The 254,827-nt window shown below is 42.8% G+C and overlaps 15 protein-coding genes and 1 pseudogene across 19 annotated transcripts; 3 read left to right on the top strand and 13 right to left on the bottom strand.

Moving 5' to 3' along the window:
• Positions 1-14,150: 14,150 nt before the first annotated feature.
• Positions 14,151-24,207, bottom strand: ssb (small RNA binding exonuclease protection factor La). Its single transcript, XM_048235668.1, has 12 exons — positions 24,120-24,207; positions 23,360-23,418; positions 22,789-22,892; positions 22,154-22,328; positions 21,698-21,805; positions 21,372-21,475; positions 20,120-20,191; positions 19,984-20,026; positions 19,578-19,715; positions 19,120-19,306; positions 16,546-16,671; positions 14,151-15,493 (listed from the first exon to the last, which is right to left on the bottom strand). The coding sequence occupies exons 2-12, from the start codon at positions 23,414-23,416 to the stop codon at positions 15,399-15,401; spliced, it is 1,209 nt and encodes a 402-aa protein (XP_048091625.1). The 5' UTR covers positions 23,417-23,418; positions 24,120-24,207; the 3' UTR covers positions 14,151-15,398.
• A 1,281-nt stretch (positions 24,208-25,488) lies between these two features.
• On the bottom strand, positions 25,489-29,595 carry LOC125288657 (kelch-like protein 23). The gene is given in 5 exon segments (XM_048235196.1): positions 25,489-25,936; positions 26,025-26,177; positions 26,826-26,901; positions 26,903-28,065; positions 29,527-29,595. Coding segments are annotated over 4 exon segments (1,695 nt in total). The 5' UTR covers positions 28,058-28,065; positions 29,527-29,595; the 3' UTR covers positions 25,489-25,625.
• Positions 29,596-30,141: 546 nt separating this feature from the next.
• Positions 30,142-31,547, bottom strand: phospho2 (phosphatase, orphan 2). Its single transcript, XM_048235049.1, has 2 exons — positions 31,458-31,547; positions 30,142-31,204 (listed from the first exon to the last, which is right to left on the bottom strand). The coding sequence occupies exon 2, from the start codon at positions 31,178-31,180 to the stop codon at positions 30,452-30,454; it is 729 nt and encodes a 242-aa protein (XP_048091006.1). The 5' UTR covers positions 31,181-31,204; positions 31,458-31,547; the 3' UTR covers positions 30,142-30,451.
• Positions 31,548-31,730: 183 nt separating this feature from the next.
• On the bottom strand, positions 31,731-39,086 carry ppig (peptidylprolyl isomerase G (cyclophilin G)). The gene is made up of 14 exons (XM_048234533.1): positions 38,955-39,086; positions 38,161-38,225; positions 37,981-38,055; positions 37,400-37,507; positions 37,245-37,289; positions 37,048-37,135; positions 36,479-36,508; positions 36,226-36,365; positions 35,808-35,997; positions 35,397-35,621; positions 34,985-35,069; positions 34,572-34,720; positions 34,122-34,164; positions 31,731-32,633 (listed from the first exon to the last, which is right to left on the bottom strand). The coding sequence occupies exons 2-14, from the start codon at positions 38,219-38,221 to the stop codon at positions 32,427-32,429; spliced, it is 1,446 nt and encodes a 481-aa protein (XP_048090490.1). The 5' UTR covers positions 38,222-38,225; positions 38,955-39,086; the 3' UTR covers positions 31,731-32,426.
• Positions 39,087-39,209: 123 nt separating this feature from the next.
• Positions 39,210-43,777, bottom strand: klhl41b (kelch-like family member 41b). The gene is made up of 6 exons (XM_048234510.1): positions 42,491-43,777; positions 41,687-41,844; positions 41,279-41,386; positions 40,766-40,951; positions 40,038-40,184; positions 39,210-39,734 (listed from the first exon to the last, which is right to left on the bottom strand). The coding sequence occupies exons 1-6, from the start codon at positions 43,616-43,618 to the stop codon at positions 39,623-39,625; spliced, it is 1,839 nt and encodes a 612-aa protein (XP_048090467.1). The 5' UTR covers positions 43,619-43,777; the 3' UTR covers positions 39,210-39,622.
• A 2,266-nt stretch (positions 43,778-46,043) lies between these two features.
• Positions 46,044-47,518, bottom strand: LOC125288285 (annotated as a pseudogene).
• Positions 47,519-49,001: 1,483 nt separating this feature from the next.
• On the bottom strand, positions 49,002-51,267 carry LOC125288284 (carbonyl reductase [NADPH] 1-like). Its single transcript, XM_048234508.1, has 4 exons — positions 51,174-51,267; positions 50,626-50,911; positions 50,427-50,534; positions 49,002-50,213 (listed from the first exon to the last, which is right to left on the bottom strand). Exons 2-4 carry the CDS (start codon positions 50,909-50,911, stop codon positions 49,777-49,779), a joined length of 831 nt encoding a protein of 276 aa, XP_048090465.1. The 5' UTR covers positions 51,174-51,267; the 3' UTR covers positions 49,002-49,776.
• Positions 51,268-51,422: 155 nt separating this feature from the next.
• Positions 51,423-56,237, top strand: setd4 (SET domain containing 4). 2 transcript variants are annotated; one of them, XM_048234503.1, is made up of 10 exons: positions 51,423-51,554; positions 51,657-51,752; positions 51,859-51,896; positions 51,977-52,065; positions 52,439-52,868; positions 53,060-53,234; positions 53,697-53,778; positions 53,893-53,973; positions 54,995-55,118; positions 55,210-56,237. In XM_048234503.1, exons 1-10 carry the CDS (start codon positions 51,506-51,508, stop codon positions 55,363-55,365), a joined length of 1,320 nt encoding a protein of 439 aa, XP_048090460.1. In that variant the 5' UTR covers positions 51,423-51,505; the 3' UTR covers positions 55,366-56,237. The 2 variants fall into 2 exon arrangements, with proteins under 2 accessions (XP_048090460.1, XP_048090459.1); XM_048234502.1 differs by having other exon boundaries at positions 51,423-51,557.
• Positions 52,883-65,514, bottom strand: cryzl1 (crystallin, zeta (quinone reductase)-like 1). 4 transcript variants are annotated; one of them, XM_048234505.1, is made up of 15 exons: positions 65,165-65,514; positions 64,777-64,872; positions 64,614-64,691; positions 64,215-64,287; positions 64,061-64,105; positions 63,894-63,962; positions 62,023-62,156; positions 61,611-61,722; positions 61,359-61,379; positions 61,009-61,107; positions 60,039-60,157; positions 58,973-59,078; positions 56,547-56,592; positions 56,354-56,423; positions 52,883-53,145 (listed from the first exon to the last, which is right to left on the bottom strand). In XM_048234505.1, the coding sequence occupies exons 2-15, from the start codon at positions 64,837-64,839 to the stop codon at positions 53,131-53,133; spliced, it is 1,050 nt and encodes a 349-aa protein (XP_048090462.1). In that variant the 5' UTR covers positions 64,840-64,872; positions 65,165-65,514; the 3' UTR covers positions 52,883-53,130. The 4 variants fall into 4 exon arrangements, with proteins under 4 accessions (XP_048090462.1, XP_048090464.1, XP_048090461.1 ...); XM_048234507.1 differs by lacking the exon at positions 52,883-53,145 and adding an exon at positions 53,165-53,255; XM_048234504.1 differs by lacking the exon at positions 52,883-53,145 and having other exon boundaries at positions 56,109-56,423; positions 65,165-65,511.
• On the top strand, positions 65,428-115,469 carry itsn1 (intersectin 1 (SH3 domain protein)). Its single transcript, XM_048234532.1, is given in 43 exon segments — positions 65,428-65,573; positions 76,942-77,004; positions 77,916-78,011; positions 80,511-80,574; positions 81,845-82,002; positions 82,478-82,684; positions 82,981-83,062; positions 83,344-83,453; positions 83,563-83,626; positions 83,969-84,106; positions 84,311-84,411; positions 84,515-84,760; positions 85,100-85,114; positions 85,647-85,795; positions 86,126-86,261; positions 86,632-86,728; positions 87,636-87,771; positions 92,400-92,515; positions 92,946-93,145; positions 93,359-93,480; positions 93,634-93,648; positions 95,111-95,282; positions 95,369-95,450; positions 95,682-95,877; positions 96,214-96,238; positions 96,241-96,418; positions 96,870-96,952; positions 97,300-97,466; positions 97,651-97,696; positions 98,081-98,202; positions 99,689-99,812; positions 100,792-100,983; positions 105,272-105,393; positions 105,939-106,045; positions 106,336-106,519; positions 106,705-106,803; positions 107,210-107,377; positions 108,930-109,142; positions 109,350-109,471; positions 109,743-109,825; positions 110,021-110,104; positions 111,775-111,948; positions 112,276-115,469. Coding segments are annotated over 42 exon segments (5,172 nt in total). The 5' UTR covers positions 65,428-65,573; positions 76,942-76,976; the 3' UTR covers positions 112,425-115,469.
• Positions 115,470-116,253: 784 nt separating this feature from the next.
• Positions 116,254-122,069, bottom strand: LOC125288538 (carboxypeptidase O-like). The gene is made up of 9 exons (XM_048234988.1): positions 121,909-122,069; positions 121,331-121,391; positions 120,957-121,058; positions 119,797-119,901; positions 119,581-119,697; positions 119,203-119,290; positions 118,824-119,026; positions 118,651-118,735; positions 116,254-117,603 (listed from the first exon to the last, which is right to left on the bottom strand). The coding sequence occupies exons 1-9, from the start codon at positions 121,968-121,970 to the stop codon at positions 117,338-117,340; spliced, it is 1,089 nt and encodes a 362-aa protein (XP_048090945.1). The 5' UTR covers positions 121,971-122,069; the 3' UTR covers positions 116,254-117,337.
• A 12,168-nt stretch (positions 122,070-134,237) lies between these two features.
• Positions 134,238-142,454, bottom strand: LOC125288822 (carboxypeptidase O-like). Its single transcript, XM_048235484.1, has 9 exons — positions 142,302-142,454; positions 139,961-140,024; positions 139,739-139,840; positions 138,318-138,422; positions 138,102-138,218; positions 137,690-137,786; positions 137,167-137,369; positions 136,995-137,079; positions 134,238-134,833 (listed from the first exon to the last, which is right to left on the bottom strand). Exons 1-9 carry the CDS (start codon positions 142,364-142,366, stop codon positions 134,550-134,552), a joined length of 1,122 nt encoding a protein of 373 aa, XP_048091441.1. The 5' UTR covers positions 142,367-142,454; the 3' UTR covers positions 134,238-134,549.
• A 1,979-nt stretch (positions 142,455-144,433) lies between these two features.
• Positions 144,434-150,301, bottom strand: cpo (carboxypeptidase O). The gene is made up of 9 exons (XM_048235485.1): positions 150,224-150,301; positions 149,981-150,044; positions 149,445-149,546; positions 147,269-147,370; positions 147,026-147,142; positions 146,696-146,789; positions 146,173-146,375; positions 145,845-145,929; positions 144,434-145,714 (listed from the first exon to the last, which is right to left on the bottom strand). Exons 1-9 carry the CDS (start codon positions 150,286-150,288, stop codon positions 145,443-145,445), a joined length of 1,104 nt encoding a protein of 367 aa, XP_048091442.1. The 5' UTR covers positions 150,289-150,301; the 3' UTR covers positions 144,434-145,442.
• A 42,683-nt stretch (positions 150,302-192,984) lies between these two features.
• fn1b (fibronectin 1b) lies at positions 192,985-227,705 on the top strand. Its single transcript, XM_048235304.1, is given in 52 exon segments — positions 192,985-193,319; positions 193,633-193,758; positions 194,319-194,444; positions 194,798-194,935; positions 195,019-195,150; positions 195,556-195,693; positions 196,750-196,902; positions 197,129-197,317; positions 197,621-197,803; positions 198,083-198,099; positions 198,101-198,260; positions 200,694-200,849; positions 201,312-201,440; positions 202,349-202,486; positions 203,748-203,869; positions 205,172-205,340; positions 205,694-205,876; positions 206,181-206,309; positions 206,549-206,638; positions 206,922-207,122; positions 208,188-208,466; positions 208,968-209,231; positions 210,026-210,120; positions 210,744-210,912; positions 211,219-211,305; positions 211,879-212,070; positions 213,502-213,786; positions 214,235-214,414; positions 214,589-214,678; positions 214,983-215,249; positions 215,662-215,778; positions 216,130-216,312; positions 216,570-216,725; positions 216,991-217,104; positions 217,300-217,587; positions 217,960-218,247; positions 218,457-218,744; positions 220,455-220,742; positions 221,001-221,203; positions 221,470-221,557; positions 221,682-221,861; positions 222,084-222,173; positions 222,529-222,717; positions 222,856-222,945; positions 223,514-223,986; positions 224,144-224,282; positions 224,518-224,691; positions 224,996-225,121; positions 225,328-225,434; positions 225,526-225,636; positions 225,775-225,803; positions 226,674-227,705. Coding segments are annotated over 52 exon segments (8,649 nt in total). The 5' UTR covers positions 192,985-193,165; the 3' UTR covers positions 226,861-227,705.
• A 140-nt stretch (positions 227,706-227,845) lies between these two features.
• On the bottom strand, positions 227,846-235,936 carry atic (5-aminoimidazole-4-carboxamide ribonucleotide formyltransferase/IMP cyclohydrolase). The gene is given in 16 exon segments (XM_048235305.1): positions 227,846-228,262; positions 228,553-228,708; positions 228,999-229,181; positions 229,422-229,514; positions 229,625-229,750; positions 229,869-229,958; positions 230,082-230,167; positions 230,527-230,634; positions 230,915-231,040; positions 231,267-231,423; positions 233,924-234,075; positions 234,180-234,268; positions 234,705-234,753; positions 234,756-234,847; positions 235,005-235,131; positions 235,573-235,936. Coding segments are annotated over 16 exon segments (1,773 nt in total). The 5' UTR covers positions 235,592-235,936; the 3' UTR covers positions 227,846-228,142.
• A 10,894-nt stretch (positions 235,937-246,830) lies between these two features.
• mnx2b (motor neuron and pancreas homeobox 2b) lies at positions 246,831-251,693 on the bottom strand. Its single transcript, XM_048235306.1, has 3 exons — positions 250,460-251,693; positions 247,938-248,098; positions 246,831-247,724 (listed from the first exon to the last, which is right to left on the bottom strand). Exons 1-3 carry the CDS (start codon positions 250,902-250,904, stop codon positions 247,332-247,334), a joined length of 999 nt encoding a protein of 332 aa, XP_048091263.1. The 5' UTR covers positions 250,905-251,693; the 3' UTR covers positions 246,831-247,331.
• Positions 251,694-254,827: the final 3,134 nt, after the last annotated feature.

Genomic DNA, 254,827 nt, shown 5'->3' with positions numbered 1-254,827 from the left:
CCCTCGCCCTCTCTCCCTCTTTTTTTTGTCCTCTGTTCCTAAAAAAAGCTTAAATTGGGTCAGCAGTTATCATGGTGTTGGAGGCTAATTCCAAAAGGCGGATGAGGGGAGAGGGAGATAATCCCTCGCTTTTCCTCACAGAGAGAGAAAGAGGGAGGTACAGAGAGAGAGAGAGAGGGAAAGAGAGAGAGAGGCAATTTCGATAACGGGAGCGTGTGTGCGTAGCTCCATCTGTTTGCCGCTGATAAGAATGGCAGTCACTGCCGGAGCATGCCGCTGCTCACGGCTCCCAGCGCTCCAGCGTAGCCGCAGCTAACAGTCCCCTCTGAGCCACCCCAGGGACCCGCGCTGAAGAGCGGGAGGGCAGAAATGATAGATGCCCAGATGTGTGATGAGTGGACGGGGTGCTGGGTCCCAGTACACCCTGTCCCATTTCTGAGCTCTTCTCTGCCTGAGGAAGACAGATCTCCTCCAAAACCCTGTGCAGCTCAGAGTGATTTATAACCACTGAATGGGGGACTGACAGAATGAAATCAGCAGAATTCAATTTCAATCAATGAGGCCAGTGTCCAGACATTCACCAGGAGTCACTCATTCACCCGACCCATTCATGCCTTCATTGAACGGTCCATTTATTCATCTGTGCATTTGTTTGTGTCAACACAGAAATCACTGACTCTGGATCAGATGTATTTTGAAGATGAGGTCTGTGTTTGTGTGCACTCAGATTTGGAATCAGTGAAGTGAATCCATGAAAGGGAATCTTCAGCTGGCCTACACACATATTATACAATGATGATACATCATTGTTCTGTTTTGATGATTTATCATGTCGAGGGGACATAATTTATACTGTATAGACCCACGGTTGTCAAACTGGGGTACGCGTACCCCCAGGGATACGTGGACTGATTTCAGGGGGTACGCGAAAAAATATCTATGTCATATGCCTTTTTAAACGTTTTCTCTATCCCACGTTGGTAACTTAACTTCCGCATTTGCACTGCACATTAAAAACTTATTTTCTCCGCATTAACAAAATATTCGAGAGTGGAGACAAAGAGGGTAAAACAGCGTTTCTCAAAAACTGTGGGCCGCGGTGACATGCCAGGTGGGGCGCGAACTGACGTGAAAAACAAGAGTTTTATTTATTTATTTTTTATCTTTAGCCTAGGCCCAGATAGCACCCGATGCGCAATGGACGCAGTGTGTGATAGGGAAGCGCTCGTGTTAAGGCAGCTTAGTTAGTCCCGACCTGAATGAGATTTTGAACGAGGTTGTGAGAGTGGTGAATTGCATCAAGACCCGGCCCTTAAGTTAAAAGCGTGTCTATTCTCCGCACTTTGAGAGGAGATGGGAGCTGACCAAAAGGCTGTACTGTTTCACAGCAAGGCAAGGCTTTCCCGAGGTAAAGTGCTGTCGCGTGTTTGAGCTCCGAGTCGCCTCTTCTTGGAGGAAGAGCGCATGTTTGAATCTGCAAGCACGTTCACTAATGAACATTTCTTGACGAAGCTGGCCTATTTTAGCGATATATTTGGAAAGCTCAATGAGTTAAATCTCCAGTTACAAGGCAAAGACAAGCACCTAGCAGATAATCACTGCATTCAACAAGACGATTGTGTGTGAGATTAGGTGCAGATCTATTTAAAATAATTATATTCAGCACATTTGTAGGCCTATCATATGTTGACTATTGATGAGATTTGTATCATATGTTTATGATCCTATTTACTATTCTCGACAAAATTGATAAAAATAAATATTAATAAAACAATTAAAAACAACAATTGGTGGTGTTGGGGGTACTCCGGAAGATCATAATGTCTCAGGGGGTACATGCCTGTTAAAAGTTTGGGAACCACTGGTATAGACAATGCTTTGACTTGACTTACCCTAACGCAGCCGTGGCCCACTGGTTAGCACTCTGGACTTGTAACCGGAGGGTTGCCGGTTCGAGCCCTGACCAGTGGGCCACGGCTGAAGTGCCCTTGAGCAAGGCACCTAACCCCTCACTGCTCCCCGAGCGCCGCCGTTGAAGCAGGCAGCTCACTGCGCCGGGATTAGTGTGTGCTTCACCTCACTGTGTGTTCACTGTGTGCTGTTTGTGTTTCACTAATTCACCGATTGGGTTAAATGCAGAGACCAAACCCTCACGGGATCAAAAAAGTATATATACTTATACCCAACACACATCATTGTCAAAGCAACAAGCCTCAAGGGACCAAGAAGATTAGGAGTGTTTAATAAGAGACAAGTCACTGCGGAAAATTAAGTTGGAATGTGTGTGCGTGTGTGAGGAGTGGTGTGTGTGTGAGAGAGAGAGAGGGAGAGAGAGAGAGAGAGCAATAATGTCTTTGATTAACTCACAAAATATTGAATGGAATTAGAATTCAGCTAAAACCCTTAATTGTGCCAGTACAAAGATGCTGCCTTTAGTCGTCACATAACTCGCAGTCACACACACAAATACATGGACACAAATTCACTTCAATCGTTTGAATTTTTATGTGAGTGTCCTTTACACATATGACTATACACACGTCATCAAAGGTATATCTCTGTGGACATCATAGTAAACCCTGCAATTATGGAAAACTACTGAAAGGAGAGGGGAGAAAGGACAGCCTGTGAGCTTTTTTAGGATGGGGGGGTCTTATCCATGTGCGTCACACATCCTGCAGGATTCAATCAGCATGGAATGATGTGGGCGTGTCTAACAGTAAAAGCTCATGCCCAGTGCCCACTCACATCTAATAGGCAGTTATCCCTGGCTCTGATTGGCTGACACTGTTCTGTGACTGCATCCTGGGTTGTAAGGAGCACACGTGAGTGACAGCTGTATGCTAATGAGCTGATTTTGTTCGGTAGAGCCGGCATGACTTCTCTGTGTGGCCTGGGTGTATTTACATATCATTTACATGCCATAATGGCATGGGCTACAATTCAACAATTGAGGATACAGTCTGCATAGAACGCACGCACGCACGCACGCACGCACACACACACACACACACACACACACACACACACACACACACACACACACACACACACACACACACACACACACACACCATGCTGAGAGAAATAGAGAGAATGAGAGAGGTTCAGAATGCCAACAGGTTGTGAATAAACAATGATGAATGAGGCAATTAAATCAACACTTAACCTTCCATCTAAAGAGGCCTCAGGACAGAGCTCAAATTGGGCAGGTAGAAAGGCAGAGAGATAAAGAAGCAGGAAAATACAGACACATTAGGAGAGAGAACAGGACCACGAGAGAGACGGTTGTGGGGAGAGGAGAGATATTGTACGTTTAACAGAGACATACTGTACCACATTTGACACTTTAGTCCTGAGACATAGCTATAGAGTTAGTGCAAAAAGAGAACAGCACGACATGCTGGCAACATATGCACGCCCAGTTAACTGTGATGTATGGGAGAGTCACGTTCCTAAAGTCTGCCTGTCCCAAGTCTCCTTGAGAAAAATCTGCTGACAAATCCCTTCAGTAGTTGAAGAAACCTTGAAATACTCTCCCATTACATCTATTCTCTCCCTCTCTCTTTCTATCTTTCTCTCTCTTTCTCTCTCTCTCTCTCTCACACGTACACGGTCAACAACCTCGGATGAACATTCTTCTCCATCCATATGAATGTGCTGACTGGGGGACTGCTGGAGACCTTTTGACGGATGAAATGGGCTCCATCCATCTGACCTGCTGACTGGGGGACTGCTGGAGACCTTTTGACTTGAAATGGGCACACCTCTGACCTCCTTTCCTTTTACACAGACACACAGACACACACACACACACACACACAGCACAGACACACACACACAAACACACACAGCACAGACACAGACACACACACACACACACACACACACACACACACCCACAGACACACACACACACACACACACACACACACACACAGAGAGAGAGAAAGAGAAAGTGCCAGTTCACTTGCCAAAAGAGCCACCAGAACTAATAAAGAACAATAATTCGCTTAAAGATAAAACAACTGTTGACTGTGTGGATTAGTTAAAATATACATTTATCATAAATAAAACCATAATCAATCATAAGCTTCCAATCTCGTATCTGAGATACATATCTTCAGCCCCCTACACAGTAATCCTTTTCATCAAAGAGGAGGTTTGGTTCAATTCATCTATGTCTGATACACAAAACATTCATTACAGTTTTAAAATCAGTAAAGAAACATCCAAGGATATAACTCTCTCTCTCACACTCTCTCTTTGTGTGTGTGTATGTGTGTGTGTATGTTTGTGTGTGTATGTGTGTGTGCATGCACGTTGAATACACACATGCAATCATATCTAATCAAATAATAAAAAAACAGCCAAAGCAACACTTCTATAAGCAGCAACATGACGTGAATCCTTGCTTCGCCTCAGATGCGGTGTTTTTCTGGGCTTTCATTCAGTGTGGGAGTCACGTGTGAGTCGTGACAGGCATCACTAAGGGGGGGCGCCCACGTCTGCAGACGCATTCTGGCAACCAATGGCATCACAGCCAGACGTAGTCGGAAGTCGTGACATGGACTGTTGTAAAAGGTTGCATGTAGCCGTCCTCTGTGAACAGCACAGGAGGTGGACATCCGTGTGGCTACAGCCCAAAAGGGAAAAACATCAGAGCATGATACTTCAAAGACTGCCCAATGCTGAAGGATTAGACAGTTCAGAACATTTTTGAGTTGCCTAACTGTATGAAAAGAAAACACATATATTTACACACTGTTACATAGTAACATTTTTAGCACAAATATGGACGCGGGGACACAGATACAGGGTCTTAGTGAGTTCATACAACAAAAAATGCAAATACTGTACTTGATCTCCATTGTCTGTACAGTACATTTCTGGTGGGAGTGTACAAAGCATATACCATCAACCTGTGAACACAACTCTGCCTCTGATGAAGGGTATAATTAAGAGGTGGTCATGTACCAACTCTGCAATTAGCTGCTGCATCAGATGTTGATTTCATGGCAATTTTGACAGTAATGTGCACTTCAAGTCTTACAACGGGGTTTTAAACCATGTCCGTAGTCTCTGAAGAAATTGCACCTCATACCCCACAACAGTGCTCCATAGGTAGCTTCTTAGTCAGAGTAGTGGTTCCTCGTCACAGTCAGTTGAAAACCCTTGTTTTACACAAAGGGTAATAGCTGACCCTTAACTTCTACTATAGAGCTTTGCAGGAGATGGTTCAATAGCTAACCGAATAGACCTGGAAGTCCTAGTGAAAGGGTTTGGTCACTATTAGAAGCAGGAACATGACTAATATGTGCAAAGGTGTTGTAATTTATAGCCAACTGAACGGCTCAATGACTTCATAATCTATGTTTGAAATCTCTGAAATAACCTTGGGGATGGGCAAGAAGTCTCTAACAGCTGATTTATGCTTCCATCAGAACAGGCATTAGATGTGTTCATGGTGTCTGCGCAGGCTCTCCTAAACAAAAATACAACACACAAATTGGGGTGAATAACAGCATTTTGGTAGCCTGGGTGCCAGCCGACCTTTGTCCCGCCCACAACATTTGAGGTCGGGAAGTTCGGTCTGGCATTGCTCCATTGTGGAGCAACTATGCTCGCCCCAAATCTGGCGGACCAATCAAATTGGGCTTTACGATGATGGACAGGTGAGCAACAGCGCCTTGTCTATCACATCATCTGAGCATGCTTAGGTTGATTATGTTTGCAACAAAAACGCTGCATGTGGCTAGAAGGAGACAGATGGCTTCTAAGACCCCATATGGAAAATGCATATTATTTCAATGAGGTTTTATCACTGAAAACGATTATTTCAGAAAACTTTGAACAAAGTTGAGATGAGGGATTTGCGACAGCCTTTACCAGCTGTTTATAACATATTTGTAGCATATCAGGGTTAAACAGAATTATTTTTAAAAACGGAGGGGATATAGGCTATCAGTTTTTCCCTACAGTAATAGCCTACCCTACTACGTATCTCTTAGATTTCGCTAATGAGTGTTGTAGGCAGGGTTGGGCAAAATTCCAGAATTGAATTGAAACTGGCTCTTAAATTCCAATTCAATTCTTGAATTGCACTTGCATTTCAATGGAGGTAGCAAACAGGAAGCAGAATTGCAATTCGAATTTTGCACAACCCTGGTTGTAGGAGATATTGACGGCACAATAACTTTTACAAAAGACCAGAAAACAATGTTAAGGCATTTGTGGAAAAGAAGAATGGTTCGTGTGTCCTTCCTACATCTCGGTAAGTTATTTCGTTGCTCTGATTGGTTAGGTCTATCCAATTGAGGCATTCCCCCCCTTTATCGGTTGAAACACGCCCCCATAATTACGTCCCAATGGAGCAGTATCAGACTCATATTCTGACTAGAATTGAGTATGGCTACGTCAGGCTAGCATTTTGGATCATTGGGAAAAAAATGTTTTAATGGGCCTCCTAGATAATAGTTTTGAGTACACAGCTGACCACGCATTAACACACACACACACACACACACACACACACACACACACACAACACACACACACACCTTAATGAAATGGCCTGCCTTCTCTCCTCCCTCAGCCAATAGTCCATTTCTCCACAGCCTTCAACCTCTCTTTTTCCAAGGCCTGCTCTCCTGACTCCCATTAGATGGCCTTTCCTCTCCCTCCCTCCCCACGGCTCCCTGATTCCCCCTGGCCACTGGACCCCACATTCTGTCTCTATCACACTATTCTTCTCTCCTCCTCCCTGTTCTCCCTTTTCTCTCTCCTGTGCTCTGCGCCATCTCCCATCATCTCCTATAGTCTATCTATCTCTGCTCTTACTCTCTCTCTCTCTCTCTCTCTCTCTCTCTTACAGGTTCTCTGTCCATTTCTGCTGCTTTAACTCTCTAATATCTCCTCTGCTCTCTCTCATCTCTCACTTTCTACTTCTCTCTCCTGTGCACTCTCTCCCTCTCTCGTCACTTTCTTATGTTTTTCCTTTTTATTTCTCTCCCCTATGCTCACTATTTCTTTCATGTTCTTCTCTAGCTCTATCATTTTTTCTTTCCCTCACTCATATTCACTTCGCTACTCTCTCTCTCTCTCTCTCTCTCTCCATTTGGTCCCATCATAGAGTACATTAGTCATTCTCTAACTGTACTGTGTCAGAGTTGGTCCTGGGAGTCCCCGTCCTTATTAACACCATGATCCGGTTTGCCCGGCAGACCCGCTGGGAGCTCCCTCTGGACCACCTCGGGCTCAGGAAGACCGGGGAACCATGGCCACCTGGGTCACCTTTCCTCTGGTGCAGTCCGCTGCCACCCGTGTCCTCTGTCAAGGGCTGTTGACCGCAGTGAATAAGAGTGCAAGCTTTGTGTGTGTGAGAGAGAGACAGAGAGAGTGTAAGAAAGAGAGAGAAAGAAAGAAAGATATAAAGAGAGAGGGAGAAAGGGCACAGTTTGTGAGTATGTGTTTGTGTGCATGGAAGGATATATAACCTCTTGCAAGTCTCTGGGTGGGATTGTGTATCAGCTAAATACAGGGGCATTCACCCTATCATCTTGAGTCAGTATCATACACAAACACCTCAATAAAATGGCTTCCCTTTAAAGGTTATGGCTGTGTACTTCAACGTTACACTACACAAATCATGTCAATGAGAACATAACTCAGTATGATGACCAACACTAAAACATAAAGTGACCAAGACATACAAGGGCCCAGTAGATTAACAGCTACAACTCACTTACATCTGACATCGCCCAGGTCAAAAGCAATTCTTTAGGCCTGAAATAACTTTACACAAACACATATAACACAAGACAACTCCACATCTCTCAGTCACACTTACAGCATCACACACACACACACACACACACACACACACACACACACACACACACACACACACACACACACAGTCCCCTCCCCACACACACTTCATCACAGCAGCAGTCAGTCCCTCTATTTCTGAACATTACACAAGCCACTAAGCAGAGCTATAATAGCCAATGAGAGGAGCGGAGACCACTTCATTGCTCTAGTCCATCCATGAAGAAGCCCGGCTCTCGGCTCTTAGTCAAGTGCTTAATGGGCTGCCAAAAGAGCGGCTCTCTCTATAGGTAATCCATCCTTGCCCGTCCATCAATTGCAGCATTCGTGCATAGCTGACAAAGGATGAGTTCAGATTTTCAACGTTTATTTGTTTATTGTGGCCCACATAAATTGTGAATTGGAGTGAAGTGCAGAAGTCATAGGGTCCATTCTAGGGCCAAATCAGGAAAAAACAAACAAACAGCAATAATGTTCATGTATTCAAAATATACAAGACTAAAAATGTATTTGCCTAGTAAATTGTGCTGCATTATAAACATAAAATTGAACGTAATGTCATAGGGATTTCTTGAAAATCTCCAAATATGAAAATCTCTATGGGTGTGTTCATTCTGTGTTTGTGTTTAGTATATACTGGTGGGCATGTTATTCCGTGTTTGGTCCAGGTGTGATGTTGCAACAGAATGAAACCAGACAGCAGCTAAAAGACACTCAAATGGTCTTTGTCACGGCAACAGAAATTACCCCTCTCTGCTTTTTTCACGCTTACGGGAGGAGACCTACTTATTCATCTCCATAGCAACCAGACTTTTCGGGCATACAGAAAGTGTTGGAGAGAGACGAGAGAGAAAGAAAGAAATAGAGAGAGATTGAAAGAGATAGAGAGAGAGAAAGAAAGAGAGATAGAGAGAGAGGAAAGGATGCTTTTTTCAGGCATATGGAAGCGATGCATTTGATTCGCTTGACTTTGTCTCTCCCAGCTCTTTACACTCATTTCTAACTGCTATTTGTCTGGGACTGACTCATTTCTCCAATAATGACTGATATTTGGATCATAATGAAATTCAATTTCATATAGAAATCCAATCAAACAAATGACCCTTTCAAAATCATTACGCTATTACTACTGAGGGGAATGCCTGTCAAGATGCATGTGTGTGTGTGTGTGTGTGTGTAGAGATGACATTTAACAGCCATCCAGTAAATGACCTCTGCATTGGAGGACACATCATTTCACAATCAGTATTTCTTCTCTCTCTCATTATCATTCTCTCTCTCCCTTCCTCCTTCATTTCTTATGGCCTCTCTTCTCACATTCATGTCCTCCCTCTCCTCTCTCTCTCCCTCTCTCTCTTTCTCAGCCCTTCCGGTACCTCTCTCTGTGGCTGCTGGAAGTGGAGGTGTCAGTAAACAGCTCAACACTAATGATGAGGCATAAACACATTCTGACAGCATCTCTCCAGCGCTCTAATCCTGGGTGACAGCCTCTGGGGCAGAACAAACACCCTCTACCCCCCCCCCCACACACACACACACACACACATCTCTCCCTCTCTCTCACACACACACTCTTGCCTACATCACTCCTTTCTACAGAACTGGAGATGGTTGCCTTGGAAATGGTCTGTCTGCGGGACGAGCGGACATGTGTGTGTGTGTGTGTGTGTGTGTGTGAAAAAGAGAGAGGGAAAGAGAAACAGTGAATTTGTCAGCGTGAGCACTGCCTTTGTCTCCATCAGAGGGTCAGGATGTCCGAAAGCAAATGTGGGTCACTGTAGAGGACTCCTGTCCCTTTCCATCTCAGTAAACGTCCGAGAAAGACAGACAGAGAGGGAGCGACCTGGACAGAAGTGTTCGAAAGACAAGCACAGGGACACTGAGAGACAGGAGAGACGAAAGATAGAGACAGAAAGAAGAGAAATACATTAAAACACACACACGGATGCACACACACACACACACACACACACACACACACACACACACACAGTAAGGTAAGGGTGGCCATGATGTATCTTCATTTAAAGCTCCATCACACACATTCACAGGAATGTGTGCGCACACACACACACATTCACACACCCACACACACACTGAGTCTACAAATGACAAATGACTGTGTATATTATGGCTACAGATGCCATACCTCTTGTATGATTATTGGTCTGTAGATAAGAATGATATTTCTTCAAATCCATATGGCTCCCATTGTTTTATCTCCTCAGGGTCATTTATATTTCGTTGGTGGCCTGGGAGATATATGTGACCTCAACAGAAACACATTACTCAAGATGTGAAAGTCACTGATCGGGGGAGAGAGAGACTTAAAATGTGTAAACATTCACTGGGATCGTTGCCATGAATTGCCTCGGTGGGACATGCAGACCTCTTTAGCTCGACCTTGTGACAGGAAGCATTTCATTTATCACGAAGACCTCCACAATAGCAGATGAGTTGTGTTTGTATAATTCATAAAATAGGGTTTAAATCAAATATGAGATGTTAGAATACCAGACATGTGAGCAAAAACATAATCAGCTAGCGTAGGCTAGCTTGTGGTGGCAGTTCTGAATGTATGTGCACACAGTGATTGACACTTAAGAAGGCAAATGGAAATCATTACAGCTCATTCAACATCAATCCATGAATCCATCCATCAGTAGTGACATGTTGGTAAATATATTTTTGTAAGAAAGCTTTAAATGAAACATGCCATTAATCAACGGTGACACACAGAGGAACAACCAGTAGAGTAATTACCTGTCCACAGATGGCAGTCAGACACTCACAGCATCACACACACACACACACACACAGTTTAGTTATGCATCAGGTCAGGTAACAACAAACACCAAAGCCACTCACATCTTCAACAAACAATGCAGCTCAGTAATTGAGTGACATCAGGCATCCCCTTTCAGCTTTGACTTGGTTTACCTTGAGAAGTGACTACCTTCTTAGATGTGCTAAACAAAGTCATGGATGTCCATTGTCAAATTAAGACCCACAAGTAGGCTATACACATACATCAAATACATACACCATACACATACACATACACATATCTCTTTGAATAGATGGTTGCGCTATCTTAACAAAGGGCGGCTGACTGGAAAATTCCACTCGAATGCTGGGTGGGTGACTCAGTTTGATTCTTTCTTGGAAAAAAAGAGGGATTCCACTGCAAGTAAACACCGAAGGAGCAGGAACAACACATACGTAACTGATGATAGCTTGTCTACAGTATGTGGCCCACTGCATGGACTAGTAGCCTAAGGCCCAGTTACACAACCATCATGCATTCATCCCACAGGCAATTTAGCAGAGACTACAAAATAAAGTGCACGTGCCACCACTGCTTGTAATGCTGAAAGCAGGCAAGCATATGAAGACATACGGATTTTCTTTTCTTTTTAAAATGATCACATATTTAGCAGCATTGTATAGCAGGACATATGTTTAGTTTATTTGTGTCTAATTGAATAAATTAGAATGAACAATCATATTAAGAAGAAAGACTGTGCAGAGGACTGAACAGATTGTTACATTATGCTGCATTGGAAATGGATGGATTATGGCTGTGCAGGCTATCACTTAGAAGCATTTATTTCAAAATTGTGAGAAATGGTGTGAGATTTAAATAAAAAGAAGCATTTATTTCAAAATTGTGAGAAATGGTGTGAGATTTAAATAAAAATTGTATTTGTCAATAGACTGTCATTACCATTTCTGAAATTTCTGGTGTTTGTTTTCACACTTTCAATCAGTGTGTTTGGCAAGACTTTGCTGTTTCGTGTGACTACATATCATATCACTTTAATTTGAAACATTCACACCGTTTTTAGACCTCACTCTCTGTCTAGCTCTATCAAAGGCCCATGCACGCTCACAACCTCCCTGAGTACTTTTCTCATAACACCATTCATTCATCATCCTAGACCAATCTCATAGTCATGCTGTGTTCATATGGATTCATTCATCATAGACATTCCACCTCTCTAATGTTGATTCTGTGAGTGGCTTCTGGAGTCTGCTTAACATTCCGGCCTGCAAAGTCTAATGGAAATGCGTCACTGACCAAAAACCCACCATCGCTGAGGAGTGGATCCACAATCCCAATGCTCTCTGAAGGTGAAGTGACCACCAGTGGAGTTCCTGTAACCTCACTGGCAGTACATCACGTCCAGCCACAGGACCAATTTCCCATCATGCTTTGCAGAAAATTAACCCTGCGTTATCTCGCTCACCCTACGGTCCACATCCGTCTTCGGAAAGGGCCCAGAACACTCCTACCACCGGCGAACGGAAATGGAGCCCACAGTCCATTAATGGAATCTGTGAAATATTGATCATTCCTGACATAGTGTTAATTGGAAGAAGGTGAGTTTGCTATCTCTCCAGCAACATGTGTGGACCATCCAAGGGCATGTGTGCTGGAACCTCTTCTCTAAAGACCGACCCCTGAGGATGGTAGTGTGATGTGGCACCACATTCTCTGTCCAAGAAAAACATATTGTTTTGGTGTTAAATTGGTTCGATTGTTTGATACAGTATTACAAGGCAACAGCAGAGTTGTTACCTCAAATACATAAAATCAGAGATTGAAAGGCATCTATATTGCAATTCCTGCATCTTAATTTGTCTGTGATATGTGCCACAAAATGTCTCAGCTTGTAAAGTCCTTAGTCAGCCCATCAGACAGAGCAGTCAGTACAAATAACCTGAATAACAGTATCTATTATGGCAAAAACCTAAACAATATGTCAACATCTCCTGACGAAGATAGAAAATCTCCTAAAGTCAAGTGTTTGACTAAAGCTGTGGCAATTGAGGACCTGCATGGACGAATGTGAAAGGGAAAGCTCAGGCCGACTGGGAGAAAAAGAGGCATTTCAGCCATCATGCATGCGCTCAGTGTGTGTGTGGATATCTCATGTGTAAGAAGCTTGGCTGAGAATTCACATCTGTTTTGTCGATATTTCAGAATAAAACGACCGTATAGTCTGTGAGCATAATGTATTTTAGGGAGAGCCCAGAGAGAGAAATTGTGTCTGTGTGTACCGAGAGACTGAAAGAAAATCTGTGTGTGTCAGAGAGAGAAATTGAGAAAAAGACCGGAGAGTGGGAGTGGTTGTGCCTGACTGAGAGCCTGTGCAGCTGACTAGAGTCTTTCACATCAGATTGTCGTCAGAGCCGCCAGCATGGGGTAAAACTCCTCTGACTAGAAATCAGCTTGAGGGGAAAAAAAAGGAGGGATGGAAAAATACTACAGAGAAACAGAGTGAGTGAGAACGAGAGAGTGAGAGTTACGAAAAGCACAAGTATGAGGTCATTGTGTGCCACCATGTGGACTCTCAAGCAGAGAAATGACACAAAAGACTGTAGTGAACTCAAACGAATGGAAAAGGTACGCAAAGGCGCATTTGTTTGACAAACACATGCAATTTGAATTTGTGTTTAACCATTAAAGAGCTGGTATTAAACATGGTATTTGCATTTGTGGCGATACTTTTGTTATAACAGTCCTACATAAATGTAAGGTTGATTATGACCCATGCTACACTGTATTAAATAGCAGCTAATGAATGCAAATGATTATTTATATGACTAAGGACGGAGGACCCTGGATGCAGGACTAAGCCATTTTAAACTGCACGTCTCCTTACAGTTTGACCTTGACTGATGGCCATTTTACCTGTGTCTGTCTGAAGCATTCTAAAATACAGCATTCAGACTACGCTACACACTGTGTCCGAGGAAAACAATGGCAGCAGCACTGAGTGATGGAAGCCATGCATGCCAGTAAAAAAAAAAACAGGATTGGATTGACAGCCTGAAGCTGCGAATTTATGTAGTTTTCAGAATATGCAAGAGGCAATTATGGAGGCAAACAAGCCAGTAAGCGAGTGAGACTGTTGGAGGGTGGGGGGGGGCAGTGGTGGGACAATGTCCTCAGAGAAAATGCTACCAATTATGAGGTGAAGGCACTCAACCACGCCGTTTGAATTTTAAAGACGCTTCTGTTTTGTGGAGCCACAGAACCCCCTACTGGGCATCTGTGGTAACTGCAAGCCTGACTTACAGCCATGGTTAACAATACATACATGCCTCCTAAAATATTCCTAATCCCCCATGAAATTGTGTAATGATTAGGCACCAGCTTTGAAGGACGAGGAGCCCACCTATGACTGACGTGAGGACGAGGAGCCCACAAGATGTATGATACATTAACATTGTAACTAGGAGTGAACACAACCAAATAGCCTTTGGGGTTGTGTCAACTCAGGATACAAGAAAATAACCAGTTGTCCTCCTAATGATGGGTGTACGTCACTTTTATTGTTATTCAAAATAAGATACATAAGATGCACTCTGCTGAACACAATCACACAAGGGGAAAAAAGATTTAAAAAAGAACTGTTGTCAAAACTGGAAAGCAAGTATGAGTGCTTTGCATGGGAATTATTCCTCGAAAGTATATGAACACATTATTAGAGAGAAAAAAACATTTAAAAATGGCACTTGCTGTTTTCTTTTAGTATGGAATAGCTAACCTAACATTGCCGTGAGGTTGAAGTAGGAAACGACAAGACCAAGAGTGGAAGACAGAAGGGGAGTGGGGAGCCTGTGGACTCAGTGGTGCCACTCTAGTCTTCCACTCACCACTTGGCCAACCTGGCATCAGTTTACTCGTTGTCGCCTGGCAACCAAGACCATTCAAAAAGAACAAACACACGGTCATGAGGACATGAACCTGGACAGAGGGGAGTGGGCATCTAGGTAGGTACAACGAAAACGCAAAACAGTTAAATGGGAAAAACACAAGGAAACAGAATCATCAACCATCTTGAAATCCAATAGGGGACCTGGATTCATTGCCAGAGTGCTCAAAATAATGAGATGACAATATGCCACAGAAATGAGAGAAGCCCCAGTTATCCCACGACCTGAGGGGCCAAACAATCTTTTCTTAAAATGAATTCCCATCACACATGCCGGTAGGATGTAGGCTGAAGCTTTTGACTTGTTTTGTGAGTACAGAAACCAGTTCCAGCGCAATAACATGTGTCTAAAAAGTTTTGTACAGGGAAAGGATTCAAATCAATTTCAGGTCTGTCTTGCAACCACAGACAACATATCTACCTTCCTCACTGTGCCTGATCAAGTAAAACAAAAGTGGACCGACACAGAACTTCTTTACAGATTTAAATTCTTCTTTAAAGATGCAGTATGTTGGGTGTGATGCTTTTCATTAAAGATTTAAAAAAAAAAAAAAAAAAAACACCTCATGGCTCTGTCACAGATGTACTCTAGCCAATCAAAATTCTTTAGCCTGTAAGAATGTCTGCATTGGTGGAGTCACGTTTTTGACAGAGGTGGATATGGGGCAAAGGCCTTTTCTTATGGTCTTTCTACTGATGTGTTATGGTGAGGATGTTGACAGGGTTAGACAGTACTGAAAGCCCTCCTTGGAATAGCGAGAACACATCTCTCTCTGTATGCAGGAAGGCAAATGTCTACTGTACAGTACAAAAAAAGGAACTGAAAGAGCATCGCTCTTGTTTTTATGAGCCATTTTCACTTTTGACTTGCTTGGCTGCTGGTTCTTCAGCCTTTTTCCCATTGGACTCCAGTGCTCTCTTCTTTGGGCTGGTGTGCTCTGCAGAGGGAGAACACAAGGAACAATATTAGCCAACACCTTACTTGGATATGTCCACTGACAGAGACCTTAGTGATCCAGTCTAAAAATGCTACTGAACAATTACATCGCCTTCACCTAACCCAAACCTAATCTTAATCACATATTGTTGTTAACAGTGTGTCGACGGGTAGTTTGTAGAATCCTTTTAAAATCCAAGCTCTCCAAATCGATTTTAAAGTCACGATTCAATTTTCGATCTTTTTCTTAATTATTCTACTATCAACGCATTTCTTGTTTATTAACAGACATGAATGCATGAACCTCAAAATATTTCCACAAAGGTGATTTCAGAGAAGCGGGGGGTTTGAGTTTAGTTGATGCGTTTCTAAGTGGCTGCAACTTAGATAATGTTGCCGTGCCGCACTTCAACACTCGTGTATGTTTTTTGCCCTCTTGGCATGCATGCTGGATGTGACATTGGGGGTGGCTGCAGCATCAATTCTACCTTTGATTTCGAAGTTTGAGATCATGTCATTTCTATTGATATTCAACTTAAAACCGAAATCGTGACACCCTTATATACATGAATTAAACAAATACATGAATTTATCAAACAGGTCAGAAAACTCAGTTTTAAAGGGACACCAGGCAAGCCTGATGCTTTTTCTCCTTTTCTTTGCGTCTTCAGTCAAGCATTTTCGATGCTTCTTCGCCGGCTCTGCCATTATACACACGTTTGCAACAATCTCTAGCGTTTCGTTAGCTGTGCTGTAAACTGATCCTGCTTCGGTCGGCGGGTAGGATACACCGAACTTGCAAGTGGGATATTCTTCCTACAGGCAGTAGGGGCGGGCGAGAGAGCCTTCATTTGCCCCATAATGAGTCATTTAACCATATACCAACTTACAAAGATGATTAATAAACACGAAAACGTTGCCTGGTGTCCCTTTAAAATCCTTTCATGGACAAAAATAAACTTAATATTTGTCAACTAAAATGCTGTTAACTGGTAAAAACAAGAGAAACAATGATCCTTTTAATGGAACAGCTTGAATCATGGAGACACTTACTGCGGTCACCGCCATCCTCGTCATCGCTGTCGAATTTGGTCTTCTTGCCCTGGGGCTGATGGTTTCTTCCTCCTCGGTCCCAGCCGCGGCCGCCTCGTCCTCTGCCTCTACCGCCCCTGTGACCACCTGGAGGGAGGAGGGTGGGGAGATGAGCTTGGGCCCATCTGAGGGACTGGAACCACAAAACTAACAAAAACACAGCTACATGGCTGCCACTGATGCCTAATCAGTGGGTCAATGCTAAATTTCTGGTCTTACCATTGACAATCACTGTTTACACATGTATTCAAGATGTACAGCCAGAGATGCTGCTGACCACCTGTGTTTAGATTCAGGTACTGCCAACGTTACATTCAGTAGAACTCCCATTACACTACCGAAAACACAACGTGTATCTACACTACAGAAGATATGTAGTTAAAGGTCCAGTATGTAGGAAATAATGGAAAATAAACTGTAACCATTCCAAAAATGATCACCATATGTTGTCAGAGAGTAAGAAAACACGATGAATTGAAGTAATGGCTTATTTGACAACATTACTCGAACCCGTAAAACCCATGAAAAAAAAAAAAAAAAAAAAAAAAAAGTTACGGGGCGGAATCTCTTGGAATTTTCGTTTATGTTTTGAATGATTAATTCTAGAATAGCGTATTAATAATGGGCTAGCGATCTTCCTATTTGGGTTGCCAAATTAGCAAAGGCCAACTGTCAACAGCTGTCAGTTGTAGTCATGAACGCCTACGAGAGGGAGGCAAATTTCCAAAATTAAAACCAGAAACAAATTAAGTGGACATTGGAGGAGCTTCCTGAGATGGTGACGTCTTCATCAAACAAAGAATATCAAGTCTGACGCAGAGCTGGCCATATTTCTCCACAACAGGTAGCCTAGGCTAAACTTCATCTGCATCGCTGTTATGTTGGTTAGAGAGGTATTTTTTGTTTTCACTGTTTCCGTAATGTGTAGCTGGGTCATGGTTGGAGAAACGTTAAAGCAGCTGCAGGTCAACTAACGTTAGCTAAGTCTTCATTACCTCTGGCAACCCAGAAGAGGCTCGCGTCTGGTAGTCTTGAGAACGTTCACCAGTGTTTTGATTTTGGCCTACAGAACGTTAGGTAACAATCCTACAAATCGCACCTTTAAATGCATGCAGACCACCTCAGCAAGTGGTTTGAGTGATCGGATCACAATGTGTCTGGATGATTGTTTACAATTTAGTAGAGATGCACCGATAGTTCGGCTGGTGACCGGAATCGGCCGATTTTCACGTGATCGGCCATGACCGGCCATGACCGGCGACCGGCCGGTCAGTCTGAGACATGCCGATTTTATCCCGGTCAAATGCACTTGTGCGCCACAATTGTAACAACACCCAGCTGAATTTGCAAAGTTTGAAGAAGCTAGCAACCAGGCCAACACTCAGGGCTGGATGTAGGGCTACAAAGAAAGCGCTAATAGGCTACTGAGTTTTTCTATGCAGCAAACGCTGTGCTTTGCCATTGGCCTACTGCGTGGAATTTACTAAGCCGTCACTTCATTAGGCTACGTAAACATCGCTCATCACCGCTAATTGCGTGCCCACAGCTGAACCACAAGCGCTGCTGAACGGAGATAACCGATTGCGACATTAAAAATAATCAAAGTTTAGCGATCATAGGCTACATAATAAGATGTCAACAAGCAGCAACATACAGTAGCCCTAGTAGTTCTACTACACTTAAAAAAAAATACTCGGAACTATTTACTGCACGTAGACTAGGGCTATGCCTTAAAATACCCTAGTAGATTGAGAAGTGGATGTCGTGAAAGTGAACAAATGATAGCCTATTAGAAAGGCAAACAAACGTTAAAGTTGCTTTTAACATAGTAGCCTACAATGAAGAAAACTGATGCTCTGAATACTGAATCAGCCTTCTCTAGTTTCTAGGCCTATAGCCTAATTGATGCATTTAACCGGAATTTGGATTTAATTTTTTCACCGCAAAACAGACATGCACTGTTTTCATATATGGTGGAGCACCTAATCGCTATTAGCACTCCTCCCCTGTGTTTGGTGATAGCCTAGGCTACAACCATTTTTCCCCTCACCCTCCCATAAATTCATCAATGCATATGAAAATATGTTACATGGTAGCATGTTCAAATGGATCATGACAATTTTTCTTATATCTTTAGTTGGATATTGGATGTGAGAAGAATAAAATGGGTGTTCCATAACTTAACTTAATCCATAATTTGATACTGCAACTAAAGTTAGACTTGAAGAAGAATCTGTCTGCTCACCAGTTCCATTTTTTTTAACAGCCATTTCATTATTGATAAGTTGATTACATGTCTATATTAACATGTTCTATCAAAGAAAAGATAGAAAAAACTATGTGTGTGTGCTGTAAAATGGTTAGAAGAAATGAAATCGGAATCGGCAGATCAAACTCTATGAAAAATCGGAATCGGCCCAGAAAATTGCAATCGGTGCATCTCTACAATTTAGAACTTACCACTTGTGATCGGATCACCCAAGACGCATTTCAATAACAAATGTAGCAGGGGATATAGTGTCAGTGCTGAAGTACCTCGGCTTCTGCGTTTGTTTAGCGACTCTTGTTGGTCTTCGATGATCTTCTTCAGTGTGTCCATCTCCACGTCGCCCTCCAACACCTCCCACTCCACATCCTTCTCCTTCATCTGCAGCTTTCCCCCTTTCGCTGCCTCGGCCTTCTCCAGGGCTTCTTTGGCCTTGGACCTGAACAGAATGGTACCCTAAGGAAAGCACAAGAAACTATGAGAGCCCTCAATCGCCAGGGAAACCACCAGACACTCCTTCCTTACGTCAAAAAGTACAACTTCATACTAACCAACACACTAAACATAACTGACATAAAGCTAAGTGGGCTAAGTTGTGCAGTGAACAAGTTAAATAAACCCACAGCAGTTGTAGAGTATGTACATAACTAGGCTCTGCGGAGTGACATTTAAACCCAGTTTACGATATCACCCTGAGGAAACTGGCCAGTAGGCCCTCTGGCCTCACCTCTTTAGCCCCTCTGGCAAAGTCAATCCACTTGATCTCGGCGTGGCCAGCGAACAGCTCGTGGAAGTCCTCCCGAGACGTCTGACCCAGGTCGCCCTTAAAACGGAGCAAGCAGCCTTTCTGCTCCTCCAGGGATTTCTAAGACAGTCAGAACAGGCAAAGTAAGAAAGTGTCTCACTACATGCACACATTCACACACCACACATGCACGCTCACACACACACACACACACACACACACACACAGACACACAATGGGCCAGTAACCTGTGCATGGATTAATCCTAATCTAAACACTTTTTTTCCTCAATGGAAGTCTCCATTGAGGACTAGGCTTCACTGATGTACAGGAAACCAGCCCAATGTGTACTCTGCAGTCTGAAAAACAAACACAAAACCTCACTCACCAGCTCCTCCTCTTCTGCTTGTTTCTGCTGCTCTTCCTTGTCACTGGAGGGGAAAGGAGTACAGGTTAAAGCCATATAATTACTATTGAAGGATCTGACAAGCCCAAAGCATTCTCAAGGTGAAGGACAAACTCACGTCTTGGCTTTGGCCTTGGCCTCTACTCGGCCCTGCTTTCTCTCCTCTGATTTCTTGCTGAAGTAGTCCTCTCTGAAACACAGCACGACACAACTAAGTACCACAAAGGGTTTATGCATGTTCAAAAACTAACTTTTTCAGACCTTTTTAAGGATCATTGTGAATGAAACTTAAGCCCAATTTCACAGCCTTAACATTTAGAAAAAACATATAGGAAAACCAGAGCCCCAGATTTTCTAGCAAAGTAAATAAATACGGGTTGCAAAGTTTAGATCACTTGTAGTCGACATTGTGTTATATCGATACCATTGTGGAAAAGAACTACAACATTGAACTAAGATCTGTGCTGCCAAAAATGTTCTCATTGAGTGTTTTCCTTCCTATGCGTTGAGTGGCAAAAACGTAATATTACATTTTTAGCTTTTTTTTTTTAATTACGAAACTAGACACTCTAACACACCTTATATGTGATTTTGGGAACTCTGATGAATGGAAATGAAATATATGACGATCGAAAACTCATGAAAACGCACAATCTGGACATTTTATCATAACTTCGGTTGCCGCTTTGGGTCGAATCAGTGACGCATGCACGTCAGCTCAAAAACCAGGCCATTTTAGGTGGGTCTATCACTGGGTGGCAGTCTCGCCAGGTCACTTCCGGGAAACTTTACAGGCAGCTTCATATTTCATGAAAGGCGTTATATCTCCATTTCTAGAAAAAAAAAGCGATTTTGATGAAAACTAGCCACTGTTTAGCTTGGGATTTCTCAGGAACAGAGGTGTAGAAATACTACGGTTTGCACCCACTGAGAGCTTAAAGTCTCACCTTTCAAAGCGAGCCATTGTATGTGTTCATAGCTATAAAACAGAATATGCTGTGGCTGTACAAAAATCATCAACAATGGTCTAGATTGCTGGCACTCTAGGACAAAGCTTCCGAAAACAGCTTGGCATTCAATGAGTTAAATGGCTGCTGTTGAAGTACAGTAACCACAGTTACAGTAAACACATCTAAGACCTACTGCACAATATGTCAATGGATTTAACACTTTTAAGGCCTAAAATTCAAATAATAAAATGTTAGACTTTAACATCCAGTGAAAACCCTGTTTTGTGTATGACTGCAATCAATATCAGAAATCAGGTATGAATTTATAAGAACTAGATTGGCAAAAATGACACTTTGCTATTAAATATCCATCTAAAAGATAACAATGGTAGCTAAGAGGTGGACAAGGGGATAGCATACTTCATGAGGACGATCATGTCATTGTCTTTGAACTTCTTGACATCGTCGCGGGCAACAAACTTCTTGGCGGATTCTTCTGTTTCCATGACCATGAAGATGGAGCCCTAGGGACACAAACTGGTTAGCTTAGCATGACACTCCTCCACTCCACATCACCATGAATCAGCATCCTGTAGAAGAGGTCCACAGTGAAGATGATGCAGACAACTTTTAAACTTGCTCACAAATGACTCAAAGACCTTTATGCCGTCACTATTCCAGGTGGGAAATACAACAGGCCAAAAGAGGTTGACGACAAGAAAGTACGGTCTTAACAAAAATCTTACTTTGAAAGCCTTCAAGGGTCCTTTCCTCATGTGGATATTCTCAACTGTGCCTTTGTCACTTAACCATTCCTTGATTTCATCCAGGGTGGTATCCAAAGGAAACCCTTTCTGTAAGGACAGACACAACAAATGAATAAGAGAAAAAGTTCTAAAAAGCTCTCGGTATGAACTACGCAAACTGAGCATCCTTATATAGTGTATATTCCACAATAGTACCCATTAACAGTCCTATAAGAAAACAAAAGAAGTCAGGTGACTGCAGTGCCTGGCCACTGTCACACAATATTAACCGAAGTGAAACCACATTGCAGCATCTGCATTCTGAATCAGATCTGGAAGAACATGTAAGTGGTCCAAGATATGGTGACCCTCCACTTTGTATACAATTAACAAGTACACTGGATCAGTAGTTTGTGAGCGGACATACACAGACACAGACACGCACAGTTGACTCACAATGTAGACAGACTTGTGCTTGAGGGCATCTTTATACTCGTCGTTCATCTCTGGGAGGGGCTTGCTGAGGCAGCGGCGGATTTTGGTTTTGTCTTCGCTGACTTCCAACAGACCCGTTTTGGATTTCCTCAGAGCTTCCACAATGACGGACTCCTCTGTTGTTAAACTCTTCAACCTACATGTTCAAAAAAGTGAGGTGAAATCTGCTATCTAGATTTGACTGTAGAAACAGTACTGCTATGAAACCACTTTAGTTAGTATATAACTTAAACTAGCATTTCATGAACTGTGGTCATGAGAAGACCATATAGGTGTTCCATAATAATCCTACAATTTGCTGTTCAAAAATAAATAAATAAATAAAAAAAATTCACATACATGCTTTTATCGGTTGGAAATTGGACTAATTTTTTACATTTATTTTATTTATTAATTTGTTTGTTGTCTGTCTTGTATGTCTTGGTGTCACGGGTACGCTGGCAACTACGCCGCTCCTTCCGCTATTGTCTTTGTTAGTCTATATGTCAATGACAATGTCTTATATGTGGAGCGCTTTGGGTTGCACTCTGTGCATGTTAAATGCGCTATACAAATAAAACTGACTTGACTTGACTTTTAAGTAGTACTGAACTCACCTGTTAAATTTCAACATAGTCTCCAGTGTAACCCATCCATCATCTACCTGAAGTTGTTCCTTCAGGAACTTGTCTCGGACAAGATTGTGGTCTCCAAAATAATACTGAAGGAAAAAAAAAAAAAAATAGTACAATGACCCTCAAAAGGTGTGCAATAGAATACAGTGACATCCTTGAATTTCCCCTTGGGGATCAATAAAGTATCTATCTATCTATATCTGCTCTTCATATCATAACAGCATCATATTTGACAGTCTGGTTACAGCTAAGATGTGCTGAAAGCTTATTAGTAGTTTCGTCATTAAGAGATAGGTGCAGTTGACAGGGCAGCTGCAAAACACAGCCAATAGATTGGCGGTGCTGGCATTTCAATTAAGTTAGGCCCCATCATCCAAACACACACATCCGGTGTGCCGGGTAGAAGTGCATTCAGTTTCATAACATCTTTACCCTTAGAACAGAGGCTTTAGCCTAATAGACCCATACGTTTTGAAGTTTGGAGGATGCCGAAAAAGACACACTTTACCACATGTATCGATACATAAACAGCCACAAGTGTTACTTCGCTTACCTCAATCTGATCAGCAACCTTTTTCTCCAGCGGCGAAAGCTCTTGATTTTCTGCCATTTCTGCAGGTGTTTGGAAAATGGATGTATAAGGGACCTAATGTAATCTTTACTTCGTGGTTATTGTTATGTAGCCTACACGTAACAGGTCGGAGGTGAGTGCCGTCGCAGACGCACCTTCAACGTTTGGCGTTAGAAGGCAAAGCTAGCTATTAGCTCATGTAAGCAAGGCCCACGTGTTGATGTAGTACAAAGTAAACATGCATGACTAGCAGTATAGGCCTTTCTCCTAGCTTAGCAGATACTAACAATATCTTCAACAAAGTTATAGATGAAAACTCTTGAACTAATACAGTTAACAATCTGATAAAGACCGACTACTGTTAGTTCTGCTCCGTGCCGGTGCATATTAGCCCAACTCAGGCTTTCGCCAGTAGCGCATGTTCCTGGAGACGGCACGCACCACTTAACTACCATCACTCTATAAAGAATATATTTTACCGAGACGTACTGTCATACATATAACACATTTTGGCGAAAAATGCTTAGTTACTTTGTAGTTTGGACTAAATGCGTGTATGATGACATGCACGTTTTCAGCCTCCTAGCTTTAGGCACGTTTCTTCACCACTTAGTTAAACCAGACTATCAGCTACACACAGAGTACATTGTGAAATTACTATTCACGCTAAATATACGATCGAACAACCAATACAGTAGAATACTAATAACATGCTACAAATCGTTCAAAATGCTATGCTTACTTGAAATTGCAGTCCGTCTCGTGGAAGTTAGATGACTCACGTTTCACCGTCCCATAAACCAACGCGCTCTGCTTCACGTCATATGAGGCATGAGGTGTGTGAGAGCACACCTAGCGGTCATTCCCAGAAAGGATCCACCAAGTTATGCATCATAAAACAGTGGCAAAAATCTTTATTTTCACCCCCCAAAAAATGTGTACACACCTTTTACTCATGTTTCAATATATAAATAAGTGGGATGAAACAGACTGACACAAGAAAAAGAGCTACAGTAGGCATACATAAAATTCCATTCATCCAGATAAAACATGACCCGATTCAATAGTTGAATCCTGATTAAATTGATGGTCTATGTACTCTGCCACATCAAAGATGTCATCAATGCATGTTCACATACAATACATAAACATCAAGTTGCTACATAAAATGCCACACACACACACTAAAAGTCAATGTTACGGTTGTCATTTATGAACATTTATGAAAACACCTGACTTAAATGTTCATTATATAAATCCTTTGAACCATAAAAAATGTTTGGAGAGAAAAATAAATCATAATAACAGACATTCTATTCTATATTTTCTGAGGTTTGCTGTGAAAATGTTCCCTGAGTATACACAGACCGTTGGTTGACACACAAATCTTTCAGTGTCTGGTATGACATGGCATGACATTCTCCATATTCTAGAACAGGTTTCTTTTGATGAGAATTTGCATTTTCAAAATAACCTTTCAGTCTCTATGGGTATCATATTACGTTACATTATTAATCACACACCACTCTCTTTTTGGCCCACGTATTTGGCTATTAACAGTCAGACTAATTATCATGTAAAAAAAAACCTGAGTGACTATGAATGGAAACTGACAACAACCCTCCTGTCAGCCCGGGTCCAAGATTCGGCAAACCAACACCACCTACTCTTTTATACTGTTTGGGTCAGTGCTGTTGCTATGATGAACAGATGATGAAACAGGATGTGCTGACGTGGGGGTTGCTAGCTTCCGAGCGTACAGATGTCTGTACTTAACGCAATTAACTGGACACTCTCTTGATGTCTTCTTTTCCGTCTCCCTTCTTGTGTTGCAGGTGCCGTTTTATGTCCCTTATGTCATTTTGATTTTTTGCAATGTGATTTGTTTTTGTTTGTTATGCTCCGAGACACCCTAAACCAACCCTACTCTTCTCCTTCTTGTGGGGCAGCCGTGGCCTACTGGTTAGGGCTTCGGACTTGTAACCAGAGGGTTGCTGGTTTGACCCCCAACCAGTAGGAACAGCTGAAGAAGAGCAAGGCCCCTAACCCCTCACTGCTCCCCGAGTGCCGCTGTAGCAGGCAGCTCACTGCGTTAGGATTAGTGTGTGCTTCACCTCACTGTGTATTTACTGTGTGCTGAGTGTGTTTCACTAATTCACGGATTGGGATAAATGCAGAGACTAAATTTCCCTCACAGGATCAAAAGAGTATATATACTTATACTCCAGGATTATGCATCAACTCCATGCTACAGATTGTAAACAAAAACACATCCATGTGATCTTGCTGCACTGGGCAGTGTACCCACAATCTCCCAGGTGGCCTGTTCTGGGTCGAACCGCTCCATGCTGTGCAGGTATGTGCCTTTGGTGTATGAGTAACCACCAGTCACATAAATGCAGCCATTCATGGCTACGGCACCACACTCCATCCTCCTCTCTTTCATGTCTGAGAGTTTGATCCACTTGTCTGTTTTTGGGTCGTAGCAGTCTGTCACAGTGGTCTGGCCTCCTACCACATAAAGCCTGTTGTTCAGCGAGACTGAGCAGAGACCGTACTCTAGGGGAACACACAAATAACAAGCTTGATTAATAAGTATTAAAACTTATTAACAGACTTAATACATTCAAACTAAGGCTCCACATACCTGGGTGGGGACAGGTGGTGACGATGCTCCATTCATTCAGATCTGCCCTGTACATCTGAATCTTCTCATATGTGCAGCTTCCTTTGTAGCCATAATGGCCACCAGTTACATAAATGGTATCATGTAAAACACATGCTGTGGCATTCCCCACACCTATGAGAGCAAGGGTTGAACTGTTTGATTAGACACTACATAAATAATACAGAATTAGAATTGACCCTGTATAATCATCTAAGTATAAGTATACATATATATATTCTTTTGATCCCCTGAGGGAAATTTGGTCTCTGCATTTATCCCAATTCATGAATTAGTGAAACACACTCAGCACGCACACACTAATCCCGGCGCAGTGAGCTGCCTGCAACAACAGCGGCGCTCGGGGAGCAGTGAGGGGTTAGGTGCCTTGCTCAAGGGCACTTCAGCTGTGCCTACTGGTCGGGATTCGAACCGGCAAACCTCCGGTTACAAGTCCGAAGTGATAACCAGTGGGCCTCGGCTGCCCCAAATCTAAATCTAAATCTAAATCTAAATCTAGTCAGGGTGAAGCCAGAAGAACACATTTGCAAATTAGCAAATTTGATTTTGCCCTGCAGGTCCGTCTTTCCATTGAAGCCAATTTACAAATAACCAAAAACCCAGAAACCAATCATAAGCACAGACAAAGAGTCAGCTCAATGCTCCCACATGCAAGATGATTGTTATTCATGCAAAATAACTTTTCATGTTGACAGACTTTGCACATTGCCCACTTTTAAAATTAGGGCCTTAAAAAATAATTTCTTATTCAGTCTTCAGTACCTTGGATCATATTTGCCACTGGGAACCACTTCTTCTTGAGTGGGTCATAGAATTCCGTCTCAGCAGTAGGAGCTCCATCGTCTGTAGCCCCCGATGGCATACACACACCCATGCATGGCCACGGAGCAGTGGTAGTAGCGCTCCCCCAACATAGGGCATCCGGGAGCCCACTCATCATGGTCGCTATTGTACACCCACACGGTGTTCAGGGCCTCGACTTTGTCTGTCCGATAGCCCCCCGTGACATAGATGCTGGGCCCCAGCTGGGTGATGCTGTAGCTCTCTCGGGTGTGGTCGGGCATATCTGTGCCCTGGGCCCATGTGTTTGACAGTGGGTCCCAAATGTGGACCTCAGAGAGCGGATGCCAGTGGTAGCCTCCTATTATGTACATGCTGATGGTGGGCTTCTTGCAGCTGAGACGTGTGATGGTGAAACCAGGCAGAAGGGAGGACATGAGAGCAGAACTGATCCGCTCTGTCCCACTAAGGTCTGAGCAGTTCCTTTGGGACTTTAGGATGTTCCTGAAGAAGTTCTTTTCATCCAGGTCCATGTTTATGCAGTGCAGCAAGGCCCGGGTAAGGCCCAGACGAGTCAGGGCTCCATGGCTGACCCATTTGATCAGGGCATCCACCAGAACCTCCTGCTTCCTCACGTTGAGGTTCTTGGTGGAGAGAAGGGAGCGAAGGCGCTCAAGGCTGACCTCCAAGAACTCCTCCTGGCTGATGAGCTCCTCAAACTGGAAGAGCACCATCCTCTGTGCCTCTCGTTCTAAACTTGAGCATGCGTGGTGCTCAGCAAATGCTTGCATGCCCAGACAGTTGTCTACATCCAGAAGACGCACCAGGAACTCCTCACATGCAGTCTTAATCGGTCTGACCTGCAGCATGTCCGCAGCCTCTAGGAGCTTCTCCACATTCCCCTGGGTTATCATCACCGTGGAGGTGTACATAAACTCTATGAGCATGCTGAGGACTTCGCTATCTATGCCCGGCAGTCGCACCAAGCCATCAGTCTTCTCACGCATGTCTGTTGTAAACATCACTTTGAAAAAGGGGCTACGCGCAGCTAGCGCTGCTCTGTGGCAGTGGAACAGCTGACCAGTGTTGCACTGCAGTGTAACGTCTGTAAAGAGCCCTTCTGTGTAACACTCCCACATGGAGTCTAAGAATTGTGCTGGGTGCGAAACATCCTGGAATTCATAGGTGTAACCCACTTGCCCCTTTGCAGACATTATGCACACTGCAAAACAGAGAGAACCGTTCCTTGTTAAATCACAACTTTAACCTAATAAAAATAAATAATGCTTCTGAAAAATTAACAAGCAGGCTGGATTTCATGTATGGTCCAAGTGCACAGAGAGTGTCTTTTTCTATCACAAAGGGAGTCACGTGGCATGAGCATGTGTCTTTCTTATTCTAGAATAATAGCCACATTGCCATGATTTTGAAAGTGCCTTAGACTAACCTTCATAAATGTACATATTCTATAGCTTGATTGTGACCATAATTCATTTTTATTGTCGCCTTTATCTATATTAGATGGCTTGTCAATGATCAAGAGACAAAGTGCAATATAAAGCATGAATGTCTGGATGTGGCATTAAGCCTTATTGCAAGTGGTTAAATGGCAGTACTAAAAAGAAGTGGTCTGAAGTGACCTTGCCTTACACATCTCCATATTGGACAATGCTGTTCACACAACATTTTGGTCATATGCAATATCTTTAAACAAGACTAGAGAAGATAGACATTAAATAACACTAGAACCATCCCCATACAGCAAAATTAAACAGCAGACAAAAAATGAACTGCTGCAGCTTTGCAGTTATATAGAGAGCATAAGAGAAACTAAGTGTGCTTGAAGTGCCCATAGTTTTAGAAATAAGAGAACAGTGCCTCTGGCTTTATGGTGAAATGTCAACTGTCTCAGAGCGAGTGAAATAAGTGTCTCCATACAAAGACTAACATTAACACCACAGAATATGGTTTAGTCGGGCCAAAATAATCCATCAATTTAAGCTTCTACAGGGTTCTTGTGCCCTGACTGATAGACATCTCTCACCTCGCCTTTTCATTTATTTGATGTTTAGGCCTAATTGTGTAGGCCTATTAATTGTCTTGAATTTTCTCCCTTTTGGAGTAGGCTAATGACAGTAACCTGTAGTCCTGCAGTCAAGACAAAAGACACCACTATATCTGAACTGTGCCGTGCCTGCGACTTTGTCGACCTCTACACGGTCTGTTACAAAGACAAAACAAACCCAGTGGTTAGACTACACGTGTATTTGTTGACATTTGTTGGAAAAGCTCAACTTGCCTAATGGATTTAATCAACAGGCTATAGATAAATGCATGTCTTATTAAAACACTGATCGGCAATGTGTTATTATGATGAGCCAATCTATGCAGCCATGTATTGCAAAAAACGTTGCAGTCGGAATCCGCCTGGGAAATGTTTAGCAGTAGGCTAGCCTAAGCAGATGTTACTGTGAAAAGTAGGCTAGTCTACATTTAAATCACCATGGCTGCTTGCTTAGCCAAAATTTGGATATCACTCGGCGAAAAGCATTTTCTATAAGGGGTAGGCTATATGTGTTCAATTTGTCTATATGCTGTATGCTAAACCTTAATCGTTTAAGAGCAAATTGTACGATATATCTACTACGGCAATGGTCTGAACCAAAACAAAAACATTGCTCACAATAGGCGCTTCGGCGCTCCACCTGCGGTCTCCTGCGCGTCGCCTCTAGAATGGCTTCAGATCATCGCTCCGAAAATGTCAGTCACCGCCACCATAACTGCAAGCTTTTGGGAGGAATGCGTAATCAAAGGGAAATTAGCCAATGCATCTTCATCCATCATATAGGCTAGCCTAAATCTTTCTTTGGCTTGAGGCCACCGCTTGCATTGTTATCATCCTGGGATGCGCCTGATATCTCTTGCACAATAGCGCTCACTGAACACACACAGCTGATACGAGATGTTGGGGGTTGCGCCAGTTCAATAACCCAACAACGACCGCCGGTAACCTTAAATCACCTATAGCCTACTCTCACCGACCTATGTCGCACATAATCTCACAAGCCAAAGTTGCATTCTGATTCTTATCTCTGATGGGCTTACAATTATTGCAAGAAGCAACCTAGGCTTAGGCCTATTGTTAGATTGAAAAACGAAACGTTCGTGGTACGTTTTTGCAATGAATGCTTTTCTTAGGCTATGCTCAATCTCTCCGCATCTCTGTTGCGAGCTATTGTCTATTCTGTGTTGAATGTGCCTGATTGCGACGTCGAGACGGTATAATTTTGGCCACGTGTTTATTAAATAGTTTTTATTATTATAAAATAAAAAGTTAACACAGATCACATGTCAATTGTTCACTATGGACAAGACCACACCCAACATATAGCAATGTGTAAATTCAGCATGCCAAATTGACTTTACATCACATGTTGTTCGTTATATTGACATCGTATTAAATCAACACATACAAAAGGCCACTGATTAGACCATGTTCTGATATGTGCCCTTAGCAATCGAAGTGAATAATCAGATCATTACTGTTACTTTGAACTGGCAATTTATGTGTTTCCATCGCGTTACTGAGGGGGCAGCATCGCAGAGTTCTATTGCATGACAGCTTTCAGTTCATTGAGAATTTCAGTAGCACTTGTCCATACTAGAACGCGCGGCTTCAATGGGGTGCCGTCCTCGGTTACAACTCCGACCAATACCAACCGCTCCAGAGTATACCCTTTACGTGGCATCGCAATATCTTCTTCACGCATTGCCTTAAGCGGGCAGAGATCATTGCCTCCATCACCGACGTAAATTGTTCTGGCATACTGTACGCCCATTTTGTCTTGGGTCGCAATAAAATCTTCCAGAATTTTTCTTTTGCACATGTTGATGGGGCACTTGGCGCAGGTGTGAGAATGGTAGCACTGAACCGTCACGTAACCACGGCTATCGACACTGGCTGGGTTTGAAAACACTTTGTCAAATGCTTGTCGAAGCCCAGCTCCCTCTAGGATCCAGTCGATGAACACCATGTTGGCATCGGAGACAATGATGCAGTCGATGTCATTCATGTGTCCTGAAATGAATGTGAAAAGTTCTACCATGCCGTCTGTGAACGGTATGGCATGCATGACAGATCGAATCGACTCCGATGTGACGCCCTGATCACCTATGTACGACATAACCCTGCCCATATACTCGGTCCATCGCCCCTTCTGATAAGTCTTTGCCAGCCAATCTGGCAGGCGCTTGTCCGGGGTGCTTCTTATGACCCAAGTGTCACAATTTTCATCCACTATTGTGTGGTCGAAGTCGAACACCATGAGGGTCTTCATCTTTCTTCAGACTTCCGCACTGGCCTGTGAAAACATAACAGCATTATTGTCCTGAATCTTACGTCTAGATCAGCAGTAAAGTTATTGTGCAACTACATTCTCTAGAACCAGAAAACCTTCGTCGTTAGCTAACTTAGCTTGCTAGCCAACACGCTTATCCAAATTACATCTTCTAACAGCCCACTAAAAATGACCGTGGGAAGCGGTGTTCAGTTAATGCCTGATTAGGATTTAACGACTGACTTATAAGGCGATTTAAAAAAAAGTTACTACTTACACTTCGAAATCGTGCGCCACCCAGCAGCATTCAGGATAGAACTTTTGATTGCCGCTACCGGTTTGCTTTCGAGTGCAAATGCACACAGCACATTGATTGGCCAATACAAACCCCGCCTACTCAAAATCTACCAGTGACTAAATTATTTTACTGTCTATGATTTAAACACTGCCAGGCTTGACAGAGAATCAAAGAGGCAAAATGCCATATAACCAAATGTTCAAAGCTGTCAGCTAATTATCTACCACCAAAATGACCATATCAGAGAGTATGTAAAGGGTGGGACAATCCCAAAAGTCTTTAATGGAATAAACAAGATCTGACATCTGCACCACATTTATCATTACAAATGTTACTTGCTGGTTTAAAAAAAAAAAAAATAATAATGATATTTTTTTTAATGGACATACCCAGAGTAGGTAGAAAACTGAAAATCTTTTAAAAATATAAATCAATTAAAATGACCAATCCCATTCTGGATCATTTTGTCCCAAAAAAAATGTTGTGGAAATTAATATGACTTTTCTGCAACCCACCATATCACCAGCTCAACTACCCACATGTATGCCCCTCCAGTAAAAGTGTTAATAATTATCAACAATTACTATGTAATGTTGTCTATTGTCTCTATTTGCCAGACAGGCTGTGGCCGGTTACAGCAATAACAGGAGGATGAGGGACCAGCACATTTCCAGAAAGAAAAAAATGACTTCACTAGGGGCATTCAAAGTCCGGTGGAGTCAATTTAAATGAACCATTTCTGACTGTAAAACATGTTGTGGATTCTGTGTTTATTTACAGTTCTTAAAACACACAAGTGGGAGGGCACCTACAAGTGGGAGGGCACCTACAACTAGGATTTCACTCCCTCCTACACCCATTAAAACCTCTATCATCTGTACCCTGTAGACAGGTGCTATCACACAGGCCTTGGTAGAAACTGGAGTCACCGCTCCTACAACAGCGAGTCTAGTCGCTATCGCTAGAGCCGGATCTGTTTTTGTCATCTTTACGATGGTCCCGGCTCCTCCTGGGGCTTTCCGACTTGTCTCTCCTCTTCTCTCGGCTGTTTGGTCGTTTTCCTTTGGGGCTGGCGCTCCTCTTCTGTTTGTTCTTGTTCTTGGCCCTGTCGCTGTCAGAGTCGCTGCTGCTGCTCCTGCTGCTGCTGCTGCTGCTGCTGCTGCCTGCTGCTGCTGCTGCTGCTGCTGCTGCTGCTGCTGCTGCTGCTGCTGCTGCTGCTGCTGCTGCTGCTGCTGCTGCTGCTGCTGCTGCTGCTGCTGCTGCTGCTGCTGCTGCTGCTGCTGCTGCTGCTGCTGCTGCTGCTGCTGCTGCTGCTGCTGCTGCTGCTGCTGCTGCTGCTGCTGCTGCTGCTGCTGCTGCTGCTGCTGCTGCTGCTGCTGCTGCTGCTGCTGCTGCTGCTGCTGCTGCTGCTGCTGCTGCTGCTGCTGCTGCTGCTGCTGCTGCTGCTGCTGCTGCTGCTGCTGCTGCTGCTGCTGCTGCTGCTGCTGCTGCTGCTGCTGCTGCTGCTGCTGCTGCTGCTGCTGCTGCTGCTGCTGCTGCTGCTGCTGCTGCTGCTGCTGCTGCTGCTGCTGCTGCTGCTGCTGCTGCTGCTGCTGCTGCTGCTGCTGCTGCTGCTGCTGCTGCTGCTGCTGCTGCTGCTGCTGCTGCTGCTGCTGCTGCTGCTGCTGCTGCTGCTGCTGCTGCTGCTGCTGCTGCTGCTGCTGCTGCTGCTGCTGCTGCTGCTGCTGCTGCTGCTGCTGCTGCTGCTGCTGCTGCTGCTGCTGCTGCTGCTGCTGCTGCTGCTGCTGCTGCTGCTGCTGCTGCTGCTGCTGCTGCTGCTGCTGCTGCTGCTGCTGCTGCTGCTGCTGCTGCTGCTGCTGCTGCTGCTGCTGCTGCTGCTGCTGCTGCTGCTGCTGCTGCTGCTGCTGCTGCTGCTGCTGCTGCTGCTGCTGCTGCTGCTGCTGCTGCTGCTGCTGCTGCTGCTGCTGCTGCTGCTGCTGCTGCTGCTGCTGCTGCTGCTGCTGCTGCTGCTGCTGCTGCTGCTGCTGCTGCTGCTGCTGCTGCTGCTGCTGCTGCTGCTGCTGCTGCTGCTGCTGCTGCTGCTGCTGCTGCTGCTGCTGCTGCTGCTGCTGCTGCTGCTGCTGCTGCTGCTGCTGCTGCTGCTGCTGCTGCTGCTGCTGCTGCTGCTGCTGCTGCTGCTGCTGCTGCTGCTGCTGCTGCTGCTGCTGCTGCTGCTGCTGCTGCTGCTGCTGCTGCTGCTGCTGCTGCTGCTGCTGCTGCTGCTGCTGCTGCTGCTGCTGCTGCTGCTGCTGCTGCTGCTGCTGCTGCTGCTGCTGCTGCTGCTGCTGCTGCTGCTGCTGCTGCTGCTGCTGCTGCTGCTGCTGCTGCTGCTGCTGCTGCTGCTGCTGCTGCTGCTGCTGCTGCTGCTGCTGCTGCTGCTGCTGCTGCTGCTGCTGCTGCTGCTGCTGCTGCTGCTGCTGCTGCTGCTGCTGCTGCTGCTGCTGCTGCTGCTGCTGCTGCTGCTGCTGCTGCTGCTGCTGCTGCTGCTGCTGCTGCTGCTGCTGCTGCTGCTGCTGCTGCTGCTGCTGCTGCTGCTGCTGCTGCTGCTGCTGCTGCTGCTGCTGCTGCTGCTGCTGCTGCTGCTGCTGCTGCTGCTGCTGCTGCTGCTGCTGCTGCTGCTGCTGGCTTCTCTTTCTCCATGTCTCCCCTTTGACAAACAAACAAGAGATATCTATGGTTATTTGGGATAGAGCTTTGTTTGCAAGTATGCAAAAAAAAGTATGTCAAGCATGTAATTATGTAGACCTAAATACAATCAATCCATTTGGTTTCCTACATGCATGGACAAGAGATCTCTTGCACTTCTCTTTGTGCTTATGATAAAGTATGCACGTGTGGAAGCCGGTCCCTTGTGAATGAGGTCTGTCCCATGATCCTGGTCAAAGGTCAATTTGTTTTATTGTTATTAGATGTCAAAGATAGAAAATGTTCAGCTAATGTGACCTCTATCCTTGATGGATGGCAATAAGGTGCATTTCCTATGGCCCACACACACACACCTATACCAATTTCTAGTGCCCTACAGACATGTTTGTGGGTGCGTGTGACACATACTTATCTCCTTTGATCCAGCGGTCCTCACTGATGCGCGTGCGCTGCACTCTCTGCGTGCGCTGCATTTCCTGGCGCCAGTGGGGAGGAGTCTCACTGCGCCTGAAGCGGTCCCACGAGCGAGAGCGGGAACGAGACGGAGTGCGGTACCTCTGCGTGGGAAGAAAAGAAAGAAAGAAAAAAGAACAGGACAAATATCTAATTACTGTTAATCCAACTCAACTGTACCTCCTGCAGCTTAGCCACTTAGCCACACAAAGCAGAAAAGTAAACTGAATGATGTAATACATAAGAAAGTAGTAGAGGATGCTAAGTTTACATACTCAGACGCAATTTATACCAGAGACTGTCAGACCCTTTACAATCACCACACCATAACCCAAGTCCAATTGCCCTCTCCGCTCTCCCACTCTTACCCTGGGGCCTCTGCCCTTTATTTTTCTGCCGGAGCGGGTCATCACCAGCCTAGTGCGGTTCAGTTGCCTGGAGTTCATCATGGGCCTGGGAGAACAGGAGGGGAAAAAAAAGCTAAAGCTCTTTGATGCTCAACAAACACAGTCAACTGCAGTTTACAAATGAGGACAAAGATGCATTACTCAGAAAGCATATATGCTTCGCTGAGCACCAGTAACACAACAGCACTTCTGAAGGGACTGCTTTTTGACAAACTTCATGGACCCATGTGAATGTGTCCATGTGAATAAAGAACTACTATGAATGTAACAACCGACAAAAAACAGTATTTTAACCATTAGATCACTTGTGTGTGTGTGGTCAATCACTTCTCAAGGTCATATTTTAATAGTACAAATTTATCACAGCACTCACCTGTCCCTCTGTCTCTCTCGCTCTCTGTCCCTCTCCCGATCACGGTCCCTCTCCTTCTGTCTGTCTTTCCCGGAACTCTCTTTGCTCTTGTCCTTCACAGCCTCTTCTCGGGGCTGGGGGCTGCGCCGCATAAGGAAGCGGTTCTCGGGGACGGGCGGCACTTCCTCGGGACGGATAGTGGACACAGGCTCAGCCTCGGCCTCCTCCTCCTGCTCCTCCTCAGACCTGGGATCAGCACAGAACACAGCAGTCAGCACAAGACACCTCATCTGAGTCAATCACTACAGTCAACATCACAACACTGGCCAACTGCTGACCAAACAGTCCAATACATGCCAAGGTCAATGACCACAGAATTTAAGGAAAGAGAGGAAGGCATTTCCAGTTCTTTGAAAAGCCACTGGCACCAACCCCTTCTTGTCCTTCTTCTTGCGCTTCTGCTCCTTCTTCTTCTTCTTGGCCTCTTTCTTGTGCTTCTTCTTCTTCTTCTTCTTGGACTCCTTCTCAGAGTCGTCAGAGTCTGAGGAGGAGTCGGATGACGAGTCAGAGTCGCTCTCACTCTCCCCAGAGGCCGACTTGTGGCGCTTCTTCTCTTTCTTGGCTGTTAATGGAGTGAGATGATGAGAGGGGGTTCAGCATATTAACCAAACAGAGACCTTCAAGCACAACTGCTATAATCAAATGAGTTGGCTAAAAAACTCTGAGACCTACACAGAATAATGATAACATTTAAAATGAGCAAAACAACAACTTTGTAATTTTCAGTCAAACATTACAAAGACAAACATAAGAAAATGGAAAATCAAGATGAAAAGTATAGAAAACATACCTTTGGCTTTCTGAACTAGCTCACCACAGTTCGTCATCTTCACCTCGCAAATTGGTCGATTGTTAGGGTCCGTCTTCTGACTCTCAATAGTCCTGACGACGTCCTGTCCAGAGATCACCTGACCAAACGCCACATGGATGCTGAGTGGAGTAGACATTCAAAAGGGGTTAATAAACAAGGAGAGTCTATGTCAATGGCAAAAAAATACAATATGGCAAAATGTAGTGTTTTCTGGTGTCAGTATGCAACGTACCCATCAAGGTGAGGCGTGGGCTTTGTTGTTCTGTTGCAATGAAGACCAGAGAGTGCGTCAGGTAATTTCACAGAGATGCATGCTATGCAGGACTTCAAGAGACCAGATTTTACTTTCACTTTTTGTTTCACTGGTTAGCCATCATGGAGCAGATCTTGAACAGATAACATCACAATACTGCACAGGACTGGTGATCAATATGATTTTTGCAATACAACTGGTATAAATATAAAATACATGACAAAACTAACAGTGGATAATGAATCATAGTAAGCAATTACATGCAATTAATCAATATACTATACATTCTAAAAAAAAAGAAACCCTGAAAGAGACATTACATGAGGGGAAAAATACACTCCATCTTTCACCATGTGTATGTTGAGGTGATGCAACTGTGTGAAACGGAATATAGTTTTTGAACAGCCTCAAAATGTACTGCGCTTTAGTCAATAATTAGACTGGAGTGTGGTTACTCTTTTAGCTCTGAAGAAACCACTGCAAAGTGAAAAAACAGTCAGATAGAAAAGTGTTTGTGAACATTTGTGAGCAGTTTGTGAGCCTCTTACATGAAAAACTGAGAGCCATTGGTGTCCTTCCCCCTGTTGGCCATACACAGGAGGAACTCCTTGTTGGGTTTGACGGAGAAGCTTTCATCTGACACACACACACAGAGCATACTGGGAATAAGAAACTTTACAACAACTAGTCTTGAAAGACGGACATCACATACACAGAAAAAAAAAGAAAAAGAAAGAATACTCACCTTCAAAGAAACCTCCGTATATGGATTCCCCACCTCGGCCATTACCTTTTGGAAAGAACATTCAACGTTGTCTGTTTACTTATCACTTACCTGCAAACCATAATTTGTGTTATGAAAGGTGAAGTTTATAATCAGAAATAAAAAATAAAAGTTACCTTCGCTAAAATCCCCTCCTTGGATCATAAAGTCTTTCACTACTCTATGAAACAAACTTCCTTTGTAGTGCAACGGCTTCTGGGTGCCCTTTCCCAGGCCCTTCTCACCTGGACAAGAAAATATGCAGCATGTTTGTCATACAGGAATTTGGGGAAATGAGCATGTCCACTCCAGACATGATTCTATGGTATACATGATCAGCACTAAATATACATCTGGCTCACTACATGTCAAATTTGCTGCACTGTCTCAGATTTTGTTCAAACTTCGTCTACGAAAAAAATTACCATGACTATATTAAGAGTAAAAGAAGGAAAGGTTGAGTTTTTCAGCCTTTTTTGAGAGTGTAAAGATGAAAAAAAAAAAAAAAAAAAAAGTCAAGGGCAAAAAACAAAAACATTGAAAATAAACAAAAATATTTTACAGATGTTAGTTTTTGGACCTATACATCATGTGGACAAACTGATCAAAAAATCAATGTGTAGAATTCATGCTTTCCCCAAAAAAGGTGCTCATAGGATGTAAATACCATTTAACATTGACAATTTAGAAGTCACAAAAGGCAAAAAAAAGTAAATACCTGTGCACAGACAACGGAAGTTCTCACAAGTCTTCGGGCACACGTCAGAGAATAACTCAATAACCACTCTTCCCACTACAAAAAAAAGGAAAAGTATTAATGGGGAAACATAGGCCTACTTTATGTTAACAAATAAGTACATTTTCGGTTACGTTTCTTATGCGTCTCGAAGCTCTTTACCTGGCACGTTACTGATGCTGATGTCAAAGAAGCAGCGAGGTCGCTGCGCCTTCACCCCCATCTCACTGTAAACAAAACAATCATGTGTGCAAAATACAATTCTCGCCTCTGACGTTATGCAGTCTATGGTTTATCAAGTGTAAGTAAAATAAACCTTGTATTCGCCACGTTCGCCAAAGACAAAAAGCCAGAACAGCAGCATTAAACCAGGTGGTAAATGTGGCCAAAAGTGACGTCTGATGCGACTAAACTAAAAATTGACCAGTTAAACTATGCACGACACAACGTATAACAATACGTCACTTGGCAAAATTGGAAATCTGATGCAGATACTCTGGATTAACCAAAGCGAAATTAACCAGACAGAGGGTTTCGTTACGGACACTCGACTACTTCATTCAAAGTAAGTTAGCCGAATAGCTAACTAGCTTGTAACGCAAGAAATTCAACTGGCCAATTTCACTGAACCACATATGCAGAGCATTAGCTGTTAGCTTCTTGCATCAAAACCGTAAAGCAACATCAGCTTCCACTTATCAACTAAGGCTGCATTAAATACCTTGGAAGTCAAGACCTACAATGCAAATGTTTTGTATAATTTGACTTCCAATATGGCTAGTAAACTAGCTTGCGCCAGTTCCTGAATTGCAGATGGTGGAGTCCCCCTTAGCTGGCTAACTATTACCCATCGCCAACTTAGCTAAATTTGAACTTAACCATAACAACAGATAAAATGGAGTGCACTTCAAAGTTATCGACAATAAAGAAAAGTGACAAGACAACACGAATATTACCTTTTTAACAACAAGCGATTACTAAAGTCCAAACATTCAAATATCTAAAACGTAAAATGAAACACACGAGTGTAATTCAAGTCCTTCAACACCACGGTTTTCTAAAGATGGCGCTATGAGCCATACCAATGCATGCTGGGTACTTGTCCGTCAGCGACAGCGCCCGAATGGGTTTTGGATACTCTAAATACTGTAGTTCCTCTTGTGCAAAATTCTACACCCGAGACTAACCATGTAGACACAGGGCAAGTCACGTAATTTAAAAATGTTTATTTTACAAAAAAGGGAGCATACATACAATTCAGACACCTACTATGCTGACATGAGTGAGTGAAATGAAACAGGTTGAACTTTGTTATTTTATTGTACAGAAAGTAACCTGAGATGGGAGAATTCAACCCAAAACATCACAGTCACATCAGTGACTATATGCATTTCTTTTTTTAATGTAAACCGTTTGGAAAACATTGCAGGCTTTCAGACATTACACAGCTGACTGGACTACAGAATTTATGTAGCAATGTGTCTCAAGACAGCCTTGCAACATTAATAATAAACCACAGAGTTTCCTCTCACTCTCTTTAAATGACTACAAAGGGATGACTCCAGGCAGCTGAGCTCTTAAGGTCAAAAGAGCAGGTGAGAAGATCATGGTAGGATGGCACGTTTCAGAGTTTGGGCATTCTGGCTGCGTTAAGTCGCATAGATACACAAGAAGAGCCAGCAGCGTAACGCATCTCTCTCAGCATACCACTCCATTTCTTCGTATCCTCCTCATACCTAGAGCAATCACAAACACACCATCATGAACGCAGAGAAAACACATTTGGTCAGGGACAGGATGAATTAACAGGAGTGTAAAAAAAATCAACCACATCATGTAAAAGGAGAATGACTGATTTCACACATTGGCTCTAGATCCTTGATGATATGCTAGATAAGTGTGATATGCTGTGGCTGTATCAACAAATGTTGAGGAAAAAAGAGTTATTATTTTCTACACCTTCAAGGGATATATCTATTTTGACTCAAAGTATTGCCATTCAGCCAAAATCAATACTGAGTTTATGGTAGGGGACTTACTGCCAGACGTCAGTGAGCTCTGTTGGGCCGACCTCTTTGTTTGGAAGCTCCATGATGGCATAACCACCGACGGCGTACAGTGCTCCTCCACTGCTCACCAAGTTTACTGAACTTCTCTCTTGTGGGAACTCTGCGAATGGCTCCCATCTGAATTCATAACATTTAATGTCAGTGTGTTAGAAGTAATTGACAGCCTTCACCATGGGCCATGCAATGTCACTCACAATCAAAAGGTGGGTATACAAGCTACAAGCTGCGTATAGTTCACGTAATGACAACTAGTATGTTAAAGTTTCTTGAAGAAATGAAGAGGGGTATCTAACAATAGGGCAGCCGTGGCCTACTGGTTAGCACTTCGGCCCTGTAACCGGAGGTTCGAATCCCGACCAGTAGGCACGGCTGAAGTGCCCTTGAGCAAGGCACCTAACCCCTCACTGCTCCCCGAGCGCCCCTGTTGATGCAGGCAGCTCACTGCGCTGGGATTAGTGTGTGCTTCATCTCACTGTGTGTACACTGTGTGCTGTGTGTGTTTCACTAATTCACGGATTGGGATAAATGCAGAGACCAAATTTCCCTCACCAATTTCCCTCACAAAAGAATATATATATATACTTAACAGCCCACCATGACTTAAGACTTGTAGACTGCGGCCTGTCAATATCACCTATATCTCCAAACTCCGAACTAGTCATTATGAAAAGGGACATTTATGACATGCTCATACTTACTTGTTTGTGGTGAAGTCATAAGTTTCAGCTGTTGCGGTAAGGCCTTCCTCGTTCACTCCTCCACTCACGATGATCTTACGCTTGTGAATGACGGCACCGAACATTGCCCTGGCCAGCTTCATGCCTGCCATCTCCCTCCATTCAGACTGCTTGTGGTTGTACACAAACATCTTGTTGATGGCTTTGCTGGAGGGTCAAAGACAGATACAGCCATGCTGACACAGGCTCTGGCAACTCCATGCATTGGTTGATAATGAGACATTGAGTGCAGTCACATTTCACATATTTGTAAAAAGGTCACAAATCTCAGCCTCTAACCACACAAGCTATTTGTGATGCAGGTTCCTCGTGTGGTAAAAATACTTCAGAAGAACCTGAACATTCGGACGAGTTCCTTCTGTGCTGCGACTGACGGAGCATGGACAGCTGCAGTTGATTCTATGTGCCATATGTATGAACACAAAGACACACACACAAACACACACACACATACTTGCACGCTGTGGAACTCACTTGTCGTCGGTTTTTCCTCCAATGCAGTAGACCAGGCCTTTGTGAGAGACCACAGCATGCCCATGGATCCTCAGGGGAAGTTTCTTTGTCTCATTCCATTTCATCTTACTGTAAAGAGACAGCAGGAGTTAGTTATGCCATCTAACCAGTCCACACTATAGCCTATAGTTGGATCAGTCAGATCATAAGGCAATCAAATCAAATGCCTGTATTTGAAACATTCATTCATCCACTATACATTAGTGGATAAAGTATGTGGTTCTTCATTATATAGTGCACTATATAGTGAAAAATGGATGTTCCAAAATGTGAGATGGAAGCAAGCAGGGAGGAATGAAAGAAATTAGGAAGGAATAGAGAACAGGTGTGATGTCATTTTTCTGTATGAAACTACAAAATTCCACTTACACTGTGTCATAGCACATGACTGTGTCCAGGGACTCATTGGTCTGCAGGTCTTTCCCTGCAATGGCAAACACCAGGTTCTCATACTCGCCCATGCTAAACAGACACCTGGGAGAAGGCATGGGGGGCAGAGCCATCCAATCAGATGCCAGCGTATCCAACTGTAATAGAGAGGGGATTACCAGTGGATATGAGAAATGTTGTTGAAAGCACATCATCACATCAACCTTTTAAATGTGTGTCAGGAGGTTACATAAAATATTTTGGTCTAGGTCGGAGGATATTTACTAGCTGTTACTCCATTTTAAAGTAACAGTTTTGTTTTATGGGAGAATTATTTTGCTGCTGTTTACAGGTGATAGTTGTAAATACATGTATATCTCTTTACAATAGAGGGGCAGTACAACCATGAAACTAAGCCTCTTAATCTTAAAAACAAATCACAGATTCAGTCAACAGAGACAGTAACAACGTATTATAACTCTACTATAACTATAATTATATTATAACTATTTTAGACTACGGTTGAAAGCAACACTAGACAACTTTTTAAACTGACAAACTACAATGTATAGTACTGGCAGCGGGCTAACCACACCAAAACTCCAGTACATGACTGGGTGAAATGAAGTATACTGTGTGAAGTTTACTGTGTGCTAAGCCACGTGAGGCTAACTAGCAAAGACTGACAAAGAACAAAAATAAAAAAATTGATGACACCATGTCATTGTTCATTGCATCCAAAATGATTAACATTGCTCAGCTGTTAAATGTTCTTTGTAAAACCTCCTTTTCTGATTCATTTACCCTGTAGAAATAACACTGCAGTGGGCTGTCCTTGTTGTCCTCTTCTATGAACAGACCGCCAACGATGTAGAACTCGTTCTTCGAGGTGCAAATGCTGACATGGTTCCGGGGCACTTGCTCAGACATGGCTGCCACAAAGCACTCATTCTCAGCTACATCATATGCCACAGCGGCTGTTTCGTTCACCATGACAATCAGGTCCCGCGTGAACATGCCAAGTCTCTTGATGTCACTGAGGTATCCTGGCAACAGATCTTCCTCCTCATCCTCTTCCTCTCCCTCCTTCCCATCTTTGTCGCCCTCTCCCTCGGCCTTCTTCTTCTTGGTCTTCTCGGGGAGCTTCCCACCAAAGGCATCCTTGATCACCTGCACCTTCTTCATGAGCTCTGCGTCGGCCTTGATCAGGTCATCGGTCTCCACCTTTTCGTGGAAGTACTTCTCCGGCATGAGGCGGAAGCGCACACACTCAAAGGCGTCGCCGAGGACCTTGGTGCGCTTTTCCTTGTCGCAGCGTACCCAGCGCATCAGGGCCTCAAACACATGTTCCTCATGCTCCACGTTAAGCGTATCCGTGCCAATGATGGCGAACAGCTCATGGGCCGCGAGCTGAAGGAATTCCTCCTCAGCGGAGAGACTGTCAAAGCGGTCGGCAATGTAGTTCCGGGCGGCGACGGCCAGGCGGGGGCAGTTGAGCACCAAGCCAAGCCTGAAGATGGCCAGGCAGTTGGTCAGTGAGAGCTTCTGTTGCAAGTAGTTGACGCAGACGGTGAAGACAGATGGGATCTGGAAGCGGTTGGCCACTGCAAAAATGGCCTGCACATTGTCATCGTTCAGGTCGATCTCAGCTGAGTACAAATAGCGGACGATCATGTCCAGGATGTTGGGGTCCACGTCGTCCAGGACCACGTCCTTGGTGTCCGCCTTCTCCTTGCCGTCCTCGGTGAAGAAGAGCTCCCGGAAGTAAGGGCTGCAGGCGGCCATGATGAGGCGGTGGCAGGGGAAGCAGCGGTCGCCCACCTTCAGGGTGCAGTCCACGAAGCGGTTCTCATTCAGCAGCTCCTTCAGGCCATCCTGCAACAGGGTGCTCTGGAAAAGGCGCAGCTCCTCTTTAATGGCTTTCGGATCCATGATGGAGGGAGAGAGGGGTTCAAGGAGACTAGGTTTTGTGGCTGAAGTAGTCCAAAGAAAGGGAAATTGGGGAAAAAACGGAGGAGGAGGAGAGGAGATGGTGGCCACAGGTCTGCTCACCACACGGTGCTGGCTGGAAAAGGGCAGAGCAGAGAAAAGGTTCCTAGCATGAGGGAGCTGTTATTTAATCCGGCCTCCCCTCTAAATTTAGCCACATACCCCCTCCTGTTCTCTCTCTCTCCCATCCTCCCCTCATCCTCCATACCCCCCATCCCATGCCCAACCAGAGGGAATGCAGACTGGGCCAAATGCGAGGAAGGGCTTGAAGGTGCAGCTGTTGTAATCTGACAGGCAGCCGTAAGTCGTGCCTGAATCAGCTCTGGTAAAGGAAACACAGTATTGAAGACACAGTGGAGGAAATATTGTGATATTCAACATTAGAGGCCTAGGTTGGTCAAATGTGGACCATGACTTGCTGTTTGTATTAAATACTCCTAGTAGTTAAATGTGAAATTGTGTTTTCATTTGGTATAATATGACTAAAGAGTACAATCATTTTACTGTCCGTGAAGAGTGAGATGTGAGATGTGAGATGATCACTCAAGCTCCAAGGTTTGAAATATCAGGCATCAACTCTTCTTAACATGAGTAGTACACGTAACCAATAGTTGTAATCATGTATCTTAGCTTGCATCATTATATTCTTTTAGCTCTAATCATTAGAATAATCAGAATCACAGAAAAGTCTTTCACTGACAGCACACAAGATTTTTCTGTGATTCTGATAATCTGTCTCAGAATGTGCAAGGATCGGGAAACAAGACAAGTGTGTGCAAACCCAACCAGGCCAGTCCAGGAAACAGCTGTGGTTACAACAGGTGATAGCTAGCTTGCTCCGCCCATTAGCAATTGCCCACTATCCCACACACTGCTGATTGATGGCAAGGTTCAGTGAGTGGACTTTCGAGGTCCTTAGATTAAATCTATTAGGAGAAGTAAAGAAAAAGTAAGATGATGAAACACAACAAAATAATTTGAGATATGGTGTAGATACAGAATCTCTACAGTGATCTCAGAAAGCTGGGTTTGGTAAATGTACTGTGTATGAAATAACAGGAAATGAACAAAAACAGTTTGGAAGCATATTCATTCTAAGCACCAGGCCTGTGAATTCTAGAACAATCCTGACAAGAGTGTGAGATTAGGTAACAGGGTCTGTTCTGTCTGCCTAGTGCTAAAATTACCATGGGACACTTAAAGGTTGGTAGAGGGGGAATGGGGGAGTAACACAAGTCAGAGGCAGGGACACACAGGGCACAGGGACAGAGAGAGAAAATGAATGACAGAAGACCCAGAAATAGACTCAGAAACCTCGACTCTAAAATATAAAAGGCAACTGATGAAACTTGGCACTGGTGTATATGGCACATGTACCTAGGGTTTGCTAAGTGGTTGTTTCATAGGGAAAGTATGTCAAAGACGCAACTCCACAGAATAACTGATCTTTTGACCCCAGACAAGTCCTACTAATTGTGTTACTCTTCCTAGTGACCAGCAGAGGGCAATACTCACTGTTAGCTTAATTTCTAGTTACGACAAATAAACACACAATGACAAATAAATTAAAGCTTTGAAAATAAAACAAATTCAGTTGGCAGGCTAAGGCACAACTGCACTTTGCCTAACTACTAATCTGGTTGAGTTAATATGAAAACACCTATATGATGATTATGTTTGCAATCACTTTTGTCCAAAGCAACTGAAAAAAAAAACTGGGAATTAACTTCAAAGTTTTCAAACGTGATTAATCCAATTAAATTCTTAGTCAAACAATGACGAACAATCATTTATTTCACACTGTTTTTAAATTGTAATATGGTAGGTTTTTTAATAGTATTGACCAGTGTAGTGACCAGTGTAATATAGTGCTTTTATACCTATCTGTGATTATTTTGTGTAAAATAAAATTGGTAAGATGTGTGTACATTACAACTCTAACACCTCAATTTCCCCCTGGGGATGAATAAAATAAATGTCTATCTTAAACCTATAGCCTGGGTCAACTCAGACCAATTTGAATTTACTTTTGAATCACCAAAAACATAATCAGAACTGATTATCCGACATGGGGCGGGTTTATGTACGTACGTGTGCTTTTTTTGGAATTGGGTAAACAGCTGCATTTAAAATCTTTGTTACAGAATATCTGTTTTCTGTACTTCTGAAAATCTTTGGTAAAAGTTGAATGTACCCATTTAAGTTTAAGATGGTAATTCTCCTGGAAATAGGAAGTGATTGAATGGTCCCCAAACCAGTTCTCAGGTCCCCAGACCAGTTTCTGTCTGCCAGGTTATTTTTAACCAGGAAATACACATGAAAACAAACGGCAAATAAAAAAAAAAAAAAAAGTAGTGTCATTTGAAAATAGATTAAATACATTTATGTACACATTACATGACCTGGCAGTAGTGTTATATGCACACAATTTGAAAATTCATGAGTGCAAAATCCTATTTGTAAAGTGATATATTTAAATGCTACATTCTGGTCCATCAATGAGCTACAAATTAAATGTGTGTTAAAATAGCATAATTTAAGGGATAATGTCCATGCTTTCTGCTAGTCTATATGGAAAGATAAGTATCAAAAGGTTTAACAAGTAGGTTATTATTAAGAAGTACAGAATCCCCTGACCCAAACACTGCTCTAAACTGCTTAAAACTCGTGCACCTCCCTCTCCTTTAAATACTGCCCGTGAGGTTCATCTGCTCCAGGGGTCAGCAGAGTGAGATACACATGTGTCCGCACCTTGGTCTGGGGTCAAGGGACCATTGTGCCCTGACATGTCTGTCTTCACCCAGCCTGGGCAGCAGGAGTTGAGGAGAATGTTGTCTTGGGGTCTGTCCTGCCTCAACCTGCGTGCCAGAATCCTGGAGAGGATGGTGAGGCCAATCTTGGAGACACCATAGGCGGTGTCAGTCCAGCCTTCTTCTAAATGGATGCTCTTCTGAGCATCCTTGATGAATTGCTCCATCATCAGCACAAGCTCGTCCTCTGTGATGCCATCACTGCGGAAGCGACCCTGAAGGACTGAACTGCATCTGCCCAGGGCAATTTCGCCCATGATGCTCGAGACGTTCACAACTCTACCTGCTCGGGGAATACAAACCAACCAAAACCCATGTCCAAATGAAGAGTTGTTGCAGGTCAAAATATGTTGGCTTAACTTAACAATCTTCTCTTTCATCAAACAAGTTTTTTCTATATTTAACATCAGCTTGACTTACCGCCTGGTTTCATGATGGGAAGAAATACACTGCACATGTCTGTTTGCAAAAAAAGTTGGTTTTGAGTGTCATCTCTGCTTGAATTCCAAATGGTGTAGTGTCAGCCCCTTTGGAGAAAACAATATCAGTCACAGCCCATCCACACCCAACTGTGTCAGGAATGATAAAACAAGGCCTACGCCATTACCTTTGAATGCCAGCATTGTTGATGAGAACATCCACACCACCACATTTTTTCTGAAAGTAGTCCCGTGCAGCGGTCACACTCTCTGGGTCTGTGATGTCAAGTTGATGAAATAATGGTTCCAGGCCCTCCGTTTTCAGATGCTCTACTGCTGCTGTTCCCCGACCCACGTCCCGGGCGGTCAGGTACACATCGCCAGTAAATTGTTTGCACAGAGCCCACACAACCCTTGCCCTTATTGGCCCCGGTCACAAGCGCAACTTTAGGGGTGGCGGCCATCTGCATAAATGGAGATGGTCCATAACCGATTTACAACTCTTATCATACAACCTGCTGTAGACTGCGGCAAGCTACACGAGGTTGTCAAGCTAATTTCAGGACATATAGGCCTACTTATCACATGGAACAGAACTAATAACCATTTTTGTAATTTAAACATTTTTATGCGTAAATGTGACAGATGCTGTTTAGGCTACATGCGCCAACAAGACCACTTACCACATCAAGTGCTCCGGTGTGTTTTGATTTGCATGCGCACTTTCACTTTCACTTTCCGTCACCATAGGCGTGGCCTAGAAATACATAGAAATATGCAAGTTCTCCGTAAATGTATAGCCTAGTCAATTATAGTATAGTTTAGTCATTATGCTAGCCTGGGTGTTCCCATGCTGCCTTGCGCGCGATTTGATTCATGCTGCTAAGGCAGCCTGGAGACCATGGAGCAAATTTTCGCCTGAGATAGGGAACCAATCACAGAACAGGTGGGAAAGCAAGACGATGATGAGCTATGCACAGACGCATTTGATAGACATCCGTGGCACCCAATAAACGGATCTGGGCATTTTTTTCAAATACGAGAAAATGAACGTTTGGTTCCCAGACCACGTCTCATTGAGAAGTGGTGGCGCTAGCCAGGCTATCATTATGCACTCATGTAAGCGATATACACTACCGATCAAAAATGTGGGGTCACTTAGAAATTTCTATTTCACTTCATTATTGGTTTTCAGATTACATTATGTGCTTACATAATTGCAAAAGGGTTTTCGAATGTTGTAGAAAGAATGGCTGATCTTTAATGCAACATCATTGCCCATTATCAACAACCATTCATCTAATGTTCCAAAGGCACATTCTGTTCAGTAATCTTATATCATTTTAAAAGGCTAACTGAGAAAACATTGGAGAACCCTTTTGCAATTATGTTAAGTTAGTATGCGCATAATGTAATCTGAAAACTGCTGCCCTGATAAAAAAACAAAAAAACAATGCAACTGATCTCAGCTGGTATTCCGTCTATAATGGAGTGGAATGAAAATTTCTAAGTGACCCCACACTTTTTACCAGTAGTGTAAAATAAGAAAATGTGTGTCAGCAACAAATTGGCCCAAATGCCTTCAAAGTGTGCAGCACATTCATGTGTCTATTCAACAGTTCTATGCATAGGGTTTCATTTTCCCTCTGACTGTTAGTGTAGCTTAATACGGGTGTTTGCTACATTCATGAACAGACCCTGTGCATTATTGGGAAAATCATTCAAATTGACATTCAGACTCTTGCACTCTTGCTCATGAACATACTTTTGGCTACATTCTCTTAGCAAATCTATCCTTCACTAACAACAGGGGAAATATTGACAAAACTTAATAAGTATGTCAAACATTGTTTTTATTTTATTTGCATGGTATGTCTGCTCGGCTACTGATATATCACCAGGCTGGTGGACCACTGGGCACCTATACTGTATCTCTGCTCTTCTAATAGGCAGACTATAACTTAGTTTTATCATAACTAGGTTAGACATAAACTGTGTTAGATAAGTTTTCAATCAAAATAATGAATAAAATAAAAAAAAACTTAATCAAATGTGGAAATTACCTTAAATGATGCAATGGTTGCAGACACATAAACACATGGTGTTAAATGTTTATGATCTAACACAAGTTAACACTTCATCAAACAATAATCATTCACAGCAAGTTGCAAAACATGGTACATTCAATCACAAAACACAGTGTAGGGCGTAAGATTTAATTAAAAAATATCTAAAATATTTTCTTTTAGTAAATAATAAATCTGCCATCATGGTGATGTTCGTGTGAACATACAGTAGGGTCTATGGATGATTAGAGGTGTTATGTGTAAGAATCTTAGTTTAAACCTTCCCAAACTCACTAGCAACAGAATGTGACACAATCTCATGAATGCCTATATTGGTTGCCGTCACATCCACGAAATTTTGCATGCTAACCACCCAGCCCCAACGTCCTGTCCACTCTCAAAAACCCCATTCTGTACCTAAACATTTGCTATGTCACAAAAAACAGGAAAACAATGCAATCACAGTACCACATACCACACAAGTACCATGACAGGCATAATGGTATTTGAAGTGACTTCTACATATAGCATCTTTGACTAAAGACTATTAAAAGGTAACCTAATTTGAAAATATTAAATACAAACAGTAATACACTGACAATATTACACACATAGCTTCAGAATGCACAGGTGCCAAGTCCTCTTTCTTCATCTTCTTCTGCAGTCCTATTGAAATGCTGTCATCTAGTTGATCACTGGGCATCTACACATTCAATGTGTGTAAAAAACATTACTACATGTTTATGCTGAGGTTTGTTTACCATCACAAGGTCTACACTCTCCTGACTTCAATCCTGTTCCACTGCTCACCAGGGCTGCACTTTCTTCTCTGACACAAACTGGCCATGAGGTTCTTCTGCCCCTGGAAGCAGCAAGGCCAGGTATACAGGGGTAACAGCGCCCTCATCTGGTGACTTAGGAGCATCGGGCCCCGCCATGTCCGTCCGCACCCAGCCAGGGCAGCAGGCATTGAGCAGGACGTTGTCTTGGGGTCTCTCCTGCCTCAGCCTGCGGGCATGGATCCTGGAGAGGACGGTGAGGCCAGTCTTGGAGATGCCGTAGGCCGTGCTTGGCCATCCTCTCTCTGAGTGGACGCCCTCCTGTGCCTCCTTGACGAAACGCTCCATCAGGCCCACCAGCTCTTCCTCCGTGATGTCGTCACTGCGGAAGCGGGCCTGCAGCTCCGGGCTGCATCTGCTCAGGGCCATGGCGCCCATGACGCTGGAGACGTTCACAACTCTACCTGCTCGGGGTTGCACAATGGGGTCATGTTGAAGGAGTACGTGGCATTGCACCCACACCCAGATTAAGACCAGTTACTGGCCAAAACTATTGGCTTTTTTAAACTTAACTAGCCACAAAGGCTTTTCAACTTAATGCTGGACGACATGCCGTTAGTAAGTCCTCACGGACATACAAAAGCTTTAAGATATATTTTGACATCAGCATGACTTACCACCTGCTTTTATAATAGGAAGAAAAACATTGCACATGTTCCTGGTTGCGAAAAAGTTGGTCTTCAGCGTCACCTCTGCTTGGACTCCAAATGGTGTGGTGTCAGCCACTGTGGAGGAAAACCTTTGAATTTAGAGCCACACCTAAACCCATTGTTGCCATTATATACCACTATTTGTTGAAACAAAAGTTAAAATTACTTTTGAATGCTATGGCTGCATTGTTGATGAGAACGTCCAAACCACCATAATTTTCCTGAAAGTAGTCCCGCGCAGTGCGCACACTCTCTGGGTCTGTGATGTCCAGCTGATGGTACAGGGGTTTCAGACCCTCTGCTTTGAGATTCTCTACTGCCGCTGTCCCTCGACCGACATCCCGGGAAGCCAAGTAAACGTCGCCTGTGAATTGTTTGCACAGTGACCGCACTACCGCCAGACCAATGCCCTTATTGGAACCGGTCACAAGCGCAACTTTGGGGGTGGCCATCTGCACAAATGTTAATCGAAGAGATGCAGTGTCAGATCTTCAAAATCAAGTTACCGGTATGTCTAATTCAACTATAGCATCACGAAGACAGTGACACTGCAGGCGTTCACATTTGATAAAGCCACTTCACCCAGCTAGCTAATTTAAGGGCATGCATTATTCAGCTGTACAGAAATAGAACGTATGCCTGCTATAAATCACCCATGTGCTTCATGACAGACTTGGAATAAAATGCGGAGTTTAATACTAGCCCACTACTTACCACAACAAGTGCTTGAGGTTGGTGTGGTCGTTATTGCTAAAGCACTTTACTTCGACATAACTTCAAACATGCTATCACCTGCTGCCTGCTGGTGATGTAATTGTAGCATGCTCTACTGCGCAGAACCGGAAAAACAATGTTCGTGACATCACACTCAAGATGACAGCGTGCATGCAGCCTGATGCAGCGCCTCAGTTTTCTGAATCTAACGTTAACACTGTGTTGTGAGATAAATGAAAACCACAACAACTCTGCAAAAGTGTGTTTGGATACATAACCGAAGTAACGAGGATATCGTGGGAAAGTTATTTCATAGATAACTGGTCAAAGGAATGGGGCACAGGGGAAGACGAGCAAGGAAGAAGAAGAAGAAGACAAAACGTTGTAAGTGTGCTTTAACATTCTCTGGCTTTAATTACGTTTTGTAACAAAATGCCTGGTGCTGAGTAAGAGATACTGTTATAACTGTTTTAACTGTTTTAGTGACCCTGTGTCATGAACCTCGGTTTGTGGAACTGCGGAGGTGGTTGAAAGAGAGAGGATTCAGATCTAAACTTCTTATCCCAGCACACTTCGGCGGTATACTGTACCTTTCATGTTCTTTAATATCTTTCATAACCTAGGCCTACATTATTTAATAACATTTATAATGTGGTGGTCAATATGTCCTGTTGGTTTTCCTCAGATACTGGAAGGGGATTGATGGTCACTTCTCCCATTAAGGTGACGATTTAAACTACTGTTGTCAATTAACCTAAATACTTGCCCCTAGATGTTTGAACTTTAACCTTGTTCTCCTACAGGCCAACGGAATGCTGATTTCCTTACCTGAACAATGCCTGTTGACCACCAGCACTGTTCTTGGGAGCTACTTGGGAGAGTATATAAAGAGGTGTGTACCTGTGTGTTGAGTGCCATCAAAAGTTTTCAGTATTTCTGCCATTGGAACATTGATATAACTTGGAAAGGTTGAAATGTGTATTCATTATTAAATCTGACCTATTTGTATGCATCCAACACGTATAACTATAGAACATTGAAGCAATAAAGTCTTCAGAAATACCAGAGAAAAAAAATAAGACTAAACAAAGACTAACCCTGTAAGTTAGAGCTTAGAATGTCTGAGGTCTGATATTTGGTTCAATATCAAATATAGATATTAGTGACTCATGAGAAAATGGTTTGAAACTGCATGCCTTAAGTACATGCAGTTGTGTGGTCTTTGAATGGTCCTTATCCAGGCTCTGTTGTCTGTCCTTCCACAGGTGGAAGCCTCCAGTGTCTCCTCTGCTCGCTCTCTGTGCCTTCCTGATTGCTGAAAGGCATGCTGGGAGTTTGTCCAAGTGGAAGCCCTACATTGATGTTCTACCTCAAACCTACACCTGCCCTGCGTACTTCTCTGATGACATCATCAACCTGTTGCCGCCAGGGCTGAGGGTGAAAGCTCGGGATCAGAGGGAGAGAGTTTGGGAGCTACATTCTTCCTCTGCCGCCTTCTTTGCTTCTCTGCAGCCGCTCCTCCGAGAGCCAGCAGTGACTCTATTTTCCCATGATGCATTGTGCTGGGCGTGGTGTAGTGTGAACACAAGGACTGTGTACATGAGGCACCCCCAGAGCCCCCACCTCTCCACAGAGCCAGATGTTTATGCGCTGGCACCTTACCTGGATCTGCTCAACCACTGTCCCCAAGTACAGGTGGGACAAGTAATCAGATTATCAGTATTTACCACAAGTTAATCTACAATATATAATAGTATAAATTCTATACTGTAGTTATAAAACTAAACTTGTGCCAAACTTGTGTTCTTGGTTCATTTGTCATGTTTACAATCAGAACACTTTTACATACTCATCTGTTCTGTTGGTTCATAAATCTCTTTTTCCAGGTTACAGCAGGGTTCAGCCAGGCAAACAGGTGCTATGAGATCAGGAGTGTCCAGGGATGCAGCAAGTTCCATCAGGCCTTCATCTGCTATGGACCACACGACAACCAACGTCTGCTTTTAGATTATGGCTTTGTTGCCCCCGGCAACCCTCATGCTGTGGTTTATGTTGACCTTGGTGAGTCTATACCTAAATGGTCTTACCAGAAACATTAGAACAGATCATCATTGCATTTAGCATCTTCATACTGTTCCACTGTGAGCTGAGGTGGTGATGAATACATGGGTAGTGTGTGCACATCTGTTGTACATTTTATCTTATGATAACTAAATGTTATGTGTGTGCTATGTGTGTGTTTAGGAATTAACCTTACTTTAAATTGCTTTCAACTCCCCCACTGAAGTAAAGAATAAATGGATAAAGAAAAAGCATAGCTGGCAATAATAAACAATAACATCTAGTTTTTGCAGTAAGCAATTAATAGTGACTTGTGCACTTTCGCCTGTCTATGGCATAACATTTCCTTGGTTTGGGTACTGACATTGACCAGGCAGAAGAGATTGTTCAGACCTACTACTACTAAATGTCAATGCATAGTTCAGCTCAGATTGTACAGTGTTTAACTCCTGCCTTCCCCAGATATTCTGAAGCTGTGTCTCAATGACAGGGACAAACAATTGCCACAGAAGCTTCTCTTCCTGAAGGAACACGACTTTCTCATGTAAGGTCATCCATGTTAGGTATTTTCTCACACAGGTGCTCACTTTTCTCAGTAGTTGTGTATCAATTATAAATGCCATCTCTATTTTCTTGTATATCTTTTGTGTTGCTTCAGGAACTTGACCTTTGGATTCGATGGTCCTTCCTGGAGGCTGATGACCGCCCTCAGGCTGCTCTCCCTGAAGCCAGAGCAATAGTACGACCAGACCTTTCAGCTGTTTCTCCAGTATAATACTTGACTATGACTTGATTATTTTTTTATTTATTTATTTGGCCTCATCTATCATTGGAATTGCTTAAAATAAACAGATCTATCTTACAGCTCTGGAAAAAGAGCTGCAAATTTTTCTGATGTCATCCTAAGGTTGCTGAGTGACATGCTAATGAGTTGACGGTCATATTCCAAAATTAAGAAAACCACTGCAAATTTGAATATGACCGTCAACTCATTCGAATGTTACTCAGCAACCGTAGGATGACGTTAGAAAAATGTGCAGTGGTCTCTTAATTTTTTCCAGAGCTGTATATGATAATATAGCCAAGTTCACTACCGGTTAAAAGTTTGGGGTCACTTAGAAATTCCCATTCTACTCCATTATAGACAGAATACCAGTTGAGATCAGTTGCATTGCTTTTTAAATCAGGGCTCTCCAAAAGGGTTCTCTGGTTGCTGAAAATGGGCAATGTAGATATTGCATTAAAGATCAGCCATTTCTTTCTACAACAGTCGAGAACCCTTCTGCAATTATGTAAGCAGATAATGTAATCTGAAAACTGCTGCCCTGATTAAAACAATACAAATGATCTCCGCTGGTATTCTGTCTATAATTGAGTGGAATGGAAATTTCCAGATATTAATACCTATAGATTTAGAGTGTGATGTTTCTGAAATTTCTGTGGGTATAATGGTAGGTGTCTCAATAGTTTGGTCCATATAGTGTATTTACCAAGGGTATTGTAATTACCGGTAGGTGTCTTTGGGTATTATGTAATTGGGTGTTGTTTGTGCGTCTGTGTGTGCATGTCCATATGCGCTCACTAAACTTGAAAGGTTCTGGTCTGATCTATCTATGGTAGATTGTCACCATATCTCTTTGATGATGGGGGGCGAAGTTCTGCAGTCGCCTGACTGCATTTACTTATTATTTTGATAATAGCACAATCACAGTTGATCTTGTGTCAGTGCAGAGCAGTAACAGCGTCTACTCTGTTCACAGTGCATGCTGGAAATCTGTCCTCTTGGGGGCAGTAGTGTGCAAGGACAGAGAGGAGTGGACTGTCCAAACAGCTCTCATGCTCTGCAAGATCCTTTTGGAGGAAAGCAGCAAGGCTTTAGAGAGGGTGAGTGGGCCTCTTTCACATGGTTTCCAATACATAAACATCCAGACTGATGACTCATAAGTCTCTTGTGTGCGGCTTTTGTGCCCCACAGCTATCCCACCTCAAAGAAGGGGCAGACACCACTCTGACTGAGCAGTTGTCCATGGTGGAATTCCTTCGCCGCGAGGAGCAGGCGATTCTGGGGCAGTCACAGGAACTTCTGGGTCTCCAACGGCAACCGTTGCCAAGCCAACCGGGCTTTGCCTAAAAAAACAAGCGGGCTAAGGAAACCGGCTACTAACTCTGTGCGTGTTGTTGCAAATCTTGGGCCCTGTCCCTCTGCCAACGCATCACAAGAGCCAGTTTGAGTAAAAGAGGGCATGAATATGGCTCTCTTGGCACAACGGGACTTTTGCAATTCAACAGAGTGCCCAGGGGATCCAGAGTGTGCGGGCAGGCCAAGGCACTTTCTCTCAGGCAGTGAAAGGCTACACTGTGCTGCCAAAGACCTGCTCTTTCCTCACCACCAGTTGAGCATATGCTTGGTAAGATGAGGAGGAAGACATGTGGGAATATGGGCTATGCATTGAATAGTGGAAGAAAAAAAAAGACAAGCTTATATAGTCACAAGAGCCAGTTTGCCCTGTATATAGGTGTCTGTTGATGAAACCAGTGGGGATAATCTGTTGTGCCAGTTTGTGCTAACTTTTGTGTGGAGGTTTACACAAGCCATATCAAGGTGAGAACAGGAGGTTGACCCTCCCGGGTAGGGCACTGCACATTTTTCTGATGTCATCCTACAGTTGCTGAGTGATATTTGAATGAGTTGACGGTCGTATTCAAAATTAAGAGACCACTGCAAATTTGACTATCAATTCATTGTCAAATTTGACTGTCAATTCATTAAAATGTCACTCAGCAACAGAAAAAAAATCTGAAAAATGTGCAGTGGTCTCTTAATTTCTTTCAGAGCTATACGAGTCTACATCACTTTTAGATTCAGGGAAGGTCTTCACATTCTGAAAACAATTTTAATTTCATCAAAGTGTTATAATATTACAATGTTTCATAACATAAATGTAGCAAAACATTTTAACAGTACATTAACTGACAGCATCTGTCAAATAAATGGAAACATTATCCGTAAAAAAAAATGACTGGCCAATAAAGACATGATCTGTATGCAGGGGAAAAGTTGTTTTTGGAATGCTGGGAAGTGTAGTTCTTTATAGCTGGACCACTACTCTCTTCCTCACCTGCTTCTTCTGAACCATCTCCATAGACACAGTTGCCTCATACAAAGGCACAGGCTCCTCCACTAAAGGTCTAAAAGACAAAAGGTGGATATAATCTTATTCATTAAATAAATGAAATGCTATTTGTGCAGACCACAGACTCTATATATAGAACGTGCAGACCTGTGTACATATTCATGGGGCCAAAACATACCTGAATGTTCCAGTTGAAAGCTTTTCCATTACATCTCTTAGGATGTCTGAAAAGGTTATGAAGGTATAGGAGAACACTGAGAAAAGTCATCACTCTGAGATTTGCTACAGTTCTTCATACACCTCCCATGCAGGGTTCTAAATTAACACCCGCCAACCCGCCAAATGCGGGTTAAAATTCATTTTGGCGGGTGTTAATAAAAACTTACTAGCCAGTTTGGCCGGTGATGCATGAGGCATTACATGCATGATACATAAGGCTCTGTTTTCGGTCATATATCCCCCGGCAGTACTTCCTACATTGTGCTGTAATGCTACGTCGGCTGCACGCAGTTTGCAGTGAAACCAGCACGAGAGCATGGAATGAACGGAGCGTCTACCAGAAAACACAAGGAATTAGAAGAACGAACGGAGCCAGAGCAGGGAGCATAGACTGAAAGAGGAGGGAGTTAGCCAGTAAAGTAAAGTAAAAAGTACCTAACATGTACATAACACAAATGCATAATGCATTACGAAATATGAACGCAATTAACGCATTGTGTTTACCTATTTCCCTTGTGGGGGGCTGATGTCATGTAACGGAGACCTCAAAACCTGAAGCAGCAAGATTGTTTATTTTATTGTCTATGGAGTTAGCTGAAGATGGAACGTGAGGAGCTTGTAGGCAAAAATTTTCAGTTTTAAAAAGGTAGCCTGATCAGTTATCACCACCACCACACGCATCGATGCACTGCGTAGGGACACCAAGAGAGGAGGGACCAACATTTAGCCAATAAATAGTAGCTGTACTGCAAACTGTTTTTCACTCTTGTTAGAGAAAGTATACAATGTCAACATGCACCAACAGCATGTTACATAAAGATGATACTTTTCGGGTCCTCTCTATAAAGATCCAACTTGAACATAGGCCCTATGCTACTCCATTTAATTGAGAACGCGTCTGAGTGTGCAGGAGAGGGAGAGAAAACGAGTGGCAGGTTCTAGCTGGCTTGTCATTTTTGATGATAATTGATATCTCCTTTTTAATAAGTTAAGATTAAACTAAATGCGGCAGTGGTTGGGACAGACTTATGGGGGCGAGAATAGGAATGAAGCAGGGGATGAGGATATCGACAGAGAAATAGATAGAGATCCCAAACATGAAATAAAGTGAAGTGCACTTTCTGTGTATATTTTGTGGTATGTATTCATGCCAACAATGTTAATACAATGATCAAATGCATTCAGTGACACTCATCTCATAAACTCATAATTTTCCAAAAAAAATTACACATTGGCTGGTGATCAAAAAAGTTAATTTAGAACCCTGCTCCCATGTATCAGCTCTGAAAAGACAGACGTTGCCTGGCTAGGGTGTGGCCGTTCTCGACAGGTGTACCATTATCATACATCCTGACCCAGAACTGATAACAAATCTGAAATTTGCATACACATGTACAAGATACATACTATTACTATTACTATTACTACCAGTACTGGTACCACCCTCAAACTTTTCTCTCCAAAGTATTGTGATTTCTGCTGTCATTACCGGCAAATGCCAATACATTCCAACATGCCAAACCGGCTGTATGGTTGGAGAAATGTTGATTAATCATTTCTTATATGCAGACGACCTAACCATTCTATCACCAAGCAGCAGTGGGTTCCAACAGCTACTTAATCTGTTCTGATTATGGGGTAGAATTTGATATTAAATATAATGCAAAGAAAAGTGTGGTTATGATATGTAGAACAAAAGATGATTTAAACATTAAATTCCCTTCTTTCTATCTATCTGGAGAAGAGCTGGGAGTAGCTAATACCACAAAATATCTGGGGCACATCCTAACAGATACACTGGAGGATGATGCTGACATGAGCAGACAAAGGAGAGTGCTATATGTCCAAGCCAACATGCTGGCTAGAAAATTCCATCACTGCACTACAGATGTTAAAATCAACCTGTTTCGAACTTACTGCTCCCCTCTTTACACAGCTCCTCTCTGGGTTAGATATAAGAAGGAGAGCCTGCTGAAGCTAAAAGTAGCCTATAATGACTGTCTCAGGATTCTCTTGAAGAAACCAAGAAGTACCAGGGCAAGCCAGCTGTTCTGTAGGCTGGGTTTAACTACTTTCATGGCTTTGGTGAGAAATCTCACTTTCAAGTTTATGAACAGGCTGGACCGATCCATGAATGAGCTTATTGTTCAGATAGTAGATCCAAGTCGTAGCTCTGTGAGGTACATGTCAAAAATATGGGAACACTGGTATCTGTGCCTTCATTAGCTCTATTCTTCTGTTGTTGCTGTATAGAATGTGTATATATGAATGTGTGATGTTTTATTGATCTGTGTACAGTATTGTCTTCTGTGGGCCTTGAGCCTGTAATAAAGTTTATATATTACACTCTGACATCCTCATGGAGGAACCCAGGTCAAAGGATACGGAGGTATCGTCCCTCGCGAGCAGCAGAGGCTGTCCACACCTCGTCGTTCAGGAAGGACAAAGATGCAGCCTTCAGGAAGAGACTGTGAGTGTCAGGAGGGTCCAGCTGTGAAGGGGTATGTAAGGAGAGCTGTTACCTCATTTGAAACATCAACAGGACCAGAGATGCAGAGACCAGAGTGACCAAGCAGTAAGGGCACTGGGAGTGCGGGAATAAAATGTATTACTTTACTATTACTTACTTAAAATAATCTGATGGTTCTTCAGGCGCTTTTGTCCAAAGCGATTTAAAGCAATAACAATAAACATATTACAAATTAACAGTTTAAACTAAAGTTAAATAGCCAACATTAAAATAACACTAATAGTAGTAATACTTACTACTACTATAATGATACTGCCACTACTGTATATTGCACATATCTGCTCATGTTGTTCATACATTGTTCATATTACATAGCCATGTTTATTCTGCTCTTATAAGGTAACTCCTAATACACTGCACATATTTATATTTAATTTATTCTACTCTAAACCACCTTCTGTAAACCAACTGTATACTACTTTCTACACTGCACTATATTTCTTGTCCTTTCTATGCACCATCGGTCTATACTTTGTATATCACATTGCACTTTTCTGCTTTTTTGGACTTCTGGTTAGACACAAACTGCATTTCGTTGTCTTTGTACTAGTACTCTGCACAATGAGAATAAAGTTGAATCTAATCTAATCTAATCTAATCAAATCTAATAGACTAAATAGATAGATAGATGCGATAGATAGATACTTTATTGATCCCCAAGGGGAAATTCAAGCTAAATAATGTAGCAGAATAATAACTAACAAATTGTCATAAAAACAACAACCATAAACCACCATGACTTTGTAAAGAAACATAATTAGTTAGATATAAGGTAATAATAATCATAATCAAATAATTATACTCAAACAGGTGGAACTGACACATGGACAAAGCAGAAACAAGCTAAATACACACAACTACAAATACAAAGTTTGAAATATTTCAATCAAAACATTTCTCTGGGATTGTACTGCACTATACCTGCAGGTTGTCCTCCATGGTCACCCAGTGACCTCCAACTCCTAACAAGGTGATGATGTCATGCTTGTGTGGAAGTTGCTGTTTCTGTTGTGATTCCGGTTCCTCGTCGTAAAGCTTCACTGCACCAAACAAGGGAAACATAATAAACTAGATGTACCGCAGAGCGGTACAAAATATGACCGCCGCCCAGTCCAGCACATGTTTTCCACAAAAATAAGTCACGCTGAAAGGCATATATGATTCTAACGGTCTCACTGGATTGCATTATGCACACTCAATTCTCACTGGTATCTGCTAGACAACAAGTACCAAAACATGATTAGTTCATAGATTTCACATGTAATATACATTTTATACAACCCCACCCCCATCTTGCCTATTTATAATTCTGAGAAATTCTTGAATTGTGTGCATGTGTGCGTGTACATGTTTATGTTTATGTGTGTGTGGGTGTGTGTGCGTGCATGTGTGTGTTTGCCTGTTTATGTGCCTGTGTGTGTGCATGTGCATGCATGCGTATATATGTCTACTGTGTGAGTATGTGTCATACGTAGGATTACTGTGAATGTATGTGTGTGCGTGTGTATCTGTTTATGCACATGTGTGCATATGGAATAGGTTTACATGACCCCTGGAGGCAAACATACGCAAAAAATTGGTCTTACAGTGTCCCGGGAATCCTTGACGGAAATTTGGACTTGCGAAAAAAAAAAAAAAAAAATCTGACTAAACCTATATGACCGCCGCTTCACTGCGCGGCGGTCATAATAAGATGGTCTGATGTCCTGTCTAATTCTCGTCTGCAGTAAACCAAAATGCAATAAAGGTGGCTTATTACCAAACTCTACCCTTTTTACCCTCTACTCTTTTTAATATGCTCACAGCAGGTCATAAAATGTGACATGACTAAAATATGACATGACAAGCTATTTGGAATCAACTTTGCAAAGCCCATGGAAGAGACTGTTACCTCCAGCATCAATGACTATGTCCACTCCCAAACCCCCAGTCTCCTCAAGGCAAGTCTCCACCAGATCCACCTTGGCATCCCACACACCAATCACCCGAGCTAGAAAAGAAGAACAATTAAAAGCAAATGGTTAAGTGCAGCCCTTTGGTCTGTTCCTTACAGTGTCACTATCCCAGTCCCCAAGGATGTGACTGAACATTAGCCATACATGCCCACATCTGTGTGTCAGTACAAAGGCCGGTAATGCAAATGATATATAAAGGGTAGGTAGGGTGGATGTTTTTCCATTAGCTCAAAGGTTCAAGCTTGTGAAAATGTCTGAAGGAAACAGCTCAGAATTTCCAACTTACCCAGCAATGACTCCCTTGTGCCTTGGGAGTGAGCCAAGCCAGCAGAGCAAAGAAAGTGGACAGACAGAGCGAAGCCAGAGTCAGCAAGAGCAAAATTGTCAAAGAAATGGCACGGTGCAGACAAGAATGTCTCACTGTTCGCTCCAGGCGAAATAGAGGGTGTGATTGATTGTGCCCAAAGCTAACCAGACGCCCTTCTGTTTGATCCCATCAGCACCACCCGCCACCCCCTGCCTGACATGTCCTCCTCACCCACACTAGGCCGCAGCTGCTCCAGGAACTTCAGGTCGTCTGGGGAATGGGCTGTTGCCAGGACCTTTACCCCATGGTAATGGGCCAACTGAATCGCTAGAACACCGAATGGCTGTGGACAAACAGACAAGGGAAATCAGGCCAAGTCAATTAAGTTAACTCGCTTTCCTTCCATTTACTTACTATTTCATTTACGTTCCATAAACATCTATTCTTACTATTTACATTTGATATAACAGTGCCAGTGAACACAATGTGCTAAATTATTGATTTCAGATCTTAAGTAGGGGAGACATGATATCTGTTCCACTGAATAAGCTGCAGCATACGGTATCACTACTTCTTGTAGTCTTTAGCTTGTGTTATACAATTACCCAGCCATGCAATGGACTCTAAAATGGGGAGGACTTACACTGGCTCCATCCAGAACTAGCAGTGTCTGACCGACAGCCATATGGGCCAGAGTATGAAGGGCAGTGTAGGCCCTGAGGCCATCACGGACCGCCCCTGCAGCGGACACCCAACTCACTTTCTCAGGCTTTGGGACTGCAGAGGAACAATACAAACATATGAGCAAGTTAAAAATATTATTTATATTATCCGAAATGTGAGATTTCAGTTTATTACTTAGTTATTGATACCAAGTTACATCATATCGCAGGGTAGGCCCTTGGATGCCCCTTTAAAAATCAGAGATTTACAGGCCACGGTGGCCTTAGTGCCCCCTTTTTTCAATATTCTGCTTTGCTTCCTAATAGCGATTTTTTTTTTGCGTGAGCAACGTCTTTTTGTTGTTATGTCACAGGGTATGAATAGCTGGGGGGTGATTAGCGCCCTGGGCCATGGTGCGTACTCTGGAATACAACCCTAGCGGCGCCCCTGTGGCCAAGGCTATTCGTACCAGGGGTGTAAATAGACACTCCGTTTTTATTTGTCAATTTATCTGTCAAAATAATCTTAGCATTCACAGCGCAAATTAATTTAGTCCTTTACGCAGTGGAGAAAGTGACAGCGCAAGAAAGAAAGTGCGTCCAAATTCACCCATTCTTCTCAGTTGAACTACTTGCGAAGTAGCCTGCTAATCACACAGACATCACAAGTATCACATGAAAGAGCTTTTTCTCAGCTTTTAAACGATGTTAACCGCTAATTGCTGTGGTGAACGGTTCACGAGAAAAGTAAATAATATAATTAAATTTAATCATAAATTCTACTGAAGGTTTTGCGTCCATCTCCCTACCCATTCATCTCGGTGGAATACTTCACGAACCCTTTGTTTAACAGCCCCCTGTGTCTCCAAATTTGGGCTTTAAGTTTTACAATATGTTTAAATTGTTCCACATGATTTCATAATGGGCCAAATGCAAAATAAATGTTACAAATATCGCCTAGATATCGGTGAATCAGAGGACAGCTGACTAGTTTGTGAAAGTAGCCTTAAAGGGACACCAGGAAACGTTTTCGTGTTAATTAATCATCTTTGTAAGTCGGTATATGGTTAAATGACTCATTACGGGGCGAATAAGGCTCTCTCGCCCGCCCCTAGATATCTGTAAATATTAGATGATCAGATGATTTACAGTTCTATGTAATATGTCATGATTCATGTTTTTGTAATGTTTCATACAGTGATGCAGGTCTACTGCAGTGAATAGGCTAAATACAACTTTGATCATTTTTATAGCCTACTACTATAGTTAACTTTGGCCTTGGTGCCCTGACATGTGGCCTTTGTGCCCCCCACCAAATATGCCCAACTGAAGACCAAGTGGCCTTGCCCCCATAATGGTGAAATTCCAAGCCTGATCATATGCATAATACAAAACAACAACATACAAGCCTACCTTGGGCAATTTACAACTATGTGAATTATATATATGTGCCTGCTATATTGCTCTGCAGAATACTAAATTATGACCGGTTGAATGAGGTGTTCAACGGTGAATGAGGTGTTCAACGGTTAATGATGTGTAAAAATGTTGTTTTGAATCTATATTTAGTTATATTATGTTTATAGCACATCTTTGCCACAAAGCTGAAACAAAACAACTATCAAGCTATTACACCTATCTGGAAAAAGATGGCGTAGAATCAAGCTGAAATTCAGGCAATTTTTCTTGGTAAGTATTTGAAAAAATAACCAATCATGAACTTACATTAGGATGTGTAAGATAGCACAGAGTTCATCAGGATGTGTATAAGATAGCACAGAGTTCATTAGGATGTGTAAGACAGCACAGAGTTAATTTATGTGAATGTCCACTAATGTTAAATGCCACTTACCAAGTAACTGTTCATGAATGAGTACGGTATTGCATAAGCCAGATACCTCAGTATCCAATGGAAGAATACCTGCGATAGAATAAATATTTGTTATATCTGCTTCACAAAATTAAAATGCTTATTCTTTATAAAAGCAATCCTCTGCTCTACAGAAGTGCCAGTCTTACCAACAACCTCATCATCAGGTTGGAAAAAAGTCACCTTGGGTCCAACTACAGAAAGAGAGACATATTCAGAGTCAGAAAACAGTGACTTACAGTTTTCTTGAGGTAGTCCCTGATGCATTTAATGTCACTGTCACCAAAATAGATTGTGTATAACCTTGACGAACAGTCCCCACAATCTCTCTTCCTACTGGAACTGTGTCCCTCTGCAACTTCAAGTCATTGTAAAGCTGAAAGACAAAGAAAAGAAAGCTAATTATTAGACATTTTCTTACCCTATCTGGACCAGGCTTTCTGCCACTGTTCACTTGAATTTCCCCTTGGGGATCAATAAAGTATCTATCTCTCCCTCTCTCTCTCTACCTCTCTATCTATCTATCTATCTATCTATCTATCTACTTGATAATCCCAATGTAGCAATCGTCTTGGACATGTGAAAAAGTTTAGGTCACAGGTTTTGTGATGTGTGTTTTGTTAACAATATTAAGTAAAAAAACATTTTGGCCTACCATAAACTCACTGAAAAGTTACACCAATATTTAGTTACATAGCTCACTTTAATATCCACTGGACTTAGAGCACAGCCTTTTACTTGGACCTTGACCTGGTGGTTTCCAATGGTGGTGGGCACATCCTTTGTCATAGGGGCATAAAAACAAATTAATATATGGCAGGATTTTTTTCAAACAGCAGGAAAGATGACGAGCTTATCAACTCACAGTCTCCTGAATAACAAACTTCACTTCTTCCGAATCACTTAATCTGCAAAACAGCCCTTTCATTTTGCCAATCGAGTTTCCAGGTGGTTCTTAATGCTGCATGGAGACACAATTATTAGCATAACCAAACTTGCACCACCTAATCATAATATTCCTTCCAATCTCAACATAAACAATGCTACAATGTTAACAATGCAACAAAAATGTCCACTGAACTTATTCACATTACAGACATTGGGACATTATAGATTAATAGGTTCATCTGGTATCTTACTAGGGAGTATGCATGCATGCTTTCATCAAATAGATCAATTTGGCTACTGACAGATTGTTGTTAGTTTATATCTAACAAACAACGTTAACAAACAAGCTTCGGTCACAGGCCTACCACTTAACTGCCGATTCACTTCGATGCAGCCGGTACGTGTGGGCTGTCTACGCAATCTTAAAACCACATAACTTTAAATGATAGATACTTCAGAAATGCAAAACCAAAACATCTTTGATAACGGTCGGAAATGTCAACAGTTCAAGAAGAAGAATATCAGAATATCCTTCTTGTTTCCTGTATTTCGCTCCATCACAAGCTTGCGCATGTGACGTTAAAGGCCCTCTCTCGCGATATTCTGCAATTCCAACTAGCGTAGCAGTCCGGCGGGTGCATGGGGAGAGAGACAGGGAGTAGAAAAATAAAGCTGGAAAATACTTCATGAATTAAAGGGATTTGTTCTTTTGTTTGAAGTACTTCAACGTTTTTCTTGCAAATAACTATTCAGAAATGGAAAGTGAACGATGAGGTAAGAGAACAGAGACCCAGGTTTGTTTTCTTGACCGATTGTCCTTTTTTGACAAGCGCGTTGTCGTCGTTGTGAGGAGGAATTTTCTCCCTGGCTGGAAACCTATCTAGCGTTAGCTTGCTGGTTAGCTAACTGTTGACTGGTTTCTCAAGCTGAACAGAGTAACATTAGCATGCAGTATAGCCACATAGAGAATTTGTGAGACAACCACACCTTCACGTTGACACATTTTCAGTAAAGTCACACTATTTGTGTTAGCTTCTGGTTGCATATAAGGTAGTGTAGGTTTGCTCTTTTGCTGTGTCAGGTTAAAATATTAGCAAGCTAAGCTAAACATGAGCTAACAGTCGGTAGCAGCCCATACAACCTTTTAAAATTAGTATAGGCAGCCAGCTAGCGAAGTTAAAAAGCTGTCGGAAAGTGGTAACGTTAACAGACCAGATTTAACTTCTATTGTATCTTCATTTAGCTTATGGGGCAGGTGATTGTTTTGTAAGTAAATGATGCAATGTACTATAAAGCCCGTAATATATAATTGGTATGCCAAATATCTTGAGCAACTAATGCATTAAATCTCTGCGCTGGATAGCTTGACTGGTGGTCATCTTAAATAGACTGATGGTGCCGATGCTAAGCAGCTAGCTTTAACATGCATTGCTTGCAGGGGCCCGGGTAACGTTAGTGATCAGAGGACCACATCGGGAGTGTTACCACCCTTTTATTACCATACTTTTCATAAACCCTGCACATGTGTCGATACGCAGATGGCTAGGTTCTTATAGCATTTGCATATGTCATTGCTGTCATTCAAGTCTAGCAAAATGTGTGCAGAGAACAGGCAATGTATCCCGCTAACATATTGTCGCCAACGGTGGTCAGTAACGTTACATTGAACAGATTAGAGGCCAATGTCCCCTTGTCTTTGGCTCTGTTTACTTTTTAACAGAATTCTTATTTGTAAACATGCAAGGGTTGAGTCCAACAACACGGTATAACGGTGGGTAACATATACGTTATACCCAATGTCTTCTGCATGTTCCAGGCAGGGAGCCGGTGTGCTGCCGCGCAGAGGAGTTGGCACTCCCTGTTACAAGAGATTGCACAGAAGCTGCTGTACCAGCACAACACACTGCTGAACTGTTTACAGGCAAAGCGGCGTCATGGTGCTCCATTGAGTAGAAAGGTTTCAAAAAAGTTTTGCGAACGTGAACAACGCACAAAGGCTTGTGGGGTTCGTAGTTAATTGGATTACAAACTATTGTGGAGACCAACAATTCCACGTCCGCTAATCGTTGATTGAAAGTTTTGCAAAGTGCAATCTGTCGGTCAGGACCCAATGTCATTGTCGAATTAAGAGACTGACCTCTCTCGTTCTCGTGATTGAAGAAGAGACGTTAACGCATAGATTGGTGCAATGACTTTTACTTTCTTTTTGGTGGTAACGGGTAGTTTAGTAAGGGGCTAAATTTCTGCAGGTTTTTGGAACAAGTATAGTACATTTATGTGTTAGGTGTTGACAACTCTTGTGCAGACAGTTTAAATACGGCTTGGTTCAGTTGAGTGACCTCTCTCCCCACTCTTCTGACTGCGCAGTGACGATAACCTTCAAGCAGCCTTGTAACACTTCCAGAACTTCAATGCAAGGCATGAAGGTCCTGCTCCCTTCAGAATAGCTGTCGACAAACGCTTGTGTAACTTGCATCAGGACCCCACAGCACAGCACAGGGACAGTTTGTATCTGCCTCCGCATGCTTGTAATGATCAGTCAGCCAGCCAACCATCTGATTCATGTGGACCCCCACTGCTTTATAATCCCTCTTTCTCTCGCATCCTCTCTCTCACACACTTATGAAACACGACTCCACGGTTTAACTCAAAGTGCACCTCTGTCTTGCCACCAGGACTGCAGCACAATGAAAACACCACAACAGAGCATGTGTATGTTTTAAGTATGTGACAATGTTTGCATATCATTTTGATGTGATCTTCCTGAATGTTTTGCTGACAGCCTTTTTGAATGTGTCCTTGGGGAAATTAATCTGTGTGTGCCCACTTGAGGGTGCATCTTTAAGAATCTTCTAGTAATCCGTTTGGTATCAAGTGTCTGAATGGCAGCTTGCCCAAGTCGAATACAGTCTGCCACTGTTTCCTCTGTGTGTGCTTGTATGTGTGTGTGTGAGAGAGAGAAAGAGTAAGAAATCATAAATGTTGTAGAAGTTGTCATAGATGAGATATTCTTTCATTTCATTTGATCGTATTGAGTGGCAATTTTGCTCATTTTATGTTCTGATCTCATATACTAACTGCTTGCTAGGAATGCTGCTGTGTGTATGTGTGCATGTATGCTGTGGGGCACCTTTGATTGGATGAAGTGTGTGTGAGAATGAGTGAGTGAAGTGGGAGCTATTTATAACCCTTTGCACTTGTCTGCTGTACTGAGCTTCATTCTCTCGTCATCACCTGATCGCTTGTCTCTCTCTTTCTTACACACACACACACACACACACACACCCTCCCGATGACCACTCAGCACTGTCTTCATCCCTAATGTTCATCATCTGACAGCTCTCTCCAGTTGAGATAAAAGAGTGGGCCGTGTCCTCTACCCTCCCTGACGTGCGTCACTCTTTTGAAGTACTGAGAGTGGCTAACACGTCCAGCAGAATGTTAGAGTACACAGATGGACTATCTGCTCAATCAAGAATCAGGCATAATTAAGCTGTTTTTACAATATCTTTGATGTTTTGATGCAAGCAGGCAAACCCTTCAGTGACCTTAACGGTTTCAAAGCAGCTTGCTGGGCCTACACCCAAACGTAAACAATATCACACCAGCTGTAAGATAGCCACCCAGCCGCTCATCAACCTTGCTCAAGTTTATGTTTCTAAGTTTATATATGTATGGTTTGGGTGGTCACTAGCTTTTTATTACACACAGTTAATTTGGATGCTGTGATGTGAAGGAGAGAAGAACACATATTCACCAAGGCTGTTTACTATGTAGTTTTGTGCTCTGAAAACACAACAGCTAAATGTTGCCAAAGCAACATCACATCAGTTACACACACATTAGTTAGCATGCTGTTTTCAAAGTGCCAACGATGCTGTTGCTGCCAGTGTTGCAAGACATGTGTGCTGTATTAGCTGCGTACTTACCATGCTAGTTTTTGACATCAGCTTTGAAATGCCTCTTTGAATATTTGATTGTTACACAATGCTGATTGCTGTGTGAGGCTTGTGCTGTAATTTCCTCTGTTCTTCCCAGTGTGTAATTAGGTGAGTAAGCTACAAAGAGTGAGAGAGAATGCAGCTGTCAGGTTTTGCACTGTACTGTGAGGAAGCGCAGGCACCAAAGCCTACCAAGTGAATTTAGGTTAATGAGAGCTCTGAATGGCGCCCCAGAGCTCTGCTGGAATGCTTAGTGCTGAGCGGAGAACACAATCTCCAACAAGAACCAGACAGAACATGGAGGAGGAACAGTGTGGAACCGCCGTGTCTTGGCCAACAGAGCAAGAGTAGGAATGGAGTGACATATTGGATCCTCTTGGCTGAAGGCTTTGAAGGATGATCAGGGGTGTGTTGGCACATATCAGTCTGTTTGCTGTGTGTTCAGTCAGACTAACCCTGAGCTGGTGCTTTGGGAGTGAAGTGACAGCCTAATGTCCACCTGGCACAGCGTGTTACTCCAGCTTGCAGTATTTGCAGAGCAGCCAATGGTCTGTTGGTTTACTGTTTTGAGATCGTATCAGTGTCAGGCTGCACATTCATAATCACATTCACCTTTTGGCCTTACCTTGAGCTTAACATAGCCTCACTCACATATACACAAACACACACACATACACACCCCACAAACAGATACACACACATACATTTACAGACACATCTGCCTAATCACACACACACACACACACACACACACACACACACACACACACATCTGGCCTAAGCTTGCTTTCTGCTTTTTGTCCCTGGCCACAGATAATCCTCCATCTCTGCACTGCACTAAGACTCCAGTACGCGTGGGCTGCTGCCAGATCTGTTGCCTGACATTCGCTCGCAAAACACACAGAATCAGCAGCCACCAACACACACACACACACACACACACATTATTTGGAAAATGAGTTACCACTAGTAGTGCACACACACACACACACACACACACAGAAGTGTTTGCCCAGTTCATAATACACTCACAACACCATCACCATAGACATGCATGAATACTCCAAACCGACACCATCTCTTACCCACACATGACACTTACAGAGTTTCACAAGGTTTTCAATAGCAGTTGTTTTTATACATGCGACAGCAGAGGCTTGTGCTCAAATTTAGGTGTGAGTATGTGCATGCGGGTGAGTGACCTGCACTCATTTCCAAACTGTTTGCGTTTTACAGCTGCACTTCAGCAGGGGAATAACAGAAAAGCTAACATTGCGCCCGGTCAAAGTTCAAGCCCACAACTCAAAGCGAAGGACGTGTCAGTGAGGCAGGTCCTCTCTTATGGCTACAAACAGCTCCGTGTCTTGTCCATCTAGTAGCCTAGTTTCACTGTAGAGCTGTGAAGTAATTACGCCTTTGGTTCTTATTTGGAAGGTTCTGCAGTCTTCTGGCTGCCATGTCCAGTTAAAGTAGAATTCTGGTTGGAACTTGGAATGGTTCAGTCCCGGTGACTGACACTGACTGGGAGGAATAATTCTTTAGTATAGTATAGCACAGCACGTCTCAGGGATGCAGAGCCCAGCTACACACTCAAACACACACCCCATCACCCTTTTCGTGCGCCAGTGTGGCAGACAAAGAAGGAACTGGTGCATAAAACAGCAGGGTAATGCTGGACCCCTTCTGTGGAGAAGGGAGAAAGAGAGAGCGAGTGAGTGAATGAATGAATGGAAGAAAGGAAGAAAGAGTTGGAGTAGGAAGAGTTTCTGTCAATTAAACTGTGAGGAATTCTGACTGATGCGAGGACCCCACGCTTTATTCCTCTCCACTTGGACACTCCTCCCCCCTCCAACAAGCCAGGAATATTTCACATGGACGCTCTACCTTTGCTGTGTTCACGTTGTGGTGTGAAGTCACGCTCAGCTTAGACACACTCGACAAAACCACCTCCTCAGCCAAGTCCAAAAACATCAACTTTGCACATCTCACGACGACAATCTGCCAAAGGGATTTTGATATTGACCAAATGACCAAAAACATGAACTTCGCCACTGAGATTTTGACATTGTCATGACATTGTTTGAAGGCTCATTTATTCTCAACATTAATTGAAAATATGCAGTCCTATTCAATCCGTCTTTTACTTGATTTCCGAAAGCTTCCGGATATGAACGAAACATGGCAGTATTTGAAATGGCCGTTTTTATTTTTGGAGGAGAAGGGAGCAGAACTCGGACTTAGAGAAGATGAAGTGAGCAGTAGTCCGGGGTTTCGGCCTTAGCTCAGCCTAGTTGACCTGACCTGGTGAGGAAGCCTCGCCCAATAGCTGCATTGCTGTGTTATGACATCACACCAAATCTCGTCTGAGTTTCCCAAACCGTATGACTTAATTCCTCTTTCTCAACAGAACACTCTGTCTCTCCCTCTGTCTCATCATTAATTAATTCATTAATTCATCCATTCTTTCCTGCTTTCTTTCTTGCCCCCTTCTTTATTCAAATTCACCCCATCGTTTTCCCCTCCCTCCCCCTTTCCCTCTTTCTTCCAGAACTCTTTCTGCTTCTCTCTTTCACAATCGATAGCAAACACTATCTCTGTTTCACCCTCTTCCTCCTCCCCTCTCTACCCCCCCTCTCGTTCTCGCTCTCTGTGTCATTCTCAGATTGTGCAAGCCAAACCCTCCTAGCCATGCGCTGTCGTTTGTCCCCGAGGCTGAAACTTAAACTTGATTTCCTGTCAGCCCATTGATCGTCTCCCCCCTCTCTTTCTGTACATGCCCCCTCTTTCTCCCCCACTCCCTTTGTTTCTTTTTTATTTCCTCTCTGTTTAGATCCAAGCGGCTCCCTTCGCATTTTTGGGCTAACGAAGTTTATTGTCCAGAGCCGGGTAAAAAAAATCTCATTAGAATCTGAAAGTGTTGGGGTTTTAGAAAGTAGGTCAGTTGGCGAAATACAGCATTACGTCCACCGCCCTTTCAATAGACCCCCCCTCCCACACACACACACACACACACACACACACACACACACACACACACACCCACACACACCCTCTCCCTCTCTTTCATTCTTTCTTTCTCTCTCCCTGTCTCACTCACTCCCTCTCAATATCCTTGTAAATGCAATGGCAAGGCTGTGATGAACGCCCAGTTCTGCTTCAAGTTAGTTTGAGTGTGTCGTTTGCATGAAAGTGTTGCAACACACACAGAGAGAGAGAGAGAGAGAGAGAGAGATTGTGAGATTGTTGAGTCATCAGTGAAGAGGAACAGACTACTCACACAGACCAGCCTGAAGGCCTTGTCCTGATTGGACAATCCCATCAGACATTAGTGTGGCAAACTGGAATATCCAGCAACTTGCAACTGAAGCATGTAAAGAGAGTGTGTGTGTGTGTGTGTGTGTGTGTGTGTGTGTGTGTGTGGCATTTGATCAGTGTATGGCATACTGCACCATTATGATGATCATAGAAGACCATCCTATACAATCATAAGCAAACTGTGATGCTGAAGCACAAAACATACATTTTATATGTTATTAATACTCAGGTGTGTGTGTGTGTGTGTGTGTGTGTGTGTGTGTGTGTATGTGTGTTAAAAGAAAGCAAGCTTGCATCGGCTGTACACACACCTCGCCCACCCCAGTCCCGTCTGCTGTGGCTCTGGTCCGGGGGGTGGCTCCGCCGGCCCCCAGCATGGGAGAGTGGGACTGGGCGCAGGAGGGGTGAGAGTGGGTCACAGAGACAAACTCACAGCGTCTGGCACTGATTAAAATAACTTGGCCAGCACGCCTCAAGGTGTTTGCTGGTCTCTCTCTCTCTCTCTCTCTCTCTCTCTCTCTTTCTCTCTTTCTCTCACCTCTGTCTCCCTCAGTCAGTGTGTGTGTGTGTGTGTGTAGAGGAGAGAGACGATCTGTGTGTATATGTTTCAGCATTTACACAGCCTGGGCAGATAACTGATCCCAGATTGTGCCTTCTGGATCACTTTCTTACAGGCTAGGAGGGGGCCTGCATTCTTCTCTCTTTTCTTCTCTCTCTCATATATAACATCCATGCTGCTTCCCCCTCTCCCTGCTGACACTGAAAACTGCCTGTCTAAAATGGAGGCTGTTTAAGGTCACTGTGTGTGGTGCTGTATGTGCGTGTTTCTTTGGAGGAGTGAGGCCATACTAGTGAGGTGTGTGTGTGTGTGTGTGTGTGTGTGTGTGTGTGTGCAGGGCTTAAATTTCCACTGCGGGGTTGAGGCGCATAATTTGTTCAAGTCCGCAACTCTAGCCATCGCCAATGCGAGAAATTCCATACACTTTTTACAGCCTGTCTGATGGCGTTAGTTTTTTGAACATTTATTGTATCTAATGACATAGAAAACATAATGATTTGCATACACATACCGCACTATGCACAACTTTTATTCACTAGCGACTACAGCCTAAAACCGTCAGGTTGAAGGGGGCTAATTACTCCATAGAGTTACTCTCAGGTATTTTCTTAGTGACAGGCACTGAATTACACCTATTCATCACCAATGTGCACTCAATTGGACTACACACCACATTAAAGATATGCCTAAGTGTTATAGGTTAAGCGTCAATATGAGGCATTCAAATTACTAAATATGTTTAGCTACTATAGTAATTACTAGTAAAATGCTATACTTTAAAAATGCATTATTAAATAAATACACTCTATATGAATTCAAAAATATATGATAGAAACATATCACATAAGCTATCATTTTCAGTGTGTGTTTGTGTGTGGAAAGAGTCAAGCAGAATCTAGGATGTCCACTGTTGTGAATGATCCCACTACAGTATATATTACTGATGGCGATCAGGGTGGTGGGGGCCCCAAAATCAAACACTTTTTTTTAAAGAAGTGTCGAGTATTGAAATCGCAATTCTTGACTTGGTATCAGAATCAACCCCCTTCCCCCAAATTGTGTGAAATCCCCTACATGAATAACCCTAAGGGAAATTCCTACATTTTTGAAAAATGAATTTTAAGCCCTGGTGTGTGTATGTGTGTGTGTGTGTGTGTGTGTGTGTGTGAGGCATTTGATCAGTGTATGGCATACTGCACCATTATGATGATCATAGAAGACCATCCTATACAATCATAAGCAAACTGTGATGCTGAAGCACAAAACATACATTTTATATGTTATTAATACTCAGGTGTGTGTGTGTGTGTATGTGTGTTAAAAGAAAGCAAGCTTGCATCGGCTGTACACACACCTCGCCCACCCCAGTCCCGTCTGCTGTGGCTCTGGTCCGGGGGGGGGGGGTGGCTCCTGCCGGCCCCCCAGCATGGGAGAGTGGGACTGGGCGCAGGGAGGGGTGAGGAGTGGGTCACAGAGACAAACTCACAGCGTCTGGCACTGATTAAAATAACTTGGCCAGCACGCCTCAAGGTGTTTGCTGGTCTCTCTCTCTCTCTCTCTCTCTCTCTCTTTCTCTCTTTCTCTCACTCTCTGTCTCCCTCTCAGTGTGTGTGTGTGTGTGTGTGTGTAGAGAGAGAGACGATCTGTGTGTATATGTTTCAGCATTTACACAGTTGGGCAGATAACTGATCCCAGATTGTGCCTTCTGGATCACTTTCTTACAGGCTAGGAGGGGCCTGCATTCTTCTCTCTTTTCTTCTCTCTCTCATATATAACATCCATAATATATGTGTGTGTGTATGTGTGTGTGTGTGTGTGTATGTGTGTGCAGGGCTTAAATTTCACTGCGGGACGCGGGTATTAGCATAATTTGTTCAAGTCCCGCAACTCTAGTTTCATCATAATGCTGCAGAAATTCCATACACTTTTACAGCCTGTCTGATGACGCTAATATAGCCTAATCATTAAGTGGCGCGGAATGCGGTGCTATTGACGGACTGATCAACTACGAAGTTGAATTGAACATAGCCTCATGCAGACGCACACACGGAGAGAGAGACAGAGAGAGAGAGACAGAGAGAGAGAGAGAGAGAGAGAGAGAGAGAGAGAGAGAGAACCACTTTATACACGCAAATAGGCTACGCTACCATGGCAAACTTTACATCTGGAAAGAGCTCCTTGGTAACTATCCTGCTAGCTCAGGTCACGTCAACACTTGATCCCAGAAAGATTGTCTTCGACATGTTAGTTTTTTGAACATTTATTGTATCTAATGACATAGAAAACATAATGATTTGCATACACATACCGCACTATGCACAACTTTTTATTCACTAGCGACTACAGCCTAAAACCGTCAGGTTGAAGGGGGCTAATTACTCCATAGAGTTACTCTCAGGTATTTTCTTAGTGACAGGCACTGAATTACACCTATTCATCACCAATGTGCACTCAATTGGACCTACACACCACATTAAAGATATGCCTAAGTGTTATAGGTTAAGCGTCAATATGAGGCATTCAAATTACTAAATATGTTTAGCTACTATAGTAATTACTAGTAAAATGCTATACTTTAAAAATGCATTATTAAATAAATACACTCTATATGAATTCAAAAAATATATGATAGAAACATATCACATAAGCTATCATTTTCAGTGTGTGTTTGTGTGTGTGTGGAGAGTCAAGCAGAATCTAGGATGTCCACTGTTGTGAATGATCCCACTACAGTATATATTACTGATGACGTCAGGGTGGTGGGGGCCCCCAAAATCAAACACTTTTTTTTTTTTTTAAAAGTATCGAGTATTGAAATGTAATTCTTGACTTGGTATCAGAATCAACCCCCTTCCCCCAAATTGTGTAAATCCCCTACATGAATAACCTAAGGGGAATTCCCCCATTTTGAAAAATGAATTTTAAGCCCTGGTGTGTGTATGTGTGGTACCCATCAAAGAGGAGGTGAGGAGGTGGGAGGAGGCAAATGGCTGCTTTGCAGTTTGGCCACTGAGCAAATTTGCAGATGGAGGAGATGACCCTCTCTCACCTTGACAACACAGACACCTCAGGAATGTGTGTGAGAGTGTGTGTGTGTGTGTGTGTGTGTGTGTTTGTGTAACTGAGAGAGGGAGTGCACCTGAGAGTGTGTGTGGATGTGAAGGTAAAGGAAGGTGACTGTACCGTATGTGAATGTGTGTGAGGGTAGGCTGGGGTGTGTGCATCTGTGAAAATCAAAGAGCATGTGTTTTCAGGTCAGGGAAAGTGTGTGTGTGTGTGTGTGTGTGTGTGTGTGTGTGTGAGTGAGAGAGGGAGCGAAGGAGAGACAGACCTTCTGGCAGCCGTTCCTCTAACTGAGAGTAAGCAGTGTCAGGCCTCAGGCCCTAAGTGGTCCTGAACTGTTTCCCCTGAGCCTTGGAGCCAAGATGGCCGAGGTTGGCGGTTTCTCTCCCAGACCTTAGCCAGTGTTGTTGGAGTCGTGACTGCTGATCCAAGAGTCAAGATGGTGGCTCAGTTACTCTCCCAGTTTCTCTTAAGGCTTGCTTAAATATACAGTGTTTCTCATCGCCTTGTCACTTCAAAAAGTTGAAATTGTTTTAGCTTTGTCGTGCAATGTTTTGCCCTGCCTGTGGTTATTTTGCCTGCAGTCTCTGAGCTACATTTACATTACATAGTGTCTTGGCACTAGTCGCCTTATATGTGAACAAGGCTTTAACGGTGGCGTCGGAGTCAACTGAGGCCAGCCTGACTGCTGACCCAGGACTTTGTTCCGCAGGGGCCACCCGGGGCTCTGACTGAGGAAGCATCTCTTAACTCTCTTGCAATAAAGTCTTAAACCCATTTCCAGTACTTCCTTTCTCTAACACACACACACACACACACACACACACACACACACACACACACACACACACACAGAGAAGTGCTCTGTTGATATATTCCTGCACAGAGCAAAAGTGTTAATGCTGCCCATATGCCCAATTACAGCTAAAGCCTCTATTAGGCGAGTTCTCATCTATTGTGATATTTCTCAAAAGAGCTGTTACTGAAGATATTATTATACAGTCTGACTTAATCTAGCCTTTTAGACGGTCAGAGACACTTGGAGAGAATGAAATACGTGGGGTAATGTAGAACAAGAGTGAACCAGAAGTAGGGTTAAGTTAGAGAGCAGAGAGAGAGAGAGAAAGAAAATAGTCTTTACCAATGAGGGGAGGATTTATGTGACCGACTAAAAATATGTTGCAGAGGAAGAGGTGGGAAAAGTAATGGCTAGGTGGAAATGAGGAGGTGCAATGATGTGATGTGTTTATTTTCTGTTTGGCAGGAGTCTATGGCCCAGCTACAGCTGACTGACTGAACATGGCTCAGTTTCCCACGTCCTTCGGAGGTAAGGCACACACTCTCACGCTCACCTCACATGCAGAATCACTCACAGGTTAGGCATAAAGTCATTTGACCTGTATGTCCTGTTCCAGTCAAGGACATGGGCCACACTTCCATGTGTTATTTTCTCCTAAAAGCCTATATTCACACTCACACACACACTCACACACATACTCAGCAGAAGTTTGAATTATGTTCCACTCTGACTAAAATGACTCATTCTTCCAGTGACAAACCTATTGTACAATCCACACCCATTACATGTATCTGACACTTGCCATGCCCTTGCATAACAACAGGTGTGTGTGTGTGTGTGTGAGTGTGTGTGAGACCAGGTTACAGGCCCCTTACTGTGCAGCTGTGTTTTTAGTGTGCCAAGCCTTTCCAGTTTTTTTTTTATTTCCTAAAATCATTTTTCTCTCTTTATAACTGACTTTCTTTTCCCATTTGGTTTCTTTCCCCTTTTTAGGTGACATTCTCACACATACTTTTTTCACCTCCACAATTATGAGTATTGCAAAATAGTGAGTGTTAAAAAAAAAGTTGAACTATTTTCAACTTTGAGCGCTGCAAGGTGCGTCGCATCTGTCAAGTGGCATTGTTCCATAGAGAAAGAAATTAATTAATTCGCTTGGAGGTGACAAAAGCGTGTCTGTGTGTTGTCCTGTTCCATATTCCTCGCTGATATCAGTTGATATATGTACCCTAAAGTTGTGCATGTGATGCTTCGTCATTTGGACAAATCTGAATTTATACCATGCAGAGTGCAAAGCTCTGAGATGCTAGCAGCAGGTTTCTTTTGCCAGTCAACACAGTGAGTTCACAGACATTAGAATGTTTAGTTTCAAGTCAGTTTTAGTTCATGTTAATATGTGACAAAATGAGACTCCTCTCACTTGCCCTCTCTCTCCCCAGGGGGTGCGGACACCTGGGTCATCTCTGTGGACGAGCGAGTCAAACATGACCAGCAGTTCCACAGTCTCGCGCCCACCCCTGCTGGCTTCATCACAGGTGAGACTTTTCTTCCTTTCTACTCTTCTCTCCTTCTCCTCTTATCCTCCCATCATCTCTCTCCCTCTCCTCCTGTTTGTATTGCAACCTGTTCTCTCTGAAGGCTCATTCATGCTCAGTGTTAAAAACAATACGGATGAAGCCTTCCGTTCGTACTCTGCCTTCATTTCATCAGTCTTTGCAACGTTTTCTGAAAGCTTATGCAACGTTTGAAACAGACAGATCAGGGAGCACCCTCTGCCTCACCCTCTGCATTTCTACCCCTCTCTCTCTCTCTCTCTCTCTTTCTCTTTCGTCGTTTCTCCCCCTCTCCCTCTCTTTTGTTGTTTCTCCCCCTCTCCCTCTCTCTTTCGTTGTTTCTCCCCCTCTCTCTTTCGTTGTTTCTCCCCCTCTCCCTCTCTATTTCGTTGTTTCTCCCCCTCTCCCTCTCTCTCGTCTGTTCTCCCCCCTCTCTCTCTCTTTCGTTGTTTCTTCCTCTCTCCCTCTCTATTTCGTTGTTTCTCCCCCTCCCCCTCTCTCTTTCCTCAGTTCTCCCCCTCTTCCTCTCTGTTTCATCGTTTCTCCCCCTCTCCCCTACTCTTTGTTCCTCCTCCATCTCCTTCCTCTTGTCTTCCGTTCCCCCCGCCCCTCATCCGTGCCCTCTCACTTCCCCCTGGTGCAGTAAAGCAGGGCTGCGCCCGACGCACTCACACAAATGAAAGGGGAGGACGGTGACACAGCAGTATTGTGGGAAATCAACCCTTCTCCTCCCGCGCCACCTCTTCCCCAGTTGCCTTGTACTAGCGTCTGTTTGTTATGTCGCTTGTTTCCCTATGTACTCTGGAGCCAGCCTTGTTTTTGAGAGATTCTGTCATTTCCTCAGAGTAATGAAGTGAAATGACATCCATAATTGCAGTTTAATCTCATTGCCCTTTTGTCTTCCGCTTGTCATGTGTGCTCTGGTTTTTCTTCCTTCACACACACACACACACGCACGCGCGCGCTTGCGGCAAACTTCCCCCAACCTTCACATAGGATCAGAGGAGAGTTAAAAAAAAAAGGTTGTTTCTTCTCAAGGTAAAAGAATACACTGATTAAAACACGACAATCCTGATGCATAAACAGAGGATTACCAGACCTGAACATTCCATACAAAAGAAGAACAGGAGGGACCCAGAATGAGACACTGCTCATAACCAGAGCTTACAGCCCAGAAAGTATCACCAGTCTGTTATCAAAAGCATAACACAGTCTAGACACAGCACAGTTCCTGATTCTGCCAAAAGGTTCTTGTTTAGTTGATTTAGTGGTTATTTAGTGAAAGAGTATATTGGATCAGAGTTGCAAACTGTGCCTTTTAATACAAAAGTGGGTTATGCATAACTAACTGAGAAGTTCATAACTATGTGAGAAGGTCATCAGGTTATCCCATTTCTGAGTTAGCATGAGGTGACCGGAAGGGAGGATGGGAGAGGAGAGTCGGGGAGAGAGGTAGTGTCTTTGGGAAAACCCTGAAACGGAAGAAGAGCGAGGGACCACGGGGTCATCCGCTGATTCTGATGTGTCCACTCTTCCTCCCCACGCCCCTCGGCGTCTGAAACCGCTTTAACAGCTGGTCACTGCTCCTGCAGCCTTCATGTCTGCTGCCGCCTCCCCAGGAGGGTTTTCCCGACTTGGCTGTTTTCTTTTTTTGTCCATGGGGTGTTTCCCGGGGCCTGTGTGTCAGCAGAAAGACCCTCTTTGTCTGGTGAGGATGAGAGGAAGTAGAGAGAGAGAGGGAGATGGAAGGATGAACAGAGGGAGGGGATGGAGAGAGCGAGAGAAAGCAAGAAAGTGAGTGAAAGAAAGATGGGGGAGATGAATGTAAAAAGACTGAATGGAATGAGAGTGTGCATGTGTAGAAAGTGTACAGGAATAGACACTAGGATAGGTGGTGTGGGTGGGGGAGAGAGAGTGTGCATGTGTAGAAAGTGTACAGGAATAGACACTAGGATAGGTGGGGTGGGTGTGGGTGGGGGAGAGAGAGTGAGCGGCCATATGGGACTAAGGGAGGGTGGGAGAGGAGTCGAGAGTTTGGGGCTGTTTTTGGCTGCTGTGGAATAAAGGGCGTCTGTGTGGGTTGAAAGAGCAGCTCTCAGAGATGACTCACGCTGTTGTCTGCTGGAGAGACCCATTCAGCCTCTGTGGAGTCCTCATACATGCCCACACACACACACACACATTCACATTTTCTCTTGCCAGTAAGTACACGTTCATAAACACAATCTTATACATTACCAGCTATTCCCACCCAAGTGTTATTCTCGTTCTCAAATGTTCACCAACCAACCTTCCAGAGTTCACCCGTGCAGCTTTAAAAGCCACTGTGTTTACTTCATTCTCTTTTTGAATGTGTGATTTGTGATTCTCTCTCATCTACTCACACCAGCTTGTGTAGCATTGATTCCATTGCACCCCTTTTACTGTTAGTGTTTGTGTTTGTCCTCTCTCATTTGAACCTTGGCTTGTGTCCTTCCTCAGGTGACCAGGCCAGGAACTTCTTCCTCCAGTCTGGCCTGCCCCCTCCGATCCTGGCCCAGATATGGTACGTGTCTTCCTTCCTGGGTGCTCGCACAGGGCTGGGAAGTTGGGGGAAAGTGTAGAATTATGAATTGTAAACACATGGGCATTTGGATGAAGGTCTAAACAAGTCTGAAAGTGTTGCATTGTAGTAGTACATGCATGAAATGCTGGTCAACCAAAAAGGTCAAAACAACAACAGAAACGCATAATTGTCTTACAAAACGTGGCAGTGTTGAGGAACAAATAATCCGTTTGTAAAAAACGTCTGGAAAAAGTCTGGAATTTGTATTTGGAAAAAGGCAAGCGGCCTACTTCAGTTGCCCTGAGGCTAGCTCCAGCCTGCGCTACAACAAGCAGGCACTGACTCACTGTAGCCAAAACAGAAGCCATTTCTGTGCTCATTTGTATCCATTTTCTGACTGCCTTTCTAGCTGTTAGCTAGGGACATTTGAACTCGCGTCTGCATAGGGCTGGGTGCTATGGCCTAAAATTGATATTACAGGGTAATCAAAAGCATAAACAGTAACAATACATATATCACAGTATATTCTTAATGTCAATAGAGATGTTTCTGAATGGGTAAAGCGACTGCATGACCACCATTACTGTACTCTTAACAGTATGACCAGGACGTATTTAACATTGTACCATTGTAACTTTTTTCTGTTATTGTAGGCATTGCCATTAATTGCGTCACACACTGACACATTGCGTCTCAAATGAATTTAGATGTGCTGTCATTACTGGTTTAATCAATTCAACTGTCTCATCTTTATTTCTCTTTCATTTATTCACTTGTCCCTTTCTCAATATATAAGTGTGTTATTGACGCACACGTTAAATTCAGTGGACGGCATTCAGTGTAATAGTCTCATGTTTACCACACTAGTTGCAGTAGGATGATCTCACAGTCTGCCTGGTCTGCCTTCCAGCCCCAGATCTGCATTATATCTACAGTTAAATTCCTGCGTTGTTGTTCCATGATCTTATTGTTGCCGGCAACATACTAACCAGCCTAATCCCCACCCCACCCCACAGCAGACCTTTGGCCAACCTGAGCCAGTCTCCAGTCATGTGATGTAAACAGTGAAAACTCCCAGTCCTGGCCTGGTGGCGGCACCCAAAGCCAGTGCCAACAGCACCGGGATGGCACACTAATGCCCTGCCACAGAGCCTGACCCAGTGGCCTGATGTTAACCTTGTCTGTCTGTCTGTCTCTCTCTCTCCCTCTCCTCTCTCTCCCTCTCCCCTCTCTCTATCCCTCCATCTCTTGGCCCCTCTGGCCACTACAGGGCCTTGGCCGACATGAACAGCGATGGGAAGATGGACATGCACGAGTTCTCCATCGCCATGAAGCTCATCAAGCTGAAGCTGCAGGGCCACCCGCTGCCCCCCTCGCTGCCCCCCTCCATGAAGCAGCCGTCTCTCATGACCCAGCCCCCGCCCTTCGGTACACACACACACACACACACACACACACACACACACACACACACACACACACACACAGCTGCCATAGTTGTCACTGGTGATGATATAGGGGTGCTATAAGCAATGTTTTCTGTATTAGTTCTATTAAATTTATTTGTATGAGTTTTGTTTGTTTATTGTTCATTTTTAAGATTTGGTTGAAAAACAATTGGTGTGTGTGTGTAGTGTTTCAGTGCAAATGTAGCTGCTCCTGTTTTTAAACAGACTAATTGAAATTGCATGGTGTCTGTATAGAAAGAATGAGAGACTGTTTTCTTCCAGGCTAAGCACACTCACTCAGTTTGTGTGTGTGTGTGTGTGTGTGTGTGTGTGTGTGTGTGTGTGTGTGTTTGTGCAAGTGTGTGCACATTAAGGGGTGTATGTGTCTGTGTGTCTTACATTTCTTTCTCTCTCTCCCTCCTCTTGCATGAATGTCTCTATGTGTTTCTGTGTAGCGGCCATGCCACCAGTCCCCCCGATGCCCACCCTGCCTCCCGGCATGCCCTTAGCAGTGCCACCTGGTGTGTCCCCCATGCCCATCCCCCCTATCCCAGGCATGGGTATGTCCCCCCCGCTGGTCTCCTCCGTGCCCCCTCCCGTGCCACCGATGCCCAACGGAGCGCCCGCCATGATCCCGCCTATTACCGGCTTCACCAACCCAGGTATGCGCTACACACATGACCTCACAATCAGGCTTAGCCAATAAGACGCTGTGTGCCTCATGCATACTCAGACTCTGGTGTTGGACAGACTGCTGTTTTAAATATTTATATATCAGTTAATGTGTCATCTTGTTCTTATGTGCTGTTAGTGTGTGTAATCTGTATCCTGTGTGCTGTGCGCCGCTTGGTCTTGACCGTATGGTGTCTGTATTTCGCCGAGATGACTGTAAAGTTTCCACAAGCTGATAATGAAAGTGTGGTGATGGGTGCGTTCTCCATCTCTCCTCTTTTCTCAGCCTCAGCAGCACTCAACAAAAGCTCTTCTTTTAACCGCTCCAGTGCCAAGCTCCAGAAGGGCCAGTCCTTTGAGACGCCCAGGTGAGCCTTAGATTCTCTCTCTCTTGCACACTTTCCAAATTGTTAAACAGGTTTTTACGTCACGTCAGAAACATCAGTGTGAATTAATTCTCTTATCTTTCACTTACGCCTACATCTCACTGGCGCTAAGTCCTCACTAACATCTATCTTACCACCCCTTATTCTCTCTTCCTCTCTCCCTCTCTCTTTTGCTCTCTCCCTCTCTCTCTCACTCTCTCTCTCCCTTTCTCTCTCACTCTCTCTCTCTCTCCTCTCTCTCTCTCTCTCTCTCCCACCCCCAGTGCCCCCGCGGCGCCCCCTCCCCCAGACTGGGCCGTGCCTCAGTCGTCCCGGCTAAAGTACCGCCAGCTCTTCAACAGCCACGACAAGATGATGAGCGGCCACCTCACAGGTAACCTCTCACCTGTCCCTCTCCCCCTCACGTCCCCTCCTCTCTGTCGACATCACTGCTCCCGTCTCACTTCCTGCTCGTGTCTCTTGTGTGTCTTGTCTGTGTGCAGGTCCCCAGGCGCGCACCATCCTTATGCAGTCCAGTCTACCACAGGCTCAACTGGCCACCATATGGTGAGCACTGGGATTTACTACCTGTTTACACCAGGAACTGACCAGGATTGGGGTTCTCAGACAAATTCTTTTCACTCGTTCTGAACTCTTTTTAATTCACTGTTTGATTCACCTCACGTTTACTTTAGTGTTCAGTCATTGGTATGTTTGAAGAGTTATAAACAATGCTCATAGTTTGCTAAAACCATCATTTGATTTAATTTGATTGTTTATTAAATTGCATGTTAGAATTGATCCATTTCACCCATTTGAACATAGTTGCCCCATCCGTGCCCTGTACCAGTTTGTGCCTATAGGTAACCCAGTGAGAGTCTGACCCTCTGCTCTTTGCCTGTGTCACAGGAACCTCTCGGACATAGACCAGGACGGGAAGTTGACGGCCGAGGAGTTCATCCTGGCGATGCACCTGATTGACATGGCGATGTCAGGCTTGCCCCTTCCTCCACTACTCCCACCCGACTTTATTCCTCCCACATTCAGGTAAGACACACACACACACACACGCATTTTGCATACGCGCATACCTGCACACACAGGACTGCAGCTCTCACATACACACACAAGGATGCACTGTCTTCCTCACAGACATTCAATAAAATGGCCGAGGTTTTTTTGCAGACACATGAATCTGTTTTCTGTGTGTGTGTGTGTGTGTGTTTTGTCCGTGTGTCATTGTGGATGTAGGAGGGTGCGTTCAGGCAGTGGGGTCTCGGTGACAAGTGTGCATTCCGTTGACCTGCGCGTACCAGAAGAGCCCGAAGAGGAGGACCCGAAGATATTGCCAGGTGAGTACACCACACACACACACACACACACTCTCTCACTAATATCTCTCTCAGCAACTCCCACACTCTAACCTCACACATACCCCCTCTCCCCTTCTTCCAGTGACGTTCGAGGACAAGAAGCGTGAGAACTTTGAGCGGGGCAACCTGGAGCTGGAGAAGCGTCGGCAGGCCCTGCTGGAGCAGCAGCGTCAGGAGGCGGAGCGCGTGGCCACGCTGGAGCGCCACGAGCAGGAGCGCAAGGAGCGCGAGCGGCAGGAGCAGGAGCGCCGCAGGCTGCACCAGCTGGAGAGACAGCTGGAGAAGCAGAGGGAGCTGGAGAGGCAGCTGGAGGGAGGAAGAGGAGGGAGCTGGAGAGGGGAGAAGGAGGAGAGAGAGGTCGAGAGGTCGAGAGAGAGAGAGAGGTGAGAAGGAGGAGGAGGAGGAGAGAGGTGAGGAGGAGGAGAGAGAGAGAGAGAGAGAGAGAGAGAGAGAGAGAGAGAGAGAGAGAGAGAAAGGAGTGATCATACTGTAGGAGCTCAAGAGACAGAGGGAGGAGGAGAGAGCAAAGGAGATTGAGAGGAGGAGGTGAGGAGGAAGGAAGGAGATGGACAATGATGAGGAAGAGGTGAAGTGACAGGAGTAGTAGCTGGAGAATCAGAGAGACAGCAAGAGGAGGAGGAGGAGGAGGAGGAGGGACACGTAGAGATGGAGAGGAGAGAGGGAGGATGAAGAGTTGGGAGATCAAAGAGGTGGCTGACGAGGGAGACAAGTTCTGCATTCAGTGCACTCTCGTTGAGAAAGATGTGATGGGAAATCTAAGAGTCAGAAGACAGAGGAGTTTGGAACAGATAGGCAAGGTGCCGACTGAAACCAGTCACTGTGCAGAAACTTTGAGTAAAAGCAGTTTGGTACAGAAAAGATAGCTGACTGTTTTGATGATGTTGTTGCTTGGCAACAGGCACAGACAGAATCGCTCTACACAAAAACAAAAAAATTCCCACCCAACCCCCTCGTGCCATAGCCCTGCACAGTGATGTGCACAGTGTTAAAGACTATGAACACCGGTAGTGAGGAGAGGCACCCATCTAGGGAGGAAGGGGTAAGATGTTGAGAAGACACGTTTGTGTGTGTGTGGTTGGTGTGGTGTGTGTGTGGTTGGTGGTGTGTGTGTGTGTGTGTGGTTGTGGTGTGGTATGTGTGTTTGTGTGGTGTGGTGTGTGTGTGTGTGACTGTTCTGGTCTCTTTCTGCCAGGCTGCCAAGCGTGAGCTGGAGCGCCAGCGGCAGCTGGAGTGGGAGCGGAACCGCCGGCAGGAACTCCTGAACCAGAGGAACCGAGAACAGGAGAACATCGTTCTACTCAAGGCCCGCAAGAAGACCCTGGAGTTTGAGCTGGAGGCCCTGGTGCGGAGCACAAATAAGCACACAACACACACACACACACACACACACACACTCAATTCAATGCCATTCTAACACAGACTACACATACACTTCAGTTCAAAACATACACATACATACACACAGTCAGTCATGCATGTGCATAAACACTTTGCAACTCTGACACACACACTAAACCTTATAATTTCAGATAAGATTTGAGATTCCACAAAGGAGAAACATTTTGTATCTTTGTTTTTGTGTGTGTGTGTGTGTGTGTGTGTGTGTGTGTGTGTGTGTGTGTGTGTGTGTGTGTGTGTGTGTGTGTGTGTGTGTGTGTGTGTGTGTGTTCAGAGCGATAAGAAAACACAGCTGGAGGGAAAGCTGCTGGACCTGCGCTCGCGTCTCTCGGGTCAGCGGCAGGAGATCGAGAACACTAACAAGACCCGCGAGCTCCGCATCGCCGAGATCACCACACTACAGCAGCACACTATCCACAAATACACACAACCAGTCTGTCCCACATGCTGATGCACATACTCACTCATACGTTCTCTCTCTCTAACACACATAATACAGTATATGCTCACACACACACACACACACACACACACACACAACACACACACACACACACACACACACACACACTAAATGGATTGATATCTCCTTCCTCTTCTCTCCAATTCTTTTTCCTGTCTTATCTCCTTCACTCTCTATAGCCTCCCTATCGTCCGATTTATCTCTCTGGATCTATCGCTCTCTCCACCCCCATGTTCTTTATCTGACCTGCCTAACGGTCCTTTGTTGGTGTGTGTGTGTGTGTGTGTGTGTGTGTGTGTGTGTGTGTGTTTCCGTCTCTCAGGAGTCTCAGCAGTGGCTGGCTCGTCTGATCCCGGATAAGCAGTGTCTGAATGACCAGCTCAAACAGGTCCAGCAGAACAGCCTACACAGTAAGTGTGTGTGTATGTGAACAGCCTACATTATGTGTGTGTGTGTGTGTGTGTGTGTGTGTCTGTCTGTGTGTGTGTGTGAACAGCCTACACTTTGTGTGTGTGTGTTTGTGAGTCTCTGTGTGTGTGTGTCTGTGTGTGAACAGCCTACACTTTGTGTGAGTGTGAACTGTGTGAATGTTGGTGCTTTGACACATGTGCCTTTGCAAGTGTGCATGTTCAGACCCAGGACATCATTTATAACCTCGACACGAAGTTGGGGATCCAGCTAATAAGCCCTGCCTTGAAAACCAAAAGACAACAATTTTATCATCAAAATTATATAGCTGATGTTTTTAGTAAGGTCCCACCTTTTGAAGGTTTTAGAATATCTTATTAGCATAGATTTTAAGAAATATATTTAAGTTTCTGTAACACACAGTGCTCTGGCCATTAAATAGCCTTAGTTGCGGAAATGGCCTTAAATTAAACAAACAAACAAACAAACAAACATCCAGCTAATAAAAACAGCTTTTATTCCATTCTAGTTGTATACAAGTTATTGTTGGGCAGTGGTGAGGCCTGTTGGTACAAGACAGCAGCTGGGTTGCAGAGTTGCTCAAGGACATCTTGTTTTCTGAGACTGGAAGGGAGAAGTCTCGACTCAAACAGGCAGGAAGAGGGAAGTGAAGGGAAGCATGCGTGTCTCTGACAACCTAACCAACAACCAAAGAAGACCTAAAGAAAAACTCACACTATCCCTTCAGGAATGCATTATTGTGAGATAGATTAGAGTGAGCAGCATTTTGCATTTAGACAACAAAAAAAATATATATATATTCACCTTCTGGTCAGGAAAGATATTTTCTGTGCTTCCATGTTGGTGCATCCTCGCTGACCTCTGACCTTTGCCCCGTTTTGTGTGTCAGGAGACTCCTGACGAACCTGCAGAGGGCGCTGCAGGTGAAGGAGACAGCACGGCAGCAGCTGAAGGATCAGCTGGATGAGGTGGAGCAGGAGACGCGCGCCAAACTGCTGGAGATAGACGCCTTCAACACACAGCTCAAGGTAGGGGCACACACACACACACACAGACTGCAAGGTATTGGAACACATACTGTATACACTTTTCACTGTTACATCTGAGAAGTAGATATAGTAGGTGCATGGTCATGTCTTATAGTTAAGTGATAGGAAATGTACACGCATCGCAACACATTTAATATATGACTCAGCTTGTTTACTTCCCCTAGTTTACAGCTGTGACACACACACACACACACACACACACACACACACACACACACACACCTCTACTAGGTTGGACACTTGAGGGATCAGATCACTGTGCTTAGACTTATCCCATAACAGCACTGCTGTCTCTAACCAACTTCTGTAGTTTGCTTTTTCCCTTGTGTTTCTTTGTGTTATTGGTGTGTGTGTGTGTGGCAATGTGGACAGGGGACTGGGGTTTGGACCGAATTGATCTGTCCTGTAGCTGGAACACTGTGTATGTTGTAGTGTGAGTGACGGAGACAGACTAGCTAAGTGTGTGTATGTGTGTGTGTCTGCATGTATGTATACCCCTTTGTCTGAGACATGTTTGAGTGAGTGTGAGTGTGTGTGTGTGTGTGTGTGTGTGTGTGTGTGTGTGTGTGTGTGTCCTCTGTCCTGTTCCCTGTGTGGGGTGGGCGGTGTTGTGTCAGTGAGAAGAGGCAGTGAGTGTCTGAGCGCTGGAGGGCCCTCTCTCCTTCTCTCATTGTCTCTGACTGTCGCTCACTCTGCTCTGTCAACCCCCCTCACCGTCCTGTCCAATGCCCACCTGTGTCACCACCAATCCGTCCACCCACCCACCTAGCCGTGTCTATGCCCACCTCGCTCGCACCTGGCACTGTCTGCGTGGCTTGGTTGTGCCTCCTTCATCACCTACATTCGTACACTCTGCACCCGTACCTGCGCAACGTGTGATCGCACTCGACCCTCTCTCCTCCGGCACACCCCTCCACCTGCACCCCCCCCACACCCCAACCTACGCTCCACCCTGGGCCCCCGTCACAGTCTTTGGGGCGCTTCTACCAGACACGCACCTCCCGGCTAGAGAGCCTACACTTGGAGCTCACCCTGGAAGAACAGATGGGCAGACAGGTAGATGCCCAGCCGCCAGCTCGCCTGCCCGAATAACTGCCCCCCAACAATTACCCCCCCTTTTCCCCTGACTCAAACCTCTGCATCTCTGCATCAGCACTGCACTTGCTCTCTGCTGCCCCTCGCTGGTTATTTAGAGCACTGCATCCCTTGGCAAAAACAAAAAAACCAAAACAACTGTCAAGCCTGAATTGTGGTCTGGTCTGGTCTGGTCTGTGCCTCTTGCTAAGTTGGTAGTAACACTACTCACCCCACAGGGACTCTGTCCATCTAACACTGACAGAGACAGACTGGTAGGGAGACAGAGAGACAGACAGACAGACATGGTTCATAAGTAGTATGGGAAGGTATGGAATCTAGGGTTCCTACACAGTATGGAAAAATATGGAATCTGTTATTAGTCACCTTAAGTCAGGATAGGTATGGGGAAAGGATTTGTGTTTCCAGACTATGGTTTTGTCCCAATTCTGATTTCTAAAATATAAAATTTGAAATAAATAAAAGTGTGCAGAGTGTTTTTCATGGTGTAGGCAGTCATTGCAGCCAAAATATTTACCTGTATGTAAAAAAACAAAACAATATTTACGGGGTCTAGTTTCACTTTTTCTTTTGTTGTGATGTTGGGCACTTAACCTTGGTGGAGGTCAACACTCCCCAAGAGCCAGTTTTTAAAATTCTTGTAGATTTTATTTACAATTATTTGTTAGTGTTGTTCTCTTGTAATACCCTGGGGAATTGCACATCCTTTCTGGTACTACTCCCCCATCATGTTCACTTTGTTTCTACATTTAAATAGTTAATATCATTTTCTTACCTCAGTGTGTGTCATTTTGAAATGGAAGATGTGTTGGAACCCTGGACACAGAAGAGACACAGAAAGGCCCAGCCGTTTGGCTTCTTGGCTTTAAGCGTTAAATCCACAATGCTGATTAAATTTGTGACTAAAATGATCTGATTGATTTATGTACGTATCTGATTTGTTTTTGTGAACTTTGGTGACACACAGACACACACTCACACATACAAACTTGCATACAGTCAGACCCATTTTCCATCCTATACTTACTGTCACACAATTATCCATCCATCACAATTGCACACACACACACCCCTGTCCAGCCTTGTGGCAGCAGCAGGTCTGATCGGTGCCCTTTTGGGTGCGTGTGTGTATCTCTTGCAGTGGGAGGGCTCGCTGGCGAACGAGGCGCTGCAGGACTGCCTCTCCTCCCTGTCCGCCTGTCTCAGGCGCATAGGGCGCTACCTCCAGGTCTCCCCTCTGCCCCCCCACACACACACACACACTCACTCACTCCCTGGCACACACTCTGCCACACATGCTTTCCTGACCCCTTACACCGCCCATACAACTCCCACAAATACGCTACGCTACTTCAACCCAATACCCCACCCTTCCCACCCCCACACATGCCCCCATGCTGCTGCACCCAAGCCCCCCTGTCCCCCCACTGAGACGGTGGGGAAAGCCTGCTCCAGGTCAGCCCCTCTCCCCAGTCTGAAGGGAGTGCAGTAGTAGTTAGATGCCCCCTGGACTGTGTGTGTGTCATTGCTGGCTTTCTCATCTCTCCATGAATCTGGATGTGGTCAATTATTCCTTTTTTTTCTTTTTTTTTTAAGGGCCTTTTCAATTCGATTTTTGGTCATTTAGTTTATGACTAAATGTCACTGGATTCAATTAGACTGTAATTTAATTTGGCCATTTTTTTCAGTAGTAGATTTAAAAGTGATTTGCTATGGTTATTTTTATGATAACTGTTTTTTGCCTTGCGTAGTTGTTAAATACGCATAGTTGTCTCACAGTGAGGTTTGCGTTGTTCTCAAGAGTGTAGTGTGCTGCAGTGTGTACGTCATTAGTGTAACTGTGTAACCTTAGCGTTAAAAATGTCTAGTTCAGTATCTTCTCTCCGTACAGAGATCAATCCCTATTGCTTGATTTTGGCCCCTACTCACTCACACACTCACTCATGTGTACAGCATGGTGATGATGATGATGATGATGATGATTCTCATTATGATAACCAGTCCAGTTCATGAGTTCTAACTGTGTGTGCTCCTCCAACTATGACCCAGCTTTGGTTTGTCAGCTCTGTGTGTGTGTGTGTGTGTGTGTGTGTGTGTGTTTGTAATTGTGTGTGTGTGTGTGTGTGTGTGCTCTAATGCTAATTGGTTGGTACTTGCTCTTTGTGTGGGTTGAAGTGGCTTGAAGATCTTGTGATGTGTTTTAGCGCCTGTCTTTGCTTATGTTGGATTGGGGCTTTAGTGGTTTTGTGTGGGAGGGTGTGGAGGAGGAGAGATGGTGATCAGAGTCTATGCAGCAGCAGCAGCAGTTCTGTGTTCACAGAAGTACAATAGCTGTCCTGTCTCGGCCTGTTCAAACATACCTAAGAGTGTTCCCATGAATCAGGCCTCCAGAACCCATTTAGGATTTTTTTTTATTTTGGTCAAAGCATTAGATGTTAAAATACACTGGTAGATTCTTTTTATGTTAGCATACAGTATAGTGCTCATGCAATAGCAGGCTAAAGAATCCATACTTTACTACATAGAGGACGTTTTCAGTCTTCTCTCAGATCCTCACAAAGTCACTCACATGTGCATATTTTACACATTGATGCAAAACTTTTGAATGTAGCTTAGAGTATGGGAATTTAGTAGGATTTAGGTGAGCTGTAGTTTAGGAGTGTGAGACTCAGAAGTAGGATTTAGGTGAGCTGTAGTTTAGGAGTGTGAGACTCAGAAGTAGGATTTAGGTGAGCTGTAGTTTAGAAGTGTGAGACTCAGAAGTAGGATTTAGGTGAGCTGTAGTTTAGAAGTGTGAGACTCAGAAGTAGGATTTAGGTGAGCTGTAGTTCAGAAGTGCGGGACCCCACATGAACATAAGCAGTGTTGTGTTGTGCCCTGGTTGCTGACACACTGGACCACCCCTGCTGACCCCCTGGAGTCATCTCTGGTAACTGTAACCTTGAGTTCTGTTTCCGTGACAACGGTGGCTCGCAGGAGCCTCCCAGCAGCCCCTGCTGCGGGTCGCCATGTGAGCTCACCTGTCTGTCACACCGCGTTCCATGCAAGTGTGTCTCAGAGCGCTCAGCAGCATCCTAGAAGCCATACCAGTGACATGTACATAGACATGTGAAGTCACACACACACACACACACACACAAACACACACAGTTAGTCACAAGGAGGTACATGATGTTACAGTGTTACGCACACATACACACGCTCACATTCTCTCACACACCTGTCTGCAGGTGTAAATGGCAGGGCAGAGAGTAGACTAGTTCCTGTTGGGGACTTGGAGGGAAAGAACAGAGGAGAGTGGCACCTGAGTCTTGAGTGGCGCTTGCAGGGTAACAGCGGCAGACAGCGCGAGCGCGTGCGTCTGTGTGTGGTGTGCGTCTATGTGTGTGTGTGTGTGAGAGCGAAAGTGTGTTTGGCATCACTGTGAGCAGAAGCAGCCCTCCTTGCGCCCCCCTCTCCCCCCCGTGCCTCCTCCCCTCACCTGTCCTCCTCTATCCCACCATGCTTTGCAGGAGCTCAGGGAGATCCACGCCAAGCAACAGCAACGGCACAAGCAGATGGAGACGCTGGAGGGCGACGCCCAGCCCACCATCGATGACAGGAAGTCCGTAGAGCTGCCGGAGGCCAGGTGAGTGTGTGTGTGTGTGTGTGTGTGTAGAGCTGCCGGAGGCCAGGTGAGTGTGTGTGTGTGTGTGTGTGTGTGTGTTTGTTCAGGAGTTCTGTGAAGTCCTGTGTTAAGCATAGTTTTGGATGTGTTTGGGTTGGGTTGATGGTATGGAGATATACTGTGTGGATAGAGGAGGGGTTGTGTGGCCATGTTTACATCAATTAGTCTCTTAACTCAGCCACACATTCAAGGACACCTGACAAAGGCGGTTTTCCACTTGCCACTAGTTTTCCTTTTAATACATGCCCGGTCTATTCTGGAAAGATACTGCTTCTGAAACTAGTGTCTCGGAATGCAAAAGAGATGGACTCTGTGGAAACCTGGGGCTAGCAGGTTCTTGCCTGGAGCACTTAAGTCAACATTGCACTGATTTGACCGTTGACCGTTCCAGGTTGTCGGGTACAGATGAGGTGGTCTCTCCGGCCCCCACTCCCACGCCACCTCCGGCACAGGCGTGGCTGAGCAGCGTGAGTGTAAACGAAGAGGAGATGACCGTGCGGAAGGACACGCCGGATAAACTCAGCCAGCTCTTCCTGCCTCCACCACAGCCACAGCCAAAACTGCTGGGTCAGGCACCGTGGCCCACGGGAGGTGTGTGTGTGTGTGTGTGTGTGTGTGTCTATATGTGTTAGAATGGGTAATATGAGACCGGTGATGATGGTTGATGGTACAATACTTGCAATTTAGCGGTATACGTTTGTGTCCAATTTTGTGTTATAAAATGGGTGTGTGTGTATTTGAGAGAGAGTTTTTTTTTTGATTTCTAATCTGTGTGTGTGTATGTGTGCGTGCGCGCAACCTTAGATAAGCCCCCTGCAATGAGTTCCATTCAGGAGAAGATGAAAATGGTCTACTATCGAGCGCTGTACCCTTTTGATGCCCGTAGCCACGATGAAATCACCATCCAGCCTGGAGACATCGTCATGGTGAGGATCCCACACTCTCTTTCTGTGTGTGTGTGTGTGTGTGTGTGTGTGTGTGTGTGTGTGTGTGTGTGTGCGCATGCACTCATGATAATGATAGACGCTGCCTTCAACTAACTTCTGCCCCCTTGGCTCTCTCCTGCGCTCGCTCTGAAGGTGAAGGGAGAGTGGGTAAGTCCAGGCGTGCGCTCCCTCATCCAATCATCCTCACCTTGCCCGCATTCCGCTTGCTCCAATTGGTCTGTATTGTTAGAATCCCACCTTCCAAGAGCACTGAGTTAGGCTGCTGCATAAGGGTCCATTATGGGTCCCTTATAGGCCTGAGGAACTGATAGTCTGAAGAACTGAGGATGTTTACTGCTATACTGAAGAACAAGTAGAGCCCTTATTTACTGTAGTAATGAATAATGGGTTAAGTGTTCTGTGCATGAACTAAAGCTACGTTTTGGAGTGTGGGAGCATTGAGCTGACCCATGAATGTGTGTGCTTAGGATCTTGCTCATGATGTTAGATTCACAAGTAGATTTTGCCTACTTGGCTTTAGTTTAGTTTAGTTTAGTTTAGTGGACTTCAGTGCTGCAATGGTCACTTTTTGATAATACATTTTTTTATTTTTTTTATTAGGTTTTATTTCACTTTTTTCTGGTGATATTTTCACAGTGGCTTGACTTATTTTTGGGCTAGGGATTGGCAATTAGGTAGATAATTTGGGGGGGGAAAAGTCCTTTCATATTTTTTTTCTTCAAACTTTGTTGACTTTTGTGCTCTTTCATCTTGATTAGTCTTTTTCCAAATTCATATTTCATCAAATGATTTCTGCAACATTGCTGTGTGCCTGTTGTGTTTGCTTCCCTTGCATTGTGAATGTATCTGTGCTTGCTAGTCCACATGCCTGTGTTTTGGTCCAAGTGTCGTATCGTATCATATCATATCGTAGTCTCCTGCAGTACACTGTGGTGTGGTGGTTCTGAGCAGCGGTTCCCAAACCTTTCAACTTGTGACCCCCAAAATAACAGTGCTAGTGAATTGCGACCCCCACCATCCCTGGAGGTGGTAGAAGTATACAAATGTTGCACGCTACAGCGCACATGCACTAATAGGCCTGTCGAAACAAGCATAATACTATAAAAGAGCATAACAGCCTGACAACCATAATATAAGTTAACAACCATTCTGAACCATGATGAAACTGATGCTGTTGCTAATGTAGTTAATCTGTCGTAATCACATCAGGGGTCAGAAGGGCCAAAGAAAATTTGAAAGGCCTTTATTTGAAATGTAACTACTATTTTTATCTTTCGTTACAATTATGGCTAAAATATGCTATTTCTAATAGTTTTAAGATTATTTTTTTTTTTATTTCAAAATCATCTCCCGACACCCCAGGGAGTCCAGACCCCCACTTTGGGAACCACTGCACTAGAGCTCTGTTATGAGTTTTCACATGCGCCATCACATTGCACTTTTCATGCCATTGCATCTCTTTGTTGCACCCTGGATTTAGTGACTACTAAGAACACTATGTATTTGTATGTTCACATTTCATGACTGGAGGTACAGTAGTCCAGGTCTAGTATACTAAACAGCATAGTGTGTAGAGACCGCAGTCCTCATCGTCAGTCACTGTCCACAGGTGGACGAGACTCAGACGGGAGAGCCTGGTTGGCTGGGGGGTGAGCTGAAGGGAAAGACCGGCTGGTTCCCCGCCAACTACGCTGAGAAGATTCCGGAATCCGAGGTCCCACTCAGCCTGCGCACCGCAGCGGCCACCTCCGGCCCCGCCCCCAAGCTGGCCAGCACCCGGATCACGCCCACCACACCACGCCCACGCCCACACCCACCGCCATCCAGCCCCCGCCCCCTGAGATGGGCCCTGTCCAATCAGCAGCTCCCCCTGCCCCTCTTCCTCCTCCGGGCGCTGCCGCCTCCTCGTCATCCTCAGCCTCCAGTAACTGGGCGGATTTCAGCACGACGTGAGTCACCCAGAGCTGAACAAGAAATATCTCAATTTTGCTTTTAGTATTCACCTAAGACTCACCTTTTAGTGATGCGTTTGTGGATTGTGAATCTGTGAATGTGTGAATATGTGTGTGTGTGTGTGTACATATTGTATTGCTTGCTGATGATTGATGATTTTAGTGTGTATTTGACTTGTTATAGGATTGTTTGTGTGATTTTGTGTGTGTGTGTGTGCGTGCGCACAGGTGGCCCTCTAACTCGGTGGACAAGCCTGACAGTGACGGCTGGGATGCGTGGCCCTCTCAGGCGGCCCCTACCACTGCCCCTCCCCCGGCCCCCCAGCCCAGCCTGTCCGTGCCCAGCGGAGGCCCCCTACGCCAGCGCTCCGCCTTCACCCCCGCCACCCTCAGCGGCTCCTCACCCTCACCTGTGCTGGGACAGGTACTACTACTACTACTTACTACTACTACTACTACTACTACTACTACTACTACTACTACAAACTACTACACAAACACACACTCTTTTTCACTATTTTTCTTTCACTTCTCTCTCACACACACACACACACACACACACACACACACATACACACACATTCTCTCTCTGTTTTTCTCTTTCCTACTTTCTTTCTTTCTCTCTCTCTCTCTCTCACACATACACACACACACAGTGGTTCGAGGTCAGGGCACTGGCTTGGATCGAGGGCTTGTTAATAGTTTGTTGTTGAAGTACAGTGCAGTATGGTTAACTGCGGTTCCTCTTGTGGTCTGTCAGGGTGAGAAGGTGGAGGGTCTGCAGGCAAGGCCCTGTACCCGTGGCGGGCCAAGAAGGACAACCACCTGAACTTCAACAAGAGCGAGATCATCACGGTGCTGGAGCAGCAGGATATGTGGTGGTTCGGTGAGGTGCAGGGCCAGAGGGGCTGGTTTCCCAAGTCCTACGTGAAGCTCATCTCAGGCCCCGTACGCAAGTCCGTCAGGTACGGTCAGCCGGGCTGGGGATTGGTCAGATTGGGGAGGGAGACGCCAGGGGGCAGGTAGGCAGGGGATAAGGGCGGGGGTCTATTATCAGGTAGGGAGAAAGGAAAGGGGGTTAGGATAAGATGAGTTGAAAAAGAATCTGTCTGGAGGTGGAGACAAGGGAGAAAGATAGAGAGAAAGGAGAGGGGGGCTTCTGCTGTGGCTATTTAAGAGCTTTGATTTCCAACATTATAGTGCATTGTGATTGTCAAATACGCATTGATAAAGGTGCATGCAGGTCAAATATTCAAGTAATACCAGTAATATAGAACATTTAAATCCTCTTTCTCGGAACTCTTAAGTGATCATCACAGAGAATATGTGCAGAATTTGAATGGAGTGACGATGACGTTTGTTTGCCGTCAGCATGTGGTTTGTGTAGTGTGTAATGTGTGTATGTGTCTGTTGCAGTATTGAGTCAGGCTCGTCAGAAAGCCCACCAAGTGTGAAGAGACCTAGCCCCTCACCCAGCAAACCTCTGGAACTCGGAGAAGGTGGGGATCACACACACGCACACACACACACACACACCCACCCACCCACCCAGATCACTCACTGACACACATTCACAATCACACTCACACTTTCACAGACACCACACCACACCACACCACAACAAAACAACACCATACCACCAGATTATCTTAGTTTTACTTACAGACATTCACACTCACATACATACAAAACAAAAACAAACAAACACACACAGTCATAGCACATAAACAATAATAACATTACATCTATATACTTCAGGTTAGACCTCCACCTAAAAGCAAGCATGGACATAAGTAATTAATCTGTCTGTTCCAATGTGTTTGGATGCCTTTTGTCTCTTGTGTAGAGTATATAGCCATGTACACGTATGAGAGCACGGAACAAGGCGACCTGACCTTCCAGCAGGGGGATGTCATCACTGTCACCAAGAAGGAAGGCGATTGGTGGACAGGAGTAGTGGGGGGAAGGACAGGGGTTTTCCCCTCCAACTACGTCAAGCCCAAGGACTCTGATGTGAGTGTGTGTGTGTGTGTGAGAGAGAGAGAGATAGAGAGAGAGTGTGAGACTGAGTGAGTGAGAGAGAGAGAGAGAGAGCGCATTTGTGTGTGTGAGGAAGAGAGGATGAGAAAGACAGATATGAGAAGAGAGAGGGAGACTGATCCCCCCGAGTGCCTAACCATGTGTGTCCCCCCCCCAGGCTTTGGGAGCAGCAGGGAAGACGGGGAGTCTGGGGAAGAAGCCAGGTACACAGCAGCATGCAGCATCACCACTCATGACTCTCAGACCCACTAACACCACCACTGCTTTACACCACACACACATGCACTGCTGCCAGACATCATCCTCACTGCAGCTCACACAGATACAGTATATGGCCATTGTGTGCTGACCTCAGTTCAGTTTAAGCCTGTGGAATGCATGCCCGTAGCGTGGTCATTCTGAGGCTAGTAACTACAATGATTTTATCGGGATTGGAAACACAGGGGCCAAAGTCTTGTCTTTCAGCCTAACTTCTAAGTGTCTCTAACTTCCCAGATTGTGATTATGTCTGTCATGTCCTTGTGTGTGTACACCTCAGATTGACCCATCTCAGATTAACGTGTCCCTGTCTCCATCCCCCCCTGCAGAGATTGCACAGGTCATAGCCCCCTACACAGCCACAGGGGCCGAGCAGCTGACTCTGGCCCCCGGCCAGCTCATCCTCATTCGCAAGAAGAACCCTGGAGGCTGGTGGGAGGGGGAGCTGCAGGTGTGTGTTATGGGAGCAAATCCGACTCAAGCGTTTTGTTACGTGTGTGTCTTGACTTTTAGGAATTATTTGTAACTGTGAAAATGAATTGTACAGGTAACTGTCGATATTACAGATATGCACTACAATCTATTCTATGGGTACTGTTTGATCTGTACAAATCATTTTCACAGTTACAAATCATTTCTACAGTTTGAAGTCATGACCCACATGTACAAAATGTTTGAGATTGATTTGATTCGATAGTGTGTGTGTGCCTGTATGTGTGCGTGTGTGGAGCTATGGTTAAGCAAGTACACAAATGTATTATGGTGTGTATATATTGCTTAAAGCAACACCAAAAGTTTTTTGTACCTTAAAATAATGTTTCCAAAATTGGTTCAGTGGTTCATCAACTCGTAACAGGGTGAACGGCACTTCTGCATTCGCATCGCGGCCGTTTATCGGCTATAACCGCACTATGTAAGTTTGCCAGATCGGGTAGCGGATCTGTAGTTCGATGGACTGAGACATAAGAACTTTATATGACTTGCTTCTGATGTTGTAATACATCATACTTTCGTAAAATCATACTCTACCTTGTCTGTGGACATTGTTATTTACAAAGCCAGAGGATAAACAAATAGCGTGTGTGCGACCGAGGAAAAGTGCTTTGGTGTTGCTTTAAGGTTCTCCAGTGCTTCATGGGCCCAGCCAAAATAGATAATTACGTATCATGGCATTGAATATTTCTGATAAGCGCAGAAATGTCCTTGCCTTCAGCCCTTATACATACCGTAGACACTTGATTAAAAGCCCAGGCTGAATTAGGCGCAGGGTCCTCTTAAGGTGATGATACATGGGGTAACTTTTGTTTTCTGTTAGATCGGTTAGATTCTCCACAATTCAATCATTTTTTTACACAAACGATGAGCACAAAAGTAGACTAAGGGAAAATTCACTTAGATTTACCAGCATGGTAAAAAGAGGCAAAAGAATGTGGTGACTCCCTCCCTTTGGTGGCCACAAAGTCCAAATATGCGTCCATTCTTCAATTATTTATACCGTAATCAATTTGATAGCATTTCCCATCTTTGCTAAGCTGAGGTTTTGTGTGAAAGAAATGAAAGGCCTGGCCCATATAGACGCCTGGCCCAAATCCAAGCAGGTCGAGTTCAGCAATTGAGGCAAATAAAAGCCCTGGCTATTAATCAAGTTCTTACGTGTGTGTGTGCGTGTGCATGTGCACTCTTTTCTTTCGCAAATACTAATGACTAATAACAGCTAACTGTTGTTGTCATCCCAGGCTTATATGCCTACCATTTACAGGGCTTGGGTAGATCATTTTGGTCGAAGTGATTTCATTTACCTCCTGTATACAGTACATTGATTGTTTCATATAATTTTGTTTTGAGTTTTTTTTTCTCTTGGTTGTTTGGTCTGGTTAATGTGGGAGTCTTGCACATCTCTGATTCTGTGATTGGTATTCATGTTTTGCTCCATGCAGGCGAGGGGGAAGAAGCGCCAGATTGGTTGGTTCCCGGCCAATTATGTCAAATTATTGAGCCCAAGCACCAGTAAGACCACACCCACGGAGCCGACGCCCCCCAAACTACCCACACCAAGTGCAGGTGCGAACCCAGCGACCTGATGCATAAACGCATTGTTTGTTTGCTTGTTTTGACTATATACTTTCCCTTTATATATGATAACAACTTTGCTTGAAAAATGTTTGCACAGACACAGCAGCGTTTTCATGTCGGGAACAAACCGTTTTAAATAAGTTTATTGCCCAAATTCCGTTTATGTCAATATTCCGTTTAAGCTGTTTACAAGCAAGTAGAATGTCACATTTTGAGCATATTCCTGTTTACATAGCAATCAACATTATTCCGAATAAGTCAGTGACGCAGCCTACAAATAGGCTCCCAACGTCATGACGTAAATCTCTGCTGGTGGAATTCCCTCTTTTGGCTGAATGATACAATGTCTTCAGTGTTCCACCTGTATTTCACTTGTTCAGGTGTACGTCGATAGCCAGCCTCATTAAGTTTTTTACAAATCTTTTTAAAAATGTCGCTATTACGACATTTTCTCCCATTGATGAACTCCATGACATTTGCATGATTGCAAGACATAAGTTTGTCTTCCAAAAGTGTGCATGTTGTTTTGCCATGATTAGGAAAGTGCGTGAGGGACAGTTGGTTCATGTGATCCTACTTCTGTGTGAACTGAGCATGTGCAGGCCTACAACACTCTTCCTTCTGGGAGCAGATTGCATTTAAGGCGTTTTCATGAGCCAATAGTCTGTTTAAAACGGGCATATGCTAGGGTGTGCAAACGGTTTATTAGTAAACTGAATATGGCCTTTTTCGGTTTATTTCAATCAGAATAAGGTGTTTACAAGACACACGCATATTCAGTTTATTCCCAATAAACTGATTCAAAACCGTTTATTGGCTGCATGGAAGCGTGCTGAGAGACTCAAGAGATGCATATCTAACACCAGTGAAGTTTTAGGTTGCTGCTATAGTTCTAGATTTGACTTGTGTGTGTGTGTGTGTGTGTGTGTGTGTGTGTGTGTGTGTGTGTCTTTTTAATTGACACCAGTGTGTCAGGTGATCGGCATGTATGACTACACGGCGCAGAATGACGACGAGCTGCCCTTCGGCAAAGGTCAAATCATCAACGTCCTGAGCAGGGAGGACCCTGACTGGTGGAAGGGCGAACTGAACGGCTCTGTGGGTCTCTTCCCCTCAAACTACGTCAAGCTGACCACCGACACTGACCCCAGCCAGCAGTGTGAGTACACCACCCTTCTTCTACTCTTCGTCCTCTCTCTTTCTTTTTCTTGCTCTCTTTTCTCTCTCTCTCTCTCTCTCTCTCTCTACTCTTCTCTCTCTCTCCTTCTGTTACACACACACTCTCACACACTAATCCCAGTCTCTCTCTGTTTTTTTGACTTGCTGCATTCTGAAATGCATATGAAAGCTCAGACCTGTTTAAGGCATAGGGTTGTAGGAGGACCCTGCTCCAGGACTTGCCTTAGGGCTTAGGTTAGGTGGGTCGGTAAGCCAGATCTCCAGTCAGACCGGCATTTTAGGGTGGACACCCTAGGACCCACCACTTAAAACTACCAGTTGACCAACAGCCTTCATTCCTTCAGTCCTCCAGTTACTTAGACGACAGGAGCCTGGCCCTCTCTCCCCCACCACACTAACAACTCTGTCCCCTCATCCCCCCCTGACCTTCCCCTGCCCTGCCCTGCCCTGTCCACTCCACCTCATGTGTAGCATGTCAGAGTCATTGTTCAGTGTCATCTTCTCCTTGCCTGCATGCTGTGTTTGTCATGTTGAACATGTCTGCCAGATCATGTAGCTTCTCTTAGCTTGTGAAGTTGCACATTGTGTTTCCTTCTCCTCTCTTTGATTTCCCTTTTTTTCCTTTCCTTTTAATTCCTTATTTTTGACCTTATTTTTTTTTGTTTTGTTTTTGTGTTGTCTTCTTCAAATCCCTTTTGTTACGCCGTTATTTTTTTGGCTTATGTGCTGTGTTCTCCTCTCTCTAGGACTCATATGTTGCCCATATCCCACTCTACCCTGAAAGTCCTCAAAGAGACCCACTATCCCCTAGTCACTGCCCCGCGGGATGATGGGAGATGACGCCCCCCTGAGGGTCTTGAGACTGCCACCTGCCCTCGTGGCTAGAAGACAAGCACTGCAGACAAAACAAAAAAAAATGAAACAAAACAAATGCAGCCATTTTTTTTTTCTTCTCTATTTTATTCACCTCAGTATTTAAACCGTTAGTAGATGCACGCCAAAAATTACCAAGCAGCATTCTCCATGTTGAAAAGAAAAAGAAGAAAAAAAAAGAAAACAAACTGAACAACTTGTATTCAAAGGAGTTTGTTTTTCTTGTCTTTGACTATAATTGAGTTCATCTATTTTGAAGTACTCACATGAATGACATGGGGGACTAATCAGGGGCTTTGGATAGTGGGTCCTTTTGTGGCTTTCTGTGAAATCTTTTTTTTTTCCCGCCACTCAAACAAATTGCACTAAAGCAAAGTGACTGATGGACTCTGAGCACCCTGTCAAACGGCTCCCATTTGATGCTTAGACGCTTCACCCCGCCCTCTCCTAACTAATACCCCACCTTTGTCTCCACCCACTCCACCTGGCCCTTCCCCTCCACAGCTCCACAAAATGACCCACTATTCTTGCCCCAGACCTCCCAGGGCCCTGGACCACACCTAGTAGTGTCATAGCAGGCCTTGCCTATCGCTTGACCAATTCGAAGGCCTTTCTACTGCACTGGGGCAGCTCATTGGTTAAATTTGTCTTGAGTGACATGTAGAAGTCCTTCTATCCACCACCCCAACCCCACCCTCCCCCTCCTCCCCCACTGGTTTTACAGAACTCATAGGTGCTGCCCAAGACAGCAGGCAGGATAGGACTTCTCCATTCATCCAATCACATCCCTCTGTGTTGGTTTTTATGATTTTGATTCTTCCATTTTCATACCAAACATGAAATTAATAGGTTTTATGTGATTTTTCTCCTTTATTGTTTCATGTTTATAATATGCTAGGTGTTCCTTTGTAATTATTTCAGTAGAGTTTTTTTGTGTGTTGGGATGGAGATTGGTGTTGTAAAAACCAAATAACTGCACAATGGCCACTGATGTAGGAGAACGGTACAAGGAAACACAGATTATATCCACACACACACACATACACACACACACATATATACACACTCATGCACGCACAAACACTTTCTTTTTGATGTGTTGTGCTGGAGAGATATAGTTGGGAGTAGTCTCTCCCAGCCTTAAGCCTGGTGTAGTGCTCTGTATTCTCACAAAGTGGGGGCACACTGTTGGTTGCTGTCCTAACTACAGACACTTATCGCTCATCAGTGCCCCTTGTGCCTAAAGAGGGGAACTGCCTCAAATGATTGACCTGAGTCTGCCTCTAATGACTTGACTTGAGGTTGTCAGTCAGAACTAGGCTTAGCATGTTAACAGTGTCATCGTGTGTATTGTTCTGTTTTGTTTTTCTTTTTGAGGTAGCTGGGATGGTTCTGATCTCTCAGTTGGTGAGAAATTCCACTAGTTTACACGGCTCCTAAAAGTTGCCCTCTCTGTCCGATTGTGTTGTCATATGTTTTATTAAATTGTCGCATTGCGTGGGAAGTTAGAAGGAGCAATATATCCCAAGTCACTTGAAGCAGTGACTTTTCTATTTTTATACTGAATTAAAAGCAATCTTATCACCGATAGTGTTTTAATATCTAAGGAGGTAGATGAATCTCCATGCCCTACACACAGACACACACGCACACAAACCTAAAGTAGAAAATAGAAGAGACCAAATCAAAGAGAGGTTTATGGCTTGTGCAGTCATATTCCCTTGATTTTTTTTTTTTTTTTTTTTTTTTTTTTTTTGGCTTTTACTTTGGTCGAAGATTTTGTTTTGAAAACTCAAGAGCCGTAGCCGCTCCTTAAAAAAAGAGAATTCCTTTCAAAGACTAGCATCATGTTAAACTCAGCATGGAAGTTAAGGAATGTACTAAAACGAGCAAACAGTTTTAATACCCTAATCAAGTCGAATACTCATGAATAAAAATATGTTTACAAATAGAAAACGAACAACTAAAGACTGGTGTTTTCTTGTGGTGAGTGTTAACTGAGCACCAAACCAAGTGTGAGCACTCGCCTTTGCCTTACAATTGGAAGCCGACTAAGACGCATGTCATGGGATTGACTTAAACCACACATGTGATGTACTGGTACCCTATTTTGTATGGTTGATTTAATTCTGTCTGAGCTGTGTTTTTAATCGATCAGACCGATCTGAGTGTTATGTTGCGTTATTATGTCCGTGTTTCTCTCCGAACCTGACTGTGTTGTAGCTGCACTCAGCCTGTGTATGTGTTTTTAATTCTGGCTCTGTGGCTTGCCATAATTGGCTCCACATAACGTAACAGTATTGGAATTTGCTGCTTACTGATTGGTTGGGTGAACCGTTCATCACATCTTTGATTCCACCCCTACCCTCCAGCTCTCTTAACATTTTGAGGATGTGGGATATAATGTCACAGATGGCTTGGATATTTGAGAAGCACAAAAAATAACAACATTGTAAGAGCTTCATGTTGGATATCTATTATACTGTGTTTAAAACCGAAGACTGGTATGCTTTTCTGTTTGAATCTCACAACAAATCCAAAAACGTACCCATTGCACTCAGTTATTGAAGCATTTTATCATAAATGAATGTAAAAAAATGAAAATATATACAGACTATTCCTAGCTTTAATAAAAGTGTCATGCCGTCTTTATAGAAAATGACATGTATAACAATTAAAAAGCTCCATGGCAAAAATGAACTGGTGTTTTTCCTTCATGTGATATCAGTGTCTGATGTGTGCTGTCTCAGAATCTCATTGAATGTCCAGTATGTCAATGTCTCAGCACTGAAATGCCTCATAGCAGAAATACAACATTAAGAGCAGCTAGCAACACTGCAGCAAGTTTAGTTTGAGAGGGAGAGAGGAGTAAGAGAAAGCTACTTGGAGTTAACGACACAACAGGGTTTGTGTGAAGGTAACGGTCCCATTGGGGTTAACTGAGGTAGAACCACACCGCCAGTGACTGCTGAAGTTTACAGAGCAGAGTGTACAGAGAGCCACTGGGAGGCAGCAGAAAACTGCAGGACTGAGCGTTTGTGTGCATCCTCATGGGAGATTGGTTGTAACATGCATATTTTTAAAAGGATCACAGATAGGATGCATTTTTAGGGGTTTGGGTGAGTAACAGATTATGATCAACTTCTGTGTATGTTGCTTGCTCTGGGTGTGTGTATGGTTAAAATTATTTACGCGGTTCTTTACATTTTGAGACTGCGTTCATACAATATGTGTACGAGATGCCTGCTGCGAGCTACACTGGATGAGTGTGTGTGTGTATGTACAGTGAAGTGAACGTAAGTGAAAATGCTGATCTTTGTGTGTCTCTAAGTGTGTGTGTGTGTGTGCATGAGAATGATCCATGCTGAGCTCTGTGTGCATGTGTGTCCTTGCAGGGTGCGCCGACCTGCACCTCCTGGACATGCTGACCCCCATGGAGCGCAAGCGGCAGGGCTACATCCACGAGCTCATCGTCACCGAGGAGAACTACGTCAATGACCTGCAGCTGGTCACCGAGGTAATAGCCAAGAAGTGCTACGCACACACACACTCTTGAGAATACGTGGATATTCGTGTGAGTGCTACAACCAATGCGCTCATACACAGTTTGTGAACTGCTCCAGACACATGCACTCACAAGCTGGCACAAGCCTTATACAAACAGTTCATGGGGGCCCAGAGATGTCTTAACCTTGTCGTTTATTAGCTGTGAGGATTTTGGGAGACAGGTTGAGGAGAGGGATTAGTGCAGTAGTGCTCACTCAAATGTTCTTTGGTAGGGATCTATCCTCCTTGTCAATTGAGATGTTTTTTTTTTCGGAGGAGTATATTGAGCATATTAATAGTGTGTTGGTTTAAGTCAGTTCTGAGGTAATGTCCTGAACCCACTCCCCATCTCTCTTCTACTTATTTCCTATCTACCCATCACCGCCCTGTGAAAGAAAGGCTAGAAAAAGGCCCAAGATCTAGCTTAAGGAGTGTTGTAAAGGAGACTAGTGTTGTGTTGGAAGACTAGAGGAGGCACATGCCTGTATGAGCTGATGTGGCCGACCCGACCCACAGATCTTCCAGAAGCCTCTATTGGAGTCGGAGCTGCTGACGGAGAAGGAGGTGGCCATGATCTTCGTCAACTGGAAGGAGCTGATCATGTGCAACATCAAGCTGCTCAAGTATGACACACACACACACACACACAACATTTTTACTTTCATATTCACAGTTCCCTACTTTATGCACCTTCACCCTACTCCGGGGCTCTGCACACACACACACACACCCCCAACCTTTAACCTTCAGTAAACACATTCTTAAAGATTCACAGGTAGATACATAAACTCACTCTTGTTGCTGCACACTCACTCATTCACATACACAGACACACGCACACACACACTGTGTGAACATGAACACCCGTGCAGGCCTAATGGACCTCTGCTCTGCCCTTCTCCCCCGACTCCAGGGCCCTGCGCGTGCGGAAGAAGATGTCGGGCGAGCGCATGCCGGTGAAGATGATCGGGGACATCCTGACGGCGCAGCTGCCCCACATGCAGCCCTACATCCGCTTCTGCAGCTGCCAGCTCAACGGCGCCACACTCATCCAGCACAAGACCGACGAGGCGCCCGACTTCAAGGACTTCGTCAAGGTGAGGTGGCTTGCCTGGGATGCCTGTAAATGGCCAAATGTATTTAAGTAAAAATAGAAACTTTTTTAAATGGAAAGAAGCATTTTTAAATGGAAAGAAGCATGTGTGTGTGTGTGATTGTCTGTGAGAGTGGGAGAGCTGTGAGTGTGTTGTGTCTGATGAGTGTTTTGTGTTGTGATTGGCAGAGGTTGGCCATGGATCCGCGGTGTAAAGGGATGCCCCTCTCCAGCTTCCTGCTCAAGCCAATGCAGAGGGTCACCCGCTACCCCCTCATCATCAAGAATGTAGGTATCAACAACAGACACCACACACACTCACTTGTGCACACACACACACACATGATTTCAAGTAGACTTCTGTTCATACTCCTATCAAGATTGTTAGTAAATTGTTAGACAAAATGCAAAAAATAACACACTCAACACCTTAATCTAAACTGAACTGGGTGCTGAATTCTCCTCTGAATGTATAATCAGGCACCGCACTCATCAAACTTTTTTGACAAAATGCAAAAATGCCTGCACAATATTGTATGTATTACCATCAGCCTGACAAGAAGTTCACAACATTAAATTAAGTTAGTATTTTATGACCAAAAGAGGTGCCTTTGTATATATTTGATATCCACACACAGTGTGTAGTGTCTGTATGTGCTGCATGTGTTCATATGTGCCTGTGTGTGTGTGTCAGATTTTAGAGAACACGCCAGAGAGTCACCCGGACCACAGCCACCTGCGCCAGGCACTGGAGAAGGCCGAGGAGCTGTGCTCGCAGGTCAACGAGGGTGTCAGGGAGAAGGAGAACTCCGACCGGCTGGAGTGGATCCAGGCACACGTGCAGTGTGAGGGGCTCTCAGAGGTACACACACACACACACACACACACACACACACACTACGGGTAAATAAAATGTACATTTCTTCCGGCTAGCCAGGAAACATTCTCCTATTATTCACTTAATCATAAGTCTTTGAATAATAAAAACGTTTATTTCATACGGCTATAACACTTCAGCCAACATGTCACATACTATGCCAACAACCACGTTCAATGCTGTCAATGAGCCCCCCCTTCCGTCAGCCAGAAGAAGAGCGACAACTTACCCTTCCTCTTAAATCGGTACCAGCTTATAAGTCGTCTCCTTTTGTTAAGACAGCTATCCAATCATGCAAAGTTAAAAAAAAAGTTATTCTGCCAAAACCAAGGGCAGGGGGTGGGGGCATAGCGACCAGACACTAAAAGTCTTCAATCCTTTCTTACTGTAAGTAGTTTATTATACAAGAATAAAAAGGATACAGAAAACTACAATGTACAAAAAGTATATATGTAATACACAGAATACAGTAGATTAAAGTTGAGCCCTCCTAAAGTTATTTCACCTAAAGTGGTTATAAGAAATGTGGGTTTCTGCTTTCCAGCAGTGTCTGAAAAAGTAAAAAATGTCAGACTCCGACGTCGACCGTACGTAAATATATTTTTCTCGTAAATATATTTTTTGTGCCTTATCTTATATGGTATGTTGCTATGTGCTTATTCCTGATTGGCGATGGCAGTTCTGTTGTTTTTTCTCTGATGGAGTTGTCAGACAGTCTTTGTGGTTTGACCGTGTGAGAACCTTTCACAGGATGTTCTTGTGGCTTATCTATGCACCTGTTCTCTGCACAACATTCTCCTGCTAGTTTTCTAAGTACATCATCCATAGCTGCTGTCAAGAGCTCTAGTTACAACTGTTCACACATTTCCCATACAAGCTTTAGGCTACACAAGCATATTCCATACAAGCTTTAGGCTACACAAGTATGTCCTTCATACATTTCCCATACAAGCTTTAGGCTACACAAGCATATTCCATACAAGCTTTAGGCTACACAAGCATGTCCTTCATACATTTTCCATACAAGCTTTAGGCTACACAAGCATTTTCCATACAAGCTTTAGGCTACACAAGCATGTCCTTCATACATTTTCCTTTCAAACTTTGGTTACAAGCATGTCCTTCATACATTTTCCACTCAAACATGATTATGTTTCCAGCAGCATTTATATCACACATTTCTACTCAAATATGATAATTTTCCAAGCATGATTATATTTTTGGCATGATTATACTTTCAAAATATGATTACATTTTCCTACTCAAACATGGTTATATTTTCATAGTATGATTACATTTATACAAATGTAATGCTGTATCTAAGGTGTCCGGGGTTTCTTGGCAGCACTGTCAGGTTGACTTTCTGGCTAGTTATTCAACAACACACACACACACACACACACACAGCCTTATAAGTATATAACATAAGGAAGTACAGTATGGAGACTCACAAACCCACAGTATCAGAACTACACTCTCATCAGTGTGTACATACAACAGTTCACCAATAGTGCTTTCATGCCTTTTCCTCCACAAGCAACTGGTGTTCAACTCTGTGACCAACTGCCTGGGCCCACGCAAGTTCCTCCACAGCGGCAAGCTCTACAAGGCCAAGAGCAACAAGGAGCTGTACGGCTTCCTGTTCAATGACTTCCTGCTGCTCACCCAGATCATCAAGCCGCTGGGCTCGTCCGGCTCCGACAAGGTGTTCAGTGCCAAGTCCCACCTGCAGTACCGCATGTACAAGACGGTGAGTTCAAGCCCGTCTGTGGTATTAATTTGTTTTACTATTTATACAGAACTCAGTTAATGTCCATAAAGGCTGTGAAATTGAAAGGGAATTGTGTTATTTGTGAGGAGATGGTTGTTGTTTGAAGATGGTAGTGTCCAGAGCTGCTAGGGTCTGCGTCACCTTAGAGTCCTCCCATGACCTTTGACCCCTCTGAACCCCCTATAGCCCATCTTCCTGAACGAGGTTCTGGTGAAGCTCCCCACTGACCCTTCCGGAGACGAGCCCTTATTCCACATCTCGCACATCGACCGCGTCTATACCATACGGGCCGAGAGCATCAATGAGAGGTAGGGCACATAGCCACTGATGCTCTCTCTGTCTCTCTCTCTCTTTCCTTTTGGCTCTGTCTGTCTCTCTCTCATCTTTTTTACATGAACAATCTCTCTCTCTCTCATACACACTCACTCACTCACACACACACACACACACACACACACACATTTTCATTACATCTGCACTCAAAATAAAAGATTTTTATACAACTTCCCCAAACTCTTGTATCCTTTTATGCATACACACAAACGCACTGTCAGCACTCCACATGTGCATGTTTTACAGGACGGCGTGGGTGCAGAAGATTAAGGCAGCCTCGGAACTCTTCATTGAGACCGAGAAAAAGAAGAGGGAGAAGGCCTACCTGGGTATGTCATCAACACACACACACACACACACACACACAAAGCACCTGTTTCACAGTAGCTTTTATTCCATGTAAAACTTGTTAACTGTTGGTAATTGACATTCTTCTATGTGTGTTTTAGACATTTCTTCTTTATATTGCTGCCTCTGATATGTATGTTTGTGTGTTCTAACTGTTTTGTCCTTCTCTACTGCAGTACGCTCCCAGAGGGCCACAGGCATCGGCAGACTCATGGTCAACATCGTCGAAGGGATCGAGCTCAAGCCCTGCCGTTCCCATGGTAACTAGTCTGTCTCATCATCTGTCTTTGGATGAAGTTAAACACGTGAGCCTAAATCTAGCACAATTAGCTGCATCACACAAAACATGGTTTCTGACCATGTTTCTAAAGTGAAAGCACTCAGGGCCAGATGTACGTACATTTGCGAACATAGCGTTATCAGCGTCATGGACACACCGCAGATTGCGAACGCTGTCAGACCCAAGTTTCCGTCGTATTTATCAATCGTTCAATCCTTAGTGTAAACTGCGCCTTAGATCTCTGCCTTTCTCCGCCCATAAACGCAATTTACGAACGTCCACAACTGAATGGCAGCGCCTATATACAAGCGGAGTTGAATGAAGTTAACTGATGACAACATTAAAAAGAATCAAATGTTTAGCGATCATAAAATTATACCATACATGATAACATGTAAACAAGCAGGGAGATAATGAAGATCAGTAGTTCTACTCAAACTACTTGTGCACGTAGGCTATGGATGATTGGTCAAATCTAGCAAGTAGGAAAGTTTAAGTGAATGATGTGAAAGTAAGACATTCAAAGGCCTTTAAAGTTAAGGTTGCTTTTGGTAGTATAAATACTTTCACCACAAAAACTGGTGCTCTAAATAGCGATTCTGTTGTCTTTGAAAGGTTCTCTTATTGACGATTGAACTGCAATTTGGATTAACACCTGCTTTTACAAGGCGGAAGTATTTAGGTTACAGAATAGATTTATGCTTTTCAGGAGCAGTCTTTGTACATACCGGGAATACATAATAGGGCTCTTTACTCTTCCCCTCCCATCTTTTTACACTAAACTCCCACTTTCCCCTGGATTCTCCCATGAATGCATATGCATGACATGACAAACGCAATCTGCCACTTTCAGCTCCCACGACAGGCAGTTTGTGCTTTTACATCATTGCGGCCTGTTTGTACATACCTCGCAATGATTTTACACCCACATTGCGAAACAAATACGCCTGAAGTGGGCGCAAAAGCACCCTCTGACCCTCAGTGCTCACAATTTCCTGGAAATGCCTGTTGATGCAATGAGAGGGAAATATTTACTAGTAGTACTTTTCCTGGGCTCTTGCATGCTCTTCTATACACATTCCTTAAAAACACTTCTAACACACACCTAACAGTTCATCCTAACTGCATGCGAGGGTCTGACTGTGGCGTAGCCTTGAGTTTTCTCTGTCCACTCTCTCTGTTAAACATGCTGATGCTATTGTGTCATACCTCTTGTTCAACATAGCAGAACAATGCAAGCGACTTCAAAGAAAATATGATGTAATCAAACTGAAATTGTTGCTAATGCTCGCTCACGTCACATGCAGTTAGGACACTGTAGCATTCTCACACTGACAGTGCACTTCCTGTGCCTGCTCTCCTCTCACATGCTCATATCAACTAGAATCACTTTGCTGCTCAAAAGGTCTCCGAACATCCTGATGCTTGATTGTTGTTCCTGAATTATAAGTGTCATTGGGTGAAAGTGTCTGCCGAGTGAAAAAACATAAAGAAATGTAGAACTGTAAATGTTATAATCATATATTTACCAAGTGGATGTTGCAAATTAATTGAAGCATTTATTATAGTAAAAACATGAAGCCATAAAGATTTGAAACAGCTTGAAGTAGGTGCAAGTCTTCTCATTAGTGGCTGTTGGTGTGTGTACAGGGAAGAGTAACCCCTACTGTGAGGTGACGATGGGGTCGCAGTGCCACATCACCAAGACCCTGCAGGACACGCTGAACCCCAAGTGGAACTCCAACTGTCAGTTCTTCATCAAAGACCTGGAGCAGGATGTGCTGTGTGTTACCGTCTTCGAGAGGGACCAGTTCTCCCCCGATGGTGAAAAGCTCTCTCTCTCTCTCTCACTCTCACACACACACACACACACACACACACACAGAAATTCATAAAATTCCTGAACAAGCACAAAGATAAATGTAAGTGTACCTTCAAATACACACATACAAACACACTGATTCATTAACGTCAGCCACAAGTACAACACAAGTGTATGTGTACCAGCAAACACACCGATACACTGCTTTCCTTGCTTTTTTTCCACATATACCCACTCCAAGACACTTACTTACAGTACTCTGACACAGGTTCCCAGATTCTCTTTCCTCCTCGTCTGTTTCTGTCAGTCACCCGCTTCCTTCTCCCCAGATTTCCTGGGCAGGACCGAGATCCGCCTGGCGGACATTAAGAAAGACCAGGGCTCCAAGGGGCCCATCACCAAGCGGCTGCTGCTTCACGAAGTCCCCACAGGCGAGATCGTAGTGCGCCTTGACCTGCAGCTCTTTGATGAAACTTGAGCAGTCCCATGCCTCTCAAATACACACACACACACACACACACACACTACTACGCCCCTTTTTTCCCACCCTTGGTGTTTTGAGGCCTAGCAGCCTACTGTGACAATCCCACCTGCCCTGCTCCAAAAACACACACCATACCCCAGTGTGTGTGTGTGTGTGTGTGTGTGTTTATTTGTGCTTGGAAGCAAGTGTGTGTCTCTGCGTGTCTGTGTAAAAGCTGTGACAGTCTTAATCAGTGATCTATTTTTATGAACAATTTTATGTTTTTAAATCATGCCCATTATACACATGGGGACACCAGTGCTGAGGTCTCTAACCGGCTGAGGTAGCCTGAGAGGAAATAAGACTCTAGTATTTATCAGCTTCATCTCTCTCACTCTCTCTCTCACTGCTGCAGCTGTTTTATCAGTAGTTTTGCTAAATGAACACTATTCATATATGTGGCCTAAATATGGGAAGGACTGATTTAAAGACCAATTTGCATCAATAGGTGAATTGACTCCTGGAGGTGAGGTGGAGGGGAGAAAGTTAAAAGTACATCAGCATGCAAAAGAAAAGAGTAGGAGGAAAGCCTGTGTGTAGCTGGTTCATTTCCCCTCTTAGTTGCTTAGTGTCAAAGCTCTGTTTCCAGGGTGTGGACTCGCGTCACAAACTGCGTCTGGCGCAGGCCGTCTGGACTGTCAGCGACCACAGATAAGGCTGTTGGTGCACGTACTGTAGATTTAGCAGAACAGAAACCCTTCAAACACATCCACTATGAGCCAAAAGCCAGTATCCTCAGTCAGTAAGCAGTAGATTCATTCCAGCCGCAGCTATTATTTTTTGTTTTGTTTTTTTCCAAGTCGTTGGTTTAGGTACAAAACATCCAAGGCATCAGGCAGATATGATATGTAGGCATGCTGTAAAACTGCATTAAGCATGTTTGGATTGGTCAGGCATTGTTTTCTTTCAGATAAATTTGGTCTTTAAGTATTTGCGCCTTCAGCAGTGCAGATTAGGTTAGCATTAACGTCATCTGTAGTGCCACAGTGTTGACCCTCTCACAGAGCTGTCAGCGCTCTACCCCATAAGCAAACAACTCCAATCCACCGTTAAACAATGTGTGCCATGTGAGATGTCAAAGGATGTCCAAATGTATGCAAATGACCTGTTGAGAAAGTGCTCCTTGATTTAGTTCAGGAGGTCTTCAACTGGCATCGCAACTCTTAATGATCTCAGACTGACCAAGATTTGTTTATTTTGTTTCATTTTAATCTTAATTTATAAATTTATTTATTGGATTGACGCAAGTTTGAGACCAGGTCCCGTATGTGAATGTACTGTAAACAGGGTGGTGATGGAGAGGAGATGGGAGGTAGCCCTACTTGAGTGAAGTTTTGATACATGACCAAGCCTGTGACTGTCACCACGGGCACATTCATGACAACGGTTTTGGTGAGCAAAACTTGTAGCAATATGTGAAGCCTTGTTTAAGCATCTGAAGTATAAAGAATGGGGAGTGCACAGGGAAACCTTCAAATATTTGAGAGAAAAAAACACTCCATTCTGCTGCATTCCAAGAAGTCTCATAATATTCTGCCTTGACACACTCCTAAAGCTGTCAAAGTGGTCAAGGATTTTTAAGTGGAGTTAGCATTGCGTATGTATATAAAGGAGATAAGAGATAAATAAGAGAGTTATGAGTGACCACAGACGAGAGCCAGGGGCTAAGTGATCTGGGATTATATGAAGTTTGTGATGCCTAACCCTGATGCGCTCTTCCTCTCAATCATTCATATCTAACCGTTTGGAAACATGTACTGTATATTTGCTGTCATTTTTTGTTGTTTTGAATTAGTTGTTTTTTCCATACATCAAAAAAGGTAACTATTTAATATAGAGTGCTATATTTATGATGGGTATGAGTGACATTGGTCATGATTGTGGAGGACCACTTTTGTAAATGTGCATTTTTGATTTCGATGGGTGTTTTTTTCCCCTACAGGAATTGTGCTTTGGATGGGGATGCTAGTGTGGTTAACACTGTACAGTAGTTGTATATGTTTGTAAAGAGCAACTGTTTTGAGGTCAGCCTTCCAAATCAGTTTTTGAATTTGTTTTCATCCACAAGACGAGTAGCTGACAGGTGAATAGTGCTACTGAGATATGCTGTTAGGAGTGTTTTTAGTACAAATATGAAATGATGCTGGATAAAAATGGTCACTTAACATTAAAAGAATGAAATAGAGTTGGTCAAAAGGGAAATGCTGACCCGTGATGTTTGTTTGTGTATCTGGTCTTTCTCACGAGGAAGAAGCATATTCCTTATTACCGCCTAGACAGTTTCCTTGAATTGACCAGTCTTAGGGCAGCTGTGCTGAAAGGTGGAGTCAGGACTGAGGTGATCTTTGGACAGACCCTTGCTGTTTTGTGAAATGACCTGCCCGGGGAAGAGAAGTTGGATTGTTTTCTCCTGTAGCAGCTCTGTACATGTGTGTGTGGCGTTCTGTGCGTTTGAGATGAATAGTTAAGAATAGAAACCTTAGGTTTCTTCTCTCTCTCTCTCTCTGTGTGTGTGTGTGAGTGTGTGTGTGTGTGTGTGTGTGTGTGTGTGTGTGTGTGTGTGTGTGTGTGTGTGTGTGTGTGTGTGTGTGTGTGTGTGAGTGAGTGAGTGAGAGTGATTCCATGTGGTATGTAAGAGTGTGAATTCATGTCATAAGCCCTACAGATGAATAGTGGGTCCAAAGGCTGCTTGACTAGTACCCAACACCCTGACCTTTGACCCTTGCTGTTCCCGTGGCGCTCAGTTCTGTACAGTCCAAAGCAGTTGGCTCGCCCATTTTTTTTTTTTTTTTTTTTTTTTTTTTTTTTTTTTTTTTAAGGATGAAGCAGTCTTACTGAATCAATGTACAGGAAGTGTCCATGTTATAAGCTCTGAAGGAAGTATAATATATTACTACTTGAACATGAATTATGTTGATGACAATGTATTGTTATCAATGTAGAAGCATTATTATTATGTTATTGTCTTAAATGTTACCAATAAATCTCAATTGGACCAAAGATTACGTTTGTGATGTTTTGGAAAATGTGTACCGTATTTTCCGGACTATAAGTCGCACCGGAGTATAAGTTGCACCAGTCAAAAAATGTGTCATGAAGAGGAAAAAAAACCATATATATAAATATATATGTGTTGCACCTGAGTCGCAGGACCAGCCAAACTATGAAAAAAAGTGCTGACTTATAGTCCGGAAAATACGGTATGTGCATTTGTTTTTATGCATGTTTTTTTTCAGCTCCTTTATTAAGGAAAGTGGTAATTCAGCATTTAGTACGTGGACTGTTTTAGTATTGAATCATCTCATAAGGTCCTGTCATAAATATACACTCTCAAAAATTAAATGTACATTATGTAATGTTTTTGCAGTCCCAGCAGTTTTCCTGCAATTGACATGATTTGACTAATACCTGTCATAGTGTGGCTGTTTTTGGAAAGTATTTACTTTGTATAAATAGTGATGATGCTTTGTACATGAAATGTTTTTACATACTACAGTGCAAAATGTGATAATCTATTACATTTCCAGAAATAATTACATTTCTAAAAATAATGAAATGCCCAAAAGACATTCAAAGTGCACTTCTTGCACACACTTTCACACTTACAGTTTTTGCTGATTGCTTACACTGTTTGCATGTCTCTGTATGCCTCTTCCATTGCTTGCAGAATGGAGATCGTATGCTTTCCATTGTCATGCTGACAATAGGGTTTTTTGGGGAAGTAAAGGGGCAAGTATAGAACTATGAAATGAAACGGGTACACAATGTAAAGGAACACAGTTGAACAGGTAGGCCTACACAATGACTTTTCTGAGGTCTATTTGTAGTGTTAAGGCTCAGACTGATAGGTGTTCAGTTTTCTGTGTAATTGATTTCAGCTGAGTGTGGGTATTTCCAATTATCAGATGTGTTTTGCAGTTGGAATAGAATTGTTTTCTTAATGATTGCAAGAGATACCATGCTTGAACAAAGCATCTATGTAAACAGTGTTGCATGTTGTAGAATTACAAACAAAGTTCAAAGAAGAAAATGTGTTTTACATATGGTTACACTGTGTTTAAGGTATGATTACAAGTTTAGGTTTTGGGGCTTTGGTGTAAGCATACATTTTTAGTCTAAGCGGTTCCCAAACTTTTTTCCCGCGGACCACCTTCTACAGTAGGCTACATCCTGACTCGGCTTGCGTACCCCCACCATCCGACACATAAAAAAGTAACATTCTATTGACACATTCCAGGCATCATGTTTAATTAGCCACCCTACATGATAAATGTATGATAAACATGAACTGGTCTATGAGCTCTCACAGTGTGGAGAACAACATTAGACTGGTTAGATAGCATCCCACAGTAAACCACACACTGGCTTTGGGGAGTCTGTCTCCCAAATAACGTGAAGCCTAGGCCTATATGCCTCATCATAGGCCTAGGCTTCATCCCCCCCGTTTCTCTCGCTTCTCCTCTTCAATTGCTTTAATTAGGCCTTTTGGACAGTGTCCCCGTTTTCCATGTTTGCGTAGCCTTATACCTAGCCTACACTTCCACGAAACTAACGCCAGATAATCTGGCTGCCCAAAGGAAATCACGTGCATGTGGGTAGCCTATTTTTTTAATGAAAACATAGCCTAGCCTACTATAGAGTTTACAAATTATTTCCTTTAATTTCAAGTTTCCATATCATTATAACCCAATTCGAAAGTATTAGTTATTTATGAATTAATTAGATTATTAATTAATTAATCATTTTTAACGCCTTTCAGACATTGCCCTTTTCATCTGGCGTACCCACTAGTGGCAGCTCGCGTAGCCTACCACTACAGTTTGGGAATCCCTAAGCAATGAGCAAAAACTGTATTCACTTCCCCTCCTTTACAGCAGAGCGGTGCTAGTGAGCCATGAGGCCAGCAGTGCTGTCCACAGAGTTGCCCTTACGCTAACAGCAGAACTGTGGAAGGTCTTGTCATGGACGTAGGTGATGATGGAGCGAGCTCCCTCATAGGCCTCCTCACAGGTGGGCTGAATCTGGTCCTCTGGGAGTTTGAAGCCGTGCTCACCTTTATCCCTCAGCTCGAAGGCAAAGGAGTAGGGGATACCGATGAAGCGAGCCCAGTCCATGGACAAGCCTCCTGTTGGGTCTGGGGAAAATCCAGATTCCATCACAAGGCATTTGTTTCACATAATTCTTCCTAGATCAGTGTCCCTGCATGTCTAATATTGTGTGTGTGTGTGTGTGTGTGTGTATGTACGTACGTCACACATATTTACAGTTTTTGCTGATTGCACACATAAATACATACATACATACATACATAAAAAAACATACCGGTACATACACACATACATAAAAAAACATACCGGTACATACACACATACATACCCAAACACATAGACACACAGGTACACACACATGCATGTGTGCATAGGCTACATAGAGTAATGAGGCATAAATCCTCATAATAATTGACATAACCCTTTAGCACAATGCATTTTAAACTTCTTTTAAAGGGACACCACGCAAGCCTGATGCTTTTTCTCTACGAAGCTCCCCCTAGCGTCTGTACGTGTCGATACGTGTGCGAGCCCTTGCTCGGTCTGAAGTTTTTTTCCTTTTCTTTGCATCTTCCGTCAAGGATTTTCGCTGCTTCTTCGCCTGCTTTGCCATAATACACATGTTTGCAACAATCACTAGCGTTTCATTAGCCTGCCTCTGTGCTGGGGATGCAGGATGTAAACTGATCCTGTTTCTCGCGATGTCTGAGACTTTGTGAGACTGAAGGTCGGCGGGTCGGATAAACCGAACTTGCAAGCGGGATATGCTTCCTACAGGCAGTAGGGGCGGGCAAGAGAGTCTTCATTCGCCCTGTAATGACTCATTTAACCATATACCGACAACGTTGCCTGGTGTCCCTTTAACTCATAATGTCATTATTAATGCCATTACTGCATTATTCAGGGATAAAAGAAGCCATATGCCACTGTAATCCTCCAAGTTATAAGGGCTACATCATGACACTGTGTTTATACTGCACTTTGTAGCCCATACTGAGTTTACTGTAAGTGTAGTGTTAGAATACACTGTAGTAATTATACTCCACGGAGACCAAAACTTATTGTCATTCTATTTATCACACTGATAATTAACGCTGGGTAACTGAGATTGTGATTGGTGGATGAATACATACATATTGTTTCTGTGACGGAACCCACTGTGTAGTTCATTCCATGGACTGCCTTTATGGCTTTGGCTGCAGTGTTCACCAGCTCTGTCTGAGGAACACAGATGACAGAAGAAAATGTAGATGCTACAGAGCTTCCAGTCAGTGGTCTCTGAGTTTCCACATCACTCTTATCTTACCAGCTCATCGTAGTTGGGGTCCTTAATGTTAGGATGGCCGTAAGGGAAGAGGATCATCTGGCTAAACGAGTGGATGGTCAGGAAGCAGAGGATGTCTTTACTCCTTGCCCCCACAAAGTTCACCACAGCCCTGGTCTCATTCTCTGAATTGGCCTTGGGACCAGGGTAGATGATGGAGCAAGAGTCTGTAGACACACCAATGGCTGCGAACCCAACATCAGTCTCACATTTATTCCATAAAAGTTTCCAATTCTCACAAGAAGGTAATATCAATTCCATGCCTCCTTTTGAACACAGTAAAAATGATAAATATATATCTATATTTTTAGAACTGATCAGCTGGTGCAATAGCCTGCTGTATGTGTAGAATGATACTCACTCCCCCACAGGAAATCATAGTTACGGTTGAGGTCTGTTCCAATACAACTGCCCGTGCCTGGTGATCTGTTTTTCCTCCACTGCCGAGTCTGGAGCAGTGGTCATTTATAAAGCCAAGGGAAATAAACATATAGTCAGGGATTATGTGATAGTTTTAGTATCCATCCTACTGTATCTAGTCTTCTATCTATCCCTCATTATCCATACCAGGACCTGTTCAAAAGTAGGTTTACATGAAAATATCAAAACAAGCTTGTCATCTTACTATCACCTTCTCTACCACTTCCCTCATACCATCTTTATATAATCTTTTTTTATTGGAAACCAAAATGTAAATGTTGGATTTCAACATGTTTTAGTTGTGATTGCTGAGACTCACCGTATTGTCTTTCCAAGTGTATGTGTAGCCATCCACATTCAGCACAGGGGTGACGTAGAAATCCAGGTTCTTGAGCATCTCCTCCACCTTGGCGTCGGTTTTGTAAGTGTGGAGTATCTGTGTTGGAGACAGAGAGTAAAGTGAGTCAGGGTATTTAAATATAGGGTATCTGAAAGAGCTGTAACAAGGAATTGACAGTGCAATTAAACACCCCACCTCTTTGACAAAGTATTGGCAGAAAGCCGGGGAGATCCATTCTCTGGCATGGATACCACAGTCCATCCAGATGGCCTTTTTGTTTTCAGTGGAATTCAGGCCAATCTATAGAAGTGATGAGATTTAAAGGAACATGTTACTCAATTTAATTTCCTAGATGGATTAAGTTTTAAAGAATTTGGCTTGAGGTCATGGTGCAGTACCCTACGACTTGAAGAGACCTTTGTTCCTTACATCCAACAACAACATTTTACCTATTTTCATAACTTTGCAACTGTTCAAATGGATGCAATAATATCATTTACATCAATTATTCATTTCTCTGTTATTTTAAACGTTTTCACTGCTGAATACAAAACCAGACAACTCAATTATGAATAGATTATTTATTGTTTAATAATGTAGGCTAGAGATCTAGCTATGTGGTGAATGTCAGGTGATTGTCTAATTTTATTCCAATTTTGAAATGATCATGGAGAATAGCCTGGTTAACACCAGACCACTTCTCAAATCTCAATTGCTATCAGGTTCCTCTGGATTCTCCCAGGCTACATGGAGGATGCTCTGATGAAGAATCTGTTGTCACCATCATTACCACAGCCAATTCAGCCAAGTTAAAATTAAACTATTAAAAAATAATTAACTTCAAGATGGTCTATCTCATTTATTGCATTTATTGCATTAAATGTGGGTAAAAGTAACGAGTACTTCATGCTCATATTTCAAATTTAGTGGAGTCAAAAGTACAGCATTTGTCTTTCAAATGTAGTGGAATAAAAGTCACAAGTTTCCAAAAATATTAATAATCAACAGATACTCAAAAATCATACGTACAGTAAGCCCGTAAAAGTTGATTTACTGACCATCCGTGTATATTACAGGTAAATAGGCTTAACTAATAGATATCCTCACAAAACTACCATAGCTGATTATTTACATTATACATGTCAAGATATATTTTGGAAGTTCTCTGAAATATTATGTATAATATGTAAATGAGCCATTATCTAATGATCTATGTTATTTTTACTCATGACTTTAAATTACATCATCACTTTTGGCAATATGTGGCCTTAAGCTTTGTCTCAAAGTGTTCTCTTTACTTGCCACTTGCTGTGGCCTTTTTTTGCAGTTTCATTGTTACAGCAAGACCCCTTTACCTTGAGCAATGTGATGTCTCTGTTCTCATAGGATGTCCCATAGGTAATGGTGGACACTATCTCAGGGTTCTCAGTTTCAATCTTCCTCATCCAAGCCATGATCTATAGATAACCAGGCATCAGTTGCAAGTTGTCAAATAAACAAATGGAATTTTCTTACATTTGCATTGAATACCCACACTTCCTACTAGGCATGGTGTGTTGCCAGTGTTGTTTTACATGAGGAGGTCTACTGTTACTGTACAATTTGTAAAATCTTTTTTTGATTATCCACTACAGTGGAGTGGTGTTACACAGTCAAAAGTTCTCCCACTTTAAGTAGGGGATGACAACATGAATACCAAACAATAGGATTATGATACAATGTGTCTCACTTCAGTCAGAGGGTGGTACATGGTATAGTCATAATTTCTTGGCTCCGTCTGTTTGAGAACTCTGTTCAGAAGAAGGAACAACACAATACTTCTATATTATGTTCATTTAAGACAAATACACAAACCAATAAACTCATAAAGTCAATGGTTACTTGTTAAACCATTATTCATAAAGTCAATGGTTACTTGTACTATGGTTACTTATTATGGAATATTATACCTAGAAAAGTTAGTTGTCAGTCAGCTTAAATTATCTAAAATTTCAGATTTTTGCACGTTTGGAAGCTAATATTCAGCCTGCACAAGTCACATTTTTGTAAGTCTACCCTGGAAAAAAAAAAGGAAAAAAATATATTGATCTTATCTCACTATGTACAACAGACTTGCAGCTGAAGCATTCCGTTGGCAGAGTGTAAAAATAGTTTTAGAAGACTAATGTCTAATTTGTTCAAATGTACAGATCACTGTAACGTCTGGTAGCCAGTTTCATTGATTTTAGTGGAATACATTAGTTAGGTGCCTGGTGTAGCCTGCCTGTTAATGATTATGAAAGTTCACACAATGTTAATGCATCTTACCTTGCTGTGACTAACTGTCTATTTAGTAACAGCATCAGAACCACAGCCACTGGGCCCTTCATTACTCCACTGGTCCTCTGTTCAGCTGTCTGGGGGAGAATTCTGAATGAATGATCTCTCGGTTTGCAGCGATAATAGGAGTATATGGATGGATGTGCGTGTGTGTGTGTGTGCGTGTGTTTCATTAATAGGAACTTGAGGCTTCCTCTTTCTCTGTGTGTATGTGTGTGGGTGTTTGTGTTTGTGTCTGAAGGCTATATGTCTGTGTTAGCCTGAAACTGTGCGTAAAGACTTGAGATAAAGCCTCTAACCTGGAATTGCAAAACTTTGACATAGCAAGCATCTTTCAACATTCATCATTCATGGGTGGTAAATGTCTTTCTGAAGAAAAAGGAAATATTGACCAGAAGCATTGTCAGTTTCAAGAAAAGTAGGCCTTGACAAAGAAAGCCTTGACATTCTTCATCATTCAGTAATGGGGCAACAAGTAGACCAGTGTTTAAGAAAACTAAAAACATATTTCAGGGGAAGGACGACAGCATTATATGATAATTTCCCTGAGCTATTTTAATCTGTGCAGGAGAATTCTGAGATCCTCAGGTCAGCAAGGTTAAGTAATGTTATCATTTATAACTTAACATCTGTAGGCTGTATGACTGTACATGGCTTTGGACTGTGCGGGGGCTTTGTGTGTGTGTGTGTGTGTGTGTGTGTGTGTGTGTGTGTACAGGGGTGGGTGTGTGTGGTGTGTGTGTGTGTGTGTGTGTGTGTGTGTCTGGGTGTGTGTACTGTTGGGGGATGTCATGGGAGTGTCATGCGCCAGCCATTATGAGCGGTGCTGTTAGGGAGAATAAAAGTGGTGTAAAAGTATGTGTAAAGATAGCAAAGTAGCGGCTAAGTGGGGCCCCCAAGAGAAAACATTAAAGGGGTGGTTCAGGATTTTGGACATAGGACCTCATTTCCAATTATCAAAAAGCAAGTGTGATATTTATCAGTGGAGAGTTTTTCAACATCGATTTTCATCCAGTCCTTCTAATTGCAGAGTTGACAGAGGGGTGAGAAAGAGAGGAGGTGCTAGGCTAAAAAGCGAACCAAGTCAATGGTATGTGCTAGCCTGCCACTAAAAACAGTCTTACCCACTCCAAAGTTGTGTATGCTTGTTTGGCATGCCTGAGTGTATGTGTGCGGCTGCACAGAAAGTAGCCTGTGCTGGTGAATAGACTGTAGAATAGCCAAAGAAGATGTAGCATTGTTATAAAACCTTTAAAATCTCTAAACAATCACAAGTAGGGCAGTTCATCACAGTTTATCCATTGCAACTGGATTGATGAAAGGTCACTTACACCTGTAGGCTAGGCTACATTGTATTTGGGAAAAGCAAAAGGTATCAGCATAATGTTATTTATTTATTTATGTATTTATAAACAAAAACATCTCTGTCAGGTACATATGGTCTTATTTTTATCTGTTTTTAGACATTTATAAAACACTGCTTTCCATTAAAAGGGGGCGGGGACGTGTAGCCAATTCAACGTTCCCAGATTGTTGCCACATTATTGAATGATGAACAATGAGTCATTTAAAGGGGGTGCAGCTCAATACTGCCCCCTGCAGGTTTCTTTATTTGAACACGGGCACTGAGCAAAGGAAAACACCAGTCTACTAGCTATATAGAAAAGAGGTTTATTGTACAATTAATTTCACATAGAAAGTTAAAACATTTAGGGGGAGAACAATAACTCCAGAACTCTGGCGGTTGTAAAGTGCTATGTGCTGAGTCATAAATAATTAGGCTACATGAATTTAAGTTACAACTATGCCGGACCACCGGAATAAAACAGGTTATATAAGTTAGCAGATAATTACACAGAGAAAGTGCACACGTGCTCAATGGAAATGACAGTTCATCTCATAACACAATTCATCACAAATTCAATCATAAAAACGAAGGTACAGAAACCACTGTGCAAACACTGCAACAACTAGATGTACCACAAAATATGACCGCCGCTCAGTCCTGTACATCCGTTCCGTGAAAATAAATCACACTTCAATTTGTCTCCATATTTTACTCCATCCCCCACTCTTGAAACTTTTGTGTATGCTTGTTTGGCATGCCTGAGTGTGTGTGTGCGCGGCTGCACAGAAAGTAGCCTACTGGTGCTGAAAAGGTGAATAGATTGTAGAATAGCCAAAGAAGATGTAGCATTGTTACAATCACAAGTAGGGCAGTTCATCACAGTTCATCCATTGCAACTGGATTGATGAAAGGTCACTTACACCTACATTGTATTTGGGAAAAGCAAAAGGTATCAGCATAATGCTATTTATTTATTTATTTATTTATTTATAAACAAAAACATCTGTCAGTTCCATGCCGTTTTCAACAGCTATCAAAAACAAAGGTCAATTTTTGGATGGATTGATTTTTTGTGAATGTTTCTTCTTCTACATAAGATTTTAGTCATCTTTAGTTAATACTTTATTGTCAATGCACAAATTAAGTAACAGTAGTCTGAAACGTTATTGTTAATGCACAAATTAAATAACAGTAGTCTGAAACCATGCAAAAATGACATGTCCAAATGGGCCTTGATGAAATCGTTAAGCTAGACTGTTCATACACATTTAAACGGGCCAAAGTTGAAGAGCTGTTGTCCGTTATTGTTCGTGCAAATATAGGCTGATTCATGTTCCCTTGCATTGTGTAACTGAGGTCCATAGCTAGTCTGGCTTTCACCAGACCAAGCTCAATCTTTTAAGAAATCAAAAAATAAATAGCGGGCAGATCAGGCTGGGTTCACCCAGCCTAGTCCATAGGCAGGCGATATTGTTTAATTTTCCGATTGAGATATCCACGCTCTGGCTATTCTAAATGCAAAAATGCATCAGGGAGTTACAGTATGACAAAACTGTAACTAACAAACTATATCCTAATAGAAAGTTGTTAGCTTCCCTAAGCTACAGGTAGGCTTATAAGGTAGGCCTATTTACAACATAAATTGTCAGTAGGCTATGCTGGCGACACAAATAAAATCTCCTTTGGAAACCAATGGCTTACGCCTTGTAGGTAGCATCAAGCGGACTTAAACTGCCATATCGTGGCGAAAAGTTGTAATAAAATTCACGCAGCTCCATGAGCCAAGGAAAGCGCGAATGAAGTAGCCACTTCTAAATGGGACCCACTACACAGTAGCTTAAGGTGTGTTGCTAAAGCAGCCATAATGAAATGAAGGTGTCACTGGATACTTCACACACACGTGCTTTTTAATTTCACAGACTACAACTACCAAGCTGGAATCAAAGCACATCGATTCCCCTCTCACACCCTTCACGCACTTAAAACAAAATAAACAGGCGCCTCAGTCTCAGTCGCATGTATAGGCAAAACTGTATCAGACCCGGTGTAACGTTGGTAAATCTTCCATTGCACAGAATGATTTTTGTAGCACCTGCAACAAATGACAGTCGAAAGATACAATTACAGTGCTGCTATCAATTTGCTTGGTATAACCGCATTTATAGTTTTCTACAAATGCAATCAATCAAATTGGTCTCCATCACTCAACCAATGCTAATGGTAACATTACCTAGGTCCTTATTGATATTATAAGATTAACGTACCTGCAGTAAAAACCAAGCATGTCCGATAAACATCCTCAGATTTATTTCGGCTTCAAGAAGAAATGGAAATTACATTTCATGTGAACATCATCCTATCCTTATTAGACGTTATCTGCAGTAAACTACACTCCTTGTAGGAAGCTTCCATTGTTTTTCCAACCCACTTTTAACTTCCAACAAAATTACGTCTCACTGCAACGATGCGCCATCTAGTGGACAAACGACTACTTATCGCCAATACTGGAAATGCAGCCATGATGATGATGATGATGAATATTTATTTTGGCTTTCTTTTAATCCTACTGAATTTGTAATTATGTATCGCCGTTCTAATACCGATAGTATGTGGGCGCCTGTGTGTGTGAGCATGTGTATATGTATATGTGTGCACCGCCATCTACAGGCCAATGAGTGTACAGTCACTAAATGTACACATAATCTAATTTTTTTTAGATCCCCCCATGGATGAAATTCTACGAAACTTGGCATACCCCCAGAGAATGCCAGGTCAATCCTACACATACAATTTGGTGTAGTTCTGAACATCTTAACTGAAGATAGGGGCGATTAAAGCAGAATAATATTGCATTTTCATTTTTTACCAGGGGGGGGTGCAAATCACAAATGAGTGATTATGGGCTAGATTGATGTGGGCCCTTGAGACCAACATACCATAAAATATTCTTCATCCTCAGTGCCACGGTTCAGGTAGTTATTTAGGACAAATTGCTTTTTTTGCGGTTCGGGGGGCCCAGCACGGGGGGGGAGTGGCCCCCGGGGACGAAACAAAATTTTTCCGTAAAAGTCTAGTGGGGCTACATTGTTTACCGCAGAGAACGTCTAATAAGGATAGGATGATGTTCACATGAAATGTATTTCCCATTTCTTCTTGAAGCCGAAATAAATCTGAGGATGTTTATCGGACATGCTTGGTTTTTACTGCAGGAACGTTAATCTTATAATATCAATAAGGACCTAGGTGGGACATTCCAGGATTTTGGTACATTTCCTGTCCCACCACTTAAATCTCAAATGTACATATCCAAAATATCTAAATGACTATTTTTTGTGAATAATGTACTTGTTATAAGACAAACTGTAAAATTTGGTGGAAAAATAAGCTCCTTAGATATTATTCAAAAGACCGAATACCTTTGGACCACCTCAAAAAATGGCCATTTTCTGTTGTCCCACACATTGGGTGACCAACTCCTTTGCCAAGTTTAACAATTAAAATAAGCTCTAAATAAATTACTTCCTCTTGTATATTGTTGATATTCATCTCCTTTACTTATGAAAACAATTTCTTTGATCTACATTGTATTGTATGTTACAGTTTTTATGCTATTAAGTTGTGTCCCACAACATGCGCGCAACCCTGTTACCATAAGGAATTTTACCTGGCAGAGAAAGAGTTAAAAATATTTGTCTATTGGCACAAAGGAAGTTACAACACAAGGACATTTTCTGCCCACATGGCAAGACCAAAGGTAAGTGCTCTAACAATTTTCAGGTTTTTTTCCCAAATATGTTTGTCCAAGTTGCGTGTGTCACTCAGTGAACGCAACTCTGTTACTCATATTGTACGACTAATATTGAGTAGAGTCAAAATTTACTTTATATAATTATATAACCATGTTTGTCCTTGATCTTGTATACATAGCTACATTTTACAGTTAGCATCTGTTCCTGGGGTAAACCACAACTTAGCCTATATTTGCAACCCTGTTACTCGCAACCCTGTTACTGTAAGTTGCATACCAACTTAAGCATCTAATGTAAAAAAACTGCTTCGATACCTGAGCTTGACGAATCAAACTTTTTTATAGTATATTACCTGTAGTTAATAAATATATGACTAAAAATGATCAAATTGAAGATCAATTTTTCAGAAGTGGCCACTCCTGAAATGTACTAAAATCCTGGAATGTCCCAGGTAATGTTACCGTTAGCGTTGGTTGAGTGATGGAGGCCAATTTGATTGATTGCATTTGTAGAAAACTATAAATGCGGTTATACCAAGCAAATTGATAGCAGCACTGTAATTGTATCTTTCGACTGTCATTTGTTGCACGTGCTACAAAAATCATTCTGTGCAATGGAAGATTTACCAACGTTACACCGGTCTGATACAGTTTTGCCTATACATGCGTGAGACTGATACGCCTGTTTAAACTTTTAAATTTTTGTTTTAAGTCCGTGCAGGGTGTGAGGGGGGAATCGATGTGCTTTGATTCCAGCTTGGTAGTTGTAGTCTGTGAAATTAAAAAGCACGTGTGTGTGAAGTATCCAAACAATGGCACCTTCATTTCATTATGGCTGCTTTAGCAACACACCTTAAGCTACTGTGTAGTGGGTCCCATTTAGAAGTGGCTACTTCATTGGCTTTCCTTGACTCATGGAGCTCGCGTGAATTTTATTACAACTTTTCGCCACGATATGGCAGTTTAAGTCCACTTGATACTGTAAGGCATAAGCCATTGGTTTCCAAAGGAGATTTTATTTGTGTCGCCAGCATAGCCTATTGACAATTTATGTTGTAAATAGGCTTACCTTATAAGCCTACCTGTAGCTTAGGGAAGCTAACAGCTTTCTATTAGGATGTAGTTTGTTAGTTACAGTTTTGTCATAACTCCTGATGCATTTTGCATTTAGAATAGCCAGGCGTGGATATCTCAATCGGAAAAATTAAACAATATCGGTGCCTATGGACTAGGCTGGACCCAGCCTAATCTGCCCGCTATTTATTTTTTGATTTCTTAAAAGATTGAGCTTGGTCTGGTGAAAGCCAGACTAGCCATGGACCTCATGTGGTGTCAAATCCACATTAAATAATACAACATCAAAAGAAGTCTGCACACCGTGGATGTATACTGCAGATGATGGCTTTAATGCACTCCGGAGCATTAGTTAGTGAAGCAATCTAAGCTAAGCAAAGTAAGAAAGTGAGCAGTGAGCAAAGTGAGCTCAGTAAGCTAGCATCCTCTGGCTGTTGTCCAGCCTTTATACCCCTTCAAGTCATCCCAGACAAGACACTCTTTGTTTACAGATAACTGACCAAGTAATGGTACTTCACCTTTGCCCTCTCATCCTGTTATTCCCCCATTCTTTAGGTTTTGATCACATTTCCTGGCGCCAAACCTTATTGATGACCCTGTCAGCCAGATCTGCTCTTTCCCTTAAACCAGTCTTCCTTTCCCACACTGAACATACTACAGACTTCAGTTTCACAAAACAGTGATATTACACAGAATGAAGATACTACATAAAAGATATATAAACTAAAGGATATATGTCAATAAAAGTCACGACACTCAGTTACACTATACAAGGGAACATGAATCAGCCTATATTTGCACGAACAATAACGGACAACAGCTCTTCAACTTTGGCCAGTTAAAATGTGTATGAACAGTCTAGCGATGCATTTCATCAAGGCCCATTTGGACATGTAAAACAGCATTTCGTTTCAGACTACTGTTACTTAATTTGTGCATTAACAATAAAGTTTCAGACTACTTTTACTTAATTTGTGCATTGACAATAAAGTAGGCCTATTACATGAACTAAAGATGACTAAAATCTTATGTAGAAGAAGAAACATTCATAAAAAATCCATCTATCCAAAAATGACCTTTGTTTTTGATAGCTGTTGAAAACGGCATGGAACTGACAGATGTTTTTGTTTATAAATAAATAAATAAATAAATAAATAGCATTATGCTGATACCTTTTGCTTTTCCCAAATACAATGTAGGTGTAAGTGACCTTTCATCAATCCAGTTGCAATGGATGAACTGTGATTAACTGCCCTACTTGTGATTGTAACAATGCTACATCTTCTTTGGCTATTCTACAATCTATTCACCTTTTCAGCACCAGTAGGCTACTTTCTGTGCAGCCCAAGTGACACACACACTCAGGCATGCCAAACAAGCATACACAAAAGTTTCAAAGTGGGGGATGGAGTAAAATATGGAGACAAATTGAAGTGTGATTTATTTTCACGGAACGGATGTACAGGACTGAGCGGCGGTCATATTTTGTGGTACATCTAGTTGTTGCAGTGTTTGCACAGTGGTTTCTGTACCTTCGTTTTTATGATTGAATTTGTGATGAATTGTGTTATGAGATGAACTGTCATTTCCATTGAGCACGTGTGCACTTTCTCTGTGTAATTATCTGCTAACTTATATAACCTGTTTTATTCCGGTGGTCCGGCATAGTTGTTACTTAAATTCATGTAGCCTAATTATTTATGACTCAGCACATAGCACTTTACAACCGCCAGAGTTCTGGAGTTATTGCTCTCCCCCTAAATGTTTTAACTTTCTATGTGAAATTAATTGTACAATAAACCTCTTTTCTATATAGCTAGTAGACTGGTGTTTTCCTTTGCTCAGTGCCCGTGTTCAAATAAAGAAACCTGCAGGGGGCAGTATTGAGCTGTACCCCCTTTAAATGACTCATTGTTCAATAATGTGGCAACAATCTGGGAGTTGAATTGGCTACACGTCCCCGCCCCCTTTTAATGGAAAGCAGTGTTTTATAAATGTCTAAAAACAATACAAATAAGACCATATGACAAGAATAATGAAAAATGTATATTTCTTTTAAATAACAATAAACTTGGAGTTAGACAGTATACAAGGCAAAACAAAACCAAAACAAGACAAAACAAAAAATAAGCTTAGTGAGTTTTAATGAGAGATTTAAAAGATGTCACAGAATCAGCTAACCTAATTTGCTCAGGCAGTGCGTTCCAGAGCTTTGGGGCTAACACAGAAAAAGTTATGTCCCCTTTAGTAGCAAGCTGGGACTGAGGAATAGTTAATAAACCTTTGCCTGCAGACCTTAATTTGTCTGTAGGACTAGGGCACTATCAGAAATGTAACCGAGGGAAAGGACATGAAGAGCTTTAAATGTAATGAGTAACATTTTAAAATCAATTCTCCAGCATATTGGGAGCCAGTGTAGTGATGCTAGAACAGGAGTGATGTGTTCATACCGTTTGGTGTTATTTAGGAGCCTGGCAGCAGAGTGTTCGACTATGTGAAGCCTGTGTAAGGACTTTTGAGTGAGGCATGTGAAAAGACTGTTACAATAATCCAGACATGAGGAGGTGAAAGCATGTAATATGGTTTCTGTGTCTTTGAATGATAAAATACAAGTAGGTCTTTATTCTTTTTTCTTTGGATTCTCTTCACCCGTCACAGAAGAGCACCTGAGCAAGGAATTATCTGAAGTCTTCTAAAGCCCCTTTGTCTCTTCACAAGTAGTTGGTAAAAACAAGATTGCACAAGCTGGTGTTCAAAATTTAGATTGCCGTCAAGGCTCTAAAGAGAACCACTTACCCTTCCTTTTCCATTGGAGGGTAAAGCTTCTTGTCGTATTCCTTTTTGACCGACCAAAACCGGGGAGATAAACTTGTCTTTAAAGAGTTTCTATTTGAAGCCTTCTAAAGCTTATTCAGATTGAAGTGGTTATGAATATACATTCCTCCAAAGAGGTACCCTGGAAATCCAGAGTTCTCGCGAGAGCACAATGGAATTGTCTCTGCGAGACTTTAATGATGCGTTACTTTTACCCCAACATTCCGGGAACCAGCTAAACTGATGAAGACAGCGCTGCAACGTTGGAGGACAGTACACATTGGTCGTAGTGTTATCCGATTGCGTCGAAGTCCGAAATCATTCAGAGTAAACATGGTCTAGTGTTATCCAATTGCGTGCAGTGAGATTTTTAAATGCATGTGTGTTGCCGCCCCTCAAATTGGGCCATTACATTGCTCTTTGCCAGACCCTTAATCTTTCTAGATTATCAGGGTCTGGATTTTCCAGGCTACCAAAGAGGTGTGCTATCTATTTTTCATAAACACACACACGCACCACAGAGGACACACACATACAGAAACACATAAATGCACACACACAGGCATGCACACACGCACACATACTGTAAACACACCCACACATACATAAACACACACACACACCACACAGGTGCGCACGTATATACAGTATGCATGCGCACGCACACACACACACTTTATTCTCAAGATAATAAATACCTCATTAGAAACAGGTATTTCCGACTGCTTTGAAAATGTAAAACCTTTACTTAAAAAGTAAAATCTTGACCATACTATCCTGAGTAATTACAGGCCTATATCAAACTTACCTTTCCTGAGCAAAGTACTTAAAAAGTTCTTTGTAATCAACTTAATACCTTCCTCAACGAAAACAGTATTCTCGAAAATCAGGTTTTAGATCAAATCATAGCACAGAAACAGAAAATAATTAATTCTGTTGCTACTGTCTTAAACAAAGTCTCAATCCTAATTCTTTTAGATTTCACTGCAGCATTCGACACCATTGACCATAATTTTAATTCACCACCTTTTTTGAGATTTTTATGTTAGTCTTGGGGATAATGTGTCTGTAAAACAAGATTTGCCATTCGGTGTGGCCTATGGGAGCTGTCATGGTGCTCTGCTTTTCCCCCTATGCTTCATTAGGAAACAAGTCAACATTATGTAAACAAACATCTATGCAGATGACACCCAATTATATATTTCTGTGGAGCCAACAAACCCAGATGGCCTTTGCTCCCTTATCACATGCTTAGCCTCCATTAATCAATGGATGAGCAACACTTTTTTAAAGGTAAATGACGATAAAACAGAGGTACTTTTGGTTGGACGAAAATCAAAGCGAGACACCGTTCTTAGTAATCTTGGGAAGTAACAAGCCTAGGTATCATCTTAAAGAGTTAAGTTTCAAATCCCACATCAATAAAGTTACTCAGACAGCTTATTTCCACGTGAGAAACATTGCCAAAGTGCGACCTTTTTTAACTCAACAAGATGCAGAGAAATGTATCCATGCCTTTAGTAGGTTAGACTACTGCTATGCACTTTTTACTGGTCTCCCAGAAAAGCATATAAAGAAATTGGAATTCATACAGAACTCTGCTCCTAGACTTTTACTGTAACTAAGACCAAGAAGAGAGAGCACATCACCCCTGTGTTAGCTGAACTCCACTGACTCCCTGTTTCCTATAGAATCGATTTTAAGGTTCTGTTATTTACTAGTTATTTACCAGTTAGTTACTTACAAAGCTCTGAATGGCGTTGCACCTTCATATATCTCTGAGCCTTAAATATCTTATCAACCACAAAGGAACCTTAGATCTTAAAATGCTAATCTTTTAATTGTGCCCAAAGTGCTCCACAAGCAAAGTGGAGAAGCTGCTTTTATCCATTAAGCACTGAAGCTATGGAACATCCTGCCTCTGTACATCAAACATGCGAAGTTCTGTAAATGTCTTTTAAAAAAGACCCGAAAACATATCTGTACATGAGAGCTTTTAGTTAACTCATTTTTATCTTGAAGCCTATTTCTTCACATTATTTTACATTCTACTGCTGCTATTTATAGGGTCTTACTATTTTCACTGCATTAGATGTATTTTATGTGTTGTTGTATCTATCACACATAAACACGCACACACAAGCCTGCACAGACACATAAACACACATACACACACACCCTATTACTCCCACCAACACACATACACACATACAGAGAGAAGCACATGTATACACAGAAAGAAAACACACATGCACACTCAGTTTAATACACAAAAGTTGGTGGGAAGTAGGGGATGGAGTAGGAAATGGAGACAAATTGACAAGCGTGATTTATTTTTGCAGATAGAATTTGCAGGACTGAGGGTCGGTCATATTTTGTACCGCTATGTGGTACATCTAGTTTGTAAGGCTTTCAATTTTCACTGTTTAGATAGTAGCATGAAGGAGGCAAAGCATATACCAATTGTTGTCTTTCATAAATCAAGCTTTAGAACGTTACTTTACTTTATACCTTTACAATCCTGATTTTTGGCATATGGGGCAAATAAACATTTTCTCAGCACCCCCAACTCTTACTGACTTCTAGCATAGCATCCCTGAGCCAAACTCATGTGACTGCAAGTGGGAAATTGACCCCAGACTGAAGCATAGTGCAAATTGCTTCCAAGGTGAACTCCAAGGCCAAGGTACTGTACATCAGTGGGCTCCTTGAAATTACTCCATTGTTGAAATAAAAACATAAAAAAGCCAGACTTTGGCTAAAATGCACTGTCAAGTCCCAATCCTTATAACAAATATCCTTTGGACTGATGACTGATGCAACACACTATTAGGTAAAGGGTTGGTACCATCATTTTTGTCAATTAGTTTTTCATTTCTTTTATAAATTTAATATTATATTTATAAAATAAATAAATTGACTGTTTATTTAATATTTTATAAATAAACAGTCAAAAAAGAAGTCTGATTTGCATTAAACATAGCCTGGTTAACACCAGACTGCTTCTCAAATCTCAATTGAATTGAGAATGAGTCTGGAAATACTTTATTGTCTTACGACTTCCAGGGGCAATACAATTTAAACTGGTTCTTTAAACTCAGCAATCTTTTTTTTTCTTGTAGACAATGCTGTAAATGCAGTTGTTTAGTGATTGGTGCTGATTTTTTTGTGTCAATGGCCTCCTTGTCAGACTGACCTACAGAGCCAATTCAAATTTGTTAACAGGTTTGTCTGGGTTTTCAGGCAACATTAAACATGACTGAGGATTTTTCTTTTTTCCGTGAATTGATCCCAACAATTTTAACCACGGCTGTCCATACTGCTGGATTGCACTGATTTTTAGACCTTTTAATACTATGTGCTTTTCATAAATAGCAGTGTTTTGTTCATGAAACACAACAAAAATATATACATAATAACTACATTTCAGAAAATAATTACGTTTCTACAAAAACATCATGGCACTATTCAAAACTCTTCAGTAATCTTCTTCAGTACTGTTTTTAAGAATAATGAAATTCAATTTTAGAGATTGGTTGATCAGACAGTGAGCAAAGCACTCTATAGCCCAGCACAGATTTGTATTGTCAGCTGTTCCCCTCCTTCACACAGGGCAGTGCTAAGGAGCCACAAGGTCAGCATCATCTACAGCAGGGATGCACTAGAGAGGCATAAAGTGAGCAGGACAGTCCACATGGTGGCCATTAACGTGGTAGCAGCATTTGGAAGAGTGGTAATATTGTGGAAGGTTTTGTCGTGGACGTAGGTGATGATGGAGCGAGCTCCCTCATAGGCCTCCTCACAGGTGGGCTGAATCTGGTTCTCTGGGAGTTCAAAGGCGTGCTCACCCTTATCCCTCAGCTCGAAGGTGAAGGAGAAGGGGATACCGATGAGGCGGGCCCAGTCCATGGAGGTGCCTCCAGCTGGGTCTGAGGAAGGTTCATAAGATCACATTTTACTCACAAGACTCTGTCGTTGTATCAGCCTACCAGCATCTTGTTACAATACCCCACTGCTGAGGTAACCAAACCTGGATACTGTGTCCATTTGTCATCACGTGTACAAAGAAATCTGATGTTTAATCTGTAATCCTGATCAAATGTTGAGGCAACCCACTTTGAGGAATTCATTCATTCATTCATTCATTTTCTTTCTTTCTTTATTTTTTCAGAGGTTCATTGAGGGTAGTCCTCATTCTCAGTGACGCTGAGAAGCTCTGATGGGTCAGCTTAAGCTTTAGCTAAAGGTTTAGCACCTAGAGAATGAAGGACTGGTTGAAAAAGGTCACACCTTCTTAAAAGGGAAATCCAGTGTAAAATAGATTTTGAATATGCTTAGCATGATAACGAGTTCGACCGTTAGCTAGGGAGCAAAAAACGCTAATCCGATGAACTAGCCCGTTTTTAGCCGATGCTTCCAAAATGTTAACACTGGTAGTGATTGGGCATCTCTCATGGTAAAAAGATCGCTAATTTTAAACCATTTACCGAGGCTCAAAGTAGCCCGACACTTTGTTGGTAGTATAATGAGGGTCCAAACTAGGGGTGTGAATCTCTCATGTTAAAGACGATACGATTCACATCTAGATACATGGCCACGATATTCGATACAAGAAAAGATACATGTTCATAAAAAACGATTTAGTATGATTCGATGCAATGCAGTTCGATGCAGTTGAAGAATGGAAAGCATTCTGAAAGATTTTTTTTATCGATTGCTCAAGGTGCACATTAATTTTATATTATCAATTATCATGGTCATGTCAATTAGGCAAAAACAAATGTGTGAATATGATTATCTAAACTGAGGTTTGTATCATATGCTGTATTGAAATGAAAAAAAGAATAGTCTACATTTCAGTCAAACACAGCAGCCAAATACAACATAAAAATACATTTTTTTAGACTTTATAGATTTTATAGAGTTATATCTGATTGTTTTCAAGGAGCTGTAGCCTATTGTTGAGGTAAGACAATACCGAAATAAAATAAAACTGTGCTTAAAACAATCTTGGCCTTTTCTCATATAGCCTACAAGAATAAAATAGGCCTATGAACTGGGCCTATTTTGTTCCAAGTCTGAGTGAATATGAACAAAATAATAATAATTTGTGCATCGTTTTAGCAGCAAGGGCCAAATTATTCTTAAACATTAAGGAAATCCCTTCATCAAGCGTAAGGCTACTCTACAGACTATCGTTGCCGTTTAGAAAATGCTATAGTAAGTGTTTAATTTTGCGCTGGATTTTGAAAAACAAAAGAGTAAAAACTGTCAAACAAACGACCGAGTGCGAGTTGTCACGTGCTTAAGTTGCAGTAGATGTATGGGTAATGAAGTCCTTTGACAACTTTGGGCAATGAATGTAGCCCAAAACAAACTGCATTATCCACAAATCCGTGCCACGTGTAGTTTCAAAACAGGAAGTGGGATGAACGCGCTGCTTGCAAAGTAAATGAGAGTCTGAGCGAGCAGAAAAGATTGTGAACCGATTCGTAACAAGTAAATCAATATAACGACCGGTTCATTTCAGTTTTATTCCGATACGGGGCTTCACATATCGATGTAGCCGTATCTTACACGTTAAAAACGGATACCAATACATATCGGTTCATCTTTACACCCCTAGTCCTAACATATAAAACGAGGCATTGACAACTTTGTAAATAGTTTATTAAAAAGGACTATACAGACAATATCTTGAGTCGTATCTTGAAATTAAGTCCCTTGAGAAGGAAGTAGCTACTTCCCATTTACTTCCGTCAAAAACATGCAAGATCTGTGTTATAGGGACTTAATTAGCGATCTTTTTACCATGAGAGATGCCCAATAGCTACCAGTGTTAGCATTTTGGAAGCATCGGCTAAAAACAGGCTAGTTTAGATTGTATCGGATTAGCGTGTCTTTGCTCTCCAACGAATGTTCGAACTCGTTTCATGTTAAGTATCCAAAATCCATTTGACACCAGATTTCCCCTTCAAGTTGTTCATAAGGGATCTTTGGTATTGCTATACATAGTAAAATCTTTGCACTGAAAGCAGGGTTATTTCAATGTTGGAGTCGCTGAGGTGTGTGTATGGTAAATATACATACACAAGGCTTCTGCGAGGGCACCCACTATGTAGTCCATTCCGTGAACTGCCTTTATGGCTTGGCCTGCATTTTTCACCACCGCTGTCTGAGGAACACAGGTTTCAGGTGCAAATTAGTGAAAGTCCTTACCATTGGTCTGTCTCTGTGTCTGTTTCCACTTGACTTATCATACCAGCTCATCATGGTTGGGGTCCTTGATGTGCGGGTGGCCATATGGGAAGAGGATCATCTGGCCATAGGAGTGGATGGTCAGGAAGCAGAGGATGTCTTTACTCCTTGCCCCCACAAAGTCCACCACAGCCCTGGTCTCATGCTCTGAATTGGCCTTGGGTCCAGGGTAGAGGATGGAGCAACAGTTTGTAGACACACCAAAGGCTGCGAACCCAACATCAGCATTCAGTCTCAAAGCAAGTGATTTAGAGAACAGCACATTCCAGCTCTGACATTAAGTTAGTATTCATTTATGGCAACATATCATACTTACCTATAGTCTATTTGTGAAAAAAGTGTAAGTTTTCATTTGAGACCAAAACAACATTAATCTATACAGTTTTGAGTAAGACCGGACTAGCATTTACAACTGAATAGCATGTAGCACAGCTTTTGGGGGCAACTTTGCTTTGTCAAAATAAATCTGTAGTGGTGTCCCCAGGTAATTTTGCCAAGGCTTCACTCCCGAATATAATAATACTCACTTCCCCACACAGCATCATAGTTGCGATTGAGATCTATGCCTGTACAGTTGCAAGTGGCTGTGCTTGGCGGCGATCTGTTTTTCCTCCACAATCGAGTCTAGAAATGTAGTCATTGATACATTTAGTTATTTATAAGTCCAAGGAAAGAGACTAGAGACATTCAATGTAGTGTACACTACATCTTCTTGTTTGTATGATCTGTGTTTAGAAAAGACTGATTGCAGTAAGTATTGCCTGAGATTTCCTAGATGTATGAAACCATGTGATCCTCTTGTTATCTCCAGAACTCCAGAACACTTGTCCACCAATGGCAGTGATTTTATTGAGAAAGACTTTTCATAAAAGTGAATATAAAGATTTTATGACGAATCCAATAGTTCAACAAAGTTAGACAAATGGGCTATGTACCGACCGTATTGTCTTTCCAAGTGTATGTGTAGCCATCCACATTCAGCACAGGGGTGACGTAGAAATCCAGGTTCTTGAGCATCTCCTCCACCTTGGCATCGGTTTTGTAAGTGTGGAGTATCTTTGTTGGAGACAGAGAGTAAAGTGAGTCAGGGCATTTAAATATAGGGTATCTGAAAGAGCTGTAACAAGGCATTGACAGTGCAATTAAACACCCCACCTCTTTGACAAAGTATTGGCAGAAAGCCGGGGAGATCCATTCTCTGGCGTGGATACCACAGTCCATCCAGATGGCCTTTTTGTTCTCAGCAGAGTTCAGGCCAATCTGGAGAAGGGATGAGATGTTAAGTAAGCCAGTATAAGGGGTTCAAGGCAGATGATGGGTTTACTGACTGCAGCACGCATGGAGGTAAAAAGAATTGCCTTTCTGGACTATAACTAAAGAAATCGGTTACTGTTACTGGAATAAGATGCTCAACCCTCTGTATTGTTTACATATTTTCTCATACTCCATCACAGGTGTTGAATACACCATTTTTTTATCACTGATGAATATCTGTGTTGGTATACATAGAAAATAATGTTAAATAATGTTTTTTGTGTGTGTGTGTGTGTGTGTGTTTGTGTGTGGGTACCACAGCTGTGCTTATAGTGGCCAGTAGGGGGATGACAAGCTGTAGTAATAGCTAAAGTTGTAGGAGCCAAAAGAACTTTCCATCCATCCATACTCTTATAATTTATGTTCTTAGCTCATTAACAACATTTCATGCCATGCATTTATCCCTGGTTGCAGTGGTTCTGTTTATAGCACATTGATGTGCCAAACCTGCCGCAGCACATGTCTTTGCCATAGCACATACATACTGATGGCACTGCCTCCCATTACGTACTCTGCTTCATTTTTTTTTTATCACTGATGAATATCTGTGTTGGTATACATAGAAAATAATGTTACCAGAGAATCACTTTTTTTGTGTGTGTGTGTGTGTGTGTGTGTGTGTTTGTGTGTGGGTACCACAGCTGTGCTTATAGTGGCCAGTAGGGGGATGACAAGCTGTAGTAATAGCTAAAGTTGTAGGAGGAACTTTCCATCCATCCATACTCTTATAAATGTTCTTGCTCATTAACAACATTTCATGCCATGCATTTATCCCTGGTTGATGGTTCTGTTTATAGAACTGTTAAACCTCCCACACGCACTCTGCTTCATTTTTTTGTGTGTGTGTGTGTGTGTGTGTGTGTGTGTTTGTGTGTGGGTACCACAGCTGTGCTTATAGTGGCCAGTAGGGGGATGACAAGCTGTAGTAATAGCTAAAGTTGTAGGAGCCAAAATAACTTTCCATCCATCCATACTCTTATAATTTATGTTCTTAGCTCATTAACAACATTTCATGCCATGCATTTATCCCTGGTTGCAGTGGTTCTGTTTATAGAACATTGATGTGCCAAACCTGCACGCAGCACATCATAGTTATGGCAGTCTTGTGCCAGAGGCACATACTTAACTGTACTGATGGCACTGCCTCCCATTACGTACTCTGCTTCATTCTAACTCTGAATTCCAACTTATACATCACCTACATCCTGACACACGTGCCCCTACATAGGCTCCATTCATGAGATAAGGCCAAGCTTTTTTACCTTGAGGAATGCAATGTCTCTGTTTTCATAGGACTTCCCATAGATGGTGGTAGATACCACTCCCGGGTTCTCTGTTTCAATCTGCTTCATCCAAGCTGTGATCTATAGATCATCACATGGCTTTAGTAAAGAGGATAGCGCAGCACTAATTACCACACAACAAATGTTGAAAAGCCTTTTAATTTACTGCTGTAGATGTTACACAGAAAATTGTTGTCTCACCTCAGACAGAGGGTGATACTTGGTGTAGTCATAATTTCTTGGCTCAACAATTTGTTTGAGAACTCTGATGAAAACAAGAACAAAGAGATCTGTAGATAACATGCACTTGCTGAGCTGACATGTATTTTCACTGTGATAAACAGTTTATAAACGGACTAATTTAGCAGGGAGTTATCCATCTATAAAGGATATAACCTTTTTATTGATACTTCAAGACTGCTGTATTCTATCAGTGAAAGGAAAGATTAAATATTAACTCTAGATAAAAGATAAAAAGAGCAATTTACAGACAGTGATTTACAGTGATAAAGCTAAAAGATATCCAAGAAATGTAGTGGGACCAACGGTCCTGTGAAGATCCGCTATTACAACAATGGTTAACCAAACAGTTGAAGTACACCATCCTAGCACTTATTGCCTGACTAGAACTGACACTCGACTGTTTAAAAACAGCACTCACTGATACACTTATTCTTATTGTACTCTACCTTTTTTAAATTGTCCTAGAATTGTTGAGAGAATTGCTTAAAAAGCTTAAACTATTTACCATGTTGTTAGTCGCTTTGGTTAAAAATGCGACAGCCAAATGTAATGTAATGTAACATCACGTTTTTGAGTTTGTAACCTTGAAAAAGAGTCAAAATTCAGAGCAGAAATTTTGAAAGAGGCCGAATTGCTGGAAAGAAAAAGACTGAGATTACCATATATTAGTTATTGGTCTATCAGCTAAAAATTGTTGTACCATGTAAGCAGGTAAAGATAGGCTCACACTTTATTTAGATGGTCCCTGATAGACATTGCAAGTTGCAACATAGACTATCTACAAACTATCTGTTAAAACTCTTAACTACATGGTTACAGTATGTTAGGGTAACGGGGCTTGGGTTAGAAAAACCTCAAGATGAATTTCAACAAATCACATGTAAAGGCTCTGCTGGGTGACTTACAGCATGAAATAAAAGGCCCTATCTTACACCCGACGGAAAGCACGACACAAGGCTTATTCTTATGTTACACTCAACAAAGTGATGCATTTTTCGCCATGTGCTCCACTTTTATTAAACCTTATGCCCAGGGGTGTGGCAATTAACGACATAAGGTGTGGTCTGGCGCATGATCCGAAAATCGCTATCTTACATCCTCCATTAGGCCACTGACCAAGAAAAACCTGGTCTATAGTGAAAGGTGGATATAAAGCACAGAGATGTAAGCAGCCCTTATAAGGAGATGTAAAAATTGTGAGTAAAAACACAGATAGTGGAATCCGGCTTGCAGATATCGGACCACCAGTTCTGTTGACCATCATAATATTTTAGACTTGCCAGAATATTAAGATAATAACATTGATTGTTTTCAAAATATGATTTGATCAAAATTGTCACACATGGTAAAGAGTAAAGAATAAAAGAAATGAACAGACAATTACAATGATTTGCAACTTACTTTGCCCTTATATTCAACTATTAGTGTTTGTTTGATTTTACAGTAGGCTCAATCATTTTCCCATTCAAAAATAGGCTATAGCCATGCTGTCATGACATATGCATACAGTATATGCATGCAACAATTGAACAATTAAACAGTTCAACTCAATAATTAAATGAAGATTACAATACCTCCCATTACTTTGTGCATTATTACGCCTCTTGTTCTGGTATTCAGACCCTTTCATTAGTGCAGTTATTAACAATTGTACAGTAATGATAGCTTATGTCGAACATTGTAAATCACAAGTTATAATTCCCTTTTTGATTTAATTTTTATTTAGTTAAAGTTAGGGTAAGCAATGCTAAGCTATTTCTAACACGCCACACTTTTCTTCTTACACAACCCTGGCTGTGTAAACTGGACACAAACAACAAGACTGCCCCTACAACAAAGTGGGGGCAGCCTGTCTCCCAAATAATAACAAAACACTGGAGGTTCTTGGGGAACACTAAAGGGAAGGGTGACCTATCTCTCTGGTGTGCTTTGTTTGCTCTTTGGTTCATATAATATAATGTAGCTTTGGATAAAATAAGTGTCTGCTAAGAAACATAAACATAGCCTAAGCCAACGCTACCCCATCCGGCATCATTTACCCTTCCTTTAGACTTAAGGTGTGCAGTATGGCTTTAAGGTTAATCATAAAATGGTTAAAATGCTGAAAAACTTGTAATTAATCTTAATGACCAATCTCATTCATCTCTATTTTACACCAGGGTTTGGTAGTCTTACATTTGGTAGTGATTTGGTAAGCCATGGCCACTTCATTACCATAAGTATTGCACGCTCAGTGTTCTTTTCGTTGCATTGAAATACATGTTTGCATGTAAATATAATGCAATTGTCCAAGTCTTACCTTCCTGTGACTGACTGTCCACTCAGTAACACCAGTATCAACACCGCAACCACTGGGCTCTCCATTATTCTTTTGGTCCCCTGTCCTGCAGTTTGTAGCAGATGTCCACCTGTGTCCCCGTACAAGACCCCCTTCTGTAATGTTCGCCAGGCGTTGTCCATCTAGCATTTATAGGGATCATTATCCGAAGATACAAGAGAGAAAAAAACACTTAGATGTAGTTTTCTATTGTGGGCTCGGTTTAATGAGCAGTGATAAGATAAGATAAGATAATACAAGATCCAAAACTTAACTCGCTGATATAAATTGGTCCCCTTGGCTTTGTAATGATAGGTGCAAATACAATACTGCTGCAGCCATGAAAACCACTATTGTCTTGCTTACATGTGCATACTGTATGTTTCTACTGTTCTACTATTTTATAATAACGTGTATTTTATCTAAGTTGTGTAGAATTAGGATTGAATGGAGGATTTGCTGTGTATCCCTGCAGCCTCCCAGGTGTGCTTTTGTCTACAAGGACAAGGTGTCCCTGGCCTTGCCCTAACATGGCACGCCTGGATGACTAGTCCTTGTGACCTCCCTTGTACATCTATTAACCTAGTCATTGTGTAGAGTTGGGACTAGAGATGAAACCCACCCTTTGTGTATAAAATACTTAGGCTTAGGTTATCTCTCTGTTTAGGGCGAATCTTCTCTGTGATGCCTGCCTCTCTCCCTTGATGTGCATCACTGAACGAATAAAGCCTGTCAATCATCCTCCTGACTGAGTGGACCATCTTTCAACATGTCCTATGATAAGAACTGGTGAATATAAAAAAAATGCCCATTTAGAACATGTTCTGACAATTCATGATGACAGGTGTCCTGAAACTGTGAGCAAGGAAATTGCCTCAGTTTTTTTATGTGATGTTACAGCTCTCTGCACTGCGCTCTCTGCACTCTCATGTTGGAGTTCTTGGTCCCATTTTTTATATTACATGCATGCCTGACAAAGCCATCCAAAATGAATTTCGAAAAGGTTGGAACGCTTTGTAAAATGTGAATAAAGAAGAATGCTATTACAAATCATGACATCCCTAATTGAGAATAATGCAAGCAACATGTCTCAAAAGAGTTGGGACGAACATTTTTACCGTTGCTTCACCTCTTCATTTAACAACATTCTGTAAATGTTTAGGAACTGAGAAGACCAGTTGCTAGAGTTTTGACAATGAAATGTGGTCCCATTTCTGCCCTATATAGGATTTAAGCTGCTCAACAGTCCGGGGACTTCTTAATCATGTTTTTCATTCCATGATGCACCCAACTAGACAGGTCTGGACTGCAGACAGGCCATTTTAACACCTGGACTAAATACTGTTTAAATATGGGCAGAATTAATTTTACCATTGTTTCCCTGAAATATTCGAGGTCTTCACTAAAAAGACATTGTCTGTATACATCATACAGAATTGTGCCTTGCCAGATTCCCATGCCATAGGCACCAATACACCTCCATACTGTCATAGATGCTGGATTTTGAACTTTGCACTGTAACAAGTTGAATAGTCCCTAACCACAGGACCTTTTTCCTCAGTCGAGTTTTACCTCAGTCGATTTTATATGAGCTCAGGCTTAGATAAGATATGGTTGCATTTCTGTATCATTCATGTCTATAAAATGTCCACACAATAATTTTCTTTACAGAAAAAGGTCTGGTTTTAATGCAGTGCCATCTGAGGTCCAAAAGACCACCATCCAATATTTATTTCAGCCCTGTTCCTTGTTTTAAATATGTATCTGGATTATCTGAATATTTTAATGATATTATTTACTGTAGATGATGAAATCCTCAAATCCTTTGCAATCTCATGTTAAGAAACATTATTCTTATTGTTTCATTATTTGCCCACACATGCCTAATGAATGTCTACTTAAAGCCAAAAGACCATGTGTACAATTCTGAAGGATTTGAGTTGCCTTGGGCTAACCAGGGTCGAAAGCTAGCTGCAATGTCATACAGTGTTTGACAATGTAGTTTTTGTTGCTATTTCAAGCTCATTTATGTTAAAATAGCCTACAAAATATGATGTACATGTCAAATTAGTAAATAGGTACAGTCTTATGACAGACACACAACATGAAATATGTCAATTTACCACCATACATCATTTAATGATCATCAAATGACCATCACCAAGACATCAATGACTAATTTATTGAAAATGAATTCTGTAAATATGTACATAATTGTGGATTACATCTGAACATACTGTACCCAATATGAGAACTATCATGTTCAAAGAAGCACAAATTTAGTCAGTGACATTTCCTGACAGAAAATACTCTCAATGTCCAATTACATTAAGAAGGTGTAGGCCTATGACTATAGATGTTCGCAGTTAGATTTTGCACTGACTTCTTACACCCCCTAATACCAATATAAAAATGTAGTTGTTGTACTACACATATTTAGCTGTCCATGAAATACTCGTATGGCTCATATTGGGCGCATAGTCATTTTTTTCCCATTTAAGACTGAGTCAGTCTGAGGCTGGTCCACCATAAAGCACCCCAGCCTAGGCCTACTGTTGAAGAATTGTGAAAATAGCTGTTACATTTGACATTTTACAAGTGATTACATTTGTGATAGTGGTAGTTCATTGTAATAGGACAGGAGACATAGTGATCATAGTAATAACAGCTGTAGTTATAGTTATAGTAGCATTAGCATTAGCAGTAGGCTAACAGGGGTGCTACACAGGGCGAGTAACTGAAGCATTCTGTTTGCGACGTGTATGCTGCAGCACTATGCAGCAGCTTCCACAATGGAAGTAGCTACACCAGACATGATAGCGTTGTGTACATTCGGAAAAAATAGACCAGTCTTCTAAAATAGTTTTTACATGTCACGAACGGAGCGCTTTAGTTACGCGCCCCCCATTGATGTATCAGTTAGTAATGTAATAGTAATAGCTATCATATGCCAGGATTACATGTAATCCTCTAATAGTATCTGCAAGCTAGCCCATAAGAGTATGTTACTTTAGCAAGGAGGTGCTGAAACAACAGTTTTAGTAGTGAAAATTAAGTCATAAGCAATAAGGGAGGGCATCTCATCTTGCCTGTAAATATGGAGATAGAGTTGTTGCCAATGTTTTACAGCAAGGGGGCGCTAGTGAGGCATAAAGTGAGCAAGACCATCCATATTGTAGCTATTAGAGTGGAGGCAGCATTTGGAATGTTGAAGGTTTTGTCATGGACGTAGGTGATGATGGAGCGAGCTCCCTCATAGGCCTCCTCACAGGTGGGCTGAATCTGGTCCTCTGGGAGTTTGAAGCCGTGCTCACCCTTATCCCTCAGCTCGAAGGTGAAGGTGTAGGGAATGCCAATAAGGCGAGCCCAGTCTCGAGAGGAGCCAGAGTTTGGATCTGTGGTAAAAACAAAAACAAAGGAGAGAGAGAGAGAGAGAGAGAGAGAGAGAGAGAGAGAGAGTCACTTATCCAGTCTGTGGAAAACATTTAGAAACAGGAAAAACTTGTGAGAGGTATGGATACTCACAGAGAACATTAGGGGAGGTGCCCACTGTGTAGCTCATGCCATGGACATTTTTGATGGCTTCGGCAGCAGCAACTCCCACAGACATCTACCACAGCACATACAGCAGGCATCATCATCAAAGTACTGATGAAGCTATCTTTAGTCTGCCTGTATGACAACATCTTGTTGTGTCTGAAATGGCTTTCACATTTTATTTTTATTTTTCATCTTGGTTGTCTCTAAACCATTACATTTTTTGCCTTTTTGGTTCTCTTTCATGTCCCTCCCTTCCTCTTGCTATCTGTCACTCACACCTGTTATCATTCCCCTTCTCACTCTGCAGACTCACCAGTTCATCGATGTTGGGGGCGGAGACGTTGGGGTGTCCATAGGGTAGCAGAATCAGCTGGCCATAGGAGTGGATGGTGAGGAAGCACATGATCTCGTTTCTTTTTCCCAGCACAAAGCTTGTGACGGCCTGTGCTTCCGTCTCGGAGAGCTCTTTGGCACCATTGTACACTTCTGAGCAGCAGTTTCTAGAGACACCTACCGCTGTAAGGCAGAGGACAGAGTTTGTTTCTCTGCTGATTACATTGAGGAATTTAGCCATTCCAAATATAAATGTCTTAGCACACTATTAAAAAAGATTTGGTACTATACTGCTGCTGCTACTGCTACTACTACTACAAACACTACCACTACTAATAGGCCTACTAATATCAATACTATTACAAACAGCTAAAATAACAGGTTTACTTAAAGAAGAAATGCTGCTAGTGTCTTTATTTATCATCTGTCTTCAATGTTTATCATGCTGTCATGAAACGTGTGTCTCTGAATGAATTTTACAGTACGGGACGATAAATACTTACTCCCCCAATTTGCATCAAAGTTGCGGTTCAGATCAGTGCCCATACAGGAGTCTCCACAGTTGCCTGGTGATCTAGATTTTCTCCACAGTCGGTTCTGGAAATGTATTAAATTACATTCACTGACAATAGATTCATCTTTGTCCTTCTTAATGGTGCCATAAAAACAAGCATATTATCCATCCATAATGACAGTACTTGGACCTTGGTAGGGCTGAATGTCTGTGTTATATCAGTGTTGACTGATGATCTAAACAATATTAGAGACACCAAATGGCCATCAACTTCAACTCCACCAACTGTGAATGGTGATATAAAGCAATATGTACTTACAGTTATATTCTGCCACGTGTAGACATAGCCATCCATGTTTAAGACAGGTGTGATGTAAAAGTCCATGTTACTGAGCATCTGCTTCATTTTCTCATCTGTCTGGTATGTGTCCAGAATCTGTTCCAAAAAATGGATATGAGTGTCATGTAAAGCCAGACTAGAAGAATCAGATGACCTTGTCATATGAAGCTACAGATGAATATTTTACATTAATATTTTTTCTTTTCACTTGTTGATCCCCACCTGTTTGACAAAGTACTGACAGAAAGCTGGGGAGATCCATTCTCTGGAGTGGATACCACAGTCCATCCAGATGGCCTTTTTCTTCTCAGATCCCACGCTAATCTACAAGAAATCATGAATCACATATGCCAAAAAATATGCCTCTAGCCAAAAAAATCAGTCTCAGTGCCCGGTGCAGTGACTGGGACACTGTACTGTACTGTAATGCTGTCCTTCGGATGAGACGTTAAACTGAGGTCCTGACCTGACTCACTGTTCCCCAGTTTCCTGGCTAAATTCCCAACTTGGTTCATTCAATCTGGCCTCCTAATCATCCCCCGGTGTAATTGGCTGATTTATTCATTCCCCTGACTCTCCACCTCAAGCTGGTGTGTATAAGTATATATTACTCTTTTGATCCCGTGAGGGAAATTTGGTCTCTGCATTTATCCCAATCCGTGAATTAGTGAAACACACTCAGCACACAGTGAACACACATTCAGGTGAAGCACACATTAATCCCGGCGCAGTGAGCTGCCTGCTACAGTGGTGCTCGGGGAGCAGTGAGGGGTCAGGTGCCTTGCTCAAGGGCACTTCAGCTGTTCCTACTGGTCGGGGTTTCGAACCAGCAACCCTTCGGTTACAAGTCCGAAGCCCTAACCAGTAGGCCACGGCTGCCCCGAGCATTCTGTGGTGAGCATTCTGCCACAGGTTGGTGCTACACATTGGTGGAGGTTAGTGAGGGTCCCCATTCTCTATAAAGTGCTAGTGCAATGTATTGTCGTTATGTAGTGCAGCTGACACAGTTGACAATGGTGTGTCTGTCATGGTATCAATCTAACAGAATGCACACAGCTTACTGATACTGTCCTTGGTCAATCCCTCCCTTTGCAAAAAAATATCTGCTGAATCTACCATAACCATCTAACATAAGCTCATATAAACCACTATACTTTCAGATCTTCTTCAGAATCTCTGTGGTTGGTTGTTGATAATCAGGCTCATGTGTAGACCTACACTGAGTATACAGTACCCTTAAATATTGGGTGAAATTCAGCTAGACCAATGAAATACTTAATAGTCCAGCAGCATCATGAGTGCCATGGGAATTTTCGCAAGCCACTATGCTAGATGCCTCAAGGCGACCCTGATGGTTCATAAAAAGATGAACACTGGCACTCTGGGAAAAGGTGCAGTCATATAGTTTTGACATATTTAGTGCTTTCGTCCGAACTGACATTTCCGCGACACTTTAAAATCGATGTTGTCATTCTCTATAGGCTACTTAATTATGCTCCAACAGGGTTATGTTTGGTATCATACTGACCAGTATGAGACCTCCTGCATCACTAGCATGCTTATTTTTGGCAATATATCACCTACTTCTTGAGTGAATAGCCAACAAGTGATTTTTAGCCAAGTTTGATATGCGGTTAAACGCCCCCTTACAGGTTCCCCAGAAGCCATTTTTCATTACGCCAGCCACCATTGGCTGGACGACTGACATATGCAATGCGGAGGAGGTACTTTCTTCTCCCTTATAATCCACAGCACAACATCATTGTTTCAGTCTAGCTCAGTGATTTTCAACCACTGTTAGTTGCACAAAACTACCTTTTGGGAACGTTCTGGGAACGTTCCTTAATGGATAGAAAAAGTATCCTTAATATGATCATCTGGGAACGTTCGCCGAACCGAACATTGTTTGCTGGGTATAGCTTAAATATATATTATTTACCATATAGGCTACTCTTTTAATCCAGTGAGATGTGTAAAATAGAAACACTGGGGAAGAACACAAAGTAGCCCAGATAGCAAAATCAGATTGGCAGATAGCGGACCGCTGGTGGTATGCCGCCGGTGGCGTGTCACTTATGGTCCGCCTTTGGACCAGCATCTCTTTAAATTTAACTTGTCATGAATATTAAGAAAAGTTAATAAAATATGGAGTATAACTGAACAAATGAAAAAGATTTTAGACCAATAGTGACAAAATATTGGGCAAATTGTTTGCAACCCGCCAGCGGACCACCAGAGAGCCGATGATCAAAATGCCAGCGGACCGACAGATCTGCCCCCAGTGGGCCGACAGTGCTCCACCAGCCCCTTGCTATCTGGGTGCCTACACCGTATCAGTGTTAGTGAAGTTAACTTCATCACTGTTATCTAAACACGACTGCAAACACAGTAAAATTACCTTCAGAAGTGTAATGCTTCGATTCTCATATGTCTGTCCATAGGGAACGATGGTGACGACACCCTGGTGTTCTTTCTCCAGCTGCTCCATCCATCCAGTGATCTGTTTGGGTAAATGCAGACATGAGGACTTCCTCAGGGCTCCTTTAGTGGGGAGTTCATACGTGTGAAGCACTACTTCTGAGACCTGCAGGGGTCCTGGGAGAGGTACTAAGAGCTGTTATGGGTTTATTTGCTAAATTCATTTTTACATACAATCACACCAACGATTTAAGATTCTCATTCAGCGGGTTTGTAAACAGAAAGCATAGGATTTGCGACCCGAAATTTAAACTCAGCTTCACATTTAAAAGGTTATGAAAAGTCAACACGGGTTGAAAAAATGTGATTAATTTGTAATGTAGTTCTATTAAACTGAGCTGATTCATCATACTTCTGTACTGTGAGAGAGTCTTGTGAAGGCCACAATAGATTATTACATTTTCTTACTGAAAATAAAATGTTTGATGGTGTGTCCTATGAGAGAGGAAGTCTCACCTCTGCCATCGTGTGGTATTTAAAGTAGTCATAATTCACTCTGTGTTCAGCACATTTTCCAACTCTGTGACAACGAAAGAAAAATTCTCAGAATCTAGTAAGTTAGTTATAATTTGATTAGTTATAATCAAAGCACAGATGTTCTGTTAAAAAACAAGCAAAATTTCCACATTTTTGCTGACACCTCATATAATTCTAATGCACTTAATTAGTGTTACATCTGTATGCAGACAAGGCACTTACCTCCCCAGACTTCCTAATCCTGCTAAAACTAAAAGCACTAAAATCCCTCTGATTGATTGAGACATGATGGCAGTCTTTCTCTACTTCTAAACACAAACTCTTCTCTCAACTCAACTCAATTTTATAAGGTGTCTTATCAGATAACAGTAAAGCGACTAATGTAATTCTGTGACTATATAATCCAGAACCTTATCTCTCAAGGCAAACCTTATCTCTGTCATGACTTGCAAAGGTGTGCATAAAATCTCTGACTCATTTTTTATCTTCACAAAAACTAGCATTTTGATGTTATTGTACAACATTCTCTTGCATACTGGATGCATGTGGGAAGAGTCTAGTAGCCTATTCAGAAGTACATTAATTATGTATATTAATTATGCCATTTTATTAGAGATCAAACTAATACACCTCAATAATTTATATAATTATAATGTAATAACAATAATAACAATTTATAACAATAATTTAATAATAATTAAATTAATATCAAGCCTTACTTCCCCAACCGCCCACTGCGGTCTTCTGATGAGCATCTGTTATGTCGACCAGTCATAAAAACTAGGTCTAATTCATGACTCTATTCCTCAGTGGTTCCATGTTGGTGGAATGAGTTGCCCAGTGCTCTCCGTTCCTGTGGTAGTTTTGGGTAGTTTAAGAGGGGTCTAAAGACATTCCTGTTCAACATGTACTTAGTTGTTTAAGCGCTTCTTATGTGTTATGGTTTGTATTATTTTCATGGTGTTTTATTTTTATTAGGTTTTTTTTTAATTTGACATTATTGTTTATTATTGATATTCTCCTTAATGTAGTCTTACCATGTCATTGTGTTTATATTATTGATTGCTATTCCACTCATTTTCATTGCTTATTTTATTAGGCTATTGATTGAATTGATGTTGTTGTTTATTATTGCTATTCTCCTTATTATAGTTTGACCAACATTCTAATCAGTTCCATGTTCAATTTTAAATATTATGTTGTTTTGTTTTTGTGTGTCGCTTTTGACAAACGCGTCTGCCAAAATCCATAACCATAACCATAACCATAACCTCACTCTTAGCTCACAACATAGGCTTAGAATATGAGATGTCTTCAATGCAGCGGCACTCTTCCATTGACCAGCATGTATGACACTGAGGTATAGCACTTTGGTCAACTCAACTGCCATTGTTTTTAAATGTGCTCCATAAATAAATTACAGTGTGGTACAGCCTAATACCACAGAGTAGGGTCTGAAGTATAAATGAAGCTAGCTGGTTAGCATGCTAATTTTAGGGGATCGGGGCAACTCAAGTAGCCTGGTTAGCACCAGATCGTATCTCAATTGAAATTGAGATTAGGTCTGAACAAGGTTCATTCACCTCCCGTTTCCAGGAGGCGCCACCAACGGGCGCCAATCAAAATGCCTCCAAAACCAAAACAAATCAGAGCAATGAAGGAGATGGCATATGCAGAGCAACAAAAAATACCTCAACAAATGAGCATTTTTCAAAAACTGTTTCAATTTCATCATGTTAAGCCAACGGTTATGTCAAAGATTATGATTGGCGCCTGGGTTTTTGGCATTTTGGAAATGGGAGTGAATGGCTTCTTTGCTAGATGGACCTTCAGAGCAAATTTAAAATTGCTAAAGTTTTGTCTGGGTTCTCCCAGGCTAAAACTCAAGAGTTAGCACATTTGACATTATGTCCAAATAATTATTTTGTTCACATTCTGTTGTTATTTGTAGGTTATTTTTTTATTGTTTAAAACTAAAAATGTTACACACAGCACTTTCAAAGCTTGCTGGATCATTGATGAGCTGCGGAGCTTGTTGTAGTCCGACATGTGACACTGCAGCCTCAGAAGTCTCATTTTCCACTGGCAATATTCAATCTACGGACAATTAATGATTTAGATAGATAGATAGATAGATAGATACTTTATTGATCCCCAAGGGGAATTTTATTTATTTATTTATTATTATTTATTAAGGGTTGTAAAGGGATATTATTTTCCACCTCTGATAATTTGTTATCCGTAATTTTGGAGCAGCTATGGGGATCTGACCTTGAATCCCTAATCACAGTATTCTATATTATCAGCAAATAAGTAGTATAATCAGTTATAGTTAAGAAGTTCAGAATAGTGCTCTTTAATGATTGAAGTTAGTATTTTATGTAATATTAGAGTCTTTATCTGTGGCTTTATGAGTGGCTTGGGACAGTGACATGGTACAGTATTCGAGTGGTATGGGACAATGGTGCAGGTCAGGACAGTAGGCAAGTGGCGCAGGACAGTAGGCAAGTAGCGCAGGATGGTAGGTGAGTGGCGTGGGACAGTAGGGAAGTGGCACAAGACAGTAGGTGAGCATGCACCAACAACACAGTACAGTTTTTGCTCGTACTGCTACTGGTTTTGCCAGAGGCAGCTGTATCACAGATACTCAACTACTGCTTTGAGAGCACCAGTTGGAGTATTTTTCCTGCAAACAACTCTGTTATTAACTTAGAAAAGTAGGCTACATCAGTACTGTTCTAAATTAACTTTTGCACAGAAGATGTAACTATACTGAAGGGATCCGTGTGTTCCCTAACCAAAGTGGAACAAAGTGGTTAGCGCTACAGATGACAAGAGCAGTCAGATGACTGCTAAACCTAGCCCACATAACTCAGTGAAGAAAAATCCAACATCCTGAATTCTGATCCTAGTTTTGAAGGTATTTTATTGAACATGACAAATAATTAAAAAAAAAAGTAATATTAAATGTAATATTAATTAAATTAAATAAATAAATAAATAAATATAAATAATTAAGCAATTAAATCCCTCTGATTTAATAATTCCCTCACAAAGTTTTCCCTGTGACCTCAACTCAAGTTTACAGTACCTAGTCTTATCAGGTAACAGTGACTAATGCTTGTGACTACAGTATATAATCTAGTTTATCTCTCAAGGCAAACCTTATCTCTGTCATGACTTGAAAAGGTGGGCCTAAAATCACTACTAAAATCAAACTACAGTTTTTTACAATTGTTTACACACGTTTTCAAAACTCTGTGTCTATTTTTCAAAACTCCACACACAAAACCCACAATTGCTCACACAAAATGCAAAATGCCTCAAATCTCCAGCAAAATGACACACAACATTCAAAATGTCAAAAACACATCTTTAAAGCAAACATTAGCCTCACATTACAAACACTTTTGTCATAATATGACATTTTGGATACATCATGTACACACTGTTGCTCAAAACCTAAAGTTCTTCTGTCTTATGAGTGAAAGTTATGGTATCAACAAAGAAAAGTTGAAATACACAGTAAAAATGCAAGCAATATTGAAACCAAAAATTGTGATTTTTCCCAAATAATTTGCTGTTGCGAATACAGTATTTTACAGCAAACAAGAAAAAAAGCAAAGAAGAATACAGTGACCACCAGATGTACATGGAGTATTGAAAACACAAGTGTGTGTGTGTGTGTGGGGGGGGGGGGCATCTGAAATTGTGTGTGGTGTTTTGCAAAATGTGTTTTAGTCAATTGAAAACTGAGTCAAACACTGAGAATTAGTGTATGGTTTTGCAGATTTGGTGTCGGCCGTCGGGTTATGATGTTTGGAGGACATGTTTAGAAAATTGTGTGACAAGCAAAGATTTAGTGTGTAAGCAGTTGAAAAAAAACTGTAATACACCTCACTCTTAACTCACACCGTAGTATAGGGACTATGTGTAGGCCTAGGCTTTGAGATGCCTTGAACGCAACGGCACTCTTCCACAGATGACTGCTAAACCTCTTAGTTATTGGGGAGTGGAACTAAATACAATATTATTTGGTACATCATTACTGACTCTGATTTAGTAATTGTGCATTACAATCTATGCCCTACTGTAATATTTGTTCTCTTACCAGCAGAGGGAGACACATATCAACACACTGTAAATGGGAGCCAACGCTACTCAGTCGCCAAGGAAAAAAGAGGACATGAGGAGAGCACAGCTAGGGAGGAGGCCCCAGGAACACAACACACACACACACACACACACACACACACACACACACACACACACACACACACACAGGCAGTGATCTACAGTGTATACCCCTGTTTTTAAGCTCCCAAGCATCAAGGCACAGCAGCCCAAAGAGGTGACCTCCATTCCACACTTATGGTCTCTCTCTCTCTCTCTCTGGCCGGAATCTCACATTTCCACTGTTTTTTTTTAGTCTGTTTATCAGTAGGAACATCATCTCTACACTGGCCTGGAAACCTGGAGTCTCATAACAAATAACCCTGAGGACAAAGTGCTAGGAAGGATGGTGCCAGAGCACGAGAGGTCAGTTGCCAGACAACTCACCTTTGGTCTCATCACTCATCCTGTACTCTGCTCTATGCTATAACCCAGCATCACCACAGGGGACGCTCTATGACTATGACATGCGCAAATGTGACGGAAGAGTATACCATTTCCTTAAGGCTTTTACCCTGAGCCAATAGTGCCATACGTGAAACACTTCAAACAGTGTAATTCAAAAGACAAAACAATTCTAAACAGCACCAATAAACAGTGGCGGACATTACTTGAGTACATTTACTCAATTGCTGTACTTAAGTCGCTTTTTCATGTATCTGTACTTTACTTTAATTTTGTTAAACTTTTTACTTTTACTCCAGTACATTTCTAAGCCAAATATCTTACGTTTTACTCCACTACATTTTGTGACAGCTGAAGTACAGCTAAAGTTCCTTTTGGAAAAAAGACTGTCCAAATACACGTGTACTTACATGTGTATTTTTCTTTTAGCAAGCTATAGGCTTTACAGTTTTTTTCAACTGCTTACACACTATATCTTTGCTTGTCACACAATTTTCTAAACATCATAACCCCACACCAAATCTGCAAAACCGTACACTAATTCTCAATGTTTGACTCAGTTTTCAATTTACTAAAATGCATTTTGCAAAACACCACACACAATTTTCTACTTAACACACAAAAATCTAACAGAAAGTAACTTGATTTCATTTTTCAAACACAACCCATCAAAATGCCACACTAAATCACCAGTGCTTCACTCTCTCTCTTCACATGTGTAAACACTCATTACTTTACGGAACACTAGATATACTCTGAAGAGAAACTTTGAAAGATATGTTCTACAAAAAGTTGACTATGTACAGTCTTTTTTACTATATTTTTGTGTCTCCCCAAGTTACCATTAGCTCAATATTTTTTTCTATAGATCTATGAATACATACACAACAACCCCCCCTCCCCACACACTCATACAAGGATACAAGGATACAAGGAAGTTTATTGTCACATGCATATAGTTACTGGAAGTAAGAAATGCAGTGAAATTATGTCTGGTGTCAGCCTATTTGTGCATTTATGGGGGGGGGGGGGGTAAAAGTGCAGTAGAAGAGGGGTTTAGTAGATTAAGTGGCAAGGGCTGCATAAGAAAGGTGGGGAAGGATTGGGATTGGGGGGGGGCACCAACAAGGAGCACCCAAGAGCAACAGGGGCAAGGAAAAACTCCCTTACCAAGGAAGAAACCTTGGGCAGATCCACGGCTCAAGGGGCTAACCCAACTACCTGGGGTCTTGGTGTGTGTGTTGGGGGATGACAGGGAGATGGGATAGTGTGCTGTGTATGTGTGGGAGAGGGCAGTGTGCAATATGTGTGTTGGAGAAGCTTCCTCATGAGACAATGTGCTGTGTATTGGGGGGTGGGGGGGGGATTTAGTGTACTGCAAGTATGGTGAAGGGACTTACTATTGCAAGCAGAGTACTGTTTGTATGATGTATGTGAGTGATGACAGTGAAGATGTGTGTGTGGGCGGGAGGGGAGTAGAGCACTGACTGTTTGTGTGTGTAGTGTATATATACTGTATGTAGTGTAAAATACTGTATTCGCAACAGCAAATTATTTGGGAAAAATCACTATTTTTGGTTTCAATATTGCTTGCATTTTTACTGTGTATTTCAAGTTCTCTCTGTAGATACCAACTTTCACTGTTGTATGGAAATACATAAAGCCTATGAAAGACAGAAGAGTGTTTTAAGCAACAGTGTGTACATGATGTCATATTATGACAAAAGTGTTTGTAATGTGAGGCGAATGTTTGCTTTAAAGATGTGTTTATGACATTTTGAATGTTGTGTGTCATTTTGCTGGGGATTTTGCATTTTGTGTGAGCAACATTGATGTTACCATAACTAGCCTCATGACGCCATCGAGCAAATGATGATAGACAATCTGACACTATCAAACACAAAAGGCAACGTCTTGATTTAGTCCGAAAGTGTAAAGCATTCAGCAAAGCAAAAAGTGGGTACTCTGAAGTAACTAAGATAAGATATCACATTAGTTTGTTTTTAGTTCTTTCTACATACAACAATTCTTAGTTGATTTTGTCCTTGAATGAAGGAGAAAGGCTCAATGAATGCCTATGTCTGTGCAGAATCATTTTAACAATAGTAAATGCAACTGTACTGTATAGGTCGTAATACATTTCAGGACTTTTACTTTCGATACTTAAGTACATTTGAAGGCAAGTACTTTTGTACTTCCACTCAAGTGGAAATGTAAAAGGAGGACTTCTACTTTTACTGGAGTAACATTTAACGATGTGTATCTCTACTTTCACTCAAGTACAGGATTTGTGTACTTCGTCCACCACTGCCAATAAATGAGACATTGTAGGGGAGAGGATTATGTAGGGGATATGTGTTGAATTCAGCATGCCTGAAAGTTATACATTATTGTCCTGTACAGAATGTAGATACCACATGATTTGTGTGTGTGTGTGTGTGTGTGTGTGTGTGTGTGTGTGTGTGTGTGTGTGTGTGTGTGTGTGCATGCATGTGTGTGTGTGTGTGTGTGTGTGTGTGTGTGTGTGCATGCATGCGTGTGTGTGTGTGTGAGGGTGTGTGTGTGCATAAACTACTTGAAACCCAGTCCTTGTCTCAGTGAGAGCTGAGTTACGGGGATCTGGGGATGTTTCTTGATAAAATAGCCTGACTCGTCACCACAGTTCCTCTACTCAGTACCCGGTGGGGAGAATGTGAAGGTCGCTGTCACACTAGATCAGGGTTAAGGTTTCCAGAATACTGTGTAGACAGACCAGTGAGACATCATTTCATGGTGTGAGTCTTGGCATTATGACGGAATGGTGTTTAAATCCCTGTGAGAAGTCTGGCAAACACAGACCCAGGAAGGAGGATCCCACCACAACAATATCGTGCTCTAGGCCTCCAATAATTATACTGTGAGATTTAACATGTGTGTTTGAGATGTTATGGTTCGTTGCCATGACAATACACCAATATTTTATTAGATATGCTATAATTCATGTGTGCACACGTTGTCCACAGAAATAGATAGCTCAAGTCATTGTTCCTAAATTGCATTACTTTATCGACCTAAGGATCGTGGACTTACACCAAAGTAGAGATGGTATTATAGAGCATAATTCAGTATGGTTCACTCAACATTTAGTATCTTATACGTATATGGACATAATGTAGTGTTTGGAAGCCACTAAAGGCCCGCATATTTGTTTGTTGTGGGTTTGTTGAGGGAAATTGTATGTGACATCTGAGACTGTTTTACTTTACACAGACTTACGTAGCACTAATAGAGGCGTATTGACATAACAAAGGCTTAATCAAGAGTTTGCCGGTGACTGTTTAAAAAAAAGCACTGGGTAAGGATTCCTATTGATAAGCCTACTTAAAACAGAGAGGCTGTGTTCATATCCACATTAAATGGACAGTAATCTCCTCTAAACATTTGGGATTTTGATGTGATTGTGGCAACATGGGCCACATCTTAGATCAAAGACACAAATCCCTTTTGCTGTCCCTCAGCTGATTCTAATTGCCTGTGTGTGTGTGTGTGTGTGTGTGTGTGTGTGTGTGTGTGTGTGTGTGTGTGTGTGTGTGTGTGTGTGAGTGTTTCTATGCCTGTGTCTTTCTTTGTATGCGTGTATGTACCCTATGTGTCTATGGCTCTCTTGATCTGTATTATATTATTATATGTTTGTATTGGTCTGTGTTGTGCTTGTGTGTTTGTGTATGTATGTATGCGCGTGTGTGTGTGTGTGTGTGTGTGTGAGAGAGAGAGTCTGTGCATGTACATTATGTGGAGAAGGGAAAGCCTGACAGTGGCCGCTGGGTCTCCCACATCCCTGCAGCCCCGTTAGTGCAGCCTCTCCTCCCTGAGGGGGCACCTGCGTGTCTGGACACAGCCAAGATCAGCTGTGCGGTACAGAGATGTCTCCTGGTGATTACCTCAGGTATGTGTGTGTCTGCGCTGTGTCAGGAGCACACTAGAGAATCAGACAGTGACGCACACAATGCTATCACCTCAGGCACTGATAAGGAAGACTGATAAGGAAGACTTCGCTCTGTAGATTCTTGCGCTAGCTCAGCTGGCCGTGGCCTTTTGTTCCTCATGCGTCGGCCCGTTCCTCAGCTTGATTGTCTTGTATTGGTGCTCTCCTGTCTGACCTGGCCGTGTTTGTCTGCCGTCTGACCTGTCTCACTCTTTGTCTCCATGTCTGTCTGTCTGAGTCTGTGTTTGCGTCTGACTACAATCACTACAGTCTAATCTTGGTAACAGTGATCAATTACTTAAAGGTAAACATTTTAGAGGTAGCTGGTTTTTCTATTTGCATTAGAAAGGAGCACATTTAAAGTTAACCAATTTGCACACTTCCCTTTGTATTTCAGATAGGAGCAAGCATGTCAAAAGAATTCCTTGGACAAATATCCACAGAAAAGAGGGACAACCCTCTTGTCCCCCTAAGTAAGTAAATAAGACAGAACTTTTTAGTAAGTCAGTAAATAAGAAACTAATTTATCTATAGCACATTTTCTAGGACAACAGCTACTTAAGATGCTAGTATTAATACAGTATGTTTCATAGCATCAACACCTTCCCAGAGGCCTAGCTTACATGGGCCCAAGGCCATGCTGTTGATGGGGCTCTTCCAACATTAAAGGCTGTAAAGCCGAGTTAAGTGATTTGGAAGCAGAGGGCCCTCCTACATCCGATTTACTTCAAAGAGGCCCCTAATGCACAAACGTGTACTTTTGCTGTTCATTTCACTGTAATTATGCAATTAGCTCTGACTTTTTCTCTCAAGTTGAAAAAGAAACCGCTAAGCCAAAGTGAAATGGCTTTATTTTTGGCAGGTCTGATGTGTTGAAAGGCATTCAGAGCTGGTTTCCTCTGATAACATAATCATGGTACGCCAGACCCACTAGACCAAACATATGGAGCATTGTTTTTGCAGCTTTTTCCCTCACTGCAAAAAGGCTGTTCTACAGAGATTATATCACGCTTCACTCAAGACAAACACGAAGGGCGTGGTATGCTGATGTTGTGAATGCAAAAGGAAATTGGCCTTCGCACAACCTGGAGATCGGGACCAGCATGAGTTGAGAACGTCTGTGGAACGTGTGCGGAACAATGTTGATGATTTTGGCCACAGAGACCTGAAATGGAAGGGTTTAGATTCTAAACTTTAGAAGATCTCATTCAGAGAAAGTCATAATCTGTCTGTTATATACAGTATCTGTCATAATCTGTCTGTTATAGTATCTGTCATAATCTGTCTGTGGATGGCTTTACATGGACTAATATATTTCTCTGTGGAAGATCTATCTTTGATAAAGTGTTAATGAGCACTTCTATTGACTGCATTTCATTGTCTCTGTACTCTGCACAATGACAATAAAGTTGAATCTAATCTAAATTTAATCTATTGGAAGAGGCAGTGAAAGATCTCCCTAAGAGAAGGACATCTTTGGAAAAAAACGGGTCTGGAGGTCTCTTATAGGTAACTTGTGCACTTTAATTCTTAGTGAAGCTCTTCCTCTCTCTTGCTCTCTCTCTCTTGCTCTCTCTCTCTCTCTCTCCTCAACCCTCTTTCTCAAAGCTAAAAAACATGCCATGCTCTCATCGTCACCTCCTCCCCTACCCCCCCAGTAGATGACAGTGATGTATGAGTGTAACGTGTAACATATCATTTCCCTCTGCTCCGATATAATTTCCCCTCCACTGTCGCTGCTGCTCTCCAGATGGGCCCTGCTAGTGTCTCTGCTGTGGTAGACCTGAGGAGCAGTCTGCAGCATGTGCGGTGAGAGATCGCACTCTGTAATATGTGACGTCATTTCCCTCAAGGTTTATTTAGAATTCTTGTGTTTATGTGCTCTCTTTGGTGTGTGTGTGTGTTTGTGTGTGTGTGTGTGTTTGTGTGTGTGTGTGTGTGTGTGTGTGTGTGTGTGTGTTTGTGTGTGTGTGTGTGTGTGTGAGAGAGAGAGAAAGTATTAGGTCTATCAGTGCTAAACATCTATGAGTGTCTGTGTATCTGAGTGTGTATAGCAGTATTTGTTGTTTCTCTCATATCTCTCTCTCTGTGTATGTGTGTGTTTATGTATGTGTGTAAATCTTAGTTTTTTTTGTGTCTTTCTTTCAGTGCATCTGAGTATTTGTCTGTTACGGTGTCTGCACATGAGTCTTTGTTTATGTTATAATCATGCTCTTGGGAACATATGAAAAGATTTGCAGTATAAAGCAGACTTGGGAGCGTGTAATGTTGTGTATGCATTTCTTTCTCTCTCTCATCTCTCTCACTCTATCTCTCCCTCTGTGGTTGTCTGTCTTTTGTGTGTGTGTGTGTGTGTGTGTGTGTGTGTGTGTGTACTGACCACTGTGTGTACATCCTTGTTGTTCTTGCAGGACACAGGGGTCTGGCCGTCCCAATCACGTTGGATGGTTGGGTGTGTCAGAATTAAGCAACTCAAAGCCATGAAGGAGCAGCAGCACCACCAGCAGCAGCCTCAATGTGTCATCTTTTCCCAGAATCCCCCAGGGAGGCAGGAGGACTGCCCAATCCCATGTGCCTCGCACTCGCCTCGCACTTCAGTTTGCCTGGGTTTGCCAAAGCTTTGGTGTGGCATCTTCGTCCTCACTCACGTGGCTTAAAAGTGGAAAACAGATGAGAAAAGGAGTGAAAAGATGGAAAGAGAGGAGGAGGAGTAGGAGGAGGAGAGAGAGAGACAGAGAAACAGACAGAGCGAGAGAGAGAGAGAGAGAGAGAAAGAGAGAGAGACTGGGCTGGCTGGCTGGAGGGGCATAAACAACATTACCCCTTTAATAAACCCTGTCTATTGGGTGAGCTACTTTGGGAAGAATTTACTCGTACCCTTTAAAAAAAGTCCTCTCAATCTGCGTAAGGGGGCCTTAAAACATTACTTAAACTGAGAACAGGGGTAGACATGGTCACCATGTTGTGGATACCTCTACACAAAGCCCTGGTTACATTTAACTGCTGTCGGGTTGGGTTCATTTGAGTCAGGGAATTTTGCTCCAAAACTTCACATGTGCACCAAGAGAAGGTCCCATCTGGTGGGGCATGGTGATCTACCATCATGATAAGGATAATTATAAGCTTCCCTCAAAACAGGAAGACGTGTCTCTTCATATTTTGGAGAAGTGGAGAGAGTGTGCATGAGGAGAGAGTGGTGCATGACTCTGCAGGCTTTTATAGGGATTGGTCTGTTTAGGTTCTGAATGTTCAGGGAATTGTACTTGAGGTTTAAGAGTCATGGTCCAGACACGGAGCCCTGTGGTCTGTGCTGACCAGTCAGTTGACTTGTTACTGGAGCTATCCCAGCTTCAAGTTCAAGCTGAGAAAGAAGTGTCCAGTGGTCAACCGCTTCTGGGGATGCCTGTGTACCACAGAACTCAAGTAGTCAAGGAGATTTTATGTTAATTGATAATACATATTGATCATGGTGTTTGCCACTAAAACACTCCATTAAAGGAGAACTCCGGTGTGATATTGACCTAGAGTGTGTTGAAACATGATACCGAGTATGAACGTTCTATGTCTCATAGCTCATCTCGGCTTGTCCTCTGCACTCCGAAATCTGGCGCTAGTTAGCCGATGCTACCAACAGGTTTTCAGTGGGGTGCCTCGGGCATCGGCCTAGCCATGCAAATAAATCACTGTTTTACACCATTTACGAGGGTCAAAGTAGCTTCACACTTCATTGGTAGACCTCCGAGGGCCCTGAAATTCAAAACGAGACATTGAGAACTTTGAAAAAGCACTGGTAGTTTATTTACAAGGCGATTTATACAGACAGTACCTTCAGGAAGTTTACCGTTCGCCGGCATCTTGAATTTAGTCACGATAAGTCGAGCGACGAGTACAAATGAACAGGTATGATAAGGGATCAGATTCCAAAAATAATTCTGTGGAGATGAATGGATTCCAGTTGCTTCCAGTAGCAGCAACTTGAATCCATGGATTTCCACTGAATTATTTTGGCTTGGCCGATGCCCGAGGCACCCCCATCCAGTGGTAGAATGTAACGAAGTACAAATACTTCGTTACTGTACTTAAGTAAATTTTCCACGTATTTGTACTTTACTTAAGTAGAATTTATAGTGCATACTTTTGACTTTTACTTTGTTACATTTTACAGCAATTATCTGTACTTTTACTCTGCTACATTTCTACAACACCATCGTTCCTTTTTACGATACATTTTATGATCAGATTTTTTTTCTCTCTGACAAACACGTTTGTTTTACCAGGCGGTTGCTACCAAAGATTCTGGAGCGCTATGCCCAGCTTCTAAATCTTTAAAACATAAGCTTCTAATCTAGACCAGGCAAAGCGTGAGCTTGTAGCCATCTGCATTCGGTAGGCTATATTCACCAGACCCATGGCTACACTGGACATGCAACTGTGTTCTGTGCCTTTCTCTGTCTGTTATCTGAAGCGTTAGGGCCTCCTCTGCGATGAGATTGCTATCCGCGGATCAGCCGGTTACAGGCTATGTCCATGCTTCTGTCTATCGTCTGATCATTTGCGGCACAAATGAATGGTAGACTATTATAGAACCGCTGGCGTAAAAAAAACGTAGCATTTTCCAGATTAGGAAATATTTCTTAATTGTGTGTGATCAAATAAAGAGGCATAGCCTACAATTGGGGGGTAGAAATGTGAGCGCTCATTCAATGTCTATTAATTAGCTTAATTAAAATGCCACAGCCCATACTAATCTTTCTTTTAGAATATGGATATTAAGAGAATAAATCATTATGCAAATACTTTTACTTTTAATACTTAGTACATTTAAAAGCAGGTACTTTTTACTTTTACTTAAGTAGGGTTGTCATTGTGGTACTTTTACTTTTACTAAAGTAAATATTTCTCTGTGTATTTGTACTTTTACTTAAGTACTGAGATTCAGTACTTCCTCCACCACTGCCCCCATCGAAAAGCTGTTGGTAGCATCGGCTAACTAGTGCCAGATTTCGGAGTGCAGGAGACAAGCCGAAATGAGCTATGAGACATACTGTACGTTCACACTCTGTATCATGTTTCAATAGCCTAGAAATCTAGACGCACCCTAGGGTTGCCACATTTGATTGTGAAAATCCGGGACATTCATCGCTGACCCCCCCCCCCCCCCCAAAAAAAAGTTATGATTTTGATTAATGTTAAAGGAATTATCCGGAGTAAAATGCACTTTAGATCAATTTACGGATGATTGGGAGTACATACGTTGAGTTGACATCAAAATCATGTCATTGTGGATATGTTTTGAGAAAGTTTGATTTTACCGAATTTTTAGTCAAAACTTCGTTAGCCTGGATGTGACCAGGGCAAGTCATTGGCAGTGCCGCTACAAAACGCTATTTTTATACCGCTTCTACAGTTCCAAACAACATTACACTTACGTGGTAGTAAGTAGAGGGTACGGACTTTCCCCTAAAGACGCCAGCTACAGCAGCAGCAACATTTCCAGAAAGGTACTGGCTTGATGAAATTCATTCTGGACTCTCTATCCGACCACATAAAGACCTCGGGATACTTCGGTTTGGCTTTAGGGACCCTCTACTCACTACCACGTAAGTGTAATGTTGTTTGGAACTGTAGAAGAGGTATTAAAATAGCGTTTTGTAGCGGCGAACTGACTTGCCCTGGTCACTTCCAGGCTAACGAGTTTTGACTAAAAACGGTAAAATTTAACTTTCTCAAAACACATCCGAATTACATGATTTTGATGTCAACTCAACGTATGTACTCCCAACCATCCGTAAATTGATCTAAAGTGCATTTTACTCCGGATAATTCCTTTAAATGCCTTTAATAATACTAGGCCTATTGCTGGTTTTAAATAATAACTTATTAACAAATGCTGCAAATGTTATACTGTTTAATCTAAATGGTGCATTCATTGTCACTTTAATGTTGCTGAGTCTAAATGGTTCTTATAATCCCCTTTCACAGCTCTTTTAAGATATAAGGTTAATCCATAAAACATTAACAATACTATGCATAATATTATAGAGGGAGAGCAGATGCTAACAAACGTTCAGAAAAAGTCCTGTTGGCAAATTTGAGGAAAAGTCGGTAAAGGGGCTATTTCACACAATTTGAGGGTGCTGAATTCAAATATTTTGTTTACCAAGCTCAATTTTGAGTTTTAAGCTTGCTAATTAGCATAATTAGCATAATTCACATACTTTTTGGTTTTGCCATCAGATATCTTAGGAATTGCAAAAAATAAGGCATTAATATACTCTTTATGTATCAGATATGTTGTAGGACAGGACAGGAATTACCCCAATGACCCTCAAGTAGCAAATTAAAATAAGATAAAATTAAAATATAAATTGAAATAATAGCTAAAATTCAGTATGACGTTTAGAAACAAAATAAATTCCTTGATAATAAATTGATAGAATAGTAGGTGACTGCTCATTTTTCTGTAGAAAGTATTTTGTCACCAACTATCATGAACAGTTGTCAGTCTTTACAGAGGATTTACACTGTATTTTTTATTTACTGTAAAGGCGACTGTGCTTGCCTAGTTAAAACTTCTCACTGGTGCTCTTTCCTATCATTCAAATTCCAGCCATGCAGAAAAATGAAAGAGTGTGCATGTTTGAGGAGTGCTGAAGAGTGCTATGGAGATTGCATTATTTGCAAAACATTTAGACAAGATATCCTTTATAGAGCAACAAAAAAAAAAACATTCCCCAGCGCATCATTACTGCATATGATGCTGAAAGGGAAGTGGACCTAGGACAAATCCTCAGCTATCGACTGATTATTGTCCCTGTACTGTAGCTATTGCAGATAGCGATGGTTATTTGTGAAGTGGAAATAAGTCATCCTCACTCAAGTGCTGTCCAGCAATGTGGAATGTCCAGTAGTGATCACTGCAAAAACTGCTCATTCAACACTGGTAATAGATGCTCAAGATCTAGTTATGTCTTTAGGACACCCATCTGACTGCAGCACATTTAAGAAGTATGCAGGAAAGTTTGTAAGACACTTTTGTATTGTTATTTGGTATTTGTAATGTGGTAGCAAATAATGTTAACTATCAAAGAAATAGACATGTAGGAATGCACATAGATATTGCAACAGATAATGGTGTAGGCCTATCGCCAGACCGGAGTGGTTGAAACGTACTTATTAAATTACACTGGGAGCAAAGAAGACTATCTTCACTTTTTTCCCTTTGCAACTGTCAAAGAAATCCCATAAACACGGGAAGGCCTAGGGTAGCCTACATCAGATGGCCTAAAGATTAGGCTCTTTTGCATACAGTAGCATTTAGTGATTTGCGTGCAGTAATTTGAACACTGACCTTGATCTAGCCTACTTTGGCTATTTAAAGGTAATGTATTGCCAAAACAGCACACATTATAAATGAGCTATAACAAACAATAAAGGACTTAATCACACACAAACTACTATTTTACTGACCACAAAAAAAATAATTATGTAGGAAGTTTAGAAGTTTAAAACCCAGAATTGACCAAAAGTGCACCAAATTCAACACAAATGACTCAATACACTTGGAGGAGGCCTGCGTCCTTTCTTTTCCAGATATTTTAGGATTTTGATATCGTTTCACTATCGAGTATCAAGATATTTATGGCAGGTATTGTATCGAAGTCATAATTTTGGTATCGTGACAACACTATGCCAGAGCCACTCTGTTTTCTAGATGTCGAGGATGGGAGGCTTTACCACCAACAAGTGATGCTGCTCAATGGCATATTAGAAGAGCACATTATCAAGCTCTAGTATGGAGGCAAGCACACATACCAAATCCAGTGTTACTAGAAGTAAAATGATTTTTACTTGTTGGTTGTTGCTGATGGTAGATGCAGTTCTGCATTAGGCTTATTCCCGCTATCTAAGTTCATATGTACTGTAGGATATATTCTCAGTTGAAGGTTATCTGTGCAACTTGTTATTGTGATGAAATGCATTAAACACCACATGAGTGACTCACTATGTTAGCAATAAAAATATGGTTGTGTTTTGATTAGAATTTCCGAGTTTATTACATGTTAACTGTAATCATGTTCCCATTAAATACGTTAATAAACTATAGTATGGCTTCTTTAATGCTTAAACATGTATTTAGAGAACACTTTTATTTGGTTTTAGTGATTACTTTTGAAATCAACCCAATGTAGGGAAAAATAGGCAAAAAAAAATTGCTATTTTATGTTAAAATGCTGATTATGCGGCTTAGAACTCAGAATTGAGCTTGGTAAACAAAATATTCAGAATCAGCACCCTCAAATTAGGTAAGAAGGGTGGTTTACCAACTTTTCCTCAAATTTGCCGTCAGAAGTTCTCTTCTGTGAAGCTGCTCTCCCTCTATTAAGTTGTTAGCCTACCCACTCCGAAAAGTTACTCATTTTCACCCTGTCTGCGTTGTGTAGGCCTACTGTGTATCTCTTTTTCTTCGCCGCTGGCCCTGACTTTGATTGTAGGCCTATATCCTCCTCCGTCTGGCCCCCATTTTATCAAACCAAATCGAACCGAAATTTCTTTTTTTTTTTTTTTTTTACTAGGCTAACCTCTCCAATCTGTTGCCTACCCGCACGCACTCACTCTCTTGGACATGCTTGCTGCGCGCGGCCAGTAGTTGTTAGGTGATACTGATAATTAAGGTAAACTTTCGTTTCGTAGGTCTGCATTACAACCAATCAAATAAGCGCATGCCTGCCTCCGACAGCAGGATACAATCAAGATAACTTAAGAAAAATAGTAGGATTGCAGGAGATTTATTGAAAGTGAAACTAGGGAATACTTAAAAAAAATAGAAGTGCCTTTGCACCAAAAAACGGGACATTTGGTGTCCCGGGAAAGATGATCAATTTTCCGGGACAGACGTTAAAAAAAGAGAACAATCCCGGGAAAACCAGAACGTGTGGTAACCCTAACGCACCCCTAGCGGCAGCAAATTAAATTTTCTGCCAGGGCTAGTCTAGCAACTCTCCGTTGGCTTGTGAGCTCAAAAAATTAAACTTCTATCAGGCCAATCAAATCGTGTATAGAGTCGTTAGGCGGGCTTAACATAATGATTGATGGCAGAGTTGCAACGGTTTGGCTTGAATTCCCTGCTACTTGAAAACAAATAAGATAATGTTGCTGTTGGCGAACAGTGTGAAACGAGTTAAGCTTTTATTAAGTTGGCAAAAGTTTGAACTAGCCAACTAGCTCCGCTGGTGGGAAACGTATGGGACTCATAGCGCTGTCCTATTGCGTGCAGAGAGAATTTGAAAGACAACCGATTATCCCGCCCCTCGGACTGAGCACTGCAAACGGTGAGTTTCCAGACCCTACATTTGAATGTGGGTCTGGCTCGTCAGGCTAATGTTTCAACACACTTTAGGTCAATATCACACCGGAATTCTCCTTTAAGGCTCAAGCTCTTACTGCTCACTTGGCCCAAGCAGCATACAGCCAAGCACAACAGCACACGCCTCTCTCTCTCTCTGAATGTGGGCGTTTGCTCTAAACATCTGCACCATGTCAAACAAACCCTCACTCATCCACACTCTCCCTCCACCCCTTCCATTTTTATCAGGAGAGGGATGAGGGGAAACTTGGCAGGGGTCAAGCCCAGCTGTCTCTCAGCCCTCCTCTGCATTGTGCATGACAGCCTCCCCTTCAGTGAAGTCTGGATGAGAGACATTTGATTGGTTTGTGTCTGATAGATGCTAATGAATTACTCAAGTGCTGACTGACGTTTTGATTTGTTTTGGGGGATTGTTAGCACACAATCTTGCTAAATGCTAATACTTTATTCATCTCTAAAGCTAACACAAACATGCTAAGACCTGCATAGTAATGAGGATAGATAACCACCCACGGCTTAGGAATGTGTGAAAGATGTCATATTGAGAGGTTCGCAGGAGAGGAGTGGAGCAAATAGTTTGCTTTGCGATGATTTGTGTGGCTGATGTTGTGCTTCTGTAATTTCGTAACCACTGTCCAAAAGGTGATATGTTGTTTCGTAACTGGTGGATAAAAGGAATTTGTGTGTAAGGAGAAAAGCATCAGTGGAAAGGTCGGACAAATCTGAGTTACATTTTATAGTTATGGTTATGGGATTTGGTAGACGCTTTGTCCAAAGCGACATACAAATATCAATACAATAGTTACATTTAACAGTAAACAATTAAAAAAGTTGGTAAGACTACACCAAGGACGGAGAACAGCAATAATAAACAGCAATGTCAATTCAATCAATAGCCTAATGAAAATAAACAAATACTATTCGGTTGTTAAGTCTGACATCACAGGCCCAACAGCTTTTTGGTCAAAAAAACGTTTACTAGCGCAGCCAGACGGTTTTTGTGACTTGTACACCTTGTCACCATCACCTCAGTTTTATTGAGGGTAAAACAAAATCGGTTAACTTTACCAGAGCAATTAATGTACTGTAGCTGTGCAGCCAGATGATACAATCAAGGGTTACATGCAGGCTTCTGTGAAAAATAGTATTTTATTAGGTTGGGACAACAAGTGAGTAGTAGGATGACAATTTTTTTAAGGCTACACTGAATAGCGGAAAAAAATGTTTATTTTACTGTCTATGGAGAAAACCGAGCAGCTCTGAAAGCCGTTGGACCCGGAAAAACATGTATTAGCCTATTATTGCATCATCACTTACTAACCGAATAATATACAAACCATAACACATAAGAAACGCTTAATAAGCTAAGTGCATGTTGAACAGATATTCCTTTAGACCCCTCTTGAAAGACCCAAAACCATCACAGGAACGGAGAGCACTGGCCAACTTATTCCACCAATATGGAACCACTGAGGAAAAGAGTCTTGAATTTGACCTGGCATTTTTGGCTGTTCGACACAACAGTCTGTAAGACCACAGTGGGCGGTTGGGGATGTATATCTTGATCATTGAATTAAGATAGCAGGGAGCAGATCCAGTCAGTGTCCTACAGGCCAAAGTGAGAGATTTAAATGTATTTCTGGCAACTACAGTATAGGGAGACAGTGGAGAGAAACTTGGAGAGGAGTTACATGTGTCCTCTTTGGCTGATTGAAGACCAAGCGTGCAGCAGCATTCTGAATCAATTGTAACGATCTTACTACACAAGCAGGTAGGCCAGCTAACAGTGAATTACAATAGTCCAGCTTGGAGATACCCATGGCCTGTACAAGACGTTGTGTGAAATCTTCTGTCAGATAAGGTCTGATTTTCCAAATGTTGTAAAGGATAAACCGACATGATTTTGCAATTTTAGTAGACTACTGTTCACACTGTGGTCCCCAACGTCTCACAGAGGCAGTGTGAAATCTCTAACCTGTTAACAAGAAATGAAAACAGACAGGTAACACAGCTGCTACGCACACGCCACACATCTGGTGTGAATGAGGCGTTATCTATGTTCAGGAATTGCTGCTATGAACATGATAACATTGTCATATGCATTCCTATACAGTACCTTTGAGAGATGACTTCCACCGCCTGTGGAGTTTCTCAGAAGAAGTAAGGTTATTCCAACTCAATTCTTCAATCTACCTCATCTCTAATCTAAAAGCACAGCAGTGAAGCTAAAATGACATTTATTGTTCTGTCTGTGGACAGGTGGAGGATGAGTGGCTTTCACATACACCAACCAGGAGTGTCTAAAAGAAACACACACCTCTTGCATGTCAGTTTTCAGGAACTGTTTACAGATTTGTGATCTCTGTTTACTGATTTATGATCTTTCAGTAAATGGAAACTGTGTTTCTAGGAATATCCTCCATCTTTAACTTCTTCCTCAAGAAGCCATGTTGACTGCCAAAAAGCTGTCTGGATTGTTCATAGCTTCAGATTCAATATGATTAAACTTTTTTAGAGAGAAGCTCCCCCCCATACTTCACTCTTTCTCTCTTCATGCCCCCCCCCCCTCTCTCTCTCTGAAAGTGCTGCTGCTTGGAACAGCTGTAGATGCTGAGCTGTTGAACTTGATACTCTGTGCTTGTTGACCTGCGGCCTGCACTGACATGGTTGACAGGTGAAGACCTTATCTGATACCCCCCCTTCCTCTTAAGCCTCCAACTTGTTGTTCCTCTCTAAAGCTGCTCTCTATGCCTATGTCTCCCATGAAGTCTGTAAACAGACAGAAAGACAGTAAAGTAAAGCTGGTAACTTGAGCACACAGACTCAACATAAATCAGTGGCTGAGGATCATCTCTCTTAACGCTTTTGTTTAGGTCAGAAATGTGTCTTAGGTGTCACAAGATAGGAACTTAGTTACTGCACTTACTGCATTTTCAAATGGACCAACCCCAAGTACACTTCACTTGCTTTGTCTAATGTAGCTGACTAATGTGTACTGTTTTGAGTGATAACATCATGTTTCTTTAAAATTATGTCTCAGGGTGTTGTTGATCATCATAGTAACTGTTGTTGTGTTGGTTTTTTGTTGTCTGTTGATGTGGTTTACTCAGGAAAATTCCTCTATTCAAAATTAGCTTACATTGTGTGTACTGATGGTCTGATACCAGAGGAAACTGCTGTTACCAGTCAGAATAAAGACTGTCTTTTCACATAGGGGAACTCCCGCAATTTCTGAGGTGGGGAGGAGTATTGGGATACGAGTGTTTGTGTGCTTTCATTAGAGTTCAAATCCAGCATCATTTTTTTTTTTCACAAACAATTCACCAAACAAACTGGCTCTGTGGGGCAACAGAAAGCTTCAGAACCAAGCGTCCATTCCCAGCTGGTGATGGAGGGCCAGTCAGAAGAATGTCTGGATGACTTCCCTTCCCAAAGCTGAGCCTGTTTGTCCTGAGACCGGAGCAGTGAACCCCACCAGTGCCCTGTCCAATCTCATGGGTCTGGAGACAGGAGGAAAAGTCACACATCAATGCAAAAACATACAGAGGAATCACACACACACACACACAGACACAAACATGCACGCAATCACACACACACACACACACACACACACACACACAAACATACACATGCTCACACACATACACATGGTCACACACACACACACACAAACATACACATGCTCACACACACACACACACACACACACACACACACACAGACTGCCAAAATGTGTGTATAAAAATATCCGCTATATACATAGACATACCAAAGACATATACACACATACTATAAAAATGTCTGAAGACTAAAACAATATTGTGATGCTCCAAGAATAGCCTCTCGTTAAACGTCAATATACAACAAAAACAACTTCCTCTCTCTCATGAAAAAAACATGTCTGGCATGCACTAGCACAGGCAAAAATGAAGCAGAAGAAAAGCCCTAACACTGGACCAGAGATGTAGACCAGCGATGCAACGAATGGAGAGAAATTATATGTCCTTATAAGGAACTGTCTCTTTCTCACAGGCAATCTAGTAAAGCAATGCACTGGGGCAACTGTGATGTGATAGGATCATAATTACAGACAAAATCACCAGCTGAGGCTGAATATGTCTACATAGCCTACTGCTGGATGGAGTAGAGGGCCCTTGGAAATAGCAGAGGTGAACTTTTCCTTTTGTTTTTATCACTGGACCAGTCAGAGGCAGGCCCTCTTCCAAAGCCAGTATTTCAGTAGCAGCTGAGCCTGTGGAACACAGACCAGATGTATTCCCAGACTTGTTGTGACACTTCTGTTCTCTGCACTCATCTTTGTACAGAATATAGGAAAACACACACTGTCAGCATTCCTGCTCTCTCTCTCTCTCTCTCTCTCTCTCTCTCTCTCTCTCTCTCTTTTCACACACACGCACACACATTCACATACACACATATTCAACCACACTCGGCATATCCACACATTACAGCCAAAAATAATCAGAAAAATCATCTGAAACCTAATATATGTCCTAACATCACAGCAGATTAAAATAATGTCCCCGGGTGATGAATGACAATGTTTCTGTACAAGCTGTCTTTATCGCCGTGTCCTCGTTCCACCCTCCCTCTGTCTCTCTCACTCTCTCAGTGAGGACAATCTGACATGAAGAAGTTGCTTTTGTTTTCAGATGCCATCCAGCTCTATCACCCCCATGGTCTCTCTCGCCCCTCTCCCTTCCCCCCCCACACACACACACACACACACACACATGCACACACACCTCCGCCTCCATTATCACTGAGTCAGGGCGACACCCTTGTGGCTCCTATCTCCTCCGGGGGCTGAGCATGAAGCCGGGGGCCCATGGGAGAGGTTCCCGGGGCGGGGGAGGTGCTGTCCTTGCCCTGCCCCTCCGCCCCCCTGTCTTCTGGATGTCTCTCCAGCAGCAGCAGCCATGACTTCATCCCAAATGATTTGCTGCTGTTTCTGAGGAGGTGTGTGTGTGCGTGTGTGTGTGGGTGTGTGTGTGTGTAAGAGAGAGAGAGGATGAGAGGAGAGGCCAGTCATTTTGTGTAATTACATACACAAGATCTCTCTCAGCCTCCCAGCCATGTTGTTATTGTTTGAGTGTGTGTGTTGTGTGTGTGTGTTGTGTATGTGTGTGTGTGTGTGTGAGTGTTTGTGTGTGTGTGTGCGCGTGCATGTGTGTGTGTGTGTGTGTGTGCGTGTGTCTGATCTTTGTGTGTCTGATCTTTGAATGCCTATCTTGGTGTTCTTTGTGTTTATGTGTGTGTGTGTGTGTTTGTGTGTGTTTATGTAACACAAGTAAAACTAGTGGTGACATTACCTCATTGTTTATTCCTCAGAAAACATGCTTCACTTTCTTTGTCTTTCTTTCTCCAGATATGAGGCCATTTCTCCCTGTCTCACTCACTGCTGCTCCATCCCATAGTCAGATGTGTGTCCACGTGATGTTGACCTGTTTCAGTAAGCTGTTTCAGGCCTCATAAAGACTCTCCACATGGGGCTGCTAGCTGTGTTGTTTGGTTGACTTCACTGGAAATAGAGTTCATTAATTAGACTGTTGTAATTACCTCCATCACCTTAGTGTTCCACGTAAATAAGAAATGGTCCACTCATGTTTAGGTGCTCTGAGTGGCTGTATATCTCATATGGTAAACAAAACATTATCATTATGATGATAATATTTATGTTAGATATCACACATACTGTGATATCTAACAATCTGGTTTTATGTCTATTATAATAGTAAGGTTTTTAACTATAAGAGTGTCATGGAATGTGGATACATTGGAGGCCCCACACTGTCACCAAGCTCATGTGACTGGTCATAGTGCCCAACAGTTAATACCAAGCCAAGATCAGTTAAGACAGTAATTTGTTGAATCATTCAAAAACATCCTTATCTTCCCCTTTCACACAGTATACATCTGTTTGTGCTTTTGGGCTGAAGTGAGCTGATGCCATAGCCACTCCAAATTGGGCTAGGGCAGGCTTGATGTTCATTATGATTAGTCACATGTTCCATTTTAAAAAGGTCCAGTTTTTTTTTTTTGCCGTCTTCTGTTGAGAACATCATACCCACAGTTTCCTACACAAAAGTAGTGGTGGCATCTGCCAAACATCACAACTGCGAAATAACACCAGGAATGGTTCACGAGCAAAATAGCATGTTTTGCTTGTTTTGTGTTTGTTTGTGTTTGTTTGTGTTTGTGTAGAGAGAAAGAGAGAGAGAGAGAGAGAGAGAGAGAGAGAGAGATGTTCTGTGGAGTTTTATCCATCTGAACATCTCAAACCTCACCCACATCTAGCCGATCTTTCTTTTTCTGTCCACTTCATTTGAACCCCCTCTCCCCTCTCCAATGGCCCTGTTTTGGCATTGTTTATGAGTTAAACTGTTTTCATTGGTTGCTCTACATGTTTTGATATAAAGATTAGATGTGATATATGTGAGATTCTGAAATAAAACTTAAGGTAAACTGTGTATGTTTAAGAGTTTACAAAAAGCTTACAGTAATTCTGGACAGTTGAACTCTGTACATAGCACCCAGGCTAATTTTACTCGTCCTCATGTCCAATCATAACAATTATGGCTCCAGCGAGGGGACGCGTATTAATGGTGTGTGTGTTCTCAAAGTGATTTTCGGAACCAGATTTTCATACCAGTGTTCCAACTTCACATCAGTCTATTCCTTTCCTTCTCCTTTAATTTCCTTTCATGTCATACGTTTATTTGTCTCTTCTTCTACATATCAGTGTCCCTTCATCTCTAGTTGCCCATGCGGTGCTTTTCAGAGGGAAAGACAGCAATACGATTAATGATGCTGTTGATGAACGACAGTAATACATGATAAGTTCTCCCAAGATTTAAAACATGTTGAAATGTTGCATAGCCATGTGCGAGAGCTGGTGAAGTGTTTCTCCAGCAGTCAGACGCTTACGGTAAATGTGGCGTTAAAGCAAACAGTGCCCCTTATAGCATAGCCGATGATGTCAGCGCTGCCGGAATTCCACGCTGCGGTCTCAGGGAGCGTGTCGGGGGACAGCCTCTCCGTTTGAGAAGGGAAGTGGCTCTCGCTATATGTAACCACATGAGGGAGGGAGAAAGAGAGAGAGAGAGGGAGGGAGAAGGAGAGAGAAGGAAAGAGAAGGAGAGGAGAGGGGAGAGAGTGAGACACCCCTTCTTCCGCTGTGGCCTGGGCAAGTCTGCCCTGCTGAGACATCTTGACCAGAGTGGATTCTGTCATGGCAAACTGACACTTATATGGAAACACACACACACACACACACACACACACACACACACACACACACACACACACATACAAATACAAGCACAGACATGCACGGTAACCCAGCAGCAGATGGAAAGTGTTGGTTCCACTGGAGGGCCTCCAGTACAGCCTAACGATTGGGTTTCAGACTGTGTGCACTGCATCCATGAATGAAGTTACATAAGGCCCCACTTCCTCCATAGACAACAAAGCCTTACGGGGCCTCCAGGCCCGAGGGTGGGTGATATAGGCAGACACCAGGGGGACTGCTTGAGATTAAAGTAGCCTAATACCATCTCTTAAATTCAGAGTAAATGGAAAGTCATCCAGACACATGTATGACTTTTCTTTTCTTTATCACTAGTAACCTACAGCTAGCCTGGTAAACCAAACACATTCACTAAGTGAATAGAGTCTGGTCACTCACGATTGGGATTCTTTTCCAACACTCGCATTGCGACAGGCGTAGAGTCATTAGTACAGCCTAACCAATCACATTGATCAGGGATTCACAATGTTACTTCCTACTTCGCCTAAACTTTATAAACTGACAATAAGCAGTAGGCTACTGGCAGTCAGAAAACAATGTATGAGGGCCTACCTTTGCTGTAAATAAATGTACATATTCTGCAATCTATGATGTTTGCAGGCATTGCTACCATTTACCACAGCCACTATCGACTTTGAAACTACACCGTTATCCCCTCTCGTCGCTGGGCAGGTAATCTGGAAACATCAGTGAACTATGGTGTTCCAGACTAGTATCTCCCTGAAAGGCGACCTAAGTGGGCATGGCCAGGCCTAACGGTCGCCCCTTCCTCTGAATCCCAATGCTGATGCAGGCCCTATGACATTAGACTCATTCATTTTTCTTTCCAAACTTGTACACGCCAATAGAATTTAGGTACTGTCCAGCAAATCATGATGTCAACACTCCACACTTCTCGTTTTGGACCATAAACACTTCTCCTTGACCTCACCCTTGACCTTTGCATATCCAAAGGCCTGCGTAAGAGTTCCTTTGCTGATCCTGTGCAATCAGCCGGTTACCCCGGCGACACGGGGCAGTAAACACAGACAGGTCGTACATTTCTGCGTAACCGCAGAAACCACGCCTAGCTGTTGCCCCTGCACTCCACAGTTGAGTTCCCCTTCAGTCCAGCTTCGGCTCTCTCCATCTGTTTTCCTGGAAGCTTTATGATACTCTCTTATGCAATATTGCAGATGTGCAGACCCTTCACAAAGCTACCTGCCAGCCTAGCTTCTTTGCCTTAAGGGGTGAACTTGTAAATTATGTCATTAAAACCCAAGGAAGTGATTCTCCCCCACGCCTCCCCTCTCTCTCTTTCTCTCTTCTCTCGCCTGATTTTCCATGCAGAGTCATCTAAGTGTGCCTCTATGGCCTTGCCTGTAGCTTTTGATCTCAACCACCTGATGTGAGAACCTTCTAGCATGGACCGGTACAATCACTCAAATGTAATGGAGCCGCAACAAAGTGCACAGTCTGTGACTCATGATCTGGGTTTTTTCTAGAAGGTACTGTGTCTCTCCTCCCTCCTGTGAACAACACACACACACACACACACACACACACACACAAAATACATTTTCCAGGGTAATGCTATTACCAAGGGTATATTCCCTGGGTCTTAAGGGTAAAAGACCAAGCCAGTCCAAGTCCATGCCTCTGGCTAGCCGAGTGGTTTTCCCCTATTGTCTGTTTAAATGGAATTAACCTGCAGAAACAGGCCATAGTATTGAGCTGTGGGACGTTGCTGACATCCACTCATTATGAGGAGAGACTGACTGACTGACTGAGTGACTGACTGAGTGACTGACTGACTGAGTGACTGAGCCACAGGAACAAGTCTCTACAGTTCTCTACCTGAACAATTCTCCATGTGAGGAAGTCTGTGCTGCTGCTGCTTTTTCGAATGCTGCCTCTGCTCCTGCTTTTGCTGGGAAGAGGCTCTAACTGGGCGATGACGCGAGCTCATCCACAGACGCTGACTCACCCAAAGGGGCTAGAGCACAGTGTGCCGTCGCCTCTCAGGCATGCTCCAGCTGATCGCACATCAACAAGCCTCAACTCTCAACTCTCAACTCTCTCTCTCTCCCTCTTTCTCTCTCTCTCTCCCTCTTTCTCCCCATCACACTCATACTCTTTCTCTCTCTCTATCTCCCATCCTCTCTCCTCTTTCATGTTCGAGGCAGGGCTCATGTTTGATGCTCATATTTTCTTCTTTGCTTTGTTTTTACTGTAAATAATGATCGGAAAGAAAAAGGTCAAGACAAACTAAGACTACTCCAGTGCTTCGGCCCTCCTCCTTTACTTGTTTGGGTATAGTGCATTTGAATGGGATTTTATCGGTACATCAACATCTGAAGTTCTGAATTTTGGAACAGTGAAACTTTAATAACACTGGGATGTGTGCCTAAGTTTTCACCAAAGTTGATCAGCAGAGCCTTTCCTTTTACAATGAATACACCTCACTTTATAAAGCATCTCCCTTATCCTCTGTTGAGCTTGAACTAATGACCTTCCCAGACCCTGTGCTACGCACCATAATGCACAAGGACATATTCTCAGGGTGCTAGATCCGACAACACCCCAATTGCTCATAGGTTAGTGGACAACTGAAAGGTGCCCCCCACCCAACCCCCCAGCCTGTGACTGTGAGTCTCCTCTTGGAGTTCCTGTGTCAAGATCTGGGCAATCACAAGCAGGAAATACCATATGCAAGCTCATGAGAAGATATTTTGGGGAAATATAACTGCCGGCGCAGTTTCTGTTCCCCAATTAGCATCTAGCCTCGAATGAGCGTGGCTTGTTCCCAGGCGGTGGGGATGGCTGTGTGAAAAGGTGTGGTGAGAGATTGATCATCCTCATGTTACTCTTTATATTGCTATGGTTCCCAAATGTGCAACAAATGCCATTTGGATGCAAGCTAAACTTTTTTGGTTTTGGACGGTGCATGTTCTCTACACACTTATATCAATCTGTAGGTGTGTTTGTGGGGAAGATGTGTGTGTGTGTGTGTGTGTGTGTGGGGGGCATTGGTGGTCAAAACAGTGGCATCAGATTCAGATTGACTGACTCAAGTAGCACTTCATTTTCCTACATACTTCATCAAAACATGGAGAACTTGGAGAGACCAGCCACTAATGAAGACGTGGAATTTGAGTGGAAAAATAACACAATCACTAAAAGCAGCCTGAGAAATACTGAGAGTGAGTCTCATTTCTTCTCATGGCCTGCCAATGGGCAATTTTATTATGGAGAAAGAGAGAGAGAGAGAGAGAGAGAGAGAGAGAGAGGGGGGAGAGAGGGGGAGAGAGAGAGATGAAAATATTAAATGTGCAACTGCAAGAGAGGAAGAGATGATTGGTGTGAAGTAGGAAAACTCCATTCCAACCTCTTGCCAGTAGACTATGAGGAGCTCCAGCTTGTTTCTGGCATTTGTTTACTATGATTCCAGAGAAATGGAGCCATTTTTACTTTTTAATGGAAGTGTTATGCCATAGTCTGGTGTTTACAGTACAGTTGTATATGCCTTTCATGGCTTTGCTGTAAAGTAATGTGAAGCTCAAGTGAGTTGAGTATTTATACTGTTCCAGATTAACATCCTCATGTGCCATTCCAGTCACCTACTTGTATCCTGAAGGTCACATTGTGGAATAATGTGAGGATAAAAACACTAAATGAGAACTTGCACAACAAGTCACACCTCTACACTCTACACTTTTTTTTGGACAGCTACTAGTTTATTTTCTATCGCCTCCTCATCCAACTGCACATGCACTACCGGGAACTGCATGAGTCACCTTTGATGATTGTGCAAATTCACTCTTTTCATGCTCAATCCGTTTAAATCATGTCAGCATGGGCACTAATAGACAGATTTGTTCAGACTGGATACCACTGTTTCCAGTAGTCTTCACTTACAACTGGACTGCCTTGATCCCAAAGGATTGTTACCAGACAACTCATGCATGACACTGTCCTGGATGGTCCAACCATCATTTCTTGAATTTCCCCTTGGGGATCAATAAAGTATAGCAGCTTTCCATTTTAATTGTAGTTTTCAAGTCTAATTGAGTTATTGTCTTGTTGATCAAATGGACAACTTTATTTAATAGCTCTGTCTTCCTTTGCTCCCCCTTTCTACCAAACACTCAGAACCTTTTTATGAGAAAGCACCAGTGGAACTGGTGTAACAGTACTGTCTGTTCTAAGTTTGGTTTGTTCCATTATTTCACTCTTTTAGAGTCTTTCTAAGTTGGATTCTTATCACCTACAAATGAGCAGAAAGTGATACAAGTTTTCCATTGGGTATCTATGCTCTAAGCAGGTCTCATAAGGTTCAGGCTCATCCTGAAGTAAAGTTGAATGAGGAACCCTTTCTGTGCTTTAGCAATATTTAGTTTTCTCACATTTCCCCAAATCTTTGTTGACTTAATCACCCATCGCCATAACAACATATCCAGGGCAAATCCACTCTCATTTTACTTTAGCAATAATTGTCAGAAATCAAACATAAAAACTGCTCACAGATCAGTGAAGTTTTTTTTCATCAATTAGAAAGACTAGCTCACCTAGAGCCTGACATGTTGAACTGGAAAGAAATGCTGTAGCAACATTGTGGTTGTAACACGTAATAAGTCTGGTAGTTGAATACAAGAGGTTGACCTGAGGGGTATTTGGTGACTATAACTGTTTAAAGACATTTATAGAGAAAAGTAGCGATTCTTCTCTCTCTCTTTCAAGTGGTGCCATGACAGCTGGGCACAGATGTGGCTATCTGTCTCTGATAGTTCCTTCCAGCCTCCACCTCCTCCCCTCTCTGTGTGTGCCCTCACCCACAAAGTCAACTCTGTCCAGGCATGCAGCATTAGGCTGGCCTGCCCTGGTCTGGGGCTGGAGCTGGGGTTAGCTTGGCATGGCACGGCTGTGAGTTGACGTCTGGAGGTAGCCAAACAGACGGCCGACCACAAGCGTCTGCACAGCGAGGGCACAGGACATGGCGGCCCCGGGACGCCAAACAGCAGCAGGAGCTGAGAGACGGAGGCGAAGCTGCAGAGCAAGCAGCTTTGGCCTCGAACATGGGGCCCTTTGTCAAACAGCGCTCACGGTGCAACACTTTTATACAAGAAGATTGGAGGGTTCCCAGGGGAAAGGGTCTCGAAAGATTATGACTGTATTTAATTGCAAAGAGGTCGGACAGTATATTGGTTCATTAAAATCCAGCACTTTCAGGTCCAAAGTGGGAACATGACTGGGAACACCCTCGACTTTAGGGTTGATTGATTCAAAATTCAGAATTCAGAAAGGCCATCTGGATTTCATTGTATAGTCATTACCGTAACTGTGTCAGAAACAGTTGGATGGAGTCAAAATGAAAGAAAAAAAATCTTGTGAAAAAAGGCTTTGAAAAAAGGCTTTTATTTGCCTCTCTGGAGTTAGGAGAAATGTTGTCAAAAGGAGAGAACATACCAGAAACTCCAGCCAGTGTGAAGGCTTGAGGAGAACCCATGTGCCTCAGTGCAGACTTGTAAGATTTCTTTTATAAATAGGCCAGCACTCAAAATGGCTGTTCAGGTGTGTTGGTGAGCAACACAGTCTCCGGTCCTTTCTGAAAACCTCCCAGACACCTCAGCAAACACAGCCTTCATCGTAGCTACCTTGAATGTGTGTGCACACCCCTTCCCTGAACTCCTTTTGGCCATGAGCGTGTGTGTGAGAGTGTGTGCCTGTCACGGTGGGTTGACGGCATCCAGACACTGTTTAGACTCTTTGAAATGCATTAAGTAAAGGTTTGTGAATGAAGCAGCCACAGTAGTTTCGGTCTTGCTTACTTTTTCAAAAACCATGCCAAGTGTATATGACCCTTTCTCTCTCTCTCTCTCTCTCTCTCTCTCTCTCTCTCTCTCTCTCTCTCTCTCTCTCTCTCTATCTCTCTCTCTCTCTCTCTCTCTCTGCCCCTACTCATTTCACATACCCACTCTTTCTACTTCACATTCCTCCTTCGCTCTCTCTTTCTCCACACACACACACACACACACACACACACACACACACACACACACAAAGTGGCATGATTTATGCTCAACTCAACCCAAACCCTACCCCACTTCCAGGATGTGCACAAAAGTACGAGACCTCGCCCGTAACCCAACCCAACCCAACCTTTCCCTGCCCCCATCTCATTCCCCCTGTACTCCACCTCTCTGCTCACCTTCCCCCAGCTACTCCACTACTCCACAGGCAAGAGTGGGGCTGGCGGGGTTTCCCCAGACAGCTTCCAGGGGCTCTCCCCTGATTCTACTTCTGTTCCTTCCCTGGTCGGGCTCTTGGCCCGCTGGGCTCCCGTCCACAGTCTAGACAGGAACGGCTGAGTAATGCGCCAGTCCAGCCGGATGGCCGTTCGCTCTGAACCGGCGGAGGTCCGGAAAATTCCCCAACCAACCCCAATTTAGTTCTTTTTGTTCTTTTTAAATGTTTTTTTTAATGTGCTGTTCTCACTGTCTTGATATAAGTAGGCTGTGTTTTGTAACGTCTGTAAATTGTGTGTGAACATTATCATTGAGAATGTTTGTCTTTGTCTTGTTTTAAGTGCATGTGCAGGTCAATATCCATATTAGTACTTCAGGCTGTCTGTGAATATTCCATATTTTTGTTCCTATCTTTGTGTTACTGTGTGTATGTGTATGTCTATGGTCTATGTGTCTGTGATTGTGTGTGTGTGTGTGTGTGTGTGTGTGTGTGTGTGTGTGTGTGTGTGTGTGTGTGTGTGTATGTGTGTGTGTGTGTGTGTGTGTGTGTGTGTGTGTGTGTGTGTGTGTGTGTGTGTGTGTGTGTGTGTGTGTGTGTGTGTGTGTGTGTTTGTATGTGAGAGAGACTGAGTGCCTGATCCACCACGTGCAGGCACATGTGAGTCTAAAGTGTGTGTGGGTAATGACTCGACCTGAAAGATTTCCCTCTGAACCCAAAAGCTCCCTCCCCATTAGTCCAGCTTTCTTCCTGAAAGCCCATGGGGTGAGAGATGTGAAAGAGAACAGCCTATTCTGACTTCAGTGGCTTTAGACTCTCCAACCAGCATGCCAATGTGACCAACAGAGCAGCCCCTTTACTGCTGCATTGTCTTATATGGATAAGAGATTGCTTTAGGTCATTATGTCATCCTTCGGCAGAGGTGGGCAATGTTGACAGTGAAATTATGACTCAGGGAGTTCTGCATCAGGGAGCCAAGAGAAGTCATGAATTAAGATGCCTGTGTGATTCTGAAAAAGTCCAGCTAGGGAAGAAATAGACCCTCGTCTCCTTTTCTGGAATCTTCTTTTATGAGGGAGCTCTTTTCACCACTTACTAAACTTGAGCCCTGTTTTACTGGGCTGTTCGGCAATGATTGTGAAATCTCCTCTTTGCACGCTCTCTTTGTTTTCGGTTCTATGTCTATTTGTCTGTACACAAACATATGTTCTTAATAATAGGCATTTTATATAATCACTATTTCCTCTTATTATACACTTTGTTCATTTGTCACTGCAATCCCCACAGTGTACACATGATCATTTTCTATTTATTTGATTTATAATTTTATCAGGTGAGTCCTACTGAGATCTTAAATCTCTCAGTCAGATAGTTTCTAGCTAATGATTAAACGTATGGGATACACAGTAAAATGGTTGTTAAGTGGGAAAGATAAAATATGCTCACATCATTCATGTGGTTTTAAATTTCTGCTCTTATTTGAAACATGTGTGTAGATATTTATTCATGAAGAAAGACCTGAAATCACATTTCAAGTGCTTTATAAACCAATGTCTATGGGCTATTGCAACCTAAATAAAAGTTGTTGACTGACTGGAAAATGAGTGAATGACCTTGTTGTATGTGTGTGTGTATGTGTGTGCCCGTGTGCCCAAACACTCATATGGGTGAGTTTGTATGTGTGCTGACTGTGTGTTGGCAACTTAGCGTGCAATGTGTATATGTGCAGTTTTGGCTGATCTGAGTCATCGCTGAATACCTGCATGTCTCCTCATCAGGTGAGGAAGCGGTTGCCATGACAACGGCAGGTGAGGGCGGTTGACGTGACAGTGGGTCTTTGTGGCGTTGTGGCATCAGGTAGGGCTGGACGACCAGGATGAGACCGCCGGCTGTGGTCAGCAGGGAAAACGGTGATGATGACACAGTGACGCTTGGGGTGGGGTGAGTGAGTGTGTGTGTGTGTGTGTGTGTGTGTGTGTGTGAGTGCAGCAAAGATGCACGTACGTCCCAAACTCGACTACGTGAGTAAGAAAGCTGTGTCACCAGCACCACAGGTACTCAAATACAGACATGGGCGCATACACACACAAAACACACACACACATACACATACAGACATATTTTTCATATGAATACACTGTTTATATGCACAGTTGCTGACTAGAATTATGCACTCTCAGTCCAGAACAATTTTGCATAGAGGTGTTTATGTCTGTGTGTGTTTGTGTGTGTATGAATTCATCTGTGGTTTGATGTACTTACTCATGATTAATTAATGATGGTAATAAACAAGCTTTAAATTATTTTAATGTTTGTTCACTTGAATCATAGGCAGATGCCAGAAAAAAAAAGACACAATACCCCAATATCTTACATGCAATGTCATGAAAAGAAATACTCTCTCCAAACAAACAACCACACACACACACACACACACACACACACACACACACACACACACACACACACACACACACACACACACACACACACACACACACACACACACACACACACACACACACACACACACACACACACGCATACACACACACTCATCAACTTCATGATGTGCCTTCACACTGACAGCTGCCCCATCATGAGTGTCTGAGCGAGTAGGATGTCCTCCAGGAGACTGGCACGTCCATGGCAAATACGGCACCTCCGTGCTGGCTCGTCCTCAGCACCCCAACATGGAGGATTAGGCCTGATGGCTTCCTATCGGCCGATCACCAGCATGAATCAGGAGAGGGCTGCAGTTTCACATGGATCGCAGATTCTAACCATGCGTGTGAAACACAGTAACTGTGAGTCTATTTGGTGCAGGTGGATGTATAAATAAATATATGTGAGATGGTGAGGCAGTGATGATAGATCTGATGACAAGTAAACCCTGAAGTGTGCTGTCCATGATGTCATTTCTTTTTTGTTCTCATTGTGTGCATTAAACATGAGGAAAGAGAAACACTGTATATCCTTTCCTGCCGATATACAGAATCTATTAGAGGGGGTATTATGTGTTTGTGGGTGTGTTGTGCGTGTATTTTTTGTGTATGTGTGAGTGCATCTGTCCAAAAAAAGACAAAATGGAAAACACAACTCCTCTTCACACTCTGAGAACACACACACACACACACACACACACACACACACACACACACACACACACACACACACACACACACACACACACACACACACACACACACTTACACTCACTCACACTACCCACATGGTCTTACACTTGACTAGTCTTTGATCAAGACTGCAACCTTGCAGGGAAAAGCAAACAGTTGGTGTCACACCTCCGTGCACAATGAGATCCTTTGGGGCCAGTCGCTTCGTCACGGCGGCCCGAGTTCACACCCTCCGCGTCGGTCAACACTGGCTTAGGTCAGTGTGGTCATCGCTCGTTCATGGCTAATGTAAAGTCTAGGGGAAGGCCAGAGAGCAAACATGAGAAGGCCGCACGGGACAGACGAGAAAGATGCAACGATGACAGAAGGGGCAGGAGAGGATGGAGAGAATAGAGAAAACGGAGAGGATAGAGAGAGAATTACAAGAAGAAAAGAGAAGACAGTTGGATAAGGAGACAGAAAGAGAAAGGGAAAAGAGTATACAGGAAAAAAAGAGAGCTGGAAAGAGAAAGACAGATAGAGTGAAAAGTGAGATGGAGAAAGATAAGAGTTGAGAGAGGGAAAGAAAGAGGAGCAGAAAGACTAGGAGATGAGGTAGGGAGAAATAGAAGGGAGAGACAAAGAGAAGAAAGAGGGGGAAGAGAGAGGGGCAGAGTACAGAGGAAAAGAGGGGAAGATCAATGAACGAGAGAAGGCAAGGTGTCATTAAGTGTTAATTGCTTTCTTTTGATTCTCGAGGCCTTTCATGAAAGCCCTGTGAAAACAAAGCTGTCAAGTCAAGAGGCCATCATCCCATTTGCACCGCTGCCTTTGGATGTTTATTCAATTACACAGCCAAAACGAAAACATCATCTGTCACTCCAGCTTTTTCACCGATTGATTACAGTAACATCACACTATGGAACAAGTAAATAGCCATTCTAAAGAGTTTATCATTCAAACAGACAGGACTCATATAGATGCTGAGCAAACATGGTTCTTCATGGCTGTTTTTGCACCCAAGCTTCCATAGAAATTTAGAGAAAGTTTGAACAAAGCAGAAACATGATTGCAAAAAAAGGCAAATGAACATCGCCAGGGATGTATGGCTAAACGCAAGTAAACGCAGTTTATCCACCTCTGAAATGTCAGAAATAGAGTTTATCCACCTCTCAAAAGAGTTTACTCACCAATTGTAACTTTTGACATTCAAAAATCACACTGTATTATCCACATGCACGATATGTACACTCTAGGAACCATTAACAGTAATACCACTGATATTGTTATAAACATTGGACAATAACCTCCACCATCATCAAACATGTTCTGAAAGATCCGATACTGCACGTCACAGTCCACCTCACAGAATTCATAGTTTACCCACCTCTTATTTTACCACTACATCCCTGAACATTGCCATATATGGTTATTGCCAAATCCCAGAAGTATACTAAACAAAACTACAGTGAAAGCTCTTCAGAGTGTCCCTGGATGATCAGCTTTAATCATCACTGAAGGAGAAAACAACATGGAAGAGGAAGAAAGTGGACTCCAATGGAATCTTATTATCATCCTTGTTCTCTCTGTGCTGTCTCGCCCCCTGCCTTGTGAGCACACACAGATCTGAAGAGCACGGCTCGTTTTATGACTAAACACTCTCAGGGAAGTGCTCTTGCAGCCAGCTGTCTTACTCTCCGGGGCTGTGTATGTGTTTTTCCCCACTGTCGTTGCTGTTACCATGCCAATGCGGTCCGACTGCACTCACATGAACAGCCGTGCGAGAAGACTCACATGTCTGAAGGCTCAAATGAGTTGAGCAAAGTAAACTCTGACCCTCTGATTGCGAAGGGACCACTCAGTGTTCGTTCAGTAGATGAACTTGGCTTGATGACAACATCACGATAACTGCTTAGATCTGTTTGCTGCAGGTTTTCTTTTCTTGCAAGATTGGTATGATGCTGAAAGCAGCTACTGCAGGAAATGTAATAATGATACATTTTGTGTACTTGCATAGCCAAATAGCCATTGCATTCATTTGCATGCAAATGAATGCAATTTTTTTTTTCTCCTCGGATTTCGAAGAATGAAATGTTTTGGTCCAGTTCGCCTGAGAAATGGACTCCAACCAAAAGTCCACTCCAACTAAAAGTGCATCACAAAAGTGATTTGGGGTTAAGTTTAGACTTGCTACGTTTTACAGCTGTGAAACAACAGGCAGCCAATGTCAAAGTGCATGACCAATCAGTCTGCTGCTTGTCTTCCAAGGGTTTACTATAAATGTTTGTGAAGTACCAGTATTCCGGTATTAAAGTACCAGTATTCCAGTATTAAAGTTGTTCTGGTGTCTGGCAAACATCAGTTTGTATCATCTACCAGGAATGCTTTGTTCAATAGATCACAGACTCCCAATTTGAACAAAGTCAAAATCCCCACCACAGATATTACTGTATAACCAAATCGATTCATCTGATGATCTTCTAACTCAGAGTTAAAGTGAGCCTGCATGTGAGTCTTCTGGAGGATCCTGGGTCAGGGGAGTGTGTGTGAAGTTATCACAGGTATAAAGTGTATTATGTAAGGTTACATCACATAACGTTTTGAACTGAAAAAGGTGAGTTGCATTCTGTTCTGTCAAGAGCTAGTAATTATGAGTTGAGTTATGATGGAAAGCGATGCACTTGCTCAATTAATTAGATTGTGAGTGGAATAAGATTAAATGAGAGAGAGAGAAAGAGAGAGAGAGAGAGAGAGAAAACATCTCTGTGCAAGTTACAGTAGTAAAAATTATACTGATGGTGGACATCCTCAAGACTGATATACCAATAGGACAAAAAAAAGATTTTGTCATGATTTTTCATCATCATCTCCCTTAAGCATCAGCCAAAAGTAGAGACAGTGTCCACCAGCCCTCCCCCTTGGAGTCACTAGATGAACCAACCCACAATCCACTCTCCCAACCAGGAACAAAGAAGAACATGCTAAGATGCATGATGCTGCAAGAGCATGTAGACCCTGTTTAACCTTGCTGGTCTTTTGGCACAACAGGAGATTCGTCCCTCCTGTTGCTGATGGTCATGGGTGTGGATGTGTGAGAACATCTCCTCTATCTTCCTCCTCCTCCTTCTCTCCTCCTCCAGGATGTCAGAGGGATGTGCCAGCTGGCACGATGAGGCAAGTCGGGGAAGTGAGGGCCAGGGAACATGGAGCAGATGGACCTGAGGCGCTGGGTCCAACCCCCTCCTCCAGCCCCCGTAGAGGTCAGAACCACCTCCACCACCCACGGCGCCAAGCACCCAGGAGAACTACGCCAACTCTCTGGACCAGACAACGTCAGACACATGCCCTAGAACACGACCCGAGGGGGGGGTGAGAAAGAAACATAAAAAGAGTTGCCAGAGAGAGAAAACAACAGTGAAGGAAGGAAAGATGAAAAAAAGAGATGGTGAGATAGTGGGTATAGGGGAAGAGAAGTGCTGTTTTGTCATGACAGGCCGCTCGTTATCTCAAGGGGATTTGTTGCTGTTGGCTTTTTATCCCTAGCTATACAGGCTGTCACCAGGAAGCTATCAATTTCCAAGAATGAAAATAAAATGCAAAAATAGTCAAATTAAGTGACCACTCACAGACAGAGCCTGTGGCTTGGCCAGATTGCGTTGTTATTATAGCACTGCCTGTTATGACAGATTCAGCAATAGACCGAAAAGTACAGGGTCTATATTTTATCTGAAATGGGTCTCTGCTACAGAGATTAAACCTTCTTCAACAATAAAAAAAATTCTGGCTTTAAATACTGTATACAAACTCAAAAGTAAAATACGTAAAAAACATGTATTTCATATATCTGATTTTATTGCATGCTGCTTGATTCAATTGTATTCACTGCATTATTGATATGCAGAAGTAACTGCGCAAGTGTTTACTGAAATAAACTGTCAATGCAATGTGTGACACACCACACCCATGGATAGAAAATCTCTGCATTTCTGTTATGTTTGAAATACTGCCCCTTGTGGCTATTATGTGAAATGCAACACTGTATGAGACAAAGGAGAAAAGGAGACGGAGGCAGATGGAGGAGGATGTATGCAGCAGATGACTGACAGGACGTGGACGGTCTGGCCTCTTACTTCACTGTAACAAAAGTATTGGATATCATTTATCCCACAGTTACAGGAAATATGGCAAATTACACTACTGCGTGGAAAGTGCTGTTTTCTGGCCTAGATGATTAATAGAAAATTGCATAATACCTGATCGTTGATATTGCTTGCCCTCTACCTTAGTAACTGTATCGATTTTAGATCATGATTGTATCATATAATATAATCTCACTTAAAAAATAAACAAATTACCACCACAATACACCAATAGACAGATAACTCTGTCTATTGGTAAATAAGTCTGATTTTTCCGTTTTTAAAAATAGAAAGTAGAAATCAGTTCTATCTATCTATCAATCTATCTATCTATCTATCTATCTATAACACTCATCTGACTGTGATTGTATGCACACATTTCACTGATGCTGGATGTGTGTGTGTGTGTGTGTGTGTGTGTGTGTGTGTGTGGTGTGTGTGTGTGTGTGTGTGTGTGTGTGTGTGTGTGTGTGTGTGTGTGTGTGTGTGTGTGTTTCACCACTGGCTGTATATCCGAGGCCCATAGACTGATCCCATTTCACCAGTCCCGGTTTGACCATAAGACGGAGGCTGAGGTCATGTCTGAGCCCTGGCTCTTTTCACTCACCCTGCCGGGCTGCTTAAAGATAGGCACAGTACATGTGCTACAAATACAGATTAACCAAGGTCTTATCAGCCAGTTGAACTTGGGTCACAGACCTAGAACGTTTTCAGTGAAATTTCGAGCTGAGTCACCGTTAGCCTCAACATAGAAGCTGCCTCCTTAAATAAAACATACTGCAAGTCGACATGTTGGCAGACATGAAACATGACTTAGATATGGGCCTGCAAGAGTATGGTTAGTTTAACATTAAGGAGTAATCTTAGTGACAGCAACAATCTGCACATTTTTTCTGTGGGAAAGTTAGTCCAGGAGAGTACATGCTTACTGTATTTCCCCTTTTTTTCAGCACTAGGCTGAGTTACAGGAACTGTACTGTGCCCACTAAGTGCCAACCACCGTGGCCCTCTAAAGACATGAGTGTACATCTATATCTACATAGAAGCGCACATGGTTCTAGGACGATTGTTGTACTATTTTCATCATACTGTATGTGTGGCCTCTTTAATGTACATATCTGTCAACATGCTAACATCGATGAAACATGATTTAGATAAGACACTGCATGTTCAATTTAGTGATAAGAAGTAGTGTAATGACAACGTGATAAGATCCAGCCCAATCCCAGCAGACATCTGAATGTCTGTTTCCACATCTGGATCATTTTTTGGCTAGTGGAAATTTTTATATTGTTGACGGGAAGCTGCTCCTGGAGAAAGCCATATATTCTTTGATTCATCTCTCATCTATCAAGCTTAAGGAAGTGATTCCTCACCCTCCAGAATCGGTTATTGGCCCAGTACCAGGCGGAGTTACAGGAACCAGTGCTGCCTTGTTGCCCACTAAGTGCCAACCACCGTGCCCCTCTAAAGACCCATGAGTCAATGGGGTTATGGTCTGACATGAGGCTTGGGGTTTTATCTTTTTTATGTAATCTCTTTCAGTAAAGCTCCTGGCCACCACAATTACGTCTCAAGCTGTCATATGTGCGTGGCCTCCGCACAGCTGTGAAATTCATCAGTGGCCTGGAATATTTGGAAAGAAAATATCGGTACAACCGGAGCCTCCATGGACAAATATGAGTCATGAAAGACCCATGTTTTTTGTCTCTATGACTTACACTAATTTAATTGTCTGGCCGGGTGTTATGCTAGAGAGTGGAAAGCTTGTAAAGTGTTTTAGTTTGCAGAGCCTTGTACTTGTCAGACATAAACAAAATGCGGGGACTATATAGAGTCTGCATGCACACACACAGACATAAACACACACAAACAAAAACACACACACCTTCACACACAAACAAACTCTCTCCCTCTCTCACTGGCTTAGAAATAGGCCTATCTCTTCAGACAGAGCCATCCTGCCGCACACAAACACTCTCAGTCGCCCCATCACTTCAATGCTCCTCACGTCTGTCTTTTCCATTGAAATCACTCTTCCCCTCTCTCTCTCTCTTTCCCTCTCTCTCTCTCTGTCTCCCCAAGCTCTCTCCACCTCCTCTCTCTGTGCATTGGCCCCCTTTTCACACCCACACTAAAAACGTACCCACTCATTCACAAAATCCCTCACTCGCTTACTTACTCAGGTGAGTGGTGGTGGTGGTGTGTGTGTGTTGTTGTTGTCTGAGAGACAAAGTCCTCCATGAGTCAGCTGCAAAAAAAAAAAAAAACGTCTGCATTACCACGACTGATCCTGACTCAGAGCGACAGTAAGCCAGTGAGGTCACTGCACTGGGCACAGACTCCTGTCCGGACGACAGAGGAGGAGGAGGAGGAGGAGGAAGAGGATGTGGAGGAGGAAGACCAGTGGGCAGAGGAGTGACACTAAAGACTCCCTGGTGGTAGTTTTCTCCCAGTGATGCAGCTTTCATAACATCCCAGATGTATGCATGGACAGAATAAACGGTCAGTTCAGCAACCATCACCCCTGCAAGCCTCCCAGAGGACCTCTCTGCTGGCCAGAGCTTATGTAACAATACAAATATGCTCCTTCATGACATGGCGGCTGGTAGACATATAAATTAAATACGATTAAGTGGAGAGCTACTCCCTTGAGCCGGTCCCTGAAAGCCTGGGGAGTGAACTTTTCCCCTTGGCGTATGATAGAACACAGATGCCCCCTGACATGACAGGGCCGGTGGTGGACGACTCTGTTGGGGAAAAAACAGCACTACTGTTTACAATCTTGTTTTGGCAAATGTCTTTAAGAGGATCACAATTTAGCATGCATCCTACACTAAGGGCTGTTATTACCCATGTATTATTATTGTATACTGTCAATACAGGCCATGTGTGGTACTTACTGTATTTGATTTACGAATGAAGCGTACTTATTGTGCCAGTTTATGTTATTACTTGGAGTTACGTCTGGATTTGGTGTTAATAATATGCAATAATTGTTGATTATACAAGAAGCACATATTATAAGATAGTTAAGTACACTGTAATTAAGATACTTTAAGGGAACCCAGAAAGAGTACCCAGGGTATTTCAGAAACCCACAAAAAAAAACATTACACTGAAAATAGTTACGAATGAAAAATATAACACAGTTGTGATAGCTGGATAGTATGTAATTGAAAGACATGCAAATTGGACGTTTTAAAAGTCAGATGTTTTTCTTTAAGTATTTCCTGGGTAAACCCAGCCCGATCTGTCGTGCATTTCATAAAAGATTGAGCTTGGTCTGGTGATAGCCAGACTAGAAATTTCCCCCTCCTGTTATGACCTTGTGTGTTTCATTTGTTTGGATAAGTTTAAAAGCTCTGCATTTTAAGATAGAGTATTTGACATCCTATGTAAAAATTAGCCTCCAGAAATGAGATAACATACGTTGTTGGATTTGAGCCTTTGGTCAGGAATGCCTCTTCTGTTTCTGACTGGAAAAAGTTTTGCAACCTTCTCCAGACAGCAAGTCACTGTCTGCCCATGGTATAGACATGGTTGCCTCCATGGTAACATCCTTGTAAATGCACATGCCCAAAGCACATTTGCAGATGCTTAAAAGCCCACTGTAATGAGTATTGATGTGCAGATGTCATCTAAAATAAGAATGGAAAGTTGCACAACTAGCAGAAAGGAAACTCATATGTCATCCAAAGATATTCACTCAAATGGAAATGGAGATAATGCACAATTAGCTTCTTCTCTTTAATCAGCTCATCTCTCAGATTTATGTATCAGACAGGAAAATCGTTTTTAGTTCTAGTTTTTAAATTTTATGCGTGCCCTAAATCTACATTCACGTCTCTACCTTGAAACACCTAATTGTACATTTTACTTCATTCTTAAGCCCTCTTTTTTATCATAAGAGGAAGATTGTCTGCCACAAGACAATTGTACTGGATACCATTTAAAGTGCAATATTTATAACATCTGTTATTAGTGTTGGTCAATAATACTTCTACTGATGTCTTACATGATTCATAAACACAAATGTAATTTCTTCATTACAACTGTTAAACTGTTAAAAGTATCGCTGCTTCCAATTCACTTACAGTAATGATCAGTATCCTATGCACATCCAGTAAGAGGTGTTCCTCGACCCCCTGCGAGGAAGAGTCAGGTTAGTGAGACTGACGCACACCAAAGCGTGGGTTGTGGGACGGCCCCTCTCCATCCGCGCGTCCAGAGAGCCAAATAAAAGCGCCTTCCAGCTATTCACTCGACCTAATACGGCTGCAGTCTGGTGGAGGTTGAGGAGCCAAGAGAAGGCAGCAGGGGGATAAACCGGGGCCACCATTTGACAAAGCCTCCATTACATTCTTTCCTCCGGTCCAGCACATTTGAACAGAAATAGTGGAGAGTAAATTCAAGTAAACGAAGTCACTTATAAATTGAAGAAAATGACGAGGGGTCCTGTGACAGGACTATTGGTGGCGCTGTGCATAGGCACAGCGGTCCATTGTCTGCCCAAGACTTCGGAACGAGCAAAAAGAACGACCCAGCAACAAGTTATCCCCGAGATGGATGACCCGTCGACCGTTCCCTACTCCTCATGTAAGTTGGTCTGTGTTATGTGAGAATCCGTGAAAGACATAATAACCATTGGCATCCGAGTGTAATTTAGGCAGATTCAGGATTCTTAAAATTAGCATAGCCTACATTTAATATGTAGATTGTTGTATATTATGCAGTTGTAGATCTTAATGTAACACAATTGTCTATAGTAATTCGAATTTAATTAGCCTTTTTGTGTCGTACGTAGGCTATCCAAATGAGCATTGGTTATGAAGCTAATCGCTGTACTATTCAAGCTCGTCCGAATAAACGGTGAAGACGTTTATTGTGTGCATTCACCTTTTCCCTATAGCCCAATGCACGGATAGCGGTCGTGTTTATAGATTAAACGACCAATGGGAGCGGACATATCTGGGCAGCACACTGCTCTGCACTTGTGAGGGTGCTGCAGGAATTAAATGCGTATCCAAGCCCGCAGGTGAGGCAACCTGTATGTCCTGCTGTAGCCCGTCCGTGTTCATCTCACATTTCAGAAACCCACAAAAAAAAAACATTACACTGAAAATAGTTACGAATGAAAAATATAACACAGTTGTGATAGCTGGATAGTATGTAATTGAAAGACATGCAAATTGGACGTTTTAAAAGTCAGATGTTTTTTCTTTTAAGTAATTCCTGGGTAAACCCAGCCCGATCTGCCGGCGATTTCATAAAAGATTGAGCTTGGTCTGGTGATAGCCAGACTAGAAATGTCCCCCTCCTGTTATAAATACTCTCATTTGGATGACTAACCATGACCTTGTGTGTTTCATTTGTTTGGATAAGTTTAAAAGCTCTGCATAGATTGTTGTATATTATGCAGTTGTAGATCTTAATGTAACACAATTGTCTATAGTAATTCGAATTTAATTAGCCTTTTTGTGTCGTACGTAGGCTATTCAAATGAGCATTGGTTATGAAGCTAATCGCTGTACTATTCAAGCTCGTCCGAATAAACGGTGAAGAAGTTTATTGTGTGCATTCACCTTTTCCCTATAGCCCAATGCACGGATAGCGGTCGTGTTTATAGATTAAACGACCAATGGGAGCGGACATATCTGGGCAGCACACTGCTCTGCACTTGTGAGGGTGCTGCAGGAATTAAATGCGTATCCAAGCCCGCAGGTGAGGCAACCTATATGTCCTGCTGTAGCCCGTCCGTGTTCATCTCACCTCCGCTAATTATTTGTGGTCATCGTCTCGCCTTCTAACTCACACTCACTACATACATTGATGAAATGACTTACTTTACCGTGGTGAAACATGATTGGGGGGCTAATTTCTCATTTCAGTCATTGATATTAATTTAGAGGTCTTCACACTGGAGCACGAACTAATTGGGGGAATGAGTGTATTTGTGCGCTCCACTGCGGTGGGTGCGCGCTACAATTCCGTATGGGATCCGTACGTAATATACGTACGTAACGTACGTTAAATGTGCGTATGCCGTCTGATCTATCTTCCTATGCCCCCTGCAGCTGAAGAGACTTGTTATGACAAAATTAACATGCGGACTTACCAAGTCGGAGAGACGTACGAGCGTCCCAAGGATGGCATGATCTGGGACTGCACATGTATCGGTTCCGGAAGGGGCAAAATCAGCTGCACAATAGCCAGTGAGTTCTACAACCATTTTGGTTACTTGTTGCATACAGTGGGGTTGAAGGATATGCTATTAACGAGTATTGACGCTTCTCAGACCGTTGCCATGAAGGAGGGAACTCGTATAAGATTGGTGACACTTGGAGAAGGCCACACGACACTGGAAACTACATGCTGGAGTGCGTTTGCCTCGGCAATGGAAAGGGAGAATGGACCTGCAAACCAGTGGGTGAGCCATACTTTCAAACAATTCTGCTTTGAGTGAATAACTGCACCCAAATTGTGAAGCAAACTCAACAGAAGGACTAAAGTTCACCAGGTTTTTCTCCGAGGTAAGCAATTCGCCATTGCCGAACAAATATTAGGCTACAGGACAGTGATTCACAGCAAACCAAGTTCAAGTTGTCAAACAAATGTGTTGGTCCAGTTGTCTTTTTAGTCTCTGGTTGAACATTGATTTGACTGCAGTAACGGTAATGTACAGTATGTGACACTACCCCTGTGTCAACAAACCTGTAGCCCACAAGTGATAAATTGAAATGCTAACAGATTTTCAATATTTGGTCATCCTGTTCTGGGACCGTTTTCAGTGTGAGTTTGTTACTGGAACTCTAAACCTCTGGTTATTCTACAGCGGAACGTTGCTATGACAATGCTGCGGGATCCTCCTATGTGGTTGGTGAGACTTGGGAAAAACCTTACCAGGGCTGGATGGTAGTGGACTGCACTTGCCTCGGAGAGGGCAACGGCCGCATCACCTGCACTTCCAGAAGTAAGACTCAGATCCAGTGATTTTCCATCTGATTGGTTGATCCACAGCTGCCATCATTTTTGCATGTAGAATTTTCAATTCCAGTCCAGTGACATCTGATCTCAGAGCAGTCAGAGAGAAAATATGAATGAGGTCAGGTCTCCCCCCACTCTCTCCCCAAAACCACAGGCTCTTAAATGTGAGGTGGTGCTGTGCTGTGCTCAAGCAGCAGGGCGATCCTGTTTCTCATCAAGTTGTTATATGCTATTACAGCCTAACCCCAGTGGGCAAATGCAGCTCTCCACCTGGGCTGGGGGAACAGACCCCCTTTCATAGAGCAAAACCACTGGGTCAGAATGGCCTTTTAAGGCCTGGAGTCTGTCTCCTTGGCTTGACAATACATAGACATAAAATAGTATAATAGTCAGTCAGTCTATTTATAGAGTATAGATAGTGGTGTGCCTTCTAAGCCTCTGTTTCAGAAGCGTTTGAAAAACAGTGGTTGTTAGTTGAAGTTAAATGGGTCAAATTCTTGACGAGAACAGCAATCAAATGCATTGTGTTGACACAATACTATAGCCAGGTCCCTTGCATTATCCTGCAAGCATGCAGGTGTTACGCCCTTGTGACATCATCAGCACAGCTGTATGAGGCTGGAGCGTGAAGTGGAAAATGACAGCATGGACGCTGAACGATTATCATTATCGGAGGAGAGGAGAGGGAGAGGAGACGCCATTAAGTGCATGGCAAGCTTCCTAAAACCGTTCCTGTTTGCAGCTGTAAACGTCATGTTCTGATAGTTAAATCTGGAAAGACTGGAGGCAGAAAAGAAAAGGGAAAAAGGCTTTCAATGGGGCCTTGAACATGAGTTAAAATGAGTGAAAATATGTTTATTTGAAATAGTTTTGCAATTTTAATAATACATTTGTATTTGCTGTAACTACAGCTTCAACATCTCATCACATTTTGGAAATTCTAGAGACATTTCATCTTCTTGACATCATGAAATGTAACCGTGATGCAATTATTAGTGTTGTGTCCTGATTAAGATTGGCAACGTCCTCTCTGTTTGCTCAGACCGTTGCAATGACCAGGACACAAAAACCTCCTACCGCATCGGAGACACCTGGACCAAGACAGATGCCCGTGGACACACCCTGCAGTGTCTGTGCACTGGAAATGGCCGCGGCGAGTGGAAGTGTGAGAGGCACACCACTGGTCAAGCTACCGGTGAGTTCCAGACACTTTGGGAACGCAATCTAATCAGACAAACCCTCCACAATGGCTGTCAGAGCTGTTTAGTCGGGTCCGTTATCCCAACAGTAGGTTTCAAACAGTGTGGTTTCTGACACTGTATACTGTTATGCTAACTGTAACCTTACTTAGCTTACTGACCTTACTTACTCTAACTGATAATGCTTCTTTCCTCCTCGTGTCTGTCGCTCATCTGGCTCAGCTGGCACAGTGACCCGAGTGGGCCCAGTCGTGTACCAGCCCAACGCCCTGCCTGAAGTTCCCATCGAGGGCACATGCACATCCCAGTCGGGGGTCACCTACTCCGTGGGCATGCGCTGGATCAGGACCCAGGGCAGCAAGCAGATGCTGTGCACGTGCCTGGGCAACGGAGTCAGCTGTGAGGAGTGGGGTAGGTGCTGCATAGGAGAGAGACAAGGAAGCCTGGGAAATGTAGTATTAAGCAGTCAAAATGTCCTTGGCAGTTTAGGGAAAATATGGGAAACATAAGTGTGTTGTAGTCAAGGAGGATTCTTCCTCATAAAGTAATGTAGTTAAGTAGTATAGTAGTAATTTACTATAGTAGCATGATATACATATCACTTTTGGTGTCTGAAGTGAAGATTTTCACCAAGGGAGACAAGAAGCGGTGAGTTTCTTTTCTAGGACGCCATTTTGAAAGTGTCTCCCTCTTGTGTGCCTTGTTATTTCACAGAGGGCCAGTCTCAAGTGTACGGCGGGAACTCGGACGGTAAGCCCTGCGCCTTCCCCTTCGTGTTCAATGGAAGGACCTACTACTCGTGCACCTCTGAGGGCCGCTCTGACGGTCAGCTGTGGTGCAGCACCTCCTCCGACTACGACACCGATGCCCAGTACTCCTTCTGCACTGAGAAGACAGGTGAGGACCTCTACTGAATTACCTACAGAAACCAGACTGCCTTCGTACAGTAATGGTGTTGACTTCAAGCAACGGATATAAAAATAAAGAATGATCTCATGACATGTTATCAGGTTCTAACTTCACTTCTATGGCACTGTTCTTCAATTCAATAACACAGAAATGGATTCTTTGTCTTACACCGTCGTGATCAGACATGATCGGTTCATCTGCTGTATTAAGCATGGATAGAAAGGTTTGTTATGCTGATAAGCTATATGTTGCCATCTTGTCTTCCAGCTGTGGTGGCCACCCGTCGGGGGTAACTCCAACGGCGCTCTCTGCCAGTTCCCCTTCATCTACAACGGCCGAAACTACACCGACTGCACTGCGGACGGCCGCCGCGACGGCATGAAGTGGTGCGGCACCACCACCAATTACGACGGCGAGCAGAAGTTTGGGTTCTGTCCCATGGCTGGTGAGTCATGCCTTCCATCTGTGGCTGAGTATGAGTGACTGTGACCTTTCTGCTGTGTGATTTAGAGGTGATGCCAGTAGCCTAAATGCTAAGAACTAGTTGGTTGATTTCCTATGAAATGAACTGCCAAAAGGTATGTTTTTGTAGCTAAAATGCTAATTATGGATTGGACAGGAATTTCCTTTAAGAATAACCTCAGGACTTGTTAAATGATGCCATTTGCCATTTTTAAAATGGTGCTATTCATTCATTTCTAGTCACTAAGCAGCCAGTGCATAAAAATGGTTGGTGAGTCAAATCCCATTGAAAGACATATCCAAAAGCAATTCACAAACCAATTGCTGTTGTATTTTTATTGCTGTTTACAGTTCTGTAACAGTTCTGTAGCTCTGATGAATGCTTAAAGGCTGTGGAGTAGACCCTACCAGTGCAGTGGATGGCCAGTCTGCGCAGTTTGCATGCTTTTTAATGGGGTTTTCAGTGACAGGGCGGCCCTGACCGTAAAGGCAGCTGAGTGTCACGGCCAGGGATATGAGCTCAGACCCACGCAGCCATTAAAGCCAGTGGGCCTGTTTAAGAGCCTGTAATGATTCACCTTAACGAGCGTTTGATTTGTGGTAGCGCTGGAGTCCTGAGGGATGCCAACTCTTTAGGACGCTGCACACACACATACACACACACACACACACACACACACACACACACACACACACACGCACACACACACACACACACACACACACACACACACACACACACTCTGGCTCTGTTCCAGATAGACAAGGCTCCTAGTTCACATGTTATATACACAGGAGTAACATTGGTAATAAGGTAGTTTGACACTCACACTTTCACAATGTCAATGTCATGCAAATGCATACAACCAAATCATCATGTATTTAATAACTATATTTAACTTTGACATTGGCTCAGTGGACATACATACTCAGAATATCAGAGCCTTTGCACATTATTACAGCTTAATGTGACTAGCAACAAAGTTTAGCACATGAACTCAGACATTGATTTCCCCTCACATTTTTGCACTTCTGGTTAGACGCAAACTGCATTTTGTTGTCTTTGTACTTGCACTCTGCACAATGACAATAAAGTTGAATCTAATCTAATCTAATCCGAATCTAATCTTGAATTTCCCCTTGACTTGAATTTCCCCTTGAGGATCAATAAAGTATCCATCTATGGTAACACTTTATTTTAATGTGTCGTTGTTACAGTGTACCTACCTAATTAGGTACAGTGGTACAACCTGTGTAACAACATGTACTATCAGATACTATCATTGTACTTTCATTACGTATTTGTGGGTACCTACATATAGTTGTTACATTGTAATACTGAGTGCTTTTACAAAACTTTGCCAATTTGCCTAAATTTTCATCAGAGGCAAAGAGCTGACCTGAGACCTGCTGGATGGGGTAAATCTGGTCATGATAGATTTGATATACAAAGCATGCTTAGCTCCAGTCAAGGCCTCATTGTCTTCAGTGTACATGTAACAGCTGTGCTGCTACAATCTTGTTACTCTGGTACAGTGGAATAAACCTATTAATTGTACCAGTTAATTACTTACATGTACATATGACATGTATGTTATGTCTTCAATGTCTTGGAACAGGTCTACTAATTCACTACATCAAAGACACAACATACATGTCATATGTACAAGGTTGTTGGCAGCACAGCTGTTACATGTACACTGAAGACAATGAGGCCTTTACTGGAGCTAAGAATGGTTTGTCTATCAAATCTATCATGACCAGATTTACCCCATCCAGCAGGTCTCAGGTCAGCTCTTTGCCTCTGATGAAAATTTAGGCAAATTGGCAAAGTTTTGTAAAAGCACTCAGTATTACAATGTAACAACTATATGTAGGTACCCACAAATACATAATGAAAGTACAATGATAGTACCTGATAGTACATGTTGTTACACATGTTGTACCACTGTACCTAATTAGGTAGGTACACTGTAACAGTGACACATTAAAATAAAGTGTTACCCTATCTATCTATCTATCTATCTATCTATCTATCTATCTATCTATCTATCTATCTAATCTAATCTAATGTGAAGGGTAGCTAGCTACTTTTGTATCTTCCAGTTTAACCTTTGACAGCTTGTCAGTCATTTCACTGGTATTACCCCTATTGGTCCAAACTTCTGAAATGTTGCCACTTGTGCGATGGTTTTATGGCCTGCAACAAGCATACCAAGAATACAAACTTGCACATTTTTATGAAGAATTCCATCTTTTGCTAAATTTATACATTTACCCTTTTACACTTTATCGCACACTTTTGAAATCTAATGTGGCATCTAATAAAGGCTAAATTGGAGACTGTGTGCAGCATGTCTTTCTTATTGACATTGTTGAACACTCTGAAGCTGAATTGAGTGGTGTCGCTCCACAGCCCACGAGGAGGTGTGCACCACCAGCGATGGCATCATGTACCGCATGGGCGACGAGTGGGACAAGCGCCACGACGTCCTGGGTCACATGATGCGCTGCACGTGTCTGGGCAATGGCCGCGGTGAATGGAGCTGCACGGCCTACTCTCAGCTCAGAGGTACTTTCACCCATACTCCTATATTTATGTATATGTAAATATAAAATCAGGTTTATAGGCCAAGTATACTTACGTATACAAGGAATTTGGTCTCTGCAGTTTTCCCACCCGTGAATTAGTGAACACACAGAGCACACAGCGAACACACAGTGAGGTCAAGCACACAATGAGCACACAGTGAGGTGAAGCACACACTAACTAACTAAGTTTAACTTATAGCACCAATACTTTCTTATACAGTAACTGTATGTTGACTTGTTGTGCACTTGTTCACTTACTATGGGGAAATATTCAGACTTATTCATTTAATTGCAATTGTTCTTGCGCTCTTCAGTTGTTGCCTTTCAACTTCTGTGATTGGAAGTGTGGAATGCTATGCATCTCATTTATATAATCTATTACTGATAATTCTACTGTAAGCTGGCCAGTAATGCTGTTTTCTGTTGATCGTCTCCCATCCAGATCAGTGCATTGTTGACAGCAACACTTATGACGTGAACCAGCAGTTCAGCAAGCGCCACAATGAAGGTTACATGATGAACTGCACCTGCTTTGGCCAGGGGAGGGGCCGTTGGAAGTGCGATGCCATCGGTACGTAGATCACCTAACACACACACACACACACACACACACACACACACACACACAGACTTAAAATATGTGTTTTCTAGCGGCTAGGCTGCTTGTTATTCTTCTGCATTTCTTGGCTAGGCTGAGTCTGAGTACACAGCAGCCGTGAGGTTTGTTGTACTTGATTTTGAGACCACAATTTCCTCCAATTCACTGGCTCAGTGAAGGAGAATGAGAGGAAATCGGCCTGTTCTGCCTGTTCTGTCTGGTTGCATTTGCGTTTGGGAAACTGCATGGGGAATGGGGAAGGATGTAGCCTGGCGAGCCAGACCCACATTAAAATGTAGGGTCTGGGCACTCACCGTTCGCAGTGATCAGTCCGAGGGGCAGGATAATCAGTTGTCTTTCAAATTCCCTCTGCACGCAATAGGACGCAATAGGATATTTGTTTTCAAGTAGCAGGGAATTCAAGCCAAACGTTGCAACTCTGCCATCAATCATTATGTTAAGCCCACCAAACGACTCTATACACGATTTCAATGTCCTGATTAAGTTTCGATTTCTGGAGCTCACAAGCCATCGGAGAGTTGCTAGACTAGCCCTGTTTTTACATTTGCTGCCGCTAGGGGCGCGTCTAGATTTCTAGGCTAGGAAGGATGTGGTGGCTCTAGGCCAAAGAAAAAACACCTTATCCCCTTGGCCACACCCATAGACATGCAAAAGCGTAAAGATAAACACACACACACACACACACACACACACACACACACACACAAACAAACACCAAGATGCTATGGAACACATATATAAACATTAAGTCATAATACCATGACATAACCTTGTACCCTCTGTAATTACATCCAGAACCACATCTAGAACAAAATGTTCTAGATTCTTATTCACTTGGCTATTTCTCTCTTCAAACCCAGACCAGTGTCAGGAGCCTGAGACCAAAGTCTACTACCAGATCGGAGACTCCTGGGACAAAGTCATGCATGGAGCTCGTTACAGGTGCTCCTGCCATGGCAACGGCCTCGGAGAGCACGCCTGTGAACCTCTGCAGTCAGGTGAGAACATCGCTTTGCTTTTTCAGGATTTGCTTGTCTGATAGCCCCGCAAACATACAAATATGTTTGAAAGCTACTGACTGGGGGACAAAGCTTGTTGTGGCTAGGCTGAGAGACAGTAATGGAAGGCAAAAAAAGGATTTTCTGTGAGTCATGCAATGTTTATTTTTCTCCAGGACGTTCTCCTTTCACACTAGCTAAACCCCAGCCCCTTCATTACATGCTATTCAGGGGTGTTTTGAATTGAAATGGGGGTTACCATCAACCCTGTGTGTGTGTGTGTGTGTGTGTCAGGGTGCCGTACTTTGATGTTAACCAGATGGAGTTGGGTGTGCGTCGATAGCAGCTCCCACATCTCTAGCTCCAGTGCAAGCATATTAGCAAAGTAAAAATAAACTAAAATAAAATTCATATGACTGGCCTGGACACTTTTTGAGGAATTTTACTGGTTTAGGATTAATTTAGGCCATACCTTAGAGAAGGTCTATCCTCTCTAACTCTAACAGGAAGTCTCTGTAATATAATTGTAATGAATCCCCCATCCAGCACTAGTGTGGAAGGTGTGAGATATCTCTCAGACCAGGGGCTTGTGTCAAAGAAGCCTTGTGGCTTGAGCAAATTGCCAACAGCTGCTCCCCGGGCCAGTCTGGGACAAAAGGAGATTTAAGGACAGCAAAACATCAAGTCCTGGTGTGAGATTTAACACAGGGATCAGACCGGGATGGTCTCCTCTCTTGGGTTGCGAATTGAGCCGAATCAAAAAAAGCTCCTCCGCGGCGCTGACTCAAGCTCATTCCCTTCCTGGGCTCGTCTTGCCGGGTCAAAATGTTCTTCCAACTGGAATTTTTTCCCCCTCCTGTTATTTATTTATTTTTCATTTGAAGGGTAATTTTATTCTGCACACCTTAGTGTGCTAGTGCACATTCCATCATCCCAGCATTTAGACTAGAGCTCTGCACATTCATACTTTCAAGTGGCCTGAACTACAATACACTTGAAAATGACTAACATGATATACACAATTTTTATATGGCATATGTGATTACCAGAGTAGTTGGTGCTTAAGGTTGGTTCAGTATTAGGATCAGCCATCAGTGTAATTTTACAGCAGGCTATTAGTTTAAGGACACTTCATATAAATCGGAGCTCAAGCACTGTATACAAGCCTCTTGCATTTCCAAATCCTGCAGAGTGTAGTACATACGTGTGAAATGTAAACAAACCTCCTGTGTACTACAAGGCTAATCTCCTGTTCCATCAGGTGGCCAGGGGCCAGTGAGGGTGATCATCACAGAGGCCGGCACGCAGCCCGACTCCCACCCCATCCAGTGGAACCCACCCCCCTCAGCACACATCATCCAGTACATCCTCAAGTGGAGAGTGGTGAGTGCCTCTCCCTCCACTACTGTTGGTCACGTGTGTATACAAATGATTAATTTGTTATTTGCATTATAGGCCTAGATAATAAGATAGATCTATCTAACCCTAAGATTGATATTTGGAGAAAGAATGTTGAGTTTTACAACTTTTACACATTTCAGTGTGTTTGTATTTCCAGTATACACGCCACTTTCTGTTAATTAAAAAACTTAGTAGGCAAAGACATGATCTTTTACATAGACTCTCCAAACATTAACTGGAAAGTTTGCGCAAGGCAAGGGAACAGGACAGAATTGGCTCCAGCCAAGCACACACAAACAGGCTGAAGTCCTTGAACTTGAGGGTGGCATGCACGGTAAACATGCTTTATGGTCATGACAGAGTGTCCATTTGAGGTCAGCCGTCCCCAACAGTTCCAACACACTTTCCTGTATTAATTGAATGTTTCGTGTTTGCACGTTAAAATTGGAAATCGTGCAGTAAAGATGTGAATGGTCCTTTGAGCTCTCTCGCTCTGAAGGGCTGTTTAAGTTAAGTCAAAATGTAGGAAATGCTTCGGGTAATTGCGCTCAAGCACACGGACTCTGAAGTGGTCGGTGTGTGATTTCACGGGCAGGTTTTCCCTCAGTAACACCTCTGGTTGTTTATTTGCATAGTCCAAGGGGAATGGCCATAGGTCTCCTGCACTCGTTTTTTCTGTCTGACTCTTTCATCCTCTCTTTTCTCACTCTGTAACATCTGCTGTAGTCTGTCTCCCACTCTCTCTCTCTCTCTCTCTCTTTCTTTTCCTCCTCCCCATGGTTATGAAAGGTGTGTTTTTTTCTCCTCTTGAATGCCAGCATGAAAGTTTCCACCTCTGCGATGCCAAGAGGACCATTAAAGCTCTCCTTGCAAAAAAAAGCATAATTTTATATGACCTCACCCCATTGGCATGTAAACATAATAAAGTTGTGTGTTGTTTCACCATCTTTACCAGTTTTACCAATGAGCATCTGTAATTGTATGTCAAGGCAGCCAATTTCGCCCATAGCACAGAGCAGACTGTTTTATTAGTCATTTGATTTATAATACTATTATATATTTTTGTAATGATTTGGCCCTTTATTGAGAGGACAGGGAATAATAGACTTGCAATGAGTAGGAGAGAGATTTGGAATGTGGAGGGGGCACATGAGTCCTGATCAGATCTGACCATGGGTCTTCGTGGGCACTCCAGTTGTGTTGTATGGAACGCCGATTCTGCTCCCCTACACTGTGTGCTCTCTAGAGTTGTTGATACCTGGACCACTATGTTGTTGTCTACAGAAAAACACCCACAGGCCATGGAGGGAGGCTAAGATCCCCGGACACCTGAACTCGTACACCATCTCTGGCCTGAAGCCCGGCCTCACCTACGAGGGTCAGCTCCTCAGCATCCTGCGGCAGGGAGGCCGCGAGGTCACCCGCTTCGACTTCACCACCACCTACGGCACCTGTGAGTAGTCCATTTCACTCCTGTCCATCACTCCCCCTCCTGTCCACAGCTCTCTTCTCCTCCCCTCTATACTGATGATGGGTGTTGTCCTGCTCCAGTTGCCTCTCCTCACACTAAACCCACTCATCTTCGTCCTTCTCAACATTGCTCTCATCGCAACATAGCCTTTTCTCTCCTCTTCTGTCCTCACCTTTCTTGTCTTCTTATTTCATCTTTCACTTCTTCTCTTTCCTCACTCTCCTCTTTCCTCTCTTCTTCTTGCCTATCTATCCTTTCCTTCCTTTTCTGTGGTCGGGTCTTGTCTCTTCATCATTGCACCTCCCCCCCTCACCACTTCTTCTCTCCTTCTCCAGTGAACACGGCTGAGGGAGAGACCAGACAACCAACCTCTCCAGATGTGGTGGACATCTCGGAGTCCGTGACTGAGATCACCTCCAACAGCTTCGTCATCTCCTGGGTCTCTGCCTCCGACACCATCTCTGGCTTCAGGGTGGAGTATGAGCTCACGGAGGACGGCTCCACACCCATGACTCTCGGTAGGTGGTGCTTCCTAATGCTAAGTTGTTTTCAACAAACAGCAACAACAACAACAATATACCTCAGCTGTGTCTGTTTGTAAATGTTAACTCGTACATTTAGTTAGCTTAAAGTTGAATATGACAATCTCTTATATATACAATATATTATATATACAATCTCTTGCCTCATAGTATGCCTCATGGACTGCATGTGACCTTAAAGTTAGACAGGCAAGTGTACGGTGAGGAACAGTCTGAGATGCATTGCCACTGAGTGAAAAAGTCGTTAATAACGATATAACTGATATCGTTCCATCTGCAGACCTCCCCAACACACAGAACTCAGTGACCATCAACGACCTTCTGCCTGGTCGCCGTTACAACGTGCGTGTGCATGAGATCTCGCCCGGGGGTGAACCCACTCTCATCCTCACCACCACCCAGACCACCGGTGAGTCTACGCCCAGCCATATGACGTCGACATCTGGCAAACATCAAAACACATCTTTGTTCCAGTCATGTTGCAGAACTCTTACTAGAAACCGGTGTTTTGAGCTAGGATGAATTATCCGAGAGATTTGTTGGAGAGCTTGTGCTGGCTATGTCTTCGGGGGGAGAGCTGCTGGATCATAGTGAACTGCTCAGATTATGAGGTTGCATTACTGACTGTTGGCTCTCACACCTGTACAGCTCCTGATGCCCCAGCTGAGCACTCTATCAATGACGTTGGAGAGACGGCCATTGTCATCAGCTGGACCAAGCCCCAAGCTCCTATCACTGGTATGTAGCCTACAACTTTCGCCCTTGCCGGATGCAGTTAGATAAACAGAAAGGCTCTTTGTTGTCTCAGTCTGTGCAGCTGTACACCGTCTCTTTGAATTCTTTGTTTGCACATTAGACACAAATTGTTATTGAAACTGATGAGTGAGAAAAATAATTTAACTAGTAGTTTTATTGTTTTCACATTAAGGCTCTTAGAAAACATGTTTGGATGAGGGGAATGCAAAGCAAGTGTGAAAATAATGAATCATTCTGTGTTTTTGTTTGTGTGTGTGTGTTAAAGGTTACCGTGTGGTCTACAAACCATCCATTGAGGGATTCACACCATCCACTGAGCTAACCCTTCCCGACGACGCTACCAGGGTGACCCTGGGTGACCTTTTGCCCGGTGTCCTGTACAACATCAGCATCTATGCTGTCGAGGACGACATGGAGAGCGAGCCTGTGTTCGTTCAGGTGACCACTGCTGGAGAGCCCACTTCTGGTAAGCCACCATTTTCACAGACTTTACACTTAACTGCTACAAACTAGATATTCTGTAACAATGACTCATTCAATTCAATGGAGAGCGAGGTTTGTAGTTTATCTTACTTACTGAATTACATGCACATATTTACCTACTTAGTTACACCCATACAAACTTATACACTCAATGAATTAGACTTATTTACTTTAACATTTTACTTTTTAGAGGCACATTGCGGATGCCATAGCAGTGACTAAAAGACTTTGACCTTCTGTTTTGGAAACGGTCTGGAAAGGCCATCAGCATGGTGGCCCTAAAGTGAAAAAAACACTTACAAATTATGAAAACATCTACGTCAATTCCAACTTTAGGAAATGCTGCGAATGCATTAAACACAACCAAATATGCAAACGCACTGCAAATACAGAAACACTGCAATATCACTGCATTCAGGAGCCACCGTACTTAGGGATTAGGGCTGCACTTGAAGTGTACACATTGTAACAAATTAGTGAATGAAGCCCAGTTCTGAATACTTTACTTGGAGGAACCTTTTGGATGGAAGGCGCCTAGCTTTCTCCCTGTAGCAGATTAGCTCTGGAAAGGTTTATGTAAGAGCTCTGTGACATTATGAAAGTGCGGCTTGCAGTGGGAGATTTAGTGCGAGTCCAGGGCCAGGACATCCTTATAGGGACAGGTTGGAGAGTTGAGCTCTTACTTTCTACTGAATCCTGCCAGCTGGCTTCTTCTTGCTGTATCAATGTTTATATGAACTTCCTCTTTCTTTCTCTCATTCTTCCTCACCATTTGTCTATTTCTTTTCCTCTTTGCTCTATGTTGACATGTTTTCTTTCTTTCTTTCATTTTCTGTCTATATTCTGCCTTATTCTCTTTCTTCCTTTCTTTCTTTCTTTTTTTCTCTCAATCACCAATATTCTCCTATGCTGTTTCCTTTTCATTTATTTTGTGTTTTCTTCTTATCCCTTATTTCTGTTAGCCTCACAACTGCTCTGTGGTGTTCTACACAGACATTTGCTTTCACCCATTATTCTCTCATCACTCATTACTACTTCCTGTCTACAGAGGAAGTGCAGGCTCCCACAGACCTCCAGTTCTTTGACGTGTCTGACATGAAGATCTCCATCACATGGACGGGTCCCCCGACCGAGGTGTCCGGATACCGCGTGGCCTTTACCCCTGTTAGCCCTGACGGCACTACCCAGAGGCCTCTGCAGTTGCCCGTTACCCACAATGCTTATGCCGAGATCACTCACCTGCAGCCCGGCACGATCTATCGCTTCTTCATCTACACCATCAATGGAGGAGTGGAGAGCCAGCCACTGGTTGGAGAGCAGGCCACAAGTGAGCAGTCACACACACACACACACACACACACACACACTCTATTTTTATCAGACAGTTACTCACACATTAAACACAAGTATACTCTTTTGACACACACACGCACCTATACCCACACAAAACAAACACGCACACACACACACACACACACACACACACACACACACACACACACACACACACACACACAGACTTAAAATATGTGTTTTCTAGCGGCTAGGCTGCTTGTTATTCTTCTGCATTTCTTGGCTAGGCTGAGTCTGAGTACACAGCAGCCGTGAGGTTTGTTGTACTTGATTTCGAGACCACAATTTCCTCCAATTCACTGGCTCAGTGAAGGAGAATGAGAGGAAATCGGCCTGTTCTGCCTGTTCTGTCTGGTCGCATTTGCGTTTGCATCACACACACACACACATTACACACACACACACACACATTATAGCACTATATACTCTTCAGTGCCCTCCTCTAAGCCCCTTGACTGTCTGCCTGCCCCTCCAGAGCCTGATTCCCCCACCAGCCTGCGCTTCGACGACATCACCGAGAAGAGTGCCCTGCTCATCTGGTCCGCCCCACGTGCCACCGTCACGGGCTACCGGCTCTTCCTGACCATCGAGGGCTCCAGCCCCAAGCAGCAGCGCATCCCCAGCGACGTGACCCAGTACCGGCTGTCCAACCTGAAGCCCGACACCGACTACACGGTGCGCCTGCACTCGGAGCAGGGCAACACTCTCAGCGAGGGCGTGGAGAGCATCTTCAGCACCAGTGAGTAGCACCATTCAGATCTTACGACGTTTCAGACTATCTGAAATCTTGAATCATCTTCAGATTGTGTTCAAGCATTGCTTTCCCATCTACCATATCAGTATTTCTCTTTTGAGATTACTCTTAGACATTATTGCAATTTGGCTAAGACACCCCTTTTCTCTCTTTTTAGTCCATTTTCTCCTATACATTTCTTGTTTTTAGCAATTATTCTATTCATACATAAAACATAAATAGAGTTGTAATATTTGTGTATTTGTGTATCAGTGCACCCCCCCCCCACACACACCACACACACACACACACACACACACTCTCTCTTTCTGCCATCTCCCTAAAACCTCCCTTTTTCTGTAGCCAGCCTGCTCGTCTCAGAGAATGTGTTATGGGGGTGCAATGTGTGGAAAGTGGAGATGCTTGTGGGTTCACACCCCTCTCTTTTTAGACTTCAGACGCGACCACAAGTCCTCTCACCCCTCCCCTCTCCACACCCCTCTCTCTCCTCATTGGAATGAGAGATGAAGCCACTGCATAGATGTCATTTGTTCACTCATTTTCCTTTCATTTGTTTTTCATGCATCCCTCCATCATTCCTTTACTCCTCGCCTAACTCTACCTGCTCTCTCTATCTCTCTCACTTAGTATCAGTAATTCGGCAGTAAGATACTGATCTGAGACCTGTAGAATTAATGAGTCATGAAACAATGTTTAGATTATCTCTGGGAGTTGGACACTGTGCTGATTAGTTGAAGATCATATTTTGTTAATGGCCTCTTTCTTCACCTCTCCCTCAGCCCAAGCCATGGGTAACGCCCCCCGCTTCAACACTGATGTCACCGACACCTCCATCATCATCACTTGGACTCCCAAGCCCCGGTTCAGTTACAGGGTAAGAATTAATAAATCACCTTTCACATCAAAACACACTTCAGTTACAGGGTAAGAACTCAGACTTCACATCTAATCCATATGCTCCTCATTACCATGGAATATCTTGATTTTTGTGTGATGATGTGATATAAAATGTTACAAAATAATGTATATATAATTAATACATCATACTACCATACATCTTAATTAAAAGAAAAACACTCACAGCTCTCACTCACTCTGCACTCAAACACTCACAGCTCTGCAAAAAAAAATACATAGACACCATTTTGCATATGGAAAAACCTGTGCATAAAATTGTGCTATGCAAAAACATCACCACACAACTATATTGTCAATAACACTATAGCACTGCCCTACTCAACAGTATTTGATACTTCATGGATCAATTAGCCAGGAAACCTTGTATCCTAGTGTTGTGGGTTACAGAAAGTCCCTATAGGGTGTGTTTTGAGATCCTGTTGAAAGGGACTTTTTTGAAAGAATCCTCAAAAGCCTGCTTGTCCTAACCTTTGAAATACCACATGTCAGATGTGAGGGCTCGTTCCCTGCCACAAACACCCATCTTCTTGATAAAAACCCCTGCCCTCCCCTGACCTGTGAACTCTCCCCCTCTCTCAGCTGTCAGTGAGGCCGAGCCTGGGCGGAGAGGCTCCCAGAGATGTGACCTCTGACATTGGCAGCATCATCATCTCTGGCCTGACCCCAGGGACTGAGTACATCACCAGTGTCCAGCCCATTGTCAACGGCCGCAACCACGGCAACCCAATCACCAGCAAAGTGACCACCCGTAAGTGGGCCACTGAGCCCAGCCAATCAGACCACTCTCGCCTTTTTGGTCATTTTTTTTCTCCATTTGTTAACTCTCCTGTCAATGATTTATTTTTAGATTCATTTTGTTATGCACAGCAAAGACAAGACAACTACTACTTACTAGATGGATCTTTTTTTATAAACCCAAAGAAAGTGAAGAGTCAAATTAGACTTTCAAATTCTAGATACAGTTGTATCACTATTTGAGGTGCATGTTAGTGAGCAGATGACTTCAGGTATTTCTCAAGCCCTTGACTCCTTTCTCCTATGTCTCTCTCCCCAGCTCTATCGCCACCAACTGACCTCAACCTGGTTTCAAACCCAGACAATGGCGACCTCACTGTGAAGTGGGTTGCCTCCAAAACACCTGGTAAATATTTACCCTCCTGTCCCTTGGCCTTTAGGCCACTGTGTTTGAGATCAACAGGACTATGGCCCCTTGAATGTGTGTGTGCGTGTTTGTGTGTGTGTGTGTGTGTGTACAAATGCATGTAAGAAATGTAGGGAGTGTGTTATTTGTGAGTTTGTGTGTGTGTGTGTTTGTGTGTGTGTGTGTGTGTGTGTGTGTGTGTGTGTGTGTATGAGTGATATGGAGTGTAAGTGTATACGTTTGTGTATCTATGTGTGTCTCAGTGGATCAGTGGCCAAAGCCACATCGCTCACACATGGATGACTTTTCTCGTGTCATGATAAAAAGATGCATTCATATTTGCAGGCCAAACCAGAGCAAACATGTCCATTTTGAAGTGTTTGCTAAGAACCTAAATTGTAAATGTAAATACTGGGTGTGTTTCATGGTTTTGGCCCTCACCTAGAACACTTTCACACTCTTGTCATTTTTCTCTTCTTCTTCTTCTTCTTCTTCTTCTTCTTCTTTCCCTCTCTTCTCTTTTCTTCCCCTCTCCTCTCCTTTCTTCTCCTCTCCCTCCTTCCCCACCCACAGACCTCACCGGCTACCGAGTGACGTGCAACCCGACCAACGGGCAGCGTGGGAACACTCTGGAGGAGAACGTGAGGCCTGATCAGAACTCCTGCGTCCTGGAGAACCTGAGCCCAGGGGTGGAGTACAACGTGAGCGTCTTCGCCATCAAAGACCAGATGGAGAGCGAGCCTGTCTCCACCACCGTCACCCAAGGTAGGCCTGACCTGGGATCAGCTTATTTTCTGGATCACGATGCCTTTCTCTGTCATGGTCACATAAGGTAGGCCTGATTGGGGAACAGTCTTTCAGAGGTGGCCTGTGTTCGCCACTGTTACCCACGCTAGGTTGTCCTGAATGGGACATTCAGCCATATAGAGTCAAGTTATGTTTTTCAACTACAGAGATGAAGCTGATTAGTGTGGCTGGCAGACTCGTGGAGTCGTCATGGAACCATATCAAATATTTTGGCTCTGTCGTCGCCTCCGCCCCTTGCCCTGATTTCACCGTTCCCCCGCCAGGTTCGCCATTTCTTCAACATCGCCCCCGGGAAACATGTCATAAAAGCAGAGCCATAAAGCCAAGGCGGTCTATAAAGAGTCACACTCTCTCTCTCTCTCTCTCTCTCTCTCTCTCTCTCTCTCACTCAAACACAAACAGAAACCCCCCACACACACACACACACACACACACACACAGGGTAACTGCCTGTGTGTCTGGAACATGTCGAAAACCCGTTAGCCAGGAAACCTCGCATCATAGCTCTACACTAAAAACAGGCTCTCTGTTTCCTCTCAGCCCTACCCTGCGATAAACCCATCTCAGTAGAACACCACTAACACCAAACTGCACACTTGACCTTCCTCCCAAAACCCAAACGTGACTGAAGACCGAACTTGGTTCACCATCTCTGGGTCTCCCTCTATTTAATTCCGCCTGCTCTTTTTCACTTGGGATCTGTGTGGAATGGGTTTGTCATAATTCGCACAATAGCACCCCACATGAATTAAAATGGAACTAACCCACTTGTGATGGTTGAGTCTGGTCCTGCTAACCAATGGAAAGCATACGTGTTGTCACTGGTCCTTGGCCTCATCAGCAGCATGCTGTTTTTTACTCAGAGAAATTGACATGATTGCTGAAATTGAATCCGACCCCCAATAGACTTTTAGTCGTGGGCTTGAAAGCACATTGAAAACAATGGTCATATTTTGCAGAATAATCTTAGCATGTTGACCATTGGTGCTCTTTAAGCTGTGGGCATTGCTTTTTGGTATCACTACATGTTCAGCATGGCTTCTTAAAATCACTGGATGGTTACTTGTCCTACTTGCTTTTAATGCAATGACAATTCAAATGGCGCCAAACATTCAAAGCTTTGGCTGATGTAATGTCTTGAATCTGTATGTTCTTACTGTTGTGATTTAATTCCACTTGAATATAATATCATCAATGTTTCTGCATGTGTTATGTTACTTCATAATTAATATCACATAATTCTCACCCAACATCTAATTTGCTTGATGGGTTCTGTAATTGCTAATTTGACGTCATCATGGCTTGTCTGTTTGTCTTGTTCCCCCCCCCCCCCCACCCCACCTCTCCCTCACGTTTCCAAACTGCTTCCACGTTAACCCCTCGGTCTAGATGTACCCCAGCTAAGTGATGTGAACTTCGTCAATGTCACTGACACCACTATCGGACTGAGGTGGACCCCTCTTAACCTGCCGACCGTAACGGGCTATCACATTAAGGTGACGGCGTCCGGCGAGAGCGTGCCCCTTCTTGAGGACATGCTCGAGCCGACCGCCGACTATTACACGGTGCACGGCCTGGAACCGGGCATTGACTATGACATCAGCATTACCGCGGTAACGGAGGGAGGAGAGGGCGAACCGTCAACCATCACCCAGCAAACAAGGCCCAGAACTGGTGAATGAGTTCTCCCAGTTTAAAACAGTAACTTAGAACTGATAGAGATAATGTCATTTAGCCATTTAGCTGATAGTGGCAGTCTATGATATTCATTGTATTACAGTTGCATTCAACCTTTGATACTTTACATCCAGTAACTGCTGTTTAGTCTCAGCGTAGTGTCCTCTAGCTTTGCAAACTGGTTTCCTCTCATTACCCCCTTCACTAGACATGAGAAGTCTGAATCCTCTCAAATGTACTATGCCAGACACAAGAAGGCTATGCTAGGTAGGTTTGTTGATGCTGGGAAGTTTGCACAAATGCTTTTATCCCCAGATTGTTTCAGACACGGGAGTCTCATCCCTTGTTATATCAGATGAAATCTAATCCCACTTTGCTTTGGTTTGGGACACCTACACTGGAGACCTATACACTAACGCTCATAAAACCGCTCTTCCTGATGTAGCTGTCCCTGCACCCACAAACCTGCATTTCGACGAGGTCGGAGCAGACACAATGCGAGTGTCCTGGAACATCCCCAGATCCACTGATATCTCTCGCTCGGTCATCCGCTACCAGCCCATCGAGGACAGCAACGTCCAGGAGGTCAACGTTGGGAGGACCACGGAATCCTTTGTCCTGCAGAGTAAGATCGAGATCAGACCTCAACCCACAATCCCAGAGATTGACATTTCAAAATGCACTCCACATATTTCGACTATATGTTATAATGTGTTGTTGCTGTAATGCACATGTAGGAAAAAAACAGGACACTTGCTTTTCAGTGAATAATTTGTTGACATTTTTGCTAATCACTCAGACCTGCAGCCAAACACCGAGTACATGGTGAGCGTGGTGTGTGTGTATGACGACCATGAGAGCCAACCCGTCAGGGGCACCCAGAGAACAAGTGAGTGTTACTTGCATATATGTTTTATTGAAAGAGTGATTGGAAAAGCTTATATTTGTGTCAGTGCATCAATTAAATTCATTCTTCCATGTGGTGGTAAAAAAAACCCCATAACAAACCCATAGAAACCCATAGCTTTTTCATTTATCTCATTTATTTTTCTGTCAAGCATGTAGGATTAACTTGTGACTTGATGTGTATTCCTTTTTTGACTGTTATAAATTCATTCTTACACCCTATCTCTTCTCCTCTCCTCCTCTTCCTCCTCCTCCTCCTCCTCCTCCTCTCTTCTCTCCTTCATCAGTCCTGGACTCTCCCACTAACCTGGACTTCTCCGAGATCGCCTCCAACGCTTTCACCGTCCACTGGACCGCTCCCCTGGCTCGCATCAATGGCTACCGCCTGCGCTACCAGCCCACCAACGGCGGCCGTGCAAAGGATGAGCGCCTGCCCCCCACCAGGACCCAGTTCACCCTCACCAACCTCCAGCCAGAGACCGAGTACGACATACACATCTACGCCATCAGCGGCCGCGATGAGAGCCGACCCCTGCAAGGACGCCAAGCCACCGGTACACCTGTCTCTCTTAGTCTGTGACCAATCCATAGCATTTCCATAAAAGGAAAATTACGCAAACCCCCCAAAGAGCTTGACTTGTACAGATCCAAATGTCCAAATAAAGTAGATCAATGTGTGGCCACAAATGCAAAGGACAAGGTTTGGGTTGAAAGTGCTATATCACCACATCTCTCTAAAACCTCTTAATTTATATGAGATTGGATTGGATTGGATTACAACAAAAACTAAAACAACACTTTACATGATAAAGCTCTTTTGTAGGTTCTCAAAGTGTTTTACAGTGAAGGGGGAACCTCACTACCACCACCACCAATGTGGAACAGCCACCCTTAGATTAGATTAGATTTTATTTTAACCTCCAAATCATGTAATCATGTAACATGCAATTGTATTCGCCTCTCCAGTCACCGAGGCCCCCACCAATCTTGAGGTGACCGGCTCCACCCCCAACAGCATCACCATCAGCTGGGACCACCCCCCAGTGACCGTGCGCTACTACAGAATCACACATGGAGAGTCAGGTACTGTTACTCACGTCACTCCCCACATCTGACCAGTGCTCTTATGAAGCTCAGACGATCATCTCAGAGCTCAGAGCATAAATCAGCAAATCTTTCAGTAGCCACAAGACTATGTTTGCTCATGATTAATTCTCAAGGTCATGGGTAGCCTTGGAACCAGATAAATCTGAGTACATTAAATTTGTTTGGTTATAGTGATCTGATAAAAATGTATTTGCTTGATTGTACTGTATCGGGTTTGTCCACTGGCATCTGTGATTGATTTCCTTATCAACAGAGACTTCTCTGAGATGTTAACATGTGAAACAAATGTGAAATCCAAATATGTAATGTCATGCATATGGTTGACAGGCGAGAGCCCTGCAAAGGAATTCACTGTCCCCGGAACTGAGTCCACGGCCACCATTGAGAACCTGCGTCCCAACACCGAGTACACCATCACTGTGTATGCGGTCACTGGCCGAGGGGACAGCCCTGCCTCCAGCACCCCCATCTACGTCACCCATAGGACTGACACCCCTGGTGGACGCCCCTGTGAGTCTCCTCATACTTACCTTTTAAAGTGATAATGTTAGTAGGTATTTTACTTCAGTACTTTATGATACTTAATGCTTTTGCACACAATTTATCATATTCTGTTTAAAATTATATTATACAATTGTAATCTTGCTTTGAATTGTTTTTTCCCCTCTCTGTGTTTTTGCAAGTCTCTGAGTTACATGGCAGTTTTTGCAAGTCTCTGAGTTACATGGAAGTACTGTCATCTCTTAAAACCATCTTTGCTTTCTCAGACGTCCCATCTCCCTCCTCCATGGACGTGACTGACGTGCAGGACAATGCCATCACTGTGCGCTGGAGCCCCGCCAAGGGCCCCATCACCGGCTACCGAGTCACTGGCGCTCCCAAGAACGGAGACGGACCCTCCTTCTCTGAGGTTGTTGGGCCTGGTAAGTGCAACAGCTTCATTGAGTTGTAATTTAAAGAAATAGAGGAGATCAAAGAAAAGGATAGAACTATGAAATCAAAGAAAAGGATAGAACTATGATCTATAAACTGTGGACTATTAAAGGACTGTGACAACAAACAAAACTTTTCCTTTTGCCTGACATTAGCCAATGTGCAGCGTATCCATTGTGGTATCACTATTCTCTTCTGAGTCATTCATGTTCTAAGGACACTGCTGATATGTTTGTGTGTTTGTCTCCTTTGTAGAGAGGACTGAGCTGACTCTTACAGGCCTGTCACCCACTGTAGAGTATGTGGTTAGTGTGTATGCCATTGGCAAGGGTGGAGAGAGCCCCCCAGTGGTGGAAAACGCTGTTACAGGTAAGATGTACATGTATGTCTTGGGTGTATAAATGTAAATACTGGTAGATACATATTGTATTCAATATGAATGCATAAACACACAAGAGATCATCTGTTGTTAAAGTAGTGATAAGAGAGTATTTGAAGTACTGAGGTACTTGTTGGGAGTGTATGGGTTTACATGTACTCACCTTCTCAATATTACTTCTGCAGGAGGCAGTGGTGACCACCCTACCGACCTTTCCTTCACCGACGTGCAGACGACCGCTCTGCGCGTGACATGGGACGCTCCCTCAGAGCGTGTGACCTCTTACAGGGTTCTGTACACCAATCCAGAGGAGGGCGAACGTGAGCTGTACCCAGCACCTCGTGGTACCGACACCAGCGCCGTGATCCCCAACCTCCGGCCCAACACTGAGTACACCATCCAGGTCATCCCCGTGCAGGGACGCACACCTCTGACCACACTGCTGGGCAAGCAGGCCACCAAAGGCCTAACAGGTTAGTATTAGGCAATAACTCGGCAAAAATAGCAATGGCAAGCCCTTTTAACATTTAATTTTGGGGATAAGAGGAATTGTTGATATCATATTTTAGGGAGCGCAATAAACTTTATGTGGGGATTCTTGAGTCTGCTCTCCCACAACATGGAAGGGAGGCTCAACTAGGTCTTAATTTCACATTTCATGATCAGTTTTTAAGACATGGCCTACTTCAGTCTATCTTTTTAAAATGCTTTCCCTGTTTCATTTTCAGACAAAATTCTAATGTTTATGTATATAGTGTATAACCAATAACTAATTGTAGTTTATGAATTATAATTAGTTATCCATCTTCAAACATAACTTAGTTGCCTGATATTTCCTTCCACAGCCAGCAGCGGTGACCGCCCTACTGACCTCTCTTTCACCGACGTGGACACGACCTCTCTGCGCGTGACATGGGACGCTCCCTCAGAGCGTGTGACTTACTACAGGGTTCTGTACACGAGCCCAGAGGAGGGCGAACGTGAGCTGTACCCAGCACCTCGTGGCACCGACACCAACGCCGTGATCCCCAACCTCCGGCCCAACACTGAGTACACCATCCAGGTCATCCCCGTGCAGGGACGCACACCTCTGCCCAAACTGGTTGGTCAGCAGGCAACAAGAGGCCCCACAGGTCGGTATCAGGGAATAATCTTTGCTCCATCCAGATTATGCATACAACTGATGTCATGTCGTTTTGTTTCATCATGATGAGCTGTTGGTTATTAGATTGCAGTGTCATGAAATGTTTGTCTTGACCTTGATGATAAGGCTTATTGACACAATTGTATCCCTCAATTACTGCATTCACTAGCTGAACTTGCCTGATATTTCCTTCCACAGCTGGCAGCGGTGACCGCCCTACTGACCTCTCTTTCACCGATGTGGACACGACCTCTCTCCGCGTGACATGGGACACTCCCTCAGAGCGTGTGACCTCTTACAGGGTTCTGTACACCAATCCAGAGGAGGGCGAACGTGAGCTGTACCCAGCACCTCGTGGCACCGACACCAGCGCCGTGATCCCCAACCTCCGGCCCAACACTGAGTACACCATCCAGGTCATCCCCGTGCAGGGACGCACACCTCTGCCCAAACTGGTTGGTCAGCAGGCAACAAGAGGCCCCACAGGTCGGTATCAGGGAATAATCTTTGCTCCATCCAGATTATGCATACAACTGATGTTTTGTCATTTTGTTTCGTCATGGTGAGCAGTTCGATATTAGATTGCAGTGTCATGAAATGTTTGTCTTGACCTTGATGACAAGACTTATTGACACAATTGTAACCCTCTATGGGCTCTTTGCACGAAAGGCTCTCAATGTGGCCACTTTGTTTCCGGTGGAGCGTTAAAGTGTAAGTTCAGTGTAAATTGACCCATAGTCCTGTTGTTGAAGCTTACCACATGCAGCCCATAGGTAAAAGAATGAGACAATTTGGGACAATATAGGCCAAGTTATGGACAGGGAGCTTAAAGCAGACACATGGGGGCAGTGGGGAGTTACTTTCAGTTTCAGTTTTGATGCCCCCATGGGTCTGCTTTAAGCTGCCTGTCCATAACTTGGCCTACGTTGTCCCAAATTGTCTCATTCTTTTTCCGATGGGCTGCATGTGGTGAGCTTATACAACAGGGCTATGGGTCAATTTACACTGAACTTACACTTTAACTGTGTTGTAACGGCATTTTCTGTTATATTCTGCTCCTAACATCTTCACTCTGACACTGATTATCTTATTTGCCCAGTAATAACAATTTTAACTCGCATAACTCCTTCTTCATCGTAACGTGTTGATTTACTAGTTACAACATCCAACCGGGTCAGTGTAGTCACTAATTACATTAGCAATAGCGGCAGGTTCAAACACACCTGGCTCCACCGGAAATAAAGTGGCCGCATTGAGAGCCTTTGCAAAGAGCCCATTACTGCATTCTCTAGCTGAACTTCCCTGATGTTTCCATCCACAGCTGGCAGCGGTGACCGCCCTACCGACCTCTCTTTCACCGACGTAGACACAAACTCCCTCCATGTGACATGGGACGCTCCCTCAGAGCGTGTGACTTACTACAGGGTTCTGTACACGAGCCCAGAGGAGGGCGAACGTGAGCTGTACCCAGCACCTCGTGGCACCGACACCAGCAGCCGTGATCCCCAACCTCCGCCCAACACTGAGTACACACCATCCAGGTCATCCCCGTGCAGGGACGCACACCTCTGACCAAACTGGTTGGTCAGCAGGCAACAAGAGGCCCCACAGGTCGGTATCAGGGAATAATCTTTGTTCCATCCAGATTATACATACAACTGATGTCATGTCATTTTGTTTCATGATGAGCAGTTGGTTATTAGATTGCAATGTCATGAAATGTTTGTCTTGACCCTGATGACAAGACTTATTAACTGCTTTCAGACATAGGTGTAAGTCTGCATATTCTGCGCATATCAAGCGGTTAGGCCGTATATCTGAACAACATATCCCGACATTTGGAACTCCGAACTTAGGCGGCTCTTACACTACTCCCCTCCTAGTATTTCGGATGGACATTATGTAAATATCTCATATCTGAACGAAGTGAAGAACATGCAGAGATTCTGGTCATGTGCGTGTTTAACCACATTCAACCTGTTCAACCATGCAGAGATTCTGTTCATGTGTGTTGGTGTCATTCACACATAATGTCTGCATGTAAGCATCATATCTGAATTACCAAAGGGTCGGACATTTGTTTGACAAAGATTTGCATATAGTGCAGAGGACATGTCTGAAAACAGTTATAGACACAATTGTATCCCTCAATTACTGCGTTCTCTACCTGAACTTGCCTGATATTTCCTTCCACAGCTGGCAGCGGTGACCGCCCTACTGACCTCTCTTTCACTGACGTGGACACAAACTCCCTCCATGTGACATGGGACGCTCCCTCAGAGCGTGTGACTTACTACAGGGTTCTGTACACGAGCCCAGAGGAGGGCGAACGTGAGCTGTACCCAGCACCTCGTGGCACCGACACCAGCGCCGTGATCCCCAACCTCCGGCCCAACACTGAGTACACCATCCAGGTCATCCCCGTGCAGGGACGCACACCTCTGCCCAAACTGGTTGGTCAGCAGGCAACAAGAGGCCCCACAGGTCGGTATCAGGGAATAATTCATAGCTCCTACAAGCTTCTACAAGCAGAGAAGCTTTTAAGTAAATCAGCATAGGGGTGTGTGATGACGGCCCTGAAGAATTTTTTTTTTAGATTCTATTAGATTCTGAGAAAAAATAAACAAATAAACTCAATTAGATTTTGTTTGGATTCTGTATTCTGTGAAACATATGTAAAAATGGCCATTGAATTGAGTGTAGTATATAGTAAAGTCACCCTCCACTATTCCTCCTTCTCAGCCACACAGCCTGGGACAGTCCCTGCACCCACAAACATCCAGTTCACTGAGGTGGGCCCTACCTACTTCACCATCACCTGGATCTCCCCCAACTTCAGGCTAACCGGCTACCGCGTGGTGGTCAGCCCCAAGAACAACCAGGCCCCGTCCAAGGAGCTCAATGTGGCCCCTGACTCCAGTCGCGTCACCGTGCCAGGACTCATGGTATGGCGCACATTCCTGATGACCCTCCCTCACAGACAGCCAATAAATAATCATCTCTTCCCATACATTTTTCAGTTTCCTTCAGAAATGTATCAGAAAACCTGTCTCTCTTTTATGTAATTGATTGCATAATTTCTCAAACTACAACGAATGGCTTATTACAAAAGTGTTGCTGGCAGTCCATTGTGCCAACTACAAACAATGTTTTTTAATGGCTAAATTACGTGTACAGTAGATCATTTTTAACATCCTCTTGTCTCTCACAGCTTGCCACCCCCTACATCGTGTACGTGTACGCCCTGAGAGACTCATCGGCCAGTCCACCCCTGACTGGAGAGATCACCACCACTGACAGTAAGAGGATTTCCATGAAGCACATAACAAATACGAATGACGTGGGCTTAGCTACAAACTGGCTGAAGAGCTTCATTGGCCTCTTCTGTATTGAAACACTCCTGTTCTCTTACTGGCTCCTCAGACCTTAGCCCACCCCGCCGCGTGAGGCTGTCCGATTTGATGGAGTCCTCCGTCACACTCACCTGGAGGACCAAGGTTGAGCCTATCACCGGCTTCCTCATTGAGGCCATCCCTGATGACCGCAGATACCCCACCATCAGCAAGACCATCCCCGAGGAGGCCAGAACGTTCATCCTCACAGGTAAAGCTCAGGCACCTTCTCATCTTTAGATATAGCAGTCTAAAGCGGTCTCATGAGGAAACTGATCCATTTCCTAATGCAATCACAAATATATTTACCTTCATTCCGACTGTTCCATTACGTGAATCGTATATTAACATTTCTGTTCAATGAAAAAAAAAAATATTGACCTTCATTTGAATGTGAACCTTTGACCCTTGACCCGTCTTGTTTATCCCACAGGGCTTCAGCCTGGCACCTTCTACACCATCAACATGTACACCCTGAACGGAAACTCCCGGAGCCCTGCCTTCACCCTCACTGTGACCACACGTAAGGCACAGCCTACTCCATCACCAGGACAAAGCACTCGGCTTAGTTAGTGTCAGATATACAAAGCCAATGTGTCATTTTACAATCCAGTATAGAGCTAATATGTTGTATAAGAAACCAATACAGTTCATGTGTCATTGATTCAGGATATTAAGTTTTATAAATGATACACTGCATTAACTTTACTGGCAGAAGTTCCGACTGATAAAAACTGGCTGTTTTCATATGCTGAGACATGGCTGATGGCCCATGCAGTTCTTTCTTTGGCTTCAGCAGATATAGAGACTAGTGCACACAAAGACTCTTCAGATGAGCTCATGTGTGGTACTGTGTGTGTGTGTGTTCATCTGTGCAGCTGCTCCAGCAGTTAATGCTCCAACGGACCTCCAGTTCACCTCCATCACCCCCTCCTCCATCTCCTTCTCCTGGCGCCCCCCGACCACACGCATCACAGGATACTATGTCACCTATGAGGAGTCTGGAGGCAGGCCCCGTGAGCTCACCCCCAGACCACATGCTGGCCAGAACTATGCCACCATCACTGGTAATATATGCACACTTCGCCACTAGTCAACACCCCAGCATTATCATTTGCATGGGCATGTGAGACAGTCAAAACTTGGATTCTTGAATGTTCTGCTGTATAACCTTTGGTGCTAACTGCCCTTGGGATCAATTACAGGGTTGAAACCACGCACTGAGTACATCATCAAGATAATCGCCCTCTCGAATGGACAGAGAAGCACACCGCTGATAGGCACGGCCACAACTCGTAAGTAGACTTCCAGTTTCCTCTCATTGCCACAGAGACACAAAAACAGTCCACAGGCACACACACAAACACACAAAACACAGAAAAGTGGGTGTACCTCTCAAACGGTCTTTTTGTTACTGAATGGTAAAAGTAAACAAAAAGAGATTTGGAATTGCAACATGCTGCTGAAGAGCTCACTGCTAGCTGGGCAGCTGAATTAGCTTGTTAGAAAGCTAGTTTTTTTTATATACAAATAGGCATATGCTTCCAGTTCTGTCTTCTTCTAAAAAAGCAATTAAACATTCTTCATGAGCCCAGAATAGTTGCTTTTTAATACAAGCAAGGCTCATACTTTTGAATTGTTGTATGATTCAAAAGAAAAATGGCGGCCATGCAGCTAGCTTTTTAGCTAGTAGTAGTCATTGTAAAGATCCAGTGCAAAGCTTGGATCTATTACAGTGCTCCTTGCTGGCTGTAACGCAATACAGCAACTCCCATACCTGTCCCATCACCCCCTCCCCTTTTCCCCCAACCACCTTCCCCTCTGGCTTTGCTGCTTCAATGCTAACCCCTTTCTTCCGCTCAGAATTTGGCTCGCTTCCGCTGCCACCGCCACCCTCGCGCCCTGGCTCCGAAGACCGACTGGACGTGCCACACATCATCGACGACAACACCGTTAGTGTACCAGCGGTAGTGGGGACAGGCGGCCAGGACACCCTAGGGGGCCAGGGCCAGAATGTCGAGTACACTGAGTACAACAACCGGCCCAACCAGCCCAACCAGCCAAACCTGCCCCACCGGCCCCAGGTGCCCCAGAGGCCCCATTACCCACTGGTCTACATCCCAAAACCGGGGCCCGACGGGAACAGGGTGCCGGTGGTGCAGGTGAGTGAAGACCTTCCCGGGCACGGGCTTCCTTATGGTTTTCCAGAGAACGACACGGGAAGTCCTCAGGAGGCACAGACGCAGACTGTCATCACCTGGCAGCCACTGCCACAGAGCACCGCCTACGAGGTCCACTGCGAGCCACTCACCCACCGCAACGAGAGGACCTTCCAGGTGAGGGTGCTGTCCGACACCCACACATACACGCAAACACGCCATGCAGACATAAGCAACAACTCAGATAATGAGTTGAACTCAGTTAATACCATCAAATTAATTATGTTAGTGATGAGAGGTGTTTGTGTGTAAACTATTCATTCTTGCCTCCCAGATGCGTCTTCCAGGCACGTCCACTAGCGCTACCCTGATTGGCCTGACCTCTGGGGCTTCCTACAACGTCATCGTTGAGGCTCTGAAGGATGCTCTTAAGCACAAGGTGTTTGAAGAGGTCGTCACCGCAGGCAACACTGGTAAAATAAAACTGCATTTACACTTCCTTAGCCTCCCACCCTTTTTCATATACCAAAATTGAAATAAACATATAACATTATTATATTGTCTTGAACGTAGACATCTTGCTGAATCCTCACAATACTGAACAAAACAACTGCTAGACTTATGAATCCCATGAGATTCTGTTATCACTTTATTGTTTGTTGAGCTGAAGGAGTGAACCGAATTCCCTTATTTTTTCCCTCATGACAGTCTCCGAAGGACAGCCTGAAGGACTCCCGGCCAATGGGGATTCCTGCTACGACACCTTCACAGCCACCTACCACAACGTGGGTGAGGAGTGGGAGCGCATGTCTGAGACCGGCTTCAAGCTGTGGTGCAGATGCCTAGGACTGGGCAGTGGCCACTTCAGATGTGACTCTTCCAGTGAGTGTCCTGCCAGTTCTCCCATTTAGTGGAGCCATGTGCCGCCATCTCTTACTAACTAGCACATCTCATTTGAGTGCTGAGAGACAAAGGGAATTAAGTCACTATGTAGGGCTCAAAGCTTATTCTTCAAAGTTACTTGTTGGAAATGCCACTCCACTGAATATTAATAGTCAAGCAATTGTCCATCCAATCTCTTAATTTTTAGCTGTAATGAAGGTATTTCTTATTGTAATAGAGAATAGTATCAGGCAGTTTTATGCTAATACCCCTTTGCTTTTTTGTCCTTTTTTGTTCAAAACAGAATGGTGCCATGACAACGGCAACAACTACCGAATTGGCGAGAGGTGGGATAGGCAGGCTGAGAATGGTCACATGATGAGCTGCACCTGTTTGGGCAATGGCAAGGGAGAGTTCAAGTGTGAACCACGTACGTCCCACTTTAACAATACAATAAAGCCACATCTTATCAGTAAATCAAGTACCTGTAGGCCCTAAAAGAATCAAAAAGCTACCAATCATTCCCAATATATGTAATTCACTATACAGACATTTATAAGAATGTATAATAGAAAATAAGAGTTTTCTTAACTTATTTGGCTCAATATTGACCTGAATTGGCTATTGATTATACAGATGAGTCTACCTGCTATGATGATGGGAAAATGTACCATGTGGGCAACCAGTGGCAGAAAGAATATCTTGGAGCCATCTGCACTTGCACATGCTATGGTGGGCAGCAGGTAAGATATGTTTTATATCACATGTTAATGTTTCAAACAGGCCACCATAATGTATATACAGGCGCTGAAAATGTGTTTGTGCTTTTGTTAGGGATGGCGCTGTGAGAACTGCAGAAGGCCAGGAGGTGATGGCGGTCCCCAAGTCCACCCTGTTCGCGTAAACACCTACACCAACCAAGGAGACACAACCTTCCGCAGAGTGGTAAGCCGACCTCATCTTGTATCCATCCCAGTTCCAATACCTGCCACTTCAAATCTCTTATAAATCTAAAAATAACTGTATGTTTTGTATAGTAATTCTACACGTTGAAAACATTTTTCCTCTTGTAATGTCACTTAGATGAAAGCGCTGCTACCTACAGGTTCAAGGTGGGTCTTTGGTAGAGTGTTTCAGGCAACAGCAACGCGATTTATTTTTTATTTTTTTGCGCTGTTATAAGAACTAGAGTGCTTCCCAGGCTTAAAGCTCGCAATGCCATCTGAGATGGAGACAACGACAACAGCAGCTATACAGCAGGTCTACTTGACAAACCCTCCATATAAATGTTGAGTGGTTGTATGATAGTCAGACTTTGATGTTTTATGTTTTTGGCATTTTTATCCTGTCATGCATTTGCTAACTGTTGCACAGTTAACAAAAGGTTAACATAAGCAGTCATGGTACTTTGTGCATGGCTGTGTCATGACAGAGAAGGTTTTAAGGCTGACATTATTTATGAATCACGACTCATGTAATGTCAAGGGTCCAGAGACCATCAGAGTGTGGATGTACATAATAAACTAATCACTTAACTGGTTGCATTGCTTGATGCTAACAGCAAGTTTGCGGCGTGTTCCTATTATAGCCTCTAATTCTAATGTGTGGTCTAACTCTAATTATTTGAGAAAAATAAGTTAGTTAGTTTATACTACTAGTTTTGAAAAGTTGCCAAATCAGAACCTTTCTGATAGTGTTCTGGCGTCAATAATCAGCTATATAGAATATCATAGGAGTTAGATTTGATCTCCATGTTTTAAATATTTAGTGCATGCAATAACCCTATATCCCTGTAGATGTCCTGTCCCTAGGAGTTGTTAACACTATGTACCTTCTGTGTCATACTAAACATCTAGCATATGTCATACATCTATTGTCACAGATCTGTTAGGACGGCCTGAAACAACATTTTAGCTCCAACGAAACCTCTTGATTTATTATGTTCTGTTTACAAACACTGTTCTCCGTTTTTGCCCTTCCAGAACATTCAGTGCCCCATTGAGTGCCTCCGGCCTGACCTCCTCGCTGACGCGATCTCTCCAACCAACCCCAACGAGTGAGCGCCCGTGCCTGAAGCGATGCATCGCCATCCCTCTGCGGCCAAAGACCCGCCGTTTTCAGCGGGCCACCCGGCGGACATCTTCCACCGAATCCAGACGTGACGAATGAGATTGTATTAACACACATTAGTGCCTTAACACCCTACCCTCCCAAATAGTTTTGTTCCCCCACTGCATTGCTTTTTCGGCTTTATCACACCGACAGTTAACGTCACGCTAACGCTAGCCCATCCTCCCCACCCCACTCACTCCTATACTGCCCTCTTCATGATTAGGTCGGCAGTTGGGATTCTTTTTTGTCTTCAGTGTGTTAAATGTTTGGATATCTGTTGTTGCGATTCTCTCAGAAATGTATTGAGACACTTTATAAGAGAAAACAAAGAATAACACATTCCTGTTCCATGTTGAAGCCCTGGCGACCATTACTGGTGTGGGCATCTTGTCACGTCAAAAGGGATATTCAAATGTCCAAGCCAATTTGCATCTCTACTGATTATATTTTATCAGTAATAACTTCCCAGTATTAGTGCCATACATTGGTAACAAAGTATTTTTGTACTTTTTTTTTTAAAAGAAATTACTGAAAAGTTACTCATCAGAAATGGAGCACTGTTTGAGAATGTGTTGGAGTACCAGTCATGGTACATTGAGGTTCGGTCCATATCGCAGTTTGTGTTATGTTTGATGTTTTTTTTCTTTTTCTTTTGTGGCCCTCCATTGTAAAAGATGTGGCCAGCACTGTTTTCGAATGACAATGACACTTACTGATAATGATTGATTTGTTTGTAATTTTTCTAACTTTTTGTTTATCACTTTAATTTATCCCTAAATTCTTCTAAAGTGTTGAAAGGTTAGAACTGGGATGTAAAGATAGATTTTTGTACTGTAAGTGCCAAAGGTCTTCACTACTGTCTAATTTCCCTTTTTGGATAAAAATGTACAAAGAACCTCAAACATAATGTCTCCGAGTTTTGTTGTCTTAAAAAAATAGAATACCATTTGTTATAGTGTTGGTCAATTCCGATTCCTCCCCTGAAAGTTGTCAAAACCCTCTATTCAAAAAGCAAGAATCCAAACAAACAGATGTCCAGATGTTTACTCAAGAAATCAACTATTTATTATTTCTGGGAGGAGACTCGTGAGGTTAGACTTGGCAGTGATACTGGAAACTTTTTTAAGAATAACGAGTCAAAGTGGAATGAATAGGAGTGTGTTTTCTATTTGCACTGGGAGTTGTAACAATGATGTAGTGCCAATGGGGAACCACTATGTAATGCATTAGACATTTTCTGGCTTTTAGTCAGAAGCACAATCAATCAGTAACTTAAGGAGGCTTGATATGAGATATTAAGGGGTATTAGAAATGGTCTGCAAGGAGTTAGTGTCAGGAGCTAATGGTGGAACAGGCGGAGCTTGGTGTGCACCAGGGTGATGCCAAGCTCATTGCACGCGTTGATCACCACCTCATCAGCTGTGGAACCTGAGGGGGCTGCGATGTACTCGACACCACTCTGGAAGAACGAGGAAGAACAGGGGAGAGAGGATTTTAGACATAATAAAAGGATCATGTATGAACACAAAATGTCTGCAAAACCTTACTGAAAACCTCCACTGGCCAACCATCATGCCAACTATAGGCTACGATCTTGCGAGTTATTTTACATCGTTAGACAGGTTAAAAACCCATCATTTGACAGATGGAAGAAGAATAATGGCAGCTAGGGAGATAATGTGATGAGAAGGAAATAAATGAAAAAGATGGCATTAGTGGGATAAAAAAGAACTATGTGGTTATTGGTACCCGTTTGGCCCGGTCCACGTTGTCCCTGAAGGGGAAGAAAGCATCAGAGCTCAGAGCGACCGCCTGCAGGGAGCTGAGCCAGTTCTTGCGCTCAGTCTCAGACAGCTGCTCAGGAACCTCCTCAAACATGGCCTTCCATGCGTCCAGGTCTGGGCCCTAACAAACACGCACACACACACACACACACACACTTTTACTCACCATCAACAGGTCACAACTGGAAGGCCACAGTAAAGAAGAGAAAATATCACAACATCTTAATAAATAGTATTTGACTATAATGGATGACTAATACTATTATAAGTGATTATTTTAACATTTCAGACATCAAACTAAATAAAATAATCACAATTTTAATGGTCATCCATCACAGTCAAATACTATTTACTAAGATGTATATAACCTATAGCTCCTTAGAACCAGCGTTGGTCTTGATTGATGCTCACCTCTCCGATGGTCCCACTGACGTACTGATCGATAGCGTTGGCCATCTCTGCACGCTTGACACCGCTGCGGAACTTCATGTTGAGAACACGAGGGTGGCGTCTCAGCCACCAGTTGTCAGCCTTGTCCCCTGCCAGACGTGTGCAGTGGATACGAGACTGTTGACCAGCGCCTATGCCAATCACCTGAAACACAGGTACCACACACACAGGAAATCAAGAACATCAACCAACTCTTACTCTATTCTCAGATTTTCCTAGAATGTACACACAACATAAAAAACAACTACTGCTTCAAAGAGAAAATAATTTAGACCCATTATAAATATTTTTTTTTATTTATTCTCAAGGGAAGTCAGCTGAGAGACACGTGGCATCTGGCCATGTCTGCATAATGCAGATGGTCCATTATGATTATGCCCTCACCTGTCCATCCTTGGCATAGCATACAGAGTTGGACTGGGTGTACTTCACAGCAATGCTCGCCACGATGAGGTCACGTAGAGCCCTCTCGGACAACTACACATGATAAAGGGTTAAAAGTGAACACTCCTGCATAAAGGGACAGGGATCTCAGTATCTATGTACCTTTTATGAATATAAACAATCAATCATATGATCCTCTATACCTTGCCCTTGGAGACAACGTTGCTGAAGAGCTCCTTGTCGATGTTGGCTCCGTTTCTCTTCTGCTTCAGGTGGAGGCCAAAGAGAACCCTGACCTCAGCCTCATCTGGCTCATAGGACGGGTCCATCTAAAAAAGACCGCGAGAGAAAGGCTAGAAAAATCAGTGCACCAATTCAGTCTCATTTTAGTTCCAAACTGAGTAAGACAGGTCCTGTTAGTTTTGCCTTTGGCCCACTCATCTTCACCTGGAGTACACAGTAGTTGCCGCTCTTCTTCTTGGAGAGAATCCGGAGGGCCTCCTCTTCGTAGCCAGGAGCGATGATCCCATCGGACACCTGAGACCAAGACAGGCCAGCAAACACATAGGTCAACAACATATTCTTGTCAACAAGGAACGTTTCACTGTGTTCCCTTCAATTACTCAACACGTAGAAACCACAACAACACGAAACACACACCTCTCGGGAGATGATTTTGGCAGTCGGGACATCGCAGGTGTCAGAGAGGGCAATAAAATCTCCAAAAGATGACATTCTGTCAGACCCTGTGCAGGGTAGGACAGACAAACACACAGATGTGTTTTCAAACTTTATTTCACCCCCACCCCCAATGACCAACACAACAAACTGTGTGTTAATTCAGAGCTGTAACAGAAATAGTATCTGGTTACACTGTTAATATCATAGCCTGTTAACATAATACACAAACTGAGAAATTAAGTAAACCACAGAAGAAAGTTCTAGCTTTAACTCTACATAAACCATAACCCCTAGAATAGATAATGGTTTTAACTGAGCGAAAAGATGAATAAACCTTTGCTTTACGTCAGTGCACTTAGATGACACAACATAACAGATGTGGGTTAAGTAGCTGAGGTTGTTTATGAGAGTGCGGTGATGTTACCTCTGGCACGGGCGTAAGCGGTGGCCAGTGGCGTGAGGTCCTGCAGCATATCGTTCACCATGCACACCTTTGCCTCTTCCTCCGTCAGAGCCACTCCCACTGCAGCACCTGCACCAGGAGACAGATGACCGTCACAAAGGCTGTGTGTGTGTGAGTGTATTTACGGTAATTAACGTAAAGGACATTTGAGTTCCTCCTCAGTCCACACTGCAGCACCCTTGAGTGTGTATACTAGTACACGAGTCGGAAGCCAACAACATTACTTATCGTCACAGTGTATTTAACGGTCAAGCATACATGCTTGTGTACCTGCATGACTTTTGCCTGCTGGGTTAATGTTAGTGTGTGTTGGGGGGTGTGTGTGTGTGTGTGTGTGTGTGTGTGTTACCTGCAGGACTGACGTGCTTGAAGGATGTAGCAGCTGGCATGCCCAGAGCATTCTTCAGCTCCTTCACCAACTGCCAGGCGTTGAGGGCATCGCACAGATTAATAAAGCCTGGAGATCCATTCACCACTACAGAGGGAGGGAGAGAGGGGGAAGTGACTATTGTGCAGATGAAAGGCAGGTCCCATTCTTATGGGTAATGGGACAAACAAAATGGCTCACTTCCCAGGCGCAGACGGTGCCAGTAGAGCTCCATACTTTCGGTCCAAATCAACAATTATCAAATGTGGGAAGAGCTGTTGACATGCAGACAAGGGCGCATGCCCATTATGCACAGTCAAGGGGGCAGCCGTACCTGTTATGGGCAGAGACGGGCGCAACGTGTACAGCTGGGCAGGGGCCTGGTGGGGGTTCATGCCGTAGCGCAGGGGCAGCTGGGATACGCCCCGACTGTACTCCCTGCGGAAGTAGTCAGCGATGGCGTCGTCATACTGCGCTGTGTGTGTGAAGGCCTGTGTGAGAGGAGGTGAGAGGTGGACGGGGGAAGGAGAGTGGTGAGCCTGATGCATTTGGGAACATCCTCTCTGCAGCACTGAAGACTGAATTCATGTGAACTACACTTTACTTAATTCAATTATTTTACTTCTTTAAACAGGTATGTCTTCTGTGAGTTGAGTGAATGAATGAATAAATAAATGATAATAGTGAAAAAAATACCACAGACATAATTTCTTATGAAATGAGTAGAAGATGCAAACTCAAGCTCAGTGAAATGGGCAAACAGACCCCACCTGTGACATTTATAAGCAGGTAACAGTAACACTTGATATTTCCTTCTCTCTCCAAGCGTTGTGGTGTGGACTGATATATTTATCTGTTGCATTTGGGTGCAAAACCACTGCAGAGCTTGAATAGCCTGTGATGGCCAGACCTGTCTTATACTATGAATCCTCAGGAGTCAGTGTGGCACACTTGTCCAGCTCACAAAGGGCTTTATTGTGGGGCTGTTTCAGCATGTAAATACAAAGTAGCCATTTAAACTTGTGCCTTGTGTCCCTCGCCCACTCGTGACCCTCAAAGGACATTTCATCACGAGGTAAAGACATTGGGCTGGGATGAACTGGAGGCCAAGGGGAAGGCAAACCCAATGAACCAGACAAAGATTGATGAACACGGACGGGGGTGCGCACACACACACACACACACACACACACACAGGACTTTGATTCTCACAGCACAGGAATGATCCCAATTTCAGAAACACAAATAGTGTTATCTAACAGCAAATTGCTAACCTAGAAATACTATGGTCCCTCTATAGCAGGCCTCTCTTAGCAGAGAAATCCCACTATTTCAACACTACTGTTAGCATTGTGACAAGGATGATTAGCTGTGTTTTCTGACAATTTAATCTCTACACCACCGACCTGATCAATTCTGAAGCCAATACAGATGGACTAAGATGTAGACTAAGATGGACAGACGGGACTTTTTGCGACAAGAGAGGGGAACATAAGTCACTGTCTGAGGGAGCCTGATTATTACGGTACTTGGATCTGACTAATGAACAATTTGACAAGTCAGTACTAGAGAACCTGTGAAGCTATTGCATAATCAGTTGGCTGTTTCACTGACCGACATGTTTAAACACAGCCCATCCCTAGTAGAAATACCTTTGAAATCCAAAATGGTTGGATTTCTGGGCATTAAAGGCGTCATGTAGCGTTAGCATCTGCACATTGGGCATAGCCCTAGAGGGAGTCTGTAGCAGCTCAAACGCTAAGGGCTAGTCCACACGTACGAAACCGATCTTTTTTTCCTCCGTCTTCCCTGAAACCGCATCAAGAATATTTGCGTCCAAACGGATCCATCTCAACACGACTTACTTCATACCCCAGGCCTATACTGTAGGTGGCACTGTTTCTTTACAGAAATTGACCAAAGTTTGTGCTTTACAAACAGACAGAATAAGCTATGACAAAATGGCTAGTGCAAGGAAACCAGAATTGTTTGTGTGGACTGATGGTGAACTGTCAACTGTAGTCAACTGTAAAACTAATAAACTTTATTTTACGGTTTGTGAAGGGTGCAGTCCCGTCCTTTATTTGGCTAACGCAGGTAGGCCTACTATCTCCTTTACTTTCTTTGGTTGTAGGATAGTCCGTGATTCACATTAGTTTTGGCTATCACCGCAATTAGGCTACTAAACGCAAGGCTTACCCAAGTTCTAGGCTATTCTGTCGCCACATTTATAATATTGCTATAAAACCTTCGGTAGTAACAATACGTTTGCCTGCATCAAATCGCGCATTTGCATTCAGTGTGCTACCATCGGCTTAACGCGGGAGTTCTAAAGCGCCTTTGTATGCTTATATCTGATTTCACTTTCGACTGTGAATCCATGTATATATGTTGTAAGACATGTAAAATAAATGAATGACACTGGCACTACGCACAAATTAATGTAGCCTAAACTTACACCGCGACTTTCCTAATAACTTAAGTTCTCTGCGTCACTGACAGTAGAATGCATTAAAAAACACGGAAAAAAAACAGTGTTCAGTCCACCAAGTCATAAGCTATCGGTAGCATCGCGCAGCACCAGTTGTGATATTTATCTTAATGGAGTGTAATCGTGAGGTAATGTCATATATGAAAACTAGTATTGTTAGGCAATACTAGAAGTGCAAGTCCAGGGCAGCTGAGGTGTGGCGATGACATCATCGATACGCAAGCAGGATGTGCGGTTTCACTGTCTAAACGAATTCAAACGGGCTACGGTTTCAGATTTCTCCACTCTGGGACCAGGTTTCAGAAAAGTGCGGTTTCGGGCAGTGCGTTTACAGGATTCGTTTGGACGCTCGACCAAGACGAAGCAAAACCTCTGCGTTTAACCTAAAAAGCGTCTCCGTGTGGACGGGCCCTAAAAAAACACTAAAAAACGCTGTTTGGCATAGTTCAAACTTCAAAGGACACAGTCTTACAAGGACAGGCCAATGTGGTCATGGTTACCTTCAAAGCCAGGGTTTTGCGAGTCTCCAAGCTTGTATCTTTGGCATCTGAGCCCTCCATCTCCATAGCCACCAGGTCATAGTCGGCTGGGTCACAGACAATAGTGACTCTGGCATGGTTCTTGGCTGCTGCTCGGAGAAGTGTCACTCCACCTTTGGTGAGAAGAATAGCAACAAAAAGCAATTATAACCACCTATTCAAACCCTAAATAAAAGTCTCCAGAGCACTTTATGAGGTAAGACAGACAGACACTCACCGATGTCAATTTGTTCTACAGCAGCTTCTACAGTTACATCAGGCACTGAGACGGTCTTCACAAAGGGGTACAGATTGCACACCACCACTCTGACCGAAAATAAAGAAGAAAGGTCAACACAGGTCAATCAGTAGTTTCTGGTGTGAGGCACCATACATACACACTTAATCTCCATAGCATTAGTGGACACTGTGTGTGTCACATTTTCCTCAGGTGGCCTGAATTACTGAACAAAACTGTGGCATCCACAAGTAAACACTTAAATACTACAAGTCCCATGATCAGAGCAACTGTGTATGGGTCACACGACCACAGCAGCAGTATCTGAATTACACAGTGATTGGATTAGACTCAGTAGAAAATTCAACTCAGACAGTCACATTAACAACCACTCACGCTCATCCAAGAGGTAGCAATACAATTTGGACCCTGCCACAAGATAACATGGAATTAGAGCAGCTAGGAACAAAGAGAGAATAATGTATGAAAGGGGAAATGTTGACACTGTTGCAGTTTGGCCCTCACCTCACAAGGCTAAAGCCCAGTTTGTCCATGTCAGCTTTATCAGAGGGGTGTGTCTGGCTAAAATGCCTCCGTGAACAGCAGGGTGAAGGGTCTTCACCCTGCCACCCAGCATCTCGGGGAAGCCCGTCAGTTCCGAGACATCCCTTTGAGAAAATCAGTTCAAGACATTACTTTACAAATTCAGTCCTTAGTTGAGATTTACAACGAAAACCCATTTGTTGATGCATCCCATCAATCACCTAAAAAATACGAAACTCACGAGAAATCATTAGCCTAGCAGAGCAGACAAATGAAACTTGCCTGACATGTAGTCCAGCATCACGCAAGGCTTTGGCCGTGCCACCCGATGCCACCAAGGACAGACCCACGGACACAAGACGTTTGGCGAAGTCCAACAAACCAGTTTTATCTGACACACTGAGCAGCGCTGTGAGAATAGATGTTGGAATAGACTTATGACTTGGACTGCATATTTTGTATGCATGCTAATTGCTATGTCATACATAAATGAATCAGCAGCACAAGTGGCATATCGCCACTATTGTTCTCACTGTCGGCAATACCACCGTTAGAGCAAAAAGTTGCAGTACAAAACAGCAACAACATGCACTGATTTCCACTTAATGCAAAACTGCAAGTAAGAAAGAAACTTAAATTGTTGACGTCATATAAGATCATGTAACCTTACGTTAGCTAGCTGTGCTAAACATGTGTCGGTCTTTGCAATTCTTCATTAACTTGAACTACTAGGCTAGCTAACAAGCTATAGTATGCCAAATAGTTTTATAAACAAGTCGGATCACGACTGAAACATGCATCCAGCAGTAACATTCCAGCATCAATACCAAAAATATTTGAACATATTTACCAAGTTCTGAGCAAGCCATGGCGACTGTTGGCACTGGGTGATGTTTCCCTGGTGGTGGTGTCTTTGATTGTGTGGAAAACCTACTGTCTATGGTGGGAACACGTGGATGAAATGCGAAAGATTTATCAGAGGGATAACTTCATTACGCTGCATGCTGGGAAGTTTGCTATTCATTGATTCCCGCCTCCTTCAACCTGGTTGGTTAAGATGAGTTTAATACAAGTGTGCAGTTGCATCATCATCATGTCCATTTGGTTAACTTGTTGATGAGAAGATTTTCAACTCTTTCTGCTGTATAGTTGTAAATCACAGGCCCTCGACAAGAGAAACTAAGTGATGTGTCGGTCGAGACGGTTATAAAGTCGGTTCTTCTACGTTAAGCGCCTCCTGCCCGAGCTGATTTTTTTTTGTTATTTTTTACAAGACGGAATGATCATGGCATCACACCACACCACTGCTCCTCCACATGATCTGAAAGTGTTGCAATGCAACCAATCACTTGTGATCATGACAGACAAGCCTGCTTATAAAGGAGATGGAGTGAGAGTCTGAGACAACAGATGAAACCAAGTGAGTGAGGGTTGTATGTTGCCAGACCCTAGTCAGAATCAGCTGCTGTCTACCTAATGCCCCTGTCCTAGATTTGAACACGCTGCTATTTACACATGCCCTCTCCAGTATGGTAGCCTACTACAACATGGACCGAACTGGAGCCACCCACACACCAAGTACACCTCGCTGCAGCCTGCGGGAAGGCGAGGCTTGACATCAAGCCCCGCCCACATCCAACTCAGCCATGTTTTCTTTGCCTACGTCGCTTTGGCTTTACTACCTATGTTTACTACCGACAGCCCGGTAGCGAATTATATAGTATATTGTTTCATATTAGATGATATAAACTGATGATGTAGGCTAAACACAAATGACATTTCATGCAACCACAGTGAATTTTTCATGTAGGCCTAGGCTAGCTATTGTAATTGGGTTCGTGTACTTGTTCGTTCATTTGATTTCCGGTTTTGAAACAATAACATGCACATTAAAAAAAATGGTAATTTTAAATATTGATGACAATGTGTTCAAACGGAAAACGAGCCATATTTCATTTAATTTAGCACTCAAAAGTAGAATGGTGTGTTGTTCCATTATCATGGACTATCAGTTTAACAGCAATGCATTGTGTAACGTTAACCGGTTAGATCAAGCTATCGGACCACCGGTAGATAGGCTACTTGTCAGCAACCCGCGATGGTAACGTTAGGCCACCGGCAGTCCGCCGTATAAATTAATAAAGAAAAGGTGGTCAAAGCTGCGGCTCGTTAGCCCAGCGGACCGCGGTAGAACCGATGTGCAAAAACTCAGCGGTCCGCCGGTGACAGCGAAACCGGTGGGCCGCCGCCAGCCTCTTGCCATCTGGGTGGTTAACTTTGCTGGCTATCTAGTTCCTATCTGACGAACGAGTAGTGTGACAACGGCGTTCTTATGGAAACGTTGGTGCTGTTGCGAGTTGTTGCACTGGTTTGAATCCACAGTTTACGTGTTGAATTACACAATAAAACGTGTTTTGCAGTAAGTTGCTGGTTTGTAGAATGTAGCACTAGCAGCTCGCTCAGTCTCGTTGCGAGTCCTGGCTCTCTCTGCTGACTGCCTCCCTCTCGCCGCCAGCGAGACGTAAGACAAAAAAAACATGGCTGACGTGGATGTGGGCTGGGCTTGATGTCAAGCCCCGCCTTCCCGCAGGCTGCAGCGAGTGTCCCTCAACTGGAGGGCTGCTTGTAGGCTACTTTGTCAGCTCGACACCAGATGGCGCCGTTGCCTTGGGTTGACATTGTGTGCTGAGAAAATGGCATTTTCTCAGTTTATGTTATCTCTAAGTGAAAATATAGATCTATAGATTTAACGTATAGTGACGACAGTCACGCAACCTTACTGCCTAAATTAGCCTACAGTAAGATGAATCCTTGTTTCATCTTACTGCAAAAGTGCCTTAACCTGTTTTTTGACGGTTTATGCTGGAAGATATGCGATTTTGACCAGTGTTGTAGTGAAATAATAATTGTCCTTGATGTGCAAAGCAATCACATGAAATATGTAGCCTATAATCTCTCTCTTCTTCTACCCTGCATGATCTTTTGGTGAAGGTGGTTTTCCAGCATCAATGACCAAGGTAACAGGTAGGCTGAAAGCCTTAATCTAATGTTGATTTCTGTTGTGTGTGTGTGTGTGTGTGTGTGCCATGGGGTGGGGTTCACTGAATCATTGTTACGTCATGTGATGTTATTTAGTTGACCCAAAGAGGAGATGAGTGTGACACAAGCCCAATTAAATAAGCTACTGCCAAGGACAGCTTGTAAACATACCCTACAATTACCTGTACAAACTCTGTGGAATAGTTGAACTCTTTCCATCTGAGTAGCCTGCTCTGGCCCTATGCTCAGAGCAAAAGCCAGCTTTCTGTTGATGAACTGAGCTATTGCTCTGTTTGGGATTTCGGAACAGGAACATAATTTATTACTGCAGGAAAAACAAACAGAATTATGCTGACACTTAGCCAGTCATAATTACTCCTCCACCTGCAGGTGGTGGCGGTGAGATTATGAGGTCCGTCAAGGCGTTTCTGAGTGATAGATCTCGTGCTTATATGCCTACTGCATGCCTGTTCAAACACAGACATATTTTAAGTGGAAGGCCCTCTCGGCTCAATAAACTTTATAGCCAAAACTTGGCTTTTTTTCCAGCATTTGAACAGCGGTTAAAGTCGGACAGATGTGAATTTATGGAACCTGTCCCTCATTCTCTTACCTAGCCATTAGCTTAAGTGACACGACAAGGCCCAGGGAAATCCAAACCAATAAGGGTGATTACTTTAAAAGATCACACAATCTGTTCATATTCCCGTAATGAGTCCGACATTTCGCTGATTGATTAAACTACAGGGCGTAAATATTTTACAGGGTTGTGTCACTCAAGTTATTGTTCCTGATTTATACACCAGCGAAATGAAATAAACATGTTTATTAAGCTGGGCCTAACTTTCAAACAAGCTTTTGTGTTATTTTCTTGTGAAAGACTTCCTCCTTGAATGGGTTGACGCCATAGCTCTTCAGGGGTAGTTCACTATGGAGTCACACACCAGCCGTCTCTCTAATGGACAACTGAACATTACAATGTTTTAAATACTTAGGTTATATGATGTATGCCTGCAGCATTAGGCCACTGGCGGGATAAGTGGAGTGGACAGTCAGCAGTTCTGTCAAATCAGGTAAGTACCCATTTCATCAAATTTTCCCCAAAAGATTCAATCAAACTTATATGGTGTTAAACCAATATTGACGTTTATAGAGGGTAAATCTGATACTTTCTCCTCATTTTCATGCATTGGTCTGCTGGAGTCTTTTATAAGCCAGGCCTCCTATAGGTAGAATGCTCTTGACTTATTTACTTCCAAGGAATAATGTCTTGTACATCAGCTATATAGGTGTTTAAAATGAGATCTGTCTCTTAAAGCAACATAAAGTACAAGTTGTTATTTATTTCAATGTTCATTTTTTAACTAAATGGATACACCTTTAGGGTCATTCTTTCAGTAAGGTTCCAATCAGGGTTCCTTGAGGGTCTATTGGACTGTCATTGGAATAACATTGGACATTGGAAAATAACAATAAAATGGTACCAATTTTGTCCAAAAGTGGTGAAAAGGGTTCCATGATACACCAAGGTTACATAGAGCAATATTGGGTGTTCCAGGTAAACTGTGGTATTGAGAGAGACACTATTCTACCTTCTAAGTAGTGTACCATCAAAATGTGTATTGATGTTATTTTAAGATTTAAAAAAATCTCAACAAAAATCTCACAGTCCTCCTTCTTCCTCTTCCCTTGTCCTCTACTTCACCTTCCACTGGACAGAAAGGCAGCAGTGATTGTCAGCGGTTGGCCTACTTATGCAAACGCATGATGTAGCAGGTAGCTGAACACATGCATGCAAATCGCACTCAGTAAGGTTCATCTTAGACTGATGACTGTCCGCCAGAGGGACTAGACAATTTGTCATTCAAACAGATTTGTATCATTTTTTTTGTACATTAGCTAAATTAGCAGCAGCCGCACGAGAGTGTGAATGAATAAATATTCAACAGCCTGTTATGGTCATAAGCCATCTGACTGAACAGATGCTAAATGGGCGTACCTCTCCATATAGCAAGTCTTGTTCACTATAGAATCCCCAATGGACCACTCAGCCATTCAGACTTAATCAATGCCACCTGTGTTAGGAGATTGCCATATAACTTAGGCCTTTTCTCCAATAATAGTTAAGGCACATTTGAACAAATTCTGCATGGTTTTGGTCTTTTTGTTCTCATATCATATCCCCTCACCACCACATAAATGTGAAATCACCAGTTATTGACCTTTATTTACATTAATCCACATACTAGTGAGACTAGTGAGATTGATTCTACCCTAAGTAGCCACAGGTCAAGGAGAAGCCATTAAGAATAATGCAACAACACTCAAAGCAACCTAACACATGTCAGCACAAGTGCAACCAAACAGAAAGTGCAATAGAAGTAGTTATCATGCAGTGAATAGTTTTCTTTTTTTGTTGTCAATTTAAAAATGAGTTTTATGTAATAAGTAAGTATAAGTAAGTATGCATAGGGACAGGCACAATGGGATGCAGAAATATTTAACTGCCTAGAAATGCTGTGGGTGAACCCACCTGCTAGCAAATTTGAATTTGCTTGTCTGGGTTCACCCAGGTTATTGAAACTTGTCACCATTTTTACATTTCATTATTATTAATATCAACATTTATTTCTAAAGACTTCAAAGATTTGTTCTGATATTGTTTCAGCTAACATTACAAATAACTTGCTACTTATACATGTAGCAATTCAAGTATTAAATTCCCAGTACTTATGTGTTCCAGGTGATAGATTATACACTTATTTGGCATAACTGAATAATTAGGGAAACAATTAGAAGAAATCCCTTTTTGGATAAAAAGAATCACTCAACCATCAGGTTGTGATTTGAATAAAAGCTGTAATGAAGGTTTTAAGTGACAGTGATTCAAATTATAATAAGTGATTTCCTATTCAGTAGAGTAGCATTGGACTCACTCTGCTTTATAAAAAGGTTGATCCTCAAACCAAAGATCCTTGATTACTAACACTCTGTTTCAACCATCTCTGCTCAAATCATGTGTCAGAGAAAGAAATTAACAAGGAAGGGATGCCACCACAGTCCAACCATTGATCCCCAAAATCTGCAGAGCTCAGTTGCTGCAACTGAGGTGTTGGGATTTATCGTCATAAGAGCTATCCAGAGAATTGCACTATAAAGTAATTTAATACCTATTTAAAAAGGATATTTATTTTTCATTTTAGCAGACCAGCAACTTATTTAGCCTTCAGAAATGTACTAGTAGATGGTGATGTTCTACAGGGCCGTTGAACTTTGGCCGTTAAATCCCTCTGTCCTGCTTCTGAAGTGGTGGGCCACTGGCCACTGGAGCTACTCTGAGCCCAGTAATCGGAATGCAACTGGCCAGTAGTCTCTGTATAGGCACTTTTCCCCGTCCACACCATCCCTCCAGTGACAAGGGTGCCGGCTTGGCGTTCACAAGGCCCCGGCCGCCTTCCCTCGGCCAGTTAAAAATGCATTTAATCACTATATAAACACGTTGTTGTGCCGAGCTGTGCCGTGCTCCCCAGACCACCGCGTGCTTAATCACTGCCCTTACACGCACTGCTAATAAAAACACCCTGTTTTGGTCAGACACTCATCATTTCTGTGTCTTTTATTATTTTAATTATATATCTATTTTTTCCTTTCCCCCTCCCTGTAACACAAATGAAATGGACTTGGGTGACATCACCATCAGCGCCTGATTGCTTTACTTTCCCTTCATTAGCTTAATTATTTGACTATCAGTAAACCTGCCTTAGTAATTCATATTTGAAAGCTGCAGGACATAAATAAGGATCCTCCTCGCCTGTTTTAACACAACGCCTCACGTGGTCCTCCTCCACTCTTCGCATGTTAATCAGCGCTGCTTTATCAGCCGGCAGGAGAGAACAAGGAGAGGAGGAGGGAGGAGGGGATTAAAAAACAGAATAAGAAGGGAGGGATGCAGTGAAAAAGGACGAGCCAAAAGTGTAGTTGAGAAATCTTCCATTAACCCTTTGCAGACGGCCCATTCTAATTTCGGTACCCCAGTACCGATGACGTTCAGTCTAATAACTCCGCCATACCCCAACCAATTTTATCACTGAAAACTTCCTCAAAAACGTCACATCATAGGCTTTCTGGCGATATGATTGGTTAAAGGGATTTGTGGAATTTAATTTCTTTACTACTCGTGAAGGAAAAATCAAGAGTTGGCGTCTCCCTCCACTAGAGGAATAACAGAAGGAAGCACTATGCATCGTTGATCTTGACGTCGTCTAAAGGAGAAACTACTGGATCATCTGAGGTAAAAACAAGTCTTTTTATGTTATTATTACTTGTTATCCATGTTATTACTTCAAAATCGTTTTTAAAAGTTATTTTTGCTGGCAATTACACCTTGTATGCATGGCCGTAACATAATGCGTGTGTGTGTTCACTTCAGCTGATGACAGCTGGTATTTTAGCACACCGTAATCTTTAGTAAACTCATCATTTTCAGTCATTTTTGGGGGGCTACTATATGTCAACCAAGATTACAGACCTACTAAGACTGAAACTTTAACGATTTGTTCTATTTTGAACGATGTTGCTTGCTTGTCATCTGATAGAAAACTAGCTAAGTTAGGTAACGTTAGCATCAGGAGAGGCTGCAACATGTCCTTGACGCGTAGTCGCGATAAAGTTCACTCCCGTGCTTCATGACTGCCAACTTTATGTCAAGTACACCTAATCGGTATTTTATTGTCAAATAAACCTTTCATTCCTTCGTAATATGTATAGCACAATTTACAGTTGTTTGTAGCCAAGTTGCTTAGCTTACTTAGATAGAAACATCTGACATGAATGACAACGTTAATATTATGTTACCGACGTGAAGACTGTGTTGATCACCGATGGTGTAACGTAAGGATTTTATTCATTGACTGCTGTTTTCAGGAATACATGACTGAAGATTTGTTATAAATGTGTCTTAGTATTGTTTAGCTTTTAGGCTGTAAGGTTGGCTGCTACGATTATGAGGTTTTTGGGTGGCTAACTATGATGGGAGCTCATACACCCAAACCTGCTCGTCGACACATTATTTTCTAAGGGGGTGTTTTGTCTTAACGCAACTGCAGTAGCCTATGCACGGTGTGTATGTGTATGCAAACGCTGTTTAGATGTTTTCTGTCATCTCCTGACTCATGTTCATGAATCAATTTTTGCTTGTAAGCTGGTATGCTATGTATGGTTTAGCCAAGGCAATAACACTTACTGTAGTGAGCTCTGAGACTAATGTTACCTCTCCAAGCAATATTGGAGTCCTCCAGTGACTAATACTTTTAGTGAAAAGAGTCATGGTTGGTGGTGATTAAGATTATGTGGAAGTAATGTAAAATAAAACTAAACAACCTATTTACTATCAGACCTGTGTTTTGTTATTTTAGATGGAGGGAGAGAAGTACGTGCAACTGGGGTGAAAGCAGCCGACTGCTGATGGCAAATATGACTCCAAGGACCACGATGGCATGGACATGGGACATGGATGGGTAGCTTCTGGATGAAGAAGAAGACAATGATGTGCTACAGGAGGAGATAATCTTCCATCATCCTCAGCTGGGTAAGCATGTTTGTGTGTGTGTGTGTGCGTCCATCTGGGCGCAAGCACATTTCTGGTTGTGATAAGAGTGTTGCTTATAACAATAATGAGAGGGATTATAGTGATAATAGTTTGGTTAGATTTGTAATTCAATTTCTATATTTCTTATCTGACAATTTCTTTATTTTGAGTTTGGTCAAGTCCCATGTCAGGTAGAAAGCATACACTTTGCCTATCCTTCCAACACAGACAGAGACACCAACTCCAATAGCATTTACACCCCATCGTCTGCTAGGCTTAGATGGACACACACACACACACACACACACACACACACACACACACACACACATACACAACCATGCCACAGCTGGGACAATGCACACACCACGGATCTGGTGTGAATGTGGCGTTAGTGTATCACCTTATGTGTGGGGCAAATTATATGGATAATTATATATTGTATCGAATTATATGCTGTATGGTTGTTAAATGTATTGAATTTCTTCTAACGTTTTAATTGTTTATATATATGTGTGTGAATGTTAGTATGAATTGATGTTTTGTTCACCATGTAAGATTTGTTGATCTTTGTTGTCTTGTCATTCTTGTAGTTCTAATAGTTACTGCATGTTTGTAAACATATGTTTATGTTATTTACCTGAAGTTGTTGTTCCTGGTTATTTAATCACATTGTTTAGACACAGACTTTTCTAAATAAAATTATTTATTTCCCATGACATGTGCCAGTGTCTCTATATTCTTGTTTTCATAGTAGAATGAAGCACACGGAGAAGCAGTTACAATCAGCTAGTCTGTCTTTCAGCCTTTATCTGTCCTCCCCACAATTGATTTAGCCTCTTCAGAGTACAGTAAGACATCCCATATTGAGCTTGTTTTGATGGTAAAACAGCTTATTTTTTTACATGACCATTATATCTGTATTTTTAGGTCAGATGCCAAACCCGGGAAATGAAAACATTCTACTCTTTTAAAAATTCTACTTGTTACTTTTATGAGTAAATTAATCATAACTTCTGAACCAAAAGGTGATAAATTGATTCTGTTTTTTCACTGAGGAGAACACAACACTGGCTATCCTTTGCACACTATATCTACAACAGACATTAGGTGAAAAGAAAGATTCATCTTGACAAATTGATATTTTCACGTTTTTGATGTTGAATTTTGAAGGTTTTGTTTAAAAAAACAATGTGTGTTACCCTCAAACTTATTAACTATGATATGTACCATTTTAAAGGTCTAGTTCTCCTGATTACAATGGTGGGTATATCTTATCTCTGTCATGTAGCATGGCCACACAATAAGCCTTTTGTCTCACAAGGGCATCAAGTATGAAAAACGGAATGTTTCGTGTCGTCTGCAAAGGTCTAATAAATTTATCATAACTTTTGAACAAAAGGTGACACATTTATACTGTTTTTATCACTGAGTAGAGGACAAAAATTAGATTAATCTTGACAAACTGATATGTTTGTGTTTTTTGGGGTTGAATTTTAAAGATATTTTTTAAAAATTATGTATGTTCTCCTCAAACTTATTAATTATATTTTATACCATTTGAAAGGGCTATTTCTCCTGATTAGAGTGGTTGGTATATTGTATCTTTGTCATGTAGCATAATCATACAATAAGCCTTTTTGTGCCATAAGGCCATCGAGTATGAAAAAATGGAATGTTCGGCACAGTCTGCAAAGGGTTAAGCGTTATTGTGTGGTAAGTTTTGGCCAGGGCAGCCATTTTGCAGGATTTATAAACACCTGTTTTTATGCCCCAGTTGTCCTCATTTTCCACCTGATCTGAAGGTCTCGCTGCATTAAAGATCAGTGTTTGACAAGAACCTTGAAGAGGCACTATAAAACGTTATCTTTTTGACTCTTGGAAGTTTTCCGTCCACGCAAAATGATCAAATGAAGATCATTCATTTGCATTTTCCATCAACATCAAGTTGACTGCCAGAATTCCATACATTTAAACCAGATGTCAAAACAGGGACGTACCTTAGGATGCCCTCTACATCAGTGTTAAATGGCTATGTTAACGTCATTTCTGACAAATAAATGCCCATCTGGGCATCTGGTATAAATCTCTTGCTTTGATGCTGAAATATCAAAAAAGTTTACCTCTAGTTCTCTGTCTTTTTAGATAAAACCTTGGATCTAATAATATTTCAACACGGCCTCCTTTCAGTATTCTTGAGACACCATTGTTTGTATTTGCTCATCTGAGCCACTTTGTTTCTCATTTAGTGCCAAGACTGTATGAGCACCTGAGTTTTTTTGAGTGACACACAGAACAGCTATAGGGCCGTGTATAGAGCAGTGGTTCTCAAAGTGGGGTCCAGTGACCCCCTGGGGGTCCTTGACCCATAGGGCAGGGGTCCAAAAAATAATTTGCTTTAAATTATAAAGTTGTTTATCAAAATGGATATCTACAGATGGTGACCCTTTTCACCAATAAAACAAGCAAATTGTGTCTATTTGCTCCCACCCACATTAACATTTCACTTGAATCAGTTCACAAACACGCTACCTAGCTGATGAATGTGGGGAAATGCATGAGTCAGTCAACGTTGTGAAGTGATGCACAATCCAACATTTACATAATACCAATTTGCACACCACTGCACGCCATGAAAACCAAAACATTTGAGAACCCCTGGTATAGAGGATTGTGAAGAGAAACTTGCCTGAATTGATCAAAAGCATATTGAATTATAATCAATATTCATACCCCTTATCTTTACAAATGTAGATGTGGATTCCCTCATTTATTTCAACAATTCTCAATGAAATATTTAAACATGACTGGAACTCCTATAATCCATACTTGAAAAAAATCCTTAATTTGTAAAAACGTAAAATGTTTTAAACTAGGCAAATTTACACTCTGCTGGCTGTAAGGAAAAGTGTAATGTATCCAGTTGAGAAAGGCATCTTTGCGCCTTCAGTCCATGCAATACAGCAACTTTATATTCACCAATCAAACATGAGCATGTTGATTACTATGTGTGTACAGTGCACTCACACAGAAAACAGCCATTCCAATACAACATGGGCATGTATTTAGAGGAGGACTGTCCTCTATCTTTTTATTTTCCTTTTCTGTACATTGACATGGCATTTGCAGATAAATATACCTGGTTTTGTCCATTTAAATCATTTTCAATACAAATAAATTACAGTTACAGTGATAACAGTTACAGTGACAACAATGACTTGAAAAACACAAACTTCCATTGCACTTTTTGTGTCTCATGAATCCCACAGAATGGTAATTTTTGTCGTGTTATTCCAAATGCAACAGAGCAACACATTTTTCAACACGTTCAAGTCAAAGGACATTCACAGTCTTCACCTTTTTATATACAAATAAAATGTCTTGGTTTGGCATGCTGAAAAATACATAGTGTCTTGAGGATCTGTGTGGCATTTGTAAACTATGTTTATGAACATAGTTTAAATACAAAATACAACATACAAAAGAAATTAAGCTGAAGATGTCCCTAAGTTAAGATCCTTTTACAATTTGCATGCAAGTTTGTGTTTGTATGTGAATGTGAGAGACAGACATATAGATATATGGGGAGAGAGAATATGTTTGTCTGTGTGTCTGACCTACACAGAAAAGGAGAGGGACAGAGAAATCAGGTTTAGTGTAAATGTGTGGCCTTCTGTCATTCACTGTTCGAAAATTGTGTAAGAATTTTGTTTTCTTATATTGCTGACATCAATTTGAAAACAAAAACACGCACCATAATTCATAATGATACACTTGTTACTATTTTCAGCTGTTTACTGTTTGTGTGTGTTTGTATTTGAATATGTGTATGTGTGGGCAGTCTCATGTTTAGTCTGTTGAAAGGTCATGAACTGTGACCAATGGCTCTTCTGTAGACAGTGATCCGAAAGGCTTCTGGCTCCATCCATCAAACATGTAGGAGGCCACATCCCACATCCTCACCCATTGGCCTCGTTTTCTAATCACAACCCCGCTCCGATCTTTCGATCGGGCACTTCTACTGCGTCCATGTCATCGTCGGAGAACGAGCTGTGTGCGTGGTAGCCAACCTCCATGCCATTTTGCAGCAAGTCTGCAGGCCGTGCCATGGTTGCCATTTCGACCGTGTAGCCATGGTGATGACGTTCTTCATCCTCATCTTCTTCCTCTTCCTCATCCTCTTCCTCCTCCCCTTCTTCCTCATCCAAGTCATTGTGATCGATGACTCCCGCTCTCCGGCCCTCCCCTCTTGTCTTCTCATTGGCCGTCTTTGTCCCTTCTCCACGTTGGCGTTCTACTTCCAATTGGGCTGCTTGCTCTTTGGCCTTGCGGCTGCGCTTCCATTTCATCCGCCGGTTTTGGAACCAGATTTTTACCTGGCCAAACAAACACACACACAACACGCAAATACACACAGGCACAGTAATAATATATATATATATATATATATACCGGTATAAATATAGGAAAGTCAGAAGTCACTATTATGCACAGTGTATTGCTGTCCTTTTTCTCCCTCTTTATCTCTTTATTGCTCACACACACACACACACACACACACACACACACACACACACAGACATGCTCACCTGTGTCTCTGTCAGCATGAGCGAGGTGGCCACCTCGAAGCGTTTGGGCCGGGACAGGTACTTGTTCAGCTTGAACTGGTTCTCCAGCTCCAGGAGCTGCTGACTGGTGAAGGCCGTCCGTGGCCGGCGACATTTACCCATTAGCCCCGACTGTGGGGATGCTGGAAGCAGGAGAGGGGTGAAGGGCAAGTAAAGACGTCAGTGAGCAACATCAGAGCAAGTGCTAGACCTTTCAAAGTCAACTGATAGGTCTGTAGAGACCTTCTATATGTTATGACAAGTAAAGCAATAGAGAGAGAGAGAGAGAGTTCTAAACAATAGTCTCTCATGGCTGTAGCACAAGCTTTTGGGAAACGGCCAGTTTCATGATGTAAAAGTGTTCCATTTTTATATTCTCTGCCTGTGGACATTTATCTAACATAGTAATTTACAAAACGGTTATGATGCCTTTGATGAGCAGGAAAAAGAGCTGTTAATGCACTTGGGAATAAAAGTTTAAGACCATTCATAAGAGGACATGCTATTCATGTCTAAAATTTTATGAGATTTGTGTGTCTTTTATAAAATGCCAAGGACTTTAAGGCACCTACTTGATAAAGGATGAGTCTCTCTTTCTCTCCCTCTCTCTTACACACACACACACACACATGCCCAAATTTGCCCGCCATCATTAACGGTAATAGCTTTACTTGGCTTTATTGTTGATGTGAGGACACAAGAAGCAGAGCTGTAAGGCCATAAAACGCCAGAGCACACCATTAACTTAATGAAAATTCGATGAACGCTTTTGGGATTTTATTGATGAACTACAGAATGTTTAAGGTGTTTGTTCATATAGTTTCACCCCACACAAAGACAACTTTTACTCATTTGACATTTATGGGAAATAAACACGCCTAGACAAAAAAATATATATCTTTAACTATTCATTTTGATTTGAGAAGAACAATTTATTGTCTATCTGTTCAAACATAGGCCCTACAAGTATTATTATTATTATTATTATTATTATTATTATTATTATCTATTCAATCATTTCGCAGTGTTAAAAGCATAGGCCTATGTCCTTAGACCAGTGTTTCTCAAACTTTTTCTGACCAAGGACCACTTAACCATAAAAAAAAAAAACTGACGGACCACTTAGCTAAAAAAAAAAAAAAAGAGTAGACCTACTTCAACAGTATATTTACAAAATAGGCCTACTCAGTGAACCACCTTGCTTATTGTCTTTGCAAGTTGCTTATTGTGTCAGAGGATTTATATGATTTAAACTGGCGTACATAGGCAGTGTTACAGAACTGTTTGGATTTAGATACAGGTTGTTTCAATATTGCAAACAACTCATCTATATTATATTTTACCACGTACAGTATGCTCGCGGACCACTTGGGGTAGCTTGCGGACCACCAGTGGTCCCCGGACCACACTTTGAGAAACACTGCCTTAGACTAAAGAGACCGAAGTGGAACGCGAGAAGACGACCAACTTTATAGGATTGGGCTGAAATAAGTTAACACGTTGCACATACTATAGACCAGTCATGAAATATTGTGCGCTAGTTTAGTTAGTTATCAACAATTATATTGGTTAAGGACACCGCCACTTTACATTAGTCATTTAGTTTACGAGGATATAGGCCTAGTTAAATTGTGATTTGTTAGATTATAAACAGAGATGGGGAAGCATACAGTTTGCAATACATCATAAATTAAATCGAAAATAAACACTTAGCCTACATAGTCTTAATTCTCGTTCAACGTTGCTTCCTCTTTGTCGCTGCTGGGTAAACATGATTTCAGTTTAATAAATAATGAAAATGCAATTATAAATGTCAAGAATATTTGCTTAAATATTAACCATGTTATTACCCTCCTCCTTCCCGCTTTCTGTTCCCACCTATACCTCACCTTTGGATCAGGAACAAAAAGTGTTTTTACAGCATTTTGAAGCGGTTAGCTTCAATGCTTTGGTCGTGGTCGTAAAGTGATCAAATACACCTTTACTCTGAGATAAAATGTGAAACCTTTTTAGATAGATTAATTGATGTTTGGTCTTCCTGAACGCCAAAGCAGCTTTGACTGATTATTAAACAAGTATTGTGCATTCAGCCAATGGTGAGTGGACAGATTGTTTTTGAATTTCAGGTAATTAAGTTAAAATATTTTCCCTCTTCAGGTGAGGTTATCTCATTGCGTTTTATCAGTACAGTATCAGCTCTAGATGTCATTATGTTTGCGTAAAGTGCTGCTTCAAACTTCAAAGAGAAAGGGCATGGTGTGGCGTGTGTGTGTGTCTGCGTGCGTGCGTGCGTGTGTGTGTGTGTGTGTGTTTGTTTCCACCTGGCTATGAATACAGTAATGTTAAAGACGTTTTTCATTAAAGTAATTAAACATACTCGTCTGGAAGGCGCTGTATAAAGAGAATGCGGCCTGTCCGCGAGTGTGTGTGTGCGCCGGCAAATTAATAGTTTTACGGCATTTCGTTTTTCAGTGGAAGTAGTAGTTGAATTAAAGCAAACTTACTGCCGAACTCAGGAAGCCGCGGCACCATGATCCCCGCCCGAATCCAGTGCTCCAGTGGGAAAGAACTAGCCATAGTCGCTGCTTTTAGGTGATCCGGGTATGGCTGGGTTAGTTGCGTGAATCCAGAGTATGCAAAGGCAGGATGTTGTCCTCCCAGGGCTGATATAGGGTACATGGGTGTATGGTACATGCCTGGTATTGCCCCCTGGGACAGTGAAGTGAGTCCTGTATGCGGGATATTAAGTAAACCCGGTTTAGGAATGATGCCGGTCTGAAGCTGGATTACACCCGGTGTTCCCCTGGGAGATGGGGTGTCTGCGCGCCGGCAGGACACGGGGCTCCCCGCTGGACTGTCGTTACTCAGTCCCGGAGAGAGGTCCCGACTGGACCGGTGGGTTTCGTCTGCCAGCAAGGCATCAATACGAAAGTTCTTGGATCTTTCCATCTTGGCGCTATAGCACAGCCTGGAGATCTCAATCTGACGAATCTTGCGCGAATAAGACTGCAGTTCCAACTTCGCAGTAGCGAGATGCAGCTCAGAGAGGCCGAGAAGAATAACGTTTATCACTAATCATCTTTCATATAAGTTATGAACGGCAGAATGGCATGCTTATTTCCGAAGAAGACCTGTCGGTTCTAACCTCGTTACATCCTGATTTGAGAAGACCTGTAGACCTTTTCAATATGGTGTTTTGATGCCATATTTGAATATAAGAGCTATATTCCGATACACTCTCCAAATGGCACAGGTATTAAAATAGTTACTAGATAAGTGAACCAGTTCAATGTGAATAGCAAACGGCAAAAGAAAAAGTAAAAGTGTCCAAAACCTCAAAAAATGCCCTGCTTCTTAGTAGCTATATTGTTCTTATCTGCTTCTGGAGATTCTGCAGGTGTTGGATAATCTTCGGTTTCACTTGACACCCAGTGTAACTTGTGTTACTAACGCGGCTCTCCACACCCACGGTCTTGTCCTTGGAATCCCACCCCAAGGTTCATCTGGGCTCTGATTGGCTAATCCAGTTGCCCCACGGGAGTCAGATCACTTGACAGTTTTCTAATTAACTAATTATGCTGTCGTTTGTCCAGTGGGCTCATGATTTTCAGGGCGCACGCGAGAAGCGTTTCCCGCACAACCAAAGCGTTTCTGATTTCTTTTCGTGGACAACAGAACGACATGAGGTAGCCTATGCATCGGTCATAGACCAATTTAAGGTTTTATCACCGCAGCCCTGCTCATTTGAAACAATGATGGAGGCGGGAATGTTTTCACAATCACTTGTTTTGAGGGCATACCCATCTTTGACTGAATTTGCTAATTTCACTACTAATCAAATATTGTGGCAGTTCACATGGCTATATTCGGAGCATAACATCATGAAGAAAGTGAGGATGCACACTTGAGTATGCGCAATGTGCAAACTCTATGCATCCACTATGCATCCAAACAGACCAGAGCCTTTCTGTTCATTTTCATTTTCAAGTGGTTTCATTTTTACCAGCAATATATATATCTATATATATCTATATATATATATATATATATATATATATGCGCGTGTGTGTGTTCTATTTGTTTATTTTATGTTATTATTATTATTATTATTATTATTATTATTATTATGATATTAATAGCAATAATAACAATAATAAATAATATTTAACTTTTTGGTATTTGGTAAATTATTTATCTTTCAATATGTAGGCTATAATATTAACGACTTGCTTATTTTAAAAGCAGAATTATCAAGGTCATGAAATTTAACGATCCGGAATTATACACAGGCCGTAAAATTGTGCATTAGGTAGATGATTTAGAATCATGTTGTAGTCTATACATCTTGAAGGCTTTGTGCACAATTTGCACTTGTGAAATTTTGTACTCACTAGCCATATTATCTTTGCGTGTATTTTTTATTTAAAGACATGGATTGTGTGTGTGTGTGTGTGTGTGTGTGTGTGTGTGTGAGAGAGAGAGAGAGAGAGAGAGTTTATATTTGTGTGTGAGCGCGCGAGTTTGCATCACGAATTCGGGTGGAGGGTCCATAATGCTGAAGTCTAGTCAAGTCAAATCAAGTTTATTTATATAGCACATTTCATACACAGAGGTCATTCAATGTGATTTACATAAACAAAAGCAAACAGTAATAGCAGATAAAATGAATATGTTGACTATAAATTAATATTATGACTAGAATGTAACAATATGCTATGATAAAATACATTTTATCATTTTATTTTCTCTTCTATTATGTTACTTTCACATTCACTAAATTCACTTTATGCAAATGCATTCAGTGGTCTGTCAGTGCGGATTTTTTCTTTAGGAAGCTTTAGTCTGGGTGTATAGCCTTTAGCCTGGTGGTATTTGGTACTGTGCTTAGCCTACTATTGGGAAATTATGTCAACCTCAGGATATCTAGGGACAATGGGAATAGCGGATGCTCTTTATGGGTTGACAGGAGTAATTCCACCACTATCACGGGATATTGGTCCTGCAGTTTGGGCATATTTTATTGAATGACGCTAAATTTGTCCTAGGCCCTACACCCTACACACAAGATAAACATTTATTGATAGAAGTGGCTAACCATCATTTGAAATCGAGGCATAGCCTAATATTAATAGCCTAAACGTAGGCTACCACGAAGTCTTCAAATGCGGCCTACTTTACGTCATTGGCGTGAATGTGATAGGCCTACATTAAAAGTTTAACATGAGATTAAAAGTTTCACATGAAGTTCCCAGAGATATATAGATTTTACTTAGACTATTTTTACTTTAGCCTATTGCAAATATGGTCAAGTGGAATTGATTATATCGCTGAGAAAAATCCCATATGCAACGCTTGCACCATCTTGATAGTAGATATTAATGAGATATAGTTTAAACATTTTAAATCAGTAGGCCTATCTGTGCGTTTGAAAGAAAAAATGCATGCCTAAATTCCGTCAAAGGCGAAAGGGTTAATATAGACATACCAGAATAACACACGGGATATAGGCTACTGTAGCAGCCCAACCAACTAAATTGCAATCTACTATCCACAATAGGCTACTGGCTAACAAGGAAATACAAATCGGCAGATTGAACCGAGCGCAGAAAATGTGCATGTTTTTGTGACGTCTGACCCGAGAAGATTGGAGCGGTGACACCTGCGAGGAATACGTCCCTCTCCCCTCCCCTGTCCTATCACCCAGATTACTGCCTGTCGTCGGCAGTGATATAGAGCTAATTTGCTCAAGGGAAATCAACGCCGGCAGCCAAGTGCTTTCCGCATATTCTAAAGCAACCTCTCTCCCCCGCGCCCGTTTCGCTACTTTTATGATTTAAAAGTAATTTAAATAGGCCGGCTACTGGTAAATCCGTCATTGGCACTCGGTGACAGAGGTGCACAAATTAAATTAAATCAATGCGAGCGGTACATGCGCGTGTCACATCTCAGGTTTAAGCGCGAAGGACTAGGCTACAACACGCACAGAGCTTCTCCCTCTCTCTCTCTCTGTTTGTGTGTGTGTGCATGCACAGAGACAAATGCTAACTTTTATAAATAACTAGAGGCCTACAGATTTATTTAAAACACGGGACCAATGTATTCAATAACATTTGTCTTCAGTTGGTGTAAAGTGCTGACTGCAGGTGATGAGGTCTATTTTGCATTCAGAGGGCAGGTATTGGTAGATATGTGATTTAGTACTGGCAGTCAGATAGCCTACCTTCAGTGAAACAATCAGTGATACTTTGGTTCTGCTTGTAGTAATGGTTCTCACTTGTCAGTGGTGATGTTGCTCTGTGATTTGAGAGAGGAGGGGAGGTGAGATGAGATGTCCAAATAACAGGAGGAAGAGAGGTGTGATTGACAGACATGCCATAAGAGAAGGGTGCCACAGACAGGAGTGTGATTGGTTTTCAGTTTAGTGTGGGGCTGGAATTGGATAGTGGAGCAGGCTGGTGTTCTTTAATCAGAACGGCACAGGTGGGATGAGCAGGGAAATATGTTTAAGTAGTGTTTGTGTGTGTGTGTGTGTGTGTGTGTGATGATATAAAGGAAGGGGACCTATATGCCTGATTACTGTATCCCTGTATCAGCAATTTTGTTTGGGATTTTACCATTTGTAGCATATTCATACAACTCTCCATAAAACTGCATGTATGCAACCATAGATTATACAGTACTTATATGTGCATACACAAATACACCTGTACTAAATGTAATAGATTGCGAAGTTGCTTAAACAGTATTGATCCAACTTCAGCACTATTTCTAATGTAGATCATTTGTATTTGCTGAATTAATATTTGTAAATATGGCTTTGCTTGTTTGGGATGATTAAGTCTTAATTAAAAGATGATTTAGTCTTAATTAGA

This window comes from Alosa alosa, chromosome 23 (assembly GCF_017589495.1).
Source record: "Alosa alosa isolate M-15738 ecotype Scorff River chromosome 23, AALO_Geno_1.1, whole genome shotgun sequence".
Classification (NCBI taxonomy): Eukaryota; Metazoa; Chordata; class Actinopteri; order Clupeiformes; family Clupeidae; genus Alosa; species Alosa alosa.
Note: the sequence above shows the minus strand (reverse complement) of the source record. Positions and strands in the feature narration are given on the sequence as shown.

Excerpts from the sequence above, each read along its gene's own strand:
- LOC125288822 (XM_048235484.1), bottom strand. The coding sequence starts at position 142,366 with ATGGAGAGCCCAGTGGTTGCGGTGTTGATACTGGTGTTACTGAGTGGA. Across the intron at positions 138,423-139,738 it reads GAGACATTGCATTCCTCAAG|ATTGGCCTGAACTCTGCTGA; the intron begins GTAAAAAAGCTT and ends TCCCTTCTCCAG. Across the intron at positions 137,787-138,101 it reads ACACTTGGAAAGACAATACG|ACTCGATTGTGGAGGAAAAA; the intron begins GTCGGTACATAG and ends CTACATTTCTAG.
- ssb (XM_048235668.1), bottom strand. The coding sequence starts at position 23,416 with ATGGCAGAAAATCAAGAGCTTTCGCCGCTGGAGAAAAAGGTTGCTGAT. Across the intron at positions 20,192-21,371 it reads GACATGATCGTCCTCATGAA|AGAGGACTACTTCAGCAAGA; the intron begins GTATGCTATCCC and ends GCTGTGTTTCAG. Across the intron at positions 20,027-20,119 it reads GCCAAGGCCAAAGCCAAGAC|TGACAAGGAAGAGCAGCAGA; the intron begins GTGAGTTTGTCC and ends TTTCCCCTCCAG.
- klhl41b (XM_048234510.1), bottom strand. The coding sequence starts at position 43,618 with ATGGATCCGAAAGCCATTAAAGAGGAGCTGCGCCTTTTCCAGAGCACC. Across the intron at positions 41,845-42,490 it reads TGCAGTGTTATTTCTACAGG|TTGGATACGCTGGCATCTGA; the intron begins GTAAATGAATCA and ends TCTCTATTACAG. Across the intron at positions 40,185-40,765 it reads TATGACTTCACCACAAACAA|ATGGGAGCCATTCGCAGAGT; the intron begins GTAAGTATGAGC and ends TTATGAATTCAG.
- LOC125288284 (XM_048234508.1), bottom strand. The coding sequence starts at position 50,911 with ATGGCCACCCCCAAAGTTGCGCTTGTGACCGGTTCCAATAAGGGCATT. Across the intron at positions 50,535-50,625 it reads TGCAGCCATAGCATTCAAAA|TGGCTGACACCACACCATTT; the intron begins GTAATTTTAACT and ends TTTCCTCCACAG. Across the intron at positions 50,214-50,426 it reads TCCTATTATAAAAGCAGGTG|GTAGAGTTGTGAACGTCTCC; the intron begins GTAAGTCATGCT and ends AACCCCGAGCAG.
- cryzl1 (XM_048234504.1), bottom strand. The coding sequence starts at position 64,839 with ATGAAAGGGCTGTTTTGCAGATTAAGTGATTCGGAAGAAGTGAAGTTT. Across the intron at positions 61,380-61,610 it reads GCAGCTGCGGCCTAGTGTGG|GCACAAGGGAGTCATTGCTG; the intron begins GTGAGGAGGACA and ends CTCACTCCCAAG. Across the intron at positions 56,424-56,546 it reads CTTTCAACTGGAACATTCAG|ACCTTTAGTGGAGGAGCCTG; the intron begins GTATGTTTTGGC and ends TTTGTCTTTTAG.
- mnx2b (XM_048235306.1), bottom strand. The coding sequence starts at position 250,904 with ATGGAAAGATCCAAGAACTTTCGTATTGATGCCTTGCTGGCAGACGAA. Across the intron at positions 248,099-250,459 it reads GCGGCTTCCTGAGTTCGGCA|CATCCCCACAGTCGGGGCTA; the intron begins GTAAGTTTGCTT and ends TCCTGCTTCCAG. Across the intron at positions 247,725-247,937 it reads TCATGCTGACAGAGACACAG|GTAAAAATCTGGTTCCAAAA; the intron begins GTGAGCATGTCT and ends TTGTTTGGCCAG.
- setd4 (XM_048234502.1), top strand. The coding sequence starts at position 51,506 with ATGGGGCACAGGGGAAGACGAGCAAGGAAGAAGAAGAAGAAGACAAAA. Across the intron at positions 51,558-51,656 it reads GAAGAAGAAGACAAAACGTT|TGACCCTGTGTCATGAACCT; the intron begins GTAAGTGTGCTT and ends TAACTGTTTTAG. Across the intron at positions 53,974-54,994 it reads TCCCTGAAGCCAGAGCAATA|TGCATGCTGGAAATCTGTCC; the intron begins GTACGACCAGAC and ends CTCTGTTCACAG.
- ppig (XM_048234533.1), bottom strand. The coding sequence starts at position 38,221 with ATGGGGGTGAAGGCGCAGCGACCTCGCTGCTTCTTTGACATCAGCATC. Across the intron at positions 37,136-37,244 it reads ATACGGAGGTTTCTTTGAAG|ATGAAAGCTTCTCCGTCAAA; the intron begins GTGAGTATTCTT and ends TGTGTGTGTCAG. Across the intron at positions 35,998-36,225 it reads GCTAGTTCAGAAAGCCAAAG|CCAAGAAAGAGAAGAAGCGC; the intron begins GTATGTTTTCTA and ends CTCCATTAACAG.
- LOC125288538 (XM_048234988.1), bottom strand. The coding sequence starts at position 121,970 with ATGAAGGGCCCAGTGGCTGTGGTTCTGATGCTGTTACTAAATAGACAG. Across the intron at positions 121,392-121,908 it reads AGACAGTTAGTCACAGCAAG|AGTTCTCAAACAGACGGAGC; the intron begins GTAAGATGCATT and ends TCTTCTGAACAG. Across the intron at positions 118,736-118,823 it reads ACCCCAACTACGATGAGCTG|ACAGAGCTGGTGAACACTGC; the intron begins GTAAGATAAGAG and ends TGTGTTCCTCAG.
- phospho2 (XM_048235049.1), bottom strand. The coding sequence starts at position 31,180 with ATGAAGACCCTCATGGTGTTCGACTTCGACCACACAATAGTGGATGAA.
- cpo (XM_048235485.1), bottom strand. The coding sequence starts at position 150,288 with ATGTCTCAATCAATCAGAGGGATTTTAGTGCTTTTAGTTTTAGCAGGA. Across the intron at positions 146,790-147,025 it reads ACACGTGGCAGAATATAACT|AACCGACTGTGGAGAAAATC; the intron begins GTAAGTACATAT and ends ATACATTTCCAG. Across the intron at positions 145,930-146,172 it reads CCCCCAACATCGATGAACTG|ATGTCTGTGGGAGTTGCTGC; the intron begins GTGAGTCTGCAG and ends GTGCTGTGGTAG.